Here is a 276,356-nt window from a genome sequence, read left to right on the forward strand (position 1 = left end):
AATTTTGAATTGAATCAAATAGAATATATGTTCAGGTAATACTTGTAATTGTACATTATGTAAGAACATTAAATAAGCTAATTATGTTTTATAAATTCTTACGAACTTGTTTTTTTACAGGCTGGAGATTCAAAATATTTTTGAATAATTCCTTTTGAAAACAGAAGTTCAGAAGTGTTCAGTCTCGGTTGAAAGTGTGTTAGTCGGAGACCGCAGGCCGAGTCTAATGAGCAGACGGTAAAACAAAACACATTTCTGTACTCTAGATTATTTAGATATTTTTTTAAGATGTAAATATTGACCATTTTTTATGTTTCTAAACCAAATGTAGTGTGATAATATCCGACTTAGTTCAGTGCAGAAAATCTAAGCTGCAGTTGCGCTGTTCATGCACCAGGGGTGCGCAAGTGAGCACAGTCTTAGCCCCTCCCACAAGCCCTCCCCCTGCATCCTGGCCCTCCCACATCCTGCCCCCGTCCCCCCTCCTCACTGCCGCACCCTGCCATCTGGTTCTTTTCACACGCACACACACACACACACACACAGTCAGGAATTTTTTTCTCCTCATTTCCTTTCACAGTGAAAAACAGGATGAAGGGGCTCTTTCAGACCCAGGTTACTGTGGAAACCCCCGTATTCTTCTTCTGTCAAACTTGCTTACATTGTAACACACGCACACACTCTTATAAAGAGAATGACAGAATGTTGGACATTTAAAGTTTAAAGGGACCAAGGCTACAGCTGTCCTTCTGTCTGCCATAGTTTTGGCCTTCTGTTTCGTTTAGACAAAGAACATTATGCCCCCCTCCCTTTATTTTTTTCTTTGTCTCATTCCCCTTTTAGTACGAACACTTCTGCGTTCTCAAAGTAAACCTTCTAAAAACCAAAAGGCTTTCTTGTTAATTAAGTTCCCCTGAAATATGTTATGTTGATGTTTGAAGTTGGCAAAAGATGTTTGTGTTTCTGTGTGGTTCTTTCAATTGGGCAACCTCAGCAACTTTTTCCAGAGAACGGCTCAACCCCGGGATGTTGATGTTGTAACTATAAACCCTTCTGCTCCGTTCCAGTTTCGACAATCTCCAGCCCTGGAATGCTGAATGGAAAAAAGTTAGCTAGAAGTTATATAAAGTTAATGTTGAGCATTTGTTCTGTCTTGCCACCAGGGGGCCCATGAAAAACATATTTATATACAATAGAGCACATCATCTGTAAGCTTTTAGTGGGTTAAAAATAAACTGCAGCAGCTCCACAAGCAGGGAGTGGATTCATAAGAGGATGAATAGACCGCATGGAAAAAAAACCAGGAGGAGAGATTGAAAGGAGAGGACTGAAACTACTCTTTGAGTTCAGGCTATAGGGATGAAAGTGTACCAAACTGTTTTCTCTCTCTTTCTCCTTTTGTTTCTGTTTCTTCTTCTTTTTTACGTCTGTCCATCTGTCTTTTTAATTTTGTTTCTCTTTCTCCAAGCCTGGCTACCCATAGCCTTCTCCAGCACACATTTTCTCCTTTTAAGGAGTGAGGGAATGAGAGAGGAAGGGAATAGGAGGGAGGGGGTTGAAGGACACACTCAGGCCTGCTGACTGATAAACAGACTCCTCTTTGTGCAGATAGACAGACAAACACACACACACACACACACACACACACACACACACATATTGACTAAGACCTCTGCATGACTTGGCTCCTCATGATTCTCTGCACCCCTCCTTCACCTCTCCTCCATTTCTCTCTTTCTCCTTAATTAAAAACAGAAGTCAAAATGGAAGAATTTTTTTTTTCTTCTTTCATGACACACATGCTTTTCTGTGTGCATGCACACACATACACACTCACAGCCCCCCCCCCCCACACACACACACATCCCCCATCCTCATCATCTCTCACTGCCAAGCAGCTGTTGGGGAGACGAGGGGGAAGTGTTCCAGGAAACGAGAATTGTGTGTGTGTGTGTGTGTGTGTGTGTGTGTGTGTGTGTGTGTGTGTGTGTGAGAGAGAGAGAGAGAGAGAGAGAGAGAGATTGTTTTTCCACAAAAGTTGGTCTTCTTTGTATGACGGTGTAACAAAAAGGCAGCTGGGACGATAAAACATGTGGATGTTGAGATGTCGGTGCTCCACAAGTGTGTTTTTTGGTGCGTCTGTCTCGCCTCACATGTGTTCTGACTCCTCTCCTCCCCCACAATGACTAAGTGCAACATGGTGCAGTGCTCCATAGCAAACACTAGAGGTGCCATCGGCTCATAAATGAAATAAACTGTCCATGTGGAAACCACAGAGCAGCCATTTTACAATCTGCACACCAGACCCCATTTTATGAATCAGCCATGATGTCAACAGAGCTGTGCCGGATCTCATTGGCCAGAGCGCAGCTGGCACTGTAGCTATGATAGCAAGGGCACACACACACACATGCTCTCTCACCGGCTCTACATCTCTCTGAGATACACACACACACACACACACTGACCTAGTGACATGACATCACTAGGTCACTAGTCTTGTCCCAGACTAACTGGATTGCCAGTCCTTGAGATCACACACCATCGAGATTAGATTCATCTGCGCTGTAGCATGTGTACTTGTCTGTCTTTGTACAAGTCTGCATGTGCATATTTATGTGTGCACACTAATATTATGATGTCTTTATATCTCTCAGTATATCTTTAAATGTGTCTCCTCTGACTTTAGATGCTGCTTTCTTGAAGAAGTGGATCATTTTAGGTCATTATCAGTCTCCCTGTTTTAGTCTCCGTCCTGAGATGTTTATTTGTAGATGCTTGTCACTTCCTTTGAGTCTCTTCCTCACCTTTCAGCTGTGACTTGCTCTGTTTATGTGTTTTCCTCTCAGATGTCCTGATAGAATTTCCTACCCCGTGTGAGTAATGGTTGACTTCCTGCTGTGGTTTCCTGCTCACAGCAGAGACTGTGGCTGGAGTGTTGGACACACAATAGTATTTTTGATCCATGGTGGTGATGCATACAGCTGATCATACTGATATAGAACACAAATTATATCCAAACGGTAGAAGAACAGAGTTGAACGAGATCAGATTGCCCTGAGGTTTGAGTCAAACTTTAGACACAAGTGATGGTTGATTGTGAGAGAGGATGTTCACAAAGCTGAAGGAAACAATGGGACTTATTGAGGCCACAGGCCACTGACTGACTGCTTTGTGTATAAGTGTATGTTGTAAACGGAGAGATGAGCAGCTCATCAAGAGGCCCAGACTGTCCGACTGATTGGCCTCTCACGTAGAGACAAAGCACTGTTTGACTGGCCATATGGAAGGATGTGCTGTTATGCTGTAGTGGCTCTCTCTCTCTCTGTCTGTGTGGAGAATACTTAGTGTTGTTTGAATGACACTGTTATTCACTAGCAAACTGCAGTTGAATGTGGACAGATTGTGGGACAAGATGGTGGAGCGAAAAAAGGCCGCACATACCGTACACAGAGCTGGGTTTGGTAAACCTAAATGCTAATGGATAACGAATATCAGTAACACTGGTAATGAAGCAGCCGTCAGTAGGTCTGTCTCTACAACATGTGGTCGTTATGTACAGGGGCTACTGTTGTACTTTATTTAGCTTCTGATGTCATTACACGAGGTCGTCGCCGGGAAGTGGAAACAGGTGTGCTCAGAGTTTGATTTGTATTGTTTGTCAGTGTGATTCATGCAGATAGTGACAGATAGACGCAGCATACTCGTACCGAACATGCTGTACCAACTCTGTTGCTGACTGTGTCCCAGACGGTGAGTCTTGGTTCCTGCTGGTCTGGTCTAAACAAAGATAAGAAACGGAGAAGGCCACATACAGAACAAAACCTGAGAGACTGGAAAGATGTGGGTGGTGTTGATCCTCCAACGTTAATCACAGTACTAATTTCCTTTAAAATAAACTCCTCATGTTTGTAAATCTGTAACCAAATCATATTTTTTATACATATCTGTTAAATTACATAAATTGTCAATGACAATTTTTTTGTTGATTGTCTCATCATGGACTACAGTACAGTACTGCATCTTCACATGAATGTTGAATTGCGTTTGAGTGGTTAGATGATATTGTCAGAAACAAGTGAAGAACTGTGACTTCCAGTACTCTGCTGACCTCAGGTCTGATGTGTGTACAGTGGGCTATCAGCTGGTTGGAGTCATGTGCTTGTTCATCTTTCACTCCTAATTATCATCCAGTGCACATTAACCCCCACACACTGACACACCCGTACAGTCACAATCCTGACCTTGTCAGAACGAGTTAATGTGAATCATGTCTGTGTGATGTACCGTGTATGCGTGTATGTAGGCTGATTGCAAACTTTGAATGCCTTACAGCTGACAAACGTCCGACCATATTTACCACACACACACACACACGCACACACACCAGGGGTGTCTTTCCCCCAGTGTTACAGCCCTCGCATAGCAGTTCCATTGTAACCCTAGGACAGTGATACAATAACCCTAACACCTCCATGACACCATACAGTTGGGAGGGAATGAAAAAAGTGAAGGCCTTGCCAAGTCTGTCAGTTTTCATAGCATCACATAGGCCCTCTGTCCATCCCTCTCTCTCTATTACAGAACCCGCTGGATTCTCCACTATGCTTCTTTCCAACATTATTTCTATTCATATCCAGCTGTACTAGTCATCACACATTAAATAAAGTCACCAAGAAATGTGTTTTCTAACAAAGTCTTCTCTTTCTTCTGTCCTTCTCTTCTTCATCCTCTTCTTCACCCTCCCCATTTCTTTATTCACCTTTTCCAGCCAAAAAGGAGCAAGGTGGCGGAGACGAAAAGCAGCTGCAGAAGAAGAAGGTTAAGGAGCTGAAGCTTCTCGACTCAAAGTGCTCACAGAACCTTTGTAAGTCCAGATACCCCCACACCAATGACTCTTTAAACGCATGCAGCGAAAACATCCATTGAAATGACAACAATAAAGTGTGTTCAACTGAATCCTAACTGTGTGTCTGCTCATACAGCCATTTTCTTGGGATCAATCCGTGTCCCGTATGAGGAGATCAAGACCGCCTTGCTGCAGGTTAATGAGAAGGTCGTCACAGAGTCCATGGTTCAGGTATGGAGCTCAAATCTGCCCCGGTGTTGGTATACAAGGGCCTGTTTGTGCAACCATAGTTGGGACACGTCCAGATCCTGATAGTCATGTGCAGTATATGTTTCATTGTCTCGCAGAGCCTGATCAAACTACTACCAGAGGAAAAGCAGATGACTGCCCTGGGAGAGATGAAGGAGGAATACGATGACTTGGCTGAGTCCGAGCAGTTTGGAGTAGTGGTGAGTAAACGTACACATGCAAATGAAAAAACACACAACAGACTATTTAGATTTTTATAAAATCAGTATTGTGTGAATTCCCAGCTGACTTGTACATGATCAACCACAAACATAGCGGGGAAATCAGTGTAATGGAAAATGACGCATGGAAGATGTTGAAATACTGAGAGAGTCATACTGTTGTCAATATATTAGACACAGATAATCCTCATGATGTTAAACACAGAGTGCTTTGTTCAACTGTGAAGGATGTGAGTAATGAATGAAACCCCCTTACACATAACTACACACAAACACACAATCTACGTGGCAACAAACGTACCAGGAATGGCTCCCTCTTGTCTCTCTCCAGATGTCCAGTGTGAAGCGGCTGATGCCCCGGCTTCAGGCCATCCTGTTCAGGCTGCAGTTTGAGGAGCAGCTGAACAACATCAAGCCAGATGTGGTGTCTGTGACAGCAGCCTGCGAGGAGCTCAGTAAAAGCAAGACCTTCCTCAAGCTACTACAGATCATCCTCGTTGTCGGGAACTATATGAATGCTGGCTCCCGCAATGGAAAGGCCTTCGGCTTCTCCATATCATACCTGTGCAAGGTAAAGTGAGGTGGAGACGCAGTATACAACACAGAATATAATCTGAATACATGGACTGGAAAGGTCTTTAGTTCTACGTTTTGTGTACTTCTTGGGGGTCAAGTGTGGAAATGCTGACGTATAGTAAATGAGATAAAGTCAAATTTATACTCGTAGTCCACAAAAACAAGAGTAGAATCTGTTCCAGTGCCAATAATAACTTTTGATTGATTGCCTTTTCAGTGTGCCATTTTTAAATCAATCCTTCTCCCAATCAGCTGCGTGACACCAAATCAGCTGATCTGAAGCAGACGCTGCTCCATTTCCTCGCTGATGTGTGCCAGGAGCAGTATCCTGACGTCATGGGCTTTGCAGACGAGCTCATCCATGTAGAAAAGGCCAGCAGAGGTACATGGGACATCCAATTGACGTCTATAAATCTCCATCCCTGCATATTAATTACCATCGTATGGATCCAGTGTGCTCTAATTGTTATAAGATCTATCATGAGCTTTGTATGGAGGTGCTCTGCGTCATTAATGTTTCTTCTGCAGTTCCTGCAGAGACACTTCAGAAGAACCTCGAGATGATGGGCCGTCAGATCAAGAACCTGGAAAAAGATCTGGAAACCTTCCCCCCTCCGCAAAATGACAAGGACCTGTTTGCGGAGAAGATGTCGATATCCTCTTTATTCAGTCAAACAATAGATCTTCTGATCATAAATCATGGTGTCTTACAGATACAGAGAGATGTGTTCTATGTTCCTTAACAGAATGTTTCCACAGCTTTGTGGTTACCGCCCATGAGCAGTTTGAGAAGCTGGATATGCTGCATAAGAATATGGAGAAGCATTATAACGACCTGGGAGACTTATTTGTCTTTGACCCGAAAAAAATCTCCGTAGAGGAATTCTTTGGAGACCTCAACACCTTTAAAAACATGTTCCAGGTGTGTGTTTTATTCATGTGAATGAACTGATGTAAAGTCTTTACTGACCTCCTACTAATCAGCTCCTACACATACAGTACAAAGACACACACACACACACACACACACACACACGTGGAGTCAAAAACAAATAAGTAGATGAAAGAGGGATGACAGTAAAATGTCAAACCAGGAGGAGAAATAAAGGCAGCACACCTGTCTGTATTGACATAATACAGAATGAGAGCGACTCCATTATATCATCAGTTTATACATCAACTGTAAATGTGCCGTTTGGAAGGTCTCCCGCAGGAGGTAACTTGTTTTACCAGTTACTGGTGATAACTGCCATCCACTGCTTCTGAAGTTATGTATACATACAGACATCCATCACATCTGTCATACATTTGTCTTAGAATTGTCTAAGAATCACTTTTGTACTTGTCACACTAACTTATGCACACCAAACACTTATTTTGCGTACATACATTGCCTGACATCCTTCTCTCTTTGATCCCCGACCAGCAAGCAGTAAAGGAGAATCAGAAAAGGAAGGAGGCTGAAGAGAAGATCAAGAGGGCCAAGCTGGCCAGAGAAAAGGCAGAGAAGGAGAAGGAGGAGAAGCTCAAGAAGAACCAGCACCTTAACATCAACACAGGTCACAATTGCTGGATCATATCTGTTTACCTATGTGTGACTGAAAGCAAGAGAAACACTCCGTGTCTCTGTTTGTATTTCCCTCAGATTCCAGTTGGGGGCAGTCAGGGTCCACGCTTTTGTAGAGTGTGTGTGTGTGTGTGTGTGTGTGTGTGTGTGTGTGTGTGTGTGTGTGTGTGTGTGTGTGTGTGTGTGTGTGTGTGTGTGTGTGTGTGTGTGTGTGTGAAAGAGCAACCCATCAGTATTTATAGACCAGAGTTAATCTAATGCAGATGACCTGTGTTTTCAAGTAAGCAAGTAACAATAATCTCCATAGAAAGTGAGGACAAGGAGGATGTATATGAGGAACCGCCTGACCTCTTTTCCCTCCTCTGGTGAACGGGGGCTTTTCTTCCATGAAAGAGAACCGTATGAACGTCTAAATCTCTTTATCACCAAAAACATATTTCCACTCTTCAATGAGATGCTGTTATACTTAGAAAATGCGAGCAGCATATTGTGCTTTGTAACACACACACACGTTCTCGCTCGATCATCCTCGCATACACACAGTTAACACTAAAATCCTGCCTGGCAGACACACATTTATGCACAGGCACTTTTCTCCCCTTCTCTCAGTCTGTGACCTAGTTTCAGTACATTCCTCCGCTCTCTGGCTCCAGTCATGTTCTCCTGGGACTTCACACTCAAAATGTGCTCTGGCCTCAGTGCGCCCTGTGTATTTGTGTATGCGTGTGTGTCACAAAATTACCACTAGTTGCTCCTAGTTTGTTTCTGTTTTGCCTATGTGTTAGAGTAGTGTATATGTGTGTTTTTAGAATGTGTATTAGTGTGTCGGCTTTGTAAACCTCTTTCACAAAAACGTCTTTCTCGCCTTTCTCCTCGTGCTCCATGTTCCAGCTGGCTTCTCTTCTCCTCTCTTTCTTGCTTTTGTTCCATCACTCCCTCTTCTTTCTTTTTTCCCCTTTCCCTCCCCCCCGTCGCTCATTTAAAGGGCCGTTAAAGACCCAGCGAGCACCGAGGCTCCACTCTGAATACTTTGTGTCTGTGTTTTAAAGTATGGAGAAGACATTTTGTGGTAGAAAGTGAGGTAGTCAAATTTCATGTTCAGCCTCCAGAGGCATGCGCACATGGAACACAATAGTGCTGCAAATATGCATTAGTGGGCTGGAGATTATTTACATACAGGTGGCATATTTGACTGCCCCTGTAGCCCAGAGTCATTCAACACCCCCCCTATTTACATTCAACCACACACAAACCCAGCATACACACACCTGGTCTTTGTTCTGTATTTGTTTACAACCATCATTCTGGATGGCTGTCACACAAAGGTTGTTTTCAGTAGCTATACTTTCACATGCTCACATCTTCTTTGTTCCCTTTTTTTTTTCTTCTTTTAATTCCCCACCCTTCAACTCTCACTCTCTCACCCTCACTATCTCATGAATGTTGTTCTTTCTGAATGCTGCTCTTTATCACTCTCTGTCCCTTTGTAGACATAATATAGCAGTTGTTGGTTAAACCCTGGAAGGTCAGTGTGTGTTTTCACTTTGTGGCCTTGTCATTCCTATGTGAGTCAGACAGACAGGCGCTCATTCAGTGCAGCCTCGCACATGTGCTACACATGTAATGGTAGTTATTGTGAATATACTTGTTTAACATGTGGATCATCAAATCATTGTTTTTACTTGGCTTTATTTGGCTCTCTCTTGATCTGATAAATACTATCTACTACTACTGAAAGATCCCTGGCTGTCATACACTCATCTTTGGAAACATGCCAGACAACCTTTTCTCATTTCCACAGCTAGGTGTCAGTACCGTCTGTAAAAACAGTGTGTGAGGCTCTGTGCTTTTATGTACGTGGCAAAGACTACACACCCACACAGATGCTGGTATGGGAACTGCCAGTAGGAGTGCTCGTGCTCTACACAGAGAGCAAGTGAGAGAGTAGTGTGGGGGAGGAGAAGAGGGTAGTAAGGCAGCATATGCTCTCTTGAGGATTAGACTGTGTTGTCTTCTAGAAAAGGAGGTGAGGAGTAGAGGAGAGAAGCACATGGTGACAGAGGGGATGAGATAAGCCTGGGTAGCCTGCCTCACTGCAGGCCACTGTGAAAGAGGGCCACGATCATGGCACATTAGGAAAATCCAAATTCTGTCTCCAACCCATTTGAACGCTTATTTTCCTTCCCGTTTGTTGTAACTCCTCTCTTCTCTGTAAATGTTTCCTTTCATGTCCTCGTCTGTTATTGTGTGAACGTCCATTAGGGGTGCTACTGCTCCACACAAGATGCTGTCCTCCCTCTCTGTGCGCGTGTGTGTGTGTGTGTGTGCATTCAATGTAGACCAGGTCCAAAGAGACATATTTAAGAGCTCATGCTCTAATGCTATTACACTAACTAATCCGTCTTATGTTCTTACTTGGGTCAGGCAACACTTCTGTTTGTATCATGCACTATAGGTGTGTGTGTGTGTGTGCTTGTGCTGCTCATAATCCATGGCATTGTTGTACTGACTCTGACTTTGCCACCACAGTGTTTGATGCCATTTCAATATTGATTCTGTATTGATTCTCAATAATAGCACCATTAGCCTGGTACCTGTTCCACAGAAGAATCATGTGAATGCAAGAGCACATGATTATCAACAAGTGATTGAACCCAACAAGTGTGTGTGTCCCCCCCCCCCCCCCCATTGTTAGCCCTATTTATAATCGCTAACAAACCAAACATTGTAAAGCTTCCCTGTGAAATGGAGACTTGTATATGGCTTTATGAAAAGGTGTTGCCCAAGGCCACGCTCAAACAAAAGCTCTAAAGACTCTCTAATGCTGTACAGTGCACCGGCCCTCGGGCATTCTAGCTTTAGTCGGGAGTTCACTCAGCCGGTTTTAAACACAACCAGGTCATTGTGTGGTCCCTCTATCGCCTCCAGTACAGTCACAAATAGGTTTGCATGTCTGTGTGCTTCCACCACTCGTTTAAGCCAACCCTGTGATTAGAGTGAGTGGAAATGGGCCAGATGTGTTTCCCCGGAAGGAGAAAAACATCATTCTGAACTGTGTGTGTAGTTCCAGGACGTGGACATTGAGGGGTGTATGTGAGCTGTGGAAGTCCTGTGGAGTGTGTGAGGGAGACTTTCTCTGACGTGACAGGCGAGACCACAGGCCATCTGCTCCATGGCTTACTGCAGGATTAGATATAGTGTGTATGTGTGTGTGTGAGCAGAAGAGATGTGTATGTGTGTTTGTGTGTGTGTGTTTGGGGGTTGGGGAGGTGACGACATAAACCTTTAACCCCACCTCGCTGGCCCCTTTTTTTGACCCCCCTGTCTCTACTCGGGTTCCGATTTGAAATAATTAAAACCATCTGCCTGAGCGCTGTGATGAGCCACTGAATCCTGCCCACAAAACACTTTTACACACAGCAACCTGGCCATGGAGTCCCCCCCCCCCCCCCCCCCCCTCTGATCTCTGATTTAAGCCCACCAGATAAACAATGTGCATGTAAACAAACACACAAACAACAAAACCACCCGTACAAACTACCTGTACACATACACAGATACAAGGTTCATTTTCCAGTCAGCACCCTTTTAACTGTCAGCCACAGTTTATGTAGTATTTTAATGTCCATGAGCAAGTTTGGTCTCAGTAGGTATGTCCTTCCAATAAGAAGGTGTGTTTGTGTGTTTTTAGAGGTTACCTCCCAGGAAGTGCAGCATGTAGCTCCTAGCAGAGACAGTAGCGGAACTGGGTCACTGCCTATCTGGGTTAATGTAGCTAATTTGCCAACGTGGGCACGTGGCTGGTAAATAACATCGCTGCCCACGTGTGTGTGTTGGCGTGTCTGAGAAACAGCGATGGGTAGAGGGTTTAGAAAAACCACCAAAAGAAGATCAGCGTAAGATGTCAGGGTTGTATTGATTTTAAATAACATGGTTGTAATAGTGGAGGTGTGTGTGTGTGTGTGTGTGTGAGACATGAATACAAGTTCTAATGTGTCTCCAAATATTGGTTTGTTCCATGGTTTGTTGATGCGTTGCTGATGTTGTTGATGCTGTGTTTACAGAGGGGGATGAAACTGGTATCATGGATGGCCTGCTGGAGGCGCTGCAGTCCGGCGCTGCTTTCAAGAGAAAGAGAGGACCCCGGCAAGCAGGTACTCGTACACAAGCAGAGCGGTTCATCTTCACAAAACGTCATGTCCTGCCTGATTTACAGATTTCTGTTTCCTTTCACACACACTTATGCATTACTACAGTGAAACACGTGGAGCATATGAGACTCATTTGTTCCATCTCCCTCTTCCTCTCTGTCTCTGTTTCTGTCAACGCACAACAGCACAGTTGTTTGTGTTGCCCATGTCTCTGCTCCATCTGTTGCACGGCTCAGAGACTTTGGGTTGTGATAGTATTCTGTGGCCATGGTTACAAATCCAATTCCACCAATGGCTGGCACGACAACAGAAGAGGGAGGCGGCCAAGGCGTGGGTGTGGGCAGGAAGAGACTTAAGAGAGGAACAACTGGCGAGGGTGTGGCTGTGCAATAGGAAATTCTAAGAGGAATATGAATGTAGCGCAAAGGAGGATGAACCAGAGTGTGGGTACACAGTCTAAGGAAGTGGAATCAGTGCTTGGGCAATCGGAAAAATGTATAAAAGGCTTAAAATGTAAAGAAAATACAAATTGTTAATTCCTCTCTTTACTCAAAATAGGTTTTGCCCATTTTTACTTAGAGTTAGACTCTAGAAATGAATCTGCCGAAGAGGGAAAATGTCTGTGCTTAACATGAATCTGAGTTAAAGACATGTATGAGAACTAGTGGGGTAGCCAATCATGGTCCAATATGCAACTTACACAAGTGTGATGTGAAAAACATTATTTCTATGTTAGGTGTGAAACCCCAGCTCACTGTTAATGTACATGAATATATATCATAGAATCTATATTATCAAAAATGATTCAACTCAAAATCTTTTTTCTGCTTTATCTTGGAACCCAAAAAATTGGATCTATGTTTTTGTCATTACTGGGCCAGCCAGAAGTCCATGTGCTGTATCCGAGGACATGTTCCTGAGCACAGTCTGGTTTGATTATCATTCCGGCCACGTGTTCAGTCTGTAAGCAACGGGACAGTAACATGGTTAGCTACTCATTCTGCCGGGTGTCCCAGCGCCCGATCCAGACTCAGTATGAACATGAGGCAGTGTGGGCTTTCAGGATAGTAACTTGTAATATGATACCTTGTGTTAGGAAACTCGTGTGTGGGGGGGGGTATTCACACATAACAGAGGCTGGGGAAGAGTGAGTGCAACCCAATACCTCCTTCAATAGAAGCCAGATGTGAAGCAGAGCTCCAGAGTGGAATAGCACAGAACCGGAGGGTAGACTGCAATCTTTCTTTCTTTCTTTCTTTCAGTCACTGAGTGCATTTATTTAGCCTGTTGGCAGTTATGTCCATAACAATTAAACAGGGGTTGTAAGAAGTGGTCCTCGGTGGTCCACTATGTCACACTGAGTATATCGCTAAGTGCAGCAAACTTTCTTTAATCACAAACTGCTCGGGCTCGTCACCACTAAACTGACTGAGAACAGTTAGAAGAGGAACTGGTGGGAGAACGGGAGCTGGGGAAAGGAGCGCTGTATGAGAGAAAATGGGGCCCACTTGAGGGCTCCCTCAGTCACCCATAATACTGTTTGGCCACCTCACACTCCTAACAGGAAATACCTTAATGTGCGTTGGAGAGAGAGTAAGTGAGAGAGAACCTTCCTCCCTCTGTATGCTTATCTGTGGTAGAAAAGAGAAGAGAAGAGAAGGAAAATATAAGTGGCTGTATGTATCGCATCTCAGCTCAGTGCCTCCTCCCGGTCTTCTTTTTTTTTTCTCGGTCTTGTCATTTTAGTTTTCTTTTTCCAAAGTTCAGGGTTTTCCATGGCTGATGTGGAGGGTTTAAAGCCCTGCTGTGGTTTTTGGGCACTCTCAGCTTTGCTAGGAGTTTATATTTTCTTCACATATGTTTAAAGGCCACTCCTCTCCAGTTACCCACGTTGCTTCGTACACCCCGGAAGCCCTTCAGCCACACAATAGGAGTGTCTGTGACTAGTTGGTTGAGTCAGAGGTCTTAATTTAATGAAGTAGGAGGAGGCACATCCTGACTCTGGTGCCACAGTTAGCCTGTTTGAGCATCTCATGTATCCAGCTCATGTGTGCATGAAAGTATGTCAGTGTTCACTCCATAATGTGTAATACATCTATACAATTTTCTGCATGCGGAGCAGAAAAGATTTGAAGATATGACAGAAAATCTGACTTATTTTTTTCTGTTCTGTCATTAAAAAACAAAACACAATATCAGAAGGAGCCAAAGCGCTACGAAAACAATAATAGAGATTACAGATACATTTGAAGCTGTAAGATTTGATAAAGCTGGCATCGTTTTGGCGAGCTGCGTCCTCATCTCTCTCGTCCTCCCTCACTGATCGTGAGATAGAATACGTCACTGGCTCTGAGGCCAGTTGAACCAGTTGCTCTTCTAATCTCTCTGTAATTACTTTTCCATGCAGCTAATATACAATTGATTTGTACTCTTGTGTTCATGGCATTACTGATCAGATGTCACGTACTGAGTGTGCAGACACAAAGCAAAGGTTCATCCGCTTGAAGGATCTATGAATGATCAAAGCAGTGGAGGAGGGGTCATGGTTCCTCTTTGCAAGGAAGTACAACGTCACAATGAAGCCACACATTCAAATCAGTTGCCTGATACATACAACATAATCAATCGCCTGACTCATTAAAAACAGGTGCTGAGGCTAATTAGGTCTGTATTTCATGTAACTGTAGTATTAATAGTTTTCACAAAGACATGATAAAACATCTAAATGTATTTACTTATCATATCAGCCAATACACCAGTGAAGTTTTACTATATATCCGTATGTATTTCCCAAGGAGTTATCTTTCACAGTCACCTGTCCAACAGGAGTGGCAACGAGCATATTCTTATTTCCAGCAATGTAAAAATATGCATAAACTCATTTCCGTCAGATCAAAATGCCAAGTTAAAACACAGACTTTCTGCCCTTTTTTTATTGGGTACAAGATGGTCTTTCCAAGGCTTTTAAATGCTTTTGAGGACATCTTTGTAAGGTGGCCTAATGTGGCAACAATATGTATATTTTTATTTGATTGTTTTTGTGTTCTGTGTGACCACTATTGTGCACGTGAGGGTCTTCATTACACGACGTGTGTCCCTTCCTTCCCCTCCTCTTTCCTTCCTCTCCTCACAGCTGCAGCGACCGTAAACGTCACCAACTTTGTGTTAAAGGGCCCATTGAGTGTGTGGTCATGCTTATTGTGTCACAGAATTGTGACTGAATGGAAAGCCACGAGGCTGCGGAGGCTATATACCTCCTCACCTTTGACCTGTACCTCAGCTCACTGTGTGTGTCTTTGTGCTGGTTGTGTTGAATGAGAGGACTGCATGGGGTATCCTCAGCTGTCTACCCCCCCCCCCCCCCCGCCTTTAAACACATACAGACAAAACGCACACACCAGATGCTTGCATGCCAATACAAAGACACATGGAGGTTTGCGTACTGATACATGCACCCAAACAGACACGTTACATTCCAGAGGACAGACAGCCTTGCATAGTTTTTCAAACACCTTCACGCTGTGGCTCTCTGCCTGAGATTGGAAGTTATCTGTCCGTCCTTTTGTATGAATACAGACTTGTCAGCTTGCCTACATCAGCCTAATTTGTGTGCATGTGTGTTTAAAGCAATATAAGGGCACTCGTGTGTGTGTGGAGGAATGACGTGTCTAAACACTCACTATAGACCCATCTGCTGGGTCACGACCCTCTGCCAGAACAAGCAATCGCAGTAGCAACTAGTTGACAAAGCATCAATCGCAACAGAGAGACGGAGATAAAGGGGAACAAAAGAGGCACACGCTGGCTCTGCAGACGGTCTGCTCCTATAAAAAAAATAAAAAAGCCCCCTATAGAGATCTGTGCTGTCCCAGATGTTCATACAAACACACACAAAGACACACACAGGAGATATTTCAGACTAATAAGAGAGCACTCATCAATCAAGTCATTACTGAAGCAGTGGTGATGCATACTAAACACCCACTGAGACAATACATGCCAGCAAGCCACACATATGCACCAGTTGAGCCCATTGGGGGACATGAAAGGCATGCCTGCACATCAATACCAACACGAGACACAGGCCAGCAGTGGTTCCAGATGACGTCACTCTTTCCCACAGTCCTCTGGTGTGGAGCGGCGGTGTGTTACGCTGCAGGGCCTGAGGAGGGCGATGTGAGCCCCTGCTTAGCCGGAGACACTGACGGAGGTCCAGCCTACATCTGCAAATACACCACCATGCTCGTAATGGTTACCATTGTGTCATGTGACCATATACTTTGCCTTCACAGGGCCGCCGAGCTAGTTCTTGTAAGCTTCTCATCTCAAGCTGACCTACACTTGATTTACTGTAAATTCTCTCCTCGCTCGTCTCCCCGGTTCTTTATTTTCCCCTCATAAGGTCGGCACACTGGCATACTGTACAACAAAGAGTTCTTTCCCTCATCAGGCAGCCATTATTTAGTCTCCCGGAGTGTAATGTGTTACAGATGATCTTTTCACTTCACTCTTTGTGCCGCTGATCGACCCCTCGATGTGCAAACACGTTCATTCACCAGTAAACAGTCTTTGTTGTGAGTCCCGACGTCTCATTTCCTACTGCTGCACGCCAAGTGCATGGATCATTTAGTCAACATCACAGCTAGTTTCTGGATACACATGCTGTGTGTTTCCTATGTTTGTAGTGCCACGTGTTAAAGGGGTACTCAAGCGATTTCTGTTCTGCACTTTCACAATGTTGAGAGGGCAAAACAGATGGATAAAAAACAAACAAAAAGGCTTTAGACGGCTCCTTTCAGAGCCACATGAGTCTTTCAACGACAGAGTTCAATGTGACTGGTAGTGACAATTCTGACTTGTTAGTCTCATCTGAAAGCTGCAAGATCATTCCATGTAGTTTCCACTGAATGGTAATGTTGCAGTTTTAGACTCTGATCTACTCTGAAGCGATCTCTTAAAGGCTAACTGGAGATATTTCATATGTTGTTATTGGTCCACAACAAAGCACTGTTAACACCTCTTTGAGTAACATTAACTCAAATCTAAAGCCCCCAGCTGTTTATGAAAACTAGTTTGCCTTTTAAAAAAAAAAAAAAAAGTATATATAGTATACATTTTTTTAATGTGTTTTTTTAGGTGATGTATTTGCTTCTGAGGCTGTTTGAGTTTAAATGCAGATAAATTGTGCACATCCTCACTGCACATGTTCCTGTCTTTACTTTAATCTGCAGGTTTCTGTCTAAATTCATCGTACCGGTGCTGCACCCAATGCTACAGCCCTCTGATCCCAACTCTTATCCCGCCCTCTCACTCCTCTGTCTTCTCTCGAGAGGGAGAGAGAGAGAGTGGAGGATGAGGGAGGGAGGAGAGGAGCTGGGTTGACAGCCTTTGAAGAGCTTTTCTCTGCGGGTTGCACACATACACATAGAATAACACCCACACTGACGCACACTCTTTCGCTCCGTTTTTGGGTCATTTGCATAATTTCTAATTAGTTAGTTTATGAGTAAGGGAGAAGAGGTTTGGGAAAGGCACAAAAATAGATATGGAGGACGTATTTGAGAGTTGACTGAGCCAGAGAGAATCTCCAAGGAAACTGTGTGTGAAATGTTAATTTGACACTCCAGCTGTCTGTGCTCATCAGTCCAGCAGAGCTTCACATCTCGAAAAGACAAGTAAACGTGAACTTGACTCTCCAAATCCTCCTCCTCTTCTTTCTTCCCAGACTCCATTGTGTCTTTGTCACAGCTCGTTCTGGAGACCTGTTCGGTAACTTTTGTGTGTGTGTGTGTGTGTTGTTCTTCTCCCTCCGTCAGAACCATGTGTCAACTATTGGTTTGTTGTTTGTGTTCCATGGTTCACTTGCATGTGTACTGCTATTGGTTTGCATCATGACCTTGTTGGATTGATCCTTTTTTTCCCATCAGTAGGAACAGTAACATCAATGCGTGTGTATGTAACAAGTGTGACCTGTGCTGATGTCAACCCTTTGTTCACAGCCTCTGTCTGAGTTGTGATCATACACCAGGACCAGGCATAACATGACAGCCAAACACCACAACACAATCTCCCACTGACCTATATAAGACCTATATAATTCAAAATGGCCGCTGCTGCACAGCGCTCCTCCCACGCAGGAAAATGAAGCGTGGTAAAGGATGGAGAGGGAATGAGAGATAAGAGCAAGGCTACTGCGTGTGTGTGTGTGTGTGTGTGTGTGTGTGGGAGGAGAAGGAAATAACAGAGTAAACTGGTAGAAGAATAAAAACGGCAGCATCCTCGGGGCACAATCCGTCACACTGTGTGCATCTCTTATCTTTCCTCACTGCATCCACTATTTGTCTGTGATCTATTCTACTACTTCCTTCCAGCTCATGCCTCCTTTTTCCTCAATCTCTCCATCCGTGTTCGTCTCATTTTCCTTCATCCCAACCTCCGTAATCTTCCCACAGGATGAATCACTCTGCTCTTCATGGCGTCTCACCCTTCGTCCTACCGCTTCCTTCTTAGCATCTAAACATTCATTCCATCAGTCCCACTTCCTCTTCATCTAAACGTCTCCCATGCCTCGGGTGTCCTTCCTCTTTTACTCATTTTCCACACTTTAAGATCAAGTTGAGGCTAAGCTGACATTAGCAGTGAGTAGACTCCAGATGTCACATTAATCCACACACACGCACAAGCACAGCCGTACCATTAAGCCATTTCTGTGTTTGTGTGTCGCGGTAATGCATGTATCTGTATGTTGGAAAGAAATGGAGCATCTCTGTTGTGTTTCATCATTCACAACACAAGTCTTTGTTGCACATACTTGTGAATGTGTGTTCGCTCAGTGAAAATGTTCAGTACCTGTCTGCCGATGTGGTGTTGTTTGGCTTACTGACTTTTATTTAATTTTTTTTGCGCATCAGATGTCACGTCATGGCATGCGCTGACATATCTGTATGGACTTGATCTAATATAAACATGACATCTTAATGACATTACTATCTCACTGACTGTATTTCTCTTTCTCAGCCAACCACCGACGAGCTGGTCATGCAGTGACCAACATCCTGGCCAAAGAGCTGATGCAGGAAGAGGCGCCCTCATCCAGCAAACAGCCCGCTAAGAAGCAGAAGAGCGAGGAGAAGGAGGAGCCTAAACCAGAAGGAGCGGGGTCATTGGAGGAGTTACTGGACGCTACTCCCTCTCGGTCCCATTAGGCAGACGGGGCAGAAAGATTTTAACTCTGATGTATTTCGTAGCCATTCCAGTGGCCAATATCAATCTGAGATTAGCTCACGGACAACAGCCCCGTGTTTCCCAGAGTTCGAGCCTTAACGGGGCCATCTTTAAGGGTTGCATTGACTGCGTCTTCAGGGAGTGGCAGAGGAGGAGGGCAGGGCTCACACCTCAGCCTTTGGATCTTTGCCATTTTCAAAAAGATTTAATTGCTTTCTTCAGCATGTGCACATATCTGTTCATGTATTTTTGTCTGTTTCTTTTTCACTTTATTCACCCGTCTTTCGACAAAGGCCAACTTCAGCGATTCCAAAGACTTACTCAGGAGGAATCCGCCCTTCTTTGTGCTTATATTCTAAATCCCAAATTTAGACTGGAAATGTCTGGAATTGGGCAAGTCCTGCAGGTGCAAGTTTTCTCTGGCTGTACCAGGACAAGACCACAACACACTCTTTTTTTTATCGTATGAAACATATTGCTTTGTATCTGTCTGATATTCCGTATGTTACTGTTTGTAAATGTTAATCACTTTTGCTGTGTTATTGAAAAAAGTGCCAACCAATCCAGTCTTGTCATTTCCCTCCCCGGCGGTCACGTTCCCACTGGGCTGCTGTCAGTCGTCACCTGGGTGTTTCCGTGTGTTTTGATTTATTTTTGACTGAGAAGGGATTTTGTTCACTGGTGTGCATGCGTAAAAATAGAATTCACTTAAAAATGGAGATAATTTACACACTTACCCTACCCTACCACATGTGCCCACAACAGTTTTATGAAGAAAACGTGCTTACATCCATTCACATGAACATTCCTAAAGCCCCAGAGGGAAGTAGAGATAGACCGGAGAAGAAGAAAGTCGGTTAAACCATTTTTGTTGTTTCCATTTAATATGCTAGCCTTTACATGCCTGTGTGCTTTTTTGCATAAGAATGAGTGTGTGCAGTATGCCACCTATATTTAGTTTTATGTGCACACTCGACTTCCCACATTTGTGTTTGTGCTTTTAGGTTTGAGTGCATGCGTGTGTTGCCATCTGTAATTACTGTACGGTACCGAGCATGCTGTCATAAACCCTAGGTTTCATAAACAGCGTTGTGGTCTTTCCGCTGAAGATAGAGCACACTGGAAAACTGCCCAAAAACTGCTGAGACAAGAATGTGTGTTTGTGTTGTTCACCCACGTTCCCGCCCACTGAACGGCAGCAGTAGTTGCTGAATGTCTGGCCTTGCTCTCATTCGTATTCAGTAGCCATCAGCATACATGTTGCCATGATGTTGTGCTGTAATATCTGACAAGAATCCGGAGAGGTGATGTCAGCTGCTCCATGCAATATTTATAACTATGCAAATATAATACTATACTGCGCGCAGTCCGGCCCTGATGCCCAACTGGGTTTATCAACCTGCTGGTTCAAGATCAGGGCTTCATTTGGCCCCTGATTGAGGAAAATCTTTATAAAACCATTCTCAAACATCAAATGAAATAAGGTTATTTAAGTACAGTGCAGATCCCTGACCTGATCAAGTGCTGGTGCTATATTTGAATCCAGTAACGCAGAATAATTAGCTCTCAAAGATATCGGGAGACTCGTCTGCTGTTCTATTATTCGACCCGTCTCTTCAGGTGGACAGTGGCAGGCGATCGTGTGTAACAGATACTGAAAGTTGGCTATTTTCAACGTTAAGGAAAGAATATCACTGGAATATTTGTGTTTTCTAATTTGAGTCATTACTTTTGCTGATTCATTTTTTTTAAGAGATGTTTTCCATGTTCATTTTTACACTTGATTATTTTATTGTATTTGAATGGAGACTTTTTTTTTTTTTTTGTTGCTCTATGTATACAGAATAATGCACAGTCATTCTGTCTGCTACACAGAACTATTAAACAATGATTTAGTAATTTAATGATGTGACTGGCTCATTCTGAAAGTGTCTGCATCTTCTGTTGATTTGTTAATGTGATCAAGTCAGTGTGTGTGAAACTTCTAGCTCCCCCCCCCCCCCCCCCCCTCCTCTCCCTCTCCCTCATGTAAACACATTGTGCAGTAAAATACCAGATAGTTTCAGCACGTTGCAGTGAAAGTCTAATTTTATTGCCGAAAGACGGAATGAATAACACGGTTTAGTTATTGTGACAGAAGCAGTCCAGGATGGCTTCATGGGTTTCCTGAGACATTTTCCAGCATTGATTGATGGTCTCTTACATAAAACTGTGTGAGAGGGAGAGAGAAAGGAGAACAGTTGATGCTGAATGCTGTTTTCTCATCATTTGTGACCCTCTCTCTTTCTGCTCGGACCCTTCTGTCACTGACACAAATACTGTATAACCACACCGCTCTTTGTTCCAGTGTGTCTGTCTCTAGAGATACAAAGTACTATGATAAGTCATGATTTGCACTATTCTCCTCCCTGTAGTGGTCAGCCTAGCCAATACAGGCCTGTTCTGGGAATACCCTGCTGTGTCATACCGGCTACACGGATGCACACCCAAAATAGCTGGAGCGGTTTCCCTGGCCTCAGCTTTGTTCTGTAAGGTGAGTTGATTCTTTGCTTTGAACATATTTTCTTCCACATCTCCTAAATCTTTCTGATATTCTCTCTGGCTGCAACTTGTTCAGACAGAAACCTTTGCATCTGCTTTTCATCAGAGTGGCTTTCTTTTATCGTTTACACTTAATTGGACTCATGCTGATGTAGTTTCATAAAAAGCCTTAGAATACAATGTCCTGGAAAAAAAGATATAATCTAGTGTATCATAAAAACCCATTGAATAGTATGTTTAAAAAAACACAAAGTATTGTATGTCATTAAAGAATTCCATAGCATAGTATCTTATTAAAAACCATCAAAATTCCTAGTATAGTACATAATTAAAAAAGTGATCGTATTGAATGCCTCAGAAAATTGTAAAAAAGTCATAATGTCATAGTATAGTATGTCAGAGAAATCAAAAAAGAAATGCAGTATAATCTGTCATAAAAAAAGTAATCATATATAATGCCATGAAATAGTCAGGAAAAGTAATTCTGTAGTATTTCATTAAATGTCATAAAAGGCTATTAAAAGCCAAAAAGTGTCATAAAAGTTCATAGTATATCAGAAAAAAGTAATAACGTGGTTTATTATATAATAAGAATTCATAAATAAACAGTCATTAAAAGTAAAATCATAGTATAGTACAGACCCAGAATGCATAGTATAGTATAGTATGTGGAAAAAAAGTCACAAAAAAGTAATTCTATATAGCATTGATAAAGCGTCATAGAGTCGCTATGCTGTAGACTGCTAGTCTTGCTCTTCAAAGGTTTAGATAGAATACATGTTCACATTAATTGGTTAATTATCACTTTGAAATCAACATCACTATTATCAGTGAATCATGGATTATTTTACATCAGTCATTTATTTTGCAATATAAACCTATGATGTTTATTGCTAAATGTTGCAGTTGCATAAAAACAGCTGTGAACCTCATTTGTTTAAAAGGCAGGGATGCATAGCTACAACCTGGACTACCAGTAGAAGAATTACACCAAAGGTTAAAGGTTTGCAAGAGAGTTAACACATGTAGGTTTTGTATTTATTGAGATGCAGGGTTAATTTATCTATAATGACGTCTCATTACAATAGTTTCAGGTCCTCCTGATTCCCAGACTCCTGTCTCTTGCTGTGACATTCTCTGGAGTCTGGGGTGATTTGTGTGTGTGTGTGCGTGTGCGTGCGTGCGTGCGTGTGTGCGCGTGTATGCCCTTATATGTGTGAAGGGGGTCTGCTGGAGAAAAGAGGTCTGCACAAAGAAAGAGGGCAGCATAATTGGCTTCAGCGCTGCCAGGCGACACAATGACACAGCCATTGACAGTGGAATGAGTTCCTGGGAGCAGCGGACCAATCGCAGAGCAGAAGTCTGTTTTTCGCAGCTCCTGATTGGCTGGCTGAGGGAGGCTGTCGGTCTCCAGGTAGCAAAGTGAACCTCGGTGAATATCTGCCACCCCTCTGCCTCCTGGAGGAGGGAGGGAGTGTTAGATGTGGAAGAGGAGATGTGACCTCTGTGGAGAGAAGAAAACAATTGATTTATATGCACACAGCAGACTGTCGTTTATATATTTTGTATGATTCCCCTCGCCTCCTATTTCCTCGTCCCTTCTACATCGAACACTTTCTTTTCTTTTCCTCTGACCCAGAAGCTCTGTGAGTGCATTTCTCTGGCTGCCATTAGCACCCACATTGCCAGGGCTCTGAAATAAATGTGTTTCATTTGTGTCTAACTTGGCTGAACACTCCACAGCTTCTCCCAGTCTCCATTTCAGAGAACTGCGGCGTAAAGCCTCGCTTCATTTGTTTAGATTGGCCATTTCTCAACTTCCCTGCTGCTTCAGCAGAGAAATACACACGACTGTGGCATTTAAACTCCAGAGAAACAGGCTTTGAGTGACTTTGAATGTTAGTACTTGTATGACTGCATATTTTGAATATGTGCTGAATATGTCTGTGCATTTGTGTGCTTATTTGCATCATTTTGAATTTGCCTGCAAGGAAGGGCCATACATGCACACGCCTGCTTCTTCGTGTGTAAATGTGTCCCTCCCTGCGTCGGCCATCATATCTTAATAATATCCCTTTGATCAAATGACTCGCTTGCTTGTATAACACTCTTCATGTGACACACAATTAGCAGACAATTAACATGGGCCAGTGAGTGTCAACCGATTGGCTGTGCCATCACACCGCTGGGTGACATCTCCATCATCACAGCGCTGCCAGAATCACCCTGAAGCACCAGGGGGCAGAGATGAAAACACTGTCTGCCTGTCTCAGGCAGGAATCTGTGTCTGTCTGTCTGGTTCTCCGTGTCCATAAACATACCTATCTGTTGAGTTGCTTCAACATGGGATTCTGTTTCTCCTTACATGTCCATGCGTCCCGTCTCGCTTCCTCTATGCTCTCTTCTTCCAGGCTTCCTCCGTCCCTTTGTTTCTAATTATTGTCCCATCCCAGCCTGTCGTAAGATTTTTCTGCCTATACGTCTTCAGTTTGCGTCTTGTTTGTGTGTTTGTTCATCTGGACGTGAAGCATGGCTTGCACTAAAACATTGTGATGTTTGTCTGCTGAGACAAAAGTCAGCATGTCCTGCTTATCAGCATGAACTTCTGTGACTGGCATCGTCTTATGAAGATGACTTCGGTGTGCGTGTGTGTGTGTGTGTGTGCTTTTTGTTGTTGTTGTTGTTGTGTACAAGATCTGAAGACGCCCAACATAGAGACAACCTCAGCATTAAATCCCATTAGAGAGCAGATGGGGCTTTTGTCAAGAGGACTGTGCATTATGTGAAACAGGCCTCTGTGTGAATTTTATCGGAAATGTTTAAAAGTTTGACTAAACTTCTCACCCTTTGCTCCCTCACGTTTCTCTTCTACTCATTATACATTGCATTCAAATGCAAACTAGCTTTTACTTCTTCAGTCAACTAGCTATGATGAAACTTATATCTCGACATTTTTAGCATATTCCCTTACATTGTTAAGGCACGCTGATCTCACGCTGCCCAGATTCACCATGAACCCCACAATCCCTAATCCACTTCAACACACATAAACACACGTGAATCCTGCCACCACAAGCAATTTTAATTTTTCAATCCATATCCCTAATCCATAACGTTATGGCTCATCCCAGCAGATCATCGGCTCTCTCGTGGGAAGGATTTCTCTCCTAAATACGAGAGCCATTTAGTGAGAGGAGTGTCTGTCTGCTCTGCAGGCTGTGCTGAAGGCTGATGCAAACAGAATATCAATAAGCACCAAGGGGTCACACAGCCACATTCATGACCATAGTGCTCTCTCTCTCTAACACCAAGCAGTAAGGAAGAGCTACACAGAGTCCTCCCTTGTATAGTAAACGAATACCTAAAGAAGAAGTACCTTGTTTGTTGCTGAAATAGGCAAAGGCTCTCGTGAAGGTGTTGATATCAGTATCAGTACAGAAAGTGTGGACACGCTGTTTAGCGTCGTAATCTAACACTTGAGTGTGTCGTGCTGTGTGAGCCATGGGTCCTAATGTTGTTGATGGTTGTGACAAAGTGTTAACGTGGCCACAGCTGACTGGCATGCGGTGTCTCTGTGAGTCAGTACATCGCATGTGAATATAAGTGTGCAAGATTAAAAGTCAGTATATGCAATCACATATTTCTGTCCCCATTAATATTTCTTATAACTTTTTTATCAGGCTGTATTTAGCAACCAGTGACTGAAAAATAAATTAAAAAAGATTTCCAGACTTCTATATCTAACACAAGATCAGTGAGCCTGGGGGTGTTTGTGCTGGATAGTTGGGACAATGGAGATGTTCTGTGGCTCATACTGAATGTTTGTGGTTCATAAAAGAAGACAGTCAGGACATGTGTCCCCTTGTCCAAGCTTGTCCTCACGGTGCTGCTGTTGTTGTCTCGGCATAAACCACATGTTCTCGCAGGGCCTTTTTTTGTTTTTAGATGGAAATAAATAGTAGTTATTGATGAGACAAAAACTGTGGTGGTGCAGGAGACGGTGACAAACTGGTAACACTGATGTGAAGACGTTGAAGTGACGCTGGTATCCACGTGGAACCCTCGAGGCTGTTGTGTCTGTCAGGCTGTTATCACAAGGGTCTGAGCCCCTGACCCGTCTCAAGAGATCATCCTGTTTGTTTACTGTATGTTTATGCATGCGCACACACACACACACACGTTGTGTTAAAGTTCACTGGTTACATTTTCATGATATTGTGGAAGGAGGGATCAAGAGAGTCTCTTTTTTTTCTTGTGTGTCTTTAGTTGTGTGTGTCTTCCCTCCTGCCCCCTATCTGTCCATACACATTGATGGAGGTAGTCAATTGACCTACATTAGCTGAGCCTGCAGCTGTCTGATTTCCTCTGGGGGCAGTAAATATCTGGATATGGTCTACGTGTGTGTATGTGTGTGTGTGCGTAGGTGTACATAAAGTATAACCCCATCTGAAGAGGGTGAATGTGGGGTGAAGATAACCCGCCCACATCCACAGTGACATTTAGAGGTTAAATGGAGCAGATTCTAACAGATACAGACATCTCAACCTCACACAACGCTTCTCCTCACGAACCTATAGATGCAGATGAGTTGTTCTGTTTATGGATTATGGTTCAAGTGCCTTTTTTATTGATAGCCTCACATTCTTGCTGATTATTACAAGAGTGCAGACATCCACATTTTTCACGTTGACCTCGATCGATATGAAAACCGTGGATGGACACATATACTCCTTTATAGTTTAGTAGTTGATCAATCCACAGAAAACAATCACATCAGTCAAAATCAAGCAATTGATAATGACTATAATTCGTTGCATGCCAGACTAATATTAGAGCAGATGTTGCAGCTTTTTTGTAAATGTGAGGGACAAGAAACAAGTTTAGAGGAAAGGACTCAGAAAGTGGGTTTTTGGGGAGAAACTAAAAATGTCCATTTACAGGACAATGGCCATTTTTCTCCTGATGTGCGATAATAAACTGCTGAGGGTGAAGAACAGATTTGCACTGCCAACCCCCCCAAAATACCCCCACTATGCCAAGCAATTTGAGGCAATGACATCACTCCTTTGCATGGTTACCATGGTTACACTTACCTCCTGCTGGCAAAAATCTGCACCCATACCCGACATTCCTTGATTTTTCTTTCAGTCCCTGCCCGTCTCGTCTGCTTTCCTCACCTCTCTGTCTGCTTTGTCTCACGTTGTTTCCTCTCTCATGTCTCATCTCTTCCCCTTCATATCTCTTTTTTCACTCTTCTATGCATTTCCTTCTCTCTTTCATATCCTCCGTCTATTCCCTACGGCTTGCTTGTTCTTCCTCACAACATGCTGGGCTTAATGTATTCTGTCTTCAAGCTTTGATGGTTTCCTCCTCCGCTGTTTTACCTTAAAATGGAGGCTGAGGTGGCATAACCAGAGATAAGATTGGGAATTAAAACAAAGACAATGCAGAGGTAGAAATAACCTAAACAGACAAAGGACACACAGATGTGAACTCACTATAGCTGCAGCTGAAAAGGCAGTACATCTTCAACAGAGGACAAAACAATGGATGTTACTCAATCAGGCATAAAATGGGAATTGCAGCAGAGGCGATGAGAAGAAAAGATCAGGCCTGTAAACAACAACGAACTGAGACCGGTGGACAGTTACAGCTGAACCATGCAGGCTTTATGATTCACCGCTCTATTAATAATGTAAAGGACAGACGGGTCAAGTGCAGCATTAAAATCTATTCCAGAGCCATAGTTCTGCAGAAAGAAAGGGTAACGTGCTGCGACCTCCCGTTCACAAAAGCTACATCCCAGAAGCACTGTAAGGAGGTGCGTGGGGATAGGGGGGGCAGTGCACTGCATTACATCCATTACGCAGACAGACTGAGTGGGTGGGGGGTAAAAGAGGAGTATTAAGAGGCATTGTGAAGCTGTATTATAGTAAGCAGCTTACAGTCCCTGTGCCGGGCTGCTCCTTAATGGGGGGGGGGGCAGAAAAAGGACAAAGAGGCAGCGCAGAGGAGACCAGGAGAGGCAGGCAGACGGGTAGACCTGTCTTGCTATCCTCCCCTGTTCAGAGATGTTTGTTTGTTTTGTCTTTCGTTCAATGTAAAATCACTAAACCTCTATTTTTGTTTCCTTTGTTGTCTGTTTCTCTCTAACCAACATTAATTATTTGTAGTTTCTCCCTTTTCCTCCCCCTCTTCTCTCACCTCCTAGTGATCTACTTGCTGTGATGCTAACATGTCTCCCCCTGTTGCCACATGTTACCAGGGAGGTAATCACCATCCCTCCCTACCACCCAACTGAGTCAGAGAGAGGAGAGGAGGGGAGGGAGGGAGGGAGGGGGGGGTTGCCATGGAAACTGGGAGTCTGTTGCCGTCCGACATCATCTGTTGTTACTCGGTGCAGAGCGGGCACATGAATATTTGAGCTTTATAGACTAGACCTCCATCTAGACCTCCATCACCACCTCAGATGGAAAATACAGGGAGGTCACTAAAGGGGGAGAGGAGGGAAGGGATGGATGGATGGATGGATGGATGGAGGAAAGGCGGGGTCACAAATGGAGACTGACAGACCTCCATGTTATCTAGGGCAGAGAGTGTCTGGCTATCTGGGTTACACAAGAGAGATGAGAAAGATGGATGTAGTGATGAATAAAGAAATAAAAAGGATTTTGACCACTTAAATAAGTTGTATGTGCCGAGAGAAATGCAGAGTAGACAATGGGAGGCAAAGAACAAAGAGAAAGATGGGAGGGGAGGTGGGACATGCGATGAGAGCAGTAAATTAGGGCATTGGAGCTTTTCTTTCCTCTTTCTTCCCTCTTCCTTTTCTCTCCTCATCTCTCAGAACGTCTTGCAGTATTTTCTAGGGTTGTTTCCCACCTGCTGTTGATACACACACGCTCATGCAAACAAGCCATAGTCATGATTCATGCAGATTACCAAATGAGAGTGTGAATTGATTTGGCAAGTTTAATTGTGTCTGACTGCACTGCGTCAAAAAGCCCAGAAACTAGAACAAATATAGCTTATGAGTGTGTGTGTGTGTGTATCCTCACCAGCGTACAGCTCTGCGTCATGATGCTTCACATGGATTTTCTTTTATTCTTAAAATAAATGCAGTTTATATAATAAATGCTAGAATGCGCCTCATGCAGAAGGAATGTGTCTATCCTTCCTTGTGCATATTTATTTGTTGTAATGATCAGTTTAAACCTCTGGTATGTCTCGTATTTGAGTATTTCCCATGGTCCAAAAATAAATACCCAGCTTTGTGAGTGTCCTCCACTGCTGATGGGTTTAACACCTGTCCCGGGGGTCCTGGTGTGCAGTGGACTCCCTCATATCCTACCAAGACTGTTGACATTCAGACCACTGTCAGAATGTGAGACATGGCTCTCAAAATATTTCTATGGTGCCCCTTTCTGAATTCTGATTTGTTTAGGTCCAGCTTGTTATTCCCTGGCATCTACAAATATGCAACTTTCTTATGGAATCTCCACTTGTTCCGCCTGGATCCATTATTGCTAAATTCAGTTGTTTTTTTTCATCATCCATAGGGTCAGTGTCCACGAACCAGTGCATGGACCAATCAGCTTCTTGTGAGGAGCTACTGGTGTGGCTTGAGAAAAGCCTTCAGTGCTGTGATTTGCTCTTCTCTCAGTGAAGAAATACTCTCCATTTCTGACACAGCTGATGCTATTGCAGCATCTACGGTAACCTCTTTAGGAGCCGCCATTGTTGTTTATAACAAAGTTGCCTCCGTGTGTCGTCTCACACACACCAAAGCCACACCCGTAGCTGCCAGTAGGTCCTCACAAGAAGCTGATTGGTCCATGCATGCACTGGTTCGCAGGACACTCATCCTATATGAATGTCATGCAATATTGTGACATCGCGAGAATCCAGCTGCTGTGCAAGGTAATTGTTTAGCTTAGCATAAATTCTGGAAGCAGGGGGAAACCGCTGGCCGGCTCTGTCCAAGACATCTGCCTACCAGCACCTCTAAAACTCAAGTAATCCATTGCATCTCATTTATTTAATGTGTACACAAAGAGAAATATAAAAAAGGGTGTTGCTGTAGCTATTTCTTGAGTCTTGTCACAGTTACAGCACCTGTAAAACCACAACTTGTTTCTGTTTATGTACAGATTAAATAAACAAGTTATAACATGTTAATTAGTGAGCTGAATTTGGACAGAACCCCAGCCTCCATCTTTGTGCTATAGCTACTACGCTAGGCTAATTGCCTCCTGGCGCCAGCTCCATACTTTTGCAGGTATTATGGGATTATTTACATTCTCATAAAACTCTTGGAAACACAGTAAATAAGTGTATTTCCCAAAATGTCAAATGATTTCTTTAAGATATGAAATCAAGTTTTAGTTTCTTTGTCAAAGTTTCTGAAGATTTTTTTAAATTATCTTTTTTCTTCCCTATCTCAACCTGGTTCTTTTATCAAACAGCTGAATATGTAATAACGCAGTATGAACGCAGTTGTGAGCTCAAGATGGACTCCCTTTAGAGTTTGCATTCCAGCCTCCTGTACCACGCAGGGGTGTGTTGGTTCAGGGAACAGAAAGGAGAGGAGTGAGAAGCAGACTGAGAGAGAGGAAAGGAGCTTGATGGTCCACGCTTATTAGCCTGACATATCCATGCAGCAGCTGCACCATTTCCGCGGCAACACCTGTCGCCATGGCGCTGAGTTGTCGAAATGCCTCTGTGTCAGAGTCTGCATGTCTGAGGCGCTGCACATTCATAGCGTGTCCGACGCCTGAGAACACTCGCATAAACACGTACACGCGCGCGCGCGAACCATGCACACACATGCGCCTCAATAACAGCAGTGTTGAAGAAACAGTTGTAAAGTAAGGACATTTTAGCTTAGCAGCTTCTTTGTTGCATCCTTACATATCCAATCCTCTGCTTTCCTCCTCGCTCCCTGCTCCCTTCTCTCTTTATTCCTTCTCTAGTCACTCAGATGGGGAATTTGGCGTTTCCATGACAACCACAGTGCACTGTCTCCAGCGCACACACACACACACACACACTACACTCAACCATAACCCCAATCCCTCTTTACAAGCCGTACACCCCATAAGTACCCCTTCCCCCCTACTCGGCACTCACATACACACAGGCAGCAACCACACCCCCCTGCACAGACAGTGCAGAGTATCTAATCCATTTCCTCCACCAGGCAGTGTGGGGGCAGGAGGATGCCCTCAAACCACATTGCACCAGATGGAAGCTTACGATCCCTTCAAAACACACACATTGTTTTATCTTTGTGAGTGAATGGAAACAAAATTGAAGCCCATTGGATCGCATTTTTATTTTTTATGTTTTCTGCCCATCACCTGTGAGCAGATCACGTGCTTTATTTAACACACTTTACCTTTGACTTGTAACCTTTACATGACTTCAATCATGAGAGGACACTTCTCCCACTCATCTTCTCTTGCTGCAGCAAAATTATAACGAGGCAATTAAGCCTGCTTCTCCATCACCCTAAATCCAACTCACTACCCCTCAGTGTGCCTTTCCCCCCTTCATTCCTGTCTCCCCGTCTCCCCCCTGTCTGATTTCCATCCTCGCAGCTGAGAAAACAGGCGCGAGAGCTCTTGGCAGAGCCGAAGGGAGAGAGGGAGAGAAAAAGAGAGTAGAGAGGGGGCTTTTCAGATGAAGAGAGAAAAAAGGGTTTGCTGCTTTGAAAGGGGGCATTGTGTTGTTCTTCCACTTTGCTACAGCTCCATCTCAGTGATTTAGTCGAGCCAGCAGCCAGCACATTACTGTGTCTCTTTAAATCAGGGTGCTGTTAGCCTTAGCAACGTTCAGGCTCCAGTGCTCCAATGCTCCTGCTCAATGGCCGCCTCCTCTTCTTTCAGCCAAAGACCACTGAGCTCCCTGTTAAGTCTGCCTGAGGGGCACATCTCTCTCAGCTAAAATAACTACAGTGTCCATAGAGAGGATGATTACAAATGTAAGACAATGCATGTGTAGAGCGTGTTTTCATACTCTATCAATCAGTGGATATTACTTGATAATTGTTGATGTACAGCACAGTCGGTGTATTTTTGGAGCTGGCTGAGTGTGCCAACAGAGAGAGAGATCCCATTCCTTTCTCTCCCTGTTAATTTTTTATCAGGAACATCAATCTAGTCTCTTTCTCTGCACTGCATGAGAAGAAATCACATTAACCCACTGCTGTCTGTTTCTGGGTTTCTGAAACTTTCGGCTGTGATCTCCACTAACTGTGTCATTTGGATTTAGGCCCTGCTTAACTTGACTGTGGCAATGTGAATATATACATTTCATCCAGATTAAGCTGGTCTGTATCCCTGTGCTGTGTTTTGTGCATATCCACAGAGCAGGGCTCTGTCCTTCAACATGTGGTGACCCAACACTCTGCAGAGACAGCTGCAGGATGGGAGGAAAGGGGGGGGGGGGAGGGAAGGAAGAAGAGAGGAAGTCGGAGAGGGAGGATGAGGGGGGGTGGTCTCCCTTTTGCTGAACTACTGAGGGAGGGGGAAAAAAGAGCAAAAAAAGGCGCGGAAACTCACTCTCTATCCCGCCACATGCAGCCGTTACGTCACATCCTGCTCTTTCCTGACATGAATCAGATGTGATCCTCATCGTCCTGAAATGAGATCCTGGCTTCCTCTCGCTCCTCCTGCCTGGAAGCTCACAGGGAGGTGTGAGGGAAGAAATGCAGCTCTGCTCTACTTTCTGCTCCAATATTCTGATGAGAATGTAGACAAAATAGAGGACATTTGATTATGAGACTATTCAAGAAATTAGCTTTTAAGCACTTTTGTTTCTTCTTCAATGACTGACCACGGTGTATGAGTGTGAGCCTGTTTACACATGTGTGACATTCAGGAAGTGATGATGCCTGTTATTCTCTCTCATGTCAAGGCTGTCTGGCTCATGTTATCGCTCACACTGTCAATTTCCAGTCTGCTACTGCTTCCCCTATTTGGTCAATACTGCTGTACATCACTGTTTTTTTGTGTGTGTCACGGTATTGTCTATATCTCTGTGTGTGAATAATCAGTAGGAATGTGCTTAATTAAGTGAGATAGGGTGGGCGGCGTAAAGGGGGCAGTAAAAGAACAGTCTTACCATTCTGCTGGGTTTCCCCTCCAGGAAATGGATGACACATGGGGACAGTGAGGACAGCAGGAGTCTCTGTGAGTCACGGGATGACAAAGTAACTCAGAAGCTACAGTAAAGCCTATAGTACCCATGTGAACAATTTCCTTGATTCTTACCATCTCAAATGAAAACTCATACCGATCTCCAGTGAATCAGACTAGGACAAACCCGCAGTGCGTTATTACCTCTGACTCATCCCGTGTGTCAGTGTGTGGGATATTCTGCCATGCTTCCTGCATATGTCTCTCTGAGTTGCCAGGTTTGACTGATGGCTGAATATGTTTGTCTTCCTGCAGGTCATTCAGCTGAGCCAGGCCCCGAGTGAAGCCAATAATGGCCAATGCATAGATCTGTAATGAAGATGTGGGGGACAGAGAAAAGCATCCAGCGGCTGGGGCTGACAGTTGCCGTGGCAACCGCATAACACAAAATGAGAGAAGGGTGAGTGGAGTCGGCCATTTTGGGATATGTGAGCCTGCAGTGTTTGATGTTGAAATGCTGCTGTGTGAATTAACTGGATTGTCACGTTGGAATTATTTTCTTTAATCTAAAAGAGGGATTTTTTTTTAACAAAAACATAATGTTTGTGTTTTAAAACCAGCAGATGGAGTTTTTTTTTTTAAAATAATGAACAAAAATATATTTTTTCAGGTATTCTTTCTTAGCTTTTGGTCCTGTGTCATCTTCAGGCAGTAACTTTATTATAGAGAAAATGCATTAGCTGGCCTTTGAATGGACGCCACGTCTGATTCACGAACACTTGCATCATCTCCATCCCTCCAGCTCCTCTATCTCTCCTTCCATCCCCCAACATCTGCAGCGGTGCAGTCAAAGCCTGCTCCTTTTGTTTTGCGTGGTGACGTCCCATGGGCTATTTATAGGGACTATGTTATTGTGTAAGACCCTGTGAAAGGCACAAAGCAGGCTGCTATGTTCCCTTTAGTGGCCCCAGGATCTGTGAGAGGAAAGCTAAAGAACATGTGGCTCTAGTGAGCTGCAGGAGGAAACAGTGAGTTCAGATGGAATGAGCAGTATGAATGTTTTTAATTTGATACTTTCCTCAGTGTCTTGGTACCATCAATCTATCCTCAATATGTAGACAATAGCAGACATCACACAATATAAGTTCAGGTGTCATGCTATATTACCGTATATCAATTATATTAATCATGACTCTTAAGAGAACAGTGAGGGAAGCGTATTTCAGGTCTAGGTTTTCATCATCGAAATAAAAGATGATATAAAATATAATACATGAAAACATTTTGCAGCTAAATCAAAAGTATCTTTTTTTCCTGCTGTGGGTAGTTTTACTGAAATAATTTTCTTCTTGCAGTGAGTAAAATGGCAATTCCAGTCAATTTAATGACGATGCAAAACTCAATTAAACTCACAATTGATTTTTCTGATATATTTGTGAATCATTTTCAATCATCAACAGAAGTAGCATGGCAATAAAGTGTCCCAATTAATTACTCCCATCTATTATGTGACAAGGGAACAGTAGTTATAAAGCCTGACAATGTTACTTTAATTGTATATAAGATTTTGTGGCCTCATTTGGTCTCTTTTTACTGCTTTTTATCTGCCACAGTCACATAGAACACCTGAAAAGGACAAGGGATAGAGCAAAGCTGTGGTTTGTTTGGGTTAAGGTCAATGCCAGACTCGAACTCCAGTGTGGACTTAACCACTCTGCTCCTCATCGAAGGGGTGGTCTCGGACTGCTGACAAGTGAACTCTTAACAACTTCATTTCTAGTGTGAACACCATTCGAACCAATCACATGTACGTACCATTCATGTATCATTTCATTGGTTGAAAAATACTTTTGCTTTCCTCTTTTGGTGATGGCCAACTAGTAGCCTATTTGCGTGTTTGTTACCACTGAATTTAGTGGAATTAGCGAGCTAGCCAACAGCTAAATGAGTAAAATTTAACAACTTAATACTTCATTCACACACTCTTGTCACAGCGTAGGTAAGCACATCACATGCGTCGAGGGAACTGTTGAGTTGTACGAGGAGCCAACTGTATGACCAACGACATTTCCACCACATGATTTTTGTTTACAATTACCAGTTGGATCATCCTCGCATTGGTTTGATTCAAGAAACGGAGCTTTAAGTGTGAACCCACCCGTATAGCATTTAATGCGTTTCACAGGCAAGCTTCATGAATTATTAAGACTAGTGCTGTACCCTACTAGTGAAAAACGACGGTAGTATATCTAGATGCCTGTTCAGAGCGGGCCTATTGCTTGGCTCGTAGTATTGCTGCTTACAGCGTTGTCCAGGGCCGTGCCTGTTAGTTGCTTGGGCCGTTTGGAATGTGTCCCAAAAGAGCGGCCTGATTGCTTGGCTCCCAGACGTGCTGCAGGAAAGTGAAGAAGAGTTTAGTTGTGATGTTGGTATACATACATGCACGTTTGGAATGGGCCTTGCTTGGCTCCCGGTATTGCTGCTTACAGCTTTGTCGGGGGGCGTGGCCCTTTGTTGTGTGTGGCCATTGCTTGGCTTCCAGTAACGTTAGTATATTTAGCATCTAGCAGCAAAATCGAACTGCTGTCAATGACCTGTGTCTGTAGAGCCTTGAGCCTCGGTCCGTGTTGCTATACAGAGCGCTGTTCGGTTTTCTATTCAAAGTATCTTAATATTGAACGTGTCGCATATCCAAATTTACCGAAAATAAACAAAGCACTCAATGGGGTCTCCAGCAATACACCCCCCAAGTGTAAAGTAGATCGGATCTCGAGTTATGCTAAAGACCAGAGACACACAGACGGAGATTACTTGCTTTATAGTCATACCAGCAGTAAATGATGCACAAAATTAACTCACTCAAACAGCAGCCTGTGTGATAATTACATATATAAGAATGAAACAAACAACCCACACATGTCTTTTTAAATGATTTCAGAATCTTTTTATTTGAAATGTCAGTGTTCAAGAGAAAATAAAACAGCAATATAAATATTAGCATAAAAATAAGAGAGTAACACAGGGGTATAGCGTGGGGGCTAAGCATTTGATAAGAAAGATAATACAGCAGGATAGAGTAGTATTAATTCAGCAGCGGACGGACTTACACATATATAATATTTATAATCATTTGTTCATATGGACAGAAAGAGAATGAGAGGCATTCTTTCACAAATGCACAAGATAAAATCACCGCAAAAGAACATTAAGAGGTTACAGAAGGATAGAAACATTTCCATATTTTTTTGTTTTGTTTTGTTTCTTTAAAGGGTGACAAAAGATAGTAGAGAGAAACTGAACACAAAAATATGCGCAACACATATCACAAGTTAACTAGTCTACGTGTGTCACTTTGTTTACTTATCTAAAGTTGTCTTTAATTCATTTATTTACACTGAAGAGTTAGTTGGCTTCCATGGTGCTTAGTTACTACATTGCAACACAAACTGAAGAACATCTCAGATTTTTATTCATTATTGATTCTTTTTTTTTTTTTCTTTAAACTGTGGTTTTCTTATTTTTCTTGAAAAACAAAATGCAACACATTCCAGTAGTAAGCCACGCCTTGTGGGAGGGACTTTTGAAACTGTTGGACGTGGTCCCTACTATACAAACAACTGGCTCATACCATCGACAGGACTTGTGATTATTTACAGTGGGGAAGAGCCACAAAAGACCAGGGAGTGGAGCGGAGAGGTGAGTGGTAGAGGGGCTAAGGTTTCTCATGATGTCAATAGAGGAGGGAAATTTCAAAGAGCTCTCGAGTGGTATCTCCTCACCAACAGGGACAGCTGTGCTTGGCTCTGTTGACCTCTACCTGGGTCAGTGCATGAGAGAACGTTTAAGGGGTGGGCAGATCAACAGTGGTTCCTCTGTACATTCAGTGGGTAGAGCCAATGTTGTTTATCACCCTCCTGGTTGATGTTATGGTGCCACCTCAGTCTGTGAACCCCTCACCCCTTCCACTCCCCCTGAACCAGCCTGCCAGCTGCTTTTTCTCATGCAGTTGTATTTGGCCAGAGGCCTGACAGACAGATGGACGGCAAAGTAAAGACTTCATTTCTTATACAAACAACTCTTCTATGCGATTGAATCATTATCTCCCAAAGAAAAAAAAAAACATGTTACTGTGTCACATCAAGAAGTTCAACACTTCAGGATAGTGAGGGGTAATACTCAGTCGAGGCCCTAGAGGCCTGCAAAGTGTCTAGAGACTCCTAAGCACTCAGGTTTACCATGTCTATGCATTTCCCTAAAGACCGAAGTGATTACTACCCCTTTATCATCTGATCTTCAGAAGACGAACAGTGCATTTATCTTTGTTTGGCTCTCAACGTGGGGTAGTGAGTGAGGGGAGGACACGAGCTGGGTGTGAGGAGGGGAGGGTAGAGGGTGCAGGGCAGCAGGGACATGTTTGTGCCCATCTGGAGGTGTGACACAAGAAGCCAGTCACTGCTGCTGTACCACCTGCATGGACAGCATGGCTCGTGACACCATGCCGCCCCACCCTCTGCCAGCACCTTCCTCTGGATACATGCTCGGGTCATAAAAATATCAGGAGATTCAAATCTTTTTTTTTTTTTTTTTAACTATATGCTTACAAAAGTTTTTTTAAAATTTTGTGTCAAGTATATGCTACATGTGCATTTTATTGACCTGCGATTGGAGGGAGGATAACAGATTCAGGATGTCCTCTTTGCTTTTGCAATGCATAGTTTGCAACTATAGACTAGAATATGTGGTTTGAACCTTAAAGAGCATGCAGAAGAGTTTGTAATACCTGTCAAACAACAGCCTTATATCCTCAGGACTTATGATTTAAGATCCTGCAAGGCTGACCCTATATAGGAATCTAATGGATGGCAACGAGCATACTTTACAATAGCTGACTTTGCATCTCAGGGAAAGAGCACAATAAATCCAACGTGAAAGACATTAACATTTCATCTCTGAATACATCACTGCGTATACCTTTGTCATCCCAGCAAGGTTCCTTACACTAAATCTCTTTGTCCAAGTTCATTTGATTTTGCCAAAAGAAAAAAAAGAAAATTACAATACCCTGCCAAAATTATCTACCAACAAAGATTATGTGAGCAATAATAAACCTTTATCACGGCACGGGTTATCAACATCAACAACAGCCTTCAGCACGTTCAAGACACTTTCAAAGAACCATCGACATCTATCCAACGTCCATGTGGTCAAAAGTGATTTCCTGTCATTATTTAGACCGTGGCTAACATGAGTGACAGCAGAGCAGTAAGATACCTTATGGGGGGGGGGGGGGGGGTATGGGGGGTTGCATTTCTCATCAGATCAAGCCGGGTTCATCATTCCTCTACCTCTCTCCGTCCAGCTCTACTTCTTCTCCTTCTTGGTCGACTTCTTCTTGGAGGCAGGGGTCTGGGCGGCCTTGGGAGGCTCCGGCTGGGCTGATACCTGGGGCGGGGGCAGCGCCTGCTGGGCCGCCTGCTGGGCCGTGGCCTGCTGCTGCTGCTGGGGGTTGGAGGTTAGGGTGGCCGTGCTACCGGGGATGTAGACGTTCTGGCGATAGTCGGGCACGTGCTGCAGGGTGAACTGGGGGCTGTAGCGGGTGCTCAGGCCCATGGTGCCGGGTCCCAGTGTGGCCGTAGCCTCGCTAACTTCTGGGGGGAAGAGAGACAGAGTGGGGTAATGGACAGGAGGGAGGGGGAGAGGAGAGAGGGATGAAATTTGTTAGAAAGACAAAATTTTGTGTGACGGTGTTATATTAAAGGAGTGAAATGAAAATAGGTAATAAAAGGAGATAAAACCATGAAATAAGGTACTTAATTGAAGGGAGATTTGTGTGAATATTACGTTTGATATAAACATATCCCACTGCTCAGGCAAACCATGAGGTTGCAGTGAACTAACAAGGGGCATGAGTCGAAAAATATGAAGAAAAAAGGCAAAAGAGGTGTTCCACAGTGGTTGATTGTGCACAGATGTTTTTTTTTTCTTAACAGAGATAATGATACTGTCTCCCCAACATACTCCTCAGTCTTTCTGGTTTTCTGGTTTTCTATCAAGCATATCCCTGAGTGTGTGTGTGCACATGACGTAGCTGCTCAGCTCATAATTCTCCCACAGCCCCTGCATTGCAGAACCAAAGACAGAAACGCTCCCTCCCCCACCCTGTAGCTCCTCTCAGCCTATATAAACACATATGCACACAAAAGCTGTAACGCTGCTAACTGGCTTCCAAAATGTCAAAGCAGTATCTGAAAACATATATAATAAATCTTTCTTCCCTCACACAGTGCTTTGTTAACCGATTGCAGGATTGCTCCTGCGTTGTGCTTATCAACACAGTGGCAGTAAGTATAGACCAGATGTTCAGTATAACACAGGCACTATTTTGTCTTTCCTTCCTGATGGCACTAACTGTTCATTCTGTCTAACTTTGTGCTGACTTGCAGGTTACCACTATGCCCAAGACAGAGCCTTTTCTCTCTCTCTGTTCACTTCGATGGAAAAATTCCACACAACGTCCGGTGCAGTGTCCAAGAGGGGGGAGGGTGTGATTGTGTGGGAAGAGGGAGGGAGATGTGATTTGTCAATGGTTTAAAAAACTGTGGAAACAATGACTTGTCTATTTGGGAATAAATCACGTCAAGTTTGTCCCTCCATCTTTTCTGCATATTTTGTTTGTTTTCAAGGTAAATGTATGTGTATATTTTTCACGTTATTATTAAGACTTCCACAGTAAAAGCCCAAAGATGAATAACTGTGTGTGCGTGTGTGTGTGTCCCTCTGCAGTGCCTGGTTAGGCAGCCACTGCAGGAACAGAGAAATAGGGCAGTAGAAGGAGGACATGTTGTGCAATATGGGAATCTTTCGTTATGTATGAGACTAAAGGTTGTATATTACATAACTTTTCATGTAGCTCTATAGCTTCTGCTTATAGTAAAACACTGTGCAAGTGATAAGTGTTAACAGTGGAAACATGCATCTCTGTCATGTAGTTGAATTCAACAAATCAACTGTACCGCTCATCTGAGGGACAGCAGGTAGTTGCGTCCACTCTCTGAATATCCTCTGGTTAATTATTAACACACAAGCACGAACTGGAAACATCGATGTGGACAGAGAGAGCTTTATCAATGAGCGAGTCTTGCTAGTTGCCCTCCAACCAAACGGGAACCTAAATAAACAACCTCTGCCCGAGCACCCTCGCTGAGGTTATGAAGAGGAAAATTGGTTTGGAAAATTGGAAGATGAATCGATAGAAGGGAGGAAAAAGATGACGTGGTATAGGACTCACCGTTAGCTGCAGCCATCAGGGCCTGAAGCTGCTCAGCCTCAGTTGGGGGTTGGGGCCAGGGGCCAGTTCCCATGGCAACCTCAGGTCCTCCAGTTGCCCTGTGGCGAAAACAAGGAAACATCATCTGTAAATAACTGGTTGTTCATCCTCTCCAATGTGTGTGTGTGTTTAGCACACTGCTTTGACAGTTGGTGGTTTATGATGTAAAGGCAAAGCAGCTGATGGCCAAATACACAGCCTGAGGGGAAACAAGGATGTACAGTTTACAAAACAGGGTGTGTCTCAAACAAATACACACTCTTTAACACACTCTTGTCTTTCTGCACACTTACACACAGAAGCAAGCGCTTTCGCGCATTCACTCAGTCAACATCGTACGGCGTTCACACTCTCTCCGGTATGAGCGCTGCGCCGTCTAGCAAATCTTAATAAATATTTAATGATCCCACTTTTAAAGGAAATAGCGGTCTGCATAGTCACACATACGGCGCTCAGCAGGCACTGAGCATCTCCATCTGGGCAAACTTCCCCTTCAAAGGCTTGTTTATTTAAAGTCTGCAATTTGCATGAGGGGGCAACAAAGGAGAACGCAGACCTGCGATCTATTATGCTCACCTACTTATTTCCACTCCAACTCTTGTGACACACCAGCACAAACTTTACAACTAGATCTACGTCACAATGCTTTAAACCTGGCTCTGCTCCTTTTCACAATGTGCCAACAAACCTCCATAAAACAATATACACGCTTTTAACTAATCTCTCAATCTCCTGAATTGTGTGTCTGTGTGTTCAATACATTGGTTGTTTGACCCGAACGCATTTAGTGGATGATCATTAACCCACAGGGACATTGGAAATGTTCTGGTGGAGTGTACAGGACAGAAAATGACACATTGAAGTCTCAGATCTTACTATCTGACAAATACATGAGGGAAAACAGGACTGTATTCATATAGATAGTGTGAAATACAGGGAGATAAAGAGGGACACTCTCTTTTCTATTTAAAACCAACCAAAAAAAAGTCTTGAAGAAATTGGTCTACACCAGGGTATTAACGGAAAGTAAAGGACAAAAAAAAGGAATTCTAACATAAAAACAGGGATTTGTTTAGGAGCAGGTCAGATCTCGCTGCCAAAACTCTGAAGTGGTTCTCAGTTCGGCGCCAGAGAGAGACTGAGGGAGAGAAACATGTTTGGTCTGTGCCAGACAGCCAGTGAGAAACAGGGTGAGTAAGAGCACGGTCAGTAAAGCCAGGGCAGCCATTTTGTGCCTATTTACATCACTTTAGATTAAAGGGCATGCTTAATTTGAGCTAAATTAGCATCTCTCTGTACTATCATTTCCTGTGGTTGTGTTAAGCACTTCCTGTGGTCAGCATTTTCTCTTCCTGTGGGCAAGATTGTCATCTGTGGTCCAGAGGGATGTCCTTGGTTGGCCAGACAAGGATATCGTTTTCCTCTGCAACCTTACATGACATGTTTTATCTCTCAGGAAGGCTGCCTTGTTGTTTTGCAGAGAACATTCCAGACAATAATTTCAAAATGAATTTAAGGCCATTCAACCAGTCACATGGTGTACATGCTGGCATCTGACCTCAGGAGTTGTATATGGAGTGCTGTTTACTTCATTGAGGAACTTTGTAACCCCTAACGGGTGTTTTAACAAAATCGATCATGAAACAGCTGTCTGTATTGTCTCTTTCTTGTTATTGTCAAGTTGATAAATCACATGAAAAAGCCACATGTGGTGATGTTGAGCTACAACCATCACAGACACACATCAAAGGCAACACTGTATGGTAAGCCAGTTTTCTAGAAGTAGAGAAAACAAGAGCTCTCAGGGTATAATGACTATATGTATAGCACACATACAAGGCGTAACAAATCTACAAAACACTGCACGCAAACTCAAAAGAGTCACAATCCTTTCTACACCACAGCAGGCATTGTGGCCTAAGCACATCGATCAACAAACCCCATCAAACTTTCAGGGAGACTAACAGAAGCTATGGGTTAGATACATCTACACACAGTACAGCACTCAACTGCAGTGCACTACCTAAAAGATGTTAAGACTCTCTGCCCTTATCAGCTGATTTGTGATCAGGTATCTCTTCCACTGAACAATGACTTGACAAAAGTGAACACTGATCAGCTTCTAAGGACAGAAAGTGACCATTTAGTGTCTACGTCTAAATTAGTACCTTGTCCCACTCTTCGGCGTCCATCGTATGTGTGTACCGTATGGCATGTGGGGACTAAAAACACAACAAGTTATACAGTCTGCAAGAACCATTGTGTATTTGACTGAAGGCTGGAGTTAGTGTTAGTTTTACCCAGTGGTATTGTATAACAACAGGGGTTTTCGTGTCAGTGCGTGTCTAACATTTTCCTGACTTGGCTCAAAAGAGCGTTTTGCCCCAGCTGGTATGTTTCAGGGAGAAGCCTTGACTCATAGAATGTGTTGTGCAATCATTGTTGTGAAAACTGTTACTGCACGCACTCCGTTTCAGCCCACACAATGTGGGCAAAGTAGCAACCATTGTCACTAACACTCGCTAAAACACACAACTGAAAGAGATAAACACAATAAATCGATCATTTAAGCAAGTCAGTAAGACCTCGCAGGTGGCAGAAACTGAAAAGAGTGCAAGAAGGATAGATACACTATCCAATCCCCCCCACTAGCTCTGGTCACCGTCCTTCATCAGTAGTAGTGAGTGATGGCACACGGGCTCAGAGAGCGCAGAGAGGAGAGGAACAGGAGGGGGAGGGGGAGTGGAAGCTGCGGCAGCCATTTTATAAAGCAGCCAGGAACCAGGCAGAGATGCTCATTCAGGAGTGTACATCAAGAATCTGAATTCACTGAGCAGTGTAATTCAAAGTCTGATTCAGATGGTTGCATTGTGACTTTGATGTCATCAACCCTTTACAATCAGCACTCTGCAGGCAGCGAGTTCTTATGGTTACAGCGCTCACTGCCATCCCCCTCCTTTTTATTCCTCATCCTCCATCACTCCCTCCGTCTTAACGATAAGCTTGCCTGGTGCAGCACAACAACATTACTGGCCATTTTATCACTGTGTGTATGCGTGTGTGCCTCAGTTTACTCACCCACTGGGTCCAGGTCTCGGTCCCTGAGTGAAGCGCCAGTCATTGTTGGGGGGCTTTTGCTGTAAAGAGAACAGAATTTGCAACATGAGTTGTATGTTTCATTGCAACAACAGCAAGGCGTTTCTGAGATGTGTGTGGCTGACACATCTGTGTGCGATGGTGTACGTCTGTGTGTCTGTCTGTGATTTAGAAAACCTGTTCAGTTTTTCAGTGAGGCTAAACAAAGGGTTACAGATGGAAACAAATATATGTATGCTCAGGATGTTGTTCCAAAAGCTGTGGAGCATAGAATGCTGCAAGGACACTCACAAACAAACACACACACTAACAAAACAAAGACACAAACTGGGGCCCCACTTACAAAATGGGGCTCGACAAAAACAAAAGGCAGATATTATCAAAAAGAGAACTAAAGGATCAAATGACCGCAAGATGAATCAGGGTCAAGAATCATAAGTGAAGAAATGCAGGCAAAACACAACACCCCAACAAGACTTTTTGGGGACAGATTGGTGAGCTTGAGTAACTGCAGGGCTCTCATAACAATCTTTTTAATAGACGCAGAGGGCAGAGAGAGTCCTTGGAAGGTAACACTGAGTTATTTTGATACCAAAACGCCCTGGAGATAAGGCAACGATGGTGGCTCAGCAGCGATAAAAGCCTCTCTCTTCTTTATGTGTCCCTGTTTCTCTCTATTAATGTCTTCAAGCCCATTGCACTCTTGTCCATTTCTACCTCGCTGGCCATACCACCATGTCTTTTTCATCTCTCTAGCTCTTCCCCTCTCTCTCTCAGGCTCTCTTGTTGTGCAGTGATGCGGTGAATAGACCTTGGCTTGGCTCCACATTCTGCCGCCTAATCGACACAAGAGCTCCCGGGAGAGAGAGGCCAGCAGGATGATGTGCTGCATTATTAAAAGAGATGTGCTACCCGAGGGAATGATGGAAAGAAGCAAGAGAGCAGGAGAGGAAGCTAAAAGAGTAAATACCTACACAAAAGGAACAGTTGAGACTGGAGCATCTATTAGCATACAGGTAAACAAGGAAGAAATGCACCAGTGAATGGTGACTTATTGAATGCACAAAAAGAACAGACAAGGGAACACAAATTGTTAAAAAAAAGTGAAATAGAACTCAACAGCTACTTAAATAGGGGAGAGAAAGAAGAACCTGTGGTATATTGTCTGGTCTACTAAAGACCTACGAAGGACACCAATAATAGTGAGGGCGAGTGGGAATGATAATGTGGTAAGCGAGTTGTATGGCAATCGTTTTTTGTTCAATAATCCAACTATGGAACAATCCTGGTTATGATCCATGTAGTGTTGAGTGACAATAGTGCGAGTCTGAAACACTCAGGAAAACGTCAGATGAAGAAGAGTGTGCTTAGATATCTTCCTCATAACAAACTGTAATGCCAGAATTCACAAGCTGTCGTTATTGCAACATAAAACCATAGTGGATGAAGATGAGAAGAGGAGGGCATATTTGAACTCTTGTCCTCCCTTCAGAGCAGAGCCTGGTTGATGTTTCGAGTTTAAAAGAGGCCTCAAAGATGTGTCTATGTGCCTGGGCATGCAAGTCTGTCTGAGCTTTGGCATAGAGTAAAAAATCTCAGCACTGAGTGGAGGCAAACATCCACAGAGAGGCCCATCATTCCAGCCGTGTGACTCGCTCTCACCACACAAACTATCACAGACACGCTTGTCATTTCCAAGGTCTAATCCCATACAAGCATGTGGAATATTTGGCCCCACTGATTACTGAAGATAAACAGTACTGTATCCTGCATGCGTCATTATGGTCAACTTGGCTACATCTACATATCGTATCCATAATAATGCATATCTGCTCAAGAAGAAAGTTAAACTTCCACTCAGCCGAACCACAAACTGTTCAGAGTTGCTGGGTTCTTGGGCTGTTTAGACAACAACAGTTGCCAGGGAAAACAGATTTAAAGCCAAGCTTAATGACATGCAGGGATCAAAATATAATTGACTTTAGTTCCAGTTATCTGAACATCTTTAGATGTGCTTGTTTTTGTTGTTTCATATTCTCTGAAGTGAGTTGATTATTTCAAATGAGATGAAGACATGAAAAAAAAAAAGAGTGCAAGTTCAATTTAAAAGGCAGGCGATAGAGAGAGGATGTCAAATACACTAGGTCAATGGAGAGAGACGAAGGGATTACAGCTCTGTGGGCTCGGCTTCTCATCCAATTGAAAGACTTTCATACCAGCCTGGAAGCTTTATACACTGTCAGTCTGCTTCACTTACATCTTTAAATCGAACCAAAGAGCTTTGAGGGCTCTCCAGGTGCATTACAGCCTGACAGAGTTCCTTAGCTACCACAACACATCATATAACAGTTGAAGAACTATCATATTAAGAGATGAGATGGATATTCAATATGTGTGATTATGTGAGCACAGGATTTAACAGGGGGTATAAACTGGACTGATCAGCTCATGGGCCTATCTGGACTTCATCCAGCATGTTTGAATAAATATGAGCTAAAACATCTGGTTTACTGCTTAACCACTTCTCTATCATGATATGCATAGGTTTATCAGGGTGCAAAAAAAAGCTCATCCCTTTCTCTCCCTCTGACGGTTGAAAAAATACAGTTTATGCAGAAACTCCCTTCACACATACAGGTCCATCTGGTACTCTTTGGGGAAGATTCAGTTTCCTATCACATGCACACATTATAGTGATGTTACAGGAACTTGCTGCTCCATCTGAATAGAGGTTATCATGTCTGTTCTGTGGCTCTGATAACGTGCTTAGACATACACACCACACCAGTCACTATGTAATAACCTTCAGCACAAAGGCAATGATTATGCCACTAGAAACCTAAAGATATCTAGAAACATAGAATGTGTTACCACTAAAATGCTGGATTCATTACGTTGTTATTTCATTACCAGAGAAAGACGAAGCACTGTGACAAGAGAAAAGCACAATGTGTGCTGCTTGATTCAAACAAACATCATGGCTCAACTCACAAAGCCCTTGAGGACAATTTTTCTGAACCGCATGAGCCAGTTTGTCGCATGTGCAGCTTCGTCATCCATATAAAAATATATTTACAAAACACACAGTCGCCCTAACTCGGTGCACGTGCCAACTCTTGTAAACTCCCACAGGCTCAAAGACTGAACATGGTCATGGGACTATTCAGATCCTGCTTTAAGTCTATAAATGTGCTCGTATAGAGAGGGGTGAAGATGCAACTTAGTTGGTCAGTTAAACTCATGACATCAGGATTACATGGCATGTTCCTACGTCCACTCAGTTAGTTAATCAAGGGAATCTTTCTCTTTTAATCAAAGATGTATATGCTGCAGGCCAACTGGGAGAAAATAAACCTTTTCATTTATTTACTAATGTTCCTAGGAAAAACTGTCATTATAATTATCCCCCCAAACTTTCTATGTTAGCACATGGTTAAATAGAGTATACCAAAACAGCACACTGCTGATGAATAGAGCATACAGAGAAGGGCAGTGGGAAGTTACTGACAATTGGGTACTAAAGCCCCAGGGTCCTGCTAAAATTACACACGACTGGAGGCTCTTCGTGCCTGACTTTTTCTACACACAATCTCACAGGCAAGCATATAAACACCCACAGTGATGGCTGCAGCTCTAAAGCCATTATAGCCTGCGCCGTCTGTCGCCATGGCACACGTGCGTAAAGAGCCATCCTTCCTTTCTCTAGCCCTCTCTCTCTCTCTTTTCCTCTGTTGTCTGCATCGACACGTGTCACAAGAGCAAGGAGACAGATGGTATCCTGCTGACCTCAGGAACAACCTAATTCGGCACAGAAAGAGTGTCTGTGTAATAAAGATTCATGAGAAACCAGAGGGGTAAAGATTCTGTTGTCCAAAAACACCACAGCAACAATAATGATCTTCAAACAAACTCTACATTACACATGACATGGTTAAGGATGAACTCTGAATTGAGTCTGTGTCGTATGCATGTGATTATTATCTGGTTATAGCTTTGCTTCACACCCCACTCTGAACAGATGGAAAAAAGTAATTGCTGATCAAGGATGTAAAAATGAAAAGTAAAAATGTATGTGCAGAATTTACACAGTGAACAAAATCCTCACTCATGTGCTGCAGAGTCCTGGAACCAATCACCAAAAGTTCAGAGGACAACAGGAAGTCAGGGGTCAAGCCACTGACCCCATGCATTCCTGTTTTTCAGCTACTGCTTTATTCTTTGACTCCCCCACCCCATCCCTCTGACCATTTTCTTTCCTTGGCCTTTTCCCTCTCCTTCACCCCCATCTCTCCCTCTGTCATCCTGTTCCCCTCTGTCTCCCAGCCACACTGAGCCAACACTGCAGGATATTTTCATCTGTCTGTCTCCTCCTCTCCATCTGTTAGGAGCACTTAGGTTTCCACCTCCTTTGACATTTCCTCTCCAACTACTGTCTTTCTGCCTGACTTTATCTGTAACTTTCTATCCATAAAGAACAGTTCCTCTCTGTTGTTTAGTTACTGGAAGGCAGATATAGTAACCACATTTCCTAGCCTCAGGTGAGATTAAATATTCTGATGTTCTTTACTCTGCCCAAACCGGTCTAGTAGGACAACGAAGCTGATTCACCTTGTGTGTGTTTGTAGAGAGAGAGAGAGATAGATAGATCCTCCTGATAAAACAAATGAGGTTTCAAAATACTGCAGAGCTTCGTGACATAGGGAATCAAGGTTAGGACTCTACTGTCAAGAGTTAAAGCGACAAAACTGTGGTTTTAACCCATGCGTTGTATACATATATACTATTACAATATCAACACTGCATGTGAACAACATTTCTTGAAATACTTAAGGCATTTCTTAAACCCATAGATACTGAAACACCTGAATTGGTCTTATCCCACATTGGCATATCCCGCCAATGCCATGCTTGCTCTAATCCCTCACCTCATTGGCTGAGTTCATAAGGTGCTTCCTGCTGAGTGTCATGTTGAGCGTGTTGTTTTGACTCAGCATGGGTGTCTTCATAAATACAAAGTCACTCCGGCTGGATAAGGTGGAGTAACAGGGCCTGTAGGTGCGTGTGTGTGGGTCCTGGGAGCCACCCACAACCTCCATATAGCGTATGGGTCCATCGGTATTGAGCTGCAGATGCAGGTCCTTGCTTGGCCTCTGATGGTAGCGGCTGGTCCTGTGACGCCCGTAGCAGCAGCAGCAGTCCGACTCTCCGAGCCCTGGGTCACGGTGCCTTAGGCAACGTACCATAATGATGACAAAAGTAATAAAGGACACAGCTGATACGCAGGCTATAGAGATGATGAGGTACAAAGTGATGTCCGACATCCCAGTGCGGTGGTAGAAAGGTGTGTGACGAGGTCTTGCTGGAGCATCGTTGGTCGTGCCCTTCTCATCCACAGTTACTGTAATGTTCACAGAACTGGACTTCGGCGGGTCACCATTGTCCTGAATGATGACCATGATGTCATAAGTTGAGCCCTCTTCATCCTCTGCCCACTTGCGGGCTGTGCGGAGCTCACCGGTGTGTGCCCCAATGCGGAACATGCCAGCATTTGGTCCAGAGGCAATTGAGTAGAACAACCATGCATTGTGCCCACTGTCTGCATCCACCCCTACAAGTTTATTTACGAGGTGCCCTGGGCCCACAGATGGGGGCACAGTGAACTGTAATCCTTTGTCTTTTTGGTAGGAGGGGTGTACAACCACTGGCACATTGTCATTCACATCCACCACAAATACATGCACCGTGACGTTGGCTGTCCTTTGAGGCACCCCAGCATCCCGGGCCTGCACCTCAATACGGAAAGCTTTAAGTTGTTCATGATCCAGAGAGCGCATGCTGTGGATGTGGCCACTCTCTGGGTTAATGTAGACATAAGAAGAGATGGGTGAGCCCTGGACCATGCTGGGAAAGATAGAGTAGGAGATGCGAGCATTGTCACCAAGGTCTGGGTCAGTGGCTGAAACAGCAGCAATGGGGGCACTGGGAGCATTGTTCTCTGGGATGTCCACAGAGTATGAAGGCTGAGAGAAGGTGGGAGCATTGTCATTTACATCAGAGAGCTTCACCACAAAGGTGGTTTGTGATGAAAGGGGAGGGGAACCGGCATCAGTGGCCTTGATGACCACTGTGTACTCTGGGACAGTCTCACGGTCCAGGTTTCCAGCAGTGGTGAGGCTGTAATGCATGCCAAAAGCTGAATTAAGTTTAAATGGTAAACCTGGTTGGACAGTTAATGTAACCTCCCCATTTACAGCAGAGTCCAGGTCTCGTGCACTTATGAGCGCTATCACTGTCTCTGGTGCCGAGTCCTCTCTGATAGGACTGGTCACTTTTGTCAGTGTCACCTCTGGTGCGTTGTCATTCACATCAATGATGTCCACTATGACGTTACACGATCCCTCCATAGCGGGGGAACCACCATCTCTGGCCTGCACTGTGATGTGGTATGCAGTGGCTTTCTCGTAATCCACATCGCCCTTCACACGGATCTCCCCGCTTTTAGAATCCACACTGAAAAGGTTGAGAACGCGTTCCGGTGTGTACTTACTAAAAAGGAAAGATATTTCTCCGTTGTTACCCGAATCCGCGTCAGTCGCGTTCAATTTCGTAACTAAAGTGCCCCGTGCAACATTTTCTAAAAGCCTAACTTTCTTTACCGGCTCGTCAAAGACGGGCGCATTGTCATTTACATCCAGAATTTTAATGAGCATAAGTGTTGAGCCAGATTTCACCGGCTGACCCCCATCTACAGCAGTGAGCAAAAGGCGAAACGAGGCCTGCGTCTCCCTGTCCAAAGGTTTATCCACCAGTAGCTCTGGAAACTTATTGCCGTCACTTTTAGTTTCCACATTCAAAATAAAAAAGTCATTCGCTGCGAGATGGTAAGTGCGTAACGAGTTGGTACCCACGTCTGGGTCGTGTGCGCTCTCCAAACGGAACTTTGTGCCTGGAGCGGCCGCCTCTGATATCTCCAGAGAAATGTTGCTGGTTGAAAACTGCGGCGCATTGTCATTCACATCCACAATGTCCACCACAACGCGATGAATGTCTAAAGGTTCCTCCAGAAGTAGTTGAAGATGTAGTGAACAAGCTGAACTTAGTTCGCACAATTGTTCCCTGTCAATTTTTTGCTTGATGACCAAATCGCCGGTCGCCTGCTTTACCTCAAAATACTGCGTTGTGGATTCCGAGACCACCCGCAATCTCCTCTGAACAATCCCCTGAGCAGTAAGACCCAAATCTTTAGCGATATTCCCAACGACAGAGCCCGGGCTTAGTTCCTCCGATACGGAATAGCTGAGCTGAGCCGAGGCACAGGGGAGGCAAGCTAGATAAAAGCAAAGCCTCCACAGCCTCCCTCCTCCGGAGCGCTTCCTCTGTTTGGAGTCCATTGTGCTGCGCTCCGAGGATCGGAGAATTGGAAAGTTTTTAACTTCTTCTTTCACCGTAACGTAGCCATAGTAATGTTAAAACGAGGCGGCCAGGCTTGATGATAAACATTTCCTTTTTAAAAATAGAGCGATGGGAAGTTTTGATGTGATCATTTCGGCCGTATTTTAAGAAAAAAACGAGGACGAAAATCAAAGTATATTTTGCCCTCGCTGAAACTCCCTGCTCTGTCTCTCCCTCACTCCACACACATGGGCGGGGAGAGGCCACAGAGGCCTTCCACCCATTGGAGGGCAGGGCTGGACCAGCTCTGTCACACAGCTCACACACACACAGAGTGAAAACTTTCCAGTGACTCCACTTCCACTGGCAGGCAAGTATCAACTTAATTCTCATTGTAAAAGTTTGAGAAGACAATGCCAACGGAACAACAGAGGAATATGCCATGACTGATTTTCCCTAATCCAAGAAAAACATATGGAGAATAGATGATATAATTATGTTATTGTTATATCGTTTAAAAATTCAGAGAGAGCTCCTCATTATCAAAACACAGCATGTGTGTCAAGCTGCTGTTATTTATAGCAATGCTATTTGTATCCGCAGGGGGGCATAGTTTCTAAACTGTCTGTCCCCTCTCACGTAAATCAGACGGGAAGATGTGAAGTTAAAAATGGGCTTCATTATACGTACAAATAAAAATAAATAAAAAACAAGCTATAAAATGCCACGAAGAGGACAATTTAAAGATACAGGCCATGTAGCCTAAATCAGAGGGCAATGATTTGTTTGGGTAGACATATCAATAATAAAGTATCATTGTTGCAATGTTGCAACAGAGTGTAGTTTCTAAAAATGGACCACAGAAAGTTAGCGAAAGAGATATATATAGCACACAAACTAGTTTAACCTGAACATTTAAATTGAAAATGAAAACATTGTTTTCACATAAGGCAATGCAATATTAAGTTGATGTTTTGTATTAGGTTTATAATCATTCATCGAAATAAAAGATCACAAAAAACGTTTTTTCTACAGAAGTATTACTTTTTCTTAAACATGTGATGTACGCAATATTATATTACACAGCCTTAATATTAAAATACAATCTAAACCGATAGCTTCATTTACAAAAGTGATAAAACATGATCGTGTACGGAAAAAAAGTGCTCTGTCACGTAGTTTTTGAGCTGGAATCGCAACCCTGGTGTTGACCAAAGGTTATGAATGTACTCTACAGTAACTTTATACCAAAATTGTGTGATTTGATTTCCATTACAGAGAAACACAACACACATTTAATGGACACAGATACGCAAAGAGATGCATACAATTGGCGTTTTGTGAATTCTGTTCAGCCATATTTGTAAATACACTTATCACACAACGACTGCTAGTTTTCTGCTCACCTGCTGGCTCTCAAAGGTCCAGGTGCTGTCGGGTAAAGACGCATCCAGAACACTGATCACCTCATTAAAGTCAGTGGTGCTGCTGGGTTTAATCAAAGTGAAATCACTGTACTCTGACATTGGAGACATTGGAGACATACAGGACCTGAAGGACTGACTTTGAGACAACATGTCTCCTCCCAGGACCTCCACGTACTTTATAGGTCCATCAGTGTTGAGCTGAATCTGCAAGTTTCTTTTGGGGTTCTTGTAATTATCACAGTCGGTCCGTGTCATGCAGCAACTACCGCTGCTTCTGCTGTTCCTCATGCATTTAACCGCTAAGATGAGAAAAGTCACCAGAGACAGCACGGACACCGAGGCCAGAGAGAGAATCAAATAAAGAGTGATTCTCCCAGTTTTCTTGATGGGCTCGGTCACTTTCTGTCGGAGGTCTAAGATGGGCTCATGGAGGCCGTCCTCCAGCAGGATGGACACCGTGACGGTGGCGGACTGGACCGGTTCCCCGTCGTCTTTGATCTCTATAAGCAGCCTCTGAGAGGAGTCTTCCTGCTCGGACACAGCGCGTTTAGTCCTCACCTCCCCTGTGTACAGATTGACAGTGAACAGAGACATGTCTGTGGCCTCCGCCAGTTTGTAGGAGATCCAGGCGTTATGGCCCGAGTCAGCGTCCACGGCCGTCACTTTAGTAACCAGGTGACCCGCTTTAGTGGAGCGGGACATCCTCTGATGAGAGAGGGAGCCCAGGGCAGCGGAGGAGGGGTAAATAACAGCGGGGGCGTTGTCGTTCTGGTCCAGGATAAAAACATGGACAGTGGCGTTGCTGCTGAGAGACGGAGAGCCCTGATCCTTTGCCTGAACCTGAATCTGAAACACCTTCAGTTTCTCATAGTCAAACGAGTGCATGCTGTAGATGCTGCCGTTATCTGAGTTAATGTAAACATAAGATGAGACAGAAACGTCCTGCACTTTAGAGTCCAGTATAGAGTAAGAGACTTTGGCGTTTTCACCAAAGTCCAGGTCAGATGCTGATACTGAGTACAGTATAGAGCCTGGTACCCCATTCTCTTTTAAATACACATTATAGGAGGGCTGGGTGAATACAGGTGCGTTGTCATTCACATCAGTAATGCTGACAGGTATTATTTTATTACTGGATAGAGCAGGAGAGCCTGAATCAGTGGCTGTTATCTCAATATTATACTCTGAGAACCTCTCTCGGTCTAAAGGGCCACTGGTAACCAGTGCGTAATTATTAGAGAACGATGGTTTCAGAGTGAAAGGAGAGCCTTTTGTGACTTGCAACGTCACTTTACCATTTGCATCGGAATCAAGGTCTCGCGCACTGATCAAAGCAACTACGGTTCCACTTGGTGCGTCTTCGCGTACAGGCTTTGGCTGAGAAGTAAAAACTATTTCCGGAACATTGTCATTGAAATCAGTGATATCAATCTGCACGCGACAGTGGCCCTCCATTTCAGGGCTGCCTTTGTCTTTTGCAGTTACATCAATGTCATATGACTTGGTGGTTTCATAGTCTAACTCCCCTTTAAGAGTAATTTCACCTGTTAAAGGGTTAATATCGAAAATTGACAATAAAGAATCTGGTGTCCGAGAGCCAAATGAGAATTCAATTTCACCATTTAAACCTTCATCTGCATCTGTTGCTTTGGTCTTTATAACAATAGTTCCCTTTACACTTGTTTCACCCAGGATTACTTTGTAAACGTTTTTTTCAAACACCGGGAAGTTATCATTTATGTCTAGCACGCTTATGGTTATCTGTGAGGTTCCGGATCTTGGTGGATTCCCACCGTCTAATGCTGTCAGTAATATTTTGTGAATGGCTTTTTTCTCTCGATCTAAAGGCTTTTCTAAAACAAGTTCCGGAACGGCCTTACCTCCCTCAATTTCTTTTATTTTAAGAGAACAACACTCATTTTTACTAAGAGTATATGATTTCAAGGAATTGCTTCCAACGTCGGGGTCCGTTGCGCTCTCCAAAGGAAAGCGCGTGCCAACTGCTGCTGATTCGGCTAATTTTAAAGATAATTCATTTGAAAGGAAACTCGGAGAATTGTCATTAATATCTCTTATTTCAACTTCAATTCGGTGTAACTGTAGCGGGTCCTCTATAACTACTTGCAGAGGTAGAACACAGCTGGCGCTTTGTCCACATAAAGTCTCTCTGTCTATCCTGTCATTCACCACCAGCTCGCCCTTACTCGCATCAACAGTGAAATACGGTTTATCAGCCTCAGAAGCGACACGCAGTTTACGTTCAAAAATGTCTGATAGTCCCAAAACCAGATCTTTGGCTAGATTTCCTACCACAGAGCCCTGTTTCAGTTCCTCTGGGATGCTGTAACGAGTCTGTCCGCTTATTGTAGTCCACAAGAGAAAGAAATGATGCCACCAAAGCGCCTGCCATCTCCAGTCTCGGTATCCCATTCTCTTTGTCATCCCCGATTCAGTGAAATGCATCATTTCCAATCCACAAGAACAACGAACATAAAGTCAAAATCCATATTCCGAGAGCGGGACATATTCCAATAAAAAGACGCTTGTTCATGGTCAAAGATTACATTTATATACGACCATAAACTACGAGGAGGCAATATGAACGATTTGCCTCCTCTCCTCCAACCCCGAGCATTGTGATTTGGTGCTGAAGCTGCATGGGGGAGGGAGTAGATCTCTTTGTACAGTTCAGAATGCTATTGGTGCACAGCGTCCATCTCTCACATCCAATGAGAGGGAAACTGAGCAGCCTCGTTAAAGACACACCAACCCCTTTGCTCTGTCATGAAATAGAAAGCGACACACAACCGGGAGATGTCATTCACATTTCTATGACTTATAGAAATATTAAACCAAAAACATATATTAAAATCAAAAGTTGTATATCAAAGTTATATATCAACAGTTTACAGTTGATTTGATGAGACCTAATATATGTATTTGGCTTTGACTTCTAAATGCAATCATCAGCGTTGTTGTAAGTAAATACGTCCAGGAAATGTACTGAGAGAGAAAAAGTTGTTATGTTTGTTAGTTAAACGGTGAAGCATTTTTATCGTTACCCAGAAGCCATCATGAACAGTCTATTACTGTGCTCTCCGTACGCCTCATGTGTTGGAGTCGCTGTCCATCCACGTGGTGCTGAAACGCTCAGCTCGAAAAGCTATTCAACATCCAACTCACTCTTCAGGTCAAATGACAACAGCTGCTGTGCCACAAATGCTGTCGAAGTTAACTACACAAATTACACATTTTAGTTTGCAATTCAATTTGTTGCTTACATTTTAAAATACATCGACTAAGAATACAAATATCCCAAATTCTAAAGATCAACTGAAATAGCTTGTTTTCATAACTTTTCATAGCGAAAACAAAAGTTGTGCTTTCTTTGCTGTGACATGCAGCGTCAATAATAGTCTTACAAAACTGAATAATATCATTGTTTCTTTTACTCTCTGCTCACCTGCTGGCTCTCAAAGGTCCAGGTGCTGTCGGGTAAAGACGCATCCAGAACACTGATCACCTCATTAAAGTCAGTGGTGCTGCTGGGTTTAATCAAAGTGAAATCACTGTACTCTGACATTGGAGACATTGGAGACATACAGGACCTGAAGGACTGACTCTGAGACAGCATGTCTCCTCCCAGGACCTCCACGTACTTTATAGGTCCGTCAGTGTTGAGCTGAATCTGCAGGTTTCTTTTGGGGTTCTTGTAATTATCACAGTCGGTCCGTGTCATGCAGCAACTACCGCTGCTTCTGCTGTTCCTCATGCATTTAACCGCTAAGATGAGAAAAGTCACCAGAGACAGCACGGACACCGAGGCCAGAGAGAGAATCAAATAAAGAGTGATTCTCCCAGTTTTCTTGATGGGCTCGGTCACTTTCTGTCGGAGGTCTAAGATGGGCTCATGGAGGCCGTCCTCCAGCAGGATGGACACCGTGACGGTGGCGGACTGGACCGGTTCCCCGTCGTCCTTGATCTCTATAAGCAGCCTCTGAGAGGAGTCGTCCTGCTCGGACACAGCGCGTTTAGTCCTCACCTCCCCTGTGTACAGATTGACAGTGAACAGAGACATGTCTGTGGCCTCCGCCAGTTTGTAGGAGATCCAGGCGTTATGGCCCGAGTCAGCGTCCACGGCCGTCACTTTAGTAACCAGGTGACCCGCTTTAGCGGAGCGGGACATCCTCTGATGAGAGAGGGAGCCCAGGGCAGCGGAGGAGGGGTAAATAACAGCGGGGGCGTTGTCGTTCTGGTCCAGGATAAAAACATGGACAGTGGCGTTGCTGCTGAGAGACGGAGAGCCCTGATCCTTTGCCTGAACCTGAATCTGAAACACCTTCAGTTTCTCATAGTCAAACGAGTGCATGCTGTAGATGCTGCCGTTATCTGAGTTAATGTAAACATAAGATGAGACAGAAACGTCCTGCACTTTAGAGTCCAGTATAGAGTAAGAGATTTTGGCGTTTTCACCAAAGTCCAGGTCAGATGCTGACACTGAGTACAGTATAGAGCCTGGTACCCCATTCTCTTTTAAATACACATTATAGGACGGTTGAGTGAATATAGGGGGGTTGTCATTCACATCAGTGATGCTGACAGGTATCATTTTCTTACTGGATAGAGGAGGAGAGCCTGAATCAGTGGCTGTTATCTCAATATTATACTCTGATAAATGATCTCGGTCTAATAACGCACTGGTAACCAGTGCGTAATTATTAGAAAATGATGGTTTCAAACTGAATGGAGAACCCTTTGCGAGTTTCAACGTTACTTTGCCGTTATTACCAGAGTCGTGGTCTCGTGCACTGATTAAGGCTACAACTGTGCCTCTTGGTGCATCCTCGCGCACAGGGTTTGGGTTTGAAGTGAGAATTATTTCCGGGACGTTATCATTAATGTCTACTACCATTACTTGCACACGACAGTGGCCCTCCATCTCAGGGATGCCTTTATCTTTTGCAGTGATATCTATTTCATGCATTGGACTGCTCTCATAATCTAATGGCCGTACTAAGGAAATCTCACCGGTACCCGGATGTAAATGAAAAATGGACAACAATTTCTGTGGTGTATGCTCTGCAAATACGTATTCAATCTCACCATTAACACCCTCGTCTGCGTCAGTTGCTTCAACTTTTACAAGTACAGAACCAGCGACATTATTTTCATGTACAGTTACATTATACAATGGCCTTTTGAAAACAGGGACATTGTCGTTGTTGTCGAGGACAGTCACTGTGATTTTTGTGGTTCCAGTTTTGACAGGATTGCCTCCGTCTAAAGCTGTCAGTAATAAATGATGGACACTTTGTTTCTCTCTATCAAGGGATTTCTCTAGTACTAGTTCCGGAACCTTTCGATTCCCAGACAACTCTTTAATCCTTAAAGCAAAACACTCATCTTTGCTTAGAGTGTAAGATTTTACCGAATTACTACCAACGTCCAGATCCTGTGCTGTTTCTAAAGGAAAGCGTATGCCCATGGCAGTAGATTCTGCTATCTTTAAAGATCGCTCCTCTGTTAAAAATATTGGAGAATTGTCATTTATATCTCTTATTTCCACTTCTATGCGATGTAGCTGTAGCGGATTCTCTGTTACAACCTTCAAAGGCAACAAACAGTTTGCGCTTTGTCCGCATAAAGCCTCTCTGTCTATTCTGTCATTCACCACCAGCTCACCCTTCCCTGGGTCCACGCTGAAATACTGCTCGCCAGCCTCAGAGGAGAGATGCAGTTTACGGTCATAAATGTCTGATAGTCCCAAACCAAGATCTTTGGCTAGATTTCCTACCACAGAGCCCTGTTTCAGTTCCTCCGGGATGCTGTATCGAGTCTGTCCGTCTATTGTACTCCACAAGAGAAAGAAATGATGCCACCAAAGCGCAAGCCATCTCCAGTCTCGGTATCCAATTCTCTTTGTCATCCCTGGTCCGTTAAAATACGGTATTTTCCGTCGAGGTATTCGTCAACACAACCAAACATTCAAATCCATCGTCAGAATGGACACTCCAACATAAATAAATCCTTAAATAATTGTTTACAAAAGATATATTCCGGACGCCTTTGTTGAGCGCATCTTCTCTCCAGCTCACTGTGAGGGTTACCGTGGTGTGACTGAATGGGGGAAGGAGTAGATCTCTTTGTACAGTCCTGTATGCTATTGGTTCACGGCAACCATCCCTGCTATCCAATCACAAAGACCTAACTCTGGTATAAAGCTACTGCACCCCTTCAAGGTCTCAATGCATTTTGACAAAGTTAACATTAGTGCGTGTCAGTTTCAACTGGTAATTGTCTTTATACAAAATAAAAAAACTCAGTTGATGAGAAATTAAAGGATTTAATTCCAAAACCCCCAATCCAAGGTACACTTAATTTCCAACTAATCATGATTTGACTGAAACACTTAAATCTAAGATATCTCACGAAATTCAAATCACAAGAGGCTAAACATTTTCTTTAAAAGGTGAAATTAACGTCTGATTATTAATGCGAATATATGCGCAGTGCTTTCAAAAATAATACATTTTGATGATTAGAAACGTTGAAAAGTTCGCACTTGATTTAAATATGGCCATAGTCATTATTGAATTAATTGATTTGCTTCAATACTTTGTCACTTAAAAAAATCCGCTTTCACAATATCTACATCTTAAATAAAACCTATTCTCAAAACACCCAAGATAGAAGTTTTTTCATTTGGGCATGGGCAGCGCTGTTTATAAATATTTTTATTGCCATTCTGTTGCGAGGGCAACACACATTGCAACAAGAAATACAAATTTAGAATGTGTATGTTGTCAGATTTTAACGACTTTCAATATTATTACAAACTTTTTATTTTTATTTATGAATCAATTTGAAATGCAGAATTAAAAAATGATAAGCCTGCCCATATAAGGATCAAATCTCATTGAGGATAATAATGACTGAAAACACTTATAAGCGTCTACGTTTTTTTGCTCACCTGCTGACTCTCAAAGGTCCAGGTGCTGTCGGGTAGAGACGCATCCAGAACACTGATCACCTCATTAAAGTCAGTGGTGCTGCTGGGTTTAATCAAAGTGAAATCACTGTACTCTGACATTGGAGACATTGGAGACATACAGGACCTGAAGGACTGACTCTGAGACAACATGTCTCCTCCCAGGACCTCCACGTACTTTATAGGTCCGTCAGTGTTGAGCTGAATCTGCAGGTTTCTGTTGGGGTTCTTGTAATTATCAAAGTCGGTCCGTGTCATGCAGCAACTACCGCTGCTTCTGCTGTTCCTCATGCATTTAACCGCTAAGATGAGAAAAGTCACCAGAGACAGCACGGACACCGAGGCCAGAGAGAGAATCAAATAAAGAGTGATTCTCCCAGTTTTCTTGATGGGCTCGGTCACTTTCTGTCGGAGGTCTAAGATGGGCTCATGGAGGCCGTCCTCCAGCAGGATGGACACCGTGACGGTGGCGGACTGGACCGGTTCCCCGTCGTCCTTGATCTCTATAAGCAGCCTCTGAGAGGAGTCTTCCTGCTCTGACACAGCGCGTTTAGTCCTCACCTCCCCTGTGTACAGATTGACAGTGAACAGAGACATGTCTGTGGCCTCTGCCAGTTTGTAGGAGATCCAGGCGTTATGGCCCGAGTCAGCGTCCACGGCCGTCACTTTAGTAACCAGGTGACCCGCTTTAGCGGAGCGGGACATCCTCTGATGAGAGAGGGAGCCCAGGGCAGCGGAGGAGGGGTAAATAACAGCGGGGGCGTTGTCGTTCTGGTCCAGGATAAAAACATGGACAGTGGCGTTGCTGCTGAGAGACGGAGAGCCCTGATCCTTTGCCTGAACCTGAATCTGAAACACCTTCAGTTTCTCATAGTCAAACGAGTGCATGCTGTAGATGCTGCCGTTATCTGAGTTAATGTAAACATAAGATGAGACAGAAACGTCCTGTACTTTAGAGTCCAGTATAGAGTAAGAGACTTTCGCGTTTTCACTAAAGTCCAGATCAGATGCTGACACTGAGTACAGTATAGAGCCTGGTACCCCATTCTCTTTTAAATACACATTATAGGAGGGCTGAGTGAATATAGGGGGGTTGTCATTCACATCAGTGATGCTGACAGGTATCATTTTCTTACTGGATAGAGGAGGAGAGCCTGAATCAGTGGCTGTTATCTCAATATTATACTCTGAGAACCTCTCTCGGTCCAACACACCACTTGTAACCAGTGCGTAATTATTTGAGAAGGATGGTTTTAAAGTGAAAGGAGAACCTCTGGCTAGTCGCAGTGTCACTTTACTATTATTACCGGAATCAGCGTCACGTGCGTTGACCAATGCTACCACTGTGCCACTTGGTGAGTCTTCACGCACAGGCTGCGGTTCAGAGGTGAGAACAATTTCTGGAGTGTTATCATTAACATCTACAACATCTATCTGCAGACGACAGTGACTCTCCATCCGAGGTAACCCCTTGTCCGTCGCAGTTATTTCAATTTTGTAGGATGTGGATTTTTCATAATCCAAGTTTCCTTTCAAATGTATTTCCCCTGTTAACGAATTGATTTCAAATATTGATAAGACTGATGCCGGTGTCCGCGAGGCAAAGGAGAATTCAACTTCTGCGTTAGGACCCTCGTCAGCATCAGTTGCTGCAATTTTGATAACAAATGTATCTTTTGCAGTATTTTCCCCTAACATCATTTTATATGTACTTTTATCGAAAACTGGAAAATTGTCATTTACGTCAAGCACTGAGATTGTAATCTGTGATGTTCCAGACATGACTGGGTTTCCCCCATCTAATGCAGTCAGTAGCAGCTGATGAACTGCTTTCTTCTCCCGGTCAAGGGGCTTCTCTAACACTAACTCCGGAACTGTTTTGCCATCTTCAACTTCCTTCATTTTTAATGTAAAACAGTCGTTTTTAGTCAAAATGTAAGATTTAACTGAATTACTGCCAACGTCAGAATCTTCGGCACCCTCCAAGGGAAAACGAGTTCCCACTGCTGCCGTTTCAGAGATTTGTAAAGACAGTTCTTTTGTTTGAAAATTAGGCGAATTGTCATTTATATCTTTTATTTCTACCTCAATCCGATGTAAACTGAGCGGGTTTTCAAGAACAACTTGCAGAGGCAACACACAGCTTGCGCTTTGTCCGCATAAAGCCTCTCTGTCTATTCTGTCATTAACCACCAGCTCACCCTTCCCCGCATCCACACTGAAATACTGCTCATCAGCTTCAGAGGAGACACGCAGTTTACGGTCAAAAATGTCTGATAGTCTCAAACCAAGATCTTTGGCTAGATTTCCTACCACGGAGCCCTGTTTCAGTTCCTCCGGGATGCTGTATCGAGTCTGTCCGTGTATTGTACTCCACAAGAGAAAGAAATGATGCCACCAAAGCGCAAGCCATCTCCAGTCCTGGTATCCCATTCTCTTTGTCATCCCCGATCCGTTAGAATAAGGTATTTCCCATCGAGAAAGTCGAAGTTAATCTCCAGTTCCAACGATCATTAGATATCCCTAACAAAATATGTGAAGCATTTTTGTTCATGTTTGAAGCTTAAATTAACGATTTATTTTCAGCTCTGGGATGTGAGCGCATCACCCAAGATCATCCAGCTCTTTGCATTGTTAACAGCTACAGTGCTGAGGCTGCAAGGGGGAGGGGATAGATCTCTTTGTACAATTCTGCATGCGATTGGTGCAGAGCATCCATCCCTCCCATCCAATAGGAGAGGCGCTGAACAGTGCTGCGCGTATTAGAATCGGCCTAGATGTAGTGCTGTGTGTAAAGGTGATCAGATGCATGCCATTCCTGTGCCTTAACAACTGCGTTGTTCAAATAATATGCCGAGAAAAGAATATTAGCTAAAGTAAGCCAAGTCAAAACTCCATCCTCTCTAACAAAGCATAAGAAAAGTCGTTCTTGGACTCAGATATCACTAGTTCAGGTTATATACAATTTTTTATAAAATGTCTGCCACCATAATAATACCAAAGCCATATTGTATATCCGCACATATTGATTTAGTTCTCTAATCTTTGGCAATTACAAGTTGATGACGTTTTGACATTGTGAGTTGATGCTGAATATATGCAATTATTGATGCGCATAGTTAATAACAGCGTTACGAGTAAGTGTACACTTATACACAGCATATGAGACTGATAAAACAAGGCTGGCCTGCTTTCATGCAAACAAGATTATCAGAAGAAAAATAAACAGCACGATATGATTCAAATATGGAAATCTAACAAACTATGAAGGGGACATTAAAATAAACTGTCATCTGCTCACCTGCTGGCTCTCAAAGGTCCAGGTGCTGTCGGGTAAAGACGCATCCAAAACACTGATCACCTCATTAAAGTCAGTGGTGCTGCTGGGTTTAATCAAAGTGAAATCACTGTACTCTGACATTGGAGACATTGGAGACATACAGGACCTGAAGGACTGACTCTGAGACAACATGTCTCCTCCCAGGACCTCCACGTACTTTATAGGTCCGTCAGTGTTGAGCTGAATCTGCAGGTTTCTTTTGGGGTTCTTGTAATTATCACAGTCGGTCCGTGTCATGCAGCAACTACCGCTGCTTCTGCTGTTCCTCATGCATTTAACCGCTAAGATGAGAAAAGTCACCAGAGACAGCACGGACACCGAGGCCAGAGAGAGAATCAAATAAAGAGTGATTCTCCCAGTTTTCTTGATGGGCTCGGTCACTTTCTGTCGGAGGTCTAAGATGGGCTCATGGAGGCCGTCCTCCAGCAGGATGGACACCGTGACGGTGGCGGACTGGACCGGTTCCCCGTCGTCCTTGATCTCTATAAGCAGCCTCTGAGAGGAGTCTTCCTGCTCGGACACAGCGCGTTTAGTCCTCACCTCCCCTGTGTACAGATTGACAGTGAACAGAGACATGTCTGTGGCCTCCGCCAGTTTGTAGGAGATCCAGGCGTTATGGCCCGAGTCAGCGTCCACGGCCGTCACTTTAGTAACCAGGTGACCCGCTTTAGCGGAGCGGGACATCCTCTGATGAGAGAGGGAGCCCAGGGCAGCGGAGGAGGGGTAAATAACAGCGGGGGCGTTGTCGTTCTGGTCCAGGATAAAAACATGGACAGTGGCGTTGCTGCTGAGAGACGGAGAGCCCTGATCCTTTGCCTGAACCTGAATCTGAAACACCTTCAGTTTCTCATAGTCAAACGAGTGCATGCTGTAGATGCTGCCGTTATCTGAGTTAATGTAAACATAAGATGAGACAGAAACGTCCTGCACTTTAGAGTCCAGTATAGAGTAAGAGACTTTCGCGTTTTCAGCAAAGTCCAGATCAGATGCTGATACTGAGTACAGTATAGATCCTGGTACCCCATTCTCTTTTAAATACACATTATAGGAGGGCTGAGTGAATATAGGGGGGTTGTCATTCACATCAGTGATGCTGACAGGTATCATTTTCTTACTGGATAGAGGAGGAGAGCCTGAATCAGTGGCTGTTATCTCAATATTATACTCTGAGAACCTCTCTCGGTCTAAAGGACCACTGGTAACCAGTGCGTAATTATTAGAAAAAGACGGTTTAAGAGTAAAGGGAGATTTTTTTGGAAGTGTTAACGTCACTTTACCGTTATCACCGGAATCAAGGTCACGGACGCCGATTAAAGCCACTACAGTCCCACTGCGAGAGTCTTCGGGCACAGAAGTAGGTTTCGAAGTCAGCACAATTTCTGGAGCGTTATCATTTACATCTAAGACATCCACCTGAACAGTGCAGCGACCCTCCATTTTAGGGAAGCCTTTGTCTTTTGCACTAATATCGATTCGATATGAGGGTTGAGTTTCGTGGTCCAGCTGATTTTTCAAAAATATATCTCCCGTTACAGCATCGATATGAAATAATGACAACACCGCTGGTGGTGTGTGTACACCAAGTGAGTACTCAATCTTTCCATTTTGACCCTCATCTATGTCTGTTGCTTTAGTTGTAATTACAAAGGAGCCATTTGCACTGTTTTCTTTAACAGAAACTTTGTACAAAGTATTTTCGAATAACGGCACATTGTCATTAATATCAAGCACATTAACAGTTATTTTTGAAGTTCCAGTCTTGACCGGATTTCCTCCGTCCACAGCAGTAAGAAATAAATAGTGAATGGCTTTTTTCTCGCGATCCAATGATTTATTCAATACTAACTCTGGTATTTTACGCCCATTTTCAATTTCTTTAACTTTTAAGGTGAAGCAATCATCTTTGCTTAATGTGTACGTCTTTAATCCGTTACTCCCAACATCGGGATCCTCTGCGCTCTCTAAAGGAAAACGCACACCTACGACGGTGGATTCAGCAATTTCTATTATGTGATCGCTTTTGAGAAAACTAGGAGCATTGTCATTTACGTCTCTTATTTCCACTTCTATTCGGTGTAACTGTAGCGGGCTCTCTATTACAACCTGCAGAGGTAGTATACAGCTGGTGCTTTGTCCACATAGAGTCTCTCTGTCTATTCTGTCATTCACCACCAGCTCGCCCTTCCCCGCATCAACACTGAAATACTGCTTACCAGCCTCAGAGGCAACACGCAGCTTACGGTCAAAAATGTCTGATAGTCCCAAACCAAGATCTTTGGCTAGATGTCCTACCACAGAGCCCTGTTCCAGCTCTTCCGGGATGCTGTAACGAGTCTGTGCGTCTATTGTAGTCCACAAGAGAAATAAATGATGCCACCAAAGCGCCCACCATCTCCAGTCTCGGTATCCCATTCTCTTTGTCATCCCCGGTCCGTTACAATACCACGTTATTTCCCATCGAAATATTGTTCAGAATAAAGAGGTCAATGTGAAAATCCATCAACGATAAACTTGCTGTAATCCAGAAATATCCATTTAAATATATATGCACCATGAGAAGCAGATCAAAAGTATATTATTCAGTCTGAGTATTTAAACGCATCCTCCTCTCATCTCGGGCTCGAAGCAATGTACTGGCTACAGTGAGGATGGATGGGGGAGGGAGTAGATCTCTTTGTACAACTACTAATGCTATTGGTGCACAGCATCTACCCAACATCCAATAGGATCGAAATAGCAATGTGTTCCAGACGCAGCACTGCAATTCAACACTGTATGAGATTGCACAATGGGGTGCTTAAGCCAATAAGCAATTTAAATTTAGACAATATTTGTCTATTTATTTAGACTGTTATGATTTCAAACTTTCATTGAAATTCATACTGCAATTTCTATTTTAACATTTACCTCCCTTTTGCCAGGTGTCCAAAATGAAATCAACACTCAAATACATGAAATTAAATTGAACACTAAACTTTAAGCAAAAGCTAATATTTTAATAGAGTACCTTGTAATATGAATCATTGGACTATCCTCATAATGCTTGTACTTGCTTATTTTGCATAGCCAGAAAATAAAAAACACTGTAAATCTGAAAACGTGGAATCTAGCAGCATTAATATTATTTATTTTATTCATTGATATTGCGCGAGCTGTTTTCAAAGATAAGCAGGTGTTTGAATATGAAGTCACAAAGTCCAGTTGTACGTTTGTAAGAATATCATAAAACATGTAAGCTTCGCTAACAATTTTGAAAATAAAAACCTGAGTGTGATAATGCTTTAAACGTTTGGTATATCAAATAAAACCTGGCCTCAAAGGCAAGCAAAAAAAAACAAAAAACGTGAGAAAATTAGATGAATTTTGTGAGAGTATATATAAACACACATAGAGTAATATTTTACTCTCTGCTCACCTGCTGGCTCTCAAAGGTCCAGGTGCTGTCGGGTAGAGACGCATCCAGAACACTGATCACCTCATTAAAGTCAGTGGTGCTGCTGGGTTTAATCAAAGTGAAATCACTGTACTCTGACATTGGAGACATTGGAGACATACAGGACCTGAAGGACTGACTCTGAGACAACATGTCTCCTCCCAGGACCTCCACGTACTTTATAGGTCCGTCAGTGTTGAGCTGAATCTGCAGGTTTCTTTTGGGGTTCTTGTAATTATCACAGTCGGTCCGTGTCATGCAGCAACTACCGCTGCTTCTGCTGTTCCTCATGCATTTAACCGCTAAGATGAGAAAAGTCACCAGAGACAGCACGGACACCGAGGCCAGAGAGAGAATCAAATAAAGGGTGATTCTCCCAGTTTTCTTGATGGGCTCGGTCACTTTCTGTCGGAGGTCTAAGATGGGCTCATGGAGGCCGTCCTCCAGCAGGATGGACACCGTGACGGTGGCGGACTGGACCGGTTCCCCGTCGTCTTTGATCTCTATAAGCAGCCTCTGAGAGGAGTCTTCCTGCTCGGACACAGCGCGTTTAGTCCTCACCTCCCCTGTGTACAGATTGACAGTGAACAGAGACATGTCTGTGGCCTCCGCCAGTTTGTAGGAGATCCAGGCGTTATGGCCCGAGTCAGCGTCCACGGCCGTCACTTTAGTAACCAGGTGACCGGCTTTAGTGGAGCGGGACATCCTCTGATGAGAGAGGGAGCCCAGGGCAGCGGAGGAGGGGTAAATAACAGCGGGGGCGTTGTCGTTCTGGTCCAGGATAAAAACATGGACAGTGGCGTTGCTGCTGAGAGACGGAGAGCCCTGATCCTTTGCCTGAACCTGAATCTGAAACACCTTCAGTTTCTCATAGTCAAACGAGTGCATGCTGTAGATGCTGCCGTTATCTGAGTTAATGTAAACATAAGATGAGACAGAAACGTCCTGCACTTTAGAGTCCAGTATAGAGTAAGAGATTTTGGCGTTTTCACCAAAGTCCAGGTCAGATGCTGACACTGAGTACAGTATAGAGCCTGGTACCCCATTCTCTTTTAAATACACATTATAGGAGGACTGGGTGAATACAGGTGCGTTGTCATTCACATCAGTGATGCTGACAGGTATCATTTTCTTACTGGATAGAGCAGGAGAGCCTGAATCAGTGGCTGTTATCTCTATATTATACTCTGAGAACCTCTCTCGGTCTAAAGGACCACTAGTAACCAGTTCGTAATTATTAGAGAACGATGGTTTCAGAGTGAAAGGAGACCGTTTGGGAAGCTGTAACGTCACTTTACCGTTATCACCGGAGTCAAGGTCTCGTGCACTGATCAAAGCCACTACTGTGCCACTTGGTGCGTCCTCGCGTACAGGACTGGGTTTTGAAGTTAGCACAATTTCTGGAGCATTATCATTGATATCTTCTACGTCCAACTGTACACGACAGTCACCCTCCATTTCGGGAATGCCTTTGTCTTTAGCAGTGATATCGATAAGGTATGATTTGGAACTCTCATAATCTAGTTCTCCCTTTAATACTATTTGTCCTGTTATATCATTGATTTCAAATGTTGATAACACAGAGTCTGGAGTGCGGGATCCAAAAGAATATTTAACTTCACTATTAAGACCATCATCGGCATCTGTAGCTGTTAGTTTGATTACAAACGTTCCTTTGGTGCTGTTCTCCTTTAGAGACACTTTGTACTCATTTTCGTTGAATACTGGGAAATTGTCGTTATTATCAAGTACGTTAACAATAATCTTACAGGTTCCCGATTTGACTGGGTTTCCCCCATCTAATGCTGTCAACAGCAGTTGATGGAGAGCATTCTTTTCTCGGTCTAATGGCTTTTCTAACACCAATTCTGGGACAGCGTTACCATTTTTAGTGTCTTTAAATTTGAGAGAAAAATATTCGGTTTTGCTCAGTGAGTACGTTTTCAAAGAATTGCTTCCAACATCAGGGTCCTCCGCGCTCTCCAACGGAAAACGTTTGCCTAGTGCAACGGATTCAGGTATTTTAAGATTAATTTCGTGTGTAAGGAAACTAGGAGAATTGTCATTTATGTCTCTTATTTCCACTTCAATTCGATGAGACCGCAAAGGATTTTCAACAACTACTTGCAGAGGTAGAACACAGCTGGCGCTTTGTCCACATAGAGTCTCTCTGTCTATCCTGTCATTCACCACCAGCTCGCCCTTCCCCGCATCCACACTGAAATACTGCTTACCAGCCTCAGAGGCGACATGCATTTTACGTTCAAAAATGTCTGATAATCCCAAACCAAGATCTTTGGCTAGATTTCCTACCACAGAGCCCTGTTTTAGTTCCTCCGGGATGCTGTATCGAGTCTGTCCGTTTATTGTACTCCACAAAAGAAAGAAATTATGCCACCAAAGCGCAAGCCATCTCCAGTCTCGGTATCCTATTGTCTTTGTCATCCTTGGTCCGCTATAACACATTATATCCAATCGAGATCTTGTTTATAACAATGTAGGAATCCATGATAATAGGGAATACCTCAAAAGAAAAATGCCACAATGTTTGAGCATGACGTTTAGCTTAAATCAATGCTTACATCTTAGAAAATACAAGCTCATTGCTGTCTCTCCACGAGCTCTTTGCATTCTAAGTGTTACAGCGCGGAGGCTGCATGGGGGCAGGGACTAGATTGCTTTGTACAGTTCTAAATCCTATTGGTGCACAGCATCCTCTTCCACCATCCAATGAGAGGGAAACTGATCGACACTCTTAAAGTGGCAGCATCTATTCTCTTTGTGAGCTTTCATCTGAGGTGATTATGACAAATATCACTGAATATAGATAATATAAGACAGCCTTGTATAAAAACCTCCTTGCAGTCAGTATCTCCCACGAAATTTAGCATGACGTTGTGTGTCACAGAAACACTGTAAAAATGTAATACTCATTTAACATTTATCTCTTGTCAATATAATTGTAGAGTGAATAAATTAACTCGGTTCCGACGTTGAATGATCGAGTCTGTAGTTCACATTCGCTGTCCGTTCTCGTGGTGCTGAAATGTTTAAACGTACGTGTAAACCAAACTTGATATATGCATTAACACAACCGTATCTGAATACATTTATTGCACATTACTTTGATTTACCCACATTGGACAATGCGAAAATGTATAATGAAAACCCCCGAGTGAAATGAAAAGAGAAGGGAGAGGGAACACAGGCAGACCAACCAACACATAGCCTGTTGTAAAATGACCATCCAGACAGCCAGATAGATGCATACACGATTTACGTTTCCACAGTTGACTTCCATTACAGACTATGCTATGATATAGTATTTCCTGTACTAAATAACGAACGAAAATGTGAGATTCTTCTTAATTATTACGATCTATGGTTGTTTTTTGCTCACCTGCTGGCTCTCAAAGGTCCAGGTGCTGTCGGGTAAAGACGCATCCAGAACACTGATCACCTCATTAAAGTCAGTGGTGCTGCTGGGTTTAATCAAAGTGAAATCACTGTACTCTGACATTGGAGACATTGGAGACATACAGGACCTGAAGGACTGACTCTGAGACAGCATGTCTCCTCCCAGGACCTCCACGTACTTTATAGGTCCGTCAGTGTTGAGCTGAATCTGCAGGTTTCTTTTGGGGTTCTTGTAATTATCAAAGTCGGTCCGTGTCATGCAGCAACTACCGCTGCTTCTGCTGTTCCTCATGCATTTAACCGCTAAGATGAGAAAAGTCACCAGAGACAGCACGGACACCGAGGCCAGAGAGAGAATCAAATATAGGGTGATTCTCCCAGTTTTCTTGATGGGCTCGGTCACTTTCTGTCGGAGGTCTAAGATGGGCTCATGGAGGCCGTCCTCCAGCAGGATGGACACCGTGACGGTGGTGGACTGGACCGGTTCCCCGTCGTCCTTGATTTCAATAAGCAGCCTCTGAGAGGAGTCGTCCTGCTCGGACACAGCGCGTTTAGTCCTCACCTCCCCTGTGTACAGATTGACAGTGAACAGAGACATGTCTGTGGCCTCTGCCAGTTTGTAGGAGATCCAGGCGTTATGGCCCGAGTCAGCGTCCACGGCCGTCACTTTAGTAACCAGGTGACCCGCTTTAGTGGAGCGGGACATCCTCTGATGAGAGAGGGAGCCCAGGGCAGCGGAGGAGGGGTAAATAACAGCGGGGGCGTTGTCGTTCTGGTCCAGGATAAAAACATGGACAGTGGCGTTGCTGCTGAGAGACGGAGAGCCCTGATCCTTTGCCTGAACCTGAATCTGAAACACCTTCAGTTTCTCATAGTCAAACGAGTGCATGCTGTAGATGCTGCCGTTATCTGAGTTAATGTAAACATAAGATGAGACAGAAACGTCCTGCACTTTAGAGCCCAGTATAGAGTAAGAGATTTTGGCGTTTTCACCAAAGTCCAGATCAGATGCGGAAACTGAGTACAGTATAGATCCTGGTACCCCATTCTCTTTTAAATACACATTATAGGAGGTCTGGGTAAATATAGGGGGGTTGTCATTCACATCAGTAATGCTGACAGGTATGATTTTGTTACTGGACAGCGGAGGAGAGCCTGAATCATAGGCTGTTATCTCTATATTATATACCGAGACATTTTCTCTATCTAAAACACCACTAGTAACCAGTGCGTAATTGTGAGAAAACGATGGTTTAAGGGCAAATGGGCATTTCTTTGGGAGCTGTAATGTTACTTTGCCATTAACACCGGAGTCAAGATCTCTGGCACTGATCAAAGCTACTACGGTGCCATTAGGTGAGTCTTCGCGCACTGGCTTTGGATGAGAGGTGAGTGTTATTTCTGGGGCATTATCGTTAACATCTAAAACTTGAACATGCACAGTACAATGACCCTCCATTCTCGGACTGCCTTTATCTTTCGCACTGATGTCCAATTCATAATTTGGAGTTGTCTCAAAATCTAGTTTTCCTTTAAGAAATATTGTTCCCGATGTATGATCAATAGTAAAAACAGAGAGAACAGAATCGGATGTGTGAGCTCCAAATGAGTATTCTATCTCTCCGTTTTGACCATCGTCCATGTCTGTCGCTTTTGTTTGTACTATTAATGCACCTTCTGCAGCATTTTCACTAATGGATACTTTATACAACGTTTTCTCAAAAGCTGGAACGTTGTCGTTATTGTCAAGGACTATAATAGATAGCTGAGCGGTCCCTGATCTCACTGGGTTGCCTCCATCTAGAGCTGTCAACAAAAGCTTATGAACAGCCTTTTTCTCTCTATCTAAATTTTTTGCTAAAATCAATTCAGGGACTTTCCTTCCACCGGCAAGTTCTTTAATTCTAATATTAAAACATTCATCTTTACTCAGAGTGTACGACTTTAATGCATTACTGCCAACATCTGGGTCTATGGCGCTTTCTAAAGGAAAACGAACGCCTAAACCCGTAGATTCCGCAACCTCCAATGTGATATCATTTGATGGAAATCGAGGCGCATTATCATTGATGTCTTGTATTTCTACCTCAACGCGAAACAGTTGTAACGGGTCTTCAATTACAACCTGCAGAGGTAGAACACAGCTGGCGCTTTGTCCACATAGAGTCTCTCTGTCTATCCTGTCATTCACCACCAGCTCGCCCTTCCCCGCATCAACACTGAAATACTGCTTACCAGCCTCAGAGGAGACATGCAGTTTACGATCAAAAATCTCTGATAGTCCCAAACCAAGATCTTTGGCTAGATTTCCTACCACAGAGCCCTGTTTCAGTTCCTCTGGGATGCTGTAACGAGTCTGTCCGTTTATTGTACTCCACAAGAGAAAGAAATGATGCCACCAAAGCGCAAGCCATCTCCAGTCTCGGTATCCTATTGTCTTTGTCATCCTTGGTCCGCTATAACAAGTTATTTCCAGTCGTCATCTTGCATAAAATAACGCTGAAATCCATCATCGCAGGTTTTGTTCCAATATACGATATCCCACAATTACTGAGCATGGCTGTAAGCTGAATTAGAAAAAAATTACATAATAAAATACGGGCTCATTGCTGTCTCTGTCCTCGAGCTCGTTGCATTGAAAGCGTTACAGCGCGGAGGCTGCATGGGGGCAGGGACTAGATTGCTTTGTACAGTTCTGAATCCTATTGGTGCACATCATCCACTTCCACCATCCAATGAGAGGGGAACTGATCGTCACTCTTAAAGTCACAGCATCTATTCTCTTTGTGCCTTCACTTTAACCAAAATGATTTATTTTGAGACTTATGGTACGTAAATAAAGGTAGCATTTGAGTATAATATCCTCATTAAAGTAAGAGTTTTCACAAGAAAGAAAGAAAAACAAAATAACATGAACTTAGCCTAATACAACTTCAGTTGTAAACAATTATATTCCCCACAGATCCATAGTTCATACTTTAACCAATCACATTGAAACAAGTTTAGGAAACGACATTGTTCCTTGTTTTTTGAAAGATGATCAGCAACAGCAGCGAGACACACGTTCACACACATACTCTAAGGATCCCTGCTTTCCACTAAGAGTCGCTGTCCACCCTCATGGTGCTGAACTATCCAGAAAGGGCTGTGGAAATGTGTGTGAGAAATATTGACATGTCTTGAACACAATTACAAACTGTTTCTAAAGACACTATTGCCCACTATGACTTTTCAAATATGTTAACCACATGTATGTATGTATGGATAGATTGCTGGATGGATCTATATATATATATATATATATATATATATATTTCATTGAGCCTCTCAGAGAATGTGAATTTTGAATGAATTCATTTGTTTTGCTCACCTGCTGGCTCTCAAAGGTCCAGGTGCTGTCGGGTAAAGACGCATCCAGAACACTGATCACCTCATTAAAGTCAGTGGTGCTGCTGGGTTTAATCAAAGTGAAATCACTGTACTCTGACATTGGAGACATACAGGACCTGAAGGACTGACTCTGAGACAACATGTCTCCTCCCAGGACCTCCACGTACTTTATAGGTCCGTCAGTGTTGAGCTGAATCTGCAGGTTTCTGTTGGGGTTCTTGTAATTATCAAAGTCGGTCCGTGTCATGCAGCAACTACCGCTGCTTCTGCTGTTCCTCATGCATTTAACCGCTAAGATGAGAAAAGTCACCAAAGACAGCACGGACACCGAGGCCAGAGAGAGAATCAAATAAAGAGTGATTCTCCCAGTTTTCTTGATGGGCTCGGTCACTTTCTGTCGGAGGTCTAAGATGGGCTCATGGAGGCCGTCCTCCAGCAGGATGGACACCGTGACGGTGGCGGACTGGACCGGTTCCCCGTCGTCCTTGATCACTACAAGCAGCCTCTGAGAGGAGTCGTCCTGCTCGGACACAGCGCGTTTAGTCCTCACCTCCCCTGTGTACAGATTGACAGTGAACAGAGACATGTCTGTGGCCTCCGCCAGTTTGTAGGAGATCCAGGCGTTATGGCCCGAGTCAGCGTCCACGGCCGTCACTTTAGTAACCAGGTGACCCGCTTTAGCGGAGCGGGACATCCTCTGATGAGAGAGGGAGCCCAGGGCAGCGGAGGAGGGGTAAATAACAGCGGGGGCGTTGTCGTTCTGGTCCAGGATAAAAACATGGACAGTGGCGTTGCTGCTGAGAGACGGAGAGCCCTGATCCTTTGCCTGAACCTGAATCTGAAACACCTTCAGTTTCTCATAGTCAAACGAGTGCATGCTGTAGATGCTGCCGTTATCTGAGTTAATGTAAACATAAGATGAGACAGAAACGTCCTGCACTTTAGAGTCCAAGATGGAGTAGGATATCTTGGCGTTGTCACCCGAATCAGAATCAGCTGCTGACACTGAGCACAAAATCTTCCCAGGAGCATGATTCTCTTTTACATAAACTACATAAGAACGCTGGGAGAAAACTGGTGGGTTGTCATTTACATCTAACAATTCAACAAGTATTATTTTTTCACTCGATAACGGGGGCTTCCCAGAATCAGTAGCACTTATCTTGACACTATACTTGCCATTTTTTTCACGGTCAAGTGGCACTTTCGTCACTAATGAGTAATGGTTAGAGACTGAAGGATTTAACTTAAAGGGGGATTTGGAAGACACGCTTAACGTAATCTTACCATTGTCACCCGAATCTGGGTCTTTTGCACTTATCAATGCAATAACTGTTCCGATTGCTGAGTCTTCTGGAACAGGTGTTGTTAAAGACGTCACAATTATTTCCGGTATATTGTCGTTAATGTCAACTATTTTAATTTCGACGCCACAATGCCCATCCATCTCAGGATTACCTTTGTCTTTAGCAGTTATGTCAAATCTATGTAAAGGGTCCGTTTCATGGTCTAAACTTCCTTTGACAACAATAGCTCCAGTAGAAGGTTCAATGTCAAATAATGATAAAATCAGATCCGTAGTTTGCTCTGCAAACACATATTCAATTTCTCCATTTTGTCCTTCGTCTGCATCTGTGGCTTTGACGTGCAATATTTCTGTTCCAGGTGTAGCCTTTTCGCTGACATTAGCCTCATATACCAGTTTTTCAAATTGTGGCGCATTATCATTGTTGTCAAGAACTATAACTTTAATTTCAGATGTCCCTGAGCGCACCGGATCTCCACCATCGACAGCAGTGAGAATAAGATTGTGCACAGGCAGCTTTTCTCGATCAAGAGGTTTTTCGAGGATCAGTTCAGGGATTTTCCGTCCGTCCTTGTGATTTTTAACACTTAATTTGAAATGATCATTTTTGCTTATAAAATAATCGCGTACAGAATTAGAACCCACATCGGGATCCTGTGCACTTTCTAAAGGAAACCGCGCGCCTGGATTGACCAGTTCTGCAATTTTCACCACTTTCTCTTTAGTAAGAAAACTAGGCGAATTGTCGTTTGTATCTTGAATTTCAATGTCGACTCTATGCAGCTGAAGGGGGTTATCTATGACTAGTTCCAAAGGCAACAAACATGACGGTCTTTGTCCACACAGATCTTCCCTGTCTATCCTATCAATCACCACCAGTTCACCCTTCCCCAAGTCCACACTAAAATACTGCTTACCAGCTTCCGAGGTTATCCGCAATTTACGTCGGTGCAGTTCAGATACAACCAACCCCAAATCTCTGGCTAGATTTCCTACCACAGAGCCCTGTTTCAGTTCCTCCGGGATACTGTAGCGAGTCTGTCCGTCTATTGTAGTCCACAAGAGAAAGAAATGATGCCACCACAAAAACACCTGCCATGCAGGCAATTTGTTCCACATTATTCCTCGTTCCAAAAATCCCATATCTTCTCACTCCAATCCCAAATTCTTAACTGATTAAGTGTAAAATGTCTATGATCCAATGTAGATGCGTCCACAGAGACAGTCATGCTTTGTGTCTGCATATGCATCCCTCCTCTCCTGTGCAGAACATTGTAATGGCTACGACGCTGAAGCTACTCGGCGAGAGGGAGTAGATCTCTTTGTACAGCTCTGAATTTCATTGGTGGGCGGAGTATACCTATTTTCACCAATGGTGGCATCAGTAAGCGTCTACAGAACAGTGACGTAAAAATATGATTCAAAGAAAGATAATCTTGGTTGTTACAACTCTAATATATATAATATTAAATATATTTGAGTATACCCATTAAACAGTCTCCCAATCACCTTCAACGGTTTGTATGTGTACTTGAAGACCATAAATATAAATATGAAATCTATATGATATATTTATTATTGATAAACACTGTGGATAATAGATGACTATAGTGTTCTATAAATAACTGAATGCCTGAGCCTTTAAGATCACTCATATAATGCTCTGTGTTAAACCAGCATATATCCTCTTGCCTGTATGTAACTGCATACATGCACATGCCTGTGTGGCTGACAAGGCTCTTCGTTGCCTTCCTGTGGCCAGAGAAAGCCAATGCAGCCTGCATACGTCAGTACGTTTTCCAAGCTCTCCACAAGCCTCGGAGAAATAATTCTGTCAGCAGCCAACGTAAAATACCCGTATGGAGGTCTGTAGAGCAAATGAAAAGGGAGGGGTAGGGCAGATGGTGCTTCTCTCTCTCTCTCTCTCTCTCTCTCTCTCTCTCTCTCTCTCTCTCTCTCTCTCTCTCTCTCTCTCTCTCTCTCTCTCTCTCTCTCTCTCTCTCTCTCTCTCTCTCTCTCCATTTTATCGACGTATTAGCCAGTGTTACACGTTCATCCTGCATAGATTTGGTCACCACTGACAATCAAATCATTCTGAAAACCATGAACCAAAATCATGCAATATCCCTCCACTTGCAAAATGCGTAAATTAAATGGTGCTAATGGTAAAATAATAATCCGTAACACCATATGTAAATTAATATGAAAGATACACCCCCATAAATACCTATTTGCGATACTCATCTGTTGTAAATGGAAGTGGGCGACAGAGGGAGATGTAGAGAGGCAGTGTGAGAGACAGCGAGAGGGAGGGGGAGAGCGCCTGAGCTGATTTCAGCACCACACATGTGGACAGCGCCACACAGGCGGCCAACTGCTGCTGCTGCATGCTGCTGGAGAGGCAGACAGCCCCACAGGCCCTCAATGAAGGCAGCAGGCAGCCAAGAAACAAACAAAAAAATAAAATACCAACTTCCTTACTATTTTTCCTACAGCCTACAGGAATAAATACAGAAGGTGATCGGCCAGAAGACTAAAACACATCATTTGATTTTACTGCTGCAAATAGGCCACGAAAAGAGCTATGAATAAAAAAGAAAAACAAGCTCAAGACTGTATTGTCACATTTTAAATGATCAAGTTTTGATCATTTAAAATACACTATTATGCTCGCTAACTTTATACTACTGGTATTTTATCAGCGAGGAAAATCAGCATTTGGAGATACAGTAAATCTATAATAAATAAATATAAATGAATATATTATAAATAATTTTGGGTTTGTGAAATCAGACCTTCCCCAATAAAGACTTAGCACACACGCACATTGTAATTCTGATGTAAACATTTGGAAGCACACATTCATTTCATTCACACTTTAAATTTCCTGTTAAGCCTCAACTTGCATGTGTTCACTGTCAGGTGTTGATCAACAGTACAAAGTGCAGAAGTTTCATGGACTAAAACGATTCCAACCATCTATCCGTTCATTTTGTTTTCCATACCCATTCGTCCTGTTTCAGGCTGGAGCTTATCCCAGCATACACAGGACAGGAGGCAGGTTACACACTGAACAAGTCATCAGGCTATCACAATGCCAACACACATACACAAACAAGCACTTTAACACCCACACAGAAAGAGATGGACATGTACACTCCAATAAAAAAACAAAAACAAGTAAGCCAGGGGATTTGAACTTGTTGTGAGGTTACAGTGCTAACGGCAGTGCCACTCCCATCTTCATACAGTCATTGTCCAACATGAACAGTTCATGCATAACTATATTACCATAACCTGTATCAGATTAACTGACACTGAATGATTTGAAAAACAGCAACCCATGTAGGATGCAATACAAGAGACCATCTACTGTCCAACTTAAGGTATGTTTAGGTTTGGTTGAGTCTGCTAAGTTAGAAGCTTGTGTGTTAATCAGTTGTATATGTTTTTAAACTGTAGCATGAGGTGTTGGTCTACACTACACTAAACATTTATATTTATAGTATTTTTCTACCTCAATTACATATGCACTCATTTCCAGTTGATTAGGCAACCTAGTGAACATGAATACCATCTAATACAACAGTCTTGAATATTAGGAAGATTCTAATGTTCAGTTTTATGTTGAAATTGTTTCAGAGAGGTGTTGATTGAACTGTAAGGTCATTTTGGAGGCTGCAGTCTGCGATGCTGTTGAATTGTATTGTGTTATCCTGGCATGTTTTTCTATTATTTAGTCCACCCTATTGATATGATTGGGGATTGGGGAATTAACAGAAACACCTCATCCTCCATAATGATCATAAAGTTTAACCAAAACCTCTTCAAAACAGTTTCAACAAAAATGTGAAATTATTTATTGTAGGACTATATTAGGCTACATTCGTTTTAACTAGGTGTACCTAAAACACTGGCAAGTGAGCGTGTGAAAAACCCCTTACAATATAATTCAATCCAGTACACCAACACCACAAATTACATCTTCAAAAAGTGAATCAACACTTTACTGGACTTTAATTGATTTGAGTCAAGACATTTGAGTCAATCTCCTCTGATACATTAGATACTGCAGGTCGGCTTATGACACCCTCTTAACATGTTTGTGTCACATGGTGTGCATTTATTTTGTACTTGTGCTGTATTTTCTTAACCCACTGTATTCCAATAGTTTATTTAACAACTGTACTATCTTTCTTTATGACTGACTAAAGTGGATGGTGGTCCACAGCACAAAAACAGGCTAAAATCCAAGATACGGTGCTGGACAGTATAAGCACTGCAACTTACATTCAAGCACAAGTACTTTACCAGCTGGTTTCCTCTGCTAATACTCCTTAAACCACATAAGCCTGTTAGTAGGGAGAGCTGTCCAACTTCTTGTTGAAGTGTAAAGTGCTTTGGTACCGTGAAAAAGGGAGTATGTAGAAAAGAGCTAAAACATTGATTCAAAATAGATTACAGTCTTAACATATCATTCACTCCCCAGAGAAAAATATTACAATAAAATATAGTATAGATTGTAAATTATGTTCATGGGATAATGACACCCAATCAGAAAAAAACACAATACATATGACATAAGAACAAATTGTTCATAAAGCCACTCACACTGTCACACACAATCATCTGTCAACAAATGGCGTGTCCACCAACGCCTGATTGAAGCAATCATCAGTGATGATAGAGGTTTTGTGAGGTATGTGAAAAGATCTGTCGCTTGAAAAAAATCAGATTAACCTTAATCTAACTCAGTGCCAATGTGTAATGTTTGGACACTGTAAAACATTCAGTGTCTGCTGCTATAGTCTGTGTTTGAATTCTGTTACTGCACGGCGATCTGGAGTATGATGTTCTGTTGTCAGTGCAGTGCTATTTGTAGAATCATGAATGTTTGTACCACTCTTTGTGTTTGATGTCTGTGAACAACAAAGATGAAAACTATTTCTTACCTTATTTGGTGAGTCAGGATTTAACAGGAGTTAGGGAGGAGACAGGAACAGCACCAGGCAACAAGAGGGACACATGAAAGAGAACAACAAGAAACAAAGGATGTCAGTTAGACTGGTGGTCAGCATATAGAGTCTGGCTTTGGGAAGCAACAAACATACTTACCATGTGGCTCACAACAAATGGGTGTTGTGATTCTTAGAGTCTTGATGGATAGTAAATTGTCTCTCATGATTGGATTGCTCACAAAAACAGTCTGCTGTGTGTGCACATAAACTATTCAAGTTTAAAAATATGTAAACAATTATGTGTTGTTTGATCTGCATCTTTTTTCAGCCTTCAGTCAGTATAATGATGGTACGATTGAGCCTCCATCAGCACATACTGTAATAATACATTGTGGCTTATCTTTCAACAGAAAGTATTCAAATACAAAAGTATGATACATTAATTTAACATATTATGATACTACTATAACAATTACAGCTGTTTGTTTTAACAATACTGAGTTGATTTTTGGGACATAACCTTTATTGATGAAAGAATGAACCAAGCTGGGTGTAAATTATCAAACTCACAGAAAAAATGAGGGAACATATTGCCATGTGAGTGTATTTGTGTGTGAAGGAATTAGAGAGAGAGAGAGACAGACAGACAGACAGAGAGACAGGATGGATCTTCAAAGAAACATTGTTTTTGTATTGCTGTCCTTGTATATGTGATGATGATCATTATCAGTGGATAGAGAATGACCCCACACAGTCCAGAGTTACAGTTTAGTGTGGTTGCCTTACCAAAAATCAGGCATTGTTTTGTGAATCATTTTTAACAGCATTCACTTATGGTATGTTAGATTATGCTACACAATAGAAAGTGGGTACAACCATCAACTTGCCCTTCAAACAAAAGCATTAACATACTTTGGTACAGTACAACCACTTCAGTTTACACCAAAACAATAAAATAATCATTGCTGAGGGAACTGGAAACCCTGGTTATACCAACAATGTATCAATCATAACCAAAATACTGCACTGCTGCACAAAGCCACTACCCTAAAAGCAACAGCAGGGGGCCTCGAGGCGATGGCCTGAGATAAATCCATGCCTTATTAATGAGATGCTTTGCTCTGTGACCCTGTGTTTGTCACAGCTGATGTGTGTATGAGTGTCTTTGTGAGAGCCAATATAAGCTTCTTAGACAAAGCAAAGCAGCTACTGTTTTTTTTACTGAGACTGGTGTACTGTAGTTTAAATGATACCCTGTAATATACCTTTCGTTTGTGCACAGGAACACATTTTAAGTAATAACGCAATGTTGGTCCAAAAAACACCCCCATCCAAAACAAACAGGTCGACATGAAAGAAGAAAAAAAGACACCAAAAGGATGTTGTTCTTTTCATTCAACAGAATCAAAGAATTCAAGAAGAAATTGGGTATTTTAAGCCCATATGTTAGATAATATACTAATCGTGGACATGGGTTTTTTGAAACTGGGGAAGGCGAAACAAACAGGGAGGCAAATATCAAGAGCAGCCATGATCACCCTCTCCCCCTCCCCTTTCTTTATCATCTGTCACCCCAAGTCTGAGGATGCTGCACCTATTTGCCCCAAACAGGGGTGTCTCCTGTCCTCAAACGATCAACAAATGCATGACGCCATCACAGCTCAAAGGCTGTATCTGCTGCTGACCCCCTGTGGCTCAGTGGAAAATGGTACAGCCCTGCCAGTGAGTCAGCTTGTTGCCATGGTAACACATCCCACCTCCCTTCCTCGCATCCCACCCTGCTTCCTGTGAGCTGGCCATGGTGGCAAAAAAAGAGAGCTACAAAAACAACATGGACAAAAAAGAAGACAGAGGAAGGAAGATAAATGATGATCACACACATTTGTTGATATATACTTTGATGATATGTTGTTCAAACAAAGCACATGTTTATGGACTGCTGGGTAATAAAGCATCTCTTGATAAATGGCTCAAAAGTGATACGTAGGATATATTTGTTCTTGTCATGGACATGGTGACCTACACAAGGATGAAATGACACCGTAGGTGTATAATTCATTTTTATAGACGGAACAAAATGTCCTACACTGAGCAATCTTCCTCTCCCTTTCTCTCTGTCTCTTTCTCTCACTGCAGCAGAGTGGTGCAGCTGGAGAGGGGGAGGGGAGGGATGCAGAAAATGAGATCAGGAGGAAAAAGGGAGACTGTTGGAAACCAAGAATGACTGCTGAACAGTGGCTAACCAGTTTTAGCTGCAATTTGACACAATGATAACTATAGTGACTGAGTAAATGTCAGTTAGTAAAGAAAATTGTTTTAAATGTAATTTAAGCTGCAATAGAATAACGAAGTGAACATAATCTATGATAAATGTGGAAGTCATATCATGTAACTACAATAACATAATAATTGTAATTTTTCACTACATCTTTACTCCCATAGAAGGCAAGACTCTGTCCTTCTTCCGAATCCTACTACATTTGTGTGTGTTTGATTAGGAGAATCAAACACACAGATGCAATCATGCACTGCACTGATGTCAAAATTTGACTTTTGAGAATATATTTTAACAATGCCTGTGTGGCTATGGAGTCTTTCAATGCTTGCCACAACTTTGCCATTGCCCCATATTACACAGTTCTAAGTAATCCCTGGTGTAATCTTTCAGAGAGAATCCACCAGTGCAGAACTCCACACTTCAACCTCTGGGACACAAACACACATCCAAACGCAGCATCTCATGTATGTTCTCAAGCACACACGTCAGGTTTACACACCTTCATGCAAAGAAAGGTACACTTAATTAAAGTTTGCATGTACATGATTGTATTGTCATCCGTTTCATTGTAAATAAACCCTGCAGCACAAATCTGTTTTTGTCCTCCCATCAACCTGATGCACCTGAAGAACAAATTAAAAGTGATATCTGCACCATAATCAATACATTTGTCATCTGTACATTTTTGACCAGGTAATGTATTAATACCTGCTACATGCAAAATATGTTCTTCACTAATAATGCCTGTATCACCTTATTCTGATATACTTCTATAGAAAATATACCTTTTACTTCCTAAGTCCTTCCTAAGTCAGAGTCAAGTAGAATACTGCTGTGTCCTTAGCATTTAAGCAGTGTGGATGCTTGCTGAAGGGGAGCATTAAGCTTTACTTTAGGGGTGCTTTCCAACTGCAGGGCCCAATCCTGTACCAGTTTAAATGTGCCCTTTTGTATAAAGCAGCATAACAACAGTCCCAGAGGGACAGACAGCAGGAGTGGAGTACATTTGTTTTCCTATTGATATCATCAACTGATATTGAGATCAGTGTATTAAAGTGTAGTATGTCTGCTCTGTGGGAATTAAGTCACATCCTAAGATCCCTGTTATCTGGGAAATCTTGTAAACAAAAATACAACAAAGGGTTGTAGTACAAACATTAACCACATCCCCAAACACACACATAGTTCACAGTGTGTGGACCAGCCCCAAAGGCATACACATGGGCACACAGCTGCTCACCAGACAGCTTGGCTCGGGCTTAAACAAGAGCTTGGGCCTGTGGGAACCAAGAGCTTCTGCACGTGATTATAGTTTTGTGGTCAGTAACAAGTTGAACAACAAAATTAATGATGACAGCTCCACGGTAGGTTTTTCTGAACAAAAAAAGGACAATAACAACAACACGCTAAAGCGGTACAAGGTACAAAACAGGCTGAACTATTTAGCTGCTTGAAAAGTCGTTTCTGTGAGCTTTGACCCGTATGGAGAAACTGGCAAAAAGAATTTATGGTACTCAGTAAAAACCTTCTATTAACAACCGTGACAAAATGAGACGTAATGGTTTAACTGCAGTTGAAACCGGAAACGCAGACACAGATGTGGGCTGATAATGATGACAGACTGCTTCAAGCAGATTTGGGGGTTAAGACAATTAACCTACGTTTCTGCCTTGTAGTTTGTCAACTTCCACTTCCACTTCCACTTGCACACAGCCAGAACATCCTGCAGACTTTACGACTAAAACACATACACCACCCAGAGCAACCAGACCATGCACACTAGTTGATGTGATGCTTCCTCCGATACTGGAGAGAACTGAGCAAACATAACTGCAGACAGACTTTCCTCATCCACATCATGCAAGCATTTAGTCATCACTCATGCATCAAGCTGGATCTTTAAATTACGCTATATGTGACCTTTTATCCGATCTTATTTTCACTCAATTTAAAATATAAAAGCCTTTCTTTTCCTCATCCCAGGCATCATTATTACAACAGGGTTATTTGTGCCCAGTCCACCACACACATACTGTGAAAACGCAACACACAGCTTTCATATTCAGCATATAATGTAAACCCTCACATGTGAAGACTCAAAACTAGTCCCTCACTGTGTAACTCTGAGCAGCCTGTATGATGCTGATTCAAATTATAATTTTACAGACTTTGTGGACAGCTAGATTTGACTACATTCTAGGTCAGTTTTCATTTGTCACATCACTTCTGACATCTGACGTGTCATTTGTTATATAACTAATGATCTGTAGATCTAGATTCATCTCTGTGTCTCTGTATCTCTCTCTCTGTCTCTCTCTCCTTTGATTGCTTTATATTTTGTCAAGAAACATCTCAGGCCATCTGTGTCCTCTACAGGCAGTCAGTAAATCTGACTTTTTCACACATAAGACTTCCCTGAGCCCTCTACCTCTGCAGACAAAGAGGGCTGCAGATCAAAATGGCTGCTGTGCATCACTAACACGAATGCTGCACAGGGATGGTGGAGACTGTGCCGGTTACCACGTGCCTCTACCCCTCCCCCGCTGCCTCTCTCTGCCTCTCCATCACACTGCTTTTCTCCCTTGTTCTCAATCTTCCAAGCACCAGCAGTGACCATTCCCTCTTCCCCAATACCACATTTTAAACTTCTTAATCAATATCATTGTGCCAATATTTTCATTTTGTATCATTTTTTCATTACCTCGCTTTCTTATAGTTGGCATGCATCTATCCCTGCTCCTTTTCTGTGTGTGTAGTCCTATGCCCATGGCTGTACCGTGTTATGAAGGGAACTAGGTCACTGAAAAAGTAGTGCACTGCGTGGCTGTGTGTTTCTATGCAGAACAAAATCTGTTGCAATGCTTTAGTAGGGATGATGCCCAGCATCTCTTTCTTTGATTGTAGCTTTTGTATTGTTTTCTCGCACAAACAGTAACAGTAACTAATCAACATGATGTCAGAGAATGGAATTAGACTGAAAAATGCAGCAACAAATGCATCATGGAGGAGATAGTGTCATGAAGCAAAAGTAACTGGACACAGTGTACCTTACAAATAAGATATAAAACCACACAGGTAGACACAGGTAAAGCCTTTGTTTAAAGCATGCTAGAAAATCAAAAACTGTGTTGGAGTATATGAAATAAGGATTTGGAACATTACTGGTTACACTTTGAAGAGCAAAACTAGGAGAACATTCAAATTGTGTTTGGAGCAACATTTGGTCAGTAGAAAGGTACGGGGCATGAAAGGGGGCACAATGAAATGTGCAATGTTAAAACTTGACTAAGCAGTAACAGAAAGTATGATATCTTTTAAATCATCAAAAGTAAACTGTTCCACTATCTTTTATACAATTTGAATTTATTAAACCCATATATTGTTAATAATATTTAATCCAACCACAACATCAATTGTGAGATATAAAAAGACTAAATAGTTGGCACTACTTTTGGCAATATATATATATAATATATATAAACCTAGAACCAATTAATACAAAATAAATAAAAAAGAAACAACGGTTTTAAAGAAAGAAGGAATAAGGAAGTGGTTGCTCTCACCTCTGTGAGCAAAATCTCTGACTCTGTTTTATGCCTTGGCACTGTCATGGTGGCACCATGGTCAACACTCAGAGTGCTCTGACTGAAGGGTCTGGAGCACTTGATATCACTCTTCCGGGAGTCAGTCGTTCCGTACACCTCGTAACTGAATGCCTGCTTCAACGTACCGGTACCTCCTACGTCTGCGTAAAGGGGTGGGTAATACGGAATAACAGGAAGATTCCCACTGGATTTGTAAAACACGCGCTCGTGTCTCCACCTGTAGATCTTCACTGATATAATAACCACTAAACACGTGATGAAGAGGAAGGAAACTACAGCCAAAGCCAACACTAAGTAGAAAGTCAGGCTGTCATTGTACTCCTTGTCTTGTGTAAAGTCAGTGAACTCAGACAGCACTTCAGGGAAGCTGTCCGCCACCGCCACGTTAACAATGACTGTAGCTGAACGAGAGGGCTGCCCGTTGTCCTCCACAATAACAGTCAGTCTTTGTTTCACAGCATCTTTATCAGTGACTTGGCGGATAGTTCTTATTTCTCCATTCTGTAAGCCCACTTCAAACAGCGCCCTGTCTGTGGCTTTCTGCAGTTTATAGGAGAGCCAGGCATTCTGTCCAGAGTCCACATCAACAGCCACCACTTTAGTGACCAGATAGCCCACATCTGCTGAACGAGGCACCATTTCAGCCACCAGAGAGCCACCAGTCTGGACTGGGTACAGAACCTGAGGAGGGTTGTCGTTCTGGTCCTGGATCATTACTTTCACAGTCACGTTGCTACTGAGTGGAGGGGAGCCTCCATCCTGCGCTTTGACGCGAATATGGAACTCTTTTCTTTGCTCATAGTCGAAGGAACGCACAGCAAGTATCTCTCCACTCTCTGCATTCACTGAAAAATAAGCAGAGGCTGACATTCCATTCAGTTGGCTATCCTCAAGGAAATAGGAAATGCGTGCATTGTTGCCATAGTCTTTGTCACTGGCTTTGACAGAGAGGAGTGCCATGCCAGGTGAATTATTTTCAGTGATGAAAGCTGTGCTAAATGATTGAGGGAACATTGGGGCGTGGTCGTTTACGTCCGATATTCTTAAATTAATTGTCTTGTTTGTGGAATAAGGCGGGGAACCCTCGTCCATTGCAGTTATAGTTATGTTATATTCCGGCACTGTTTCACGATCCAAAACATCGTCAGACATCAGGCTATAGAAATTAGTCGATGACGACTTGATTTTGAAAGGCAAATCTTTGCTAATAAAACACTTAACTTGGCCATTTTTATCTGAGTCCAGGTCTTTGATATTGAGCATTGCTATAACAGTTTCTGGAGCCGAATCCTCTGGTATGGGATTGGAGAGGGAAATTATGCTTATGACAGGGGCATTGTCATTTAGGTCGGTCACCTCAATTAGCACCTTGCTTGTGTCTGTCAATCCTCCTTTGTCTGTAGCTTCAATGTTTATCTCATAATGTTTAGCTTTTTCATAATCTAACATACCAACTACGGTCATTTCCCCAGTTTGGGCATCCATATTAAACAGGGACGATGCGCTATCGGTATGTTGGGAAAACGAATACACTACCTCTTCGTTTGCTCCTTTATCATTATCAGTGGCACTGACTCTTAAAATAACAGTGCCCCGAGAAGCGTTTTCAGGAACGGTTACTCTGTAAACGGACTGACTGAATGCTGGTGCATTGTCGTTGGCATCCAAAACGACCACATTTATTTTGACAGAACCCGATTTCTGAGGATTACCACCATCAAATGCTGTCAGAGTTAATTTATGTTCTTCTTGTTTTTCTCTGTCAAGTGACGTGTGAAGTACCATTTCAATATATTTTGTGCCATCAGGCAGTGAGACAACGTTCAATTTGAAATTATCTGTCGGGTTGAGTTTGTATGTTTGAATGGTGTTTTGTGCTACATCGGGATCTTTAGCACTCTCAAGCGAATAACGAGCCCCCGGTGATGCAGATTCAATAACCTGGAAATTGTATTCTTTCTTCGAGAAAAACGGAGCATTATCATTAATATCTTTAATCTCTACATCAATTCGATGCAACTCCATTGGATTTTCTAGAATGATTTGAAAGTGAAGAGAGCAGGGAGACACTTGCTTGCACAATTCTTCTCTGTCTATTCTTTTAGCCACGACCAAAGTTCCCTTTTCTGCATTAAGACCAATGTACTCACTGCCGTCCTCGGTAAATATCCTAGCCCGCCCAGATTTCATCCGTTTAACATCCAAGCCTAGGTCCTGAATGATATTTCCGACAACTGACCCCGTAGCCATCTCCTCGGGTACAGAATAACGGACCTGCCCGAGAGCCATGTCTGCGACACATATGCAGAGAAGCAGTTGCCACCATGAAAATGATTTTCTTTCGGTCCCACAAAAAAGAACACCGATCATGACGAGAGCCTTCGTAAAATCCGAGTTGAATTACAAAACCACTGTATCAAAATTCGACCAAATGATCATGAGCGCATTGCTGAGGACCGTCTTTGTCAGTCTATAGTTACGATTATAATAAAGCCCTGAACGCATCAGACTGACGAGGGAGGACTTCACTCAGGAAAAGAACCTCGCTTTCCTCACACTAACCAACAGCGGCACTTAGGGACTTGAACAGAAACTACAGAAATATTTTTAACAATACGGATTGAGATATTCTTACGTGTACAAACATGATAGATACATAAGTAAAAAAAAAAAATATAGAGAAAAAGATAGAAAGGAAGATAGAGAGGAAGATAGAGATCAAGATAGATAGAGAGAAAGATAGATAGATAGATAGATCGATCGATAGATAGATAGATAGATAGATGTCGTGTCTCTGTCCATGGTACTGAACATTAGGATGGTCGTGGTTTGCTTCTACTATAATTTCTAACCTCTAGAGGAGAGTCTGGTTCATCCAGGATGCTTTTTTCACTCTGTATCCGCTGCATCGTTCCTGTAGAACTGGGGTCCATTATCAGCACGTTCTGACTACCGGCTCTGCCGAACTTACAGTCACTCTTTCTGGAGTCAGTCGTCCTGCACACCTCGTAGTTGTACACGTGTTGGAGAGTCCCTGTCCCCAGAGTGTCTGAGTAACGTGGTGGATAATACGGAATCACAGGGAGATTGGAGTGACACAGGACGCGAGACTGTCTCCACCTGTAGATCTTCACTGATATAATAACCACTAAACACGTGATGAAGAGGAAGGAAACTACAGCCAAAGCCAACACTAAGTAGAAAGTCAGGTTGTCATTGTACTCCTTGTCTTGTGTAAAGTCAGTGAACTCAGACAGCACTTCAGGGAAGCTGTCCGCCGCCGCCACGTTAACAATGACTGTAGCTGAACGAGAGGGCTGCCCGTTGTCCTCCACTACAACAGTCAGTCTTTGTTTCACAGCATCTTTATCAGTGACTTGGCGGATAGTTCTTATTTCTCCATTCTGTAAGCCCACTTCAAACAGCGCCCTGTCTGTGGCTTTCTGCAGTTTATAGGAGAGCCAGGCATTCTGTCCAGAGTCCACATCAACAGCCACCACTTTAGTGACCAGATAGCCCACATCTGCTGAACGAGGCACCATTTCAGCCACCAGAGAGCCACCAGTCTGGACTGGGTACAGAACCTGAGGAGGGTTGTCGTTCTGGTCCTGGATCATTACTTTCACAGTCACATTGCTACTGAGTGGAGGGGAGCCTCCATCCTGCGCTTTGAGGCGGAAGAGGAAATCTTTGATCTGCTCGTAGTCAAAAGAGCGCACTGCATGGATGACTCCACTATCAGCACTAACGGACACATATGAGGAGACTGGCACTCCGTTAACAGAGGAGTCCTCCAGTATGTAAGAAACACGGGCGTTCTGGTTCCAGTCAGCGTCTCTGGCTTTCACTGTGAATATAGAGAGACCTGGTGTGTTGTTTTCTACAATGTAGGCCTCATATGAGCTCCTCTCAAAGACAGGCGCGTTATCATTCACATCAGAGATCTTTAAGGTGAGAGTGACGCTGCTGGAGAGGGAGTTCTCTCCGTCATCAGAGCAGGTCACAGTTATATTATATTCAGACGCTGTCTCTCTGTCTAAACCACTATCTGTAATCAAACTGTAGAAATCATTGGTTGTAGACTTCATCACAAAAGGAATATTATCATTTATACTGCATTGAACCCTGCCATTTTCACCGGAGTCTGCGTCCTCAATATTTATCATTGTCACAACAGTACCGGGTTTGGCATCTTCTGATATCACGTTTGATTTTGACATTATATGGATATCGGGTTCATTGTCATTCATGTCAATCACGTCGATTACCACTTTACATGAGTCAACTAGTCCTCCATCATCACTAGCCCGGATGTTTATCTGAAATGTTCGAGCTTTTTCATAGTCAACATTTCCTTTTAGCCGAATTTCACCACTTTCATCATTTACTTCAAATAAACCACGGGCATGATCTAAAATACTCGAAATTGAATACGTTATTCTTCCATTAGATCCATGATCTGCATCTGTTGCAGTAACTGTCACTACAACTGTTCCTAGTGGTGCATTTTCTTTTATAGACGCTTTATAAATAGGTTGCGTAAAAACAGGGGCATTGTCATTCACGTCTAAAACAGTGATTATAATCTGCATTGTTCCTGTCATCTGCGGCTCTCCTCCATCCACCGCCGTCAGAACTAAAGAAAGGTCTTCATTTTTTTCTCTGTCAAGAGGTATCTCTAAGACCATTTCGACGTTTTTCGTTCCATCTGCTTGATCATGTAATTTAACAACAAAATTGTCTCTCGGTTCAAGTCTATACGTTTGCAACCCATTTGAGCCTACATCAGAATCAACTGCGCGATCTAATATGAATTTAGCCCCACTCACAGCGGATTCACTAATTTTGAATTTGACATCGTTCTTTTCAAAGGATGGAGAGTTATCATTAACATCTGTGATTTCAATGGTTACACTGTAAAATTCCATCGGATTCTCTAATATAATCTGAAAGTGTAGAGCACAGGGCGTCGTTTGTCCACAGAGCGCCTCTCTGTCTATCCTATCTTTGATGAGGAGGACTCCTCTTTCGTTATTCAGCTCAATATATCCGTCACTGTCTCGAGTAAAAATGCGAGCTTTACCGGATTTTAGTCGTTTAACATCTAAGCCAAAATCCCTCGCCATGTTGCCTACAAGAGAACCTTTTGGCATTTCCTCGGGGATGGAGTAGCTGACCTGTCCGAGCACCAAGCTGAGGGAAAGGACCAAGAAACACGACAGTACTTGCCCTCTCATTGTTCTGCCCGACGTTATTCCAGTGTAAAACAAGCTATGGCTTTGGGGGTTTTGCCCTGCGATCTTTTTCAGTCAACGCCGGTTTTCAAAGCATATTCCCAATGTGTTAAAAATCCCTGTACCTCCGGTAAAGTCCAGACGGTGTGCTTTGCTTCTGTTTCTTTCTCTCTCCTAAAATAAAGACACGGTGGGAGGTACAATGAGTCTGCGGTAAATATAATACAGACATGGCCAACAGCGGCACTCTGAGTTCACAAAGCAAAATTGCATTTGAAAAGTGCAAAACAAACTGATAAGCCTGGTAAAGAATCAAAAAAAGCAAAGGAAAAAAGAAGACTTCTTTTGTGACTCGCCAATATTATTTGGTACTATAGAGTATATCATTGATAAATACAATGGTGCCTAAATGGGGAACATGAGATGTATATGTTTGGAAAAAACAGATTGTATGAAAACGTAATACTTATTCTAAGGGACAATGGAAATGTAACTTGAAAAAAAAAAATGGTTTTGAATAAGTAAACCATGTTGCTCTCCAAGGTGCTGAAGATAAGAGGAAAGATATTTAGAGAGTGACTTCGATAGCAAATTCTAACCTCTAGAGGAGAGTCTGGTTCATCCAGGATGCTCTTCTCACTCTGTATCCGCTGCATCGTTCCTGTAGAACTGGGGTCCATTATCAGCACGTTCTGACTACCGGCTCTGCCGAACTTACAGTCACTCTTTCTGGAGTCAGTCGTCCTGCACACCTCGTAGTTGTACACGTGTTGGAGAGTCCCTGTCCCCAGAGTGTCTGAGTAACGTGGTGGATAATACGGAATCACAGGGAGATTGGAGTGAAACAGGACGCGGGACTGTCTCCACCTGTAGATCTTCACTGATATAATAACCACTAAACACGTGATGAAGAGGAAGGAAACTACAGCCAAAGCCAACACTAAGTAGAAAGTCAGGTTGTCATTGTACTCCTTGTCTTGTGTAAAGTCAGTGAACTCAGACAGCACTTCAGGGAAGCTGTCCGCCACCGCCACGTTAACAATGACTGTAGCTGAACGAGAGGGCTGCCCGTTGTCCTCCACTATAACAGTCAGTCTTTGTTTCACAGCATCTTTATCAGTGACTTGGCGGATAGTTCTTATTTCTCCATTCTGTAAGCCCACTTCAAACAGCGCCCTGTCTGTGGCTTTCTGCAGTTTATAGGAGAGCCAGGCATTCTGTCCAGAGTCCACATCAACAGCCACCACTTTAGTGACCAGATAGCCCACATCTGCTGAACGAGGCACCATTTCAGCCACCAGAGAGCCACCAGTCTGGACTGGGTACAGAACCTGAGGAGGGTTGTCGTTCTGGTCCTGGATCATTACTTTCACAGTCACGTTGCTACTGAGTGGAGGTGAGCCTCCATCCTGCGCTTTGACACGGAAGTGGAAATCTTTCATCTGCTCGTAGTCAAAAGAGCGCAGTGCATGGATGACTCCACTATCAGCACTAACGGACACATATGAGGAGATTGGCACTCCGTTAACAGAGGAGTCCTCCAGTATGTAAGAAACACGGGCGTTCTGGTTCCAGTCAGCGTCTCTGGATTTCACTGTGAATATAGAGAGACCTGGTGTGTTGTTTTCTACAATGTAGGCCTCATATGAGCTCCTCTCAAAGACAGGCGCGTTATCATTTACATCAGAGATCTGTAAGGTGAGAGTGACGCTGCTGGAGAGGGAGGGCACTCCCTCATCAGAGCAGGTCACAGTGATATTATATTCAGAGGCTGTCTCTCTGTCTAATTCATTATCAGTTACTAAACTATAAAAGTTATTTGAAGTCGATTTCAAAACGAAAGGAATATTCTCACTTATAAAACACTGAACTTTACCATTTTCACCTGAGTCTGGGTCTTGGATGTTAATCATTGTAACGACTGTGTTGGGGTTTGCGCTCTCTGATATAACAGCTGATTTAGACATGATTTTAATCAGTGGTTCGTTGTCATTTATATCGACGACATCGACAATCACTTTACAAGAATCAGTTAGTCCCCCGTTATCCATTGCGCGTAAATTGATCTGAAAGTTTCGTTTCTTTTCATAATCCAAATGTCCAGTCAACCTAACCTCACCGTTGTCCTCATTTACGTCAAACATTTGTCTGACGTCATCTAAAGTGTTTGTGATTGAGTATGTTACTTTGCCATTTAATTTATGATCAGCATCGGAAGCACTGACAGTGCTAACGATCGTGCCCTTTGCAGCATTCTCAGCTACACTGCCTTTATATATCGGCTGTGTAAAAACAGGTGCATTGTCATTGACATCTAACACGGTGATGAGGATCTGCATTGTCCCTGACATCTGCGGTTCTCCTCCATCTACAGCCGTCAACGCCAAATAAATGAACTCATTTTTCTCTCTGTCCAGAGGTTTTTGTAAGATCATCTCAACGTTCTTTGTACCATCGGCTTGGTTGTGCAGTTTAAGTAAAAAATGATCACTTGGCTTGAGAACGTAGCTTTGAAGACTATTTATACCTACATCTAAATCAACCGCTCTTTCTAAAACAAATTTAGCCCCGACAACTGCAGACTCGCTAATTCTGAATTTAATGTCGCTCTTTTCGAAAGACGGTGCATTATCGTTTATATCTGTAATTTCAACCGTCACACTGTAAAATTCCATAGGATTCTCTAACACAATCTGAAAATGCACGGCACATGGTGTCGTATCACCGCACAACGCCTCCCTGTCTATTCTCTCTTTGATAAGGAGGACTCCTCTTTCGCTATTCAACTCGATGTATTCTCTGCTATCACCAGAATAAACACGAGCGTTACCTAACCTCAATCGTTTGACGTCTAAACCTAAATCCTGAGCTATATTACCAACCAAAGAGCCTTTCACCATTTCCTCTGGAATAGAGTAGCTGACCTGGCCGAAGACTAAACGAAAAGAGAGGATCGAGATAAACAACAGTACTTGCCGTCTCATTGTTTGAAATTATCTCGGCAAGAAGAAACCGCAACCTTGTAAAATCCGTCAGAAAGATGGACGCTCATTCAAATTAAAAGTGGAACAAATACAATCCTCAAATTTGAAGCGAAAAGATGAACGTTATGCCTTGTCGTGTATATAGATCCCTCTACAGAAGACAATGCGATCTGCGTCTGCGCATTCTCTCTAATACATCGAAATGAAGAGGCGGTACTGCTGTAAATATACGTCAACTGCAACAGACTAGGCAACAGCGGCCCATTCAGTTCAGAAAGCAAAACTGCAGAACATGTGTAAGAAGAGAGAGGTGAAAAGGCTGAAAAGAACGAATCAAGGTTGGAATTAAATTGCAATCGTGTTCTACTTTAAAAAAAAGCTGAATTATAATACAATTTAAACGTGAATATAAGCATTTCAACAGATATCAACAGCATGCAAAGTATGGGGGCCCTTTCCTGTCACACTGAATAACACAACACGCCTTTAAAAACACACCATGTTGCTCTCCATGGTGCTGAAAAAGAAAGGACCGCACAAACTCACTAAAATACAAGATGATTAAAATTATTACAATAAGTTCGGGAGGGCGTGTGTGATGCATCATCTTTCTAACCTCTAGAGGAGAGTCTGGTTCATCCAGGATGCTCTTCTCACTCTGTATCCGCTGCATCGTCCCTGTAGAACTGGGGTCCATTATCAGCACGTTCTGACTACCGCCTCTGCCGAACTTACAGTCACTCTTTCTGGAGTCAGTTGTCCTGCACACCTCGTAGTTGTACACGTGTTGGAGAGTCCCTGTCCCCAAAGTGTCTGAGTAACGTGGTGGATAATACGGAATCACAGGGAGATTGGAGTGACACAGGATGCGAGACTGTCTCCATCTGTAGATCTTCACTGATATAATAACCACTAAACACGTGATGAAGAGGAAGGAAACTACAGCCAAAGCCAACACTAAGTAGAAAGTCAGGTTGTCATTGTACTCCTTGTCTTGTGTAAAGTCAGTGAACTCAGACAGCACTTCAGGGAAGCTGTCCGCCACCGCCACGTTAACAATGACTGTAGCTGAACGAGAGGGCTGCCCGTTGTCCTCCACTATAACAGTCAGTCTTTGTTTCACAGCATCTTTATCAGTGACTTGGCGGATCGTTCTTATTTCTCCATTCTGTAAGCCCACTTCAAACAGCGCCCTGTCTGTGGCTTTCTGCAGTTTATAGGAGAGCCAGGCATTCTGTCCAGAGTCCACATCAACAGCCACCACTTTAGTGACCAGATAGCCCACATCTGCTGAACGAGGCACCATTTCAGCCACCAGAGAGCCACCAGTCTGGACTGGGTACAGAACCTGAGGAGGGTTGTCGTTCTGGTCCTGGATCAGTATGGTTACAGTCACGTTGCTACTGAGTGGAGGAGAGCCTCCATCCTGCGCTTTGACGCGGAAGTGGAAATCTTTGATCTGCTCGTAGTCAAAAGAGCGCACTGCATGGATGACTCCACTATCAGCACTAACGGACACATATGAGGAGACTGGCACTCCGTTAACAGAGGAGTCCTCCAGTATGTAAGAAACACGGGAGTTCTGGTTCCAGTCAGCGTCTCTGGCTTTCACTGTGAATATAGAGAGACCTGGTGTGTTGTTTTCTACAATGTAGGCCTCATATGAGCTCCTCTCAAAGACAGGCGCGTTATCATTCACATCAGAGATCTGTAAGGTGAGAGTGACGCTGCTGGAGAGGGAGGACACTCCCTCATCAGAGCAGGTCACAGTTATATTATACTCAGAGGCTGTCTCTCTGTCTAATTCACTGTCTGTCACGATGCTATAGAAATTACTAGACGTAGGTGCGATTGTAAATGGGATATTTTTATCAATTACACATCGGACCTTTCCGTTTTCTTCAGAATCAGGATCATTTACACTCATTGCAGCTACCACCGTGTTGGGACGCGAATCTTCTCCGATTGAATTTGATGATGAAATCATATTTATAACAGGAATATTATCATTTATGTCACCTACATCAATGACTACTTTACTTGAATCTGATAAACCACCTCGGTCAACTGCCTCTATATCAATCTCATACTTTTTAGCTTTTTCATAATCAATGGGCCCATTTAATATAAGATGCCCGTCTTCAGTAACGTGGAATAATTTTGAAATGCCCCATATACTATTTCCAATTACGTAGCTCACCTCTCCATTCGAGCCTTTGTCTACATCGGAGGCACTCACTTTTGTAATGAGTGTTCCCGTGGGGGAGTTTTCTGTTACACTTGCTTTGTAAATGTTTTGCGTAAAAACAGGAGCGTTATCATTAGCGTCTAATACAGTAACATGAATCTGCATCGTCCCAGACCTCTGCGGCTCTCCTCCATCTATAGCCGTTAACAATAATGATGCAAACTCCTGTTTCTCCCTATCCAGAGGTTTCTGTAAAACCATCTCTACCTTTTTACCGCCATCAGACTGACTATGCAATTTAAGCATAAAATGATCATTGGGCTTCAGTGTATAGCTCTGTAGACCATTCTGTCCTATATCCTGATCTATTGCCTTCTCTAGCATGAACTTAGAGCCGATAACTGCAGACTCGCTTATTTCAAACCTCCTCTCTTCCTTTTCGAATACCGGAGCATTGTCATTAATATCTGTAATTTCGACAGTAATCGGAAATATTTCTATTGGGTTTTCTAAGGCAATCTGAAAATGCAAAGCGCAAGGCGTTGTCTGACCACAGAGAGCTTCGCGATCTATTCTCTCTTTGATGATGATGCGTCCTTTTTCCTTGTTAAGCTGGATGTATGCTGCACTGTCTCCTGTGTGGATGCGAGCTTTACCCGCTTGTAATCGTTTAACATCCAACCCTAAATCCTGAGCTATGTTACCGACCAAGGATCCCTTTGCCATCTCCTCGGGAATGGAGTAGCTGACCTGGCCGAGCACTGAGCTGAGACACAGGACCGAGAAAAACAACAGTACTTGCCGTCGCATTGTTCTGTCAGGCTCACCCGTCGAACCAAACTAACGTGTTCTCCTCCCTTTTGCAACCAGCGTTACCGATAAAAAATACAATCGCAGAAGGGTCTGTTTAATCAACAATTGACGATGATATTATTCCAACTTGATATTCCGTGCATGGTGTTTCATCCACCGTCGACTGTGCGTTATGCTTCAGTATTTCGCTTGTGAGAGGACAGGGGCTGTCGTATATAAATATAAATGTAAACGCCAAGACGCTGGTCAACAGCGGCCCACTGAGTTCAAAATACGAAATTACATGAGTTAAATAAATAATACTCTTGTTTTACCTCTATAGCCACCATATAATTCAACACTCAGTAAACACAATTGGTAGCCCACGGTCTTATTGGCAAATTGATGCATAACAGCACAGCATATTCCCGGAATGAATAACAACAAAAAATGGCCCAAGGCAACCATCAGCAGTGTGAACGAAGGGAAAACAAAAATGTAAGATTATGGAGAAATATAAAGAGAAAGTAAAAAAGTATATGATGTCCTTTCGCTGTCCAGGGTACTGAAACCGTATGGGCTGAAAATAACATCACTGAATAGAAAAATTATACAAAAGTATGAGTTTGATTATCAGAATTGTAATATTCCAACCTCCAGAGGAGAGTCTGGTTCATCCAGGATGCTCTTCTCACTCTGTATCCGCTGCATCGTCCCCGTAGAACTGGGGTCCATTATCAGCACGTTCTGACTACCGGCTCTGCCGAATTTACAGTCACTCTTTCTGGAGTCAGTCGTCCTGCACACCTCGTAGTTGTACACGTGCTGGAGAGTCCCTGTCCCCAAAGTGTCCGAGTAACGTGGTGGATAATACGGAATCACAGGGAGATTGGAGTGACACAGGACGCGAGACTGTCTCCATCTGTAGATCTTCACTGATATAATAACCACTAAACACGTGATGAAGAGGAAGGAAACTACAGCCAAAGCCAACACTAAGTAGAAAGTCAGGTTGTCATTGTACTCCTTGTCTTGTGTAAAGTCAGTGAACTCAGACAGCACTTCAGGGAAGCTGTCCGCCACCGCCACGTTAACAATGACTGTAGCTGAACGAGAGGGCTGCCCGTTGTCCTCCACTATAACAGTCAGTCTTTGTTTCACAGCATCTTTATCAGTGACTTGGCGGATAGTTCTTATTTCTCCATTCTGTAAGCCCACTTCAAACAGCGCCCTGTCTGTGGCTTTCTGCAGTTTATAGGAGAGCCAGGCATTCTGTCCAGAGTCCACATCAACAGCCACCACTTTAGTGACCAGATAGCCCACATCTGCTGAACGAGGCACCATTTCAGCCACCAGAGAGCCACCAGTCTGGACTGGGTACAGAACCTGAGGGGGGTTGTCGTTCTGGTCTTGGATCATTACTTTCACAGTCACATTGCTACTGAGTGGAGGAGAGCCTCCATCCTGCGCTTTGACGCGGAAGTGGAAATCTTTGATCTGCTCGTAGTCAAAAGAGCGCACTGCATGGATGACTCCACTATCAGCATTAACGGACACATATGAGGAGACTGGCACTCCGTTAACAGAGGAGTCCTCCAGTATGTAAGAAACACGGGCGTTCTGGTTCCAGTCAGCGTCTCTGGCTTTCACTGTGAATATAGAGAGACCTGGTGTGTTGTTTTCTACAATGTAGGCCTCATATGAGCTCCTCTCAAAGACAGGCGCGTTATCATTCACATCAGAGATCTGTAAGGTGAGAGTAACGCTGCTGGAGAGGGAGGGCACGCCCTCATCAGAGCAGGTCACAGTTATATTATACTGAGAGGCTGTCTCTCTGTCTAAATCACTGTCTGTCACGATGCTATAGAAATTATTTGATGTAAATTTGATTTCAAATGGGATATGTTCATTTATCACACAGTTGACTTTCCCATTTGTTTCAGAATCAGGGTCATTTACACTCATTAAAGCTATTACTGTTTTGTGCGCAGAGTCCTCTGGGACTGAGCTTGATGTTGATATCATATTTACAGTAGGGCTATTGTCATTCACGTCAATTACATCAAGTATTATCTTACTTGAATCCGATAGTCCACCTTGATCAATCGCCTCGATATCGATATGATAATTTTTTTCTTTTTCATAGTCTATTGGGCCATTTAGTATCACATCACCTTCACTATTAATGTGGAATAACTTTGATACAGTATCAATGCTATTCGCGATGACGTAGATCACCTCTCCATTTGAGCCTTTGTCTGCATCTGAAGCACTAACCTTAGTAACAAGTGTCCCTATTACGGAGTTTTCTGTAATGCTTGCTTTGTAAACGGATTTACTAAACACAGGGGCATTGTCGTTTGCATCCAGAACAGTAACATGGATTTGCATTGTTCCGGTCATTTGTGGTTCTCCTCCATCCTCCGCTGTCAAGAGTAAAGATATGTGTTGTTGTTTCTCTCGGTCCAACGACTTTTGTAAAATCATTTCTACCTTTTTGCTTCCATCAGACTGAGTATGCAATTTTAGCACAAAATTGTCACTTGGTTTTAAAGTGTATCTTTGAAGACCATTCAGTCCGATATCAGGGTCAATCGCTTTCTCTAGCATGAATTTAGAGCCGATGATCGCTGACTCGCTTATTTCAAACCTTCTCTCCTCCTTTTGGAACACTGGAGCATTGTCATTAATATCGGTGATTTCTACAGTAACTGGAAATAGTTCTAGTGGGTTCTCTAACGTAATTTGAAAATGCAAAGCGCAAGGCGTTGTCTGTCTGCAGAGCGCTTCTCGGTCTATTCTTTCTTTAATAACGAGGACTCCTCTTTCTCTCTTCAGCTCGATATACTGGACACTGTCCCCCGTATAAATACGAGCTTTACCTGACTGGAGACGTTTGACATCTAAACCTAAATCCTGCGCTATGTTTCCGACCAAAGAGCCCTTTGCCATTTCCTCCGGAATTGAGTAGCTGACCTGCCCGATCACAGAGCTGAGGCAGAGGATGGAGATTAACAACAGTACTTGCCGTTTCATTGTTCTGTCCGATACCTCTATCGCACTACAGCTACAGTGTTTAATTCCGTTTTACGAGGTGAAATTCCGTTAGATGTCAATGAAGAATGTAGGAGAAAATGTTTAATCCACAGAATAAAAAAAAATTCCAGCCTGAAATGTCCGGGGATAATAAGGTCTGATCTCCGAAGTGTGCGTTCTCCGTATGCGACTGTGCCTCAGTTATATGCAGGGCGATGACTGGGATAATCAGTTACTAAAGCAATGTGAAACTGCAACATATTGGGCAACAGCGGCCCGATGAGTTCAAATTGTGAAAGTACACAAGTAAAGCTGCAAGAATGGAATGCAAATTTAAAAATATTACATATAACCTACACATAACCTGCCCAACTTTCCAGAAGATATAGTTAAATGACAAGAAAATTAATAGATTGAGACAAATGAAATGGGAAGCATAAAACTTGATGAATAAGTGTACTACACGCAGGAAAAAAACAAGACATGTTGAGGGAGCGTGCAAAGGTGAATTAATGTGGAATTGTGCTTTCGTTGTCGCTTTCCAAGGTGCTGAAATTTTGCCTAACAAACAGATTCAAACTAACTCATCAGCATCATACTGTGTGCTAAAACTTAAAACAGGTATTACCCGCTTATGACTAACCTCTAGAGGAGAGTCTGGTTCATCCAGGATGCTCTTTTCACTCTGTATCCGCTGCATCGTCCCCGTAGAACTGGGGTCCATTATCAGCACGTTCTGACTACCGGCTCTGCCGAATTTACAGTCACTCTTTCTGGAGTCAGTCGTCCTGCACACCTCGTAGTTGTACACGTGCTGGAGAGTCCCTGTCCCCAAAGTGTCCGAGTAACGTGGTGGATAATACGGAATCACAGGGAGATTGGAGTGACACAGGACGCGAGACTGTCTCCATCTGTAGATCTTCACTGATATAATAACCACTAAACACGTGATGAAGAGGAAGGAAACTACAGCCAAAGCCAACACTAAGTAGAAAGTCAGGTTGTCATTGTACTCCTTGTCTTGTGTAAAGTCAGTGAACTCAGACAGCACTTCAGGGAAGCTGTCCGCCACCGCCACGTTAACAATGACTGTAGCTGAACGAGAGGGCTGCCCGTTGTCCTCCACTATAACAGTCAGTCTTTGTTTCACAGCATCTTTATCAGTGACTTGGCGGATAGTTCTTATTTCTCCATTCTGTAAGCCCACTTCAAACAGCGCCCTGTCTGTGGCTTTCTGCAGTTTATAGGAGAGCCAGGCATTCTGTCCAGAGTCCACATCAACAGCCACCACTTTAGTGACCAGATAGCCCACATCTGCTGAACGAGGCACCATTTCAGCCACCAGAGAGCCACCAGTCTGGACTGGGTACAGAACCTGAGGGGGGTTGTCGTTCTGGTCTTGGATCATTACTTTCACAGTCACATTGCTACTGAGTGGAGGAGAGCCTCCATCCTGCGCTTTGACGCGGAAGTGGAAATCTTTGATCTGCTCGTAGTCAAAAGAGCGCACTGCATGGATGACTCCACTATCAGCATTAACGGACACATATGAGGAGACTGGCACTCCGTTAACAGAGGAGTCCTCCAGTATGTAAGAAACACGGGCGTTCTGGTTCCAGTCAGCGTCTCTGGCTTTCACTGTGAATATAGAGAGACCTGGTGTGTTGTTTTCTACAATGTAGGCCTCATATGAGCTCCTCTCAAAGACAGGCGCGTTATCATTCACATCAGAGATCTGTAAGGTGAGAGTAACGCTGCTGGAGAGGGAGGGCACGCCCTCATCAGAGCAGGTCACAGTTATATTATACTGAGAGGCTGTCTCTCTGTCTAAATCACTGTCTGTCACGATGCTATAGAAATTATTTGATGTAAATTTGATTTCAAATGGGATATGTTCATTTATCACACAGTTGACTTTCCCATTTGTTTCAGAATCAGGGTCATTTACACTCATTAAAGCTATTACTGTTTTGTGCGCAGAGTCCTCTGGGACTGAGCTTGATGTTGATATCATATTTACAGTAGGGCTATTGTCATTCACGTCAATTACATCAAGTATTATCTTACTTGAATCCGATAGTCCACCTTGATCAATCGCCTCGATATCGATATGATAATTTTTTTCTTTTTCATAGTCTATTGGGCCATTTAGTATCACATCACCTTCACTATTAATGTGGAATAACTTTGATACAGTATCAATGCTATTCGCGATGACGTAGATCACCTCTCCATTTGAGCCTTTGTCTGCATCTGAAGCACTAACCTTAGTAACAAGTGTCCCTATTACGGAGTTTTCTGTAATGCTTGCTTTGTAAACGGATTTACTAAACACAGGGGCATTGTCGTTTGCATCCAGAACAGTAACATGGATTTGCATTGTTCCGGTCATTTGTGGTTCTCCTCCATCCTCCGCTGTCAAGAGTAAAGATATGTGTTGTTGTTTCTCTCGGTCCAACGACTTTTGTAAAATCATTTCTACCTTTTTGCTTCCATCAGACTGAGTATGCAATTTTAGCACAAAATTGTCACTTGGTTTTAAAGTGTATCTTTGAAGACCATTCAGTCCGATATCAGGGTCAATCGCTTTCTCTAGCATGAATTTAGAGCCGATGATCGCTGACTCGCTTATTTCAAACCTTCTCTCCTCCTTTTGGAACACTGGAGCATTGTCATTAATATCGGTGATTTCTACAGTAACTGGAAATAGTTCTAGTGGGTTCTCTAACGTAATTTGAAAATGCAAAGCGCAAGGCGTTGTCTGTCTGCAGAGCGCTTCTCGGTCTATTCTTTCTTTAATAACGAGGACTCCTCTTTCTCTCTTCAGCTCGATATACTGGACACTGTCCCCCGTATAAATACGAGCTTTACCTGACTGGAGACGTTTGACATCTAAACCTAAATCCTGCGCTATGTTTCCGACCAAAGAGCCCTTTGCCATTTCCTCCGGAATTGAGTAGCTGACCTGCCCGATCACAGAGCTGAGGCAGAGGATGGAGATTAACAACAGTACTTGCCGTTTCATTGTTCTGTCCGATACCTCTATCGCACTACAGCTACAGTGTTTAATTCCGTTTTACGAGGTGAAATTCCGTTAGATGTCAATGAAGAATGTAGGAGAAAATGTTTAATCCACAGAATAAAAAAAAATTCCAGCCTGAAATGTCCGGGGATAATAAGGTCTGATCTCCGAAGTGTGCGTTCTCCGTATGCGACTGTGCCTCAGTTATATGCAGGGCGATGACTGGGATAATCAGTTACTAAAGCAATGTGAAACTGCAACATATTGGGCAACAGCGGCCCGATGAGTTCAAATTGTGAAAGTACACAAGTAAAGCTGCAAGAATGGAATGCAAATTTAAAAATATTACATATAACCTACACATAACCTGCCCAACTTTCCAGAAGATATAGTTAAATGACAAGAAAATTAATAGATTGAGACAAATGAAATGGGAAGCATAAAACTTGATGAATAAGTGTACTACACGCAGGAAAAAAACAAGACATGTTGAGGGAGCGTGCAAAGGTGAATTAATGTGGAATTGTGCTTTCGTTGTCGCTTTCCAAGGTGCTGAAATTTTGCCTAACAAACAGATTCAAACTAACTCATCAGCATCATACTGTGTGCTAAAACTTAAAACAGGTATTACCCGCTTATGACTAACCTCTAGAGGAGAGTCTGGTTCATCCAGGATGCTCTTTTCACTCTGTATCCGCTGCATCGTTCCTGTAGAACTGGGGTCCATTATCAGCACGTTCTGACTACCGGCTATGCCGAACTTACAGTCACTCTTTCTGGAGTCAGTCGTCCTGCACACCTCGTAATTGTACACGTGTTGGAGAGTCCCTGTCCCCAAAGTGTCTGAGTAACGTGGTGGATAATACGGAATCACAGGGAGATTGGAGTGATACAGGACGCGAGACTGTCTCCATCTGTAGATCTTCACTGATATAATAACCACTAAACACGTGATGAAGAGGAAGGAAACTACAGCCAAAGCCAACACTAAGTAGAAAGTCAGGTTGTCATTGTACTCCTTGTCTTGTGTAAAGTCAGTGAACTCAGACAGCACTTCAGGGAAGCTGTCCGCCACCGCCACGTTAACAATGACTGTAGCTGAACGAGAGGGCTGCCCGTTGTCCTCCACTATAACAGTCAGTCTTTGTTTCACAGCATCTTTATCAGTGACTTGGCGGATAGTTCTTATTTCTCCATTCTGTAAGCCCACTTCAAACAGCGCCCTGTCTGTGGCTTTCTGCAGTTTATAGGAGAGCCAGGCATTCTGTCCAGAGTCCACATCAACAGCCACCACTTTAGTGACCAGATAGCCCACATCTGCTGAACGAGGCACCATTTCAGCCACCAGAGAGCCTCCAGTCTGGACTGGGTACAGAACCTGAGGAGGGTTGTCGTTCTGGTCCTGGATCATTACTTTCACAGTCACGTTGCTACTGAGTGGAGGGGAGCCTCCATCCTGGGCTTTGACGCGGAAGTGGAAATCTTTGATCTGCTCGTAGTCAAAAGAGCGCACTGCATGGATGATTCCACTATCAGCACTAACGGACACATATGAGGAGACTGGCACTCCGTTAACAGAGGAGTCCTCCAGTATGTAAGAAACACGGGCGTTCTGGTTCCAGTCAGCGTCTCTAGCTTTCACTGTGAATATAGAGAGACCTGGTGTGTTGTTTTCTACAATGTAGGCCTCATATGAGCTCCTCTCAAAGACAGGCGCGTTATCATTCACATCAGAGATCTGTAAGGTGAGAGTCACGCTGCTGGAGAGGGAGGGCACGCCCTCATCAGAGCAGGTCACCGTGATATTATATTGGGAGGCTACCTCTCTATCCAAAGCTAACTCTGTAACTAAACTATAAAATCCATTAATTGTGTTATGTATTTTAAAAGGAATGTCATCATTAATATTACATTTCACCTCTCCACTCCTCTCAGAGTCGGGGTCATTTACGCTTAGCATAGCAATTACAGTATTCTCAGGAGAGTCTTCTAAAATGGTGTCTGATTTAGAGAGTATTTTCAACTGAGGACTGTTGTCATTGACATCAGTGATATCTATTAGAATCTTACTGGAATCAGAGAGTCCTCCATTATCTATAGCCTCGATATCTATTTGGAAGAGCTTAGCTTTTTCATAATCTATTTCACCAATCAAGATAACTTCTCCTGTTTTTCTATCGATCTGAAATAGGTCGGATAATCGACGCTTGCTATTTGAAATAGCGTATGAAATTTCCCCATTAGAGCCTCCATCTTTGTCAGATGCACTAACGGTTATAACACTGGTTCCCCTCGGGGAATTCTCGGTTATTGTTGCCTTGTATACGGGCTTAGTGAAAACCGGTGCATTGTCGTTAACATCCAACACGTTAATAGTTATCTGCATTGTACCAGACATACGCGGCTCTCCGCCATCTAGAGCAGTTAATAACAGTGATATCTGATTCTGGTGCTCTCGATCTAGAGGCTTCTGTAGAACCATTTCTATCTTTTTACTTCCGTCAGCTTGATTCTCTAGTTTTAATGCAAAATTATTTGTTGGATTAAGCGAATAGCTTTGGAGATCATTTACACCAATATCAGCATCGATGGCTTTCTCAAGCACAAATTTAGACCCAATAACGGCAGACTCACTGATTTCAAAACGTTTCTCGCTCGACGCAAAGCTGGGAGCATTATCGTTTATGTCTGTGATTTCTATTGTTATGCGAAACAATTCCATCGGATTTTCCAAAATCATCTGCAAGTGTAAAGCACAGGGCGTCGTTTCTCCACACAACGTTTCTCGGTCTATTCTCTCCTTGATAAGGAGGACACCTCTGTCTCTGTTCAGCTCGATATATTCTGCACTGTCTCCCGAATGAATACGAGCTCTGCCCGATTTGAGCCTTGTAAAATCTAAACCTAAATCCTGAACTAAATTACAGACTAATGAACCTCTCTCCATTTCCTCGGGAATGGAGTAGCTGACTTGCCCGAACACCGAGGTGAGAGAGAGAACCAAGATGAACAACGGTACTTGCCGTCTCATTGTTTCGATGTTGTATTCCAGTCTCGTTTCAAAAAAATGTAATCCGTATGAATACAGTTAAGTTTCCGATAATATCTCAAGGAAATGAAGAACTAAAATTACAGCTTTCCATGCATGTGAGCAGTTTTCCATTTAAGCGAGGACAGGCTGTTAGTGCCTGTTTTATTGTCTACCATATCACAATCTAAGGGGGAGGTACAGTTGCAAGCCCTATCGAAGACTGCCACACTCTGGCCAATAGCGGCCCTTTCTGTTCAAGACACCGAACAACAGTGGTTGGCACACGGGATGAGAAATGTGGGTGCATGGAGCAAAAAAACAAAACCTAAAAATCAGTATAATAATCATTACAATTATTGATAATTATTATCAGGAGTATTGTATCTAATATAATTACAATTATAAATTGTAGCAGGAGAAGTAGACTAGTATTTGGCTGGTTTCAGTTGGATTATAGCTTAGTCTGTGAAAGAGTTTGAAAACAGATTTACCAAAATGCGTGCTCAGAACAAAATACCACAATAAGTAATTTCGTCATCTCATAGTTTAGTTAATAGATTAAAGTCTCATTTTTGGTTAAAAGTCCAACAACGACACAATTAAACCACGAAGAGCAAAACACAACATAACTATACACAAATCACATCTATTGATAACTGCAGCTCTGTATCACCTAAAAACAATAAAATAGGATGTGTCCGACAAAAATAAGAGAGAAGTAACTTAATAAATGGACAATGATGTCATGATTTCAAAATAATAAGTAAACGGTGAAAGCATGAGAGTCAAACCTCTGTTAGTGTTAATCTATGTTGAGGGAGCGTACAAAGGGGAATCAATGTGGAATTGTGCTTTCTTTGTCGCTTTCCAAGGTGCTGGAATTTTGCGGAACTGACGAATTCAAACTAACTTATCAGACTCCTACTGTGTGCCAACACATACAACAGGTATTAGCTGCATATGACTAACCTCTAGAGGAGAGTCTGGTTCATCCAGGATGCTCTTCTCACTCTGTATCCGCTGCATCGTTCCTGTAGAACTGGGGTCCATTATCAGCACGTTCTGACTTCCGGCTATGCCGAATTTACAGTCACTCTTTCTGGAGTCAGTCGTCCTGCACACCTCGTAGTTGTACACGTGTTGGAGAGTCCCTGTCCCCAAAGTGTCTGAGTAACGTGGTGGATAATACGGAATCACAGGGAGATTGGAGTGATACATGACGCGAGACTGTCTCCATCTGTAGATCTTCACTGATATAATAACCACTAAACACGTGATGAAGAGGAAGGAAACTACAGCCAAAGCCAACACTAAGTAGAAAGTCAGGTTGTCATTGTACTCCTTGTCTTGTGTAAAGTCAGTGAACTCAGACAGCACTTCAGGGAAGCTGTCCGCCACCGCCACGTTAACAATGACTGTAGCTGAACGAGAGGGCTGCCCGTTGTCCTCCACTATAACAGTCAGTCTTTGTTTCACAGCATCTTTATCAGTGACTTGGCGGATAGTTCTTATTTCTCCATTCTGTAAGCCCACTTCAAACAGCGCCCTGTCTGTGGCTTTCTGCAGTTTATAGGAGAGCCAGGCATTCTGTCCAGAGTCCACATCAACAGCCACCACTTTAGTGACCAGATAGCCCACATCTGCTGAACGAGGCACCATTTCAGCCACCAGAGAGCCACCAGTCTGGACTGGGTACAGAACCTGAGGAGGGTTGTCGTTCTGGTCCTGGATCATTACTTTCACAGTCACATTGCTACTGAGTGGAGGGGAGCCTCCATCCTGCGCTTTGACGCGGAAGTGGAAATCTTTGATCTGCTCGTAGTCAAAAGAGCGCACTGCATGGATGACTCCACTATCAGCACTAACGGACACATATGAGGAGACTAGCACTCCGTTAACAGAGGAGTCCTCCAGTATGTAAGAAACACGGGCGTTCTGGTTCCAGTCAGCGTCTCTGGCTTTCACTGTGAATATAGAGAGACCTGGTGTGTTGTTTTCTACAATGTAGGCCTCATATGAGCTCCTCTCAAAGACAGGCGCGTTATCATTCACATCAGAGATCTGTAAGGTGAGAGTGACGCTGCTGGAGAGGGAGGGCACTCCCTCATCAGAGCAGGTCACAGTGATATTATATTCAGAGGCTGTCTCTCTGTCTAAATCACTGTCTGTCACTAAACTATAGAAACTATTTGATGTCGACATGATAGTCAAAGGGGTGTTGTCGTTGATAAAACAGTGAACTTTACCGTTTTCATTTGAATCTGGGTCTTGAACGTTCATCATTGCTACAACAGTGCTCGGCTTAGAGTGCTCAGATATCATGTTTGATTTTGACATTATATTAATCGTTGGTTTGTTGTCGTTTATATCCACCACTTCAACTATGACTTTACTTGAATCTGTAAGTCCACCATCATCACTTGCACGTATGTTAATATGGTAATTTCGCGCATTTTCATAATCGATATTTCCAATCAATCTAATTTCACCACTGTCTTCATGTATCTGAAACAGTGCATGGGCTTGATCTAAGCTGTTCGTAATTGAATACTTGATTCTACAATTCGTTCCATAATCTGCGTCTGACGCAGTAACGCCGGTGACAATTGTCCCTTCTGGGGCATTTTCAAAAACCGTGGCAGTGTAGGTTGACTGTGTAAAAACAGGAGCGTTATCATTTACATCCAACACTGTGATGGAAATCCGAATTGTTCCCGACATTTGAGGGTCTCCTCCATCAAAAGCTGTTAAAACTAATGAAAGCATATCCTCCCTCTCTCTGTCGAGGTGCTTCTGTAAAACCATTTCTACTTTTTCTGTTCCATCCCCCTGACTGTCTCGTTTTAGTATAAAATTATCGGTAGGTTTGAGCTCATATTTTTTAAGACCATTTTCGCCGACATCCAGATCTATTGCTCTATCTAATACAAATTTAGCTCCAATTACAGCAGATTCGCTGATTTTAAAACTGACTTCAGTTTTTTCAAAGGTGGGAGGATTGTCATTTATATCTGTAATCTCCACTGTGATACTGTAGAACTCCATCGGATTCTCCAAAATAATCTGGAAATGTAAAGCACAAGGCGTAGTCTGTCTGCAAATCGCTTCTCTGTCTATTCTGTCTTTGATAAGGAGGACTCCTCGTTCTTTACTTAGCTCGACGTATCCCGCACTGTCTCCTGTATACACGCGAGCTTTGCCGGATTTCAGTCGTTTTATATCTAAACCCAAATCTTGAGCAATATTACCGACTAAAGAGCCACTCGGCATTTCCTCAGGGATAGAGTAGCTGACTTGGCCGAGCACTGAACTGAGATGAAGGACCAAAGCAAACAACAGTACTTGCCATCTCATTGTTCTGCTCGACATTTTCCTCGCAAAATTTAATGGGACGAATTATGTTCCACGCTGCCCGGATAGCTACGGTCCATACTATTTTAAGAAAAGCGAGTAGGTGTCACTCCATAATCCTCCAAATCGGTAGAAAAAAGGGTTTTTGCACTGTCTTCGTTTAAACGGCGCCGATGTTGTAACCCTGTGAATGTCTTTCCTTCTCTGATATCATCATCATGGAGGAGGTTTCTTTTTATATCCACCGTGAAACATCAACACACTGGCCAACAGCGGCCCTAAGAGTGCACAGCAATGAACTACAGGAAACGCCTGGAGAAAGAAAAACGTACTACATATTTAAATGTTCAAGGATAAAAAGCCTAAAAAGTTGATCAAACTAATGCAAAACTGTAAAATAAGGGGTTTACTTGACACTTTGGTTGGAAACGTTATTCATACAATACGTCATGAACGGTTTAAATAAAATATTATTATATATGGACGAAGAACTAGATTCAAATAATGAGTACCACCGAACTGTAATAGTCAAACATTTGGAAAACGTTATGTTATGTAAATGTTAGCAAGTTACGAGATAGATAGATAGATAATAGATAGATAGATAGATAGATAGATAGATAGGAAGAAATAAATAACGAAAGAATAAAATAAAGAAAGAAAGTGTAATTCGGCTGTAGCTTATGCACCGTCATCAGCAGGACGATAAAACATAAGATAATAAGCAGACCCAAATGCACACATACAGGCTGGCAAACGAACACACTTGTCATTGCTGCAGTTATAAGTAATTCAAACATGAAACTGAAAAAGTCCGGGGCAACAGCAGGGCCTCTGTCCATGGTGCTGATTGCAGACTAGTGAAAATGTGGCCTGGATAGGAATTCATCAGTCAAATGGAACATGCCAACATGTTAGAACTGAAATTACACGAAATGACCAACCTCTACAGGAGAATCTGGTTCATCCAGGATGCTCCTTTCACTCTGTATCCGCTGCATCGTTCCTGTAGAACTGGGGTCCATAATCAGCACGTTCTGACTACCGGCTATGCCGAATTTACAGTCACTCTTTCTGGAGTCAGTCGTCCTGCACACCTCGTAGTTGTACACGTGTTGGAGAGTCCCTGTCCCCAGAGTGTCTGAGTAACGTGGTGGATAATACGGAATCACAGGGAGATTGGAGTGATACATGACGCGGGACTGTCTCCATCTGTAGATCTTCACTGATATAATAACCACTAAACACGTGATGAAGAGGAAGGAAACTACAGCCAAAGCCAACACTAAGTAGAAAGTCAGGTTGTCATTGTACTCCTTGTCTTGTGTAAAGTCAGTGAACTTAGACAGCACTTCAGGGAAGCTGTCCGCCACCGCCACGTTAACAATGACTGTAGCTGAACGAGAGGGCTGCCCGTTGTCCTCCACTATAACAGTCAGTCTTTGTTTCACAGCATCTTTATCAGTGACTTGGCGGATAGTTCTTATTTCTCCATTCTGTAAGCCCACTTCAAACAGCGCCCTGTCTGTGGCTTTCTGCAGTTTATAGGAGAGCCAGGCATTCTGTCCAGAGTCCACATCAACAGCCACCACTTTAGTGACCAGATAGCCCACATCTGCTGAACTAGGCACCATTTCAGCCACCAGAGAGCCACCAGTCTGGACTGGGTACAGAACCTGAGGAGGGTTGTCGTTCTGGTCCTGGATCAATACTTTCACAGTCACATTGCTACTGAGTGGAGGGGAGCCTCCATCCTGCGCTTTGACGCGGAAGTGGAAATCTTTGATCTGCTCGTAGTCAAAAGAGCGCACTGCATGGATGACTCCACTATCAGCACTAACGGACACATATGAGGAGACTGGCACTCCGTTAACAGAGGAGTCCTCCAGCATGTAAGAAACACGGGCGTTCTGGTTCCAGTCAGCGTCTCTGGCTTTCACTGTGACTATAGAGAGACCTGGTGTGTTGTTTTCTACAATGTAGGCCTCATATGAGCTCCTCTCAAAAACAGGCGCGTTATCATTCACATCAGAGATCTGTAAGGTGAGAGTGACGCTGCTGGAGAGAGAGGGCACTCCCTCATCAGAGCAGGTCACCGTGATATTATACTGAGAAGCGATCTCTCTGTCTAAATCGACTTCTGTAACTAAAGTATAAAATCCATTCAATGTAGTTTGTATTTTTAAAGGAATGTTACCGTCTATACTACACTCTACATCACCATTATTCTCTGAATCTGGATCATTTACACTTAACATCGCTATAACAGTGTTCGGAGGGGAGTCCTCTAAAATGGACTCTGATTTAGAAACAACGTTTATAAGAGGATTATTGTCATTTATATCAACAACATCAACTATAACTTTAGTGGAATCAGAGAGTCCCCCGCTGTCTACAACTTCAATATCAATTTGATACATTTTTGCCTTTTCATAATCTATTTCACCAACTAGAACAATTTCACCAGTTTTGGAATTGATATTAAACAGTTCAGATAAAAGACGTTTGCTGGTAGATATTAGATATGATACTTCTCTGTTCACACCGATGTCTTTATCAGATGAACTTACAGTCGTTACGCTGGTGCCTTTTGGAGAATTTTCTAGTATTTTTGCTCTGTACAGCGGTTTTGCGAATGCAGGTGCGTTGTCATTCGCATCTAACACATTGACAAATATTTGCAATGTCCCTGACATCTGCGGCTCCCCTCCATCTACAGCAGTTAACAACAACGAAATGTATTCTTGTTTTTCTCGATCAAGAGGCTTCTGTAGAACCATCTCGACTTTTTTACTGCCATCTGCCTGATTTTCTAGTTTTAATACAAAGTTATCAGCGGGAGAAAGTGAGTATTGTTGTAAACCATTCATCCCAATGTCAGAATCTATTGCTTTTTCTAATACAAATTTCGATCCAATCACAGCGGACTCGCTGATTTCAAAGCGTTTTTCTGCATTTGTAAAAGTGGGTGTATTATCGTTTATGTCGGTGATCTCCACTGTTACACGAAACAGTTCCATTGGATTTTCCAGAATCAACTGGAAATGTAAAGCACAAGGCGTCGCCTCTCCACATAAAGCCTCTCTGTCTATCCTCTCCTGGATAAAAAGGACTCCCCTTTCTTTATTCAGCCCGATATATTCTACGCTGCCTCCCGTATAGACACGAGCTTTACCTGATTTCAGCCTTTTGAGATCTAAACCTAAATCATGCGCTATGTTACCAACGACAGAGCCTTTCGCCATTTCTTCGGGAACGGAATAGCTGACCTGCCCGAGCACGTAGCTGAGACACAGCACCGAGAGGAACAACAGTACTTGCCGTCTCATTGTTCTCTCCGTAGTGGTTTCCTGCACCATTAAATCAAAATCATTCCCAAAGCAGTCAATGTGAAGGTAGAAAACAAAAAATGGTCCACACTCCAAGTAGTAGAAGCAAAACTAAATATCCAGTTATACAATTCCTCGCCTGGTGTCTTATGAGCGCGGACTGAGTATTCTGTCTCTCTCCGATTATGTTCTCTGTATGTACACGAAGGGGCAGGACACAGACAAAAAAATAACATCTCGTTAAATCGCAACACGCTTGCCAACAGCGACCCTCTGAGTTGAAAATACAGATTACAACAGAGAGAACCAGTTCAGAGTAAAATCAATGTTAATCAAGAGGCTTTACAGTCAGAGAACAGCTGGCCATTAACTCGGGATATTTGTATTTTACACAATATATAATTTGATACTATCGTGTTCAAGCAATTTAGTAATGTTTGAATGCTGTGACTACAACACATGTTTTTGAGTTATTATATATGAATAGGCGGTATGAAGTCAAGAAAAACAATAAAAAACAGCATATGAGTATATTCACTTTCGGTAGCAGTGTTAAGTGTCGCTGGCCATGGTGCTAAAAGGGAATATTGTAGCAATTCCTAAAATTCTAAGGTATTTATACATAGTGATCTTCTGATTTCCACGATAAGCAGCTGCCTTGAATACCAGGACCACAACTTCAATTTGCATTGCAATTAAACATTATAACTATTAAAATGTGCCAACCTCTAGAGGAGAGTCTGGTTCATCCAGGATGCTCTTCTCACTCTGTATCCGCTGCATCGTTCCTGTAGAACTGGGGTCCATTATCAGCACGTTCTGACTACCGGCTCTGCCGAACTTACAGTCACTCTTTCTGGAGTCAGTCGTCCTGCACACCTCGTAGTTGTACACGTGTTGGAGAGTCCCTGTCCCCAGAGTGTCTGAGTAACGTGGTGGATAATACGGAATCACAGGGAGATTAGAGTGACACAGGACGCGAGACTGTCTCCATCTGTAGATCTTCACTGATATAATAACCACTAAACACGTGATGAAGAGGAAGGAAACTACAGCCAAAGCCAACACTAAGTAGAAAGTCAGGTTGTCATTGTACTCCTTGTCTTGTGTAAAGTCAGTGAACTCAGACAGCACTTCAGGGAAGCTGTCCGCCGCCGCCACGTTAACAATGACTGTAGCTGAACGAGAGGGCTGCCCGTTGTCCTCCACTATAACAGTCAGTCTTTGTTTCACAGCATCTTTATCAGTGACTTGGCGGATAGTTCTTATTTCTCCATTCTGTAAGCCCACTTCAAACAGCGCCCTGTCTGTGGCTTTCTGCAGTTTATAGGAGAGCCAGGCATTCTGTCCAGAGTCCACATCAACAGCCACCACTTTAGTGACCAGATAGCCCACATCTGCTGAACGAGGCACCATTTCAGCCACCAGAGAGCCACCAGTCTGGACTGGGTACAGAACCTGAGGAGGGTTGTCGTTCTGGTCCTGGATCAATACTTTCACAGTCACGTTGCTACTGAGTGGAGGGGAGCCTCCATCCTGCGCTTTGACGCGGAAGTGGAAATCTTTGATCTGCTCGTAGTCAAAAGAGCGCACTGCATGGATGACTCCACTATCAGCACTAACGGACACATATGAGGAGACTGGCACTCCGTTAACAGAGGAGTCCTCCAGTATGTAAGAAACACGGGCGTTCTGGTTCCAGTCAGCGTCTCTGGCTTTCACTGTGAATATAGAGAGACCTGGTGTGTTGTTTTCTACAATGTAGGCCTCATATGAGCTCCTCTCAAAAACAGGCGCGTTATCATTCACATCAGAGATCTGTAAGGTGAGAGTGACGCTGCTGGAGAGGGAGGGCACTCCCTCATCAGAGCAGGTCACCGTGATATTATACTGAGAAGCGATCTCTCTGTCTAAATCGACTTCTGTAACTAAAGTATAAAATCCATTCAATGTTGTTTGTATTTTGAAGGGAATGTTACCGTCTATACTACACTCTACATCACCATTATTCTCTGAATCTGGATCATTTACACTTAACATCGCTATAACAGTGTTCGGAGGTGAGTCCTCTAAAATGGACTCTGATTTAGAAACAACGTTTATAAGAGGATTATTGTCATTTATATCAACAACATCAACTATAACTTTAGTGGAATCAGAGAGTCCCCCGCTGTCTACAACTTCAATATCGATTTCATAATTTTTGGCTTTTTCATAATCTATTTCACCAACTAGAACAATTTCACCAGTTTTCGAATTGATATTAAACAGTTCAGATAAAAGATGTTCGCTGGTCGATATTAGATATGATACTCCTCCGTTCACGCCGATGTCTTTATCAGATGCACTTACAGTCGTTACGCTGGTGCCTTTTGGAGAATTTTCTAGTATTTTTGCTCTGTACAGCGGTTTAGCGAATGCAGGTGCGTTGTCATTCGCATCTAATACATTCACAAATATCCGCATTGTCCCTGACATCTGCGGCTCTCCTCCATCTACAGCAGTTAACAACAACGAAATGTATTCTTGTTTTTCTCGATCAAGAGGCTTCTGTAGAACCATCTCGACTTTTTTACTTCCAACTGCCTGCATTCCAGGTTTCAATACAAAGTTATCAGTGGGAGAAAGTGAGTATTGTTGTAAACCATTCATCCCAATGTCAGAATCTATTGCTTTTTCTAATACAAATTTCGATCCAATCACAGCGGACTCGCTGATTTCAAAGCGTTTTTCTGCATTTGTAAAAGTGGGTGTATTATCGTTTATGTCGGTGATCTCCACTGTTACACGAAACAGTTCCATTGGATTTTCCAGAATCAACTGGAAATGTAAAGCACAAGGCGTCGCCTCTCCACATAAAGCCTCTCTGTCTATCCTCTCCTGGATAAAAAGGACTCCCCTTTCTTTATTCAGCCCGATATATTCTACGCTGCCTCCCGTATAGACACGAGCTTTACCTGATTTCAGCCTTTTGAGATCTAAACCTAAATCATGCGCTATGTTACCAACGACAGAGCCTTTCGCCATTTCTTCGGGAACGGAATAGCTGACCTGCCCGAGCACGTAGCTGAGACACAGCACCGAGAGGAACAACAGTACTTGCCGTCTCATTGTTCTCTCCGTAGTGGTTTCCTGCACCATTAAATCAAAATCATTCCCAAAGCAGTCAATGTGAAGGTAGAAAACAAAAAATGGTCCACACTCCAAGTAGTTGAAGCAAAACTAAATATCCAGTTATACAATTCCTCGCCTGGTGTCTTATGAGCGCGGACTGAGTATTCTGTCTCTCTCCAATTATGTCCTCTGTGTGTACACGAAGGGGCAGGACACAGACAAAAAAACAACATCTAGTTAAATCGCAACACGCTTGCCAACAGCGACCCTCTGAGTTGAAAATACAGATTACAACAGAGAGAACCAGTTCAGAGTAAAATCAATGTTAATCAAGAGGCGTTACAGTCAGAGAACAGCTGGCCATTAACTTGGGATATTTGTATTTCACACAATATATAATTTGATATTATCGTGTTCAAGCAATTTAGTAATGTTTGAATGCTGTGACTACAAACAATGTTTTTGAGTTAAATGAATAGGCGGTATGAAGTCATGACAAAAAATAAAAACACAGCATATGAGTATATTCACTTTCGGTAGCAGTGTTAAGTGTCGCTGTCCATGGTGCTAAAAGGGAATATTGTGGCAATTCCTAAACTTCTAAGGTATTTATATATAGTAATCTTCTGATTACCACGATAAGCAGCTGCCTTGGCTACCATGAACTTAATTTAAATTTCCAAAATTAAACATTATAACTATTAAAGTTTTCCAACCTCTAAAGGAGAGTCTGGTTCATCCAGGATGCTCTTCTCACTCTGTATCCGCTGCATCGTTCCTGTAGAACTGGGGTCCATTATCAGCACGTTCTGACTACCGGCTGTGCCGAATTTACAGTCACTCTTTCTGGAGTCAGTCGTCCTGCACACCTCGTAGTTGTACACGTGTTGGAGAGTCCCTGTCCCCAAAGTGTCTGAGTAACGTGGTGGATAATACGGAATCACAGGGAGATTGGAGTGACACAGGACGCGAGACTGTCTCCATCTGTAGATCTTCACTGATATAATAACCACTAAACACGTGATGAAGAGGAAGGAAACTACAGCCAAAGCCAACACTAAGTAGAAAGTCAGGTTGTCATTGTACTCCTTGTCTTGTGTAAAGTCAGTGAACTCAGACAGCACTTCAGGGAAGCTGTCCGCCACCGCCACGTTAACAATGACTGTAGCTGAACGAGAGGGCTGCCCGTTGTCCTCCACTATAACAGTCAGTCTTTGTTTCACAGCATCTTTATCGGTGACTTGGCGGATAGTTCTTATTTCTCCATTCTGTAAGCCCACTTCAAACAGCGCCCTGTCTGTGGCTTTCTGCAGTTTATAGGAGAGCCAGGCATTCTGTCCAGAGTCCACATCAACAGCCACCACTTTAGTGACCAGATAGCCCACATCTGCTGAACGAGGCACCATTTCAGCCACCAGAGAGCCACCAGTCTGGACTGGGTACAGAACCTGAGGAGGGTTGTCGTTCTGGTCCTGAATCATTACTTTCACAGTCACATTGCTACTGAGTGGAGGGGAGCCTCCATCCTGCGCTTTGACTCGAAAATGGAAGTCTTTGATCTGCTCGTAGTCAAAAGAGCGCACTGCATGGATGACTCCACTATCAGCACTAACGGACACATATGAGGAGACTGGCACTCCGTTAACAGATGAGTCCTCCAGTATGTAAGAAACACGGGCGTTCTGGTTCCAGTCAGCGTCTCTGGCTTTCACTGTGAATATAGAGAGACCTGGTGTGTTGTTTTCTACAATGTAGGCCTCATATGAGCTCCTCTCAAAGACAGGCGCGTTATCATTCACATCAGAGATCTGTAAGGTGAGAGTGACGCTGCTGGAGAGGGAGGGCACTCCCTCATCAGAGCAGGTCACCGTGATATTATATTGAGAGGCTGTCTCTCTGTCTAATTCACTGTCTGTTACGAGGCTAAAGAATTTTTTCGACGTTGTTTTCATCAGGAAAGGCATTTGTTCTTCGATGTTACACGCAACTTTGCCATTATCTCCAGAGTCAGGATCTTGAACATTAAATATTGTAACCACGGTTCCTGGCCTAGAATTCTCCGATATTGAATTAGTTTTAGACATGATATTAATAGATGGATGATTATCGTTCGTATCGGTCACCTCAACAATAATCTTACACGAATCTGTGAGTCCTCCATCATCACTAGCTTGGACGTGTATTTCATACTGCTGTGCCTTTTCATAATCTAGGTTCCCAGATAAAGCTACCACGCCATTTTCTTCGTCAATTTGAAACATAACAGGGACATCATCCAACGTGTTTGTTATTGAATATGATACCTTTCCATTTGAACCTTGATCTGCATCTAGAGCACTAACGGTACTCAAAATTGTGCCCTTCGGAGTAGTCTCCGTTGTAGTAACCTTATATACTTCCTGCGTAAATACGGGGGCATTGTCATTAGCGTCTAGCACTGAAATTTCTATTCGCATTGTTCCCGACAGCTGAGGATCTCCACCATCGGTAGCTGTGAGAGTTAAAGAGAGGTGGTCTTGAGCCTCTCGGTCTAGATGTTTTTGCAAAACTATCTCTACCTTTTTACTCCCATCTTGCTGATTTTGGAGCTTCAGTTGAAAATTGTCTGTAGGTTTTAGCGAATAACCCTGCAATCCGTTCACACCAACATCCAGATCCATAGCTCTTTCTAGCACAAATTTTGCTCCAATCACGGCCGACTCACTAATTCTAAATTTCATCTCATCCTTTTTGAAGCTGGGTGCATTATCGTTAATGTCATTAATTTCGACCGTAACAGTAAAGAATTCAATCGGGTCTTCCAGCGTTATTTGAAGATGTAAAGCACAAGGTGTTGTCTGTCCACAGAGCGCCTCTCTGTCGATTCTCTCTTTCACAAGCAGGACTCCTCTATCTTTATTCAGCTCGATGTATTCTGCATTGTCCTCTGTATATATGCGAGCTTTACCGGTCTTCAATCTTTTCACGTCCAACCCTAAATCCTGCGCTATGTTCCCAACTAGAGAGCCTTTTGACATTTCCTCGGGAATGGAGTAGGTGACCTGCCCAAACACTGAGCACAGGGAAAGAAGCGAGATAAACAACAGTACTTGCCGTCTCATTGTTCTCTCCGACATTTTAAATTCGAAAAAATACTGTAGACGTAAAAAGATGTGTTCCAAAGTGTTAAGGTCCGTCTATTACAAAGGGTTCCCGATGAAGATTAATTATCTTCGTGATGCTTGAATCAAAAATAGATGAGTCGCAGCGCGGATATCTCCCGGTGTCTGCAACGGAGCGTGTGTGCAGTATGGGTGTCTCTTTCTCTGTTTAATGTAACAAATGATGGGGCTGGGCTCTACATTGGCCAACAGCGGCCCTGAGAGTCCAAACACTTGCACTGCAGGAAACTACACTATGCAGTAGGAGGTTAAATATGAATAAATACATACGACTTTAAGTCATTACAAAGAAAATAAAGCCATGCCTTACTTTTGAAAAAAAAGTTAACTGCTCAATTAATAGGCCTCATGTGGATAAATATGTTGGGAGCTCATTTGTTAGGTAGTTTCTTCAATCAAGAGTGTAATGATTTAATTAAGAACAAAGAATACAAGGGTGTCAAGTTGATCAGAAACAGCAATTCTTCTCTTACAAATCCATTTGAGGAATGGGGGTCTAAATGAACCTTATACAAATATTATACTATTTTTAATTGGCCTTTTTCGCTGCAGGGATAATACAATGACCACTGGGAAGAAAAATAATTTGCCATCCCTCAGCAGCTTATAAAACTTATTTTCCAGCTGGAACTCTTCTTCCAGTCTTGTCAGGTATGACCAGGACCAAGCTGATAAGTTATGCAACTGAAAATGTTCACCTGAATTAGTTAACCGAATCTTTAACAACAGTAATATGCCACAAAAATGTACATTCACACAAATGGTGGAACAATCTTCAGGAAAGGGACACTGCAAATAAGTGTTTTGGAGTAATAGGTCCATAATGCTTTGCCTGTTACACTGGTGTGTCTTTTGTAGTGTCCCTATCTAGATAGCGCTGTCCATGACACTGGTGCTGAATGCACAGTAATATTTACAAATAGGCAGAACCCATGGATTTTATGACAAATGATGTGATAGTGTCGCAGTTGTAAAGAAGGCTAAAGAAAGGTTGCCATTTTGGAAATGATGATTCTTATTCAACATGAAGGAGATTTCCAGACCAATAAACACAAGCCATATATGTCAATGTTAAATATTCTATTAAAATACACAAGAGTAGAAAGAGCTAATTAAAAGTACACAATAAAAAAAGCTTAGATTAATTATTCTTAATTAATAAATGCACCCCATTTTAGAATTACAAAAGTTTATAGCAAACTTGCTGCTGACAAAAAGTCAGGATTCAAATCAAAACAAACTTCCAAATTGTTGGCTCATTAAAATCCATTCTCTGATAAATCATACATAGTTGACACATTAGCACATTATGTGTCTGTTACTTAGTCGCTACACTTGTTAACCTTAGTTACGCTTCAAAACCAAACCACAGCTGCAGACTTGAAGAAAACATTGTCTTTACTAGGGAAACATAGATGACAAATATGCAATCAGAATTTTAGGAGAATATTATAATAAGTCAGGAGGAACAAATGTGATAAGTGAATGTACACTGTGACTCATGTGTGTGAGCAGGACACATCATCTATATGCACTCTAACATCTGCAACCAGCGACTGAAATTCTCACGATAATCCACTGGGTGTTTTGTCAAGGGACATGTTGGCCAACAATATCTGTTGCATCTGTAAATTCTAAATGCTCATTTAAAAATATCCTATTAAATGTTTACCAAAGATAGTTAACAACCCACTCACCAACAAAAGCTGATACTGGATGAATATGCAAAGGGCTGGATGCATACAACTACAATAGATATTTATTCTTTTAGCATGAATTGATAGCCTATAAGTAAATATTTCAAAGAGTTCCCAGAGTCACACACCTAAACGATGAATAACTTTGGACTTGTATGGTTAAAATTAAAACGAGGCAAAATATGAATGCTGCTGAATTTTGCTCCAAAGACATCAAGTTACAGGTTTTAAAAAATAATTAAAACGTGAAGTTAAAGATGTATTTTTGAAACGATTAAAGACAATAGGCTGTTAGGATGGCAACTGTAGAAGCATAAGTTCATTATTTATGATTCTGAGCTTTCCAAGAGGTCCAAGTTTAGTTAACAACATAATGAATACATAAAAAAAGGTAAATATTTTGTGCAATCCCATGAGACTAACCTCTAAAGGAGAGTCTGGTTCATCCAGGATGATCTTCTCACTCTGTATCCGCTGCATCGTTCCTGTAGAACTGGGGTCCATTATCAGCACGTTCTGACTACCGGCTCTGCCGAACTTACAGTCACTCTTTCTGGAGTCAGTTGTCCTGCACACCTCGTAGTTGTACACGTGTTGGAGAGTCCCTGTTCCCAAAGTGTCTGAGTAACGTGGTGGATAATACGGAATCACAGGGAGATTGGAGTGATACAGGACGCGAGACTGTCTCCATCGGTAGATCTTCACTGATATAATAACCACTAAACACGTGATGAAGAGGAAGGAAACTACAGCCAAAGCCAACACTAAGTAGAAAGTCAGGTTGTCATTGTACTCCTTGTCTTGTGTAAAGTCAGTGAACTCAGACAGCACTTCAGGGAAGCTGTCCGCCACCGCCACGTTAACAATGACTGTAGCTGAACGAGAGGGCTGCCCGTTGTCCTCCACTATAACAGTCAGTCTTTGTTTCACAGCATCTTTATCGGTGACTTGGCGGATAGTTCTTATTTCTCCATTCTGTAAGCCCACTTCAAACAGCGCCCTGTCTGTGGCTTTCTGCAGTTTATAGGAGAGCCAGGCATTCTGTCCAGAGTCCACATCAACAGCCACCACTTTAGTGACCAGATAGCCCACATCTGCTGAACGAGGCACCATTTCAGCCACCAGAGAGCCACCACTCTGGACTGGGTACAGAACCTGAGGAGGGTTGTCGTTCTGGTCCTGGATCAATACTTTCACAGTCACATTGCTACTGAGTGGAGGGGAGCCTCCATCCTGCGCTTTGACGCGGAAGTGGAAATATTTCATCTGCTCGTAGTCAAAAGAGCGCACTGCATGGATGACTCCACTATCAGCACTAACGGACACATATGAGGAGACTGGCACTCCGTTAACAGAGGAGTCCTCCAGTATGTAAGAAACACGGGCGTTCTGGTTCCAGTCAGCATCTCTGGCTTTCACTGTGAATATAGAGAGACCTGGTGTGTTGTTTTCTACAATGTAGGCCTCATATGAGCTCCTCTCAAAGACAGGCGCGTTATCATTCACATCAGAGATCTGTAAGGTGAGAGTGACGCTGCTGGAGAGGGAGGGCACTCCCTCATCAGAGCAGGTCACCGTGATATTATACTGCGAGGCTGTCTCTCTGTCTAGATCACTGTCTGTCACTAAACTATAGAAATCATTCGAAGAAGTTGTGATAGTAAATGGTATGTTGCCATTTATTCTGCAGTTCACTTGACCATTGTTACTTGAATCTGGGTCAAGGACACTGAACATAACTATAACTGTATTTTGGGGAGAGTCTTCTGGGATTGAATCAGATTTGGAAAGTATAGTGATTCCAGGCTTATTATCATTAATATCAATAACATCAACAATAATCTTACTGGAATCAGAAAGACCACCACTGTCTTGAGCTTCGATATCAATTCGGTAATACTTGGCTTTTTCAAAGTCAACTTCACCAACTAATATGACTTCACCGTTTTCGTTTATTGTAAATATATCAGATATACTGTCCATAGTGGTCGATACTGAATAAGAAACTTCCCTGTTTGTTCCTTTATCTGCATCAGAAGCACTCACAGTGATCAATGTTGTTCCGATCGGAGAATTTTCGGCTATGGCGGCCTTGTAAAGCGACTGTATAAACACAGGAGCATTGTCGTTTGCATCGAGCACAGTCACGTGAATCTTTACCGTACCAGACATCTGAGGTTCTCCTCCATCTACAGCTGTCAACAACAACGATATGTGTTGTTCTTTCTCTCGATCTAACGGCTTGTGCAAGACCATTTCAACCTTTTTAATTCCATCTGAATGACTTTGTATGTTCAGTACAAAATTATCAGTCGGTTTCAAGGTGTAATTTTTCAGTCCATTTAAGCCAATGTCTGCATCAACCGCTCTTTCCAACACAAATTTAGATCCTATAACTGCCGATTCGCTAATTTCAAAACGTTTCTCGTCGTTTTTAAAACTCGGACTGTTGTCGTTGATATCAGTTATCTCTACCGTTATTCGAAAAAGCTCCATTGGGTTTTCTAGAATAATCTGCAAATGTAAAGCACAAGGCGTAGTCTGTCTGCAGAGCGACTCTCTGTCGATTCTCTCTTTCACGAGGAGGACTCCTCTGTCCCTACTCAGCTCGATGTATTCTGCACTGTCGCCCGTAAATATACGGGCTTTACCTGACTTCAACCGTTTCACATCCAAACCTAAATCCCGTGCTATGTTGCCCACTACAGAACCCTTTGCCATTTCCTCCGGAATAGAGTAGCTGACCTGACCGAGAACTGAACCGAGAGAGAACACCATGATGAAAAACAATACTTGCCGTCCCATTGTTCTATCCGTAGTTTACGTTTGCGACACAAAAAGGGTGTTACACTCGCTTTCACATTAAAAATATATCCATGTGACAATGACTTGATAAAAGAATATCGAGTAAATCCACAAATACACAGGCGAGTCTATCCGCTCAGCGTGTCCATCTTTGGGGTAATGTTCGTTTAGAGTGCGTTCTCCCTTTTTCTTTCTCTGAAATAACGACATAACGTGGGAGGATCTGCTTCAAATCCTGTCCAGTGCTACAACACGTTAACCAACAGCGGCCCATGGAGTTCAAAAAGGGATATTGCAAGACAAGCAAAATAGCAGGTGAAACTGTTTCAAAATAGGCATTATATGCATTACTGGTAGACTCAATTTAGAATGAAGCACCGTCCATCTAAACATCACATCAACCGAATTACAAAAAACTAAAACACACACACAACTGAACACACATTAGTACAACGATATGACACAAAATAGGAGAGAGAGAGAGAGTGAGAGAGAGAGAGAGAGACAGAGAGCGAGAGAGAGAGTGCAAGTGGATTACATTGTACTGCCTCTGTCCAAGGTGCTGAAACTCTGCTGTCAGCAATCAGACACATATCTCAACATGAAGCTTTGCAACAACCAAAGGAGGGGAATTCTAACCTCTAGAGGAGAGTCTGGTTCATCCAGGATGCTCTTCTCACTCTGTATCCGCTGCATCGTTCCTGTAGAACTGGGGTCCATTATCAGCACGTTCTGACTACCGGCTCTGCCGAACTTACAGTCACTCTTTCTGGAGTCAGTCGTCCTGCACACCTCGTAGTTGTACACGTGTTGGAGAGTCCCTGTCCCCAAAGTGTCTGAGTAACGTGGTGGATAATACGGAATCACAGGGAGATTGGAGTGACACAGGACGCGAGACTGTCTCCATCTGTAGATCTTCACTGATATAATAACCACTAAACACGTGATGAAGAGGAAGGAAACTACAGCCAAAGCCAACACTAAGTAGAAAGTCAGGTTGTCATTGTACTCCTTGTCTTGTGTAAAGTCAGTGAACTCAGACAGCACTTCAGGGAAGCTGTCCGCCACCGCCACGTTAACAATGACTGTAGCTGAACGAGAGGGCTGCCCGTTGTCCTCCACTATAACAGTCAGTCTTTGTTTCACAGCATCTTTATCAGTGACTTGGCGGATAGTTCTTATTTCTCCATTCTGTAAGCCCACTTCAAACAGCGCCCTCTCTGTGGCTTTCTGCAGTTTATAGGAGAGCCAGGCATTCTGTCCAGAGTCCACATCAACAGCCACCACTTTAGTGACCAGATAGCCCACATCTGCTGAACGAGGCACCATTTCAGCCACCAGAGAGCCACCAGTCTGGACTGGGTACAGAACCTGAGGAGGGTTGTCGTTCTGGTCCTGGATCATTACTTTCACAGTCACATTGCTACTGAGTGGAGGGGAGCCTCCATCCTGCGCTTTGACGCGGAAGAGGAAATCTTTGATCTGCTCGTAGTCAAAAGAGCGCACTGCATGGATGACTCCACTATCAGCACTAACGGACACATATGAGGAGACTGGCACGCCGTTAACAGAGGAGTCCTCCAGTATGTAAGAAACACGGGCGTTCTGGTTCCAGTCAGCGTCTCTGGCTTTCACTGTGAATATAGAGAGACCTGGTGTGTTGTTTTCTACAATGTAGGCCTCATATGAGCTCCTCTCAAAGACAGGCGCGTTATCATTCACATCAGAGATCTGTAAGGTGAGAGTGACGCTGCTGGAGAGGGAGGGCACTCCCTCATCAGAGCAGGTCACCGTGATATTATACTGCGAGGCTGTCTCTCTGTCTAGATCACTGTCTGTCACTAAACTATAGAAATCATTCGAAGAAGTTGTGATAGTAAATGGTATGTTGCCATTTATTCTGCAGTTCACTTGACCATTGTTACTTGAATCTGGGTCAAGGACACTGAACATAACTATAACTGTATTTTGGGGAGAGTCTTCTGGGATTGAATCAGATTTGGAAAGTATAGTGATTCCAGGCTTATTATCATTAATATCAATAACATCAACAATAATCTTACTGGAATCAGAAAGACCACCACTGTCTTGAGCTTCGATATCAATTCGGTAATACTTGGCTTTTTCAAAGTCAACTTCACCAACTAATATGACTTCACCGTTTTCGTTTATTGTAAATATATCAGATATACTGTCCATAGTGGTCGATACTGAATAAGAAACTTCCCTGTTTGTTCCTTTATCTGCATCAGAAGCACTCACAGTGATCAATGTTGTTCCGATCGGAGAATTTTCGGCTATGGCGGCCTTGTAAAGCGACTGTATAAACACAGGAGCATTGTCGTTTGCATCGAGCACAGTCACGTGAATCTTTACCGTACCAGACATCTGAGGTTCTCCTCCATCTACAGCTGTCAACAACAACGATATGTGTTGTTCTTTCTCTCGATCTAACGGCTTGTGCAAGACCATTTCAACCTTTTTAATTCCATCTGAATGACTTTGTATGTTCAGTACAAAATTATCAGTCGGTTTCAAGGTGTAATTTTTCAGTCCATTTAAGCCAATGTCTGCATCAACCGCTCTTTCCAACACAAATTTAGATCCTATAACTGCCGATTCGCTAATTTCAAAACGTTTCTCGTCGTTTTTAAAACTCGGACTGTTGTCGTTGATATCAGTTATCTCTACCGTTATTCGAAAAAGCTCCATTGGGTTTTCTAGAATAATCTGCAAATGTAAAGCACAAGGCGTAGTCTGTCTGCAGAGCGACTCTCTGTCGATTCTCTCTTTCACGAGGAGGACTCCTCTGTCCCTACTCAGCTCGATGTATTCTGCACTGTCGCCCGTAAATATACGGGCTTTACCTGACTTCAACCGTTTCACATCCAAACCTAAATCCCGTGCTATGTTGCCCACTACAGAACCCTTTGCCATTTCCTCCGGAATAGAGTAGCTGACCTGACCGAGAACTGAACCGAGAGAGAACACCATGATGAAAAACAATACTTGCCGTCCCATTGTTCTATCCGTAGTTTACGTTTGCGACACAAAAAGGGTGTTACACTCGCTTTCACATTAAAAATATATCCATGTGACAATGACTTGATAAAAGAATATCGAGTAAATCCACAAATACACAGGCGAGTCTATCCGCTCAGCGTGTCCATCTTTGGGGTAATGTTCGTTTAGAGTGCGTTCTCCCTTTTTCTTTCTCTGAAATAACGACATAACGTGGGAGGATCTGCTTCAAATCCTGTCCAGAGCTACAACACGTTAACCAACAGCGGCCCATGGAGTTCAAAAAGGGATATTGCAAGACAAGCAAAATAGCAGGTGAAACTGTTTCAAAATAGGCATTATATGCATTACTGGTAGACTCAATTTAGAATGAAGCACCGTCCATCTAAACATCACATCAACCGAATTACAAAAAACTAAAACACACACACAACTGAACACACATTAGTACAACGATATGACACAAAATAGGAGAGAGAGAGAGAGTGAGAGAGAGAGAGAGAGACAGAGAGCGAGAGAGAGAGTGCAAGTGGATTACATTGTACTGCCTCTGTCCAAGGTGCTGAAACTCTGCTGTCAGCAATCAGACACATATCTCAACATGAAGCTTTGCAACAACCAAAGGAGGGGAATTCTAACCTCTAGAGGAGAGTCTGGTTCATCCAGGATGCTCTTCTCACTCTGTATCCGCTGCATCGTTCCTGTAGAACTGGGGTCCATTATCAGCACGTTCTGACTACCGGCTCTGCCGAACTTACAGTCACTCTTTCTGGAGTCAGTCGTCCTGCACACCTCGTAGTTGTACACGTGTTGGAGAGTCCCTGTCCCCAAAGTGTCTGAGTAACGTGGTGGATAATACGGAATCACAGGGAGATTGGAGTGACACAGGACGCGAGACTGTCTCCATCTGTAGATCTTCACTGATATAATAACCACTAAACACGTGATGAAGAGGAAGGAAACTACAGCCAAAGCCAACACTAAGTAGAAAGTCAGGTTGTCATTGTACTCCTTGTCTTGTGTAAAGTCAGTGAACTCAGACAGCACTTCAGGGAAGCTGTCCGCCACCGCCACGTTAACAATGACTGTAGCTGAACGAGAGGGCTGCCCGTTGTCCTCCACTATAACAGTCAGTCTTTGTTTCACAGCATCTTTATCAGTGACTTGGCGGATAGTTCTTATTTCTCCATTCTGTAAGCCCACTTCAAACAGCGCCCTCTCTGTGGCTTTCTGCAGTTTATAGGAGAGCCAGGCATTCTGTCCAGAGTCCACATCAACAGCCACCACTTTAGTGACCAGATAGCCCACATCTGCTGAACGAGGCACCATTTCAGCCACCAGAGAGCCACCAGTCTGGACTGGGTACAGAACCTGAGGAGGGTTGTCGTTCTGGTCCTGGATCATTACTTTCACAGTCACATTGCTACTGAGTGGAGGGGAGCCTCCATCCTGCGCTTTGACGCGGAAGAGGAAATCTTTGATCTGCTCGTAGTCAAAAGAGCGCACTGCATGGATGACTCCACTATCAGCACTAACGGACACATATGAGGAGACTGGCACGCCGTTAACAGAGGAGTCCTCCAGTATGTAAGAAACACGGGCGTTCTGGTTCCAGTCAGCGTCTCTGGCTTTCACTGTGAATATAGAGAGACCTGGTGTGTTGTTTTCTACAATGTAGGCCTCATATGAGCTCCTCTCAAAGACAGGCGCGTTATCATTCACATCAGAGATCTGTAAGGTGAGAGTAACGCTGCTGGAGAGGGAGGGCACTCCCTCATCAGAGCAGGTTACTGTTATATTATACTCAGATGCTGTCTCTCTGTCTAATTCACTGTTTGTTCGTATGCTATAGAAACCATTCGATGTATTTTCAATAATAAAAGTCAAACTTTCACTCAAAAAACATTGAACTTCTCCATTAGTATCCGAGTCAGCATCATGCACATTCATAACAGCAACAACTGTTTGAAACGTGGAATCTTCCAGAATAGATTGTGTTGTTGACATTAAATCTATTATTGGAATATTGTCATTCACATCAATAATGTCAAATAATATTTTGCATGAGTCAGTGAGCCCCCCTTGATCTCTTGCTTTAACATCTAACTGATAATGTTTTGATATTTCATAATCTATTTCGCCAATCAAACGTACCTCACCACTTGTCCCATGTATTTCAAATAAATCCAAAATCCCCTCAGTGTTACTGGAAATGGAGTACGTTACAACACCATTCGTGCCTTGATCTCTGTCTGTGGCTGTTACAGTCATCAATGAAGTTCCCTTCTGGGAGTTTTCCATTAAACTTGCTTTATACGTTGACTGCGTAAACAATGGAGCATTGTCATTCGCATCTAAGACAGTGACATGAATTTGCACTGTCCCTGACAGCTGAGGTTCACCTCCGTCGACGGCTGTTAGCGTTAAAGTCAGTTGCTCTTTTTTCTCGCGATCGAGAGGTTTTTCCAAGACCATCTCTACCTCCTTTTCTCCACCTGCATTGTCGTTAAGTTTTAAAACGAAATTATCTGTTGGGTAAAGGGAATAGCTCTTGAGTCCGTTCATACCGACGTCATAATCTAACGCTCTCTCTAATACAAATTTGGACCCCCTGACAGCCGATTCGCTAATCTCAAAAAGCATATTATTCATTTTGAATATTGGGGCGTTGTCGTTTATATCTGTTATTTCTACCGTAACGCGAAAGAACTCGATGGGGTTTTCCAAAATGATTTGAAAATGTAAAGCGCAAGGAGTCGTTTGCTTGCATAACGCCTCTCTGTCCATTCTCTCTTTGATGAGAAGGAGTCCCTTTTCTTTATTCAACTCGATGTATTCAGCGCCGTTTCCAACATGCAAACGAGCTTTTCCTGTTTTCAGACGTTTTAAATCTAAACCTAAATCTTGTGCTATGTTGCCAATCAACGAGCCTTTTGACATTTCCTCGGGAATAGAATAGCTGACCTGCCCAAGCACGGGACAGAAAAAAAGCATCGAGAAAAACAATAGTACTTGCCGTCTCATTGTTTCGTTCAACGATTATAGGATCACAACGAATCAGAAAAAAAATCCGCAAATGAGACAGTCGTATTCCAATCACTGGATGACTAAGAATGAAGAACCATCAACACAAATGTCGATGAATATATTTCCCGTTTGTTTGCCCGTGTGCAGTGTTCTCGGTAACTCGCACTGTGCCTTGTGTCGGCCTTGCTTCTGACAAATATAAATGATCTGGGAGGTGCTGATGAAATCTGCAGTGAAACTACCACACACTGGCCAACAGCGTCCCTAAGAGTACAGAACACAAAACTGCACAAGACTGGATATTAGGGAGTACAAGCATAACACACACACACACACACACACACACACACACACACACACACACACACACACACACACACACACACACACACACACACACACACACACACACACACACACACACACACACACACACACACACACACACTGCAATATCATTCGAAGTTCTGGAAACAGTTGCTTTGTGTAGCATGATTATCCGTATTGCCAAACTCGTTTTGAATAAATTATAAAAATAAGAAAGATGAAAGGCGAAAAAACTAGATAAACTTGTCTAAATAAGACGGCTGTATGTCAACATTACTCCACTAGTTGCTGCTGACATGATATTTTACTGAAAAAAAAGTACACGATAACATTCAGTCCGAGACATGGAAAGTCAGACAAGCACTCACACACAATGACGAGCAACTTCAAGAATGACGGACATAATATGAAAATAAAGGAAAACTGAGATGCTGCAGATACTCTGCAATGCCCAAATGTACGATAATTCGTCAAGCACTGTCCCTGGTGCTGAAGATCACGTATTGCGGCATACTGAACCAAATTATCTAAATAGACTAATGATTGACAGTTTTCTTTCCTCTGTAAAGTGTATGTTATTGCTATTTGTGGAATGCCTCACCTCTAGAGGAGAGTCTGGTTCATCCAGGATGCTCTTCTCATTCTGTATCCGCTGCATCGTTCCTGTAGAACTGGGGTCCATTATCAGCACGTTCTGACTACCGGCTCTGCCGAATTTACAGTCACTCTTTCTGGAGTCAGTCGTCCTGCACACCTCGTAGTTGTACACGTGTTGGAGAGTCCCTGTCCCCAAAGTGTCTGAGTAACGTGGTGGATAATACGGAATCACAGGGAGATTGGAGTGACACAGGACACGAGACTGTCTCCATCTGTAGATCTTCACTGATATAATAACCACTAAACACGTGATGAAGAGGAAGGAAACTACAGCCAAAGCCAACACTAAGTAGAAAGTCAGGTTGTCATTGTACTCCTTGTCTTGTGTAAAGTCAGTGAACTCAGACAGCACTTCAGGGAAGCTGTCCGCCACCGCCACGTTAACAATGACTGTAGCTGAACGAGAGGGCTGCCCGTTGTCCTCCACTATAACAGTCAGTCTTTGTTTCACAGCATCTTTATCAGTGACTTGGCGGATAGTTCTTATTTCTCCATTCTGTAAGCCCACTTCAAACAGCGCCCTGTCTGTGGCTTTCTGCAGTTTATAGGAGAGCCAGGCATTCTGTCCAGAGTCCACATCAACAGCCACCACTTTAGTGACCAGATAGCCCACATCTGCTGAACGAGGCACCATTTCAGCCACCAGAGAGCCTCCAGTCTGGACTGGGTACAGAACCTGAGGAGGGTTGTCGTTCTGGTCCTGGATCATTACTTTCACAGTCACATTGCTACTGAGTGGAGGGGAGCCTCCATCCTGCGCTTTGACGCGGAAGTGGAAGTCTTTGATCTGCTCGTAGTCAAAAGAGCGCACTGCATGGATGACTCCACTATCAGCACTAACGGACACATATGAGGAGACTGGCACTCCGTTAACAGAGGAGTCCTCCAGTATGTAAGAAACACGGGCGTTCTGGTTCCAGTCAGCGTCTCTGGCTTTCACTGTGAATATAGAGAGACCTGGTGTGTTGTTTTCTACAATGTAGGCCTCATATGAGCTCCTCTCAAAGACAGGCGCGTTATCATTCACATCAGAGATCTGTAAGGTGAGAGTGACGCTGCTGGAGAGGGAGGGCACTCCCTCATCAGAGCAGGTCACCGTTATATTACACTCAGATAATCTCTCCCTGTCTAATTCACTGTCGGTTACCAAACTATAGAAATTAGTGGTTGATGTTTTTAAAATGAATGGTACATTTTCGCTAATAAAACAGTGCACTTTCCCGTTTTCTCCAGTGTCCTTGTCCTCAATATTTATCATCGTAACCACTGTATTGAGTTTGGCATCCTCTGCTATAACATTTGACTTTGACATTATGTTAATTTCAGGTCTGTTGTCATTTACATCTTGCACATCTACAATTAATTTACACGAATCTGTGAGTCCTCCATCGTCACTAGCACGTACATTTATTTGAAAATTTCGCGACTCCTCAAAATCAACATTTCCAATTAGAGTAACTTCACCATTTTCCTGGTTTATCTTAAAGACTTTTCTGACATCATCTAATGTATTTGTGATTGAATATGTTATTTTACCGTTAGAACCCTGATCTACATCTGTAGCTGAAACAGTGGAAACAACTGTTCCTTTAGGTGAGTTCTCATGAACTGTAGCTTTGTATGTTGGCTGCGTAAAAACGGGGGCATTATCATTCACGTCTAAAACTGTAATAACAATCAGCATTGTTCCTGACATCTGCGGCTCTCCTCCATCTACAGCCGTTAACACAAGAGATATCTGCTCTTGTTTCTCTCTGTCTAAAGGCTTCTGTAGCACCATCTCAACGTTTTTATTCCCATCTGCGTTAGTTTGCAGTTTTAGAGCAAAATTATCAGTTGGTTTTAATTCGTACCTTTGAAGATCATTTATTCCAACATCCAGATCGACAGCCCTTTCCAGCACAAATTTTGCCCCGATAATCGCTGACTCACTTATTTTGAATTTAATTTGTCCTTCTTCAAAGGTTGGTGCATTGTCATTTATATCTGTGATCTGCACTGTAACGCTGTAAAATTCCATAGGATTCTCCAAAATAATCTGAAAATGTAAAGCACAAGGCGTCGTCTGTCTGCACAGCGCCTCTCTGTCGATTCTCTCTTTGACGAGGAGGACTCCCCTTTCTCTGTTCAGCTCGACGTACTCGTCGCTGTCTCGAGTATAAATTCGAGCTTTACCAGAAGTCAAACGTTTGGTTTCTAAACCTAAATCTTGTGCTATATTACCGACTAGAGAGCCTTTCGTCATTTCCTCCGGTATTGTGTAGCTGACCTGCCCGATTACTGAGGCAAGCGAAAGGAGAGAGATGAACAACAGCGCTTGTCCTTTCATTGTTCTATCCGTGTATTTTCTCCGCAAGTCTCGACAGTCCGGTTAAAAATCCAATGAATTAAAATCAATCAGTGTCAAAACATCAATTTCGCAGCTGTACAATCCGCACAATGAAAAGAACAGTCTCAGAGGTCGTCGTGTCGTTATCATATATCCAAAAGTCCGTTCTTTCCCTTCGTGTATCTCTTCATTATGGTGATGTTACATGGGAGGTGCTGCTACAGCATTACTCTCAGCCGTGCACACTCTGGTCAACAGCGGCCCTTAGAGTTCATAACACAAAACTACAGAGAACAAACGTGAAGTAATCGGTCCAGTAGACATACTAGAAAGTGTAACTTGAAATACGTCAATAATATCATAAAAAAAACAGGGTGAGATGCCACTACAAAACAGTTTAACGAGAGGGTTTCTCACTTTACTGTGGATCCTGAGCAATACAATTGTGTCTGTAAGAGACAGGAACCACATCTTAACAAAAGTACGAGACGAAAACAAACAATTAATTTGAAAGGAAAGGGAAAATAACTGCCAAAAGATTAATTCATTAAAAAACACCTATGGATAGGAAATGGTGGAGGCAAATATACGATGTCGCTGTCTGAGGTCCTGAAACGATGGAAGTGTAAAGATGACCGACATTACTGACCATCATAGGTCCTTCCATGAATATAAAAATATTGCATGTACCAATTTAAACATATGATAAATTATATTTGTAAAAAAAAAAAAAAACATGATGAAACCATGTATGAATTCAGTAAACATAGTTTTATATGCGCAATCTGAACTAAAATTAGAACGTAAAACTATATAAAAACCGGAACAACTATTTGGACATTCAATCAAATACCTTCACCAAGACTTACCCCAAAGACAGATAAGTGACTTAAAAAACATTGCCAACATGCCAATAACAAAAGGACAACAAAAAAAAACATCTCTAGAAATATTGTACAATAGAACAATGAAGTGGAATATGTAGATGGGTTGATACAAATGTGAAGTATAAAATTGCCATTCCCCATTATTTGCGGCTGAAAGTCAAAAAAGATGTGCTAATGAAAAAAAGGTAAACACAATCTTACATTTGAAGGAGATATCAGTTAGCTTTAAGACGCAAACCAACTACGTCAAACTAACACACGTGAGGAATAATATAAAGCCTAACAATAATTGAGAAAGTATGTAATGGGGTGCTGCCCATGGTCCTGAAAATGCGGAAATAGTGTGCAACAGTTGACTATTACTGTAATCAAAGACTGAAAGCAAGATGAAGGTACAGAGATGAAGCTATATTATTAAACTAACCTCTAGAGGAGAGTCTGGTTCATCCAGGATGCTCTTCTCACTCTGTATCCGCTGCATCGTTCCTGTAGAACTGGGGTCCATTATCAGCACGTTCTGACTACCGGCTCTGCCGAATTTACAGTCACTCTTTCTGGAGTCAGTCGTCCTGCACACCTCGTAGTTGTACACGTGTTGGAGAGTCCCTGTCCCCAAAGTGTCTGAGTAACGTGGTGGATAATACGGAATCACAGGGAGATTGGAGTGACACAGGACGCGAGACTGTCTCCATCTGTAGATCTTCACTGATATAATAACCACTAAACACGTGATGAAGAGGAAGGAAACTACAGCCAAAGCCAACACTAAGTAGAAAGTCAGGTTGTCATTGTACTCCTTGTCTTGTGTAAAGTCAGTGAACTCAGACAGCACTTCAGGGAAGCTGTCCGCCGCCGCCACGTTAACAATGACTGTAGCTGAACGAGAGGGCTGCCCGTTGTCCTCCACTATAACAGTCAGTCTTTGTTTCACAGCATCTTTATCAGTGACTTGGCGGATAGTTCTTATTTCTCCATTCTGTAAGCCCACTTCAAACAGCGCCCTGTCTGTGGCTTTCTGCAGTTTATAGGAGAGCCAGGCATTCTGTCCAGAGTCCACATCAACAGCCACCACTTTAGTGACCAGATAGCCTACATCTGCTGAACGAGGCACCATTTCAGCCACCAGAGAGCCACCAGTCTGGACTGGATACAGAACCTGAGGAGGGTTGTCGTTCTGGTCCTGAATCATTACTTTCACTGTCACATTGCTACTGAGTGGAGGAGAGCCTCCATCCTGCGCTTTGACGCGAAAGAGGAAATATTTGATCTGCTCGTAGTCAAAAGAGCGCACTGCATGGATGATTCCACTATCAGCACTAACGGACACATATGAGGAGACTGGCACTCCGTTAACAGAGGAGTCCTCCAGTATGTAAGAAACACGGGCGTTCTGGTTCCAGTCAGCGTCTCTGGCTTTCACTGTGAATATAGAGAGACCTGGTGTGTTGTTTTCTACAATGTAGGCCTCATATGAGCTCCTCTCAAAGACAGGCGCGTTATCATTCACATCAGAGATCTGTAAGGTGAGAGTGACGCTGCTGGAGAGGGAGGGCACTCCCTCATCAGAGCAGGTTACAGTTATATTATACTCAGAGGCTGTCTCTCTGTCTAAATCACTTGCCGTCACTAAACTATAGAAACTATTTGTAGATGTTTTTAAAGTGAATGGTATATCTTCACTGATAAAGCATTTAACGTCACCGTTTTCTCCCGAATCTAGGTCCTCAATATTTATCATTGTAACGACTGTATTGAGTTTGGCATCCTCTGATATAACAGTTGATTTCGACATTATGTTAATTTCAGGCTTGTTGTCATTTACATCCTGCACATCAACAATTAACTTACAAGAATCCGTGAGTCCTCCATCATCACTAGCAAGTACATTTATTTGAAAGTGTCTTGACTTTTCAAAGTCAGTATTTCCAATCAATGAAACTTCACCGTTTTCTTCATTTACCTCAAATACTTTCCGTACATTTTCCAACGTATTTGTGATTGAATATGTTATTTTACCGTTAGAACCCTGATCTGCATCTGAGGCTGAAACAGTGGCAACAACTGTTCCTTTAGGTGAGTTCTCAGTAACTGTAGCCTTGTATGTTGGCTGCGTAAAAACGGGGGCGTTATCATTGACGTCTAAAACTGTAATAACAATCAGCATTGTTCCTGACATCTGCGGCTCTCCTCCATCTACAGCCGTTAACACAAGAGCTATCTGCTCTTGTTTCTCTCTGTCTAAAGGCTTCTGTAGCACCATCTCAACCTTTTTATTCCCATCTGCGTTGTTGTGCAATTTAAGAACAAAATGATCAGTTGGTCTTAATTCGTAATTTTGAACACCATTAATTCCTTCATCAAGATCCAGAGCCCTCTCGAGAACAAATTTTGCTCCGGTGATCGCCGACTCGCTAATTTTGAATTTCATCTCACTTTTTTCAAAGGTTGGCGCATTATCATTAATATCTGTAATCTGGACTGTAACACTGTAAAATTCCATCGGATTCTCCAAAATAATCTGAAGATTTAACGCGCAAAGTGCCGTCTCTGTACACAGCACCTCTCTGTCGATTCTCTCTTTGACGAGGAGGACTCCCCTTTCTCTGTTCAGCTCGACATACTCGTCGCTGTTCCTCGTATATATCTTAGCTTTGCCGGACACCAAACGTTTTATTTCTAAACCCAAATCTTGCGCAATATTTCCCACTAGAGAGCCCTTCGACATTTCCTCCGGAATAGAGTAGCTGACCTGCCCGAACACAGAGTAGAGGGAAAGGAGAGAGATAAACAGCAGCACTTGCCGATTCATTGTTCTTTCCGATTTTCCCCAGTGAGGCTCCAGTCTGATTATATTCGAAACAAAAACAGATTCCTCCTCAGATTCCAATGTCAAATCTCAAATGAACAGCTGCATAATCCACTCATTTGATGCAAATGTATTGCATACCGAAATGTATCCTCCTTTTTCATCAAAAATGTTCAACAACCAGAAATGTCCGCTCTTTGCTCGTCGTGGTCTCTCTGTACTGTCTCGATATTACATGGGAGGTGCTGCTATAACCCTGCTCTCATTCAACAACACTCTGGTCAACAGCGGCCCTAAGAGTCCATACTATAAAACTGCAGACAACTGATTGAAATTCAACTCAGCAGTACTCAGTGTGAACGATCTGGGAATGTAGTTACAAACAATCTATCTCAGTAATATCTCGGACTTTACGAACGACTACAGGAAGACATTGTTGAAAACCATCAAGTGTATGCTACGGTTTAGGTTATCATAATTGTACATTTAAATATAATAGATAAACAATTTCTGACACTATGTTACTCAGATGTTGCAGATGTGTCAAAGATCGAGGTGGATATAAAATCGATATGAAGACTGGAAAGGGAAACGTATCGGAAAATAAAAGGTTTCCCGACATGATGATAATCAATGACAAAATGATGAGAAGAACATAAGAAAACACAGAGATTTAAGCTGTGAAAACAGTTGCTGAATGACACGATGAACATAGAGTTGTACAAAGCTATGTATGTCGCTATCCACAGTTCTGAAGTGAAGCAACTCTGAAAGAAAGCCCAAACTCCCAGACTGCAAAATCTGTTCGAATACTGTGAACACCTGCAGAAATATCTGGGAAATAAATTGAAACCTCTCTATGGAAATTATTTGTACGACTACTTCCATTATCACTAGTACTACTACTCCTACTAATAATAATAATAATAATTTTATGAAAAATATTATTATTACTATTAAAAACACGTGTATGTGAAGAAGACAGTTTGAAATAAAAATGTATTTGAAATCTCTGGGGAAACTTTGACCTTTAACGCCAAATGTCACATACAATGTGTTTGTAACTCAAATAAAGTGTGTGAGATAATTATATAGTATTTATAATACACTGAAACGGCATTAAAACAGTCTGACCTCTAGAGGAGAGTCTGGTTCATCCAGGATGCTCTTCTCACTCTGTATCCGCTGCATCGTTCCTGTAGAACTGGGGTCCATTATCAGCACGTTCTGACTACCGGCTCTGCCGAACTTACAGTCACTCTTTCTGGAGTCAGTCGTCCTGCACACCTCGTAGTTGTACACGTGTTGGAGAGTCCCTGTCCCCAGAGTGTCTGAGTAACGTGGTGGATAATACGGAATCACAGGGAGATTGGAGTGACACAGGACGCGAGACTGTCTCCATCTGTAGATCTTCACTGATATAATAACCACTAAACACGTGATGAAGAGGAAGGAAACTACAGCCAAAGCCAACACTAAGTAGAAAGTCAGGTTGTCATTGTACTCCTTGTCTTGTGTAAAGTCAGTGAACTCAGACAGCACTTCAGGGAAGCTGTCCGCCACCGCCACGTTAACAATGACTGTAGCTGAACGAGAGGGCTGCCCGTTGTCCTCCACGATAACAGTTAGTCTTTGTTTCACAGCATCTTTATCAGTGACCTGGCGGATAGTTCTTATTTCTCCATTCTGTAAGCCCACTTCAAACAGCGCCCTGTCTGTGGCTTTCTGCAGTTTATAGGAGAGCCAGGCATTCTGACCAGAGTCCACATCAACAGCCACCACTTTAGTGACCAGATAGCCCACATCTGCTGAACGAGGCACCATTTCAGCCACCAGAGAGCCACCAGTCTGGACTGGGTACAGAACCTGGGGAGGGTTGTCGTTCTGGTCCTGGATCATTACTTTCACAGTCACATTGCTACTGAGTGGAGGGGAGCCTCCATCCTGGGCTTTGACGCGGAAGTGGAAGTCTTTGATCTGCTCGTAGTCAAAAGAGCGCACTGCATGGATGACTCCACTATCAGCACTAACGGACACATATGAGGAGACTGGCACTCCGTTAACAGAGGAGTCCTCCAGTATGTAAGAAACACGGGCGTTCTGGTTCCAGTCAGCGTCTCTGGCTTTCACTGTGAATATAGAGAGACCTGGTGTGTTGTTTTCTACAATGTAGGCCTCATATGAGCTCCTCTCAAAGACAGGCGCGTTATCATTCACATCAGAGATCTGTAAGGTGAGAGTGACGCTGCTGGAGAGGGAGGGCACTCCCTCATCAGAGCAGGTCACCGTTATATTACACTCAGATAATCTCTCCCTGTCTAATTCACTGTCGGTTACCAAACTATAGAAATTAGTGGTTGATGTTTTTAAAATGAATGGTACATTTTCGCTAATAAAACAGTGCACCTTCCCGTTTTCTCCAGTGTCCTTGTCCTCAATATTTATCATCGTAACCACTGTATTGAGTTTGGCATCCTCTGATATAACATTTGACTTTGACATTATGTTAATTTCAGGCCTGTTGTCATTTACATCTTGCACATCTACAATCAATTTACACGAATCTGTGAGTCCTCCATTGTCACTAGCACGTACATTTATTCGAAAATTTCGCGACTCCTCAAAGTCAATACTTCCAATTAAACTAACTTCACCATTTTCCCTGTTTATCTTAAATACTTTTCTGACATCATCAAATGTATTTGTGATTGAATATGTTATTTTACCGTTAGAACCCTGATCTGCATCTGAGGCTGAAACAGTGGCAACAACTGTTCCTTTAGGTGAGTTCTCAGTAACTGTAGCCTTGTATGTTGGCTGCGTAAAAACGGGGGCATTATCATTAGCGTCTAAAACTGTAATAACAATCAGCATTGTTCCTGACATCTGCGGCTCTCCTCCATCTACAGCCGTTAACACAAGAGATATCTGCTCTTGTTTCTCTCTGTCTAAAGGCTTCTGTAGCACCATCTCAACGTTTTTATTCCCATCTGCGTTGTTGTGCAATTTCAGAGCAAAATTATCAGTTGGTTTTAATTCGTACCTTTGAAGATCATTCATTCCAACATCAAGATCCTCAGCCCTTTCAAGCACAAATTTTGCCCCGATAACCGCTGACTCACTGATTTTGAATTTGATTTCTCCTTCTTCAAAGGTTGGTGCATTATCATTTATATCTGTGATCTGCACTGTAACGCTGTAAAATTCCATAGGATTCTCCAAAATAATCTGAAAATGTAAAGCACAAGGCGTCGTCTGTCTGCACAGCGCCTCTCTGTCGATTCTCTCTTTGACGAGGAGGACTCCCCTTTCTCTGTTCAGCTCGACGTACTCGTCGCTGTCTCGAGTATAAATTCGAGCTTTACCAGAAGTCAAACGTTTGGTTTCTAAACCTAAATCTTGTGCTATATTACCGACTAGAGAGCCTTTCGTCATTTCCTCCGGTATTGTGTAGCTGACCTGCCCGATTACTGAGGCAAGCGAAAGGAGAGAGATGAACAACAGCGCTTGTCCTTTCATTGTTCTATCCGTGTATTTTCTCCGCAAGTCTCGACAGTCCGGTTACAAATCCAATGAATTAAAATCAATCACAGTGTCAAAACATCAATTTCGCAGCTGTACAATCCACACAATGAAAAGAACAGTCTCAGAGGTCGTCGTGTCGTTATCATATATCCCAAAAGTCCGTTCTTTCCCTTCGTGTATCTCTTCATTATGGTGATGTTACATGGGAGGTGCTGCTACAGCATTACTCTCAGCCGTGCACACTCTGGTCAACAGCGGCCCTTAGAGTTCATAACACAAAACTACAGAGAACAAACGTGAAGTAATCGGTCCAGTAGACATACTAGAAAGTATAACTTGAAATACGTTAATAATATCATTAAAAAACAGGGTGAGTTGCCACTACAAAACTGGAGAGGATTTCTCACTTTACTGTGGATCCTGAGCAGTACAATTGTGTCCGTAAGAGACAGGAACCACTTCTTAACAAAAGTATGAGACGAAAATAAACAATTCATTAGAAACGAAGGGGAAAGGAACTACCAAAAGATGAAAAAATAAATAGATAAAAAAAATACTTCTGGATGGGAAATAGAGGGCGCTGAGTTAAGATGTCGCTGTCTGAGGTCCTGAAAAGATGAAAGTGTAAAGATGGCTGACATTACTGACCATAATACGTTCTTTCATCCAGATACAAATATTGTATGTACCAATTTAAACATATGATGTATTATATTTGTAAAAAAAAAAATACTTATATATATATCTATATATTATGAAATCATGTGTTTGATATGCATCCAGTAAACATGTACTGTATGCTCAATCTAAACTAAAATATAATGAAACTATACTGGAATAGCCTTTTGTATATTCAATGAAATACCTTCACAAAGACTTACCCCAAAGCCAGATAAGTGACTCAGAAATATTGCTGATTAAAAAAGTACCAATAAAAGATATTTACTATAGAAATTCTGTTCAATAGAAAGATAAAGTGTAATAGGTAGACACATTGATACAAATGTTAAGTGTTACAAATTGCCATTACCCATTATTTGTGGCTGGAAGCCATACAAGGTGTGCTATTAAAAACAAGGTGAACACAGTCTAACCGTTAGAGGGGGATGTCAGTTCGCTTTAACACATAAAGCAACTAAGTCAAAGTAACATGCCTGAGGAATATTATAAAGCCTATAGCAATAATGGAGACTGGAGGTGACATGGTGCTGTCCATGGTCCTGGAAATGCAAAAATAGTGTACAAAACTTGACTATTACTGCAATTAAACACTGAAAGACAAATGAAGGTACATAGACGAAGCTATATTCATAAAAACGAACCTCTAGAGGAGAGTCTGGTTCATCCAGGATGCTCTTCTCACTCTGTATCCGCTGCATCGTTCCTGTATAACTGGGGTCCATTATCAGCACGTTCTGACTACCGGCTGTGCCGAATTTACAGTCACTCTTTCTGGAGTCAGTTGTCCTGCACACCTCGTAGTTGTACACGTGTTGGAGAGTCCCTGTCCCCAAAGTGTCTGAGTAACGTGGTGGATAATACGGAATCACAGGGAGATTGGAGTGACACAGGACTCGAGACTGTCTCCATCTGTAGATCTTCACTGATATAATAACCACTAAACACGTGATGAAGAGGAAGGAAACTACAGCCAAAGCCAAAACTAAGTAGAAAGTCAGGTTGTCATTGTACTCCTTGTCTTGTGTAAAATCAGTGAACTCAGACAGCACTTCAGGGAAGCTGTCCGCCACCGCCACGTTAACAATGACTGTAGCTGAACGAGAGGGCTGCCCGTTGTCCTCCACTATAACAGTCAGTCTTTGTTTCACAGCATCTTTATCGGTGACTTGGCGGATAGTTCTTATTTCTCCATTCTGTAAGCCCACTTCAAACAGCGCCCTGTCTGTGGCTTTCTGCAGTTTATAGGAGAGCCAGGCATTCTGTCCAGAGTCCACATCAACAGCCACCACTTTAGTGACCAGATAGCCCACATCTGCTGAACGAGGCACCATTTCAGCCACCAGAGAGCCACCAGTCTGGACTGGGTACAGAACCTGAGGAGGGTTGTCGTTCTGGTCCTGGATCATTACTTTCACAGTCACATTGCTACTGAGTGGAGGGGAGCCTCCATCCTGCGCTTTGACGCGGAAGTGGAAGTCTTTGATCTGCTCGTAGTCAAAAGAGCGCACTGCATGGATGACTCCACGATCAGCACTAACGGACACATATGAGGAGACTGGCACTCCGTTAACAGAGGAGTCCTCCAGTATGTAAGAAACACGGGCGTTCTGGTTCCAGTCAGCGTCTCTGGCTTTCACTGTGAATATAGAGAGACCTGGTGTGTTGTTTTCTACAATGTAGGCCTCATATGAGCTCCTCTCAAAGACAGGCGCGTTATCATTCACATCAGAGATCTGTAAGGTGAGAGTGACGCTGCTGGAGAGAGAGGGCACTCCCTCATCAGAGCAGGTCACCGTGATATTATACTCCGATGCTGTCTCTCTGTCTAATTCACTGTCAGTCACTAAACTATAGAAATTATTTGTTGATGTTTTCAAATTGAATGGTACGTTCTCGCAGATGAAACATTTAACGTTGCCGTTTTCTTCTGAATCTAGATCCTCAATATTTATCATTGTAACGACTGTATTGAGTTTTGCATCCTCTGATATAACAGTTGATTTCGACATTATGTTGATTTCAGGCTTGTTGTCATTCATGTCTTGCACATCAACAATTAACTTACACGAATCTGTGAGTCCGCCATCATCACTAGCAAGTACATTTATTTGAAAGTGTCTTGACTTTTCGAAGTCAATATCGCCAATTAATGAAACCTCCCCGTTTTCATAATTTACCTCAAAGGCTTTCCTGACATTGTCTAACGTATTTGTGATTGAATATGTTATTTTACCGTTAGAACCCTGATCTGCATCTGATGCTGAAACAGTGGCAACCACTGTTCCTTTAGGTGAGTTCTCAGTAACTGTAGCCTTGTATGTTGGCTGCGTAAAAACGGGGGCATTATCATTAGCGTCTAAAACTGTAATAACAATCAGCATTGTTCCTGACATCTGTGGCTCTCCTCCATCTACAGCCGTTAACACAAGAGATATCTGATCTTGTTTCTCTCTGTCTAAAGGCTTCTGTAGCACCATCTCAACATTTTTATAACCATTTGCGTTATGGTGGAGTTTTAAAGCAAAATTATCTGTTGGTTTTAATTCGTAGTTTTGAACACCATTAATTCCTTCATCAAGATCCAGAGCCCTCTCGAGAACAAATTTTGCTCCGGTGATCGCCGACTCGCTAATTTTGAATTTCATCTCACTTTTTTCAAAGGTTGGCGCATTATCATTAATATCTGTAATCTGAACTGTAACGCTGTAAAATTCCATCGGATTCTCCAAAATAATCTGAAGATTTAACGCGCAAAGTGCCGTCTCTGTACACAGCACCTCTCTGTCGATTCTCTCTTTGACGAGGAGGGCTCCCCTTTCTCTGTTCAGCTCGACATACTCGTCGCTGTTCCTCGTATATATCTTAGCTTTACCGGAGACCAACCGTTTTATTTCTAAACCCAAATCTTGCGCAATATTTCCCACTAGAGAGCCCTTCGACATTTCCTCCGGAATAGAGTAGCTGACCTGCCCGAACACAGAGTAGAGGGAAAGGAGAGAGATAAACAGCAGCACTTGCCGATTCATTGTTCTCTCCGATTTTCCCCAGTGAGGCTCCAGTCTGATTATATTGGAAACAAAAACAGATTCCTCCTCAGATTCCAATGTCAAATCTCAAATGAACAGCTGCATAATCCACTCATTGGATGCAAATGTATTGCATACCGAAATGTATCCTCCTTTTTCATCAAAAATGTTCAACAACCAGAAATATCCGCTCTTTGCTCGTCGTGGTCTCTCTGTACTGTCTCGATATTACATGGGAGGTGCTGCTATAACCCTACTCTCATTCAACAACACTCTGGTCAACAGCGGCCCTAAGAGTCCATACTATAAAACTGCAGACAACTGATTGAAATTCAACTCAGCAGTACTCAGTGTGAACAATCTGGGAATGTAGTTACAAACAATCTATCTCAGTAATATCTCGGACTTTACGAACGAGTACAGGAAGACATTGTTGAAAACCATCAAGTGTATGCTACGGTTTAGATCATAATTATACATTTAAATATAATAGATAAACAATTTCTGACACTATGTTACTCAGATGTTGCAGATGTGTCAAAGATCAAGGTGGATATACAATCGATATGAAGACTGGAAACGGAAACGTATCGGAAAATAAAAGGTTTCCCGACATGATGATAATCAATGACAAAATGATGAGAAGAACATAAGAAAACACAGAGATTTAAGCTGTGAAAACAGTTGCTGAATGACACGCTGAACATAGAGTTGTACAAAGCTATGTATGTCGCTATCCACAGTTCTGAAGTGAAGCAACTCTGAATGAAAGCACAAACTCCCAGACTGCAAAATCTGTTCGAATACTGTGATCACGTGCAGAAATATCTGGGAAATAAATTGAAACCTCTCTATGGAAAATATTTCTACGACGACTTCCATTTTCACTAGTACTACTACTCCTAATAATAATAATAATAATAATTTTATGAAAAATATTATTATTACTATTATTAAAAAAACACATCGTGTATGTGAAGAAGACAGTTTGAAATAAAAATGTATTTGAAATCTCTGGGGAAACTTTGACCTTTAACGCCAAATGGCACATACAATGTGTTTGTAATTCAAATAACAAAGTGGTGTGTGATAATTCTATAACATGTATAATACACTGAAACGGTATTAAAACAGTCTGACCTCTAAAGGAGAGTCTGGTTCATCCAGGATGCTCTTCTCACTCTGTATCCGCTGCATCGTTCCTGTAGAACTGGGGTCCATTATCAGCACGTTCTGACTACCAGCTCTGCCGAACTTACAGTCACTCTTTCTGGAGTCAGTCGTCCTGCACACCTCGTAGTTGTACACGTGTTGGAGAGTCCCTGTCCCCAGAGTGTCTGAGTAACGTGGTGGATAATACGGAATCACAGGGAGATTGGAGTGACACAGGAAGCGAGACTGTCTCCATCTGTAGATCTTCACTGATATAATAACCACTAAACACGTGATGAAGAGGAAGGAAACTACAGCCAAAGCCAACACTAAGTAGAAAGTCAGGTTGTCATTGTACTCCTTGTCTTGTGTAAAGTCAGTGAACTCAGACAGCACTTCAGGGAAGCTGTCCGCCGCCGCCACGTTAACAATGACTGTAGCTGAACGAGAGGGCTGCCCGTTGTCCTCCACTATAACAGTCAGTCTTTGTTTCACAGCATCTTTATCAGTGACTTGGCGGATCGTTCTTATTTCTCCATTCTGTAAGCCCACTTCAAACAGCGCCCTGTCTGTGGCTTTCTGCAGTTTATAGGAGAGCCAGGCATTCTGTCCAGAGTCCACATCAACAGCCACCACTTTAGTGACCAGATAGCCCACATCTGCTGAACGAGGCACCATTTCAGCCACCAGAGAGCCACCAGTCTGGACTGGGTACAGAACCTGAGGAGGGTTGTCGTTCTGGTCCTGGATCATTACTTTCACAGTCACGTTGCTACTGAGTGGAGGGGAGCCTCCATCCTGCGCTTTGACGCGGAAGTGGAAATCTTTGATCTGCTCGTAGTCAAAAGAGCGCACTGCATGGATGACTCCACTATCAGCACTAACGGACACATATGAGGAGACTGGCACTCCGTTAACAGAGGAGTCCTCCAGTATGTAAGAAACACGGGCGTTCTGGTTCCAGTCAGCGTCTCTGGCTTTCACTGTGAATATAGAGAGACCTGGTGTGTTGTTTTCTACAATGTAGGCCTCATATGAGCTCCTCTCAAAGACAGGCGCGTTATCATTCACATCAGAGATCTGTAAGGTGAGAGTGACGCTGCTGGAGAGGGAGGGCACTCCCTCATCAGAGCAGGTCACTGTGATATTATACTTCGAGGCTGTCTCTCTGTCTAAATCACTGTCTGTTATAACCGTAAAGAAATTATTTGTTGTTGATTTAATGGCAAAAGGAATATTTTCGTTTAAAACACACATTACTTTCCCGTTATCATTCGAGTCCGCATCTTGTATATTAAGCATTGTCACAACCGTTCCCGGTTTCATGTTCTCAGATACTGTGTTTGAGTTAGACATGATATTAATGGTCGGAGGGTTATCATTTGTATCTGTCACGTCCACAATCACCTTACATGCGTCTGATAATCCTCCCTGATCGGACACTTTAACATCTAGTTCATAAAGTCTCCTTTTTTCGTAATCTACATTTCCAGTTAGAGTCAATAACCCATTGTTGGCATCAATTTGAAAGAGACCCGCTGCTCCAGATTTTGAAATCATGTATGTTACTATTCCGTTATTGCCTTTATCTATGTCTGTAGCCCTTACAGTGGTTATTACAGTGCCAACAGGAGCATTCTCTGTAACGCCTGCTTTGTATTCCGGTTTAGAACAAACGGGCGGGTTGTCATTTGCGTCCATCACAGTTATGACAATCTGCATCGTCCCCGTAAGCTGTGGTTCACCACCATCCACAGCGGTTAGTATCAATGATATATGCTCATGTTGTTCTCGGTCTAATGGTTTCTGTAAAACCATCTCGATATGTTTACTTCCATCACCTCGGCTGATGGTTTTTAGAACGAAATTATCGCTTGGTTTCAGGGCGTAGCTGTCCAGACCGTTTACACCAACATCATCATCTATTGCTTTCTCTAAGACAAATCGAGCTCCAGTAACAGCTGATTCGCTAATTTCATATTTCATTTCACTTTTTTCAAACGTCGGAGGGTTGTCATTTATATCGGTAATTTCGACAGTAACCGTGTAAAACTCCATTGGATTTTCCAGGATCATTTGAAAATGGAGTGCGCATGGCATTGTTTGACCGCATAGTGCTTCTCTGTCAATTCTGCCTTTAATAAGGAGGACTCCTCTTTCTCTCTTCAGCTCAATATATTCCTCAGTGTTCGCAGTATAAATACGAGCTTTACCGGACTTCAGTCTTTCCACACCTAAACCCAAATCCTGGGCTATATTGCCTATTAAAGCCCCCTTTGCCATTTCCTCAGGAATGGAGTAGCTGACTTGCCCGTGCACAACACTGAGAGAGAGCAGCGAGATAAACAACAGCACTTGCCATCCCATCGTTCCGGTCGACACTTCAGTGAAGAAAATTAGAAAATCCTCAGTTTCTTCGCCCCAGGTTCACGATTTTGACATAAAGATACAGGTATATGGTCCCAAAGAAAGGATTTATCCTAAATTGTGGAACAAAGAAATCCCATTGTGCCGTCCAGGCTTATGTCGTGGCAGTCCCGACTGTTAACTCTGCCTCTATGTAATATGTTGAGGTACAGGGGAGGTACTGCAACTAATGCTTTATGAGCAACTCGATGGCCAAGAGCGTCCCTCTCTGTTCAACTAATCAAACTACATGAAGTCTTACTGAGGCAACCACAACAAAGACATTTGAAAAACATGACAACAAAAATATTTACGAAGGTATATTTGGATTAATTGAAACATCATCATATAAATAGTTAAATATCAATCTGTCTGTCACAGAGAGACAGCCTATACATTAGAAGCCTATAATACAAATCATTAGCAAAATTTAAGACCGAAAGCGCTGCTCTCACCGTTACACTAACATAAGTACTGGAGGTGTAGCTGCATTTCAAACGCTTCACATGTGTTTTAAAGACCAACAGCGGCCCGTAGAGTCAGATATGAAATATCAAGTGATGTCACAAAAGACAGGGAAAAACTATTTGAATGTCAGTTCAGAGTGAAAATAAGCAAAATGTAACTTATAAGGGTTTTAAGTGACAAGAAGAGATAAAGTGGGATACCAAAATGCATACATGTACAAGACTTGATTCGTGGAAACACTTACAATGTACTATTTCATTTTCATTATTTCCCTTCACAACGAAATAAAAGAGAGAAAAAAAACCGAGCAGGAAGCAAAAAGTCCAGACATTTTCGTTACAACCGACCCAAAAAACTAAATGCATCAGCATAGGCTTTTAGGGTGTGCATTTTCCTCACTGACTTTCTCAAAACAGTAACTCAACACTGAGAGGAGCTGTCCTTCACTATTGGTGCTGAAGATGCCCTCTGAGCAGGCAGTGAGACAAGACATGAAACCAAGAAATATCTGTGGTCTAAGAAATCATTTTAACTGTAGCATGGCGATGTGTGTAAAGAATGATGGATCAAATAACCCACCTCTAGAGGAGAGTCTGGTTCATCCAGGATGCTCTTCTCACTCTGTATCCGCTGCATCGTCCCTGTAGAACTGGGGTCCATTATCAGCACGTTCTGACTACCGGCTCTGCCGAATTTACAGTCACTCTTTCTGGAGTCAGTCGTCCTGCACACCTCGTAGTTGTACACGTGTTGGAGAGTCCCTGTCCCCAAAGTGTCTGAGTAACGTGGTGGATAATACGGAATCACAGGGAGATTGGAGTGACACAGGACACGAGACTGTCTCCATCTGTAGATCTTCACTGATATAATAACCACTAAACACGTGATGAAGAGGAAGGAAACTACAGCCAAAGCCAACACTAAGTAGAAAGTCAGGTTGTCATTGTACTCCTTGTCTTGTGTAAAGTCAGTGAACTCAGACAGCACTTCAGGGAAGCTGTCCGCCACCGCCACGTTAACAATGACTGTAGCTGAACGAGAGGGCTGCCCGTTGTCCTCCACTATAACAGTCAGTCTTTGTTTCACAGCATCTTTATCAGTGACTTGGCGGATAGTTCTTATTTCTCCATTCTGTAAGCCCACTTCAAACAGCGCCCTGTCTGTGGCTTTCTGCAGTTTATAGGAGAGCCAGGCATTCTGTCCAGAGTCCACATCAACAGCCACCACTTTAGTGACCAGATAGCCCACATCTGCTGAACGAGGCACCATTTCAGCCACCAGAGATCCACCAGTTTGGACTGGGTACAGAACCTGAGGAGGGTTGTCGTTCTGGTCCTGGATCAGTACTTTCACAGTCACATTGCTACTGAGTGGAGGGGAGCCTCCATCCTGCGCTTTGACGCGGAAGTGGAAATCTTTGATCTGCTCGTAGTCAAAAGAGCGCACTGCATGGATGACTCCACTATCAGCATTAACGGACACATATGAGGAGACTGGCACTCCGTTAACAGAGGAGTCCTCCAGTATGTAAGAAACACGGGCGTTCTGGTTCCAGTCAGCGTCTCTGGCTTTCACTGTGAATATAGAGAGACCTGGTGTGTTGTTTTCTACAATGTAGGCCTCATATGAGCTCCTCTCAAAAACAGGCGCGTTATCATTCACATCAGAGATCTGTAAGGTGAGAGTGACGCGGCTGGAGAGGGAGGGCACTCCCTCATCAGAGCAGGTCACCGTGATATTATACTCAGAGGCTGTCTCTCTGTCTAAATCACCTTCTGTCACTAAAGTAAAGAAATTATTTGATGTTGATGTAATTGTAAAATGAGCATTTTCATTTAAAACGCAGTGGACTTTTCCATTTTCATCAGAATCTGGATCCTGAACGTTCATCATTGTCAGAACCGTGCCTTGCTTGACATCCTCAGATATACTGGATGACGTTGACATAATATTAATAGCTGGTGGGTTATCGTTTGTGTCCAACACCTCAATTATAACTTTACACACGTCTGAGTTACCACCTTTATCTGATGCTTGGACGTCTATCTCATAATGCCGAAATTTCTCATAATCAAGCTGTCCCGTTAACGTAACCACGCCATTTTCTTTATCAACATAAAACAGTTCAAGGGCGCCCTCTGGAACATTATAAATTGAATATTGTATGTGCCCATGCGGACCTTCATCTGCATCAGACGCACTGACCGTTGTTAGAACAGCTCCTTTCAACGCGTTTTCTTTCACATTAGTCTTATACTCTGCTTGAATACAAACAGGTGCATTGTCATTTGCGTCCAAGACAGTAATGACAATTTGCATCGTTCCCGAGAGCTGCGGGTCGCCACCATCTAAAGCAATCAATACTAAAGACAACTGCTCCTGCTTCTCTCGGTCAAGGTGCTTCTTCAAAACCATCTCAACATTCCTACTGCTGCCAATTCTAAAAGGGTTTAAAGTGAATGTGTCGCTTGAACTGAGTGAATAGCCCTGGAGCCCATTAATACCCACATCAACGTCAACAGCTTTGTCTAAGACAAATTTGGATCCAATTTGAACCGTTTCACTGATTTCAAATTTAAGTTCTTTGTTCTTAAAACCGGGAGAGTTGTCGTTAATATCAGTGATCTCGACAGTGATGCTGTAAAATTGCATAGGATTCTCCAAAATTATTTGAAAATCAAGAGCACAGGGCGTCGTCTGACCACAGAGCGTCTCTCTGTCTATCCGCTCTTTGATTACAAGGACTCCCCTTTCTTTATTCAGTTCGATGTATTCTGTACCTTCTCCGGTGTATATACGAGCTTTCCCTGATTTCAGCCGCTTCACATCTAAACCTAAATCTTGTGCTATGTTACCGACCAAAGACCCCTTTGCCATTTCCTCAGGAATAGAGTAGCTCACCTGCCCGAAAACCGAGCTGAGAGCAACAACAGAGATTAACAGCAGTAGTCCGACTTCCCGTGTCATTGTTCCGTCTGACATTTTCCAGTCCACAAAAAAAAGAAAATCAAATACGGTATCCAGTGAAAGGATTTTAGACACACATGTCAGTAAAATAATCCAGAATCAACACTCCCAACAATGCTGACAACACGCCTGGTATCTCCGTGTTCGATCATCTCCCTCTTCTATAACGTGCCCTTCAATTTTGTGTCTCTCTTTCTCTGTAACATTTCGAGATGATGGGGGAGGTACCGCTGCAATGAGCTCTGAAATCTCAGCAGCCTGGTCAACAGCGTCCCCGTGAGTTGGATGCGTTGGTCTACACATTACACAGATACGGCTGGTATTTATGGGGTTAATCAAAATATATTTTCAAGTATGTTTACCCATTCATTACTAACAAAAGTATAAATATATCCCTGTGCACATCAGCGAAATATCACACACACACACCCAAACACTCACGCAGCTATATGAACACACCGAGACAACATATTGAAAATGGGAAGATACAAGAATTGCAAAGTGTCCTGAATGTTGCTCTATCCATGGTGCTGACAGGCACTGAAAATTACCGAGGCAACAAAAAGACAGCATGTTTCACTCTTAGAGTTTAAATCTGTGTTTTTAAGGTTGATTACTTTTCACTGTGAATTTCTAGAGTTCGTTCAGTTTTACGAAATGCTTAAGGACTATAGCATTATTGACACTATATGTCACTTAAACACAAGTAAATATTTAAAAAATGTCACTCTTTCAATTCGTAAAATACCAGCTGCTCAGATAACTGATATGAAATCATGAACAACTTGACATTTGAATAGTGATATGGTTTGTGTGTTTGGATTTAAAACTTAAAAAATAAAAGTATTTGTGAAAAATAACACTGAACTGCAGATTCATAGAAATTAATAAAAAGACAAAGCCAACCTCTAGAGGAGAGTCTGGTTCATCCAGGATGCTCTTCTCACTCTGTATCCGCTGCATCGTCCCTGTAGAACTGGGGTCCATTATCAGCACGTTCTGACTACCGGCCCTGCCGAACTTACAGTCACTCTTTCTGGAGTCAGTCGTCCTGCACACCTCGTAGTTGTACACGTGTTGGAGAGTCCCTGTCCCCAAAGTGTCCGAGTAACGTGGTGGATAATATGGAATCACGGGGAGATTGGAGTGAAACAGGATGCGAGACTGTCTCCATCTGTAGATCTTCACTGATATAATAACCACTAAACACGTGATGAAGAGGAAGGAAACTACAGCCAAAGCCAACACTAAGTAGAAAGTCAGGTTGTCATTGTACTCCTTGTCTTGTGTAAAGTCAGTGAACTCAGACAGCACTTCAGGGAAGCTGTCCGCCACCGCCACGTTAACAATGACTGTAGCTGAACGAGAGGGCTGCCCGTTGTCCTCCACTATAACAGTCAGTCTTTGTTTCACAGCATCTTTATCAGTGACTTGGCGGATAGTTCTTATTTCTCCATTCTGTAAGCCCACTTCAAACAGCGCCCTGTCTGTGGCTTTCTGCAGTTTATAGGAGAGCCAGGCATTCTGTCCAGAGTCCACATCAACAGCCACCACTTTAGTGACCAGATAGCCCACATCTGCTGAACGAGGCACCATTTCAGCCACCAGAGAGCCACCAGTCTGGACTGGGTACAGAACCTGGGGAGGGTTGTCGTTCTGGTCCTGAATCAGTACTTTCACAGTCACATTGCTACTGAGTGGAGGGGAGCCTCCATCCTGCGCTTTGACAATGAATACAAGCTGCTTGATCTGCTCATAATCAAAAGAGCGCACTGCGTGAAGAACCCCAGTTTCAGAGTTTATGGACACATAAGAAGAAACTGGGTTGCCACTGATCTGTGTGTCCTCTAGAAAGTACGATATTCTTGCGTTTTGATTCCAGTCAGAATCTCGTGCGCTCACACCGAATATTGGCATACCAGGGACATTATTTTCAATGATGAATGCAGAATAATTCGGTTTAGTAAAGAGTGGAGCATTATCGTTAACATCAGAAATCTTAAGATGTAAAGTTATTTTAGTAGAAAGAGGAGGTGACCCTGAATCGGTTGCAGTTATGGTTATGTTGTATTCTGGTTTCGTTTCACGATCAAAAGGTACGTTTGAGAGCAAATTGTAATAATTAGTCAAAGAAGACTGGATTTTAAAAGGAAGATAATAATCTATTGAGCACGTTATCTGACCGTTTCTTTCAGAGTCTGCATCCTTAACATTAAACACAGCTATAGTCGTGCCTGGAGGGACATCCTCTGATATCAAGCTGGAGTATGACATTATATTGATAACTGGAGCATTATCATTTATGTCAGTGACCTCAATCACAACTTTGGTTGCGTCACTTAGGCCACCCTGATCTTTGGCGATCACTCTTATTTCGTATTTTTTGTCTTTTTCGAAATCAATATTATCAGCAACAGTTATTTTCCCGGATAAACTGTCGAGTGCAAATTTTTCGCCAGAGTTTCCCTTTACATTAGAAACAGTATATGTGACCAAGCCATTAGACCCACTGTCGACATCTGAAGCATTCACAGTCGTAATATATGTGCCTACGGGTGCATTTTCTGTCACAGTAGCAGTGTAAAGTGATTGATTAAATACAGGAGGATTATCATTGGCATCAAGAACAGTGATCTCTACATTTACTGTACCAGACCGCTGCGGAGTTCCTCCGTCTACTGCAATCAGCTTTAGAGAGAGGTGTGGATTCAACTCTCTGTCGAGTGGCTTCTGTAAAATCATTACAGCGAATCTGACTCCATCAGCGTTGGAGTGTTCCTTCAAAACGAAATTGTCACCAGGCGTTAAAACATATTTTTGCAAGCTGTGAATACCTGCATCGGGGTCATAGGCGCTTTCTAAGTCGAAATGAGATCCCACTGTTGCTGATTCACTTATTTTTAGATTAATGACATTATTTTTGAACGTCGGCGCATGGTCATTTACGTCTAATATTTCGACTATCACCCTGTGCAGTTCAATTGGATTTTCCAAAATAATCTCGAAGCTGAAGCTGCACGGTGTAACGTCTCCACAGAGCTCTTCTCGGTCGATTCTCTCATTCACGACTAGAATCCCTTTGTCTGTTTTTAGCTCAGTGTACTGATTGTCTTCTCCGGTCACGATACGGGCCCGCCCAGAACGGAGTCTTTTCAAATCCAAACCAAGGTCTTGTGCTACATTACCGATAAGAGAGCCTTTCTTCATCTCCTCCGGTATTGAATAACGGATTTGACCGTTGATGGTGGAAGTCATGAAGACACAAATGAACAGTTGCCTTGTCCAGCACAACGGCCATTTCCCGCATCGGTGCTGGCGTGTCCCCATGTTGTTTCGAGTAAAATCCTAAATGTAGCAGCAATGTATATTCCACAGCCACCCAGACGCGATCTACACTGTTCGATTACAATCAGACAACAAATGCCGTGTCAAAGCGACTGTATTTCCACCGAACGCCTCCTTGTATGAAAGACAGCGTTTCTGCCTCTCCTCTTTCTCTCCTCCTCTCTCCTCAAAGTCCAAACAACACCACACTCTGTTTTACTGATCAACAGCGTCCCTTAGAGTTCAAACGGAGGAAAGAATCGGGCCAACTGCACATAGAAAAAAAAATCTATTCAATCTAACGTGGGGAACGACAGGAAAACAGAATAATATGCCGCAACGAAAAACATATAGATACAATATGGCAACCCAGGATGTGACATAAAATCAAATACTCCACACATAATCCAACCACAAAAAGAAAACCAGAGATAAAGAGCAGTGCTACGAAACCAGTCAGATTGCGAGGAACTGTCCAGCACTGCAGTGCTGAACGTATGAATAACGGTTAATGGCTACAGTGTTGAGTTCAGCCTATAGTTAGAGTAAATATGGAGGTTAAAGAGGGTCGGGACACACAACGTAAATTAGTATGTATAACAGCACACAAAGCTTTAGAGGAGAGCCAATAAAGTGTATCAGCAACTTTCAAAGCAATGAAGTAATAGCTGTGTGAGAAGTTCTTTCTTATCCAAAGCTAAGGTCAAAGGGTATCATATGTTGTAAAGACCCTAAATTCATTGTATTTGAAATTTGTGATATTGGTCTATGCAAACAAAACATTACTAACTAAAATAGTGTATCACCACATCATTGTTTCAGAATGCTATGATACACAATATAGGAGTGTGTTATTTTTTTAAAGTTATGAATATGAATACAGAAGCAAACGATACAAAATGAGGGGCTGTCCATGGTGCTGAAGTGAATGAAAGAGGCTCTCCTCTAGAGCTTGGATTATACCTGTCTTGTTGTATTTCAACTTGATTTTATATTTTGTTCTTTTGGCTCTGCAATGACTGTTTTAATTGCATTTTAATGTAAGTTGGTTGCGTTTCTTTTGCACTGTGTCTCGATGCTTTTGATGTTATATATAGAGCACGTTGACTTGCCTTGTTGATGAAATGAGATGTACATAAAAACATGCCTTGTCTTGCAACAGTTCACTATCAATGTAACAACATAAAAATCAGAAAGAAAAAGAGCTAAACAGAGAGGAAGCTACATTATTTAACTAACCTCTAGAGGAGAGTCTGGTTCATCCAGGATGCTCTTCTCACTCTGTATCCGCTGCATCGTTCCTGTAGAACTGGGGTCCATTATCAGCACGTTCTGACTACCAGCTCTACCAAATTTACAGTCACTCTTTCTGGAGTCAGTCGTCCTGCACACCTCGTAGTTGTACACGTGCTGGAGAGTCCCTGTCCCCAAAGTGTCTGAGTAACGTGGTGGATAATATGGAATCACAGGGAGATTGGAGTGACACAGGACTCGAGACTGTCTCCATCTGTAGATCTTCACTGATATAATAACCACTAAACACGTGACGAAGAGGAAGGAAACTACAGCCAAAGCCAACACTAAGTAGAAAGTCAGGTTGTCATTGTACTCCTTGTCTTGTGTAAAGTCAGTGAACTCAGACAGCACTTCAGGGAAGCTGTCTGCCACCGCCACGTTAACAATGACTGTAGCTGAACGAGAGGGCTGCCCGTTGTCCTCCACTATAACAGTCAGTCTTTGTTTCACAGCATCTTTATCAGTGACTTGGCGGATAGTTCTTATTTCTCCATTCTGTAAGCCCACTTCAAACAGCGCCCTGTCTGTGGCTTTCTGCAGTTTATAGGAGAGCCAGGCATTCTGTCCAGAGTCCACATCAACAGCCACCACTTTAGTGACCAGATAGCCCACATCTGCTGAACGAGGCACCATTTCAGCCACCAGAGAGCCACCAGTCTGGACTGGGTACAGAACCTGAGGAGGGTTGTCGTTCTGGTCCTGGATCATTACTTTCACAGTCACGTTGCTTCTGAGTGGAGGGGAGCCTCCATCCTGTGCCTTTACTACCAGCTGGAGTTGTTTAATCTGTTCATAATCAAACGACCTCACTGCATGGATAGCTCCAGTTTCAGTATTTATGGAGACGTAAGAAGAGGTCGGACTGCCATTGATCTGTGTTTCTTGGAGAAAGTAAGATATTCTAGCGTTTTGATTCCAGTCACCGTCCAGTGCTTTGACGGAAAATATGGACACCCCAGGGGAATTGTTTTCTGGAACGTGAGCAACGTAGCTAATTTGATCAAATACTGGGGCATTGTCATTCACATCAGATATTCTCAAACGTAATGTTGTTGTGCTTGACAATGACGGCGAGCCAGAATCGGTTGCCCTGATAGTTATGTTATATTCCGGTACAATTTCTCTATCAAAAGCTGAGTCTGTTACTAATGCATAGTAATTAGTTAATGTTGATTTTATTTTAAATGGGATGCTACTGTCTGTTGAACAAACAATTTGGCCATTTTGCTCTGAGTCTGCGTCAATCACATTAATAATTGCCACTGTGGTACCCGAGGGAGAATCCTCCGGCACCGGGCTGGAGAATGACATCACATTTATGACAGGCGCATTATCGTTGACGTCTACAATCTCAATTAACACCTTACTTGAATCGGTCAGACCTCCTTGGTCCATCGCTTCAATCATTATTTCATGTTTCTTATCTTTTTCATAATCCACTTGCCCTAAAAGTGTTATGGTTCCCGTAATTTCGTCCAAATGAAATACGTCAGTTAGCTGCTCTTTCATGTTTGAAAATCTATATGTGATAAGACCATGTGATCCACTGTCCGCATCACTTGCATTCACTGTCGTGATATATGTGCCCTTTAATGCCTTTTCAAAGACAGTAGCCCTGTAGAGAGATTGGTTGAAAATGGGAGGATTATCATTAGCATCAAGCACAATAATATCTATATTTACTGTACCAGATCGAGGGGGAGTTCCACCGTCAACAGCGATGAGCTTCAATGATATTCGTGGCTCGCTTTCTCTATCTAACGGTTTTTGTAAGATCATCTCGGCATATTTTCGACCATCTGGACTTGAGTGCTGCTTCAAACCAAATATGTCATTAGTAGTTAGTATGTATTTTTGTAGACCGTTACTGCCTACATCTGCGTCTTCAGCACTGGCTAACAAAAAGCGTGATCTCAGTGTGGCAGATTCACTTATTTCCAACTTAATTTCGTTATTCCTAAATGTCGGAGAATTGTCATTTATGTCAATTATTTCCACTGTTACACGATGTAATTCCATGGGATTTTCTAAAATCACCTCAAAGCTGAAGCTGCACGGTGTTACGTCTCCACAAAGCTGCTCTCGGTCTATTCTCTCGTTCACGACTAAAACGCCTTTGTCTGTTTTCAGCTCGGTGTACTGGATGCTTTGTCTTGTCACGATACGGGCACGGCCAGAACGAAGCCTTTGCACATCCAAACCAAGGTCTTGAGCCACGTTACCGATAACTGACCCCTTTTTCAGTTCCTCTGGAATTGTATATCTGATTTGGCCGGACACGATGTGACTGAGACACCAAAAGAACAGCAGAAACGGCCACACTGACCTGCAATTCAAACGCCCTTTTTCGAAAGGAGATTTTCCAAACGCCATTACACAAATAATAATATGTGACAGCAAACACCTGCTGTATACAATCCAGAGAAAACAAAGCCAGTTGAATCAAGTAATCCTTTGGTTTCAAAGTCCTCGCTTCGAATGAAATTGTGGTCGTAGTCCTGCTTGTTAAGCACAGATTGTCTCCTCCCCTGTCTAAACGGGAAAATGAGGGCTCTGCCTCCACGGAATCAATTCTGAACACTTGTTTCACTGACCAACAGCGTCTCTTACTGTCCAAAGCACGAATATCATGAACAATGGAAGAATCATAGACAAATAACTTGACAATAAATCTGGTGAAAAATAATTACAACGGTAACATTATAATACCTGGATCTGCATTTGACTAATTGCTATACAGCCGTGAATATCTAAAACCATATCTAAAACAATTCTGGTGATCGAAAACATTAATACTCGCATTTAAATTCAACACTAAGCTCCATAATGAATTAAGCAGCAATTCAAAAACGACATTTAGCCTACAGTCACATGACATGTCAAGTAGTTGTTCTCCAAATGCTAATGAGTTAATGGACACTATGAGACCAAAGGGCATCCACTCTTTGATAAGACCAATGAAAAAGCACTTACATAATACAATGTGAAGATCAATATGTCAAATGGCTCACCTCCAGAGGAGAGTCTGGTTCATCCAGGATGCTCTTCTCACTCTGTATCCGCTGCATTGTAGAACTGGGGTCCATTATCAGCACGTTCTGACTACCGGCTCTGCCGAATTTACAGTCACTCTTTCTGGAGTCAGTCGTCCTGCACACCTCGTAGTTGTACACGTGTTGGAGAGTCCCTGTCCCCAGAGTGTCTGAGTAACGTGGTGGATAATACGGAATCACAGGGAGATTGGAGTGATACAGGACGCGAGACTGTCTCCATCTGTAGATCTTCACCGATATAATAACCCCTAAACACGTGATGAAGAGGAAGGAAACTACAGCCAAAGCCAACACTAAGTAGAAAGTCAGGTTGTCATTGTACTCCTTGTCTTGTGTAAAGTCAGTGAACTCAGACAGCACTTCAGGGAAGCTGTCCGCCGCCGCCACGTTAACAATGACTGTAGCTGAACGAGAGGGCTGCCCGTTGTCCTCCACTATAACAGTCAGTCTTTGTTTCACAGCATCTTTATCAGTGACTTGGCGGATAGTTCTTATTTCTCCATTCTGTAAGCCCACTTCAAACAGCGCCCTGTCTGTGGCTTTCTGCAGTTTATAGGAGAGCCAGGCATTCTGTCCAGAGTCCACATCAACAGCCACCACTTTAGTGACCAGATAGCCCACATCTGCTGAACGAGGCACCATTTCAGCCACCAGAGAGCCTCCAGTCTGGACTGGGTACAGAACCTGAGGAGGGTTGTCGTTCTGATCTTGGATATTTATTTTAACTGTGGTATTGCTGCTTAAAGGCGGGGAACCTCCATCCTGTCCTTTTACAAAAATATTTAGAGTTTTAAGTTGCTCATAGTCAAATGATCGAACTGCGTGTATAACTCCACTTTCTGCGTTAACAGATACGTAAGTGGATATTGGGTTACCGTTTATCTGAGTATCAATAAGCAGGTAAGACACTCGTGCGTTTTGCCCCGAGTCAGAGTCGTGTGCTTTAACGGAAAACACAGATAATCCTGGGGCGTTATTCTCCATGACATTAGCTTCATAATAACTCTGTTCAAACATGGGGGCGTTATCATTGACGTCAGACACCCGAAGTGTTACTGTCTTGTTAGTCGACAGTAGTGGGCTGCCTTCATCCATAGCCGTGAAAGTGATATTGTAATTAGGATTACGCTCTCTGTCAAGGACACCGTTTGTTACTAGAGTATAATAATTCTTTAGAGATGAGTGGATTGCAAACGGGATATTGCCGTTAACTGAGCACTCTACTTTGCCATTTTTGCCTGAATCTAGATCTTTGATGTTTATGATAGCCACAGTAGTTCCACTGGGAGAATCCTCAGCGATGGCACTAGAGAACGAGGTAACTGTTATTACAGGTGCATTGTCGTTTATATCTGTCACCTCAATTATAACATTTGTTGATGTGCTTTGTCCCCCTTGGTCTTTTGCTTGTACACCAATCTCATATATTTTATTCTCCTCATAATCAATCATACCGTTTACAGTTATATCGCCGCTGTTTTCATCTAGATTAAATAGTTCAGCAACATTACTAGACATGCGATTAAAGTGGTATGTGACACGGCCATTCATCCCTTCATCTGCATCGGTGGCGCTCAAGCTCACCACTAAGGTTCCTTTTGGAACATTTTCTTTAACAGACGCCTTGAAAATTGATTGAGTAAAAATCGGAGCGTTGTCATTTGTGTCTCGGACAGTTACATGGATTTTAAGTGTCCCTGATCTTTGGGGTTCACCACCGTCCACAGCAGTTAGCGTGAGAAGCATCTTTTCCTCTTTCTCGCGGTCTAAAGCAGTAGAAAGATACAACTGCGCATATTTATGACCATTTGGGCTGGACAGGACCTTAATATTAAAATGTGTTGTTGGGTGTAAAGTATAACTGTGTAAAGCGTTGATGCCAACATCCGGGTCGGTGGCACTCTCTTGTAATATTTCGGTTCCTGGGAGAGCAGATTCTAGTATGTCTACACGCACTTCTTTCTCATGAAACACGGGCGCATTATCATTAACATCCAACACTTCCACTACAACGCTATGAAGTTGCATTGGATTCATCGTAATCATTTCAAAATTCAAGCTGCAGGGCGCTGACTGCCCGCAGAGCTGCTCTCTATCTATTCTTTCTCCCACGACAAGAATCCCTTTGTCTGCATCCAGCCTAATATACTCGCTGCTATCGCCGCTCACAATTCGGGCACCGCCTGTCATCAGTCTTTTAGCGTCGATGCCTAAATCTTCGGCCACATTTCCTACAAAGGAGCCCTTTCTCATCTCCTCCGGTACAGAGTAACGGATCTGACTGACTGTCGCATCAATGAGAAAAACAAGGATGAAGGCCCGTACTTGCCATGTAATCGTGGATTCACTGTTGATAAAAGGCATATTCCAGAAGCAATCCAACAAACTCCACAGAAAAAAATATTGCAAAAAGCGGGTCTATTACCCCGTATCGTCCTTCTGTTGATGAGTTTATAATCCACAGTGTGACAACGTATACATTAGAAGCCTATACAAATCATTGGTGAATATGAAGACCGAAAGCCCTGCTCTCCGCAGTACACTAAGATAAGTACTGGAGGCGTAGCTGCATTTCAAAAGCTTTTCATGTGTTATAAAGACCAACAGCGGCCCTTAGAGTCGGATATGAAAATAACAAGTGATGTCACAAGACAGGGAAATACTATTCGAATATCAGTTCAAATAGTATGAGCCAGCTAAGATTGTATGTTTTTAGAAGTTGTATTTAATTAAAAGTGTGCATTTATATGTTAGATTAAAATTGGAAATAAGACATGCAAAATGTAGTTTAAGGGTTTTAAGTGTCAAGAAGAGATAAAGTGGGAGAGCAAAATGCATACAGCCAAAATACATGATTAATGGAAACAATTAAGATTTACTATTTCATTTTCATTATGTCCCTTCACAACGAAATAAAAGAGAAAAAAAACGAGCTGGAAGCAAAAAATCCAGACATTTTCGTTACAACCGACCCAAAAAAACTAAATGCAGTACAGAAAAACTTTAAAAGTTGGTAACATGTCAGCAGAGGCTTTTTAGAGTGTGCATTTCCCTCACTGACTCTTTCTCAAATGAGTAACAACACAGAGGAGCTGTCCATCACAATTGGTGCTGAAGATGCCCTCTGAGCAGGCAGTGAGACAAGTCATGAAGCCAATAAATATCTGTCGTCAAAAAAAATCACTTATAGCATGGCGATGTGTGTAAAGAATGACGGATCAAATAACCCACCTCTAAAGGAGAGTCTGGTTCATCCAGGATGCTCTTCTCACTCTGTATCCGCTGCATCGTCCCTGTAGAACTGGGGTCCATTATCAGCACGTTCTGACTTCCGGCTATGCCGAACTTACAGTCACTCTTTCTGGAGTCAGTCGTCCTGCACACCTCGTAGTTGTACACGTGTTGGAGAGTCCCTGTCCCCAAAGTGTCTGAGTAACGTGGTGGATAATACGGAATCACAGGGAGATTGGAGTGACACAGGACGCGAGACTGTCTCCATCTGTAGATCTTCACTGATATAATAACCACTAAACACGTGATGAAGAGGAAGGAAACTACAGCCAAAGCCAACACTAAGTAGAAAGTCAGGTTGTCATTGTACTCCTTGTCTTGTGTAAAGTCAGTGAACTCAGACAGCACTTCAGGGAAGCTGTCCGCCACCGCCACGTTAACAATGACTGTAGCTGAACGAGAGGGCTGCCCGTTGTCCTCCACTATAACAGTCAGTCTTTGTTTCACAGCATCTTTATCAGTGACTTGGCGGATAGTTCTTATTTCTCCATTCTGTAAGCCCACTTCAAACAGCGCCCTGTCTGTGGCTTTCTGCAGTTTATAGGAGAGCCAGGCATTCTGTCCAGAGTCCACATCAACAGCCACCACTTTAGTGACCAGATAGCCCACATCTGCTGAACGAGGCACCATTTCAGCCACCAGAGAGCCACCAGTCTGGACTGGGTACAGAACCTGAGGAGGGTTGTCGTTCTTGTCTTGGACTATTATTCTAACTGCAGCCACCGAACTCAGAGGAGGGGATCCAGCATCACGAGCAGTTACGTTAAATTCAAACCACTTGATTTGCTCATAATCAAATGACCTCACTGCGTGAATGACACCACTTTCTGAATTTACTGACACTAACGAAGACACAGCTGCCCCATTAATCTCCTTCTCCTCCAGGAAGTAAGAAACCCGAGCGTTTTGGCCCCAGTCTGCATCACTAGCACTGAGAGTGAACACAGAAAACCCAGGAGAGTTATTCTCTGGTACAGTCTTACTATATTCTGATTGGTCAAATTTGGGAGGGTTGTCATTTACGTCAGACACTTTTACATTGATGTGTTTCCTGCTAGTCAGAGGCGGGGAGCCTTGGTCAGAGACGGTTATCGTGATGTTATACTCAGGAATACTTTCTCTGTCTAAGAAGTCTTCGGTTACGATAGTATAATATCCTGTTAATGAAGACTCGATTTTGAAAGGCATGTCAGAGCTAATGGAGCACTTGACAACACCGTTACCATCAGAGTCTACGTCATCAACGTTAATAACAGCTATAGTTGTACCTGGAGGAGAATCCTCGGATATCGAGTTAGAAAATGACATCAGCTGTATTGAAGGGACGTTGTCATTCTCGTCAATTATTTGAATTATAACGTTACACGTATCTGAATATCCTCCGTGATCAATAGCCTGAACGTTTAATTGATACGTCTTATATTCTTCAAAATCTAGTTTACCTGAAACTTTAATCTCTCCAGTTTTAACATTTACTTCAAAAAGCTGCTTCGCTTCTCTGTTGACATGCGCTAATGAAAATGTTACATCACCATTGACTCCTTTATCTGCATCATTTGCACTCACAGTGGTTACTACTGTTCCTTCTGGAGAGTTCTCCTTGACTTCTGCTTTATAAACAGGCTGACTACACACTGGAGCATTATCATTAGCATCTAGCACAGTGATATGAATACGTACTGTCCCTGATCTGTGTGGTTCTCCTCCATCTGAAGCAATCAGCACGAGTGTGTGAGTCTCTTCTTTCTCTCGGTCTAACGGGTTTTGTAAAACCATTTCGATCAACGTTCCTCCATGAGTCCGACTCTGTACTTCCAATTTGAAATGATCTGAAGGTTTCAGGATGTATTTCTGAATATCATTAATTCCAACATCGGGATCATCTGCAGTCATCAGAGAAAAGCGAGTCCCCGCTGCAGCATTTTCAACAATTTTCAAACTAATTTCATCTTTTGGGAACGACGGACTGTTATCGTTTCCGTCTATCACCTCCACGGTTACCCGATAAAGCTGGATTGGATTTTCTAAAATTACCTCGAAACTGAAGATACAGGGCGTCGTCTTTCGACACAGCTGTTCTCGGTCGATTCGCTCTTTAATCACAAGGGTGCCTTTGTCTCGGTTTAAATCAACGTACTGTCGGCTTCCTTTTGTAATAATACGAGCTTTACCTGATATGAGCCTCGCCACATCCAAACCTAAATCTATAGCGATGTTTCCAACAATAGACCCCTCTGGCTGCTCCTCCGGTACGGAATAGCGAGCCTGTCCAGTGACTGAGCTCAGCTTAAAAAGACAAAGAATGACGAACAGTGCTTGTCCTCGGCCTCTGAGATCGGTTATCCACATGCGACCCATCATGAATCCAAAGGCACAGACACAGTAATCCCTTTCGATGCAAAACTGATGTACTTAAATCCTCAATAAAAAAGGTAAAGATATCTTCAGCAGAGAAAGTCCATGAGAAATACTACATATTAAACCATCAGGAGCCAGACCGTTTTCTCTCTAAGCAGTGGAACACTGAACGGAATGAAAGGGGTGGACCGCTGCACTGCTTTGACTGTTAGTCAGTGATGTATCAACAGCGGCGCTCAGAGCCCATCCACGGTAACGTTTGTGAAGTGTACAATATTAGTGACACTTCAAATGTTATATTCAAAGCTTAGAGATACATATTGATCAATGTAATGTCATGGCTAATTACTTTAAAGATAATAACCATCATGTAATAAATCATGCTAATTATTATCATTATTGTTTTCATTATCATTATCATAATTGTTATGATTATTAGTGATAGCAGTAGTGGTAATAGTAGTAGAAGTACACAAAAAACGGAACTATTTCGAACTAGAAGTTTTGAGGGAAGTCAGTTGTCAAGACAGAAAGCACTTTCAGAAAAAAGAGGAGCTGTCCAACTTGTGGTCCTGAAAATAGCCTTGTTATCCTTTAAACTGTAACAAGCTATTGTAATTTCAGTTAAGCTTAGATAAGCAATATATTTAGGAGTAAACACGTTGAATAATTTTCCTCACCTCTAAAGGAGAGTCTGGTTCATCCAGGATGCTCTTCTCACTCTGTATCCGCTGCATCGTCCCTGTAGAACTGGGGTCCATTATCAGCACATTCTGACTACTGGCTCTGCCGAACTTACAGTCACTCTTTCTGGAGTCAGTCGTCCTGCACACCTCGTAGTTGTACACGTGCTGGAGAGTCCCTGTCCCCAAAGTGTCTGAGTAACGTGGTGGATAATACGGAATCACAGGGAGATTGGAGTGACACAGGACTCGAGACTGTCTCCATCTGTAGATCTTCACTGATATAATAACCACTAAACACGTGATGAAGAGGAAGGAAACTACAGCCAAAGCCAACACTAAGTAGAAAGTCAGGTTGTCATTGTACTCCTTGTCTTGTGTAAAGTCAGTGAACTCAGACAGCACTTCAGGGAAGCTGTCCGCCACCGCCACGTTAACAATGACTGTAGCTGAACGAGAGGGCTGCCCGTTGTCCTCCACTATAACAGTCAGTCTTTGTTTCACAGCATCTTTATCAGTGACTTGGCGGATAGTTCTTATTTCTCCATTCTGTAAGCCCACTTCAAACAGCGGCCTGTCTGTGGCTTTCTGCAGTTTATAGGAGAGCCAGGCATTCTGTCCAGAGTCCACATCAACAGCCACCACTTTAGTGACCAGATAGCCCACATCTGCTGAACGAGGCACCATTTCAGCCACCAGAGAGCCAACAGTCTGGACTGGGTACAGAACCTGAGGAGGGTTGTCGTTCTTGTCTTGGACTATTATTCTAATTGCAGCCACCGAACTCAGAGGAGGGGATCCAGCATCACGAGCAGTTACGTTAAATTCAAACCACTTGATTTGCTCATAATCAAATGACCTCACTGCGTGAATGACACCACTTTCTGAATTTACTGACACTAACGAAGACACAGCTGCCCCATTAATCTCCTTCTCCTCCAGGAAGTAAGAAACCCGAGCGTTTTGGCCCCAGTCTGCATCACTAGCACTGAGAGTGAACACAGAAAACCCAGGAGAGTTATTCTCTGGTACAGTCTTACTATATTCTGATTGGTCAAATTTGGGAGGGTTGTCATTTACGTCAGACACTTTTACATTGATGTGTTTCCTGCTAGTCAGAGGCGGGGAGCCTTGGTCAGAGACGGTTATCGTGATGTTATACTCAGGAATACTTTCTCTGTCTAAGAAGTCTTCGGTTACGATAGTATAATATCCTGTTAATGAAGACTCGATTTTGAAAGGCATGTCAGAGCTAATGGAGCACTTGACAACACCGTTACCATCAGAGTCTTCGTCATCAACGTTAATAACAGCTATAGTTGTACCTGGAGGAGAATCCTCGGATATCGAGTTAGAAAATGACATCAGCTGTATTGTAGGGACGTTGTCATTCTCGTCAATTATTTGAATTATAACTTTGCATGTATCTGAATATCCTCCGTGATCACTAGCCTTAACATTTAATTGATAAGTCTTCGATTTTTCAAAATCTATTTTACCTGAAACTTTAATCTCTCCAGTTTTAACATTTACTTCAAAAAGCTGCTTCGCTTCTCTGGTGACATGCGCTAATGAAAATGTTACATCACCATTGACTCCTTTATCTGCGTCATTTGCACTCACAGTGGTTACTACTGTTCCTTCTGGAGAGTTCTCATTGACTTCTGCTTTATAAACAGGCTGACTACACACTGGAGCATTATCGTTAGCATCTAGAACAGTGATATGAATACGTACTGTCCCTGATCTGTGTGGTTCTCCTCCATCTGAAGCAATTAGCACGAGTGTGTGAGTCTCTTCTTTCTCTCGGTCTAACGGGTTTTGTAAAACCATTTCGATGAATTTCAATCCATCAGACTGACTCTGTACTTCCAATTTGAAATTATCTGAGGGTTTTAGGATGTATTTTTGGATGTCGTTAATTACAACATCGGGGTCGTCTGCACTCTCTAGTGAGAAGCGAGTCCCCGTTGCAACACTTTCAACAATATTTAAACTGATTTCATCCTTTGGGAACGACGGGCTGTTATCGTTTATGTCTATCACCTCCACGGTTACCCGATAAAGCTGGATTGGATTTTCTAAAATGACCTCGAATCTGAAGCTACAGGGCGTCGTCTTTCCACACAGCTCTTCTCGGTCGATTCGCTCTTTAATCACAAGGGTGCCTTTGTCTCGGTTTAAATCAACGTACTGTCGGCTTCCTTTTGTAATAATACGAGCTTTACCTGATATGAGCCTCGCCACATCCAAACCTAAATCTATAGCGATGTTTCCAACAATAGACCCCTCTGGCTGCTCCTCCAGTACGGAATAGCGAGCCTGTCCAGTGACTGAGCTCAGCTTAAAAAGACAAAGAATGATAAACAGTGCTTGTCCTCGGCCTCTGAGATCGGTTATCCACATGCGACCCATCATGAATCCAAAGGCAAAGACACAGTAATCCCTTTCGATGCAAAACTGATGTACTTAAATCCTCAATAAAAAAAGGTAAAGGTATCTTCAGCAGAGAAAGTCCTCGAGAAACACTACATCTTAAACCATCAAGAGCCAGACCGTCTTCTCTCTAAGCAGTGGAACACTGAACGGAATGAAAGGGGTGGACCGTTGCACTGCTTTGACTGTTAGTCAGTGATGTATCAACAGCGGCGCTCAGAGCCCATCCACGGTAACGTTTGTGAAGTAAATAATATTAGTGACACTTCAAATGTTATATTCAAAGCTTAGAGATACATATTGATCAATGTAATATCATGGCTAATGACTTTAAAAATAGCAACCATCAATACACCATGCTAAATAGTATTATTATCATTATCATACTTATTATGATTATTAGTGGTAGCAGTAGTGGTAATAGTAGTAGTAGTACACAAAAAAACGGTAGTATTTCGAACTAGAAGTTTTGGGGGAAGTGGAAAGTTGTCAAGACAGAAAGCACTTTCAGAAAGAAGAGGAGCTGTCCAACCTGTGGACCTGAAAATAGCCTTGTTATCCTTTAAACTGTAACAAGCTATTGTAATTTCAGTTAAGCTTAGATAAGCAATATATTTAGGCGTAAACACGTTGAATAATTTTCCTCACCTCTAAAGGAGAGTCTGGTTCATCCAGGATGCTCTTCTCACTCTGTATCCGCTGCATCGTTCCTGTAGAACTGGGGTCCATTATCAGCACGTTCTGACTACCGGCTCTGCCGAATTTACAGTCACTCTTTCTGGAGTCAGTCGTCCTGCACACCTCGTAGTTGTACACGTGTTGGAGAGTCCCTGTCCCCAGAGTGTCTGAGTAACGTGGTGGATAATACGGAATCACAGGGAGATTGGAGTGACACATGACACGGGACTGTCTCCATCTGTAGATCTTCACTGATATAATAACCACTAAACACGTGATGAAGAGGAAGGAAACTACAGCCAAAGCCAACACCAAGTAGAAAGTCAGGTTGTCATTGTACTCCTTGTCTTGTGTAAAGTCAGTGAACTCAGACAGCACTTCAGGGAAGTTGTCCGCCACCGCCACGTTAACAATGACTGTAGCTGAACGAGAGGGCTGCCCGTTGTCCTCCACTATAACAGTCAGTCTTTGTTTCACAGCATCTTTATCAGTGACTTGGCGGATAGTTCTTATTTCTCCATTCTGTAAGCCCACTTCAAACAGCGCCCTGTCTGTGGCTTTCTGCAGTTTATAGGAGAGCCAGGCATTCTGTCCAGAGTCCACATCAACAGCCACCACTTTAGTGACCAGATAGCCCACATCTGCTGAACGAGGCACCATTTCAGCCACCAGAGAGCCTCCAGTCTGGACTGGGTACAGAACCTGAGGAGGGTTGTCATTATTGTCTTGGACTATTATTCTAACTGTAGCCACCGAACTCAGAGGAGGGGATCCAGCATCACGAGCAGTTACGTTAAATTCAAACCACTTGATTTGCTCATAATCAAATGACCTCACTGCGTGAATGACACCACTTTCTGAATTTACTGACACTAACGAAGACACAGCTGCCCCATTAATCTCTTTCTCCTCCAGGAAATAAGAAACCCGAGCGTTTTGGCCCCAGTCCGCATCACTAGCACTGAGAGTGAACACTGAAAACACAGGAGAGTTATTCTCTGGTACAGTCTTACTATATTCTGATTGGTCAAATTTGGGAGGGTTGTCATTTACGTCAGACACTTTTACATTTACGTGTTTCCTGCTAGTCAGAGGCGGGGAGCCTTGGTCAGAGACTGTTATCGTGATGTTATACTCAGGAATACTTTCTCTGTCTAAGAAGTCTTCAGTTACGATAGTATAATATCCTGTTAATGAAGACTCGATTTTGAAAGGCATGTCAGAGCTAATGGAGCACTTGACAACACCGTTACCATCAGAGTCTACGTCATCAACGTTAATAACAGCTATAGTTGTACCTGGAGGAGAATCCTCGGATATCGAGTTAGAAAATGACATCAGCTGTATTGTAGGGACGTTGTCATTCTCGTCAATTATTTGAATTATAACTTTGCATGTATCGGAAAATCCTCCCTGATCACTTGCCTTAACGTTTAATTGATACGTCTTCGATTTTTCAAAATCTAGTTTACCTGAAACTTTAATCTCTCCAGTTTTAACATTTACTTCAAAAAGCTGCTTCGCTTCTCTGGTGACATGTGCTAATGAAAATGTTACATCACCATTGATTCCTTTATCTGCGTCATTTGCACTCACAGTGGTTACATCTGTTCCTTCTGGAGAGTTCTCCTTGACCTCTGCTTTATAAACAGGCTGACTACAAACTGGCATATTATCGTTAGCATCTAGCACAGTGATATGAATACGTACTGTCCCTGATCTGTGTGGTTCTCCTCCATCTGAAGCAATTAAAACGAGTGTGTGAGTCTCTTCTTTCTCTCGGTCTAACGGGTTTTGTAAAACCATTTCGATGAATTTCAATCCATCAGACTGGCTCTGTACTTCCAATTTGAAATGCTCTGAGGGTTTGAGGATGTATTTTTGAATATCGTTAATTCCAACATCGGGATCGTATGCACTCTCCAGTGAGAAGCGAGTCCCCGCTGCAGCACTTTCAACAATTTTCAAATTGATTTCATCCTTTGGGAAGGACGGACTGTTATCGTTTACGTCTATCACCTCCACGGTTACCCGATAAAGCTGGATTGGATTTTCTAAAATGACCTCGAAACTGAAGCTACAGGGCGTCGTCTTTCCACACAGCTCTTCTCGGTCGATTCGCTCTTTAATCACAAGGGTGCCTTTGTCTCGGTTTAAATCAACGTACTGTCGGCTTCCTTTTGTAATAATACGAGCTTTACCTGATATGAGCCTCGCAACATCCAAACCTAAATCTCTAGCGATGTTTCCAACAATAGACCCCTCTGCCTGCTCCTCCGGTACGGAATAGCGAGCCTGTCCAGTGACTGAGCTCAGCTTAAAAAGACAAAGAATGACAAACAGTGCTTGTCCTCGGCCTCTGAGATCGGTTATCCACATGCGACCCATCATGAATCCAAAGGCAAAGACACAGTAATCCCTTTCGATGCAAAACTGATGTACTTAAATCCTCAATAAAAAAAAGGTAAAGGTATCTTCAGCAGAGAAAGTCCTCGAGAAACACTACATCTTAAACCATCAAGAGCCAGACCGTCTTCTCTCTAAGCAGTGGAACACTGAACGGAATGAAAGGGGTGGACCGCTGGACTGCTTTGACTGTTAGTCAGTGATGTATCAACAGCGGCGCTCAGAGCCCATCCACGGTAACGTTTGTGAAGTAAATAATATTAGTGACACTTCAAATGTTATATTCAAAGCTTAGAGATATATATTGATCAATGTAATATCATGGCTAATGACTTTAAAAATAGCAACCATCATGTAATAAATCATGCTAATTATTATCATTATTGTTTTCATTATCATTATCATAATTGTTATGATTATTAGTGATAGCAGTAGTGGTAATAGTAGTAGAAGTACACAAAAAACGGCAGTATTTCGAACTAGAAGTTTTGAGGGAAGTCAGTTGTCAAGACAGAAAGCAATTTCAGAAAGAAGAGGAGCTGTCCAGCCTGTGGTCCTGAAAATAGCCTTGTTATCCTTTAAACTGTAACAAGCTATTGTAATTTCAGTTAAGCTTAGATAAGCAATATATTTCGGAGTAAACACGTTTAATAATTTTCCTCACCTCTAAAGGAGAGTCTGGTTCATCCAGGATGCTCTTCTCACTCTGTATCCGCTGCATCGTTCCTGTAGAACTGGGGTCCATTATCAGCACGTTCTGACTACCGGCTATGCCGAACTTACAGTCACTCTTTCTGGAGTCAGTCGTCCTGCACACCTCGTAGTTGTACACGTGTTGGAGAGTCCCTGTCCCCAAAGTGTCTGAGTAACGTGGTGGATAATACGGAATCACAGGGAGATTGGAGTGACACAGGACGCGAGACTGTCTCCACCTGTAGATCTTCACTGATATAATAACCACTAAACACGTGATGAAGAGGAAGGAAACTATAGCCAAAGCCAACACCAAGTAGAAAGTCAGGTTGTCATTGTACTCCTTGTCTTGTGTAAAGTCAGTGAACTCAGACAGCACTTCAGGGAAGCTGTCCGCCACCGCCACGTTAACAATGACTGTAGCTGAACGAGAGGGCTGCCCGTTGTCCTCCACTATAACAGTCAGTCTTTGTTTCACAGCATCTTTATCAGTGACTTGGCGGATCGTTCTTATTTCTCCATTCTGTAAGCCCACTTCAAACAGCGCCCTGTCTGTGGCTTTCTGCAGTTTATAGGAGAGCCAGGCATTCTGTCCAGAGTCCACATCAACAGCCACCACTTTAGTGACCAGATAGCCCACATCTGCTGAACGAGGCACCATTTCAGCCACCATAGAGCCACCAGTCTGGACTGGGTACAGAACCTGAGGAGGGTTGTCATTCTTGTCTTGGACTATTATTCTAACTGCAGCCACCGAACTCAGAGGAGGGGATCCAGCATCACGAGCAGTTACATTAAATTCAAACCACTTGATTTGCTCATAATCAAACGACCTCACTGCGTGAATGACACCACTTTCTGAATTTACTGACACTATCGAAGACACAGCTGCCCCATTAATCTCCTTCTCCTCCAGGAAGTAAGAAACCCGAGCGTTTTGGCCCCAGTCTGCATCACTAGCACTGAGAGTGAACACATAAAACCCAGGAGAGTTATTCTCTGGTACAGTCTTACTATATTCTGATTGGTCAAATTTGGGAGAGCTGTCATTTACGTCAGACACTTTTACATTGATGTGTTTCCTGCTAGTCAGAGGCGGGGAGCCTTGGTCAGAGACGGTTATCGTGATGTTATACTCAGGAATACTTTCTCTGTCTAAGAAGTCTTCGGTTACGATAGTATAATATCCTGTTAATGAAGACTCGATTTTGAAAGGCATGTCAGAGCTAATGGAGCACTTGACAACACCGTTACCATCAGAGTCTTCGTCATCAACGTTAATAACAGCTATAGTTGTACCTGGAGGAGAATCCTCGGATATCGAGTTAGAAAATGACATCAGCTGTATTGTAGGGACGTTGTCATTCTCATCAATTATTTGAATTATAACGTTGCATGTATCTGAATATCCTCCATGATCACTAGCCTTAACGTTTAATTGATACGTCTTGGATTTTTCAAAATCTAGTTTACCTGAAACTTTAATCTCTCCAGTTTTAACATTTACTTCAAAAAGCTGCTTCGCTTCTCTGGCGATATGTGCAATGGAATATGTTACATCACCATTGACTCCTTTATCTGCGTCATTCGCACTCACAGTGGTTACAACTGTTCCTTCTGGAGAGTTCTCCTTGACTTCTGCTTTATAAACAGGCTGACTACAAACTGGCACATTATCATTAGCATCTAGCACAGTGATATGAATACGTACTGTCCCTGATCTGTGTGGTTCTCCTCCGTCTGAAGCAATCAGCACGAGTGTGTGAGTCTCTTCTTTCTCTCGGTCTAACGGGTTTTGTAAAACCATTTCGATCAACGTTCCCCCATGAGTCCGACTCTGCACTTCTAATTTGAAATGATCTGAAGGTTTGAGGATGTACTTTTGAATATCATTAATTCCAACATCGGGGTCGTCTGCGCTCTCCAGTGAGAACCGAGTCCCCGCAGCAGCATTTTCAACAATTTTCAAACTGATTTCATCCTTTGGGAAGGACGGACTGTTGTCGTTTACGTCTATCACCTCCACGGTTACCCGATAAAGCTGGATTGGATTTTCTATAATGACCTCGAAACTGAAGCTACAGGGCGTCGTCTTTCCACACAGCTCTTCTCGGTCGATTCGCTCTTTAATCACAAGGGTGCCTTTGTCTCGGTTTAAATCAACGTACTGTCGGCTTCCTTTTGTAATAATACGAGCTTTACCTGAAATGAGCCTCGCAACATCCAAACCTAAATCTATAGCGATGTTTCCAACAATAGACCCCTCTGCCTGCTCCTCCAGTATGGAATAGCGAGCCTGTCCAGTGATTGAGCTCAGCTTAAAAAGACAAAGAATGACAAACAGTGCTTGTCCTCGGCCTCTGAGATCGGTTATCCAAATACGAGCCATTATGAATCCAAAGGCAAAGACACAGTAATCCCTTTCGATGCAAAACTGATGTACTTAAATCCTCAATAAAAAAAGGTAAAGGTATCTTCAGCAGAGAAAGTCCTCGAGAAATGCTACATTGTAAACCATCAAGAGCCAGACCGTCTTCTCTCTAAGCAGTGGAACACTGAACGGAATGAAAGGGGTGGACCGCAGCACTGCTTTGACTGTTAGTCAGTGATGTATCAACAGCGGCGCTCAGAGCCCATCCAAGGTAATGTTTGTGAAGTGTACAATATTAGTGACACTTCAAATGTCGTATTCAAAAATTTAAGATAAATATTGATCCCAGTAATATCATTGCTAATGAATTTGAAAATAACAGTCATTTCATGTTATAAATTGTGAAGGTAACTCCATATTTGCAAATATTGAAAAACTTGCCGAACAGAATGTGTTTATACTACTATTACTAATATGATTTCCAATGTAATATGCAATTGTATTATAATTGTTGATGTTTTTATAATCATTATTATTATTATTGGTAGTGTTAATAGTTGCATTCAAAAATGGTAGTATTTCTGATTAGAAGTAATGAGGGAAGTGGAAAGTTGACAAGAGAGAAAGCACTTTCAGAAAAAAAGTGGAGCTGTCCACACTTTGGTCCTGAAAATACCTTGTGTTCCTTTAAACTGTAACAAGCTATTGCAATTTCAGTTAATTTCAGAGAAGCAATATATTTTGGAGTAAACACGTTGAGTAATTGTCCTCACCTCTAGAGGAGAGTCTGGTTCATCCAGGATGCTCTTCTCACTCTGTATCCGCTGCATCGTTCCTGTAGAACTGGGGTCCATTATCAGCACGTTCTGACTACCGGCTATGCCGAATTTACAGTCACTCTTTCTGGAGTCAGTCGTCCTGCACACCTCGTAGTTGTACACGTGTTGGAGAGTCCCTGTCCCCAAAGTGTCTGAGTAACGTGGTGGATAATACGGAATCACAGGGAGATTGGAGTGATACAGGACGCGAGACTGTCTCCATCTGTAGATCTTCACTGATATAATAACCACTAAACACGTGATGAAGAGGAAGGAAACTACAGCCAAAGCCAACACTAAGTAGAAAGTCAGGTTGTCATTGTACTCCTTGTCTTGTGTAAAGTCAGTGAACTCAGACAGCACTTCAGGGAAGCTGTCCGCCACCGCCACGTTAACAATGACTGTAGCTGAACGAGAGGGCTGCCCGTTGTCCTCCACTATAACAGTCAGTCTTTGTTTCACAGCATCTTTATCAGTGACTTGGCGGATCGTTCTTATTTCTCCATTCTGTAAGCCCACTTCAAACAGCGCCCTGTCTGTGGCTTTCTGCAGTTTATAGGAGAGCCAGGCATTCTGTCCAGAGTCCACATCAACAGCCACCACTTTAGTGACCAGATAGCCCACATCTGCTGAACGAGGCACCATTTCAGCCACCAGAGAGCCACCAGTCTGGACTGGGTACAGAACCTGAGGAGGGTTGTCGTTCTGGTCCTGGATCATTACTTTCACAGTCACGTTGCTACTGAGTGGAGGGGAGCCTCCATCCTGCGCTTTGACGACGAAAACTAGCTGTTTGATTTGCTCATAATCAAATGAGCGCACTGCATGAATCACTCCACTTTCTGCATTAACTGACACACAATGAGAGATTGGAGATCCGTCAAAGTTTGAATCCTCCAGAATATAAGATACACGGGCGTTTTGGTTTTCATCAGGATCTTTAGCCCTAACAGTATGAAGGGAAACGCCTGGAGAGTTATTCTCTGCAATAAACGCATTGTAAACATTTTCTGAAAATAGTGGAGCATTATCGTTCACATCAGAGATCTTTAAATAAAAGGTTCTTTTAGTTGAGAGAGGAGGCATTCCTGCATCTGTCGCAACAACAGTGATGTTATACTCTGAAACCGTTTCACGATCTAATACAGTGTCTGTTACCAAAGTATAGTAATTTCTTAAATTAGATTTAATCTTGAAAGGTGCATTTTGTTGTATTCTACAGATCACTTGTCCGTTTTCTCCCGAATCAAGGTCTTTTACGTTTATAATGCCAATAGTTGTACCAGGAGGAGAGTCTTCTGACACAGGACTAGTGAATGACATAACGCTAATCGTAGGGGCGTTGTCATTTACATCAGTTACTTCAATCATCACTTTACTTGAATCCGTTAAACCCCCCTCATCTTTTGCATCGATTCTAAGCTCATATTTTTTATCCTTTTCAAAATCAATTGGACCCGAAACAGACAAGAGACCAGAGACCTGATCTATGGACAACAAATCAGCTATGTTGCTTCTCACGTTTGAAATTGAATATGTGATGTAACCATTCGATCCACTATCTGCGTCTGTAGCATTAACAGTAACGATATGAGTGCCCTTTACTGCGTTTTCTATCACAGTAGCTTTATACATTGATTGGTTAAAAACAGGCGCATTGTCGTTTACATCTAAAACCTTGATGTTTATATTTACGGTGCCAGATCTCTGTGGATTCCCACCATCTACTGCAATAAGCTTTAACGAGAGATGGGGAACCCTTTCTCTGTCTAATTGCTTCTGAAGAACCATCTCAGCATATTTACTTCCGTCCGGATTTACATGCTGCTTTAAAACGAAGTTGTCGTTTGAAGATAAAACATAATTCTGCAGGCCATTGACACCAACATCAGGATCCTCTGCACTGTCCAGCACAAATCGCGCCCCAAGGTTAGCTGACTCGCTAATGTCTAACATAATATCTGACTTCTTGAATACCGGAGGATGATCATTCACATCTAACACTTCGATCGTTATGTGGTGAAGCTCCATAGGAGTTTCTAAAATGATTTCAAAGCTGAAACTACACGGCGTTACGTCTCCACAAAGCTGCTCTCGGTCTATTCTCTCATTCACAACTAGAATCCCTTTGTCTGTCTTCAGCTCAGTGTACTGGAGATTTTCTCCGGTCACGATACGGGCTCGGCCAGAACGGAGCCTTTTCAGATCCAAACCAAGGTCCTGTGCTACATTACCGATAAGAGAGCCCTTCTTCATCTCCTCTGGTATAGAGTAGCGGATCTGCCCTGCGACGATATTAAAGAAGTACAACAATATAAGAACCATTACCCGCGGATGTCCGAAATGAAAACGCCATTTGCAGAGTGGTTGTTGATACGCCATTTCAGAAATGGAAATGTTCCAAGAAAAAAAACAGCCGAGAACCTTCGAAGTCAATTCAATAACATCCACTCTTGCAGAGATGCTTTAAAAAAAAAGAGAAATAAAGCCGCTAGAATCCCCAAAAACACCGTTTCTTTTCGAGATATACGTTTCCCGATGTTCCCTCTAAGCCACCTCAATGTGATCTTACAAAGAACGTCACTGTTTTGCAACAGAGAGCTTATGGGTGGACATTCTATTCTTGTTAGACAGCGTCACTTAGAGTCCAAAACGTGCACACCAAACATATTGGTAGTAAATCATGAAGGAAGTATCCAAGGAAAAGAAAAAAAAGATAAATACTAATGCCTATAATATATTGGCAAATTAAAAAAAAAATATGATTATCATTATTACCATAACTATGATTATTACCACGATTTTATTTATTATTATTATTATTATTATTATTATTATAATGACTATTATTACTATTACTATGACTACTACTACCACTACTACTACTAATAATAATAATGAATTATTATTATTACGGATAACAATAATGATAGCAGTAAATTAATTGTGTAAGGCACTTAATATTTGCATATGTGGAGAAACACAGACAATTAGCATTCATAAATAATTATTTAAAAAAAGATACTATTAATACTGTTACTATTAAAAGTAGAAGGAGGAGGAAGGAGAGGAATATAATAGGAGACGTACAAAACTTTTGACATAACTGATTAGAAGTCATGAGGACAGTTAAAACAGAAAAATCCACTAACTTAAAGAGTAGCTGTCCGTTTTGTGGTGCTGAAAAGAAAAGCGTGTACTTGTTTTCGGGTATAACTGCTTATTGCTATTTATGTTAATTTCAGAGAAACAATGTTGAAGAAAGCAATGATTTTGTGTATCGATCCTCACCTCTAGAGGAGAGTCTGGTTCATCCAGGATGCTCTTTTCACTCTGTATCCGATGCATCGTTCCTGTAGAACTGGGGTCCATTATCAGCACGTTCTGACTACCGGCTATGCCGAACTTACAGTCACTCTTTCTGGAGTCAGTTGTCCTGCACACCTCGTAGTTGTACACGTGTTGGAGAGTCCCTGTCCCCAAAGTGTCTGAGTAACGTGGTGGATAATATGGAATCACAGGGAGATTGGAGTGACACAGGACACGGGACTGTCTCCATCTGTAGATCTTCACTGATATAATAACCACTAAACACGTGATGAAGAGGAAGGAAACTACAGCCAAAGCCAACACTAAGTAGAAAGTCAGGTTGTCATTGTACTCCTTGTCTTGTGTAAAGTCAGTGAACTCAGACAGCACTTCAGGGAAGCTGTCCGCCACCGCCACGTTAACAATGACTGTAGCTGAACGAGAGGGCTGCCCGTTGTCCTCCACTATAACAGTCAGTCTTTGTTTCACAGCATCTTTATCAGTGACTTGGCGGATAGTTCTTATTTCTCCATTCTGTAAGCCCACTTCAAACAGCGCCCTGTCTGTGGCTTTCTGCAGTTTATAGGAGAGCCAGGCATTCTGTCCAGAGTCCACATCAACAGCCACCACTTTAGTGACCAGATAGCCCACATCTGCTGAACGAGGCACCATTTCAGCCACCAGAGAGCCTCCAGTCTGGACTGGGTACAGAACCTGAGGAGGGTTGTCGTTCTGGTCCAGGATCATTACTTTCACAGTCACATTGCTACTGAGTGGAGGGGAGCCTCCATCCTGCGCTTTGACAACGAAAAGCAGCTGTTTGATTTGTTCATAATCAAAAGAGCGCACCGCGTGTAACACTCCACTTTCTGCATTTATAGAAATATATTCTGAAAGTCGAGACCCACCGATATAAGTATCTTCCAGAATATAAGATACACGGGCGTTTTGGTTTTCATCAGGATCTTTAGCCCTAACAGTATGAAGGGAGACGCCTGGAGAGTTATTCTCTGCAATAAACGCATTGTAAAGATTTTCTGAAAATAGTGGAGCATTATCGTTCACATCAGAGACCTTTAAATAAAATGTTCTTTTAGTTGAGAGAGGAGGCATTCCTGCATCTGTCGCAACAACAGTGATGTTATACTCAGAAACAGTTTCACGATCTAATGCAGTGTCTGTTACCAAAGTATAGTAATTTCTTAAATTAGATTTAATTTTGAAAGGAGCATGTTGTTCTATTTTACAGTTTACTTTTCCGTTATCAGCTGAATCGAGGTCTTTCACATTTATAATGCCAATAGTTGTACCAGCAGGAGAGTCTTCTGACACAGGACTAGTGAATGACATCACATTAATCGTAGGGGCGTTGTCATTTACATCAGTTACTTCAATTATGACTTTACTTGAATCTGTCAAACCTCCCTGATCTTTTGCATCGATTCTAAGTTCGTACTTTTTGTCTTTTTCATAATCAATTAAACCTGTGATTGAAATTATACCAGTTTTTTCATCAATCACAAACAAATCGTTGATACCACTGTTAAGATCTGAAAAATAATACGATACAATACTATTTGACCCAAAATCTGCGTCACTCGCATTAACAGTTGTAACGTAAGTATCTCTAGGAGAGTTTTCCATGACTGTAGCTTTGTACACAGATTGATTGAATAGAGGCGCATTATCATTGGCATCAAGAACAGTGATATCTATATTTACTGTACCAGATCTCTGCGGAGCTCCACCGTCTACAGCTATTAGCTTTAGAGACAGATTAGGGTTCGTCTCTCTGTCTAATGGTTTCTGAAGCACCAATTCTGCGTATTTCTTTCCATCTGCATTCGAGTTTTGTTTCAGAATAAAATTATCATTCTCGGTAAGAAAATATTCTCTGAGTCCATTGACGCCCACATCTGGGTCTTCTGCACTCGTCAATGAAAAACGAGCGCCAGTATTAGCTGATTCGCTTATTTCAAAATGGATGGTGTCTCTTTTGAACGTGGGAGAATGATCATTTATGTCTGTTATTTCAACAGTAATTTGATGCAACTCCATTGGGTTTTCTAAGATCACCTCAAAGCTGAAACTACACGGCGTTACGTCTCCGCAAAGCTGCTCTCGGTCTATTCTCTCTTTCACTACTAAAATCCCTTTGTCTGTCTTCAGCGCAGTGTACTGGATGCTGTCTCCGGTCACGATACGGGCCCGACCAGAACGGAGCCTTTTCAGATCCAAACCAAGGTCCTGAGCTACATTACCGATAAGAGAGCCTTTCTTCATCTCCTCCGGGATTGAATATCGGATATGTCCGCTGACCAAATGGTTGAGATACAAAAAGAACAACAGAAGCTTCCAATAGTGTTCGCAGCCAAAGCGCCATTTTACGCACCGGGAGTACGGCGCTATTCCACATGCCATTGCAAAACAAAAATATCAAAATAAGCTTCAACGATCCAAGCACAAGACGTATTCTGAAAAAAAAAAAAATACTGAACGCATATCTAAAGAAATATGAAGTCGACTTCCCAATCGTCTCTTGATGTAGATATCAATTAACGTGAGTCTGTTGTCCTCAAATGTCAGCTCACATAATGCACACGGCCTCTTTTTCTCTCATAAACCAATGTAGTAAGGGAGGAGACTGTGTGGTAATGTTTTGCCGATTATGTTGGATTGGCCAACAGCGTCGCTTAGAGTCTAAAATCTGTACCACCATGCAACATATAATTATTCTTGAAAATATCAAGTGGGTGATTAAATTAATTTGTGGATGATTAAAATATTCTACGAATAAATATCAACACAATATTCTGCAAAAGATCAAGAACATCATACTCTAAGCATTTTTTTACCATGAATTTTAGTATGAATCCATTCCTAAATGACTCTAAAATCATGTACAAGTGTGTATAGAGCATTGCTATGAACGTCACACATTAATAAAAACGTAATACAACAACAACTTCATCATGACTCGGGGAAGCACAGGGAAAGATAATGCAAGGTGTTTGGTAAATATCTGCTGGATATGAACAGTGAAACGGGCACGTTTTCCTGTCAGTATACAAATTGATCTCAGATGAAAACAACTGCTTTCAACAATCACGAAATAATACAAATTAAGAGACAGCTGAGATCATTCACACAAACACATTCAAAAACTAACAAGATATCAAACTGCGTTAACTCAACATGCCAATAAGTCAAAGCAATGCGTGTGTGAAACAATTGAATAGTATATGACCGGCAGAGAATGAAGGACAAACTATTTTTGAAGTCATGAATAGTATTCCTATCAAGTGGTGCAAAGTAAGATGCTGTCCATGGTTCTGAAGTAAAGGGTATACCGTGCAAGAGTTCAGGATCAATGTAACTACACACGGAAGGAGAAATAAAGGCACGGAGACAAATATGCCTTGTTTAACTCACCTCTAGAGGAGAGTCTGGTTCATCCAGGATGCTCTTCTCACTCTGTATCCGCTGCATCGTTCCAGTAGAACTGGGGTCCATTATCAGCACGTTCTGACTACCGGCTCTGCCGAACTTACAGTCACTCTTTCTGGAGTCAGTCGTCCTGCACACCTCGTAGTTGTAGACGTGTTGGAGAGTCCCTGTCCCCAAAGTGTCTGAGTAACGTGGTGGATAATATGGAATCACAGGGAGATTGGAGTGATACAGGACGCGAGACTGTCTCCATCTGTAGATCTTCACTGATATAATAACCACTAAACACGTGATGAAGAGGAAGGAAACTACAGCCAAAGCCAACACTAAGTAGAAAGTCAGGTTGTCATTGTACTCCTTGTCTTGTGTAAAGTCAGTGAACTCAGACAGCACTTCAGGGAAGCTGTCTGCCACCGCCACGTTAACAATGACTGTAGCTGAACGAGAGGGCTGCCCGTTGTCCTCCACTATAACAGTCAGTCTTTGTTTCACAGCATCTTTATCAGTGACTTGGCGGATAGTTCGTATTTCTCCATTCTGTAAGCCCACTTCAAACAGCGCCCTGTCTGTGGCTTTCTGCAGTTTATAGGAGAGCCAGGCATTCTGTCCAGAGTCCACATCAACAGCCACCACTTTAGTGACCAGATAGCCCACATCTGCTGAACGAGGCACCATTTCAGCCACCAGAGAGCCACCAGTCTGGACTGGGTACAGAACCTGAGGACGGTTGTCGTTCTGGTCTTGGATCATTAATTTCACAGTCACATTGCTACTGAGTGGAGGGGAGCCTCCATCCTGCGCTTTGACAACGAAAAGCAGCTGTTTGATTTGCTCATAATCAAAAGAGCGCACCGCGTGTAACACTCCACTTTCTGCATTCATAGAAATATATTCTGAAAGTCGAGACCCACCGATATAAGCATCTTCCAGAATATAGGATACACGGGCGTTTTGGTTTTCATCAGGATCTTTAGCCCTAACAGTATGAAGGGAAACCCCTGGAGAGTTATTCTCTGCAATAAACGCATTATAAAGACTTTCTGAAAATAGTGGAGCATTATCGTTCACATCAGAGACCTTTAAATAAAAGCTTCTTTTAGTTGAGAGAGGAGGCATTCCTGCATCTGTCGCAACAACAGTGATGTTATACTCAGAAACAGTTTCACGATCTAATGCAGTGTCTGTTACCAAAGTATAGTAATTTCTTAAATTAGATGTAATCTTGAAAGGTGCATTTTGTTCTATTTTACAGTTTACTTTTCCGTTATCAGCTGAATCGAGGTCTTTTATGTTTATAATGCCAATAGTTGTACCAGCAGGAGAGTCTTCTGACACATGACTAGTGAATGACATCACATTAATCGTAGGGGCGTTGTCATTTACATCATTTACTTCAATTATGACTTTACTTGAATCTGTCAAACCTCCCTGATCTTTTGCCTCGATTCTAAGTTCGTACTTTTTGTCTTTTTCATAATCAATTAAACCTGTGATTGAAATTATACCAGTTTTTTCATCGACTGTAAACAAATTGTTGATACCACTGTTACGATCTGAAAAATAATACGTTACAATACTATTTGACCCAACATCTGCGTCACTCGCATTAACAGTTGTAACGTAAGTATCTCTAGGGGAGTTTTCCATGACTGTAGCTTTGTACACAGATTGATTGAATAGAGGCGCATTATCATTGGCATCAAGAACAGTGATATCTATATTTACTGTACCAGATCTCTGCGGAGCTCCACCGTCTACAGCTATTAGCTTTAGAGACAGATTAGGGTTCGTCTCTCTGTCTAATGGTTTCTGAAGCACCATCTCTGCGTATTTCTTTCCATCTGCATTAGAGTTTTGTTTCAAAATAAAATTCTCATTCTCGGTAAGAAAATATTCTCTGAGTCCATTGATGCCCACATCTGGGTCTTCTGCACTTGTCAAAGGAAAACGACCACCAGTATTAGCTATTTCGCTTATTTCAAAATGGATGGTGTCTCTTTTGAACGTGGGAGAATGATCATTTATGTCTGTTATTTCAACAGTAATTTGATGTAACTCCATTGGATTTTCTAAAATCACCTCGAAGCTGAAACTACACGGGGTTACGTCTCCACAAAGCTGCTCTCGGTCTATTCTCTCTTTCACTACTAAAATCCCTTTGTCTGTCTTCAGCTCGGTGTGCTGGATGCTGTCTCCGGTCACGATACGGGCCCGACCAGAACGGAGCCTTTGTAGATCCAAACCAAGGTCCTGAGCTACATTACCGATTAGGGAGCCTTTCTTCATCTCCTCCGGGATTGAATATCGGATATGTCCGCTGACCAAATGGTTGAGATACAAAAAGAACAACAGAAGCATCCAATTGTTTTCGCAGCCAAAGCGCCACTTTACGCACCGGGAGTAGGGTGGCATTCCACATGCCATTTCAAAAGAAATATATAAAAAAAAGCTTTAACGATCCAAGCGTAAGACGTATTTTAAAAAATAAAAACACTTATGGTAAATGTGAAGAAAACGATGTCGACTTTTCAATTTACTCGATGTCTGAATAGAGATATGAAATGCAAGTCTGCTTTCCTCGAATGTCAGCCCACATAATGCTCACGGCCTATTTTTCTCTCATAAACCAATGTAGTAAGGGAGGGGACTGTGTGGTAATGTTTTACAGATTGTTGGATTGACCAACAGCGTCGCTTAGAGTCCAATATCAGTAATACCGCAGGTCTGGAAATATTAAGAGGTTAAATACATCTGATTGGTGCGTATTAAAATCATTTTAAAAAAAATATTAAACCTAGCTATTCAGCAAAAGAAGTATTAATATACAAAGTAGTATCACCGTGGATATCAGCATGATTCTGGTCTTATGTAATTCGCAATAAAAAATGCAAATATCTGAACAACAACAGCATTGCATCATACAAATGAACAAAAGCAAAACTACTACAATTCTATCATGATGTAAGCACAGGGAAACACCAAACAAAAGGGGCGTGGTAGTTGATGTTCAAGGAGAGCAGTGAAAGGAGCCTTTTTTTACTGTCCTACCAATTGATATCAGATGACAACCTTTTTTTTCCAAAAATCACGAGTGGGATATTATTAAGAGACCCCAGCAACCACCTCAAATGTACAAGTATATTCAAAAACGATCAAGATACCATTTACGTTAATACAACATGCAACTACGTCAAAGTAATGTGCGTGTGAAACAAGGAAAGCAACATTTCACTAACTGCTTATGTCAGGTAGTATAAGTTGAATATCAATACAGCAGTATTCTTATCAAGTGCTGCAAAAAGTCAGATGCTGTCCATGGTGCTGGATAGAACGGCACAGTGGCAGCACTTCACTATCAATGTAACTACACACAGAAGGATAAATAACAGCACAGAAACGAAGCTACATTAATTAACTCACCTCTAGAGGAGAGTCTGGTTCATCCAGGATGCTCTTCTCACTCTGTATCCGCTGCATCGTCCCTGTAGAACTGGGGTCCATTATCAGCACGTTCTGACTACCGGCTCTGCCGAACTTACAGTCACTCTTTCTGGAGTCAGTCGTCCTGCACACCTCGTAGTTGTACACGTGTTGGAGAGTCCCTGTTCCCAAAGTGTCTGAGTAACGTGGTGGATAATACGGAATCACAGGGAGATTGGAGTGAAACAGGATGCGAGACTGTCTCCATCTGTAGATCTTCACTGATATAATAACCACTAAACACGTGATGAAGAGGAAGGAAACTACAGCCAAAGCCAACACTAAGTAGAAAGTCAGGTTGTCATTGTACTCCTTGTCTTGTGTAAAGTCAGTGAACTCAGACAGCACTTCAGGGAAGCTGTCCGCCACCGCCACGTTAACAATGACTGTAGCTGAACGAGAGGGCTGCCCGTTGTCCTCCACTATAACAGTCAGTCTTTGTTTCACAGCATCTTTATCAGTGACTTGGCGGATAGTTCTTATTTCTCCATTCTGTAAGCCCACTTCAAACAGCGCCCTGTCTGTGGCTTTCTGCAGTTTATAGGAGAGCCAGGCATTCTGTCCAGAGTCCACATCAACAGCCACCACTTTAGTGACCAGATAGCCCACATCTGCTGAACGAGGCACCATTTCAGCCACCAGAGAGCCTCCAGTCTGGACTGGGTACAGAACCTGAGGAGGGTTGTCGTTCTGGTCCTGGATCATTACTTTCACAGTCACATTGCTACTGAGTGGAGGGGAGCCTCCATCCTGCGCTTTGACAACAAAGGGCAGCTGTTTGATTTGTTCATAATCTAATGAGCGCAAAGCATGTATCACTCCACTTTCTGCATTTATAGAAATATATTCAGACAGTGGAGATCCGCTTACGTCATTAACATCTAGAAAATAAGATATACGGGCGTTTTGGTTTTCGTCAGGATCTTGTGCTCTTATGGTAAGAAGAGAAACACCTGGAGAGTTGTTTTCCACAATAAACGCAGTGTAAACACTTCGTGGGAACACAGGAGCATTATCGTTCACATCAGAGACCTTTAAATGAAAGGTTCTTTTAGTTGAGAGAGGAGGCATTCCTGCATCTGTCGCAACAACAGTGATGTTATACTCTGGAACAGTTTCACGATCTAATGCAGTGTCTGTTACCAAAGTATAGTAATTTCTTAAATTAGATGTAATCTTGAAAGGTGCATTTTGTTCGATTCTACAGGTTACTTTTCCGTTATCACCTGCATCAAGATCTTTTACATTTATAATGCCAATAGTTGTACCAGGAGGGGAATCTTCTGACACAGGACTAGTGAATGACATCACATTAATGATAGGGGGGTTATCGTTCACATCAATCACCTCAACTATAACTTTACTCGAGTCTGTTAAAGCTCCTTGGTCGGTGGCTTCAATGCCTATTTCATATTTCTTTGCTTTTTCATAGTCAACCTGCCCTGAGAGAAACATCACACCCGTTGTCTTATTCATTTCAAATATGCTGTCAATACTGCCTTGCATTTTGGAAATAGAATAATAGATCAACCCATTGGAACCACTATCTGCGTCAGTAGCATTTACAGTGATGATATAGGTACCTCTTGCAGCATTTTCCATTACATTGGCCTTATATACTGACTGATTAAAAATAGGAGAATTATCGTTAACATCTAGGACAGTGATATCTATATTTACTATACCAGATTTATGTGGCGTCCCACCGTCCACTGCTATCAGCTTTAGGGACATACTTGGATATCGCTCTCTATCCAGTGGTTTCTCAAGTACCATTTCCGCATATTTTCTTCCGTCAGAATTTAAATGTTTTTTTAAAATAAAATTGTCATTTGGAGATAAATTATACTCCTGGAGCCCGTTGGCTCCTACATCAGGATCATTGGCTGTAGGCAAAACAAAACGTGCTCCCGGTGCGGCTAATTCTGCAATCGTCAATTGCATTTCGTTCTGATGAAAAGAAGGTGAATTATCATTAATGTCCAATACTTCGACCGTAACGTGGTGTAGTTCCATCGGGTTTTCTAAAATCAGATCAAAGCTGAAGCTGCACGGAGTGACGTCTCCACAAAGCTGCTCTCGGTCTATTCTCTCATTCACGACCAGCGTCCCTTTGTCTGTCTTCAGCTCGGTGTACTGGATGCTTTCTCCGGTCACGATACGGGCCCGACCAGAACGGAGCCTCTGCATATCAATTCCAAGGTCCAATGCGACATTACCAATGAGGGATCCCTTCTTCATCTCTTCTGGGATTGAATAACGTATTTGACCACTGGCAATATGACTGAGAAAAATGCAAAACAGAACGATTTGCGACGTCAGTCTGTAGCACAAACGCCATCTTAGAGGCCGGTAGTCATATTTTCCGCAATCCATGTTATCAAATAAACGATATGAAATAATACCATCCAAACACTTCTCTTAGAAAACCTAAGTATGAACAGCAACGCAATCCACGTTAGTGTATAGAACGATCTGTATTCCAAGCTTCCTTTCTCTCGTGCTGTTAAATATGAAACCAAGCAGTCTGTCTGCGCCCACCTCAACGCTATTCACTAAAGCACACCGACTCTCCACAGAGCACAAAGGCACCGCCTAAAACATTTGTTCCGATTTGTTTTTACTTGACCAACAGCGTCCCTTAGAGTCCAGTGAATGAATATCAACATCAGGATGGAAAATTATTCAAATTCAACATCCATGGTAAAAAGATACCGACAATTCCCCTCACAGAGAGGAGCAATATTATAAAAGAGCTAAACAAACATCAGAAAAAAATCAACAGTACATCTTGGTATTGATCATATGATGTAATTCATTCCAGAGTATTTGAGGACTGCGAACAATCAAAATGGATCTACAGAATGCTGTTAATCAGTTCGTATTAAAGCAAATAAATGGGGGGGGGGGGGGGGGGGGGGGGTATCCGTGGAGAATCAAATTTCCCTCAGAGACTGTACATCACAGTCCAATTGAAGGAATTGAACAACTACCTTTAACTTCAGTTCCACACAAGCTATAAAACCTGAAAATAAATACCAATGCTCTTATTCTGAAATCACATCACTGGAACCTGTATTAAAACAACTCACTTGATTGAAGGGTGTGTAATACAGATATGGAGGCTAGTTCAATCACCTGTAATCCACAGTAGCGAAAAAGTAACATATTTAGGATTAAGATTTATATTATATACTGTAGTGTTGAGCAGTGGACATGGATCAACAACATTTTGGAAATGTCAAATAAACGCGCATATAAAAATAATTTCCACGGCACAAGGTTTAAAAGCTGCTACGTATGCAAAGACGTTTGCAAAAGCAGAATTATCAAATGAGCTAAGGTAACTAGGATGCTGTCCATGGTGCTGAAAGTTAAAATATATTGTTCAGCTGTTCTCCATCAATAGGAATAAAAAGTGAAAGAGAGAAACACATAAAGAAACAGACGGGAAGCACGATTATCTCACCTCTAGAGGAGAGTCTGGTTCATCCAGGATGCTCTTTTCACTCTGTATCCGCTGCATCGTTCCTGTAGAACTGGGGTCCATTATCAGCACGTTCTGACTACCGGCTATGCCGAACTTACAGTCACTCTTTCTTGAGTCAGTTGTCCTGCACACCTCGTAGTTGTACACGTGTTGGAGAGTCCCTGTCCCCAAAGTGTCTGAGTAACGTGGTGGATAATACGGAATCACAGGGAGATTGGAGTGACACAGGACGCGAGACTGTCTCCATCTGTAGATCTTCACTGATATAATAACCACTAAACACGTGATGAAGAGGAAGGAAACTACAGCCAAAGCCAACACTAAGTAGAAAGTCAGGTTGTCATTGTACTCCTTGTCTTGTGTAAAGTCAGTGAACTCAGACAGCACTTCAGGGAAGCTGTCCGCCACCGCCACGTTAACAATGACTGTAGCTGAACGAGAGGGCTGCCCGTTGTCCTCCACTATAACAGTCAGTCTTTGTTTCACAGCATCTTTATCAGTGACTTGGCGGATAGTTCTTATTTCTCCATTCTGTAAGCCCACTTCAAACAGCGCCCTGTCTGTGGCTTTCTGCAGTTTATAGGAGAGCCAGGCATTCTGTCCAGAGTCCACATCAACAGCCACCACTTTAGTGACCAGATAGCCCACATCTGCTGAACGAGGCACCATTTCAGCCACTAGAGAGCCACCAGTCTGGACTGGGTACAGAACCTGAGGAGGGTTATCGTTCTGGTCCTGGATCATTACTTTCACAGTCACGTTGCTACTGAGTGGAGGGGAGCCTCCATCTTGCGCTTTGACTACTAGCTGAAGTTGTTTAATTTGCTCATAATCAAAAGAACGAACCGCGCTAAGAACCCCAGATTCAGAGTTTAAAGACACATAAGTAGAGACTGGACTACCGCCGACTTGTGTGTCCTCTAAAAGATATGAGATTCTCGCGTTTTGATTCCAATCAGAGTCTCGCGCGCTGACAGCAAAGATGGAAATTCCAGGGGAATTATTCTCTGTGATGTAAGCAGAATAGCTGTTTTTATTAAATAAAGGTGCATTGTCGTTTACGTCAGAGATTTTAAGATGTAACTTTGTTGAGCTAGAAAGTGGAGGAGACCCCAAATCAGTGGCTGTTATTGTTATATTATATTCTGAGACGGATTCTCTGTCAAAATGTTGATCTGTGATCAAATTGTAATAGTTTGTTATCGATGATTCGATCTTAAATGGAAGTTTGCCATCTATAGAACATTTTATTTGTCCATTACTCTCAGAATCTGCATCTTTTATGTTCAAAACAGCAACAGTTGTACCAGGGCGTGCATCCTCAGATACGGGGCTAGAAAATGACATAATGTTTATAACTGGGGCATTGTCGTTGACATCAAAAACATCTAATGTAATTTTACTCGTCCCGGTTAGGCCACCCTGATCCTTTGCCTCAACTCTGACCTCGTACTTTCTGTCTTTTTCATAATCTATCTGACCGGAAACAGAAACTGTGCCTGTGTTTTCATCAATATTGAATACATTCCCTACATTTCCTTTCGTCTTAGACAAACTGTAGGTAATGACTCCATTTAAACCACTGTCAGCGTCCGTGGCATTTACAGTAATAATATTCGTGCCTTTCATTGTGTTTTCCATCACAGATGCTTTATACAACGATTGGTTAAATACTGGCGCATTGTCATTGACATCTAACACAGTGACGTCTATATTTACTGTACCCGATCTCTGTGGTGTTCCTCCGTCAACTGCGATCAGTTTTAAAGAGAGATGAGGATGTCGCTCTCTGTCTAAAGGCTTCTGGAGCACCATTTCAACATATTTACTTCCATCTGGATTTGCATGTTGCTTCAATATAAAATTTTCGTTTGGCGACAAAACATAATCTTGCAACGCGTTTTGCCCCACATCTAGATCATCTGCACTCTGCAGTGGAAACTGCACTCCAACTGTAGCTGACTCACTCATTTCAAGGCTGATAGGCTTATCTTTATTCGGGAAGACGGGAGCGTGATCATTTATATCTAAAACTTCAACAGTTATTCTGTGAAGTTCAATAGGGTTTTCTAAAATCACCTCAAAGCTAAAGCTACACGGAGTTACGTCTCCGCAAAGCTGCTCCCGGTCTATTCTCTCATTCACGACTAGAATCCCTTTGTCTGTCTTCAGCTCGGTGTAGTGAATGTTTTCTCCGGTCACGATACGGGCCCGCCCAGAACGGATTCTCTTCAGATCCAAACCAAGATCTTGCGCTACATTACCAATCACAGAGCCTTTCTTCATCTCCTCTGGTATAGAATAACGAATCTGACCACCTACCATGTTAACCGCATGAAACAGCAACATGAGCAGTCCTATCTGACGTCGTAATCCATAAAACAATCGCCATCTTGCGCATGTAAGAGATCCCCCAGTTACCATCGTGGCAACAAAGAATTAAAAAAAAATCGGTATCCGATTGATATGACGGCGAAGCTGGTTCTGATATATCCGGAACAACTGAACACGTATCAACCTTTACATGCAAGTCTGTGAGACCATGTTCTCTCGTATGTGCCCTAAACCTCGACAGAACACAGAGAGCCTTCTTCACTGTATAGTCAGTTGGAGGATGGATTGAATGACGACACAACATAGAAAATATTTCACTGACCAACAGCGTCCCTTAGAGTCTAAAAGCTGAACATCAAATAAGACATACCGCTGAGCTCTGAAGCACACTGACTGAACAAATCTCTACCTAATGTGGAAATCACACTGGAATGTCTTTACATATAGTATTTGTAAATTAAAACACATTCAGCGTAACATAATGTATTTTGTCAGATTCTGTTTGAAATCAAAACACAAAGCACTTGTCAAAACATATTTGGACATGGAATCTAATTCTGAAATAATGCGACTACAGCGCACTCAGTCATACAGGAAAAAAATATTGAAAATGAAATTAATAAATGTATTATCTTTACGGGAAACCCCTAAAACCATATAAGAGTCCCTGATTCAACGGTTTGTCTAGTTGTATCAAGACTGATACGGAAGTTAAGCACTCTCCTCTAAAATACACTGATGCCCAACAATCCTGTATTAGGAAAAGTCTAATGGCATTATCAGCCATAATCAGGTAAACATGCAGAACGATGGCTAGTCACTTTAATATGGTGAAACAAAAGAATGTGCGGGATCCAGGTTCTGCATTGTTCAGCATTGATATTCCAATCAATTTACTGAGACTGTATCCTTCAACTTTTCCTGTTGCCTTCATGCCTCACATTAACAATACTAACAGCATCCTTCCTTGCCAAGAGGAAATACCGTATAAAGAACACAATCAGAACTGTGATAATAAACGTTTGGCAGACATGTGACGTTTGAACATGAATAATGAAGTATTATCTTGCCTACAACGCATTAAGGCAATATAGTTACAAAAGATAGTCAGTCAATGTTTTCCAAAGGTGTATTTATGACAACTTCACCAAAAAGCAGCATTTAAATAATGAAATGCCAAAAAAGATGCTGTCCATGGTGCTGAAAGTGACAGAATGGGGTGCAACGGTTTGTATTCATGCAACTAAATACAATAAGAGGACATCGGGGTAAACAAACGCAGCTAAAATGTTTAACTCACCTCTAGAGGAGAGTCTGGTTCATCCAGGATGCTCTTTTCACTCTGTATCCGCTGCATCGTTCCTGTAGAACTGGGGTCCATTATCAGCACGTTCTGACTACCGGCTATGCCGAACTTACAGTCACTCTTTCTGGAGTCAGTCGTCCTGCACACCTCGTAGTTGTACACGTGTTGGAGAGTCCCTGTCCCCAAAGTGTCTGAGTAACGTGGTGGATAATACGGAATCACAGGGAGATTGGAGTGATACAGGACGCGAGACTGTCTCCATCTGTAGATCTTCACTGATATAATAACCACTAAACACGTGATGAAGAGGAAGGAAACTACAGCCAAAGCCAACACTAAGTAGAAAGTCAGGTTGTCATTGTACTCCTTGTCTTGTGTAAAGTCAGTGAACTCAGACAGCACTTCAGGGAAGCTGTCCGCCACCGCCACGTTAACAATGACTGTAGCTGAACGAGAGGGCTGCCCGTTGTCCTCCACTATAACAGTCAGTCTTTGTTTCACAGCATCTTTATCAGTGACTTGGCGGATAGTTCTTATTTCTCCATTCTGTAAGCCCACTTCAAACAGCGCCCTGTCTGTGGCTTTCTGCAGTTTATAGGAGAGCCAGGCATTCTGTCCAGAGTCCACATCAACAGCCACTACTTTAGTGACCAGATAGCCCACATCTGCTGAACGAGGCACCATTTCAGCCACCAGAGAGCCACCAGTCTGGACTGGGTACAGAACCTGAGGAGGGTTGTCGTTCTGGTCTTGGATTATTACTTTCACAGTCACATTGCTACTGAGTGGAGGGGAGCCTCCATCTTGCGCTTTGACTACTAGCTGAAGTTGTTTAATTTGCTCATAATCAAAAGAACGAACCGCGCTAAGAACCCCAGATTCAGAGTTTAAAGACACATAAGTAGAGACTGGACTACCGCCGACTTGTGTGTCCTCTAAAAGATACGAGATTCTCGCGTTTTGATTCCAATCAGAGTCTCGCGCGCTGACAGCAAAGATGGAAATTCCAGGGGAATTATTCTCTGTGATGTAAGCAGAATAGCTGTTTTTATTAAATAAAGGTGCGTTGTCGTTTACGTCAGAGATTTTAAGATGTAACTTTGTTGAGCTAGAAAGTGGAGGAGACCCCAAATCAGTGGCTGTTATTGTTATATTATATTCTGAGACGGATTCTCTGTCAAAATGTTGATCTGTGATTAAATTGTAATAGTTTGTTAGAGATGATTCGATCTTAAATGGAAGTTTGCCATCTATAGAACATTTTATTTGTCCATTACTCTCAGAATCTGCATCTTTTATGTTCAAAACAGCAACAGTTGTACCAGGGCGTGCATCCTCAGATACGGGGCTAGAAAATGACATAATGTTTATAACTGGGGCATTGTCGTTGACATCAAAAACATCAAATGTAATCTTACTCGTCCCGGTTAGGCCACCCTGATCCTTTGCCTCAACTCTGACCTCGTACTTTCTGTCTTTTTCATAATCAATTTGACCAGAAACAGAAACTGTGCCTGTGTTTTCATCAATATTGAATACATTGCCTACATTTCCTTTCGTCTTAGACAAACTGTAGGTAATGACTCCATTTAAACCACTGTCAGCGTCCGTGGCATTTACAGTAATAACACAAGTGCCTTTCATTGTGTTTTCCATCACAGATGCTTTATACACCGATTGGTTAAATACTGGAACATTGTCGTTGGCATCTAACACAGTGACGTCTATATTTACTGTACCCGATCTCTGTGGTGTTCCTCCGTCAACTGCGATCAGTTTTAAAGAGAGATGAGGATGTCGCTCTCTGTCTAAAGGCTTCTGGAGCACCATTTCAACATATTTACTTCCATCTGGATTCGCATGTTGTTTCAATATAAAATGTTCGTTTGGCGACAAAACATAATCTTGCAACGCGTTTTGCCCCACATCTAGATCATCTGCACTCTGCAGTGGAAACTGCACTCCAACTGCAGCTGATTCACCGATTTCAAGGCTGATAGGCTTATCTTTATTTGGGAAGACGGGAGCGTGATCATTTATGTCTAAAACTTCAACAGTTATTCTGTGCAATTCAATAGGGTTTTCTAAAATCACCTCAAAGCTGAAGCTACACGGAGTTACGTCTCCGCAAAGCTGCTCCCGGTCTATTCTCTCATTCACGACTAGAATCCCTTTGTCTGTCTTCAGCTCGGTGTAGTGAATGTTTTCTCCGGTCACGATACGGGCCCGCCCAGAACGGATTCTCTTCAGATCCAAACCAAGATCTTGCGCTACATTACCAATCACGGAGCCTTTCTTCATCTCCTCCGGTATAGAATAACGAATCTGACCACCTACCATGTTAACCGCATGAAACAGCAACATGAGCAGTCCTATCTGAAGTCGTAATCCATAAAACAATCGCCATCTTGCGCATGTGAGAGATCCAGTTACCATCGTGGCAACAAAGAATACAAATAAAAAATCTGTGTCCGATTGATATGATGGTGAAGCTGGTTCTGATATATCCGGAACAACTAAACACGTACTCAATCTTTACATGCAAGTCTGTGAGACCATGTTATCTCGTATGTGCCCTAAACCTCGACAGAACACAGAGAGCCTTCTTCACTGTATAGTCAGTTGGAGGATGGATTGAATGACGACACAACATATAAAATATTTCACTGACCAACAGCGTCCCTTAGAGTCTAAAAGCTGAACATCAAATAAGACATACCGCTGAGCTCTGAAGCACACAAACTGAACAAATGTCTACCTAATGTGGAAATCACACTGGAGTGTCGTTAAATATATTTGTAAATTAAAACACATACAGCTCAATATAATGTATTATGTCAGATCCCGTTATTAGTAAATTCAATCTCATTCAAAAATGATTCGACTACATCGCACTCAGTCATACAGAAAGATAACATGGAAAACTGAATGAAAAAAAATACATTTGTTTACGGGAAACCCCTAATGCACTGACTTCTTAAATACAATGATGCCCAACAATCCTGTCTTAGGAAATGTTTAACAGCATTATCAGCCGTCATCAGCAAAACATGCAGAAAGGCTATAGTCACTTTAATATGGTGAAACGAAAGACTGTGGGGGATCCAGGTTCTGCATTTTTCAGCATTGATATTTCAATCAATTTACTGAGACTGATCCTTAAACTTTTCCTGTTGCCTTCATGCCTCACATTAACAATACTAACAGCATCCTTCCTTGCCAAGAGGAAATACTGTACAAAGAACACAATCGAAACTTTGACAAAACACTTTGCGTAGAGACGTAACGTTTAAACATTAATAATGAAGTTGTATCTTCCCCAAAACGCATTAAGGCAGTATAACATAGTTACAAAATAAAGTCAGTCAATGCTTTCCAAAGGTGTATTCATGACAACTTTAACAAAAAGCAATATTTAAATAATGAAATGCCAACAAAGTTGGTGTCCATGGTGCTGAAAGTGACAGAATCGCGTGCAACGGTTTGTATTGATGCAACTAAATACAATAAGAGGACATCGGGGTAAACAAACGCAGCTAAAATGTTTAACTCACCTCAAGAGGAGAGTCTGGTTCATCCAGGATGCTCTTCTCACTCTGTATCCGCTGCATCGTAGAACTGGGGTCCATTATCAGCACGTTCTGACTACCGGCTCTGCCGAATTTACAGTCACTCTTTCTGGAGTCAGTCGTCCTGCACACCTCGTAGTTGTACACGTGTTGGAGAGTCCCTGTCCCCAAAGTGTCTGAGTAACGTGGTGGATAATACGGAATCACAGGGAGATTGGAGTGATACAGGACGCGAGACTGTCTCCATCTGTAGATCTTCACTGATATAATAACCACTAAACACGTGATGAAGAGGAAGGAAACTACAGCCAAAGCCAACACTAAGTAGAAAGTCAGGTTGTCATTGTACTCCTTGTCTTGTGTAAAGTCAGTGAACTCAGACAGCACTTCAGGGAAGCTGTCCGCCACCGCCACGTTAACAATGACTGTAGCTGAACGAGAGGGCTGCCCGTTGTCCTCCACTATAACAGTCAGTCTTTGTTTCACAGCATCTTTATCAGTGACTTGGCGGATAGTTCTTATTTCTCCATTCTGTAAGCCCACTTCAAACAGCGCCCTGTCTGTGGCTTTCTGCAGTTTATAGGAGAGCCAGGCATTCTGTCCAGAGTCCACATCAACAGCCACCACTTTAGTGACCAGATAGCCCACATCTGCTGAACGAGGCACCATTTCAGCCACCAGAGAGCCACCAGTCTGGACTGGGTACAGAACCTGAGGAGGGTTGTCGTTCTGGTCCTGGATCAGTACTTTCACAGTCACATTGCTACTGAGTGGAGGGGAGCCTCCATCCTGCGCTTTGACAGTGAATACAAGCTGCTTGATCTTCTCATAATCAAATGAGCGCACTGCATGTATTACTCCGCTTTCTGCATTTATAGAAATATACTCAGAAACTGGAGATCCGCCGATCTCACACGCTTCCAAAATATAGTTAACACGGGCGTTCTGGTTTTCATCCGGGTCTTTAGCATAAACACTTAGAACAGATACACCTGGAGTGTTATTCTCTGTGATGAATGCACTGTAGGAGCCTAGTGGAAATACTGGGGCATTATCATTGACATCCGAGACCTTAAGATAAAAGGTTCTTTTCGTTGAGAGGGGAGGCGATCCTGAGTCTGAGGCAATAACAGTGATGTTACATTCCGACAAATGTTCACGATCTAATGCAGCATCAGTCATCAATGCATAATAATTTCTAACATTGGATTTAATTTTAAAAGGAACATTGCCTTCGATCGTGCAACTTACTTGTCCATTTCCACCAGAATCAAGATCTTTAACATTAATTATGCCAATAGTTGTACCAGCAGGGGAGTCTTCCGAAACAGGACTCGTGAATGACATCACGTTAATGACCGGAGCATTATCATTGACATCGATTACCTCAATTTCAACGTTGCTTGAATCTGTGAGTCCGCCTTGATCTTTGGCTTCAACCCTAAACTCAATTTTTTTGTCTTTTTCAAAATCTATTTCCTTTGCCACATATATTTTTCCAGTAGCTTCATCTATATCGAACAAGTCAGCAATCCCTGCTTTTGATTTTGAAAAGGAATACGCTATATTCCCGTTTGAACCGCTATCTATGTCGCTTGCATTCACAGTAACAATGTAACTGCCTTTTGGTGCATTTTCAACCACCATGGCCTTATACAGTGACTGGTTAAACACAGGAGCATTATCATTGGCATCTAGAATGTGGACATCTATATTTACTGTACCCGATTTCTGTGGATTTCCGCCGTCCACAGCCAACAGTTTTAGAGACAGGCGTGGCTGTTCTTCTCTGTCTAGGGGTTTCTGAAGCACCATTTCAGCATATTTACTGCCGTCCGGATTGACATGTTGTTTCAAAACAAAATGTTCGTTCGGAGTTAAAATGTAGTTCTGCAGACCGTTTTCGCCAACGTCGGCGTCGTCCGCAATCTCTAAAACGAAACGGGATCCAAGCACAGCGGATTCGCTTATTTCAAATTTTAGATGACTGTTTTGGAAGGTGGGAGCATTGTCGTTTGTGTCCAATACTTCTATGGTCACAGGGTGCAACTCCATTGGCTTTTCCAATAAAATCTCAAAGGTAAAGCTACACGGTGTTACCTCTCCACAAAGCTGTTCTCGGTCTATTCTCTCGTGCACGACCAAAGTCCCTTTGTCTGTTTTCAGCTCAGCGTACTGGATGTTTTCTCCGGTAACGATGCGGGCCCGGCCAGAACGGAGCCTTTTCAAATCCAAACCGAGGTCTTGTGCAATATTACCAACAAGGGACCCTTTCTTCATCTCCTCTGGTATTGAATACCGGATCTGTGCCTCCACTTGATGAACAAAAATGAATTGAAAAATGAACAGACACACTGCTCCTCGCAATCGTCCAAACAATCGCCATCGTACTCCTCCGTCACGAGGATGTTCTTTAAATGCCATGTAAAAACAGCGTCTTAAAGCAAACTGCACAATGAACTAAATATTTCAACTCACTGGGGAAAACGCATGATTTCCAGGTAAATTATAATTACACGTTAGAAGTGTCAACTGTGTCTCCGAAGAGCCTACCCTCATATGAAACGAAGAGCATATCCTCTTGTATAACGCAGTGACAGGGGAGGGGAAAGCACTGCCTCACACTGCACGGTTCAATTGATTTACCAGGCAACAGCGTCACTTAGAGGCTAACATATTAAACTTGTACCAAATATCCAACTCCAGAGTTTTGTGTTTCGGATGATAATATCTATCGTACTGGTACATTTGAAAAATAAAAACACGTTAATGTTAGCTCAATCTAATGCCACGCATGCTATTTCGTTCTTGACGATTTGAGTGAAAAAAATAGTAAATATAGATAAATTGCTGCTTTTTGTTTTCAAGAAAAACCTGGGTAATATTTCAAACTACTACTTTTTTCAGTGGGCAAAAATTCAAGTTAGACGACCCCTTAACAGCAGTGTCTAAAAAAGAGCCTATATTGTGTATGTAAATAAATTAAATACAACAAAAGACATTCTTTCCATATAAGTGCACTACTAAAATACTAGACAGAAAGGAGACAGTAATATATATAGCAAACCTCTAACACGTTCTAAAATGCTTCAAAATCACTAAATACTAATATGTGAGTCATCAAATTAGTATTATTGTTATTATTATTGTTATTTATGTTAATATTATTAGTAGGCCTAGTCACGAAATTATGAAATTAAATTCAACCAGGATTACTTCAAAGTCAAGCCAGTGCAAAGTCTCCAAATGAAAACAGCATTTCAATGTCATGACTTACTTCAGCACCATGGAGAGCGAAGGAACTGCAGAACTGACCGTTGGTCAGGAAACACCATCCTGAATCATGCTTTTTATATCTCACTATTCCAGCTACAATTATTTGTATCATTACAAACACATGAACGTAAACCTAATATCAACATTATATAATACTAGCAGATGTAATAGATGATAAGACTTGAGGGAAGTCCCACAGACCAACTTACCAGAGTAGACATGTACGATACTGCTGATGGCTGCTGTCCATTCTGCAGAGTTTCAGTTCCAGCCTCATCCACACTAACCAAACTTTGACTCATGGGTTGCACATACTTTATGTCACTCTTCCTGGAGTCAGTCGTCCTGCACACCTCGTAGTTGTACACGTGTTGGAGAGTCCCTGTCCCCAAAGTGTCTGAGTAACGTGGCGGATAATACGGAATCACAGGGAGATTGGAGTGATACATGATGCGGGAATGTCTCCATCTGTAGATCTTCACTGATATAATAACCACTAAACACGTGATGAAGAGGAAGGAAACTACAGCCAAAGCCAACACTAAGTAGAAAGTCAGGTTATCATTGTACTCCTTGTCTTGTGTAAAGTCAGTGAACTCAGACAGCACTTCAGGGAAGCTGTCCGCCACCGCCACGTTAACAATGACTGTAGCTGAACGAGAGGGCTGCCCGTTGTCCTCCACTATAACAGTCAGTCTTTGTTTCACAGCATCTTTATCAGTGACTTGGCGGATAGTTCTTATTTCTCCATTCTGTAAGCCCACTTCAAACAGCGCCCTGTCTGTGGCTTTCTGCAGTTTATAGGAGAGCCAGGCATTCTGTCCAGAGTCCACATCAACAGCCACCACTTTAGTGACCAGATAGCCCACATCTGCTGAACGAGGCACCATTTCAGCCACCAGAGATCCACCAGTCTGGACTGGGTACAGAACCTGAGGAGGGTTGTCGTTCTGGTCTTGGACACGTACAATAACAGTTGTGTTACTATTTAGAGGTGGCGACCCTCCATCCTGCGCTTGGACTCGTATTTTGTATTCTTTGACTTGTTCAAAGTCAAGTGAACGTAAAGACTGAATTACTCCACTTTCCGTATTAATGGAGAAATATGTGGATACCGGATTTCCATTAACTTCCCGGTCAATAAGAAAATATGATACCCGTGCATTCTGACCCTGATCTGGATCAGTAGCGTGGATCTGTAACAGAGGTACACCAGGCGAATTGTTTTCTATCACCTGTGTGCTGTAAACACTTTGGCTGAAAGTCGGTGCGTTGTCATTAATATCAGTAACGTCTAACACGACAGTTTTTCTGCTTGATAAGGTCGGGAAGCCCTCATCTGTGGCAGTGAGAGTGATGTTGTACTTGGAAAACTTTTCTCGGTCGAGGATTTGCTCCGTGACCAATGTGTAATAGTTTCTGAGAGACGATTTAATTTTGAACGGGAGATTTTCATCAATATTTATATGAACCTGACCATTTTTACCGGAATCTTTATCTTGAACACTAATTAACGCCACAACCGTGCCAGGGAGGGAATCCTCTGAAATTTTGCCCGAATAAGAAGCCATTGTGATTATTGGACTGTTGTCATTTACATCTGCTATGTCGATTATTAATTTGCTGACGCCCACTACACCCCATGGGTCTTTTGCTTGAAGGTTTATTTCGTAATTTGGAGAAACCTCGTAATCGATGTCACCGATGAGTTTAACCTCTCCCGTGCAATAATTTATTTCGAAAGGACAGGACGAATCCTCCTCTAAGTGAGTGAAATAGTATGTAACGTTACCATTGTAACCTTGGTCCGCATCTACAGCACTGACTTTAGCAATAACTGTGCCTCGCAAGACATTTTCCAAGACAGTTGCTTTGTATACGGACTGCGTAAAAACGGGTGCGTTGTCGTTTGCGTCCAAAACAGCAATATGGATCCTCACTGTCCCAGACCTCTGCGGTTCCCCACCATCTACAGCCGTTAATACAAGCGCATGCTCGCTTTGCTTCTCGCGGTCCAAACCAGTCTGAAGCATCATTTCAGCATATTTACTCCCATCTGTGCGAGTGTGTTGTTTGAGGATAAAATGACGATTTTCCTTTAAAGAGTAACTTTGCAGTGAGTTTATTCCTACGTCAGGATCAGCTGCGCTATCAAGCAGGAATACTGTCCCAGTTGGCGTCGATTCGCTTATTTCCAAATGAATCTCCTTTTTGGGAAAAGACGGAGCATGATCGTTTATATCTTGTATTTCGATGGTTATGGAAAATAATTCAAGTGGATCTTCGAGGACAATTTCTAGACTAAAGCTACACGGTGATTTCTTGGCGCATAATTTTTCTCGATCAATTCTTTCATTGACGACAATATGCCCTTTGTTCTGGTTCAGCGCGACATATTGGTTATCATCATCAATAACAAGTCGAGCCCGACCAGAAACCAACCTTTCAACATCCAAGCCCAGGTCTTTTGCAACGTCTCCGACAAACAGCCCTTTTCTCATCTCCTCTGGTACAGAATAACGAATTTGTCCGCAAACCGCAGCAACAAGGCAAAAAAGCAAAATGGAGACTCTCCAATCCGATGAGGTACCTTTGCTCTTCAGAATATCCATTTCTTCCCATGAATATATGATCCAAAATGAAATGTATCCGTATAAGAAGAGAGGCCTCGTATGTCGTTTACAAAATGGACCGTAACTCTGTGTTCACTCAAATCCTCACAATGCCAACATCTGTACTAGAACATTACTGAATATATGCACACAACTATCGCCCATTCCCTTCGACGACGGGCGGTGACTTGTGATAAGGCTGACGTTAGACGAATCAAAGTCTGCTTAGGCAACAGCACCACCAACAGTGACTAAGAGAAACATCATCAGCAGTATGTGTGGATCAATGCTCCAACTGTATAATCACCCAAACGGGCCCTGCCTGCCTAATTTGTAATAATGGGGTTGTAGGCAACAACATCCACTTTAAGTGAAAAGAAAAGAGCATAAAATAATACAAGTCTGTAGAAAATGCCACACTTTGTGTTTTCTCAGTATCGGATTGGACAGATTGTCAGTAGACTAAAAATGCAAGTGGGTAAGCCTGAGAATACTGTGTATTGTGTTGGGAAGTGGTTCCCAGTTATACAATTATCCTGCAGGCCCTTTTAAAATATAACAGCTACAACAATCTCAAATATAAGAGAGGAACCAAATATTTAAAATAGCATTCTAAGAACAAATTGTGGACATACAGACAGAGTTAAATGGCGATAGATAGACAGATAGATACTCTTTTCTCGCCTGATCCAATCGGACTGTGACCTACATTTGAGCAGAAAGCACTCCAACGCTCAACCACAAGCATGAGCGAACACTGACACATTTCGCAGCAGTATGTTTCTTCTCCATGCAGCACAACATAATGCTCGCACAAGTAAGAAAGACAATTTTTTAGTAGGTCACAATAATGCCTGTTGAAATAAAATATTAGCATACTGCCGCAGAGCTTAACATTCTGCGCATCATGATTTTGCATTATTTAGGCAATGACTGCACATCGGGGTGATTAATATGCATGTAGTTTAAAACCTCGAGTGGAATCACAGCACACAAAAATAAGAGCAATACAGCTGCCTGTGCTCCAAAACTGCTGCCGAAAATCTCAGTCTTGTATGACTATGACTTTCATAGCAGCATTTGAAAATATGTGTGTCCAACCAACGTTTGCATTGTTAGTTTTGCTAGGTTAATTAAATACAGTCTGTGTGTAGTGAAAATAGATGCAGATGAAGAGAGAGAGAGTAAAGAAAATACAAACTGAATCTCATTCTCTGTAAACAAGTGATCGTCTGAGTTTGAGTGTGGTGTTGACAAAGATGCAATGCCAACATAACATTGATCTGTTTGAGATTCAAAAAGAAAGGAAAGTGAAAATAATCTTACCTGCTGGATGGGATTTTAACGTTTTATTCAAGGAGTGCACCAAAAAAGAAAGGAGAAAGAAGAAAACAGTTAGTATGAGTCCTAAAACAAAATCTGATCTTGTCACATCCTTCTACGTTATTAGGCATTGTATGCATATCAACAGTGAAACAATGACTTATATAATGGTTTGATCTTGTGACATATCAGATCAAACAAATAGTCTGACTCCAGATTGATCTCAAAGTTCATCGATTGCACAACGTTTTCTCATTCTTGACTTCCTTGAACTATTTGTTTTTGGTAAATAATAATAAGCTATTATCAACGAAGGTAAGTGCTTTATCCTGCTCAGTTCTGTTCTGCTCACTCCCGACTATTGTCAGCAAACCAAAAATAGAGCCCTGTTTTTCCTGATTAAATTGAGTCTTCAGAAGGCAGCTTTGACTGTCAATTGGCAGCAGACCTTAGATGTGTTGACATGCTGCCATGGAAAGAGAGCTCTCACCTCTTATTCAACCTGGAGTTGTTGTAAATAACTTTCTGTCTATTTTGGAGCATTTAAAATACATTACACTATGCTTACTTTATTATTAGCCAGCCTAAGCTACCAGTCCTTATGCTATGATGTTATTATTTATAGCAGCTTCATGAATGAAGTCCGTGGAAATCACATTTTAAAATTCAATGACAGTATATCAAATTAGAAAGTAGAATGCAAGAATCAAGTGACAAAGTGACAACAAAATGATTACCTAGAGAGATATTTAATTATACAAAAATACAGATAAGTGCAGCTTTCATGATTTTCTCGAAAATTCCGACTCCTGGAATTGCATATAAAATGTCTCAGCAGTTTTCCAACATGTCATCCCTTACTCTGCACAGTGTTTCTATAAAACAAAACTAATTTACTGTCTGTATTAAAAAACAATGACTGAAAACTGTGAAGCTTGTGTTAATTAAAATGAGCCATGCTGTGAAACTGACATACTTTTCTATCTTTCTCCAATATTGTCAACCACACTGCTTAAAACAGTGAGCCGGTAACGCAGACACACAAATGAAGCATTGCTTGTTTTTCCACCTCCTTCCATGGCTGAAATTAGGAGCACAAATGAGCCTGCAGCTGTAACACGATTCACAGTTCGAACACACACGAATTCACATGAGGATTATTTTGATGACAAAACCTCTCTGCTTCATAACCATGACACAGGCAGTAACATGCAGGGACGCACACGCACACACAATGTGACACAAAAACAAAAATCACCATTTAACTGTTGTGTAAGACTCAAACCACTGATCTGAGTGCAGCTCCACACTACAATACTTTTCAAGATTGATACATATGAAAACATTTTGTTTTATGCTTCTTTCGATTTTAAGTGCTTTGATTTAGCATCACATTTTATCTTTAGTTTCTTACTGTTTGATGTCTGAAACCTTTATGTGTCTTTATGCTAAAGAGGCCTTGGAAAAGTTGAATTGACAGTTTATCTAAAAACATATGGTTTAAAAGAATGAAAGAAAAAAAAGTGCCACTATTACCGTTTTTATTATGTTTAATTATTAGCAGTAGTGGCAGCAATGTGTTCGAGATCTAAGAGCATGTTGTACTACAAATACATGCATTTGAGTATTTGTTTAATGTTAAAGTTTTTTATTTTCTTGTTGATTAGAGTTGCCTTTGATTTTTGTTATGGTGGCCATCAGTTTTGGTTTCTGATATAAATGTCCTACATTTATGTCCTTTACATGTTCTTTGCAAAAGTTCATGGGCAAATGGAGAAGTAAGACACAATCTTCTCTTCAAGTTTATTTTTCATCGGTATACACTCATGGTTTGTTCACATATTGTTCAATTCATAGCATAGTGCAAAGGCTTTATTATGTCTCTGTCACATGATAAATCATGGAATTGTGAAAACATAACATGGCATTATCAACTTGGCTGCAGTGTATTCCAAGTCACAAAATGGACAATGAATAAAACTGTGAAGGCTGTTTTATACAAAAACATTAACAGAAGCAAAGATAAATATAGCAGGAACAAAGCAATACTATTAATAGCTATAACTACAGTTCATCAACTGTATTGTTCTCACAAAATCAGAAGATGTAGTGATAAATAGAGTAGTCAGAAAGGAATGCCATGCATTTAATTAAACAGAAAGACAGAGAGAGACTACTAACAGATCAGAGTAGAATAATTAAAAGAGGCAGGGAACAAAAACAGACCTGAGTACCAACAAGTAAACAGTCTGCTGAAAACTTTTTTTCTATCCGAGATAAAAACAAACAATCTAAATGAAACAGATGCAAATATAATAATTACTTTATTTATTCTAATATACGATTTAAAATATTCCAGAAGATAAACTATCTACACTTCATTTAAGGTCACCATCGATATTCATGGTCAGGTGATGGGGGATGAGGTTGAGGCTATTAGCAAAACTCCAAGAACATTACAAAACATATCCAACAAGGCATCGACAGCATATTCACGCACAAATACAACTCTAACATATTTGGCAGACAAAGGGTCGAAACTTAATTCAATGCACTGGGATTATTTTTACAACATCTATTGTTATTGCCGACACTCATTTGACCAAGTAACAAGGTTGCGGTGCACCTGCCCTCACCTTCAGAGTGGCTCTGTCTGCACTCGCCTGCCTTAGCGTGTTTTTTTGATAGGCTGCGCTTCTTTGCTTTAGTGTGTCAGTGTCTGTGCTTGAGCCGAAACGAAAATCGCCTCTCCACGACCCCGTGGTCAAGAAGGAATCATACCGCTCATCTTTCAGCAGGGTCCCACAACGGCTTAAATCCGTGAAACTAGGGGGGAGGTAGGTTGTGGGGAAAACGGGGAGACTATCGGTGGTTGACCGGTAAACATAACTACGTCTGCAGAGCTTACAATAAAACACTCCACTGATTAAAAGGATGAAAAGTGAGGAAACGGTTGTAAGGGCGATAATCAAATACAGTGTTAAGTTATCGCTGTCCTGTGACTCATCTGCAAATTCAAAGAGTTCGTTTAAAACAGGCAGCCCGTTGCCAATCATTACGTTGACGGTAGCGGTGGCGGAGAGAGATTCAGGCCCATTATCCGTTATTGAAACGACAACAGTGTGTTTTGGGTCATCGTCCTCCATGAATGCTCGCACAGTTCGGATTTCTCCTGTATGCAGACCGACCACAAACAAGCTGGGCTGCGTTGCTTTGATTATTCTGTAGGAGAGCCAGGCGTTATGGCCAGAGTCAGCGTCCACAGCAACCACCTTGGTAACCAGGTAACCTCTAGGCGCTTCAATTGGCACCATATCCTCAGCGATGAACCCGATGGTTTGCACAGGATACAAGACAACAGGCGCATTGTCATTTTGGTCCTTAATAAACACGTTAACAGTACAGGTGGTGGACAGTGGAGGGTCGCCTCCATCTTGAGCTGTCACCTTAATCTGAAAGTGTACTGACTGTTCGTAATCGAAGAGGCGTGATGTGAAGAGCTCACCAGTGTCTGCGTTGATGGTGAGGAAGGAGGACACTTCTGACTTTGTGTCCTTTGATATTTGGTACAGTATTTTACCATTAGATCTGTCGTCAATGTCCACTGCTTTCACTTGCATGACAAACGTGCCAACGGGTTGGTTTTCCAAGATGTTGGCATTACACTCGCTCTGCGTAAAAGTTGGGGGGTTATCATTTATATCATTGATCACGATTGTTATAACTTTAACACTGGAGAGTGACGGGGAGCCCGTATCAGTGGCAGTGACTGCGATGTTATACTCGGATTGAAGTTCTCTGTCTAGTATTCCGTCAGTCACTAACATGTAATAGTTTTTGACCTCCGATACTAATTTAAATGGGACATTGTCTGGGATTGTGCAGGTGACGCGCCCACTGCTTCCAGTGTCCAGGTCATACACATTAATCAGAGCAACCATAGTTCCTGGTTTAGAGTCTTCCGCCACGTTAGCAGAGGCTGACTTTACTTCTATCATTGGTTTGTTGTCATTCACGTCAATGACGTCAATTATAAGTTTACAGTGAGAGGCCTGACCACCCCCATCTTTAGCCTGAACATCCAGCTCGTGCGTACTGGCCTCTTCATAGTCAATGACACCTGTCAGGCGAACTTCTGCGCTCAGAGGGTTAATTTCAATAGCTCCTCCCATCTTGTCTGACAGGTGACTGAAAGAGTATGTTATCTCTCCATAAACACCTTCATCTGAGTCCGTGGCATTCAGCGTTGCTATGACAGCCCCTATGGCAGAGTTCTCTGGTACAGATGTTTTGTAAACTCGTTGGCTAAAAACTGGGACATTGTCATTGGCGTCCAAAACACGGATATGAATAGACGCGGTTCCTGATCTGACTGGATTCCCCCCGTCAATTCCATTGATTTTCAGTACATGTTCAGCTTGTGCCTCCCGGTCCAATGCCTTTTTAAGAACTAGTTCTGGATAAGCATTTCCGTTTATTTGGGTACTCATTTCCAGTGCAAAATGATTATTCGGGCTCAGTTTATATTCACGGACTGAGTTGGTTCCCAGATCGGGGTCATGCGCGCTCTCCAACGGAAAGCGCCTCCCCAGAACAGTGGATTCGACAAGATCTAGTTGTATCTCCCCTGCAGCGAACACTGGGCTGTTGTCATTTATATCTGCAATATCCAACACTATGCTGTATGCTTGAAGGGGATCTTCAAGTAAGAGCTGGTACTGCAGGATGCAGACACTGGCTTGCACGCACAGCTCCTCTCGGTCTATCCGTTGGCTGATCAAAAGACTGCCTGACGCAGTGTCCAGTTCACACAGCTGGCTAGTTCCTTCTGCAACAACGCGGGCTCGACGAGCTTCAAGCTCCGTCACTTTCAGCCCCAGATCCCGCACAACATTCCCGATAACCGACCCCCGCAGCATCTCCTCTGGAAGGATGTAACGGACTTCTCCAAACGAAACACCAAAAAAGAAGCAAAACCATAAAAAATACAGCCACCGTTTAAAGTTTAATGGCTGATCCATTATTAAACATGCTTTCAGAAACAGATGTACAGTCGACATCATAGCTAAATCCTAAACATATACATCCAAATATCGAACTGAAAATGCTGCTGTAATCCAACGGTTGCCTGCTTCTCTGGCTGAGTTAATCATGCTCTATTAGGGAGGCTGTCTGCTCGGATTCCTCTCTCTCTGTCCCCATTTCACTGCTGCGCTCGCTCTCTCGCTCTCTCTCATACCCAGTCTCCCTCTCCTTCTCTCCCTCATCCACACCCACACATCCACAAACAGCATGCATACACAGCCCTCGGCTCTAACCCAATACTCCAGTTCCACTGACACAGATGATGTGAGACACGCCATAGCAACCATGAGTCAGACAGTATAAAAGAGCGTCACCATGAGACCAAGAGAATTATTACAACAGTGGACAATATACTATGAGCATCACCTTGCAATGTGACCAACATAAGATCAGGCAGCTTATCATAATGTTAATATCATATAACATGAACATTCATGTTTGAAGCAACGGGATGGAGCGGAAAAGCAACACCTGAACAATGCAATCATGTATACTTTTTGCAATTAATAGCTCAGCAAATGTTGCAATGCTTACTGTTTTGCTGATATTCTCAGCAATATGTTGATGAATGTATCTCTGTGACACAATGATTTGATTCTACAATAGACTACATTCAAGATAATTGACAACCCAAACCACCCACACACACACACACACACACACACAAACAAACAGACACACAGTCCTAAAGGTTAATAGTCAATAGTAATATGTTGGTCATTGAAACATTCAAGTTTATGTGATTTGCAATCTCCCAGGAGATTAGCTGGGCTCGTATGATATATTTCGCTGGATACATTTAGTACTGATCCAGTTACAGTGCAACTACTTGAGTTTGTTCTCTGCACATTAATTACAGTCTGTGTCCTAACAGAACAGGAGCAGGCATGAACAGACAGCAGAAAGTCTGCAGAAAATATAATTGGCATCAAATGCATAGCGTCCATAACTTGTACACATCCCGAGATGACACAGAGGAAAGGAAAATCACCAAACCTCTCACATCCTCTGCGTTGATTCAACTTCTTCCCTCAGGTAGGTGCCAAAGAGCACTCTACAACCAAACAGCCAACACAATAGCAGTTTATTTATATTTTATATTTCTGTGTAATAACACAGTAAAGTAAAACATCTTACTGTACCATTTGTTACATAGATATTGTACTATATCACCTCATTATCGGACTATACTGTAGATATACTTTTCAATGATTGAATGCACAAAAGACAAAATCGAAATGAAGACGGACTCATTCGCTCAATATTGTGGAGCAGTGAGTGTTGCTCTGCCTGTATGTGTTTGACAGAGAATATATTGCAAAGCTCCAGATGTCTGAAGCAGCTGCAGCTCAACTCTTGAGACATTTTTTCCCCGGTTTGTGACAAGTACAAGGTTGATATATGAGAGCTTCATAATGCATCAAGTTATTCAATAGAGGATTTGGAAATATGAAGCAGATCACTATTAAGTGCACTATTTTGTAACAAAATTACTGTTGCATGTGACAAAAAAATTACAAAGTAAGGAACAGTGAAGGTGCAGTAATGGAGGCCTTCAGCACTATGGGCTACTGCAATCATGAAGAGGGTGAAGTTCTGTGGATATACAGCTTTTAGATGAACATTCATGTCAGTTAATGACTGAGATGAATAAAATATCACCGAGGCTATTGATAAATGTACAGTATTATTTTACTTTATTATAAGTCTAGTATATGTGAAATTAAAGTTAAATTAATGAAAACTGTTACGTCACTTGAAACGACAGGTCTTGTCTTTGTAAAGTGGATAAAATGGTAACAGTTCCACTGATTTTGACATGCGTATAAATACACTTGATTTACAGCTTGATAATCAGGGTGGTGTCTATTTTATTATTAATAATTAATTACTATTATTATGATTATTAAAAGGGAATCAAAAATGTTGAATCTATTAAAAATAAATTATTATATAGTAAGGGTCCACCATCACTTAAACGAAATAAAATCGTGTCCATTTTTGCAGAAATAAAATTAATTTTTATTTTTTCTTTAGAAAATGTTGCAATAAATTTGACTGTCTGATAGGTCAGTCACAGTATAATCTCAAAATAATGAAAAACAATATAGACAATGAAATAAGATAAGAGGCATTTATATCAAGCAAGTGGAAATATTTTTTAAAGGGTTGTATCATAGAAATGTAAAGAAATGAAACCTAAGACAAAAAGGGTCACAAAATAATATGGGAAAGAAGTCAAGGTGCCCAAAAAATGCAACAGTAAATCACAGCTCAGCGAAAAAGCACAATGAAACGAGCCGAGAGAGTCAATACCCTACTGGCTGAAAATAGTGGACAAATGAGAGGACTCATATGGACAAAATGAGACAAGTTGGTTGTGTGTGTGTGTGTGTGTGTGTGTGTGTGTGTGTGTGTGTGTGTGTGTGTGTGTGTGTGTGTGTGTGTGTGTGTGTGTGAGAAATATTGACGTTTTACAGGTCTGGAACGGACTATATAAAGCATGTCCCTACCTCAGGAGAACCATTACAATCCCCAAACACATCAGCAAAGTCTGATGGACTTTTCCTCAGAGTCTGGTCAGCAGGCAGTGTGTTGTCATTGTAGGATGACACGAACTTAAAGTCACTGGTTCTAGAACCTGTTGTCAGGTAGGCGTCATAATTGTAAGTGCTGCGTAAAGTTCCTGTGCCGTCAACGTCTGCGTAATTAGGAGGGAGATAAGCGCTGGGGATGGCAACTGCTCCATCAAACAACAGTCTGGGCTTTCTCCTGCGACAAAACCTCACACCGAGGATGATGATGATGAAGGTCAGGAAAAAAGTGGACACAGACACCAGCGCGATGATCAGATAAGAGGTCAGTTTGGAGTTCTTCTCGTCATAAGAAATATCCTTCAGTTCTGGCACCTCAGCCAAGTTATCAGAAATAAGTAAATACATGGAACAGGTGGCAGAGAGAGAGGGCTGTCCGTTATCTTTCACTGACACAATGAGGTTCTGTTTCATGCTGTCAGATTCAGAAATGTCCCGCTGGGTCCTGATCTCTCCGCTGTGGAGACCAATAGTGAAAAGTCCCGGATCAGTGGATTTGACTATATGATAGGACAGCCAGGCGTTCTGTCCGGAGTCCGCGTCCACCGCTATCACTTTGGACACCAGAGAGCCTCCGTGTGCAGCTTTGGGGACCAGCTCGGTCATGAAGGAGTTGCCCTCCGGGGCGGGGTACAGTATCTGAGGAGAGTTGTCATTCACATCCGATACGAACACACTGACGGTCACGTTGCTGCTGAGCGGAGGAGAACCGTTGTCTCTGGCCGTCACGTGGACTTTAAAACTCCTGAACTGTTCATAATCAAACGACCTCACAGCGTGGATCACCCCCGTGTCTCCGTTAACAGATAGATAGGAGGACACCGGAGCACCGTTCACCTCACCGGGTAACAGAGAATAAATTACTGTACCGTTTTGTCTCCAGTCGGGGTCTCGAGCAGTAACGGAACATAAAGTGGAGCCAGGTTTGTTATTTTCAGTCACATAAGCGCTGTAGGACTGTTCCTCAAACACAGGTGGGTTGTCGTTGATGTCTGCTACAGATAACTGAACAGTTTTAGAGGAGGACAGAGGTGGAGAGCCCTCGTCAGTGGCAGTGATTGTAATGTTGTAATCAGACTCTAGTTCACGGTCCAGTTGTCCTGTGGTCACCAGAGAATAATAGTTTTTAATAGAAGGAACCAACTTAAAAGGGACGTTTTGCTGAATGGAGCAGCGGACCTGTCTGTTAGTCTCAGAGTCTCTATCCTGCACGTTGATGATGCCCACCTCTGTACCAGGTGACACGTTCTCAGGTATGGGGTTCGTTAGTGATTTCAAACTGACTACAGGGGCGTTGTCATTCACATCAGTGATAGAAATGATTACCTTAGCATAAGATGACAGCCCTAATCCATCTTTTGCTTTAACGCGTATTTCAAATGATGTCGTAGTTTCATAGTCAACAATGCCCATTACTCGTATCTCACCGACTTTACGGTCAATACTAAATATCTTCTTCACATCATCAGTAACATGTCCAAATTCATATCTCACGTCACCATTGACTCCCTCGTCTGCATCACTAGCACTCACTGTGACCACTACAGTATCTACAGGAGAGTTTTCAGGCAGACTGGCTTTATAAACGGCCTGGCTAAACACTGGGGCGTTATCATTAGCATCAAGTACAGTGACGTGTATGACTACAGTACCTGATCTCTGAGGAGAGCCTCCATCTAAAGCTGTGAGGAGCAAATTGATCTCGTGTTGTTTTTCACGATCAAGCTCTTTTTCGAGTACAAGCTCTATTGTGTTTCCGTCAGCAGCCAAAATGAAATGATCGTTATTTTGAAGGCTGTACTGCTGAACTGAATTCTGTCCTACATCCGCATCGTGCGCTTCTTCAATCACAAAACGAGCTCCCCTAACTGCCGACTCTCGAATTTCTATATTAATCAAGTCTTCCTTAAATTGTGGGGAGTTATCATTAATATCTTGAATGTGTAGATTAATCCGATGGAGCTCGAGAGGATTCTCCAGCACAAGCTCGTATTTTAGGATGCACGAAGCCTTTTCTCCACAAAGCCCCTCTCGGTCAATCCTGTCGGCGACAATCAACTCTCCGTTATTCAGGTTTATGTCACAGTAACGTTTATCAGTCCCATCGGTGTCAATGCGGGCTCTTCTATTGGAGAGCGCGCCCCTGTCGAGCCCGAGATCCTTGGCCACATTTCCAATAACTGATCCACGTTTCATCTCCTCTGGAAAAGAATAGCTTATGTCTCCATAAGCGACACGTAGAAAAAGCAGGAGGAAATAGAAGCTGCACGTTGGAAACAAACCGATTTTTGAATCCATCATCGACGATTGGTTCGTAACAGGTTGAGGAATAAAGCGAACAATACTGTTCAACCAAACAACACGATTTGCAACAGCGAGTCCAGGGTGACTGTTCCTATCTTGACGCAGGAGCACAACAATGTTCGTCCACACCAAAGGAAAGAGGAATTCAAACATATTAAAGCTGGTCTATAGCGCCACCGTGAGTCAAGTTTAACAAAAACACTCATGATAATGAATACAACGGAGCACTTCAAATTGTCTGTATGCCTAATATTTATGTTTATCTGCATATGAAACAAACACTACAACTACTATGCTCTAAAATTAATATTTGCAGCTGCAGTAATCCTTAAGGTTCTAAGGTAACAAGCAAACGTCAACAAATATGTCTTATGCATATAATGCTCAGGGCTATGAATATACTATGAATGTTAACATATACACAATTATGACTGATGTGTTTCATATTGGAGGTTTTGTTACAGTGGGTAACAGAACCATATATATATGTGTATTTTTCCTCCCACAGGATGTAATACTAACCTGCTGATCTGCATGAGTGTTTTCACACTGGATATCCTGACCCTAAAATATTTAACCTCAGCTGTATTGCAAGGCAAGGTCAGAATGGTGAAGTATTTATCTCTCTTTTAATCGTTTCTATTTTTGTCCTGTTTATATTGTCTGTTTGTATCTTTTACGGCCAAACATTTAAATGAAATAAGTCCAGACATTTTTGTTGACTAGTCAGGTGTCTGAACTTAGATGATTTTTTTCCTTCTGATTTTAAAAGTGGTAAATCTAAATTCACCACAACCCCTTTAACGAAGTTTTGCATATCTGCAGAGTTGTAAAAGTTTGGAATAATGAGCTCCTGCACCTGGATTAAAAAAGGAAGTAGTTGTCTGACAGATTTTAAAGATATTTTATTTTGTCTAGTTACAATGAGGCACTAAATATGTACAGAATTAACAATTTGTATGAGTTTATATATTTACATGCAGCTTAAATCATCAAACACACTACATTTATATAACTATGTGGTTTCATCATCACATTTACCAACATTTGGACTTCCTGACGTCCAATTGGTTTATTCAATCACATAGCAGGAAGAGTAGTGGGGTGAAAGTGATGAACGTGTGGAAAAAAGTAAACAAAAAGTTTCTGAAAAGACAGCAGCTGTTCAGCACCAAGGACAGAGACATGAGTTGAAAACTGTGGGCATAACAAAAAGTACTCACAACACAAACAGAGACAAGTTGTTTGTGTGTGTGTGTGTGTGTGTGTGTGTGTGTGTGTGTGTGTGTGTGTGTGTGTGCGTGTGTGCGTGTGTGCGTGTAAGGGAGAACAAAACACTGCATTTGTTTTTGTTTTAGAAAAAAAAGCCATGACCCTTAAAGACCACCGGTACAAAGTATACTTCCAAAACTTGTATAACACTGCAGATCAACAAGTACCATGGTGAACCAAGGTGATTGCAGTACTTTACCACACCAGTTACAGATGGATTGAACCAGCTTTTGCTCTTTTCTGAAAAAGGATTTTAAACAAAACCTCCTTTGTCATTAGAGCAACAACAAGATACCAGTTGATGCATTAAATCCAACACTTACTATAGAAAATAATGAATGTTAAAACAACCAGATGTGGCAACATAGCCGTGACACAGACAAATCATTTTAAACCCATCCAGAGAAAACAATCAGGCAGCTGTTACCAAAATGTACTAAAACTATCTGGGTAACCTGGACGGAAAAGTCCTTAATTCTGTCAACATCACCCGTCTAGGCTGCCTGTATGAAACTCACACTTTAATAAACAAGGTGACTGCTATTAATTCATTTCATGAGCTGAGAAAAATGCATTATCCGTCTAAGACACAAAACCAAGCCTCAATCCTCATAGCGGAAAACACAAAGGATAAAATACAGATGTGATTCATGTTATATAGAATAAAGGTCATTCATTCAGAGTGTACCATGAAACAAGCACAATCACTGCAGAAATCTCCATGGGAAAGACCATACACTGCAAAATGACAAACTGTGATGAAAAAAGTGAAAACTTATTTTTTTTTCTCTCTGCATTTATATTGTTATTATTATCATCTGTATTTCACAATGACAGTAGCCAGACCAGAGAGCAATCAACCATAACTAAACTCAAACAATAGGAAGCCCAAACCAACATCTGTTGAAATTCAGAGGACTGAATTCAAATGGAAAGACCTACATACTGCAGTTGATGCCATCCACCTGAAAAAAGCAGCACTAGACAAGAGTAGCATGTTCAGTCAGCTTTTAAGGTAAATGCATCTGCCTGCTATAGATAGACTTACAACAGTGCCTCCCTTGCCTTAAGTGTAATGTGTACATTTACTTTTGTGCATGTGGCAAACACTTCTATCCAAAGCAACGTGCTAATGAGTTTTCATCAAAACAACAGTAGATCATGAAGAAGCCACGAAGAATACATCTCACAAAGCTCAGTGTGAGATTCCGTCTGACACAAAAGGCACAAGATTGAAGGTGTATGAAGTAAGACGTGAATGCATAAGAAGTGGAATTGTTTTTGTTTAGTGTTGTCTGTTTTTTTTAGAGGAGGCATGATGAAAATGTGTCTGACAGAAACTTTTGGAAAAAACATGGAAATGCAACTGACACATAGAATCTGTAAAAATTGATCTCTGGAACTTGGTCACATTGAACCCTTTATGCTCCGGCTGATCAATACATAAGAGGTTCATTTTACTGATAACTCAATAATAAATTGATTCAAGAACTGCATCCAATGACATAGTTACCAAAAATACTAATCAGTGAAATATTGAAAAGCAGGGTTTTGATGCAGCAAAAGAAGAATCTTCTTTAAAAAAAAAAAGAGGAATGTCACACCTTCACATGAGCGATAAACTGACTTGATGCGGACCAAACTAATAGCAACACATCTACAGTTATCTTACAGCCAAATGACAGAAATTATAGCAGATCTCAGTAGATTTAGAAAAAAATACTTTTTGTAGGAAAACAAATCCTGCTGAATTGGACAACACACCAAAATGTCGGAGACTAAATCACTGCCAGACACTGTGTCAAGAATGTATGTGAAAAAACTGAAAGCAACAATGTTCATGTAAAAACGTATTTTTAAAGGCATACCGAAATGGACAGACCAAAGGAAAAATTGATTAAAGAGAACGATGACGAAACAAAAAAACAATCATTATTACCAACGAAGTAGGTAGAGAAAATAAAAACTTTGAGCTTAGAATATCCAGACAGCAATCCCTTCAAATAAGGACAATGTTTGACAATAAAATGAGTTTGATTTGACTGTTTTTGAAAATAATAATGCCATATTCATACCTCTAAACACTCTTCCATTTCACCAAACACCTCAGCAAAATCGCCTGGACTTTTCCTCAGAGTCTGGTCAGCAGGCAGTGTGTTGTCATTGTAAGATGACACGAACTTAAAGTCACTGGTTCTAGAACCTGTTGTCAGGTAGGCGTCATAATTGTAAGTGCTGCGTAAAGTTCCTGTGCCGTCAACGTCTGCGTAATTAGGAGGGAGATAAGCGCTGGGGATGGCAACTGCTCCATCAAACAACAGTCTGGGCTTTCTCCTGCGACAAAACCTCACACCGAGGATGATGATGATGAAGGTCAGGAAAAAGGTGGACACAGACACCAGCGCGATGATCAGATATGAGGTCAGTTTGGAGTTCTTCTCGTCATAAGAAATATCCTTCAGTTCTGGCACCTCAGCCAAGTTATCAGAAATAAGTAAATACATGGAACAGGTGGCAGAGAGAGAGGTCTGTCCGTTATCTTTCACTGACACAATGAGGTTCTGTTTCATGCTGTCAGATTCAGAAATGTCCCGCTGGGTCCTGATCTCTCCGCTGTGGAGACCAATAGTGAAAAGTCCGGGATCAGTGGATTTGACTATATGATAGGACAGCCAGGCGTTCTGTCCGGAGTCCGCGTCCACCGCTATCACTTTGGACACCAGAGAGCCTCCGTGTGCAGCTTTGGGGACCAGCTCGGTCATGAAGGAGTTGCCCTCCGGGGCGGGGTACAGTATCTGAGGAGAGTTGTCATTCACATCCGATACGAACACACTGACGGTCACGTTGCTGCTGAGCGGAGGAGAACCGTTGTCTCTGGCCGTCACGTGGACTTTAAAACTCCTGAACTGTTCATAATCAAACGACCTCACAGCATGGATCACCCCCGTGTCTCCGTTAACAGATAGATAGGAGGACACCGGGGCACCGTTAACCTCACCGGGTAACAGAGAATAAATCACTGTACCGTTTTGTCTCCAGTCGGGGTCTCGAGCAGTAACGGAACATAAAGTGGAGCCAGGTTTGTTATTTTCAGTCACATAAGCGCTGTAGGACTGTTCCTCAAACACAGGTGGGTTGTCGTTGATGTCTGCTACAGATAACTGAACAGTTTTAGAGGAGGACAGAGGTGGAGAGCCCTCGTCAGTGGCAGTGATTGTAATGTTGTAATCAGACTCTAGTTCACGGTCCAGTTGTCCTGTGGTCACCAGAGAATAATAGTTTTTAATAGAAGGAACCAACTTAAAAGGGACGTTTTGCTGAATGGAGCAGCGGACCTGTCTGTTAGTCTCAGAGTCTCTATCCTGCACGTTGATGATGCCCACCTCTGTACCAGGTGGGGTATCCTCTGGAATGGGATTCGTTAGTGATTTCAAACTGACTACAGGGGCGTTGTCATTCACATCAGTGATAGAAATGATTACCTTAGCATAAGATGACAGCCCTAATCCATCTTTTGCTTTAACGCGTATTTCAAATAATGTCGTAGTTTCATAGTCAACAATGCCAACTACTCGTATCTCACCGACTTTACGATCAATACTAAATACTCTCTTCACATCATCAGTAACATGTCCAAATTCATAAATCACGTCACCATTGACTCCATCGTCTGCATCACTAGCACTCACTGTGACCACTATAGTATCTACAGGAGAGTTTTCAGGCAGACTGGCTTCATAAACGGCCTGGCTAAACACTGGGGCGTTATCATTAGCATCCAGTACAGTGACGTGTATGACTACAGTACCTGATCTCTGAGGAGAGCCTCCATCTAAAGCTGTGAGGAGCAAATTGATCTCTTGTTGTTTTTCACGATCAAGCTCCTTTTCGAGTACAAGCTCTATTGTGTTTCCGTCAGCAGCCAAAATGAAATTATCATTATTTTTAAGGCTGTACTGCTGAACTGAATTCTGTCCTACATCCGCATCGTGCGCTTCTTCGATCACAAAACGAGCTCCTCTAACTTCCAACTCATGGATTTCTATATTAATCAAGTCTTCCTTAAATTGTGGGGAATTATCATTAATATCTTGAATGTGTAGATTAATCCGATGGAGCTCGAGAGGATTCTCCAGCACAAGCTCGTATTTTAGGATGCACGAAGCCTTTTCTCCACAAAGCCCCTCTCGGTCAATCCTGTCGGCGACAATCAACTCTCCGTTATTCAGGTTTATGTCGCAGTAACGTTTATCAGTCCCATCGGTGTCAATGCGGGCTCTTCTGTTGGAGAGCGCGCCCCTGTCGAGCCCGAGATCCTTGGCCACATTTCCAACAACTGATCCACGTTTCGTCTCCTCTGGAAAAGAATAGCTTATGTCTCCATAAGCGACACGTAGAAAAAGCATTAGGAAATAGAAGCCGCACGTTGGTAACACGATTGTTTTTGAATCCATCATCGACGATTGGTTCCCAACAGGTTGAGGAATAAAGCGAACAATACTGTTCAACCAAACAACACGATTTGCAACAGCGAGTCCAGGGTGTCCCTATTTTGACAAAGGAGCACAAGAATGTGCGTCCACACCAAAGGAAATAGGAATTAAAACATCTTAAGGCTGGTGCATAGCGCCACCGTGAGTCACGTTGAACAAAAACACTCACGATAATGAATAAAAGGGAACACTTCAAATTGGCTCTATCGTGCATATTATTTATGTTCATCTGTACATGAAACAAACACTACAACTACTATGCTGTTGCAACTGTAGTAATCCGTGAGGATCAAACCAGGAAACACTAGAGAAACAAGCAACGTCAACAAATACATAGTATGCACAATGCAGACTGATATTAAGGCTTCTTCTATGAATATTTTATGAAAGTTAGCAATTATGACTGATATGTTTCATATTGGAGGTTACAGTGGGTAACAGAACCAGTATATGTGTATTTTTCCTCCCCCCGGATGTAATACTAACCTGCTGATCTGCATGAGTGTTTTCACACTGGATATCCTGACCCTAAAATATTTAGCCTCAGCTGTATTGCAAGGCAAGGTCAGAATGGTGAACTATTTATCTCTCTTTTAATCGTTTCTATTGTTGCCCTGTTAATATTGTCTGTTTGTATCCTTTATGGCCAAACAATTAAATAAAATAAGTCTATTTGTGTAGTCAGGTCTCTGAACTTGAATGATTGTTTTTCCTTCTCATTTTAAAAGTGGTAAATCTAAATACACCAAAATCCCTTCAACCAAGTTTTGCATATGTGCAGAGTTGTACAAGTTTGGAATAAGGAGCACCTGCACCTGTAGTTGGATTAAAAAATGAAGCAGGTGTCTGACAGATTTTAAAGTTAAGTTATTTTGTGTAGTTACAATAAGGCACTACATCTTTACAGAAATAACAATTTGTATGAGTTTATATATTCACGTGCACCTTAAATCATCAAACACACTACATTTATATAACTATGGTTTCATCATCACATTTACCAACATTTGGACTTCCTGACGTCCAATTGGTTTATTCAATCACATAGCAGGGAGAGTAGTGGGGTGAAAGTGATGAACGTGTGGAAAAAAGTAAACAAAAAGTTTCTGAAAAGACAGCAGCTGTTGAGCACCAAGGACCGAGACATGAGTTGAAAACAGTGGGCAAAACAAAAAGCACTCACAACACAAACAGAGACAAGTTGTGTGTGTGTGTGTGTGTGTGTGTGTGTGTGTGTGCGTGTGTTTGTGTGTGTCTGTGTAAGTGTGTGTGTAGGTGTGTGTGTGTGAGTGAGTGAGTGAGTGAGTGAGTGAGAACAAAACACTGCATTTGTTTTTGTTTCAGAAAAAAAAGCCATGACCCTTAAAGACCACCAGTACAAAGTATACTTCCACAAATTTGTAGAACACTGCAGATCAACAAGTACCATGGTGAACCAAGGTGATTACAGTACCTTACCACACCAGTTACAGATGGATTGAACCAGCCTTTGCTCTTTTCTGAAAAAAAGAAAATAAATAAAACCTTCCTTGCCATTAGAGCACCAACAAGATACAAGTTGATGCATTAGATCGAACACTTACTATAGAAAACAATAAAAGTTAAAACAACCAGATGTGGCAACATAGCTGAGACACAATTTAAGACCAGTCACTTTAAACCCAGTCAATCCGAGAACACGATCAGGCAGCTGTTACCAAAAAGTACGAAAACTATCTGGATAACCTGGAAGGAAAAGTCCCTAATTCTGTCAACATCACCATCTAGGCTGCCTGTATGAAACTCACACTGTACTTTAATGAACAAGGAAGACACAAAACCAAGCCTCAATCCTCATAGCAGAAAACACAGACAGGATAAAATACAGATGTGATTCATGTTATGAATAGAATAAAGGTCATTCATTCAGAGTGTACCATGAAACAAGCACAATCACTGCAGAAATCTCCCTGGGAAAGACCATACACTGCACAATGACAAACTGTGACTAAAATGAACACCTTGTTTCTTTTCTCTCTACGTTTATATTATTATTATCTGTATTTCACAATGACAGTGGTCAGACCACAGACCACTGAACCATAACTAAACTAGAAAAAAAGGAAGCCGAAACCAACACCTGTCGAATAATTGAGTAGACTGTATTCAAAAGGAAAGACCAACATATTACAGGTGATGGCATCCACCTGTAAAAAGCAGCACTAGACAAGAGTAGCATGTTTATAGGCTTTCACCCATTCAGCTTTTAAGATAAATGCATCTGACTGCTGGACAGAATGATAACATTACTTCCTAGGCTTTTTACTAATAACTAAAAAAATATTTGATTCAAGAACTGCATGCACCGATATAAAATAGTTACGACTAGTGAAATATATAAGAGCAGGGCTTTGATGGCGCAAAAGGAGAACAGTCTTTACAAAAAGAATGTAACAATGTCACAACTTTACATGAGTGATAAACTTACTTTATGCTGACCAAACCAATAACAACACATCTACAGTTATTTTACAGCCAACTGAAATAAATTATAGCAGATCTGAATAGATTTATTTCAAAAAAATGTTTAGAGGAAAAACCATTCTGCTGAATTGGACAACACACCAAAATGTCCGAGACCAAATCACTGCCAGACTAATACACTGTAAGTAAGTGTCAAGAATATATTATGTGACAAAACTGAAAGCAACAATGTTCAAACAACTAATTTTGAAAGGCATACCTGAATGGAAAAGGAAACAACAGAGGACAATGACTGAAAAAGAACATTATTACCAACGAAGTAAGTAGAGAAAAGAAAAACTTTGAGGTTAGAATATCCAGAAGGCAATCCCTTAAACAATGATTATGTTTGAAAAGAAAATTAGGTTGATTTGACTGTTTTCGAAAAAAACAATGATATATTCATACCTCTAAACACTCTTCCATTTCACCAAACACCTCAGCAAAATCGCTTGGACTTTTCCTCAGAGTCTGGTCAGCAGGCAATGTGTTGTCATTGTAGGATGACAAAAACTTAAAGTCACTGGTTCTAGAACCTGTTGTCAGGTAGGCGTCATAATTGTAAGTGCTGCGTAAAGTTCCTGTGCCGTCAACGTCTGCGTAATTAGGAGGGAGATAAGCGCTGGGGATGGCAACTGCTCCATCAAACAACAGTCTGGGCTTTCTCCTGCGACAAAACCTCACACCGAGGATGATGATGATGAAGGTCAGGAAAAAGGTGGACACAGACACCAGCGCGATGATCAGATAAGAGGTCAGTTTGGAGTTCTTCTCGTCATAAGACATATCCTTCAGTTCTGGCACCTCAGCCAAGTTATCAGAAATAAGTAAATACATGGAACAGGTGGCAGAGAGAGAGGGCTGTCCGTTATCTTTCACTGACACAATGAGGTTCTGTTTCATGCTGTCAGATTCAGAAATGTCCCGCTGGGTCCTGATCTCTCCGCTGTGGAGACCAATAGTGAAAAGTCCCGGATCAGTGGATTTGACTATATGATAGGACAGCCAGGCGTTCTGTCCGGAGTCCGCGTCCACCGCTATCACTTTGGACACCAGAGAGCCTCCGTGTGCAGCTTTGGGGACCAGCTCGGTCATGAAGGAGTTGCCCTCCGGGGCGGGGTACAGTATCTGAGGAGAGTTGTCATTCACATCCGATACGAACACACTGACGGTCACGTTGCTGCTGAGCGGAGGAGAACCGTTGTCTCTGGCCGTCACGCGGACTTTAAAACTCCTGAACTGTTCATAATCAAACGACCTCACAGCGTGGATCACCCCCGTGTCTCCGTTAACAGATAGATAGGAGGACACCGGGGCACCGTTCACCTCACCAGGTAACAGAGAATAAATCACTGTACCGTTTTGTCTCCAGTCGGGGTCTCGAGCAGTAACGGAACATAAAGTGGAGCCAGGTTTGTTATTTTCAGTCACATAAGCGCTGTAGGACTGTTCCTCAAACACAGGTGGGTTGTCGTTGATGTCTGCTACAGATAACTGAACAGTTTTAGAGGAGGACAGAGGTGGAGAGCCCTCGTCAGTGGCAGTGATTGTAATGTTGTAATCAGACTCTAGTTCACGGTCCAGTTGTCCTGTGGTCACCAGAGAATAATAGTTTTTAATCGAAGGAACCAACTTAAAAGGGACGTTTTGCTGAATGGAGCAGCGGACCTGTCTGTTAGTCCCAGAGTCTCTATCCTGCACGTTGATGATGCCCACCTCTGTACCAGGTGGGGTATCCTCAGGTATGGGGTTAGTCAGTGATTTCAAACTGACTACAGGGGCGTTGTCATTCACATCAGTGATAGAAATGATTACCTTAGCATATGATGACAGCCCTAATCCATCTTTTGCTTTAACGCGTATTTCAAATGATGTCGTAGTTTCATAGTCAACAATGCCAACTACTCGTATCTCACCGACTTTACGGTCAATACTAAATATCTTCTTTACGTCATCAGTAACATGTCCAAAGTCATATGTCACGTCACCATTGACTCCCTCGTCTGCATCACTAGCACTCACTGTGACCACTACAGTATCTACAGGAGAGTTTTCAGGCAGACTGGCTTTATAAACGGCCTGGCTAAACACTGGGGCGTTATCATTAGCATCCAGTACAGTGACGTGTATGACTACAGTACCTGATCTCTGAGGAGAGCCTCCATCTAAAGCTGTGAGGAGCAAATTGATCTCTTGTTGTTTTTCACGATCAAGCTCCTTTTCGAGAACAAGCTCTATTGTGTTTCCGTCAGCAGCCAAAATAAAATTATCATTCCTTTGAAGGCTGTACTGCTGAACTGAATTCTGTCCTACATCCGCATCGTGCGCCTCTTCAATCACAAAACGAGCTCCCCTGTCTGCCGACTCTCGAATTTCTAAATAGATCGATTCTTCATTAAATTGTGGCGAGTTATCATTTATATCTTGAATGTGTAGATTAATCCGATGGAGCTCGAGAGGATTCTCCACCACAAGCTCGTATTTTAGGATGCACGAAGCCTTTTCTCCACAAAGCCCCTCTCGGTCAATCCTGTCGGCGACAATCAACTCTCCGTTATTCAGGTTTATGTCACAGTAACGTTTATCAGTCCCATCGGTGTCAATGCGGGCTCTTCTGTTGGAGAGCGCGACCCTGTCGAGCCCAAGATCCTTGGCCACATTTCCAATAACTGATCCACGTTTCATCTCCTCTGGAAAAGAATAGCTTATGTCTCCATAAGCGACACGTAGAAAAAGCAGGAGGAAATAGAAGCCATACGCGACCACACTTAAATCCATCGTTAAGGATGAGTTCCTAAGACGTTAGGGAATCCAAGCAACAAACACAGTTCAACCACGTAACAGCAATTCAGCGTGATTGTGCCTGTAGTATCTAGCACACAATGGGCGTAGAATAACGTCTGTCCACTAAGGATAGAGGATTGAAACTATTTTAAGGCTGGTGTATAGCGACACCGTGAGTTAAGTTCAACAATAACACTTGTTTAAAAATATAGCAATAAAAAGGACCACTGCTAAATTGGCTGTAGCCTACATAACATTGTCCACGAGTCTTGCAAATAAAACAGAAGGTAAACCTACTTTTGTGTTTAGAATATTTGTAACAAGTCATACTGTGCGTTTAGTTCTCAAGGTCTGAAGACTCAGTCTTTCAAGCCACACGTTTTTTAAGACACTATGCAAGCTATGTACAAAACAAGTCTTGTTAATGAGCTCAGGTCGACTTTAAATTGTCAAAGTTAGTACACTTATATGTCATACATTTTGATGAAATAATATGGTATTGAATAGCTATTAATATGGAAATAATGTTTGTTGGATACCAGGATATTAAAAATAGTGTAACTGTCTTCGTTTATATGCAACCCATCCATAACTTGCAAGCAGTGATCTTATAATCCTCTAAACAAGTGTATTGCATTTCATTTTAGTAATTCAATTAAAGAGACATGTTTGTATGTTGTGGACCGTTCCAGTCCATCTCCACTGTATGCACTCTGGTGTAAAACTGATGTCACCTTAACCCTGGTGTGCATATCAGGTGTGGAATTCCGGACTTTTAACGGGCTGTAAGCTACTGTTCTTAAAGTAAGCATGCAGTCTAAATGTACTTTAGGACAGGCATCAATTCAGAGAACTACTATTGCTGTATTTATTAAAAAATCGACTGTGCATGTTTTCAATTTATATTAAAATTGCATCACATCTCAATCATCATCGTCATCATATAGCTTGTATAACTGGATAAGTTTCTTATACTGAAACTGTTGTCTCCAATAGGATTAACATAGTATCTCAAGAGGTGCATATCAGTGAGAATATTCAATTTTTAAGTTGATTATTATTGCTTGCCGTCTCATCATGTAGTTTAAAGAGTATTGAACTACATGAGTTAAATGTGAACTAAATCCTTGTATGTATGCTAGAAATTCTGACATCACCAATTTAGTAACTATAGATCCAGTAGAAAGCGCGGCCATCTTTGATCCCACTTGGCCAGACATAGAATCACTTTTGACTTTTGTTGACAAAAGTTTCATTTTTCAAGTTCCAGAAAGAGAAAGAGACATGTATTACGTTTATAAACAGAAGGTGTGTTTATATTCTGACTAAGAAACCACTATGACCACTGTATAGGACAGAGAACAGCAAACGATAAAGAGAAAATCCAATGCAAAACATCCGAAACTTGCTTTGGGGACACACTACTCTCAACAGTACTATACCACCACTTAACAACTACAAAGTTATACAACACTGCCAATCTACGAATATATTATATTATCATACTTCCACACATTAGATGAAAAGGAAATGGGGCCCAGCCTACACCTGATGGCAATTCTCAGAGATGCAAAAAAATATTTAAATAAAATCACCTTTCAAAAAGACACAGAATACGCAATACAATCTAACAGCCGGTATCATCTGAAGAAAACAACTAATATTCAGTCACAATGTTAAAGGACTAAGTTAACACAATCAATGAAGATATCTCAAGTCACTTCTATTGAAACTGACAATATTAATTTGGCCTATAATACGAACAACTCACTTGTTTTTCACGACATTTACTTCTATATTTATTGGTTGACTTAGACAGTTAAACACAAGAAAGCTCAAACAAGTGTGGCTTAGCATACATGTTTAAGAAGATAAGTGTTCTGGAATGAAAAGACATACATTCTTCAGGCGGTGATTTCCACCTGTGGTGTATATGCTGCTACACAACGATGAATGACATGTCTAAGATTTTCAGTCAACCAACTCAAAGAATAGCAGTCTGCCTGAGTTACTAACATATTTCTATGGATCGCCGGAGGGGAAATTTAGCAACCAACAAAGTAATCTATTGTAAATCACATATGATGGACAATAAAGCCACAGACATTGTTTTCTCGTCCACAAAAAACATATGATTGCGTAAGGGACATATTGACAGTAAATACATTGAAGCTGATTTCTATAAGACTCAGTTACACTGCACACTGTATGTTGCTATTAAGCTGATTAATATAGATAATTCTGTACTTAAAACATTTGTTTCTGTCAAGATGTCAAGGCACAACAGGCAGTTGTGTTTGATGTGTTTAGATTCAAGCTGCAGCAGAAACTGTATTATATTGATAATGTTTATGTGATACGATACGATATAAAGTCTCAACAATAAGAACAATACATTAAATGAGGACTTCAAAAAGGAATGCCACTGTGTTGTCATTTATGCAGGCCAAATAACATCAAAAGATCCAAAAGGAATGATCAGCCTCAACTAAGTGTATGGCTCATACAGGAAAGTAATGAAAAGCAAAACAAGAATGAGCCTAAAATGATTAAAATTAAAGTCCTTTCCAAAATCAAAATGATTATCTCTTTTGGAAAAGAGTTAATTTTAAAAATTTTTAAAAAGTTGAATTCTCAAACACAGGATTATGGACAAAGATACATCCAGGAAGTATGTGGATATGATAATAAACTATAAACATAGGAGAGATGTGAGCGCTAGAACTGCTCTCTCATCATAAGAAATACCATTCAGTTCTGGTAATCCGGCCAAGTTGACTGAATAAATTGAACAGGTGGCAGAGAGAGAGTGTTGTCAGTTATCTTTAGCTGCCACAATAAGGCTTTGTCATTGTTCTTGTCCGTTAATGTTAAAAAAAACAAGCATCTCAAGCAAATGTTTTATTACCCTAGGACAACAAAAGTCTCATCTCAAGGGACATAAATAATGACTTACTATGAAACCAGCAGGGAGCAGCGACTTATTCAAAACAAAGAAAACTTTAAAATAAATTCCCCCAAATGAAAGTTTTTTGAGCATTCTGAAGAAATTAAACTCCGACAATAAATGACAACAGAATAGTGGAGGAAAGCCAAGATCCCAGAAAGGCATCAGTGAATTGCAATTCAGCACCAAGGACAGAGATACAAGCTGGGATAGTTAAATCCCCCTCCAAACTGAGAGCTCTCGCATGAAAAAACAGAGACAAGTTGGCTGTGTGAATGTGTATGTAAATCTATGATAGGAAGCATGTTCCTACCTCAGGAGAACCATCATCATCCCCAAACGCATCAGCAAAGTCTGATGGACTTTTCCTCAGAGTCTGGTCAGCAGGCAGTGTGTTGTCATTGTAAGATGACACGAACTTAAAGTCACTGGTTCTAGAACCTGTTGTCAGGTAGGCGTCATAATTGTAAGTGCTGCGTAAAGTTCCTGTGCCGTCAACGTCTGCGTAATTAGGAGGGAGATAAGCGCTGGGGATGGCAACTGCTCCATCAAACAACAGTCTGGGCTTTCTCCTGCGACAAAACCTCACACCGAGGATGATGATGATGAAGGTCAGGAAAAAGGTGGACACAGACACCAGCGCGATGATCAGATAAGAGGTCAGTTTAGAGTTCTTCTCGTCATAAGAAATATCCTTCAGTTCTGGCACCTCAGCCAAGTTATCAGAAATAAGTAAATACATGGAACAGGTGGCAGAGAGAGAGGGCTGTCCGTTATCTTTCACTGACACAATGAGGTTCTGTTTCATGCTGTCAGATTCAGAAATGTCCCGCTGGGTCCTGATCTCTCCGCTGTGGAGACCAATAGTGAAAAGTCCCGGATCAGTGGATTTGACTATATGATAGGACAGCCAGGCGTTCTGTCCGGAGTCCGCGTCCACCGCGATCACTTTGGACACCAGAGAGCCTCCGTGTGCAGCTTTGGGGACCAGCTCGGTCATGAAGGAGTTGCCCTCCGGGGCGGGGTACAGTATCTGAGGAGAGTTGTCATTCACATCCGCTACGAACACACTGACGGTCACGTTGCTGCTGAGCGGAGGAGAACCGTTGTCTCTGGCCGTCACGTGGACTTTAAAACTCCTGAACTGTTCATAATCAAACGACCTCACAGCGTGGATCACCCCCGTGTCTCCGTTAACAGATAGATAGGAGGACACCGGTGCACCGTTCACCTCACCGGGTAACAGAGAATAAATCACTGTACCGTTTTGTCTCCAGTCGGGGTCTCGAGCAGTAACGGAACATAAAGTGGAGCCAGGTTTGTTATTTTCAGTCACATAAGCGCTGTAGGACTGTTCCTCAAACACAGGTGGGTTGTCGTTGATGTCTGCTACAGATAACTGAACAGTTTTAGAGGAGGACAGAGGTGGAGAGCCCTCGTCAGTGGCAGTGATTGTAATGTTGTAATCAGACTCTATTTCACGGTCCAGTTGTCCTGTGGTCACCAGAGAATAATAGTTTTTAATAGAAGGAACCAACTTAAAAGGGACGTTTTGCTGAATGGAGCAGCGGACCTGCTGGTTATTGTTAGAATCTGCATCCTGCACGTTAATGATGCCCACCTCTGTACCAGGTTTCACGTTCTCAGGTACTGGACTTGCCAGAGATTTCACATAGATTACCGGTATGTTGTCATTGACATCTGTGATTTCAACAATTACCTTTGTATAAGACGATAATCCTAATCCATCCTTTGCTTTAATGCGCAAATCATATGTTGTTACAGTCTCAAAGTCAATAGCACGATTCACTTTGATCTTGCCGTTTTTACGGTCAATACTAAATATCTTCTTCACATCATCAGTAACATGTCCAAAGTCATAAATCACGTCACCATTGACTCCCTCGTCTGCATCACTAGCACTCACTGTGACCACTACAGTATCTACAGGAGAGTTTTCAGGCAGACTGGCTTGATAAACGGCCTGGCTAAACACTGGGGCGTTATCATTAGCATCCAGTACAGTGACGTGTATGACTACAGTACCTGATCTCTGAGCAGAGCCTCCATCTAAAGCTGTGAGAAGCAAATTGATCTCTTGTTGTTTTTCACGATCAAGCTCCTTTTCAAGAACAAGCTCTATTGTGTTTCCGTCAGCAGCCAAATTGAAATTATCATTATTTTGAAGGCTGTACTGCTGAACTGAATTCTGTCCTACATCCGCATCGTGCGCCTCTTCAATCTCAAAACGAGCTCCTCTAACTGCCGACTCTTGAATTTCTATATTGATCGATTCTTCGTTGAATTGTGGCGAGTTATCATTAATATCTAGAATGTGTAGATTGAAAGGATGCAGTTCCAGAGGATTCTCCAGGACAAGATCGCGTTTTAGTACACACGACAGCTTTTCCCCACAAAGCTCCTCTCGGTCAATCCTGTCGGCAACAATTAAATCTCCAGTGCTGAGATTGATGTCACAATAACGTTTGCGATTCCCTGCGGCATCAACACGGGCATTCCTAGCAGACAGTTTGCGCGAGTCCAGGTTAAGATCCTTAGCTATATTCCCAATGACAGATCCGCGCTTAATTTCCTCTTGGAAGGAATAGCTCGCGTCCCCATTCACGGCTTGCCACATTAGAAAGAAAACGAAGTACCTCAGTTTGAGCCCCATCATGGCAATGCGTTTGTTACAGAATAACTGTCGTCGTTTAGATCACAAATCCAATACGGATCATACAGTTCGGTCAAAAGAAAATCGAGAGATCTCCAGTTACGCTGACTGCATTTTAGGAACAACAACTGCAAAATGTGCCTTTCATTGGTGTACACACCAGAGGGTGGAGTGGAAATGTTTCACGTAGACTGGCCAATAGCGACACCATGAGTGGAATGGAGAAATAGCAGGCTTGAACATATATAAATAGTATTATAAGTCATAATAATAGTAGTAGTAGTAATGGTGGTGATAGTATAATTGTTACAGTCCAAGTAACATCTTAAAGGAGCAATATCAATTGCTTTGCCACAATATGAACCGTCAAAACACAAAACAAGCTATGGGTGTAAGGGAATGGCTATTGTTTTAGTTATAGATGAGCCACACTCATTAATGTGAAACACCAAAGCTTGTCTCCAATAGAAAGCAATATGGAAATGTTTTGACTGAAAATGAAACACCAAGTTTCCGAATCTTCCAGCCATAGTAAAGTCTGCCTCTGACAGGTCACTCCGAGGCACTGAGTCCTCATTAATAAAATGTGTCCTTGTAGTTCATCTAGATGCAAAAAACGAGAATGATATTTCCAAAACAATCAATGAGTTGAAAAGAATAAAGACGCTATCAAGCCCTAACAAAGTGGACATCCTGCAAAGGAAAACTCCATGAAATCACAGCATACAAAATATTACTCTGCTGAGACAGAGAGACAGACAGACAGACAAACTTAACTGCACAGGTGAGAACAAATATGCTGTGCATTTATGTTTGAATGAGTATGCATCTCTCTCTCTCTCTCTCTCTCTCTCTCTCTCTCTCTCTCTCTCTCTCTCTCTCTCTCTCTCTCTCTCTCTCTCTCTCTCTCTCTCTCTCTCTCTCTCTCTCTCTCTCTCTCTCTCTCTCTCTCTCTCATAACAAAAACAATAAGTAGCAAGTCAAAATAATTTCTGAAGACTATTGACTGCCACTCAAGGGCTTTTGATCACGATATAGTTGACGTGTATGGTTGAATGTGAATTAATCAATTATTTTAAAAGTATGACTCGAATGATGATGGAAATTGAAGTAGGAAGCTTACACCATGAACATACAGATTTCACCCTGAAAGTTGTCTGTCAGACATTCTGCCAATTACTTTGTGAGATTACAAATCTTACTTTGCCATGTATTATAATAGTTGCTGTTTTTTCTTTGTTGTAGTTTCTATGATTGCCTCAATTTTTTTTGAAATATGAACATACACACCGTTAGATCCAATTGCAACCTTAATAATGAAACACTTTTTTAGAAAACGTATGTTTCACCTTTAGAAATAAACATAACTTCATGGATTTACGGTTTTCCGTACCTACTTCAGACTTCATCTAATCTTTATTATTATCTTTTACTTCGAAGGTCAGTTTCATAGTGTTATTTCAAAGGAGCTAAATTTCAGGGTTAGTTGTTGGAACAAAGCAGAGTGACGGATCATAACACAAAACTGAGGAATACTAGTAGTTTGAATTCAATTTATGTCAGCCGACCCCTTGATATATTTAGAATTGTTGTCAATTGTAACTTACATTCATTCCTCAGTATTTCAGCACATCGGGTAGTTATTCTTTGAAAATATTCAAATTATTTGTCGGTAAAGCCTACCTCCAATGAGTCCAGCGGTGCCCCAAATACTTCAGCAAAGTCTGATGGACTTTTCCTGAGCGTCTGGTCAGCAGGCAGTGTGTTGTCATTGTAGGATGACACGAACTTAAAGTCACTGGTTCTAGAACCTGTTGTCAGGTAGGCGTCATAATTGTAAGCGCTGCGTAAAGTTCCTGTGCCGTCAACGTCTGCGTAATTAGGAGGGAGATAAGCGCTGGGGATGGCAACTGCTCCATCAAACAACAGTCTGGGCTTTCTCCTGCGACAGAACCTCACACCGAGGATGATGATGATGAAGGTCAGGAAAAAGGTGGACACAGACACCAGCGCGATGATCAGATAAGAGGTCAGTTTGGAGTTCTTCTCGTCATAAGAAATATCCTTCAGTTCTGGCACCTCAGCCAAGTTATCAGAAATAAGTAAATACATGGAACAGGTGGCAGAGAGAGAGGGCTGTCCGTTATCTTTCACTGACACAATGAGGTTCTGTTTCATGCTGTCAGATTCAGAAATGTCCCGCTGGGTCCTGATCTCTCCGCTGTGGAGACCAATAGTGAAAAGTCCCGGATCAGTGGATTTGACTATATGATAGGACAGCCAGGCGTTCTGTCCGGAGTCCGCGTCCACCGCTATCACTTTGGACACCAGAGAGCCTCCGTGTGCAGCTTTGGGGACCAGCTCGGTCATGAAGGAGTTGCCCTCCGGGGCGGGGTACAGTATCTGAGGAGAGTTGTCATTCACATCCGATACGAACACACTGACGGTCACGTTGCTGCTGAGCGGAGGAGAACCGTTGTCTCTGGCCGTCACGTGGACTTCAAAACTCCTGAACTGTTCATAATCAAACGACCTCACAGCGTGGATCACCCCCGTGTCTCCGTTAACAGATAGATAGGAGGACACCGGGGCACCGTTCACCTCTCCAGGTAACAGAGAATAAATCACTGTACCGTTTTGTCTCCAGTCGGGGTCTCGAGCAGTAACGGAACATAAAGTGGAGCCAGGTTTGTTATTTTCTGTCACATAAGCGCTGTAGGACTGTTCCTCAAACACAGGTGGGTTGTCGTTGATGTCTGCTACAGATAACTGAACAGTTTTAGAGGAGGACAGAGGTGGAGAGCCCTCGTCAGTGGCAGTGATTGTAATGTTGTAGTCAGACTCTAGTTCACGGTCCAGTTGTCCTGTGGTCACCAGAGAATAATAGTTTTTAATAGAAGGAACCAACTTAAAAGGGACGTTTTGCTGAATGGAGCAGCGGACCTGTCTGTTAGTCTCAGAGTCTCTATCCTGCACGTTGATGATGCCCACCTCTGTACCAGGTGACACGTTCTCAGGTATGGGGTTAGTCAGAGATTTCAGATATATCACTGGGGCATTGTCATTTACATCAGTAATTTCAATTATCACGGTTGCAAATGACGCTAATCCCAGACCATCTTTTGCGCTAATCTGCATTTCATACGAAGATTCTTTTTCATAATCAATAGATTCAGCCACTGTAACTTCTCCAGTTTTAGAGTTCAGAGAGAAAACTTGGTTTTCATCTGAAACGTGATCAAATCCGTAAGTAACTTCACCATACATCCCTTCGTCTGCATCAGTAGCGCTCACTGTGATCACCAATGTATCCAGAGGAGAGTTTTCAGGCAGACTGGCTTTATAAAGGGCCTGGCTAAACACTGGTACATTATCATTAGCATCCAGTACAGTGACGTGTATGACTACAGTACCTGATCTCTGAGGAGAGCCTCCATCGAATGCGGTAAGCAATAACATGATCTCTTTGTTGTCCTCTCTGTCTAATTCTTTGTCTAAGACCAATTCACCATACTTTCGTCCACCCCCCTTTGTCTTCACATTTAGTTTAAAATAATCATTCTGCTGAAGTGAGTAGCTCTGAACAGCATTTTCTCCGATGTCTCCATCGTGCGCCTCGTTCAAGAGAAAACCTGCACCTTTGACTGCCGATTCGTGAATTTCTATTTTAAGTGACTCCTCTTTGAATTGCGGTGAATTGTCGTTGATATCTTGAACGCGGATACTAATACGGTGCAGTTCCAAAGGATTTTCCAATACGAGTTCCTGTTTCAGAACACATGATGCCTTTTTCGCACAAAGCCCTTCTCTGTCAATCCTTTCTTGTACAATCAAGTCTCCGGTGTTGAGATTTATACCGCAGTACTTAACACTGTTATCCTCAGTATCGACACGGGCCTTGCGAGTAGACAGTCTCCCCAAATCAAGTCCCAGATCCTTAGCGATATTTCCAATAACAGATCCACGTTTCAGCTCCTCCGGGATAGAGTAGCTCAGGTCTCCATAGACAGGGTGGAGGACAAGAAATATATAAGCAAGGCCGGAAAGAAACGCAAATCTGCTGCATGCCATTGTTACTGCGAGGAAGACCTCTACTGCCACAAAGTATGTCCAAATATTCAGAAATGGAGCTGTGATTTACTCCAATATGAACAATCTTCACACTGCGGTTCTATCACGAAGCGATATCGTCAACTGCTGTACAACAGCAGAAGCAGGTTTTAAATTCGATGAGACCGAAGGGTGGAGAATGACCGTGCCCTCTCGTTAACTGGTACACACTGACACCATGAGTATTTTCCGGGGTATAACAAGATGATGGAGGAATTTATACGTTTTTAAATATGGACCTTTTCAGTTAACCTTGTTGTTCAAAACAACAATAATAATTGTTTTGACATATTAGGATCAGCATGCCTTGATACAGGACTGCGCTGTCCTCTTGTGATGGAAAAAAAAGAAGATAAAATACCACAATGGGGATCAACATAAAACTATTCAAACTTTGTCGCCAAAACAATCCAATGCTTTCACAGAATCATTGGCATGTCAAAATATTGACAGAACACATATACTTTAATTTTATATCAAATAGATGATAATTTTGTAAAACATCTTCTAATATTATTCGTGCTCACACATTGTTTTGTCTTGTTATTGTTCAGATTGAAAGCATGATAAGGAAAACTGTGCATGATAACCAATAAGATCACCAACAGGTGTGTACTGTATGGTGACAAACAGATCTATTGGCATTATTTTTCTGAAATATTTTTAACAACTTGGACGACAAAAATCATCAGTCAAATATTTATCTGTAAAATATGATCTTTGTATGAATCTGTTCTACCCTGAATAGCAAAACAATTGTATTTTAATATTTGTATTGTTGTTGTAGTAATTATCAGTAACAGAAGAAATATTTTTCGTATAGAGCTTTACACTTGATGTTATTGTTCACCGATTCAACTATGAATTGTGACACATTTTCAGAGAGGCCGACAAACAGCTACAGTCCAGGAAAACATACTGCAATTTAAAGGATCATGTTGGAACAGTGAAATGTATCAAAAATAAATAATTTGAGTTTGATGAGAAACATGAACTAGTTCTGCAAGGTTCTTCGTCAAAAATAAATCTCAATTTCTTGCATTTCAATGGAGAAATGATTTTACTATTTGCTCTCTCGATGGCATTTTTGTTTGGTCCATTATCAGTGACAATAAATGCTCAAAAATATCAAGTTACTTAAAATTAGTTTTGTAATCAGGTTTGCGAATGGACAACAAAAGATAATAGCAAATGCCAAGTAAAATAACACATGAATAACCAATCATGCAAAGGCATGGTACGGAATGTACCATATTATGCAGTACAATTAATTAATACTAATTTTAGATAAATAAAGGAGAAAGCATTTTTTGCGTTGCCCACATCAATCAAGACAACAGCAGATAAAGGAAGCCCAAACTCAGCAGATAGGAGAGAGACAGCTCACTTTGTGTTTCTATAGGGCACTAATATCGTGTCCAAAAATCGTGAACCAGTTATAATATCCATTTGAGTTTGAATTGTAAACAACTTCAAACAATTGCATCACATGACAGCAACGGCATGTTCGAATAAAACCAGTAAAAAACGTAAATAATTAAAAGAAATGCATTGACAAATTAAATTCACTGAGATAAACCTCAGGAAGAAAAAAATGACAGAATAAACTTGAGTTGTAAATTGGTCATGAATATGCATCTTGTGATCAAATGGAGTTCAGCACCAGGGACAGAGTACAAGGGACATAAATTAAACGGGTTTCCTTGGAAGGGAAATCATGTCAGCAATTACACGTTGCTTAATCCTGAAGGCAGCATCATGAAATTGAAAGAAAACTACTAAAACTTGTATTCAATCAAAACCACAGAAAGGAGCAATGCAAGTGAAGAAAGCGATAAACAAAATTGCAGCTTTTTCAGGACGGTTACTTATATAACATGGAATGTGTTCCTACCTCAGGAGAATCATCACAATCCCCAAACGCATCAGCAAAGTCTGATAGACTTTTCCTCAGAGTCTGGTCAGCAGGCAGTGTGTTGTCATTGTAAGATGACACGAACTTAAAGTCACTGGTTCTAGAACCTGTTGTCAGGTAGGCGTCATAATTGTAAGTGCTGCGTAAAGTTCCTGTGCCGTCAACGTCTGCGTAATTAGGAGGGAGATAAGCGCTGGGGATGGCAACTGCTCCATCAAACAACAGTCTGGGCTTTGTCCTGCGACAGAACCTCACACCGAGGATGATGATGATGAAGGTCAGGAAAAAGGTGGACACAGACACCAGCGCGATGATCAGATAAGAGGTCAGTTTGGAGTTCTTCTCGTCATAAGAAATATCCTTCAGTTCTGGCACCTCAGCCAAGTTATCAGAAATAAGTAAATACATGGAACAGGTGGCAGAGAGAGAGGTCTGTCCGTTATCTTTCACTGACACAATGAGGTTCTGTTTCATGCTGTCAGATTCAGAAATGTCCCGCTGGGTCCTGATCTCTCCGCTGTGGAGACCAATAGTGAAAAGTCCCGGATCAGTGGATTTGACTATATGATAGGACAGCCAGGCGTTCTGTCCGGAGTCCGCGTCCACCGCGATCACTTTGGACACCAGAGAGCCTCCGTGTGCAGCTTTGGGGACCAGCTCGGTCATGAAGGAGTTGCCCTCCGGGGCGGGGTACAGTATCTGAGGAGAGTTGTCATTCACATCCGATACGAACACACTGACGGTCACGTTGCTGCTGAGCGGAGGAGAACCGTTGTCTCTGGCCGTCACGTGGACTTTAAAACTCCTGAACTGTTCATAATCAAACGACCTCACAGCGTGGATCACGCCCGTGTCTCCGTTAACAGATAGATAGGAGGACACCGGGGCACCGTTAACATCACCAGGTAACAGAGAATACATCACTGTACCGTTTTGTCTCCAGTCGGGGTCTCGAGCAGTAACGGAACATAAAGTGGAGCCAGGTTTGTTATTTTCAGTCACATAAGCGCTGTAGGACTGTTCCTCAAACACAGGTGGGTTGTCGTTGATGTCTGCTACAGATAACTGAACAGTTTTAGAGGAGGACAGAGGTGGAGAGCCCTCGTCAGTGGCAGTGATTGTAATGTTGTAGTCAGACTCTAGTTCACGGTCCAGTTGTCCTGTGGTCACCAGAGAATAATAGTTTTTTATAGAGGGAACCAATTTAAAAGGGACGTTTTGCTGAATGGAGCAGCGGACCTGTCTGTTACTCTCAGAGTCTCTATCCTGCACGTTGATGATGCCCACCTCTGTACCAGGTGACACGTTCTCAGGGATGGGATTGGTGAGTGATTTCAGATAAATAACCGGGGCATTGTCATTTACATCGGTAACATCTATGATGACTTTGGCATATGACGTTAAACCCAAACCATCTTTTGCTGTGACGCGCAGTTCAAACGATGATGCTGTTTCAAAATCAACTGTCGTCATTAATTGTATATCACCTGTCTTATGATCTATCGCAAACATTGACTTAATATCTTCTGAAATGTGTCCAAAATCATATATAACGTCTCCATTTAGTCCCTCATCTGCATCAGTAGCACTCACTGTCAGCACGACAGCACCTAGTGGAGAGTTTTCAGGCAGACTGGCTTTATATACGGTCTGGCTAAACACTGGCACGTTATCATTAGCATCCAGTACAGTCACGTGTATGACTACAGTGCCTGATCTCTGAGGAAAGCCTCCATCTAAAGCTGTAAGAACAATATTGATTTCTTTTAACTGTTCGCGGTCTAGCTCTTTGTTCAGGACAAGTTCCACAGAATTACTTCCAACGCCCAGAATAAAATTATCATTGCTTTGGAGGTTGTACGTCTGAACTGAATATTTGCCTACATCCGCATCATGTCCTTCTTCTATTGGAAAACGAGCACCTTTTATCGCGGATTCACGGATATCTATATGAATCAAATCGTTATTAAACTGTGGAGAGTTATCATTTATGTCCTGGACATGCAGGCTAATTCGATGTAATTCTAATGGATTCTCTAACATGAGTTCTTGTTTTAAAACGCATGATGCTTTGTCTCCACAAAGGCCCTCCCTGTCAATCCGTTGAACAACAGTCAGATCCCCGTTGCTGAGGTTTAAGTCACAATAACGTGTGTCGCTCCCCTCGGTATCAATGCGGGCTTTTCGAGCGGATAGACTGTTTGTTTCAAGACCCAAGTCTTTGGCGATATTACCGATCAAGGATCCACGTCTCATCTCCTCCGGAAAAGAGTAGCTTACATCTCCATTTACAAACTGCAAAGAAAGGAGCAGTAAAGCCAAGGCACAGCTTTGCAATGTGAGCTCAGTAGTCTTCATGACGACGATCTAAAACAGCGAATGTTCCCTAGTCAGTGCACAGAAATAGCCAAAAAAAATAAGGATTTACACCAAAATCAACACAATCCAAGACCACGTCTCTTCCTCACTAGACGATCAACTGCAGCACATTGAGTCAAATTGTGCGTCGACGAAAGTGGGTTGATATCGACACACAATCTATTACAGCTGGTGGATAGCGACATCGTGAGTCTCCTCTAGAAATTGCATTGTTCAATTCGCAGCAAATCTGTACAAGCCTTACAAATAACTGCCTATAAAGAGCATTAATTATGCACGTTCAAGGGAAATCAGATAAGGAAATGTCTTAAGACTTGGATCAAGCGTAAAGGGCACGTCTAAGAGAACAGCAGGTCATATTAAACACTGCTTCTTGGGTGTGGAAAAAAGAAAGTGATCATGTATATCCTTGTCTTCACGTAAGATATAACGTTTAGCTTTCAGTGATATGACAACCTACTCTTAAAGTGACAGCTAAATACCAGCAAGAGATAAACAATGGAAAATGTACACGATATTAAAGATATTAAGGGCACAAAAATAACAGCCCTTGATTGAACTGAAGGATTATCATCACTTTGTTCAAAACCAATGAACTCTTGCAAAGGCTACTCATTTACAATATCCAACAACTTGGACAGAGAGCTACACTTTACTCCAAAATGCAGCAGCTGTTGAATTGAGAAAATAAAAACTCTTTCAAAAAACAGCAAACTGATTAGAGTAGATGAATAGGAAAGAGGAAATGTAAATATGATTATATAAAAAATATATTTAAAAAAACTGCAGATTTGTTACAAGTAAAGATGCATCAAACTGAATTGAATTGCATGTATAGTTGTACGGTAGAGGAAGAAGGAAGAAGATAAACAACAAATGTCATGATGGAGAATACCAAGGCCATACTAGGATTTACAAGGTATACCTTATTTTCTATGAAAATAAAGACTCAATCTGATCACTCTTATCTAAAAAAACAACCAACTTAAAAACAAATGTAAAAAATATCAACAATTGAGATTTTTTAAAAGGTCATATTTGTCCAATATTTTATTCCTGTTTGGTGGTGAATGACAAATTGCGAATAACAAGATATTAAAAGCTCAAAAACAATTATTTCTTGAAGTGTGTCCAAGTACCAACATAGCTATGAAGACCGCCCCAAAGGCAACAGATGACAATTATATACAGTGAGCACAAAATATACCACTGATTTCAGTTGGTGATGTGGAAAAGAATCCACCGTAATTCTTACTGAAACCCTTTTTTTTCAAATACAATAATTTATCGAATGTTTGATGTTCTTACCTCAGGAGATGCATCACCATCTCCAAATACTTCAGCAAAGTCTGATGGACTTTTCCTCAGAGTCTGGTCAGCAGGCAGTGTGTTGTCATTGTAGGATGACACGAACTTAAAGTCACTGGTTCTAGAACCTGTTGTCAGGTAGGCGTCATAATTGTAAGTGCTGCGTAAAGTTCCTGTGCCGTCAACGTCTGCGTAATTAGGAGGGAGATAAGAGCTGGGGATGGCAACTGCTCCATCAAACAACAGTCTGGGCTTTCTCCTGCGACAAAACCTCACACCGAGGATGATGATGATGAAGGTCAGGAAAAAGGTGGACACAGACACCAGCGCGATGATCAGATAAGAGGTCAGTTTGGAGTTCTTCTCGTCATAAGAAATATCCTTCAGTTCTGGCACCTCAGCCAAGTTATCAGAAATAAGTAAATACATGGAACAGGTGGCAGAGAGAGAGGGCTGTCCGTTATCTTTCACTGACACAATGAGGTTCTGTTTCATGCTGTCAGATTCAGAAATGTCCCGCTGGGTCCTGATCTCTCCGCTGTGGAGACCAATAGTGAAAAGTCCCGGATCAGTGGATTTGACTATATGATAGGACAGCCAGGCGTTCTGTCCGGAGTCCGCGTCCACCGCTATCACTTTGGACACCAGAGAGCCTCCGTGTGCAGCTTTGGGGACCAGCTCGGTCATGAAGGAGTTGCCCTCCGGGGCGGGGTACAGTATCTGAGGAGAGTTGTCATTGACATCCGATACGAACACACTGACGGTCACGTTGCTGCTGAGCGGAGGAGAACCGTTGTCTCTGGCCGTCACGTGGACTTTAAAACTCCTGAACTGTTCATAATCAAACGACCTCACAGCGTGGATCACCCCCGTGTCTCCGTTAACAGATAGATAGGAGGACACCGGAGCACCGTTCACCTCACCGGGTAACAGAGAATAAATCACTGTACCGTTTTGTCTCCAGTCGGGGTCTCGAGCAGTAACGGAACATAAAGTGGAGCCAGGTTTGTTATTTTCAGTCACATAAGCGCTGTAGGACTGTTCCTCAAACACAGGTGGGTTGTCGTTGATGTCTGCTACAGATAACTGAACAGTTTTAGAGGAGGACAGAGGTGGAGAGCCCTCGTCAGTGGCAGTGATTGTAATGTTGTAATCAGACTCTAGTTCACGGTCCAGTAGTCCTGTGGTCACCAGAGAATAATAGTTTTTAATAGAAGGAACTAACTTAAAAGGGACGTTTGGCTGAATGGAGCAGCGGACCTGTCTGTTAGTCTCAGAGTCTCTATCCTGCACGTTGATGATGCCCACCTCTGTACCAGGTGATACGTTCTCGGGTATGGGGTTAGTCAGAGATTTCAGATTTATCATAGGGGCGTTGTCATTGACATCTGTGATATCAATAATCACTTTTGCTTCTGATGATAGTCCATAACCATCTTTGGCCTCAACAAACACTTCATACTTCGATCCCTCTTCATAATCAATGTTACCTGTCACACAAATTTTTCCAGTTTCCTCATTTAGTAAAAACAGCTTCTGTAATTTATCAGATAATTTGCTAAATTCATATGTAACCTCTCCGTTGACTCCTTCGTCTGCATCTGATGCACTTACAGTGATAACTGGGGTATTAATAGCTGAGTTTTCCGGTAACGTGGCTTGATAAACGGCCTCAGTAAAAACTGGGGCGTTATCATTAGCATCCAGTACAATGACGTGAATGACTACTGTCCCTGATCTCTGAGGAGAACCTCCGTCTACAGCTGTGAGTAATAATTTCATTTCCTGCTGCTCTTCTCGGTCTAACTCTTTATCTAAAACCAACTCACCGTATTTTCTACCAGCACTTGTCGTCTGAATACTGAAGACAAAGTGAGGGTTTTGTTGCAAAATATAGCTTTCAACGGAGTTCTTGCCTATATCAGCATCTTGGGCTGCATTAACACGATACCTAGCTCCTTTGACAGCTGACTCTCCTATTTCCAGCTTCACAGTATCCTTTGGGAAAATGGGTGCATTGTCGTTTATGTCCTGCACCTGCAGGGACAACCGGTGTAACTCCAATGGATTCTCTAACAGCAAGTCGAATTTAAGAACACACGAAGGCTTTTCTCCACAATGCTCCTCTCTGTCGATTCTTTCCGCAACGATTAAATCTCCGCTTCGAAGGTTAATCCCGCAATACTGTCTCTCATTTCCTTCCATGTCAACACGAGCTTTGCGAGCAGACAGTCTGCTCACCTCCAGGCCGAGATCCTTGGCGATATTTCCAATAACAGATCCGCGCTTGAGCTCCTCCTGTACAGAGTAGCTCAGGTCTCCGTGTGCGGACTGCACCACAACAAAGAAAAATACAAAGCCATAGCTTTGAAGAACGCGCCGTCTAGTCAACATCCTCAGACAGAACTAAACACGTTACAACACGTTAATATCGAGCATTGAAAAGACTACTATTCGATCAATATGCCTTCCAAGCATTAGTCGTCGGTGTTGAATGATAAAAAGAACACAAGGCTGGTCCATCCAAATAATGGGTGGTGTGCAAAACAGACTGAACACTTGACTCCTTTGCTGGTCTATAGTGACACCGTGAGTACAAATTAAACATAACAGTGTCATTACAAGGTAGTCTGGCCTTAATGTTTGTATATAAATAATGAGGCAATAAAAAGCATCATGATTTTGAGTTATATTTAAGTTAAGTGAGATGCTATTTCTTTGTATCATGAGGCTTTACAAACATTATGTCTCCTCCTACAGTAATCCACCTAAAGCAATTCATGGTGATAATAGTATGACAGCACTGCACTAAAGTTTAACAATGTTGAACCACGGATCATGTCATTTCGTGTTGTATGCTAAATACTCCAAGTTCACGTGGAAGCAAATCTATGTCTGTCTGTCTTACTCATTAGTAAATAGAATAGATTATCAAACGAAATGAATAATATACTGTATGGTGCATAAAAAGCAACACCAAGAGAGAAGAGCAATACCATGCCCTTCATATTTTGCACTGGAATAACAATAGAAAGAAAAAAGGTTTATAACGGCAAATTGAAATAATCCGTAAATCATTTGCACTTTTTTAGTAAAAATATGGAATGTTACAGAATGAAGCAAAATATCTCTTCACATTTTACTGATGTGCTTTGTCCATTTTAATTGTTATGTTTTAATTTTTGGTTAAATATAAAGGGAATACTGGATATTAATTACAAAATGGGATACAGATATCTCAGGGAAACAGATCTGTAAGTAAAAGTGTAATCTTAAACATTTGAAAGGTGAATAGAGGACAGGTATGAGTTCCATCACAAGTGCAACAATGAGGTTCAGCACCAAGGAGAGAGACACAAAAAGAGCCCCAGCTCAATTCAAAGGACACAATTAGCGATGCATTGCTGAGTTAAGTGAGAGATAGCTTTGGAAAAAAGATACAAATTAAGATAAACAGCTTCTACTCCAATGACAAGACATGTTGAAATGAGTTCAGACTATGGTAGACTAACTCCTCTGTGAACTATTGATAAACTATCAGGTTCAATGAAAACATTCAAGTGAAAAATTAATATGGACTATGGCTATGAATTGGAGAGAAACATAATTTGCACATTGAAATAAATGTACAACTATACCTCACTACGTACATTGTCTAAAAGAAATAGTAAGGCAAATACAAATTATAACTGTAAAAGGGTATTAACTGGATCATCAGGTTATAAATACATCAAACAATGTGACACCAGTTCCTACCTCAGGAGAATCATCACAGTCACCAAACGCTTCAGCAAAGTCTGATGGACTTTTCCTCAGAGTCTGGTCAGCAGGTAGTGTGTTGTCATTGTAAGATGACACGAACTTAAAGTCACTGGTTCTAGAACCTGTTGTCAGGTAGGCGTCATAATTGTAAGTGCTGCGTAAAGTTCCTGTGCCGTCAACGTCTGCGTAATTAGGAGGGAGATAAGCGCTGGGGATGGCAACTGCTCCATCAAACAACAGTCTGGGCTTTCTCCTGCGACAAAACCTCACACCGAGGATGATGATGATGAAGGTCAGGAAAAAGGTGGACACAGACACCAGCGCGATGATCAGATAAGAGGTCAGTTTGGAGTTCTTCTCGTCATAAGAAATATCCTTCAGTTCTGGCACCTCAGCCAAGTTATCAGAAATAAGTAAATACATGGAACAGGTGGCAGAGAGAGAGGGCTGTCCGTTATCTTTCACTGACACAATGAGGTTCTGTTTCATGCTGTCAGATTCAGAAATGTCCCGCTGGGTCCTGATCTCTCCGCCGTGGAGACCAATAGTGAAAAGTCCCGGATCAGTGGATTTGACTATATGATAGGACAGCCAGGCGTTCTGTCCGGAGTCCGCGTCCACCGCTATCACTTTGGACACCAGAGAGCCTCCGTGTGCAGCTTTGGGGACCAGCTCGGTCATGAAGGAGTTGCCCTCCGGGGCGGGGTACAGTATCTGAGGAGAGTTGTCATTCACATCCGACACGAACACACTGACGGTCACGTTGCTGCTGAGCGGAGGAGAACCGTTGTCTCTGGCCGCCACGTGGACTTTAAAACTCCTGAACTGTTCATAATCAAACGACCTCACAGCGTGGATCACCCCCGTGTCTCCGTTAACAGATAGATAGGAGGACACCGGGGCACCGTTAACATCACCAGGTAACAGAGAATAAATCACTGTACCGTTTTGTCTCCAGTCGGGGTCTCGAGCAGTAACGGAACATAAAGTGGAGCCAGGTTTGTTATTTTCAGTCACATAAGCGCTGTAGGACTGTTCCTCAAACACAGGTGGGTTGTCGTTGATGTCTGCTACAGATAACTGAACAGTTTTAGAGGAGGACAGAGGTGGAGAGCCCTCGTCAGTGGCAGTGATTGTAATGTTGTAATCAGACTCTAGTTCACGGTCCAGTTGTCCTGTGGTCACCAGAGAATAATAGTTTTTAATAGAAGGAACTAACTTAAAAGGGACGTTTGGCTGAATGGAGCAGCGGACCTGTCTGTTAGTCTCAGAGTCTCTATCCTGCACGTTGATGATGCCCACCTCTGTACCAGGTGATATGTTCTCGGGTATGGGGTTAGTCAGCGATTTCAAAGTGATAGCAGGGGGGTTGTCATTGACATCTGTTATATCTATAATCACTGTACAATACGAGGTAAGACCTGGTCCATCTTTTGCTCTTATTCGCAATTCAATGGAGGTCTCAATCTCATAATCGATAGAGCCGACTACTCTTATGTCTCCAGCCCTATGATCAAGTGAGAACAACGATACATGGTCATCAGAAACATGATCAAAAATGTACGTAATATCACCATTGGGTCCCGTGTCTGCGTCAGATGCGCTCACTGTAATAATTAGTGTACCTGAAGGTGCGTTTTCAGGAAGACTGGCTTTATAAACTGCCTGGCTAAACACTGGGGCGTTATCATTAGCATCCAATACAGTCACGTGAATAATTGCAGTACCTGATCTCTGAGGAGAACCACCATCTAGAGCTGTCAGCACTAATTTTAGTTCTTTCTCTTGCTCTCGGTCTAATTTTTTTACCAAAACCAATTCGGGGTGTTTTCGCCCACTGCCCCCTGCATCAATAGTGAAGTGCGCATTATTTTGTAAATTGTAGCGTTGTACAGTATTTGTACCAATATCTGCATCATGGGCTTCAGTGAGTAAGAATCTAGCTCCTTTTTCTGCTGATTCTCTTATTTCAAATGAAATCAAGTCCTCACTAAACTGTGGGGCGTTGTCGTTTATATCTTGCACATGAACATTGATACGATGAAGCTCTAAAGGGTTTTCCAAAACAAGCTCCTCTTTTAAAACGCACGTCGCCTTCTTACCACAAAGACCTTCCCTGTCGACCCGGTCAGTAGTAATCAAATCCCCGGTGCTCAGATTAATATCACAATACCGCTTCCCATTCCTGTCTGTGTCAATGCGAGCTTTACGCGAGGAAAGTGTGGCAATCCCGAGGCCGACGTCTTTGGCTATATTTCCAATCAGAGACCCGCGTTTCATCTCCTCTGCAATAGAGTAGCTCACATCGCCATATGCGAAACGAAAGCTGATGAAAAGGAAAACAAAATAGCGATTCATAGATAATCCTCTGTGCACCGTATGTCCCATGATCGACCGGGCGTCCATCCTTCCCTGGTCAATTCTTTCAAAGTGATCAATGACGGTTGTATTCCTCGTTGTGATTAGCTATCCGAATATCGTTCACAAAGTCCGTTTTGTGTCGCCCTTAACCGACAGACACACCGCACCACAATAACGCTTTGCAATGGTGGAAACGAATGCATGAAGCTGTGGACACGTTCGGCCTTTGTTGGTGGACAGTGACACCAAGAGTTTCAATCAGTTATAGCACTGCTAAATTAAACAAGTTGACAACTTCACTGGCTCTATCAAGGCAAAACATTATGCTATTCAGTCATGTTCTGTTTATCATAAATACACAGTTAGATTGTGTAACTATAAATGAACATGAGACTGTTGTGATTGCCTTATCTGTTGTATGTGATTGCCATATCTGTAATAGGTCCTGTGATATCTATTGACGACTGAATATGTTTTCTGCATTGTGTACTTCATAAGCTGTCAGTCAAACAAATACGCCCTTCATATATGCAAACTGCAAAATACACTGTACTCTACAGTACCAATTGCTGTATTGGATTGAATAACCCATCACAATTTAATTCAAAGATTAAATGTGTTCAGAGAGATTCTGATGAACTGCATTAAAAAAGGAAGCATATTGCACCATGAACCAAAACTAAACACAGCAATGTTAGATAACAATGACACACAAAGCACAGTATTCAGTAAGTACCAATCATTTCTTGAGCAATATTTTCAGATTAGAAACCAGCATGACTCAATTTAACATCAAAGGCAGCTGGGGCAAAGAAGTGACAACGGGTTACTGAAAGGGAAACACAGACAGATATCCCTAACATTGATGCAGGGGAAATATTGTTTCAAAGTGCTCACAAATTGTAAAAGCTTTTCTTTTCAATGTGTAATAAAGATGTTTGATTAAAGCTGAAGTTTGATTAAACATACTGTATTTGTAAATCTCAAGTTTTGAACAATAGTCTGTCATTTCTAAATTCACCCAATTACACGGTGAGGTATTCAGTGAAAGCATTTGGCTCTGAGGCCATCATCACCCCATTGTTTGAAAGTTGAAAATTAAAGACAAAAAGAATAACACTGACAGTACAAATGCTGTCCAGTCTGAAAGTTAACTATGTTCGAAGCATAATGCCAAATACTGTATACAGTATAGAAACAGGTTGAAGCCCAACTTGTAAGACACACTATTGAATGTTTCTGAAGACATTATCAATATATGCCATACTTTGCATGAAGCACACCAGGTTCACTGCATACTGTTTGATAAATTGGCTGTCTATAGTTGAAACTGCATGTTTACAATGACACTAATTTAGTGAAATTTGACACATTTCACAACAGGCATTGTGGAATATCGGTGACATGTAAAGCAAAAAACAGCTTTAACACGCATTATACAGCTGCAATGCTTTGTTCTTACTTGTACCTATATTTGTATATTCTTCAAGATTATGCTTCATGCTTAAATACAGCTCGTAATCCATAAACCATTGACAATTACAATTTAAGTGAAAAAAAAACGTTTTTTTTTTGAATGAGCAAATAAAACAATCATTTTTTGCACTTTAACAATCAATACTGGATGTTTCACAAAGTCTGAAATACTTTGAAAAAAGTACAGTACTAACATGAGGTTTATAAAGGTTAAGCCAAGAAAACTAAATAATCAACTTAATTTCAATGACAGAGATCCAGTGAGAGTTTCCAAAGCAACCTCCGGCAAGCAGATGTGGACCGCACAAAGGTTTAACATCTGTAACTTCATTGGATTAATGTGGAAACATAGTAAAGAAATAGCCACTGTGCAATGGTAAACAGAGCTTCAGAGGACCACCTTGGATCCCAAATACCAGGAAAAACTTAAACTGTAGTTGGCAAGTTATATAAAAAGGAAGAATCATGAATCAGCAAAGTATAATATGTTAGGGCCTACCTCTAGGGACTCCTCTGAATGACCGAACACATCAGCGAAGTCTGATGGATTTTTCCTCAGAGTCTGGTCAGCAGGCAGTGTGTTGTCATTGTAAGAAGACACGAACTTAAAGTCACTGGTTCTAGAACCTGTTGTCAGGTAGGCGTCATAATTGTAAGCGCTGCGTAAAGTTCCTGTTCCGTCAACGTCTGCGTAATTAGGAGGGAGATAAGCGCTGGGGATGGCAACTGCTCCATCAAACAACAGTCTGGGCTTTCTCCTGCGACAAAACCTCACACCGAGGATGATGATGATGAAGGTCAGGAAAAAGGTGGACACAGACACCAGCGCGATGATCAGATAAGAGGTCAGTTTGGAGTTCTTCTCGTCATAAGAAATATCCTTCAGTTCTGGCACCTCAGCCAAGTTATCAGAAATAAGTAAATACATGGAACAGGTGGCAGAGAGAGAGGGCTGTCCGTTATCTTTCACTGACACAATGAGGTTCTGTTTCATGCTGTCAGATTCAGAAATGTCCCGCTGGGTCCTGATCTCTCCGCTGTGGAGACCAATAGTGAAAAGTCCCGGATCAGTGGATTTGACTATATGATAGGACAGCCAGGCGTTCTGTCCGGAGTCCGCGTCCACCGCTATCACTTTGGACACCAGAGAGCCTCCGTGTGCAGCTTTGGGGACCAGCTCGGTCATGAAGGAGTTGCCCTCCGGGGCGGGGTACAGTATCTGAGGAGAGTTGTCATTGACATCCGATACGAACACACTGACGGTCACGTTGCTGCTGAGCGGAGGAGAACCGTTGTCTCTGGCCGTCACGTGGACTTTAAAACTCCTGAACTGTTCATAGTCAAACGACCTCACAGCGTGGATCACCCCCGTGTCTCCGTTAACAGATAGATAGGAGGACACCGGGGCACCGTTCACCTCACCGGGTAACAGAGAATAAATCACTGTACCGTTTTGTCTCCAGTCGGGGTCTCGAGCAGTAACGGAACATAAAGTGGAGCCAGGCTTGTTATTTTCAGCCACATAAGCGCTGTAGGACTGTTCCTCGAACACAGGTGGGTTGTCGTTGATGTCTGCTACAGATAACTGAACAGTTTTAGAGGAGGACAGAGGTGGAGAGCCCTCGTCAGTGGCAGTGATTGTAATGTTGTAGTCAGACTCTAGTTCACGGTCCAGTTGTCCTGTGGTCACCAGAGAATAATAGTTTTTAATAGAAGGAACCAACTTAAAAGGGACGTTTTGCTGAATGGAGCAGCGGACCTGTCTGTTAGTCTCAGAATCTCTATCCTGCACGTTGATGATGCCCACCTCTGTACCAGGTGACACGTTCTCGGGTATAGGGTTTGCTAATGAATTAATATGTATCACTGGGGCATTGTCATTCACATCAGTAATATCTATTACCACCTTTGTTTCTGAAGAAAGGCCATAGCCATCCTTTCCCTCAATGAGCATTTCAAATTTTGTTTCTTCTTCATAGTCGACATTTTTTGCGACTGTAATTTCTCCAGTGTGTTCATTCAATGCAAATATTTCTTTTGCGATATCACTTATTCCACTGAAATCATATGTTACTTTACCATTCACGCCTTCATCTGCATCAGTAGCACTCACTGCCACTACCACGGTGTCTACAGGAGAGTTTTCAGGTAGAGTAGCCTCATAAACGGCCTGGCTAAAAACGGGGGCGTTATCATTAGCATCCAGTACAGTGATTTTAATGACAGCGGTACCTGATTTCTGAGGGTTACCACCATCGACGGCTGTCAGCAATAAGATCACCTCTTGCTCTTCTTCACGATCTAATTCTCTATCCAAAATTATCTCACTGTATTTTGTACCAACAGAATTAGTAAGTACGTTGAGCGCAAAATAATTGTTTTTCTGTAAAACGTAGTTTTGCACAGCGTTTTGTCCTATGTCTGCATCGCGTGCCGCATTTATTCTATAGCGAGATCCTTTGGGAGTGGATTCCCTTATTTCCAATTTAACCGCATCCTTAACGAAAACTGGTGGATTGTCATTTACATCCTGAATTTGCACAGATATCCGATGCGATTCGAGTGGGTCCTCAAGTACCAATTCACATTTCAAAATGCATGAAATCTTCGCTCCACAGAGCTCCTCTCGGTCAATCCGATCAGCGACGACTAGTTCTCCGGTAACAAGGTTAATCTCACAATAACGTTTACGGTTTCCTTCGAGGACAATTCGAGCCTTCCGAGGTGGAAGTCTGCTTACTTGTAGGCCAAGATCCTTGGCTATGTTTCCAATCACTGAACCCCGTTTCATTTCCTCCGGAAAAGAATAGCTCACATCGCCATGAGAGAGCTGTAATCCTAATAGCAAAAGAAGTGAGCTGCAGAAAACATTCAGTTGCAATCCGTTATATGCCATCCTCCAGCAACCAAAATGAATCAACAATAACAACGACTTGGTCGGTATTCCACACAAACACAAAGGAAATGCACATACGTGAATGATTCAAGTGTTATGGCAAACAATGAGTAAGACAACTGTGGGTGGGGACGATTTCGCATGCAACCTATTTCACTTTTCGACTGGTAGACAGCGACCCTCACAGCATGTTCGAAAGATTACAAGATACAGTCACCATGTATGTTGTTTATGAAACATAACTCAATGTATGGGAAAGCACCTCGGGTCTGATGAACAGACAAGCAACATGAAGTGCCAACTTAGGAGTTGGTCATGTACATTGAAGTTCTTCACGAAGGAAAAAACACTGAAGGACAACAAAAATATAGACTCATTATGTTGTTTTATAATGCAACAAAATGGGCCTGTATTGGAGTGCAGGATAATAGTAAGTGTTTCTACAATTCTGCGTATTTCATGTACATGTAAATCAGCCCAAACTCTGAGAAATACCGTAAACTATATTGCGATTGAAATCAACATCACCAAAAACAAAACAGCCGAGAGGAGAACATTAATTGAACACATATCAAGAAGTTAAAATTATTGGAATGGGATAGAATATTATTTTTGATTGTTGCATTCGATTGCATTGCAAGCAGGCTCTATTCTCATCCAAAATAGTGTTTTATGTAATGCTTTCATAGTTTCTGTGTACAGCCAAAAAATTAATTTTGTACTGGATTCAATACAATACTTTGATGTAAATAAGTGCCTAACAGTAATACCAAGCAAAAAACAGAATGTCAAATCTTAATTCCATATTTTACTACCAAGGTCCGTTCAGTGACCTGAATCACGAAATTCAAATTATCAATATCAACCTTCTTAAAGCTATCAATGCGTTGGCTTTAGAAAACTGAATTCAAATCACATGTATTCCTTCTTCGTTCTATGATATGTCGCTGTCCATGGTCCTTAAAAGAACAACTAATCCTAAAATACATACCCTTTGAAATCAGTGCTGAGTTAATATCAAAAATATTTTTAGGTGAAGCCTACCTCCAATGAATCCAGTGAGGCCCCAAATACTTCAGCAAAGTCTGATGGACATTTCCTCAGAGTCTGGTCAGCAGGCAGTGTGTTGTCATTGTAGGATGACACGAACTTAAAGTCACTGGTTCTAGAACCTGTTGTCAGGTAGGCGTCATAATTGTAAGTGCTGCGTAAAGTTCCTGTGCCGTCAACATCTGCGTAATTAGGAGGGAGATAAGCACTGGGGATGGCAACTGCTCCATCAAACAACAGTCTGGGCTTTCTCCTGCGACAGAACCTCACACCGAGGATGATGATGATGAAGGTCAGGAAAAAGGTGGACACAGACACCAGGGCGATGATCAGATAAGAGGTCAGTTTGGAGTTCTTCTCGTCATAAGAAATATCCTTCAGTTCTGGCACCTCAGCCAAGTTATCAGAAATAAGTAAATACATGGAACAGGTGGCAGAGAGAGAGGGCTGTCCGTTATCTTTCACTGACACAATGAGGTTCTGTTTCATGCTATCAGATTCAGAAATGTCCCGCTGGGTCCTGATCTCTCCGCTGTGGAGACCAATAGTGAAAAGTCCCGGATCAGTGGATTTGACTATATGATAGGACAGCCAGGCGTTCTGTCCGGAGTCCGCGTCCACCGCTATCACTTTGGACACCAGAGAGCCTCCTTGTGCAGCTTTGGGGACCAGCTCGGTCATGAAGGAGTTGCCCTCCGGGGCGGGGTACAGTATCTGAGGAGAGTTGTCATTCACATCCGATACGAACACACTGACAGTCACGTTGCTGCTGAGCGGAGGAGAACCGTTGTCTCTGGCCGTCACGTGGACTTTAAAACTCCTGAACTGTTCATAATCAAACGACCTCACAGCGTGGATCACCCCCGTGTCTCCGTTAACAGATATATAGGAGGACACCGGGGCACCGTTCACCTCACCGGGTAACAGAGAATAAACCACTGTACCGTTTTGTCTCCAGTCGGGGTCTCGAGCAGTAACCGAACATAAAGTGGAGCCAGGTTTGTTAGTTTCAGTCACATAAGCGCTGTAGGACTGTTCCTCAAACACAGGTGGGTTGTCGTTGATGTCTGCTACAGATAACTGAACAGTTTTAGAGGAGGACAGAGGTGGAGAGCCCTCGTCAGTGGCAGTGATTGTAATGTTGTAATCAGACTCTAGTTCACGGTCCAGTTGTCCTGTGGTCACCAGAGAATAATAGTTTTTAATAGAAGGAACCAACTTAAAAGGGACGTTTTGCTGAATGGAGCAGCGGACCTGTCTGTTAGTCTCAGAGTCTCTATCCTGCACGTTGATGATGCCCACCTCTGTACCAGGTGACACGTTCTCAGGTATGGGGCTAGTTACAGATTTTAAATATATTACAGGGGCGTTATCATTTTCATCAGTTAGGTCTATGAAAACCTTGGCATAAGAACTTAATCCGAGTCCGTCTTTTGCCAATACTCGCAGTTCAAATGATTTTTTCTTCTCATAGTCCGTGGAACCAATTACACGTATTTCTCCAGTTTTACCGTCAATAGAAAAAAGTCTTTCATCTGTCACTGAAACATAACCAAGGTCATACGTTACGTCACCATTCACCCCATCATCTGCATCAGTAGCACTTACTGGGACCACTACAGTGTCAAGAGGAGAGTTTTCAGGCAGACTGGCTTTATAAACGGCCTGGCTAAACACTGGGGCGTTATCATTAGCATCCAGTACAGTGACGTGTATCATTACAGTACCTGATCTCTGTGGTGAACCACCATCAAGAGCTGTTAAAAGCAAATCAATCTCTTTTTGTGTCTCTCTATCAAGTTTGATATCTAGAACAAGCTCAACTTTGTTCGCATCGACCATGAGAATAAAATTAGCATTATTTTGTAAGCTGTACCTCTGAACAGAATTTTGGCCAATGTCCGCGTCATGTGCTTCCTCCATTAAGAAACGAGTGCCCTTCTCAGCGGACTCACTTATTTCCATTCTAATTAAATCTCTTCTGAATTGCGGAGAGTTGTCATTTATATCTTGGACGTGAAGATTTATACGATGTAATTCTAACGGATTCTCCAGTACAAGTTCCAGGACTAAAATGCAAGATGCTTTAGTGCCACAAAGACTCTCTCTGTCAAGCCGCTCAGCAACACTTAGATCCCCGGTTTTCAAACTGATAACACAATATCGTTCATTATTGCCTTCGGAATCAATGCGGGCCTTGCGAGTTGACAGGGTAGATATATCCAGACCAAGATCTTTGGCTATATTTCCAATGACAGTTCCTGGTTTCATCTCTTCTTGGATGGAAACGCTCACCTCGGCAAATACGGATTGCAACGCAAGTAGACAGATGACAAAACGAGTAACCAGGCCAAGCTTTGAAAATCCTTTTTGTTCCATCATTGAAAATGACAAATATCCGCAGGAGAAAGGAAATATTTGAAGGTACTAGTTCAACTCGCTTATACGTCGGTGGACAAGATCGGAGAATTTTCAAAACAAAAATCAGCAACACGATCCCAAAGATCGTTCGACAGCCGCAACATAACTGGAAATACAAAGCTGAAGAACAATGGGTGGAGACGTTGTGCTACACAGCATTGCAATAGTTAGTAAACTGGTAGATAGCGACACAGTGTGTTCGTTTGAGAAAGAGCATATGATATAATGACAGGCATAGGGGTGAAAGCTTGATGGCAAGATATTGAAATCCCCTGTCAGCATACAGAGCACAATGTGACACTTTAGCATATTAGAGCTGGTGTGTGTGTGTGTGTGTGTGTGGGTGTAGAGTATACCGTGATATAATTTATAGTAGTTTCATTCATTCAGCTTTTTTTCCAGTAATGTAACAGTGAAAGCTGTATTGATGTCTCAATCAATGCAACATGCTTGGTGCATTGATTGAGACATATAAAGATTCCATAGAAAAGAAATGAACTGTAAATTCAAAGATTAACTTCAAAAACAATATTGTTTGTTTTCTGTTTTCACTACATTTTCATGACGTGTGTCTTAAACATAAACTAATAACGTAAGGAGCGTATCTAGACATGCATTATGACTGTCTTCCCTGAATCAACTATCCCTGTTTTCAGCACCATGGACAGAGATTATTCCCCTAAATCGGGACAACAAAAGTCTGCTGTTAAAAACGACTGATCTCTAAACAAATGTAGTTACTTGATCAGTGAGCATTTTTTTTAAAAAGAGACGCATACATAAAATACCAATTACGTCACTGCTCCTGTGGCAGAACTCGGCTTCTCAGAAAATGCATCCTTGTGTTGGTTACAGTTAACGTCTAGTTTTAGTTAAGTAGAAACAAGGCACTAATATCAAGGGGAGTTGCTGAAATGCATCAATATGACGGAGCTCAATTTCACTGATTCGGTTGAGGAGAAAAGCGGCGCATTTGTCTGATGTCAACTTAACTCAGGAGAAAGCAGCATTGCTCATGTTTAAAACAATATCACTGAACTAGCAGGAACACTGTTAATAACTGCAGATGAGTCGTAGCGCAATGGAAATATTATTGATTCACTATTGCCAAGTCTGCAGGGACTTCCTGAAATTCCACAAATGGCTGTTAACCGAACACTACACAATATAAATATATTAAACTATGCCAAGTAAAAGAAAGGTGCATGTTGGGGAAAAAGGATGGGAGTGCTAGAGAAGTACATACATTTTAAAAATAATTACTTCTCAGATACTAGTGCACTATTTGGACTGAATTAATTCATTAAAGGATCAATAACAATTAAAATTTTGTTTCACAGAGACAGTAGATTTACAAATTTGGGTTCGATTGCAATGGGGAGGGTTTCTATGAATTTGACAGTGCTGTTAATATTAGCTTAACTTTAAACCACCTGAACAAAAGCAATGCTTTAGAATCTGATATCGTTATGACCATAGCTGGCTCCATTAGTATGATTTCAAGAAATTAATCCAGTAAACAAACGTTGTTTTTTTCTTGTGTGCATTACTATGGACAGCAACGATACGATCGCTGCAAGACAAATACATCAACCTATTCATTCATAATTAAAACAAAGGACACATTTGATACCCTGTCTGTACTAAATGAGCGAGAAAAGTAAAAACAAAATGTCAGACTCTGTTGGTCAATAAGGATTGTCACTTTTTGTCAATAGATCAACAATGTGGATGAATGTGATGAAGCATATAATGTTATTTACAGTCACATGTTGAATAGCCTCTGAACTACCAACTATTTAAAAAAGTACTATAGTATTCTTACCTCTGGAGAATTATCAGAATCGACAAAAGCTTCGAGAAAATCTGTCGGACTTTTCCTCAGAGTCTGGTCAGCAGGCAGTGTGTTGTCATTGTAAGATGACACGAACTTAAAGTCACTGGTTCTAGAACCTGTTGTCAGGTAGGCGTCATAATTGTAAGCGCTGCGTAAAGTTCCTGTTCCGTCAACGTCTGCGTAATTAGGAGGGAGATAAGCGCTGGGGATGGCAACTGCTCCATCAAACAACAGTCTGGGCTTTCTCCTGCGACAAAACCTCACACCGAGGATGATGATGATGAAGGTCAGGAAAAAGGTGGACACAGACACCAGCGCGATGATCAGATAAGAGGTCAGTTTGGAGTTCTTCTCGTCATAAGAAATATCCTTCAGTTCTGGCACCTCAGCCAAGTTATCAGAAATAAGTAAATACATGGAACAGGTGGCAGAGAGAGAGGGCTGTCCGTTATCTTTCACCGACACAATGAGGTTCTGTTTCATGCTGTCAGATTCAGAAATGTCCCGCTGGGTCCTGATCTCTCCGCTGTGGAGACCAATAGTGAAAAGTCCCGGATCAGTGGATTTGACTATATGATAGGACAGCCAGGCGTTCTGTCCGGAGTCCGCGTCCACCGCTATCACTTTGGACACCAGAGAGCCTCCGTGTGCAGCTTTGGGGACCAGCTCGGTCATGAAGGAGTTGCCCTCCGGGGCGGGGTACAGTATCTGAGGAGAGTTGTCATTCACATCCGATACGAACACACTGACGGTCACGTTGCTGCTGAGCGGAGGAGAACCGTTGTCTCTGGCCGTCACATGGACTTTAAAACTCCTGAACTGTTCATAATCAAACGACCTCACAGCGTGGATCACCCCCGTGTCTCCGTTAACAGATAGATAGGAGGACACCGGGGCACCGTTCACCTCTCCAGGTAACAGAGAATAAATCACTGTACCGTTTTGTCTCCAGTCGGGGTCTCGAGCAGTAACGGAACATAAAGTGGAGCCAGGTTTGTTATTTTCTGTCACATAAGCGCTGTAGGACTGTTCCTCAAACACAGGTGGGTTGTCGTTGATGTCTGCTACAGATAACTGAACAGTTTTAGAGGAGGACAGAGGTGGAGAGCCCTCGTCAGTGGCAGTGATTGTAATGTTGTAGTCAGACTCTAGTTCACGGTCCAGTTGTCCTGTGGTCGCCAGAGAATAATAGTTTTTAATAGAAGGAACCAACTTAAAAGGGACGTTTTGCTGAATGGAGCAGCGGACCTGTCTGTTAGTCTCAGAGTCTCTATCCTGCACGTTGATGATGCCCACCTCTGTACCAGGTGACACGTTCTCAGGTATGGGGTTAGTCAGTGATTTCAAATATATCACTGGAGCATTGTCATTTACATCAGTGATTTCAACCATTACTTTGGAATCAGATGAAAGGCCATAACCATCTTTAGCATCGATGCGCATTTCATATTTAGAATTACTCTCAAAATCAAGTGGTCCTATGACCTTTATCTCTCCGGTTTTACTGTTAAGTAAGAAAACCTTTTTAGCCCTTTCTGAGATGCGGCTAAACTCATATGTGACTTCCCCATTGACTCCATCGTCTTCATCAGTAGCACTTACAGTGACGACAACAGTATCAAGGGGAGAGTTTTCAGGTAGACTAGCTTTGTAGAAGGCTTGGTCAAACACCGGGGCGTTATCATTAGCATCCAACACGCTTACGATGATATTGGTTGTTCCTGATCGCTGTGGATTACCACCATCAACGGCAATCATTAAGAAATATAATTCCCGTTCTTTTTCACGGTCTAGCTCTTTGTCCAACACCAACTCGACGTTCTTAGATCCATCAGAATCGTCTCTGACAGATAAAACAAAGTGTTCGTTAGTTTGTAAACTGTATTGTTGAACTGTATTTTGTCCGATGTCAGCGTCATGTGCTTCATTAAGGCGATACCGTGCTCCTGCGTTGGCTGATTCGCTTATTTCCAGTTTTATTGTATCTTTCGGGAAAAGGGGTGAATTGTCGTTTTTATCCTGGATGAGCAGTGAAATGCGGTGCAGCTCCAACGGGCTCTCTAGGACTAATTCAAATGTTAGCATACACGAAGCCTTCTCCCCACACAGCTCCTCTCTATCAATCCTTTCCTTCATGACAAAATGTCCTGTTTTTAGATCAATATCGCAGTAGTGCTGGTAGCTCTCCTCCATATCAATACGAGCTCTGCGAGTGAACAATTCTCCTACTTCCAGCCCGAGGTCCTTGGCGATATTTCCAACAATGGATCCGGGTGTCATCTCCTCGGGAACAGAATAGCTGAGGTCTGCAGTGATGATGTGAATGAAGACAGCAAAGCTGCAGAAAATGTTCACCAACGATTGACCTTTGAGATCCATTGTTTCACCCGAAATATGATGAGGACACGCAAAATGTCCCGTGTTGCGGATACAACTCAAATGTACTGGTAAAAATAAAGTGCGTCGTTCCTACAACAATGGCAACTCCCCGTTAAATGCTTGAATTACTCCTTTTGCAGTGGGTGGAGATATGAACATCCTTATATCTGCGAGTCAGCAGCGACGCCGTGAGTTAATTTGGAATATTACATATAAACAATTACGAGACCAGAATAAGAGGCCACAACTGCTGCAATCATCGACACTGCAATGCAACACGTGAAACAATTTCACTGGGATGTTTTGGGTTTGATATTAGTCGGCGCATTTAGGGAAACACTATTAAGTACCATGGACAGCATATGAACAGAAATGAGTAGCCATGAAGCTATCCCTCATTTAACGTTTCTGTTCTTAAAGTATAAATAATATGGTGTGATCATTGAACATGAAATCGGAATCTTGTCTTAGGATGTATTACAACATTTACAAACTGAGAACGGTTAAACTTGTTTGAATATAAAACATCCCCAAGGCCTGCGAAATAAATGAATATTATTTGTTATATATGTACTCAATATATAATAAGAGTCTATTTTATTGTATCTGTGAATCATTCGGTTGTTAATAACAAAACCATGTAACTATGAAGTCCAATATGTATTTCTGTTAGTAAGGCAATATCTGAGGGCCACTTAATAGGCTCAGCAAGCTTCATTGAACAAATGGTAAGCTTCCAGATATAGGATTATCTAAAACGTGAAAGAAGCTGATCATCAATATCACATACAACAATCACTTGAAATGTAACGCATGTATCGCATAACCCTTGTGTTTCTAAAAAGTAATAAATGTACAGATTGAAACAATAATTACTGCTACTTTAAACTTTATGGATTAAAGGAACTAATAATGGAATGTCAAAAATCAAGTGATAAATGCAATGGGAAGATTGCGGTCAAACATATGCAGTAACAATGGATTTATTTATATGCAGTTGTCTGCTGTCATGGTAAAAACCAGGCTAAATGTAGTTGAAAATAAAAACGATTTTAGATAGGTTAAATGTAACCGTTGCTGAAACAACATGACTTCATATCAATGTGTCGTAGGTCCTTTACATTTCAGTGTATATTTAATAGTAAATTATATGTTAAGTAACACGTTTTTTCATCTGCCAAATACTAAATGTACGAATAATTTCCCTTCATATCATAAAGCATCCGGAGACTGTGAAAGAACTGTATTAAATGAAACTCAAACACTGGAATAAGTGTCACCACCAGGCAAAATTAAACAGGACCTAATATATTTTTTAACAAAAAATGTAAGAAATCAAAACAGTGAGACACCGGTCATCCAAATATGGACGCTTATGCCAAAAAAAAAAATCAAACAGAGCGCAAGTGACTCGTGGTTTCAATTATTCAATGCATATTTAAACATTTTCAAGAATGCTTATTTGAAGTGGATGTCAAAACTATTTTAACACAATCAAAGTTAAATGTAAGATACACAATTGTAAGAGGCCTACCTCAGGAGACTCATCTGGGACACCAAACACTTCAGTGAAGTCTGATGGACTTTTCCTCAGAGTCTGGTCAGCAGGCAGTGTGTTGTCATTGTAGGATGACACGAATTTAAAGTCACTGGTTCTAGAACCTGTTGTCAGGTAGGCGTCATAATTGTAAGTGCTGCGTAAAGTTCCTGTGCCGTCAACGTCTGCGTAATTAGGAGGGAGATAAGCGCTGGGGATGGCAACTGCTCCATCAAACAACAGTCTGGGCTTTCTCCTGCGACAGAACCTCACACCGAGGATGATGATGATGAAGGTCAGGAAAAAGGTGGACACAGACACCAGCGCGATGATCAGATAAGAGGTCAGTTTGGAGTTCTTCTCGTCATAAGAAATATCCTTCAGTTCTGGCACCTCAGCCAAGTTATCAGAAATAAGTAAATACATGGAACAGGTGGCAGAGAGAGAGGGCTGTCCGTTATCTTTCACTGACACAATGAGGTTCTGTTTCATGCTGTCAGATTCAGAAATGTCCCGCTGGGTCCTGATCTCTCCGCTGTGGAGACCAATAGTGAAAAGTCCCGGATCAGTGGATTTGACTATATGATAGGACAGCCAGGCGTTCTGTCCGGAGTCCGCGTCCACCGCTATCACTTTGGACACCAGAGAGCCTCCGTGTGCAGCTTTGGGGACCAGCTCGGTCATGAAGGAGTTGCCCTCCGGGGCGGGGTACAGTATCTGAGGAGAGTTGTCATTCACATCCGATACGAACACACTGACGGTCACGTTGCTGCTGAGCGGAGGAGAACCGTTGTCTCTGGCCGTCACGTGGACTTTAAAACTCCTGAACTGTTCATAATCAAACGACCTCACAGCGTGGATCACCCCCGTGTCTCCGTTAACAGATAGATAGGAGGACACCGGAGCACCGTTCACCTCAGCGGGTAACAGAGAATAAATCACTGTACCGTTTTGTCTCCAGTCGGGGTCTCGAGCAGTAACGGAACATAAAGTGGAGCCAGGTTTGTTATTTTCAGTCACATAAGCGCTGTAGGACTGTTCCTCAAACACAGGTGGGTTGTCGTTGATGTCTGCTACAGATAACTGAACAGTTTTAGAGGAGGACAGAGGTGGAGAGCCCTCGTCAGTGGCAGTGATTGTAATGTTGTAGTCAGACTCTAGTTCACGGTCCAGTTGTCCTGTGGTCACCAGAGAATAATAGTTTTTAATAGAAGGAACCAACTTAAAAGGGACGTTTTGCTGAATGGAGCAGCGGACCTGTCTGTTAGTCTCAGAGTCTCTATCCTGCACGTTGATGATGCCCACCTCTGTACCAGGTGACACGTTCTCAGGTATGGGGTTAGTCAGTGACTTAATGAACGTAAGAGGGGCATTGTCATTGACATCTGTGATATCAATAATCAATGTCGTAGATGACACTAATCCAAGACCATCCTTGGCTGTAATTTGCATTTCATAGGCGGACAATTCCTCATAATCTATTGATCCACTCACTTTCACTTCACCTGTTGTCTGATCAAGAGAAAACACGTTATTAATTTCATCAGAGATATGATCAAATTCATAAGTCACCTCTCCATTGATTCCCTCGTCTGCATCAGTAGCGCTCACTGTAACCACTACAGTATCTAAAGGAGAGTTTTCAGGTAGACTGGCTTTATAAACGGCCTGGCTAAACACTGGGGCGTTATCATTAGCATCCAGTACAGTGACGTGAATGACTGCAGTACCCGATCGCTGAGGAGAGCCTCCGTCTGTTGCCACGAGCACAACTGTTAGCTCTTGCTGTTGTTCTCTGTCCAGCTCCTTCTCTAAAACTAACTCGCTGTATTTACCTCCTCCGCTTTTTGCAATAATATTCAATCTGAAGTTTTCATTTGCCTCTATACTATAGCCCTGGATGGCGTTTTGTCCGATATCTGCATCGTGGGCCTCATCTAGACGGTAGCGACTACCTTTAGAAGCCGATTCCCTAATTTCAAATTTGATTGTGTTCTTTTTAAACTGTGGTGAATGATCGTTGATATCTTGAACGTGAACGCCAATGCGATGCACCTCTAAAGGGTTCTCTAAGACAAGCTCCTGTTTTAAAACGCAAGATGCCTTTTTGCCACAAAGCCCCTCTCTGTCAATTCGATCAGCAACAATGATATCTCCAGTACTGAGAGTAATGTCACAATACCGTTTGTTGTTTCCGTCTACATCAATACGAGCCTTTCGGGCAGTCAGTTTGCCCACCTCGAGTCCAATATCTTTCGCTATATTTCCAACAACTGAGCCGCGTTTCATCTCCTCTGAAAAAGAATAAGACACATCGCCACCGACGGTTTGCAGCGCAAGAAGAAATACTCCGAAGGAGGTGAACAGGCCCAGCACGGAAAATGTTTTGTTCCCCATTTTCCTGCAAGGACCAGTGCCAAATCCACCACAAGCAAGACTTGAAAAATAAAAATAACCAGCCAAACGGAATCCTCTTCGGGCAACAAGTGCAGTCCGATTGCAAATGGTACTACTTCGCTGCTTTTACCAAAGGACAATCTTTTGTGAAATAGAAATGTGCAGGCGTGCAGGATAACACAATGTAGCACCATTAAGTAGAGCTGGTGGACAGCGACACTGTGAGAAAATTGTAGGTATTACAAAATATGTAAATAATTGAGTCCTCTGATGAGAATGATAGACTAAAAAGTCGAAGCTGCAGTTACATCCAAACATGAATGACCAATACAGAGTGAGTTGTAGAAGAGAGTGTAGTGTTGGAAATGCCAGTGTTTTACCACAGTAACAATACAAATAGTGGACTGCAGGGACGAATATGTGAGGGTTGAGTTGGTTTCAGCACCATGGAGAGATACCGCAGTATAATGTGACACACACCATGTACGAGGGCTCATATCTATCACAAGTCTCAGATGACTTACCAAGATACAACAATAAAGTAATAATAATGACACTGTAGCCTTGTTCCTGAATACAATAAAATTACTCATATGATGAAGTCACAAGAAGTCCACGTACTCTTCAAGATAAATGGAAGGCTGTAGCTATATAATTTGACCAATAAGGAGCTGAGGAATATGATGAAATCAGGAAAATACATATTGGTTTGTACTGCCTTCATCAATTGATACTATTTATTTCCCACCACTGTACGCCAGGGGTAATAGAAGAATGATATAGTATCCTGTACTTTGGCAGCTTGGAGGCAAAAAAATGTAGACTTAAGACAATCAAACAAAGTACAATTTTGATATATTTCCATATCCATGGAAAGTGGATAACACTCTTTCACAGAAAAACAAATGGTTTGTTTAATTTTTTTTGTTTAGAAGTATTAACAATTAAGTTGTATAATTGTTAAAATCCAAATTTAAGACGAAATACAAATTATCTGCATATGCAAGGAATGACTTTTTTTTCTGTGTCAGACCACCTTAACTAAGAAAAAAAATGGTTTTCAAGTAACGGATCGAAGGCTGATTTAAAATTGTGTGGGTGTTAAAATGTTTAAAACAAACACATGCGCATACCTCTAGAGGCTCCAACGAATCTTGAAACACATCAGCAAAGTCTGATGGACTTTTCCTCAGCGTCTGGTCAGCAGGCAGTGTGCTGTCATTGTAGGATGACACGAACTTAAAGTCACTGGTTCTAGAACCTGTTGTCAGGTAGGCGTCATAATTGTAAGCGCTGCGTAAAGTTCCTGTGCCGTCAACGTCTGCGTAATTAGGAGGGAGATAAGCGCTGGGGATGGCAACTGCTCCATCAAACAACAGTCTGGGCTTTCTCCTGCGACAAAACCTCACACCGAGGATGATGATGATGAAGGTCATGAAAAAGGTGGACACAGACACCAGCGCGATGATCAGATAAGAGGTCAGTTTGGAGTTCTTCTCGTCATAAGAAATATCCTTCAGTTCTGGCACCTCAGCCAAGTTATCAGAAATAAGTAAATACATGGAACAGGTGGCAGAGAGAGAGGGCTGTCCGTTATCTTTCACTGACACAATGAGGTTCTGTTTCATGCTGTCAGATTCAGAAATGTCCCGCTGGGTCCTGATCTCTCCGCTGTGGAGACCAATAGTGAAAAGTCCCGGATCAGTGGATTTGACTATATGATAGGACAGCCAGGCGTTCTGTCCGGAGTCCGCGTCCACCGCTATCACTTTGGACACCAGAGAGCCTCCGTGTGCAGCTTTGGGGACCAGCTCGGTCATGAAGGAGTTGCCCTCCGGGGCGGGGTACAGTATCTGAGGAGAGTTGTCATTCACGTCCGATACGAACACACTTACGGTCACGTTACTGCTGAGCGGAGGAGAACCGTTGTCTCTGGCCGTCACGTGGACTTTAAAACTCCTGAACTGTTCATAGTCAAACGACCTCACAGCGTGGATCACCCCCGTGTCTCCGTTAACAGATAGATAGGAGGACACCGGGGCACCGTTCACTTCACCGGGTAACAGAGAATAAATCACTGTACCGTTTTGTCTCCAGTCGGGGTCTCGAGCAGTAACGGAACATAAAGTGGAGCCAGGTTTGTTATTTTCAGTCACATAAGCGCTGTAGGACTGTTCCTCAAACACAGGTGGGTTGTCGTTGATGTCTGCTACAGATAACTGAACAGTTTTAGAGGAGGACAGAGGTGGAGAGCCCTCGTCAGTGGCAGTGATTGTAATGTTGTAATCAGACTCTAGTTCACGGTCCAGTAGTCCTGTGGTCACCAGAGAATAATAGTTTTTAATAGAAGGAACCAACTTAAAAGGGACGTTTTGCTGAATGGAGCAGCGGACCTGTCTGTTAGTCTCAGAGTCTCTATCCTGCACGTTGATGATGCCCACCTCTGTACCAGGTGACACGTTCTCAGGTATGGGGTTATTAAGAGATTTTAGAGTGATTTCAGGTGGGTTGTCATTAACATCGGAGATTTCAATTATTACTTTGGAATCTGAGGTTAGGCCATATCCATCTTTGGCGGCTACTCGCATTTCATATATCGATTCTTTCTCGAAATCCAAAGGCCCTATTACTTTAAGTTCTCCTGTTTTGTGATTCAAAGCAAATGCTCTTCTGCTAGTTTCTGAAATACGACTTAATTCATAAGTCACCTCTCCATTTAGACCTTCATCTGCATCAGTTGCAGCCACTGTAATGACTACAGTGTCAAGAGGCGAGTTTTCAGGCAGACTGGCTTTATACACTGTCTGACTAAACACTGGGACGTTATCATTAGCATCCAGTACAGTCACATGCACAGTTGCAGTGCCAGTTCTTTGAGGACTGCCTCCATCTAGAGCAGTGAGCAATAATCTCAATTCCTGCTGATCTTCGCGGTCTAATTCCTTATTCAACACTAGCTCTGCAAATTTACCCCCATCTGATTCTGACTCAATTTTCAACACTAAATAATTGTTTGGCTGTAACGCATAGCTTTGAACAGTGTTTTGCCCAATATCTATATCGTGTGCCTCCAAAACACGAAAGCGAGATCCTTTTACAGCCAATTCATTGATTTCTATCTTGATTTCATCTTTAGAGAAAACAGGCGGGTTGTCGTTTATATCGTGTATTTGTAGTGAAATACGGTGCAACTCCAGAGGTGCCTCTAAGATTAACTCAAACTTCAGAATACACGATGCCTTTTCGCCGCAAAGCGCCTCTCTGTCAATTCGTTCAGCAACAATCAAATCTCCAGTGTTAAGATTAATGTCACAGTACCGTTCACGGTTCAGATCGCTGTCAATGCGGGCCTTTCGAGAAGATAATGTCCCCACGTTCAACCCGAGGTCCTTTGCTATATTTCCTATGACAGATCCGGGTTTCATTTCCTCGGCAACAGAAAAGCTTATGTCTCCATTGACGGTGTGAAGCAGCTGAAGAAAGCAAGCAAACCCGCAAAGCAGGCCAGACGCTGAATATCCATTGTGTGCCATCCTGAGACAAAAGCGAAAATCCACTCGTTGACTTTGAATGGAGTTATTTATCCACTTGCGATTATCTGTGCGGTTCAGTATAACGTAATAAAACAACAGTTGCACTTGCAAACTGTTTATTTGAAGCTAATGGCTGACCAATGCACATCCTAGGGTACAATTTGACAAGGAGAAGAACAAGCCAGAGTAACAAAGCACGAGCAAGGGGTGGATGCGTGTTTCCTCTGCTTGGTGAATAGCGACACTCTGAGTTCAATTTAATCGCTGCACGTTATGGTCAACAGTAAATGTTTTCACACTAACTATGTTCTTGTTCGTATCACATTTTGGCACAAATTCAAGTGCAAAAACTGAAAAAGCGAATAGTTATTTAAGTCAACAAATATTGTTTGTTTCACTGTAGATAATAAACACATCATTTCGCAACAAAAAGACAGACAGGCCAAATTGCAAATCAACCGTATTTCTGATGGCCTGAATCATTTTAACTCTTGCTACAGAAGAGAACTATTACTGCAGTCAAGCAAGAATGTCATAGACGTGGGAACCACAGAGAAAGTGAATGCAAAAAAGTATTGGAGAGATGAACAGAAGCAGTAATCTAGAGTCGAGGTGTAAAAGGATAAAGTTGCACAATGAGGGCTATATATATATATATATATAAATCTAACCATAATTAAGTGTGCTGTTATGGAATGTGTTATTAAATCTTAAAGAGCTGGCATGCTCATGAAAGTGTAGTTACACTGCTGTACCAACATTCACATGGAAAAAAAATAACTTTTCATTCCTAATAAAAATGTACTATTTATTAATAAGAATATGTTGTTGCATTACAATGCAACCAGTCTTGAATTTGCACTACATACAATTTCCTCATCAGAATATATCCAAAACCCAACCCCAAAACCTGAGCGCATGTACATGAAGAGGAATAACGAGGTCTTAATTGCCCGAGTCTTTGAAGTTCTACTTTGTAAAGTATACTTCAAACGGGGTACCACATAATACTGGATAAACAGGGATCAGATCTTAAAACACGTAAATGTGTGTTGTAAGCTATAGCGTTAGCTGGTGGGAGACCTGAGCAGTATCCTTTCCATTGAGGAGGGTATAAGGTTACTGGCTTGTTGTATTGTAGTATGTGCTAGCTGGCTTGCTCATCAACGTAAACTAATGGATTCAGTCGGGTGTGGTTTACGCTGTGTTGATTACATTTCGTAACGTTTTCCTTTGTGCTTATAGCAAAACTTATCTCGTGCATTACTTTACAGACAGATTGATAGTGTTAATTTTTAAATCATATTTTAGATAATCAGTATGGAGTTAAAGTTAACTAGTCATTTCCTCTTTCTCGTTCCCTTCATGTTGACTAGCTCTGTAGTAAACAGGGTTAATCTGCCTGCAACAACAGAAGTTTAATGTAATAAAACATACACACAACCTGTCCAGGGCCACATCACGTGCGTCTACAGCTGAGACAATCGCTATTTGTCATCACAGCAAAAGTTATATGATAGAGCTCAGTCATTTTAATAGTTGTCAGCTTAAGTGAGATGGCTTTACTGAAGGATTTTTCAATCACAATATTATTAAAGACGAACCAGCCTTTAAAAATTAATTTACATTAAAAAAAACAGTAGAAACATTACAACACACATTAGCAAGACGTATTAGAATATGTTTTGTCGATGATAAATAAAGCGTGAGACACGCCCTTGCCTCTACTGATGAATTGAACTCCGGTCTAACAGTTAAGTGTAATGTTGGTGCTTATTAAATAGCAAAAAAATGGCTTCGTGTAATACAGGATTGAACCCAATAACCAACAACAACAATAGACAGTACATGTCATGTATCACAACGGTGTTACTGCATAGCGCGGTTATGAAGGAAGGATGAGAAGCTAAATAAAGTCAGTCTGCTGACGAAGTATATATTTTGATTCACAGAGAATCTTCCGCTTTCTGTCAAAAAATAATCAAGAGGTAGATCTGTACAGCCTATGAATGGTCTAAAAATGTAAATCGTAAGTACTAAAATTAATTTGTTGTTGCTTTTTTCTGAACAAAGGAAATTTGTGGGAACTCGTGGAGGGAAAATGACAGAAGACGTTGATGTTACTTCAAACAGAAAGAGAGATCGGATGGTTAGAAATTAAAATGGCAAAACGCAGTTAAAGACATTTGTGAACGCAGTTGAAAATAATTGTCATTATGCAAAACCCTGTCAAACAAAAAACGATGATGTGGATATTCGGTATTTGGTAGTGTGTGTGTGTGTGTGTGTGTGTGTGTGTGTGTGTGTGTGTGTGTGTGTGTGTGTGTGTGTGTGTGTGTGAAATATCCCTACCTCTGGAGATCCATCTGATTCACCGAACACATCAGCAAAGTCTGATGGACTTTTCCTCAGAGTCTGGTCAGCAGGCAGTGTGTTGTCATTGTAGGATGACACGAACTTAAAGTCACTGGTTCTAGAACCTGTTGTCAGGTAGGCGTCATAATTGTAAGTGCTGCGTAAAGTTCCTGTGCCGTCAACGTCTGCGTAATTAGGAGGGAGATAAGCGCTGGGGATGGCAACTGCTCCATCAAACAACAGTCTGGGCTTTCTCCTGCGACAAAACCTCACACCGAGGATGATGATGATGAAGGTCAGGAAAAAGGTGGACACAGACACCAGCGCGATGATCAGATAAGAGGTCAGTTTGGAGTTCTTCTCGTCATAAGAAATATCCTTCAGTTCTGGCACCTCAGCCAAGTTATCAGAAATAAGTAAATTCATGGAACAGGTGGCAGAGAGAGAGGGCTGTCCGTTATCTTTCACTGACACAATGAGGTTCTGTTTCATGCTGTCAGATTCAGAAATGTCCCGCTGGGTCCTGATCTCTCCGCTGTGGAGACCAATAGTGAAAAGTCCCGGATCAGTGGATTTGACTATATGATAGGACAGCCAGGCGTTCTGTCCGGAGTCCGCGTCCACCGCTATCACTTTGGACACCAGAGAGCCTCCGTGTGCAGCTTTGGGGACCAGCTCGGTCATGAAGGAGTTGCCCTCCGGGGCGGGGTACAGTATCTGAGGAGAGTTGTCATTCACATCCGATACGAACACACTGACAGTCACGTTGCTGCTGAGCGGAGGAGAACCGTTGTCTCTGGCCGTCACGTGGACTTTAAAACTCCTGAACTGTTCATAATCAAACGACCTCACAGCGTGGATCACCCCCGTGTCTCCGTTAACAGATAGATAGGAGGACACCGGGGCACCGTTCACCTCACCGGGTAACAGAGAATAAATCACTGTACCGTTTTGTCTCCAGTCGGGGTCTCGAGCAGTAACTGAACATAAAGTGGAGCCAGGTTTGTTATTTTCAGTCACATAAGCGCTGTAGGACTGTTCCTCAAACACAGGTGGGTTGTCGTTGATGTCTGCTACAGATAACTGAACAGTTTTAGAGGAGGACAGAGGTGGAGAGCCCTCGTCAGTGGCAGTGATTGTAATGTTGTAGTCAGACTCTAGTTCACGGTCCAGTTGTCCTGTGGTCACCAGAGAATAATAGTTTTTAATAGAAGGAACCAACTTAAAAGGGACGTTTTGCTGAATGGAGCAGCGGACCTGTCTGTTAGTCTCAGAGTCTCTATCCTGCACGTTGATGATGCCCACCTCTGTACCAGGTGACACGTTCTCAGGTATGGGGTTATTCAGTGATTTCAGATATATCACTGGAGCATTATCATTTATATCAGTCACATCTATTATAACTTTTGCGTAAGAGGTTAATCCTAAACCATCTTTAGCTTTCACTCTCATTTCAAAAGAACTCCTTTCTTCAAAATCAATTACACCAGTTACTTTAATTTCTCCAGTTTTAGGATCAATAGAAAATACATTTACGTCATCATCAGAAACGTGACCAAAGTGATACGTCACATCTCCATTCACTCCTTCATCTGCGTCAGTAGCACTAACATTAATCACTATGGTATTAAGAGGAGAGTTTTCAGGTAGACTGGCTTCATAAACGGCCTGGCTAAACACTGGGGCGTTATCATTAGCATCCAGTACAGTGACGTGTATGACTACAGTACCTGATCTCTGAGGAGAGCCTCCGTCTAAAGCTGTGAGAAGCAAATTAATGTCTTTCTGCTTCTCTCTATCAAGTGTTTTCTCCAGTACGAGTTCAACCTTGTTGCTGTCAACAGCGAGAATAAAGTTATCGTTCTTTTGCAGGTTGTACCTTTGAACAGCATTCTGACCTATATCTGCGTCATGGGCCTCCTCGATAGAGAAACGGTTTCCCTTGTCAGCTGACTCTCTTATTTCCATTTCAATCAAATTATCGTTAAATTGCGGTGAGTTGTCGTTTTCATCTTGAATATGAAGACTTAGTCGATGAAGCTCCAGAGGATTTTCTAACACCAGATCTACTTTCACAACGCACGAGGGTTTCTTTCCACAAAGACTTTCTCGGTCAATTCTCTCCGATGTGATCAAATCTCCGGTACTCAGATTAATATCACAGTACCGCTTACGAGTCCCCTCAAAATCCACACGGGCCTTTCGGGAAGATAAGGTCCTCAGATCAAGACCGAGATCTTTTGCTATATTTCCAATAACAGACTCTCGTTTCATCTCTTCTGGAATAGAATAACTCAGGTCTCCATTAACGAGGTGCAGCGTTACAATAAAGGAAGCGATGCAGAGGATCAGACGCAGCGCTGGAAATCCTTTGTGTCCCATCTTGACACAATGAGGCGTATTTAGCGTCTAAGCTGGAGTGAAATAGTAAATATATCCAAAAAAGAGTCAATAATCCAAAACTCCGCACCAGTGTTCACCAACATATGTCCACGATATAACACATTCTCTTGGAAAAATACAACTGACATCCATTTAGTACTAGTGGGTGGAGTGGTGTGTGTTCATGTTCTGTAAGCCAACAGCGACACCATGAGTCGCTTTTTATCTCCACAGTGTTATGATTGAATATGACCATTTCACTATGTCCTCAATATCTAATGAAGACATCTTAAATGTCACTAAAACAGTTCAATGTCAATCATGTATGCTACAGCAAAACAGAGAGGTAAGATTCAGCACCATGGACAGTGGTGGAAGAAATACTCTGATATTTTGCTAGAAAAGTAAACGTAAAATATCAAAAACTAAATATACTCCATTACAAGTCAAAGTCCGGTATTTTAAATTTGATCTAGCAAGAGTACAAAATTATTATCAGTAAAATACATTTAAAGTATAAAAGGTAAAAGCAGTCTTTCAGCAGAAAAAGGTCCCAGTGAACAATATATTAATATATGTGAAATGATTAGTGTTGATATTGATGCATCAATATTCAAGCAGAATTTCACTGTTGAAGCTGGTGGATGTGAAGTTAGATTTAATGTATACACAATAAGTCCAGAGGGTCCCAACCTAGTTGGTCACCTGAAACGGGTCATTAGAATCTTAATCTATAAAGTAACTACCAACTGTAGCTGTCAGACAAATGTAGTGAAGTAAACAACTTTTTTCCCAATGAAATTCAGTGGAAAAGCATTAATTAGCAGAAAGTGAAAATACTCAAGTAAAGTAGAATTACATCAAAATGTTACTGAAGTACTGTACTTGACTAAATTTACTTTTTTACTCTGAGCTACGGTCCATGAAAAAAATACAGTGCATGGCCACTGACTAAAGGATTCAAGTTTTATTCACGTCACTTTACAACAATCTTAACACAACAAGTGTGTCTGTGTGGTAAATAATTTACCATAAACACAGACACCATTCATTCATTGTAAGTACCTCAGTGTTGGGGATGTGTGCAATACAGCTTAGCTCAATGACATTTGTTGTAGCATTTACAAGGCCATTACAATGTAAATAATGTGTCTGTTGCTTTCATTTTGTCAAAGTGCTTTATGTGTTGGCAATACATGACCACATACTGCTAAAATTAAGACAAAGAATACCTTCGAGCATGACACTGCAACATGCACTAGACTGTAATATAACTGATATACAAATGTGGTTCGGGGCTTTCAGACAATGAGCTGAGGCAGTCAGGGAAATTAAACAATCCAAACTATAACAACATAAGAGTAAACGTTTGACCAAACAGTTGCAAATAAACAAACAAACCAAAATGTTTTTGCTTCGAGTTGCTCTTAAGGTTACAAACTTATTAGGATTTTTGAGTTCATAAATAAATGCATGTGTATAACTAAGGGAAAGCTTTTGTGATTATTATTATTATTATCATCATCTTAATTAACATCTATATTAATAATGAAAAATCAGAGCATTATAATATTATCATCCACTCATCCCATTGACATGTAACAGTGTAGTCCAGGTATTGTTTTGCAAGAAGAGTATTTCAGCACCACGGACAGATACCTCGAGATTTGGAAGAACAGGTGTCACCAGCAGGATGCTGCATGTTAAACTGTGTCTACCAAGGCCAATGTAGATCCATACATGTGAGAAAGACAGTTCCACAAAAGAAAACACTAACTCCTTCTTAAACCTATATAATGTTAGTCACACACTCAGGTTGAATCAGGTGAACTGCAGTGTTTTGATCATTTAATGACAGTTAAGGTTACGCATAACCAGTATTAGGTGCTGAAATATTAGAAAGGAAAAAAATGCTGTACAGCAAACAATGAGAAGCCATATTATTGCTTCATTTTGTGAAGTACTTCTGGTACTACATTATTAAAAGTTGCATAGGTGTAAAACCTTCTATAAGGGTCAAAATTCCCCCTGGTGAAAAGTGGTTGAAAAAAAACAAATTGGACGCCTATGTTTTTGTTTATCTGAGTAACAAATTAGAAACATTCAAGATAATGAAAAAGCAGCTTTATGAAACCATTAAACATTGAATTACAGACACTGTTTGTAATTAGTGTTCAAATGTGTTTCTTTGTGAAACGCCAGAACAAAATGCATAAACATACGTGTTTACATAAAAGGGACAAAAACATGTCACAGGCAGAATATGATGGAATCCAATGTTTAGAAGGACGAGGAGCAGAAATGTGTAAACATTTGCTGGAAAAACTGACAGGACAGTCCGACAATATTATCAAAACCCATCACTAACCAAACATTTCAATTAAAAATCCAAAAAGCATCTTTCAATTTCCAAAAAATAATAATGCTGCACACAAACTAAACTGCTTAACAAGTCGGCCAAAATACATCCATTGTGACAAGGACACTATAGCAAGAAAGGCTTCAAGTACTTCAGAAGCCTAAATATGTTCAAAGATTCATTGTTTTCAGCTCAACATTGTCAGACTTCAGCAGCAGACAGACCCACTATGGCAGGACACAAATATATTGAACGCTGTTTTGTTCTTCTGGACAGAGTTCTTAGACTGCACTAACGTGAGTTTGTGACGGTTTCACAAAAGTAAACACAGACTCATCCTTACACCTAAACCGTTAGCCACCTTTCCCTCAGCTGACTTACACACAGAAGGTTTTTCCATTAACTGCTGATATGTGATAGTGATTTATACTGAAAATAATGTTTTATAACCAACAATCTAAAAGTAAAGATTAATGACAGCCTATGAAAAATGAATGATTGCAAAAAAGAATGATTCTGTGACAGCTTCATAAATAACTACACTTTGGTGGTAAAAATATATTATTTTAAATCCACTTCTCCATGAGTCCCAGGTTTTCTGATGGTTAGAATAAGTCGTAGTATCGAATGATTGTGTTATTCTAACTAACAAATTAGTCCGAATTTAAATAATTCAAAAACGCCAAATATAAAACGGACACAAATTACTAACTACGAATAGGAATTATATTCAAAGTTGATCTTTCTGAGATAGGACATGAATATAATTCACACCTGTGTAAAACAGAAAACGTGAAAGAAATACCATGTGAGGAGTACCATGGTTCTGAACGACAAAAGGCAAACATGTCATTTCCAGGCGTAACTAACAAAGTCAACAGCGATCAGAAAAAAAAACTCACTTATTCAAAACATTAGCTTCAGCAAAATACTAAAGTTTCCCTCCATTCTGGAAAAAGTTCGCACCAGAAACAAAACAATGACTGTCAGAAGAATAAACACATGGTGCAGATGGACAGATACATATTAAAAGGACTCAACAAACAAGCCAACAATGCATTGTGATTATACTTTGGAAGTTCCTACCTCTACAGACGGCTCTAAATCATCAAACGGGTCAGCGAAGTCAGATGGACTTTTCCTCAGAGTCTGGTCAGCAGGCAGTGTGTTGTCATTGTAGGATGACACGAACTTAAAGTCACTGGTTCTAGAACCTGTTGTCAGGTAGGCGTCATAATTGTAAGTGCTGCGTAAAGTTCCTGTGCCGTCAACGTCTGCGTAATTAGGAGGGAGATAAGCGCTGGGGATGGCAACTGCTCCATCAAACAACAGTCTGGGCTTTCTCCTGCGACAAAACCTCACACCGAGGATGATGATGATGAAGGTCAGGAAAAAGGTGGACACAGACACCAGCGCGATGATCAGATAAGAGGTCAGTTTGGAGTTCTTCTCGTCATAAGAAATATCCTTCAGTTCTGGCACCTCAGCCAAGTTATCAGAAATAAGTAAATACATGGAACAGGTGGCAGAGAGAGAGGGCTGTCCGTTATCTTTCACTGACACAATGAGGTTCTGTTTCATGCTGTCAGATTCAGAAATGTCCCGCTGGGTCCTGATCTCTCCGCTGTGGAGACCAATAGTGAAAAGTCCCGGATCAGTGGATTTGACTATATGATAGGACAGCCAGGCGTTCTGTCCGGAGTCCGCGTCCACCGCTATCACTTTGGACACCAGAGAGCCTCCGTGTGCAGCTTTGGGGACCAGCTCGGTCATGAAGGAGTTGCCCTCCGGGGCGGGGTACAGTATCTGAGGAGAGTTGTCATTCACATCCGATACGAACACACTGACGGTCACGTTGCTGCTGAGCGGAGGAGAACCGTTGTCTCTGGCCGTCACGTGGACTTTAAAACTCCTGAACTGTTCATAATCAAACGACCTCACAGCGTGGATCACCCCCGTGTCTCCGTTAACAGATAGATAGGAGGACACCGGGGCACCGTTCACCTCACCGGGTAACAGAGAATAAATCACTGTACCGTTTTGTCTCCAGTCGGGGTCTCGAGCAGTAACGGAACATAAAGTGGAGCCAGGTTTGTTATTTTCAGTCACATAAGCGCTGTAGGACTGTTCCTCGAACACAGGTGGGTTGTCGTTGATGTCTGCTACAGATAACTGAACAGTTTTAGAGGAGGACAGAGGTGGAGAGCCCTCGTCAGTGGCAGTGATTGTAATGTTGTAGTCAGACTCTAGTTCACGGTCCAGTTGTCCTGTGGTCACCAGAGAATAATAGTTTTTAATAGAAGGAACCAACTTAAAAGGGACGTTTTGCTGAATGGAGCAGCGGACCTGTCTGTTAGTCTCAGAGTCTCTATCCTGCACGTTGATGATGCCCACCTCTGTACCAGGTGACACGTTCTCAGGTATGGGGTTAGTCAGTGATTTCAGATATATCACTGGAGCATTATCATTTATATCAGTAACATCTATCATAACTTTGGCGTAAGAGGTTAATCCTAAACCATCTTTAGCTTGCAATCTCATTTCAAAAGAACTCATTTCTTCAAAGTCAATCACACCAGTTACTTTAATTTCTCCAGTTTTAGGATCAATAGAAAATAAATTGACATCATCATCAGAAACGTGACCCAAGTGATACGTCACATCTCCATTAACTCCTTCATCTGCGTCAGTAGCACTAACATTAATCACTATGGTATCTGGAGGAGAGTTTTCAGGCAGACTGGATTTATAAACGGCCTGGCTAAACACTGGGGCGTTATCATTAGCATCCAGTACAGCGACGTGTATGACTACAGTACCTGATCTCTGAGGAGAGCCTCCATCTAAAGCTGTGAGAAGCAAATTAATGTATTTTTGTTTCTCTCGATCAAGTGTGTTCTCCAGTACGAGTTCAACAGTGTGGCTGTCAACAGCGAGAATAAAGTTATCGTTATTTTGCAGGTTGTACCTTTGAACAGCATTCTGACCTATATCTGCGTCATGGGCCTCCTCGATAGAGAAGCGGTTTCCCTTGTCAGCTGACTCGCTTATTTCGATTTCAATTAAATGTTCTCTGAATTTTGGTGAGTTGTCGTTTACATCTTGAATGTGAAGACTTACTCGATGAAGCTCCAGAGGATTTTCTAACACCAGATCTACTTTCACAACGCACGAGGGTTTCTTTCCACAAATACTTTCTCGGTCAATTCTCTCCGATGTGATCAAATCTCCGGTACTCAGATTAATATCACAGTACCGTTTACGAGTTCCCTCAAAATCAACACGAGCCTTTCGGGAAGATAAGGTCCTCAGATCAAGACCGAGATCTTTGGCTATATTTCCAATAACAGACTCTCGTTTCATCTCTTCTGGAATAGAATAACTCAGGTCTCCATTAACGAGGTGCAGCGTTACAATAAAGGAAGCGATGCAGAGGATCGGACGAAGCGCTGGAAATCCTTTGTCTCCCATCTTGACACGTAAAATCCCCATCAACTTGTACAATTTATATATTCCAGTGCAAAAAACTAAAACAGTCAAAAACACCAAATAATCCAACAGGTCAGACCAATGAACACGGTGAAATACGTTCGGAAATGTAACCGTTTGTCTGGAAAATATGCAGCTGATATCTATGTAGCAGTAGTGGGTGGAGTGGTGAGAGACTTTTGTCCGTCAGCCAACAGCGACACCATGAGTCACATTTAGTCTTCACACTATGTAATAAAATATTCCTCAAAATATCCCTCTAAAACTGGATGAAGAGCACTATCACTTGTGTTAAAATGAGATGCGCATGTGCGGTAAATCTATACATTTCTAAAAAGACTATCTATTCCTGCTATTTGGAACCAGGTTTAGAAAAGTCAGTGCTGTTCCCCCCAGTACAACTCAGCTCAATGAATCGTGGTTTTAAATAGTCTGTTACCTTTGCTTTAGATTTCTAAAAGTAGTTAACTAAAAACTACATCAATTTGAGTTTTAGCCTCCTAAAGAGAAGGCCAGCTAAACTGTCATTACAAAACAGCAACATAATATTGTATCAGTTGTTGTTGAGCGCTCCATAATAATAGTAGAGCTGGGGAATCACAAACACCAAATCTCCTCATTACAGATGTAGTTATTATCACTATAATTATTTTGTATTGAAATTCAGAGAGCATGGCTGAGGAGAAGAGGACATCTCCAGTTGGGGCTGTAAGTGAGCGCCTGAGAAGCGTTTCAGCACCACGAACAGTTCCCTTGAGATTTGGCAGAGTCGATGGCACAAAGTTATTGAATGCTGTTTATAGTCTTCTGGTCAGAGTTCTAGACTGTTCTAACGTGAGTTTTCGGTACACTTGAACAGTTAGCCAGGTTGCCCTCGGCTGACTGCGGAATAGGATCTATAATCTTCATCCCTTGCTAACAATTGACAGTAAGAGATTGAAAACATGTACAACAGCCAAATACTCAATGTAAACGTAAATACTCATGATAGATTACGCAAAATGATTGGTGAGAAACAGTTATGGGACAGCTTGACTCATATACATCTTACTGATGAGAACGTTCTTATGACTAGTTGTTCCATGAGGCCTGGGTTTTCTGCTGGCAAAGATCGGGTTGGGTATAACTGCGTGAGCGAAAATTATTTTTGTATTCTAAATAGCTAATTAGTCTCACTTAACATGTAAATCATGAATCGCAAATTTATAAAACAGACTCAATTATATATTAAACGTATTTGGTAAAATACCAATTGTCTAAGTTTATCTGTAAGGACATGAAAAGAAGTGGCAAAAAAAGTTAAATAGACTCCAAATGAGGAGTCCCATGGTTTTGAATGACGACACGTAAGAACATCTAATGATTTTCTGACAAAATATAATAAAATTAATGGCAAACAAAACAGAAAGATTTCCATCCTTTATGCTAAAAGTTCACTTCATCAAACCCGCCATAACTTTCAAAACTATAAGCACATGTTGCTGCCAGAGAGGCATTAACAGAACTCAATAAACAAGCCGACAATGCATTGTGATTTGTAAAGTACTTTGGAAGGTTCCTACCTCTACAGACGGCTCTATATCATCAAACGGGTCAGCGAAGTCTGACGGACTTTTCCTCAGAGTCTGGTCAGCAGGCAGTGTGTTGTCATTGTAAGATGACACGAACTTAAAGTCACTGGTTCTAGAACCTGTTGTCAGGTAGGCGTCATAATTGTAAGTGCTGCGTAAAGTTCCTGTGCCGTCAACGTCTGCGTAATTAGGAGGGAGATAAGCGCTGGGGATGGCAACTGCTCCATCAAACAACAGTCTGGGCTTTCTCCTGCGACAAAACCTCACACCGAGGATGATGATGATGAAGGTCAGGAAAAAGGTGGACACAGACACCAGCGCGATGATCAGATAAGAGGTCAGTTTGGAGTTATTCTCGTCATAAGAAATATCCTTCAGTTCTGGCACCTCAGCCAAGTTATCAGAAATAAGTAAATACATGGAACAGGTGGCAGAGAGAGAGGGCTGTCCGTTATCTTTCACCGACACAATGAGGTTCTGTTTCATGCTGTCAGATTCAGAAATGTCCCGCTGGGTCCTGATCTCTCCGCTGTGGAGACCAATAGTGAAAAGTCCCGGATCAGTGGATTTGACTATATGATAGGACAGCCAGGCGTTCTGTCCGGAGTCCGCGTCCACCGCTATCACTTTGGACACCAGAGAGCCTCCGTGTGCAGCTTTGGGGACCAGCTCGGTCATGAAGGAGTTGCCCTCCGGGGCGGGGTACAGTATCTGAGGAGAGTTGTCATTCACATCCGATACGAACACACTGACGGTCACGTTGCTGCTGAGCGGAGGAGAACCGTTGTCTCTGGCCGTCACGTGGACTTTAAAACTCCTGAACTGTTCATAATCAAACGACCTCACAGCGTGGATCACCCCCGTGTCTCCGTTAACAGATAGATAGGAGGACACCGGGGCACCGTTCACCTCTCCAGGTAACAGAGAATAAATTACTGTACCGTTTTGTCTCCAGTCGGGGTCTCGAGCAGTAACGGAACATAAAGTGGAGCCAGGTTTGTTATTTTCTGTCACATAAGCGCTGTAGGACTGTTCCTCAAACACAGGTGGGTTGTCGTTGATGTCTGCCACAGATAACTGAACAGTTTTAGAGGAGGACAGAGGTGGAGAGCCCTCGTCAGTGGCAGTGATTGTA

At 42.3% G+C, this 276,356-nt stretch overlaps 55 protein-coding genes and 2 long non-coding RNA genes across 59 annotated transcripts in view; 2 read left to right on the forward strand and 55 right to left on the reverse strand.

The window, feature by feature from the left end:
• The first annotated feature begins 3,415 nt into the window (after positions 1-3,415).
• Positions 3,416-20,741, forward strand: LOC142962953 (protein diaphanous homolog 1-like). Its single transcript, XM_076103641.1, has 11 exons — positions 3,416-3,464; positions 4,772-4,867; positions 4,986-5,080; positions 5,197-5,298; positions 5,651-5,890; positions 6,148-6,277; positions 6,424-6,548; positions 6,653-6,817; positions 7,322-7,454; positions 11,527-11,616; positions 18,631-20,741. The coding sequence occupies exons 1-11, from the start codon at positions 3,416-3,418 to the stop codon at positions 18,816-18,818; spliced, it is 1,413 nt and encodes a 470-aa protein (XP_075959756.1). The 3' UTR covers positions 18,819-20,741.
• A 1,191-nt stretch (positions 20,742-21,932) lies between these two features.
• LOC142963241 (uncharacterized) lies at positions 21,933-32,749 on the reverse strand. The gene is made up of 4 exons (XR_012957411.1): positions 32,652-32,749; positions 32,503-32,568; positions 31,941-32,119; positions 21,933-22,882 (listed from the first exon to the last, which is right to left on the reverse strand). It is a non-coding gene; the product is annotated as an uncharacterized LOC142963241 (long non-coding RNA).
• Positions 32,402-39,033, forward strand: LOC142963242 (uncharacterized). Its single transcript, XR_012957412.1, has 3 exons — positions 32,402-32,976; positions 38,801-38,857; positions 38,960-39,033. It is a non-coding gene; the product is annotated as an uncharacterized LOC142963242 (long non-coding RNA).
• On the reverse strand, positions 35,438-90,036 carry LOC142963236 (protocadherin gamma-A2-like). 3 transcript variants are annotated; one of them, XM_076103968.1, is made up of 4 exons: positions 87,326-90,036; positions 42,922-42,980; positions 39,805-39,902; positions 35,438-38,164 (listed from the first exon to the last, which is right to left on the reverse strand). In XM_076103968.1, the coding sequence occupies exons 1-4, from the start codon at positions 89,708-89,710 to the stop codon at positions 37,878-37,880; spliced, it is 2,829 nt and encodes a 942-aa protein (XP_075960083.1). In that variant the 5' UTR covers positions 89,711-90,036; the 3' UTR covers positions 35,438-37,877. The 3 variants fall into 3 exon arrangements, with proteins under 3 accessions (XP_075960083.1, XP_075960082.1, XP_075960081.1); XM_076103967.1 differs by lacking the exon at positions 87,326-90,036 and adding an exon at positions 47,865-50,535 and having other exon boundaries at positions 35,438-38,161; XM_076103966.1 differs by lacking the exon at positions 87,326-90,036 and adding an exon at positions 47,865-50,535.
• Positions 51,708-54,200, reverse strand: LOC142962871 (protocadherin gamma-C5-like). The gene has a single exon (XM_076103553.1). It carries the CDS (start codon positions 54,198-54,200, stop codon positions 51,708-51,710), a length of 2,493 nt encoding a protein of 830 aa, XP_075959668.1.
• LOC142962872 (protocadherin gamma-C5-like) lies at positions 55,207-57,684 on the reverse strand. Its single transcript, XM_076103554.1, has one exon. It carries the CDS (start codon positions 57,682-57,684, stop codon positions 55,207-55,209), a length of 2,478 nt encoding a protein of 825 aa, XP_075959669.1.
• Positions 58,711-61,191, reverse strand: LOC142963184 (protocadherin gamma-C5-like). Its single transcript, XM_076103902.1, has one exon. It carries the CDS (start codon positions 61,189-61,191, stop codon positions 58,711-58,713), a length of 2,481 nt encoding a protein of 826 aa, XP_075960017.1.
• On the reverse strand, positions 62,036-64,510 carry LOC142962873 (protocadherin gamma-C5-like). Its single transcript, XM_076103555.1, has one exon. The coding sequence runs from the start codon at positions 64,508-64,510 to the stop codon at positions 62,036-62,038; it is 2,475 nt and encodes an 824-aa protein (XP_075959670.1).
• Positions 65,178-67,985, reverse strand: LOC142963174 (protocadherin gamma-C5-like). Its single transcript, XM_076103890.1, has one exon. The coding sequence runs from the start codon at positions 67,983-67,985 to the stop codon at positions 65,487-65,489; it is 2,499 nt and encodes an 832-aa protein (XP_075960005.1). The 3' UTR covers positions 65,178-65,486.
• Positions 68,899-71,382, reverse strand: LOC142962874 (protocadherin gamma-C5-like). The gene has a single exon (XM_076103556.1). It carries the CDS (start codon positions 71,380-71,382, stop codon positions 68,899-68,901), a length of 2,484 nt encoding a protein of 827 aa, XP_075959671.1.
• On the reverse strand, positions 71,484-74,775 carry LOC142962875 (protocadherin gamma-C5-like). Its single transcript, XM_076103557.1, has 2 exons — positions 72,261-74,775; positions 71,484-71,503 (listed from the first exon to the last, which is right to left on the reverse strand). The coding sequence occupies exons 1-2, from the start codon at positions 74,773-74,775 to the stop codon at positions 71,484-71,486; spliced, it is 2,535 nt and encodes an 844-aa protein (XP_075959672.1).
• Positions 83,500-87,310, reverse strand: LOC142963239 (protocadherin gamma-A11-like). The gene has a single exon (XM_076103970.1). The coding sequence runs from the start codon at positions 86,841-86,843 to the stop codon at positions 84,351-84,353; it is 2,493 nt and encodes an 830-aa protein (XP_075960085.1). The 5' UTR covers positions 86,844-87,310; the 3' UTR covers positions 83,500-84,350.
• Positions 90,037-90,082: 46 nt separating the features above from the next.
• Positions 90,083-92,777, reverse strand: LOC142963238 (protocadherin beta-16-like). Its single transcript, XM_076103969.1, has one exon. It carries the CDS (start codon positions 92,689-92,691, stop codon positions 90,091-90,093), a length of 2,601 nt encoding a protein of 866 aa, XP_075960084.1. The 5' UTR covers positions 92,692-92,777; the 3' UTR covers positions 90,083-90,090.
• Positions 92,778-93,118: 341 nt separating this feature from the next.
• LOC142962954 (putative protocadherin beta-18) lies at positions 93,119-95,838 on the reverse strand. The gene is made up of 3 exons (XM_076103643.1): positions 95,368-95,838; positions 93,308-94,083; positions 93,119-93,157 (listed from the first exon to the last, which is right to left on the reverse strand). The coding sequence occupies exons 1-3, from the start codon at positions 95,687-95,689 to the stop codon at positions 93,119-93,121; spliced, it is 1,137 nt and encodes a 378-aa protein (XP_075959758.1). The 5' UTR covers positions 95,690-95,838.
• Positions 95,839-96,304: 466 nt separating this feature from the next.
• On the reverse strand, positions 96,305-98,707 carry LOC142962955 (protocadherin beta-16-like). Its single transcript, XM_076103644.1, has one exon. It carries the CDS (start codon positions 98,705-98,707, stop codon positions 96,305-96,307), a length of 2,403 nt encoding a protein of 800 aa, XP_075959759.1.
• A 574-nt stretch (positions 98,708-99,281) lies between these two features.
• LOC142962956 (protocadherin beta-16-like) lies at positions 99,282-101,732 on the reverse strand. The gene has a single exon (XM_076103645.1). The coding sequence runs from the start codon at positions 101,730-101,732 to the stop codon at positions 99,282-99,284; it is 2,451 nt and encodes an 816-aa protein (XP_075959760.1).
• Positions 101,733-102,306: 574 nt separating this feature from the next.
• Positions 102,307-104,760, reverse strand: LOC142962957 (protocadherin beta-16-like). The gene has a single exon (XM_076103646.1). The coding sequence runs from the start codon at positions 104,758-104,760 to the stop codon at positions 102,307-102,309; it is 2,454 nt and encodes an 817-aa protein (XP_075959761.1).
• A 184-nt stretch (positions 104,761-104,944) lies between these two features.
• Positions 104,945-108,114, reverse strand: LOC142962958 (protocadherin gamma-A7-like). Its single transcript, XM_076103647.1, has 3 exons — positions 107,801-108,114; positions 105,730-106,513; positions 104,945-105,010 (listed from the first exon to the last, which is right to left on the reverse strand). Exons 1-3 carry the CDS (start codon positions 108,112-108,114, stop codon positions 104,945-104,947), a joined length of 1,164 nt encoding a protein of 387 aa, XP_075959762.1.
• Positions 108,115-109,037: 923 nt separating this feature from the next.
• Positions 109,038-111,615, reverse strand: LOC142962959 (protocadherin gamma-A7-like). Its single transcript, XM_076103648.1, has 2 exons — positions 111,124-111,615; positions 109,038-109,842 (listed from the first exon to the last, which is right to left on the reverse strand). Exons 1-2 carry the CDS (start codon positions 111,468-111,470, stop codon positions 109,038-109,040), a joined length of 1,152 nt encoding a protein of 383 aa, XP_075959763.1. The 5' UTR covers positions 111,471-111,615.
• A 536-nt stretch (positions 111,616-112,151) lies between these two features.
• LOC142962960 (protocadherin gamma-A7-like) lies at positions 112,152-114,586 on the reverse strand. Its single transcript, XM_076103649.1, has 2 exons — positions 114,235-114,586; positions 112,152-112,953 (listed from the first exon to the last, which is right to left on the reverse strand). Exons 1-2 carry the CDS (start codon positions 114,579-114,581, stop codon positions 112,152-112,154), a joined length of 1,149 nt encoding a protein of 382 aa, XP_075959764.1. The 5' UTR covers positions 114,582-114,586.
• A 669-nt stretch (positions 114,587-115,255) lies between these two features.
• LOC142962962 (protocadherin beta-16-like) lies at positions 115,256-117,670 on the reverse strand. Its single transcript, XM_076103650.1, has one exon. The coding sequence runs from the start codon at positions 117,668-117,670 to the stop codon at positions 115,256-115,258; it is 2,415 nt and encodes an 804-aa protein (XP_075959765.1).
• A 2,033-nt stretch (positions 117,671-119,703) lies between these two features.
• On the reverse strand, positions 119,704-122,190 carry LOC142962963 (protocadherin gamma-A7-like). Its single transcript, XM_076103651.1, has 3 exons — positions 121,896-122,190; positions 119,836-120,611; positions 119,704-119,715 (listed from the first exon to the last, which is right to left on the reverse strand). Exons 1-3 carry the CDS (start codon positions 122,188-122,190, stop codon positions 119,704-119,706), a joined length of 1,083 nt encoding a protein of 360 aa, XP_075959766.1.
• Positions 122,191-122,793: 603 nt separating this feature from the next.
• LOC142962964 (protocadherin gamma-A7-like) lies at positions 122,794-125,211 on the reverse strand. The gene is made up of 2 exons (XM_076103652.1): positions 124,917-125,211; positions 122,794-123,632 (listed from the first exon to the last, which is right to left on the reverse strand). The coding sequence occupies exons 1-2, from the start codon at positions 125,209-125,211 to the stop codon at positions 122,794-122,796; spliced, it is 1,134 nt and encodes a 377-aa protein (XP_075959767.1).
• A 603-nt stretch (positions 125,212-125,814) lies between these two features.
• On the reverse strand, positions 125,815-132,715 carry LOC142962965 (protocadherin beta-16-like). The gene is made up of 3 exons (XM_076103654.1): positions 129,194-132,715; positions 127,949-128,202; positions 125,815-126,661 (listed from the first exon to the last, which is right to left on the reverse strand). The coding sequence occupies exons 1-3, from the start codon at positions 131,576-131,578 to the stop codon at positions 125,815-125,817; spliced, it is 3,486 nt and encodes a 1,161-aa protein (XP_075959769.1). The 5' UTR covers positions 131,579-132,715.
• Positions 132,716-132,871: 156 nt separating this feature from the next.
• Positions 132,872-135,274, reverse strand: LOC142962966 (protocadherin beta-16-like). Its single transcript, XM_076103655.1, has one exon. It carries the CDS (start codon positions 135,272-135,274, stop codon positions 132,872-132,874), a length of 2,403 nt encoding a protein of 800 aa, XP_075959770.1.
• Positions 135,275-135,814: 540 nt separating this feature from the next.
• LOC142962967 (protocadherin beta-16-like) lies at positions 135,815-139,357 on the reverse strand. Its single transcript, XM_076103656.1, has 3 exons — positions 136,428-139,357; positions 135,995-136,016; positions 135,815-135,850 (listed from the first exon to the last, which is right to left on the reverse strand). Exons 1-3 carry the CDS (start codon positions 138,788-138,790, stop codon positions 135,815-135,817), a joined length of 2,421 nt encoding a protein of 806 aa, XP_075959771.1. The 5' UTR covers positions 138,791-139,357.
• A 535-nt stretch (positions 139,358-139,892) lies between these two features.
• Positions 139,893-146,022, reverse strand: LOC142962968 (uncharacterized). Its single transcript, XM_076103657.1, has 3 exons — positions 143,636-146,022; positions 140,119-142,537; positions 139,893-139,913 (listed from the first exon to the last, which is right to left on the reverse strand). The coding sequence occupies exons 1-3, from the start codon at positions 146,020-146,022 to the stop codon at positions 139,893-139,895; spliced, it is 4,827 nt and encodes a 1,608-aa protein (XP_075959772.1).
• Positions 146,023-146,949: 927 nt separating this feature from the next.
• On the reverse strand, positions 146,950-149,644 carry LOC142962969 (protocadherin gamma-A2-like). Its single transcript, XM_076103658.1, has 2 exons — positions 147,109-149,644; positions 146,950-146,997 (listed from the first exon to the last, which is right to left on the reverse strand). The coding sequence occupies exons 1-2, from the start codon at positions 149,509-149,511 to the stop codon at positions 146,950-146,952; spliced, it is 2,451 nt and encodes an 816-aa protein (XP_075959773.1). The 5' UTR covers positions 149,512-149,644.
• A 114-nt stretch (positions 149,645-149,758) lies between these two features.
• On the reverse strand, positions 149,759-156,489 carry LOC142962971 (protocadherin beta-1-like). Its single transcript, XM_076103660.1, has 4 exons — positions 154,060-156,489; positions 152,148-152,274; positions 150,403-151,268; positions 149,759-149,791 (listed from the first exon to the last, which is right to left on the reverse strand). Exons 1-4 carry the CDS (start codon positions 156,487-156,489, stop codon positions 149,759-149,761), a joined length of 3,456 nt encoding a protein of 1,151 aa, XP_075959775.1.
• A 617-nt stretch (positions 156,490-157,106) lies between these two features.
• LOC142962973 (protocadherin gamma-A5-like) lies at positions 157,107-159,533 on the reverse strand. The gene has a single exon (XM_076103661.1). The coding sequence runs from the start codon at positions 159,531-159,533 to the stop codon at positions 157,107-157,109; it is 2,427 nt and encodes an 808-aa protein (XP_075959776.1).
• A 703-nt stretch (positions 159,534-160,236) lies between these two features.
• On the reverse strand, positions 160,237-162,818 carry LOC142962974 (protocadherin gamma-A7-like). The gene is made up of 3 exons (XM_076103662.1): positions 162,464-162,818; positions 160,401-161,176; positions 160,237-160,293 (listed from the first exon to the last, which is right to left on the reverse strand). Exons 1-3 carry the CDS (start codon positions 162,816-162,818, stop codon positions 160,237-160,239), a joined length of 1,188 nt encoding a protein of 395 aa, XP_075959777.1.
• Positions 162,819-163,465: 647 nt separating this feature from the next.
• Positions 163,466-165,916, reverse strand: LOC142962975 (protocadherin gamma-A4-like). Its single transcript, XM_076103663.1, has one exon. The coding sequence runs from the start codon at positions 165,914-165,916 to the stop codon at positions 163,466-163,468; it is 2,451 nt and encodes an 816-aa protein (XP_075959778.1).
• Positions 165,917-166,552: 636 nt separating this feature from the next.
• On the reverse strand, positions 166,553-169,003 carry LOC142962976 (protocadherin gamma-A7-like). The gene is made up of 2 exons (XM_076103666.1): positions 168,649-169,003; positions 166,553-167,361 (listed from the first exon to the last, which is right to left on the reverse strand). The coding sequence occupies exons 1-2, from the start codon at positions 169,001-169,003 to the stop codon at positions 166,553-166,555; spliced, it is 1,164 nt and encodes a 387-aa protein (XP_075959781.1).
• Positions 169,004-169,440: 437 nt separating this feature from the next.
• On the reverse strand, positions 169,441-172,103 carry LOC142962977 (protocadherin beta-16-like). Its single transcript, XM_076103667.1, has 2 exons — positions 169,686-172,103; positions 169,441-169,500 (listed from the first exon to the last, which is right to left on the reverse strand). Exons 1-2 carry the CDS (start codon positions 172,101-172,103, stop codon positions 169,441-169,443), a joined length of 2,478 nt encoding a protein of 825 aa, XP_075959782.1.
• Positions 172,104-172,254: 151 nt separating this feature from the next.
• On the reverse strand, positions 172,255-175,997 carry LOC142962978 (protocadherin gamma-A7-like). Its single transcript, XM_076103668.1, has 3 exons — positions 174,922-175,997; positions 172,859-173,634; positions 172,255-172,269 (listed from the first exon to the last, which is right to left on the reverse strand). Exons 1-3 carry the CDS (start codon positions 175,283-175,285, stop codon positions 172,255-172,257), a joined length of 1,155 nt encoding a protein of 384 aa, XP_075959783.1. The 5' UTR covers positions 175,286-175,997.
• Positions 175,998-176,050: 53 nt separating this feature from the next.
• Positions 176,051-178,811, reverse strand: LOC142962979 (protocadherin gamma-A2-like). The gene is made up of 3 exons (XM_076103669.1): positions 178,235-178,811; positions 176,195-176,947; positions 176,051-176,083 (listed from the first exon to the last, which is right to left on the reverse strand). The coding sequence occupies exons 1-3, from the start codon at positions 178,631-178,633 to the stop codon at positions 176,051-176,053; spliced, it is 1,185 nt and encodes a 394-aa protein (XP_075959784.1). The 5' UTR covers positions 178,634-178,811.
• An 824-nt stretch (positions 178,812-179,635) lies between these two features.
• Positions 179,636-182,415, reverse strand: LOC142962980 (protocadherin gamma-A8-like). The gene is made up of 2 exons (XM_076103670.1): positions 181,708-182,415; positions 179,636-180,420 (listed from the first exon to the last, which is right to left on the reverse strand). The coding sequence occupies exons 1-2, from the start codon at positions 182,081-182,083 to the stop codon at positions 179,636-179,638; spliced, it is 1,161 nt and encodes a 386-aa protein (XP_075959785.1). The 5' UTR covers positions 182,084-182,415.
• Positions 182,416-183,070: 655 nt separating this feature from the next.
• On the reverse strand, positions 183,071-187,373 carry LOC142962981 (protocadherin beta-15-like). Its single transcript, XM_076103671.1, has 3 exons — positions 186,609-187,373; positions 185,129-185,323; positions 183,071-183,889 (listed from the first exon to the last, which is right to left on the reverse strand). Exons 1-3 carry the CDS (start codon positions 187,371-187,373, stop codon positions 183,071-183,073), a joined length of 1,779 nt encoding a protein of 592 aa, XP_075959786.1.
• A 2,881-nt stretch (positions 187,374-190,254) lies between these two features.
• LOC142962982 (protocadherin gamma-A6-like) lies at positions 190,255-196,413 on the reverse strand. Its single transcript, XM_076103672.1, has 4 exons — positions 196,392-196,413; positions 195,872-196,153; positions 193,824-194,584; positions 190,255-191,091 (listed from the first exon to the last, which is right to left on the reverse strand). Exons 1-4 carry the CDS (start codon positions 196,411-196,413, stop codon positions 190,255-190,257), a joined length of 1,902 nt encoding a protein of 633 aa, XP_075959787.1.
• An 856-nt stretch (positions 196,414-197,269) lies between these two features.
• LOC142962984 (protocadherin gamma-A2-like) lies at positions 197,270-199,726 on the reverse strand. The gene has a single exon (XM_076103673.1). The coding sequence runs from the start codon at positions 199,724-199,726 to the stop codon at positions 197,270-197,272; it is 2,457 nt and encodes an 818-aa protein (XP_075959788.1).
• Positions 199,727-203,576: 3,850 nt separating this feature from the next.
• On the reverse strand, positions 203,577-206,109 carry LOC142962615 (protocadherin beta-15-like). Its single transcript, XM_076103201.1, has one exon. It carries the CDS (start codon positions 206,107-206,109, stop codon positions 203,644-203,646), a length of 2,466 nt encoding a protein of 821 aa, XP_075959316.1. The 3' UTR covers positions 203,577-203,643.
• A 2,517-nt stretch (positions 206,110-208,626) lies between these two features.
• Positions 208,627-211,026, reverse strand: LOC142962985 (protocadherin gamma-A11-like). Its single transcript, XM_076103674.1, has one exon. The coding sequence runs from the start codon at positions 211,024-211,026 to the stop codon at positions 208,627-208,629; it is 2,400 nt and encodes a 799-aa protein (XP_075959789.1).
• A 3,347-nt stretch (positions 211,027-214,373) lies between these two features.
• On the reverse strand, positions 214,374-216,710 carry LOC142962986 (protocadherin gamma-A11-like). Its single transcript, XM_076103675.1, has one exon. It carries the CDS (start codon positions 216,708-216,710, stop codon positions 214,374-214,376), a length of 2,337 nt encoding a protein of 778 aa, XP_075959790.1.
• Positions 216,711-219,701: 2,991 nt separating this feature from the next.
• LOC142962988 (protocadherin gamma-A11-like) lies at positions 219,702-222,077 on the reverse strand. Its single transcript, XM_076103678.1, has one exon. It carries the CDS (start codon positions 222,075-222,077, stop codon positions 219,702-219,704), a length of 2,376 nt encoding a protein of 791 aa, XP_075959793.1.
• Positions 222,078-225,319: 3,242 nt separating this feature from the next.
• On the reverse strand, positions 225,320-227,707 carry LOC142962989 (protocadherin beta-16-like). Its single transcript, XM_076103679.1, has one exon. The coding sequence runs from the start codon at positions 227,705-227,707 to the stop codon at positions 225,320-225,322; it is 2,388 nt and encodes a 795-aa protein (XP_075959794.1).
• Positions 227,708-229,366: 1,659 nt separating this feature from the next.
• Positions 229,367-231,775, reverse strand: LOC142962990 (protocadherin beta-15-like). Its single transcript, XM_076103680.1, has one exon. The coding sequence runs from the start codon at positions 231,773-231,775 to the stop codon at positions 229,367-229,369; it is 2,409 nt and encodes an 802-aa protein (XP_075959795.1).
• Positions 231,776-233,678: 1,903 nt separating this feature from the next.
• On the reverse strand, positions 233,679-236,087 carry LOC142962991 (protocadherin gamma-A11-like). The gene has a single exon (XM_076103681.1). The coding sequence runs from the start codon at positions 236,085-236,087 to the stop codon at positions 233,679-233,681; it is 2,409 nt and encodes an 802-aa protein (XP_075959796.1).
• A 1,305-nt stretch (positions 236,088-237,392) lies between these two features.
• LOC142962992 (protocadherin beta-15-like) lies at positions 237,393-239,810 on the reverse strand. The gene has a single exon (XM_076103682.1). It carries the CDS (start codon positions 239,808-239,810, stop codon positions 237,393-237,395), a length of 2,418 nt encoding a protein of 805 aa, XP_075959797.1.
• A 1,320-nt stretch (positions 239,811-241,130) lies between these two features.
• LOC142962993 (protocadherin beta-16-like) lies at positions 241,131-243,584 on the reverse strand. Its single transcript, XM_076103683.1, has one exon. The coding sequence runs from the start codon at positions 243,582-243,584 to the stop codon at positions 241,131-241,133; it is 2,454 nt and encodes an 817-aa protein (XP_075959798.1).
• A 1,894-nt stretch (positions 243,585-245,478) lies between these two features.
• Positions 245,479-247,911, reverse strand: LOC142962995 (protocadherin beta-15-like). The gene has a single exon (XM_076103684.1). The coding sequence runs from the start codon at positions 247,909-247,911 to the stop codon at positions 245,479-245,481; it is 2,433 nt and encodes an 810-aa protein (XP_075959799.1).
• A 1,029-nt stretch (positions 247,912-248,940) lies between these two features.
• On the reverse strand, positions 248,941-251,340 carry LOC142962996 (protocadherin beta-15-like). The gene has a single exon (XM_076103685.1). It carries the CDS (start codon positions 251,338-251,340, stop codon positions 248,941-248,943), a length of 2,400 nt encoding a protein of 799 aa, XP_075959800.1.
• Positions 251,341-253,192: 1,852 nt separating this feature from the next.
• LOC142962997 (protocadherin beta-15-like) lies at positions 253,193-255,598 on the reverse strand. Its single transcript, XM_076103686.1, has one exon. The coding sequence runs from the start codon at positions 255,596-255,598 to the stop codon at positions 253,193-253,195; it is 2,406 nt and encodes an 801-aa protein (XP_075959801.1).
• A 1,113-nt stretch (positions 255,599-256,711) lies between these two features.
• On the reverse strand, positions 256,712-259,532 carry LOC142963000 (protocadherin beta-15-like). Its single transcript, XM_076103695.1, has one exon. It carries the CDS (start codon positions 259,530-259,532, stop codon positions 257,079-257,081), a length of 2,454 nt encoding a protein of 817 aa, XP_075959810.1. The 3' UTR covers positions 256,712-257,078.
• Positions 259,533-260,559: 1,027 nt separating this feature from the next.
• LOC142963002 (protocadherin beta-15-like) lies at positions 260,560-263,065 on the reverse strand. The gene is made up of 2 exons (XM_076103698.1): positions 260,666-263,065; positions 260,560-260,568 (listed from the first exon to the last, which is right to left on the reverse strand). Exons 1-2 carry the CDS (start codon positions 263,063-263,065, stop codon positions 260,560-260,562), a joined length of 2,409 nt encoding a protein of 802 aa, XP_075959813.1.
• A 2,214-nt stretch (positions 263,066-265,279) lies between these two features.
• On the reverse strand, positions 265,280-267,802 carry LOC142963003 (protocadherin gamma-A11-like). Its single transcript, XM_076103699.1, has 2 exons — positions 265,418-267,802; positions 265,280-265,291 (listed from the first exon to the last, which is right to left on the reverse strand). Exons 1-2 carry the CDS (start codon positions 267,800-267,802, stop codon positions 265,280-265,282), a joined length of 2,397 nt encoding a protein of 798 aa, XP_075959814.1.
• A 3,424-nt stretch (positions 267,803-271,226) lies between these two features.
• LOC142963004 (protocadherin gamma-A11-like) lies at positions 271,227-273,632 on the reverse strand. The gene has a single exon (XM_076103700.1). It carries the CDS (start codon positions 273,630-273,632, stop codon positions 271,227-271,229), a length of 2,406 nt encoding a protein of 801 aa, XP_075959815.1.
• Positions 273,633-274,469: 837 nt separating this feature from the next.
• Positions 274,470-276,356, reverse strand: part of LOC142963005 (protocadherin beta-15-like) — a 3,128-nt gene continuing 1,241 nt past the window's right edge. Inside the window, exons 1-2 of the mRNA XM_076103701.1 lie at positions 275,213-276,356; positions 274,470-274,565 (exon numbers count right to left, since the gene is read on the reverse strand). The exon at positions 275,213-276,356 is cut by the window's right edge and continues 1,241 nt beyond it. Of these exons, the coding sequence (XP_075959816.1) occupies positions 274,470-274,565; positions 275,213-276,356 (1,240 nt within the window). The remainder of the gene's footprint in view (positions 274,566-275,212) is intronic.

The sequence above is a fragment of the Anarhichas minor genome, unplaced genomic scaffold (genome assembly GCF_050575085.1).
Source record: "Anarhichas minor isolate MPS153535 unplaced genomic scaffold, ASM5057508v1 ptg000028l, whole genome shotgun sequence".
Lineage (NCBI taxonomy): Eukaryota > Metazoa > Chordata > Actinopteri > Perciformes > Anarhichadidae > Anarhichas > Anarhichas minor.

Bases quoted from the DNA above. Each gene is read 5' to 3' on its own strand.
- LOC142963003 (XM_076103699.1), bottom strand. From the start codon at position 267,802: ATGGGACACAAAGGATTTCCAGCGCTGCGTCTGATCCTCTGCATCGCT.
- LOC142962992 (XM_076103682.1), bottom strand. From the start codon at position 239,810: ATGTTGACTAGACGGCGCGTTCTTCAAAGCTATGGCTTTGTATTTTTC.
- LOC142962962 (XM_076103650.1), bottom strand. From the start codon at position 117,670: ATGTCGGAGAGAACAATGAGACGGCAAGTACTGTTGTTTATCTCGCTT.
- LOC142962960 (XM_076103649.1), bottom strand. From the start codon at position 114,581: ATGGTGCAGGAAACCACTACGGAGAGAACAATGAGACGGCAAGTACTG. The intron at 112,954-114,234 runs GTTTCGTGTAAC...CCCTCCACTCAG, and splicing joins CTGGAAAATCCAATGGAACT to TAGCAACGTGACTGTGAAAG.
- LOC142962967 (XM_076103656.1), bottom strand. From the start codon at position 138,790: ATGAAAGGACAAGCGCTGTTGTTCATCTCTCTCCTTTCGCTTGCCTCA. The intron at 136,017-136,427 runs TGAACCAGACTC...CTTCAGAACTGT, and splicing joins AGTGAGAAGAGCATCCTGGA to GGATAGCGACATACATAGCT. The intron at 135,851-135,994 runs GTACAACTCTAT...TTCCCTTTCCAG, and splicing joins ATAGCGACATACATAGCTTT to TCTTCATATCGATTTTATAT.
- LOC142962981 (XM_076103671.1), bottom strand. From the start codon at position 187,373: ATGATCCAGGACCAGAACGATAACCCTCCTCAGGTTCTGTACCCAGTC. The intron at 185,324-186,608 runs GTGAGATAATCG...ATTGATATGCAG, and splicing joins AACCAGACTCTCCTCTAGAG to AGGCTCCGTTCTGGTCGGGC. The intron at 183,890-185,128 runs GTATTGGACATT...GTCAAAGCGCAG, and splicing joins TACACCACGTTACGGTCGAA to GATGGAGGCTCCCCTCCACT.
- LOC142962874 (XM_076103556.1), bottom strand. From the start codon at position 71,382: ATGACAAAGACAATAGGATACCGAGACTGGAGATGGCTTGCGCTTTGG.
- LOC142962973 (XM_076103661.1), bottom strand. From the start codon at position 159,533: ATGCCTTTTATCAACAGTGAATCCACGATTACATGGCAAGTACGGGCC.
- LOC142962957 (XM_076103646.1), bottom strand. From the start codon at position 104,760: ATGAGACGGCAAGTACCGTTGTTCATCTTGGTTCTCTCTCTCACCTCG.
- LOC142962966 (XM_076103655.1), bottom strand. From the start codon at position 135,274: ATGAATCGGCAAGTGCTGCTGTTTATCTCTCTCCTTTCCCTCTACTCT.
- LOC142962982 (XM_076103672.1), bottom strand. From the start codon at position 196,413: ATGCTCTTCGTTTCATATGAGG. The intron at 196,154-196,391 runs GTAGGCTCTTCG...TTGTTCATCAAG, and splicing joins GCTCTTCGTTTCATATGAGG to TGGAGGCACAGATCCGGTAT. The intron at 194,585-195,871 runs TAGAAGTATTGG...TGACTGTGAAAG, and splicing joins GGAGTTGCACCCTGTGACCA to TACTGATCCAGGACCAGAAC.
- LOC142962954 (XM_076103643.1), bottom strand. From the start codon at position 95,689: ATGCGACGGCAAGTACTGTTGTTTTTCTCGGTCCTGTGTCTCAGCTCA. The intron at 94,084-95,367 runs CGATTACTGTCG...GTAGCAACGTGA, and splicing joins AAACCCAATAGAAATATTTC to CTGTAACCATACTGATCCAG. The intron at 93,158-93,307 runs GTTAGAAAGATG...TGTGTTATTCAG, and splicing joins AACCAGACTCTCCTCTAGAG to TGTGACAGGAAAGGGCCCCC.
- LOC142962985 (XM_076103674.1), bottom strand. From the start codon at position 211,026: ATGGATTCAAAAATCGGTTTGTTTCCAACGTGCAGCTTCTATTTCCTC.
- LOC142963002 (XM_076103698.1), bottom strand. From the start codon at position 263,065: ATGGCACACAATGGATATTCAGCGTCTGGCCTGCTTTGCGGGTTTGCT.
- LOC142962989 (XM_076103679.1), bottom strand. From the start codon at position 227,707: ATGATGGGGCTCAAACTGAGGTACTTCGTTTTCTTTCTAATGTGGCAA.
- LOC142962977 (XM_076103667.1), bottom strand. From the start codon at position 172,103: ATGGCTCGTATTTGGATAACCGATCTCAGAGGCCGAGGACAAGCACTG. The intron at 169,501-169,685 runs GTGAGGAAAATT...CAAAACTTCTAG, and splicing joins AACCAGACTCTCCTTTAGAG to TTCGAAATACTGCCGTTTTT.
- LOC142962959 (XM_076103648.1), bottom strand. From the start codon at position 111,470: ATGGTGCAGGAAACCACTACGGAGAGAACAATGAGACGGCAAGTACTG. The intron at 109,843-111,123 runs GTTTCGTGTAAC...CCCTCCACTCAG, and splicing joins CTGGAAAATCCAATGGAACT to TAGCAATGTGACTGTGAAAG.
- LOC142962872 (XM_076103554.1), bottom strand. From the start codon at position 57,684: ATGACAAAGAGAATTGGATACCGAGACTGGAGATGGCTTGCGCTTTGG.
- LOC142962965 (XM_076103654.1), bottom strand. From the start codon at position 131,578: ATGAAAGGACAAGCGCTGTTGTTCATCTCTCTCCTTTCGCTTGCCTCA. The intron at 128,203-129,193 runs GTGAGGCATTCC...GTGCTTGGGCAG, and splicing joins AACCAGACTCTCCTCTAGAG to GTCAGCTATTCTATTCCCGA. The intron at 126,662-127,948 runs GTTCTTTCGCGT...TCCACTCAGTAG, and splicing joins ATTTTGGAAAACCCCATCGA to CAATGTGACTGTGAAAGTAA.
- LOC142963184 (XM_076103902.1), bottom strand. From the start codon at position 61,191: ATGACAAAGAGAATGGGATACCAGGACTGGAGATGGCTTGCGCTTTGG.
- LOC142962996 (XM_076103685.1), bottom strand. From the start codon at position 251,340: ATGGAACAAAAAGGATTTTCAAAGCTTGGCCTGGTTACTCGTTTTGTC.
- LOC142963239 (XM_076103970.1), bottom strand. From the start codon at position 86,843: ATGATCGGTGTTCTTTTTTGTGGGACCGAAAGAAAATCATTTTCATGG.
- LOC142962615 (XM_076103201.1), bottom strand. From the start codon at position 206,109: ATGTCGACTGTACATCTGTTTCTGAAAGCATGTTTAATAATGGATCAG.
- LOC142962976 (XM_076103666.1), bottom strand. From the start codon at position 169,003: ATGGGTCGCATGTGGATAACCGATCTCAGAGGCCGAGGACAAGCACTG. The intron at 167,362-168,648 runs GGGTAACCGTGG...GTTCGGTGGCTA, and splicing joins AAATCCAATCCAGCTTTATC to CAGTTAGAATAATAGTCCAA.
- LOC142963004 (XM_076103700.1), bottom strand. From the start codon at position 273,632: ATGGGAGACAAAGGATTTCCAGCGCTTCGTCCGATCCTCTGCATCGCT.
- LOC142962991 (XM_076103681.1), bottom strand. From the start codon at position 236,087: ATGAAGACTACTGAGCTCACATTGCAAAGCTGTGCCTTGGCTTTACTG.
- LOC142962955 (XM_076103644.1), bottom strand. From the start codon at position 98,707: ATGAAACGGCAAGTACTGTTGTTAATCTCCATCCTCTGCCTCAGCTCT.
- LOC142962984 (XM_076103673.1), bottom strand. From the start codon at position 199,726: ATGGATATTCTGAAGAGCAAAGGTACCTCATCGGATTGGAGAGTCTCC.
- LOC142962963 (XM_076103651.1), bottom strand. From the start codon at position 122,190: ATGGTGTTCTCTCTCGGTTCAGTTCTCGGTCAGGTCAGCTACTCTATT. The intron at 120,612-121,895 runs GAATAACGGTAG...GTAGCAATGTGA, and splicing joins AAACCCAATGGAGCTTTTTC to CTGTGAAAGTATTGATCCAG.
- LOC142963000 (XM_076103695.1), bottom strand. From the start codon at position 259,532: ATGGGGAACAAAACATTTTCCGTGCTGGGCCTGTTCACCTCCTTCGGA.
- LOC142962990 (XM_076103680.1), bottom strand. From the start codon at position 231,775: ATGGCATGCAGCAGATTTGCGTTTCTTTCCGGCCTTGCTTATATATTT.
- LOC142962956 (XM_076103645.1), bottom strand. From the start codon at position 101,732: ATGAAACGGCAAGTACTGTTGTTAATCTCCATCCTCTGCCTCAGCTCT.
- LOC142962993 (XM_076103683.1), bottom strand. From the start codon at position 243,584: ATGGACGCCCGGTCGATCATGGGACATACGGTGCACAGAGGATTATCT.
- LOC142963174 (XM_076103890.1), bottom strand. From the start codon at position 67,985: ATGTGTTATAGCGGACCAAGGATGACAAAGACAATAGGATACCGAGAC.
- LOC142963236 (XM_076103966.1), bottom strand. From the start codon at position 50,330: ATGGACTCCAAACAGAGGAAGCGCTCCGGAGGAGGGAGGCTGTGGAGG. The intron at 39,903-42,921 runs GTGAGTAAACTG...TTTTCGCCACAG, and splicing joins CCGAGACCTGGACCCAGTGG to GGCAACTGGAGGACCTGAGG. The intron at 38,165-39,804 runs GTGAGTCCTATA...TCTTCCCCCCAG, and splicing joins CCTGATGGCTGCAGCTAACG to AAGTTAGCGAGGCTACGGCC.
- LOC142962873 (XM_076103555.1), bottom strand. From the start codon at position 64,510: ATGACAAAGAGAATGGGATACCGAGACTGGAGATGGTGGGCGCTTTGG.
- LOC142962980 (XM_076103670.1), bottom strand. From the start codon at position 182,083: ATGGCATGTGGAATGCCACCCTACTCCCGGTGCGTAAAGTGGCGCTTT. The intron at 180,421-181,707 runs AAATTACTGTTG...GTAGCAATGTGA, and splicing joins AAATCCAATGGAGTTACATC to CTGTGAAATTAATGATCCAA.
- LOC142962995 (XM_076103684.1), bottom strand. From the start codon at position 247,911: ATGGCATATAACGGATTGCAACTGAATGTTTTCTGCAGCTCACTTCTT.
- LOC142962979 (XM_076103669.1), bottom strand. From the start codon at position 178,633: ATGGCATGTGGAATAGCGCCGTACTCCCGGTGCGTAAAATGGCGCTTT. The intron at 176,948-178,234 runs ATAAATGATCAT...ATGATCCTGGAC, and splicing joins TTACTGTTGAAATAACAGAC to CAGAACGACAACCCTCCTCA. The intron at 176,084-176,194 runs GTGAGGATCGAT...TTTTCTTTTCAG, and splicing joins AACCAGACTCTCCTCTAGAG to CACCACAAAACGGACAGCTA.
- LOC142962953 (XM_076103641.1), top strand. From the start codon at position 3,416: ATGGTGGAGCGAAAAAAGGCCGCACATACCGTACACAGAGCTGGGTTT. The intron at 3,465-4,771 runs GTAAACCTAAAT...CACCTTTTCCAG, and splicing joins CGTACACAGAGCTGGGTTTG to CCAAAAAGGAGCAAGGTGGC. The intron at 5,299-5,650 runs GTGAGTAAACGT...GTCTCTCTCCAG, and splicing joins CCGAGCAGTTTGGAGTAGTG to ATGTCCAGTGTGAAGCGGCT.
- LOC142962986 (XM_076103675.1), bottom strand. From the start codon at position 216,710: ATGCTTTTTCTACGTGTCGCTTATGGAGACATAAGCTATTCTTTTCCA.
- LOC142962875 (XM_076103557.1), bottom strand. From the start codon at position 74,775: ATGGGATTTTTGGAACGAGGAATAATGTGGAACAAATTGCCTGCATGG. The intron at 71,504-72,260 runs GCTCAATGAAAT...TTTCTAATTCAG, and splicing joins AAATTCACATTCTCTGAGAG to CTTACAGCCATGCTCAGTAA.
- LOC142962964 (XM_076103652.1), bottom strand. From the start codon at position 125,211: ATGGTGTTCTCTCTCGGTTCAGTTCTCGGTCAGGTCAGCTACTCTATT. The intron at 123,633-124,916 runs GAATAACGGTAG...GTAGCAATGTGA, and splicing joins AAACCCAATGGAGCTTTTTC to CTGTGAAAGTAATGATCCAG.
- LOC142962978 (XM_076103668.1), bottom strand. From the start codon at position 175,285: ATGGCGTATCAACAACCACTCTGCAAATGGCGTTTTCATTTCGGACAT. The intron at 173,635-174,921 runs ACATAACGATCG...GTAGCAACGTGA, and splicing joins AACTCCTATGGAGCTTCACC to CTGTGAAAGTAATGATCCAG.
- LOC142962988 (XM_076103678.1), bottom strand. From the start codon at position 222,077: ATGGATTTAAGTGTGGTCGCGTATGGCTTCTATTTCCTCCTGCTTTTT.
- LOC142962871 (XM_076103553.1), bottom strand. From the start codon at position 54,200: ATGACAAAGAGAATGGGATACCGAGACTGGAGATGGCAGGCGCTTTGG.
- LOC142962997 (XM_076103686.1), bottom strand. From the start codon at position 255,598: ATGGATCTCAAAGGTCAATCGTTGGTGAACATTTTCTGCAGCTTTGCT.
- LOC142962969 (XM_076103658.1), bottom strand. From the start codon at position 149,511: ATGTCAGACGGAACAATGACACGGGAAGTCGGACTACTGCTGTTAATC. The intron at 146,998-147,108 runs GTGGGTTATTTG...CTGCCTGCTCAG, and splicing joins AACCAGACTCTCCTCTAGAG to AGGGCATCTTCAGCACCAAT.
- LOC142963238 (XM_076103969.1), bottom strand. From the start codon at position 92,691: ATGAGACGGCAAGTACTGTTGTTTATCTCGATCCTCTCTTTTCGTTTA.
- LOC142962968 (XM_076103657.1), bottom strand. From the start codon at position 146,022: ATGGGATGGCAAGTGCTGTTGTTTATCTCGCTGCTCTCTCTCAGTGTT. The intron at 142,538-143,635 runs GTTTTAATACCG...CAATATAATCAG, and splicing joins TCTCCTTTAGAGGTCAGACT to ACTGGAGCCTCACTGGGGAA. The intron at 139,914-140,118 runs GTTCGTTTTTAT...TATGTGTTAAAG, and splicing joins AACCAGACTCTCCTCTAGAG to CGAACTGACATCCCCCTCTA.
- LOC142962975 (XM_076103663.1), bottom strand. From the start codon at position 165,916: ATGGGTCGCATGTGGATAACCGATCTCAGAGGCCGAGGACAAGCACTG.
- LOC142962974 (XM_076103662.1), bottom strand. From the start codon at position 162,818: ATGGGTCGCATGTGGATAACCGATCTCAGAGGCCGAGGACAAGCACTG. The intron at 161,177-162,463 runs GGGTAACCGTGG...GTTCGGTGGCTG, and splicing joins AAATCCAATCCAGCTTTATC to CAGTTAGAATAATAGTCCAA. The intron at 160,294-160,400 runs GTGGGTTATTTG...CTGCCTGCTCAG, and splicing joins AACCAGACTCTCCTTTAGAG to AGGGCATCTTCAGCACCAAT.
- LOC142962958 (XM_076103647.1), bottom strand. From the start codon at position 108,114: ATGAGATGGCAAGTACTGTTGTTTGCTTTGGTCCTTCATCTCAGTTCA. The intron at 106,514-107,800 runs GTTCTACAGTAT...TCCACTCAGTAG, and splicing joins ATTTTGGAGAATCCGATGGA to CAATGTGACTGTGAAAGTAA. The intron at 105,011-105,729 runs GTTAGTCATATG...TGTCTTGAACAG, and splicing joins AACCAGACTCTCCTCTAGAG to AAAGGGCCGCTATTGGCCAG.
- LOC142962971 (XM_076103660.1), bottom strand. From the start codon at position 156,489: ATGGCGTTTGGAAAATCTCCTTTCGAAAAAGGGCGTTTGAATTGCAGG. The intron at 151,269-152,147 runs GTACAGTAAATG...TTCTTCACGCAG, and splicing joins AGGAACTCCGCAGCGGTCTG to TGCGCTCTTTTGATTATGAG. The intron at 149,792-150,402 runs GTTGGCTTTGTC...TGTAATGTGTAG, and splicing joins AACCAGACTCTCCTCTAGAG to ACCAACGCATCCAACTCACG.